The 285,912-nt window shown below is 53.0% G+C and overlaps 1 long non-coding RNA gene across 1 annotated transcript in view; it reads left to right on the top strand.

The window, feature by feature from the left end:
- LOC129503222 (uncharacterized) overlaps positions 1 to 1,561 on the top strand; it is a 5,870-nt gene extending 4,309 nt beyond the window's left edge. Inside the window, exon 4 of the long non-coding RNA XR_008663125.1 lies at positions 1 to 1,561. This exon is cut by the window's left edge and continues 1,313 nt beyond it. This is a non-coding gene — a long non-coding RNA (uncharacterized LOC129503222).
- The last annotated feature ends 284,351 nt before the right edge of the window (positions 1,562 to 285,912 follow it).

The following is a 285,912-nucleotide window of genomic DNA, read 5'->3' as shown; positions in this document are numbered from 1 at the left end:
AAGTAACGGCCAAGGGAATAGTCACTTAAGCAGGAAGAGCTTGTTTTCCCCTTCAATTTTCTTCTTTTCACGTAGCAAGAAGTCTGGCTTTTGTCATTCCCAGGCCGTGGTGTGGCAGCTCCGTGATATTATCAAGGACTTAGCCCCTTCCATATTTCTGTCCTGCCATCCTTCACACGTAGCTTTGGTCTTCATGGTCACAAGAAAGCTACTGCTACTCCGGGCGTCTTGAGTGAGTTCCAGGCAGGAAGAGAAAGAAAAGGGTGATAGAGGGGGGGAGAGGCTCTCCCTTGATGTGTAAAACCCTTAGTTGTACAGCTCACAAACTAGAATCATGTCACCTGGCATCCCTAGATGCAGAGGAGACTGAGAAATAGAGTTTGTTAGTGGGGCTCACTGCCACCTGAGACGTCAGGTTTCTCTTATAAAGGATGGCTACCTGGATATTAAGTAGGCAACTGGCCGTCTCTGCCACTGGACTTTTTTTTTTTTTTAAAGATTTTATTTATTCATGAGAGAGAGAGAGAGAGGCAGAAGCAGGCTCCATGCGGGGAGCCCGACATGGGACTCGATCCCTGGTCTCCAGGATCACGCCCTGGACTGAAGGCGGCGCTAAACCGCGGAGCCACTCGGGCTGCCCTGCCACTGGCCTTTTGCCATTCTTTTTAATTTTCTTCATTCAGAACACTGTTTTGGGTATTTGGGTGACTTTTGTGGTACCCTTATGTGCCAGCTTTGCCCTTGTCTGCTCTTTAGGGACAACAGCTGTGCTCAGTTGTCTTTTGCAGCTCCACCCTGGAGTCGGCCTGTCTTCTTGGGGCTCCTAAGAATTGTTCCAGTAAGAATGTCTGAGGCTGAAACAGACATGTTCCTTCTGAGAGATACAAGGAAATTCTCCTTTGCCCACAGTGGGTAGCAACAGGCACAGACTGTAGCACATGGAAGGTAGACGGTGAACAGCTGATGGATAGGTGAATGGTAATGATGGCTAGTGGATGGATAACTGGGCCTTCAACTCGGTAAGCATGGGGGAGTGGAGGACTCCTACTAGGAGAGGCAGCGTGAATACAATGTGTAAAACACAGTGCCTGCCCTCAGGTAGCTTGCAGGCTGGGAGCTAAGAAGTGGGCAGAGAGACCTGGAAATAGATATTAGCTCTGCACTAGGCAGATGGTTATTAAGCACCAAAAGTGTGGTCAGTGCAGGGATGCCTGGGTGGCTCAGAAGTTGTGCATCTGCCTTTGGCTCAGGTCATGATCCCGGGGTCCTGGGATTGAGTCCTGCATCAGGCCCCTGCAGAGAGTCTGCTTCTTCCGCTGCCTATGTCTCTGCCTCTCTCTCTCCATGTCTCTCATGAATAAATAAATAAAATCTTTAAGCAAAACAAAAAGTGTGGCCAGTGCAAATTAAGATATATTGTCGGTGTAAAATACACACCAGATTTTGAAGGCTGGATACAGAAAAATATTGTATAATCTCATTAATAATGGTCTTACATTGATCATGCATGGAAATGATAATATTTTGGTCATAATTGGGTTAAATAAAATACTAAAATTCATTTCAGCTGTTTCTTTTAGTGTGTTTTAATGTTGCTATTAGAAAATTTAAAAGTACATACGCAGCTTACGTTATTTTTATATTGTACAGCATGGTGCCCAAACTGCATAATGTAAAGAATGCCTGGGTGGGCACACTGTGTTTTACAGGAATGCAGAAGAGGGCTTTCTGGAGAACGACTCGAAGTGATAATGTAAGTACTACACACCAGAGCTTATGAGATGCAGCTAAAGCTGTTCTTATAGGAAAAGTCATTTCTTAAAATACTTACATGAACAAATAAGGGAAAATGAAAATTGCTGAATTAAGTACATGACTCAATAAATTTAAAAAAGAATGATAGAACAAAGCTAAGAAACACTGAAGAGACGCAAAGAGAAATAAAGGTAAGAGAGAAAATTAGTGGACAGCCCGGGTGGCTCAACGGTTTAGCGCCACCTTCAGCCCAGGGCGTGATCCTGGAGACCTGGGATGGAGTCCCGCGTCGGGCTCCCTGCATGGAGCCTGCTTCTACCTCTGCCTGTCTCTGCCTCTCTCTCTCTCTCTCTCTCTCTCTCCTCTCTGTGTATTCTCATGAATAAATAAATAAAATCTTAAAAAATATATAAAAAAAGAGAAAATTGGTGTAATAACAGAGTGATAGAATTAATAAATGTCCCCAAGTCCTGGATTTTTAAAAATAACATTTCTTATGGGTTTCCTTCTCCTTTTTCTTTTTCAACATTGTGTTAAAAATATAAATGCAAAATTTACCATCTTAACAAGTTTTTTTTTTTTTTAAGAGAGAAAGCACAGGCGTGAGTGGGGGGAGGGGCAGGGGAGAGAGAGAGAGAGAGAGAGAGAGAGAGAATCTCAAGCAAACTCCATGCCCAGCGAGGAGCCTGACATGGGGCTGATCTCATGACCTGAGCCAAAGTCAAGAGTTGGGCTCTTACCTTATTGGTTGAGCCACCCAGATGCCCCCAGTAACCTTTTTTTTTTTTTTTTTTTAAGATTTATTTATTCTTGATAGACATAGAGAGAGAGAGGCAGAGACACAGGGGGAGGGATAAGCAGGCCCATGCCAGGAGCCCGACGCGAGACTCGATCCTGGGACTCCAGGATCGCGCCCTGGGCCAAAGGCAGACGCGAAACCGCTGAGCCACCCAGGGATCCCCCCCATTAACCGTTTTTAAATATACAGTTCAGTGGTATTTTTGAGGGAAAAAAGCTAACAATCAATCCCATTCTTATATTTTAAATTTACCAGTAAAGAGTGAGCTCATGAAACTCTAGGCCCCCATGCTTCATGTGAATAAAAGCAGAATCCCAGATCCAGGTGCTCTGTCTCTCCAGCTGTGACCTTGCCGTGTGGCTCCAGGTGTGCTGTGTGATTTCCACGTCCAAACCTTCATTTTTTCAACGTTTCCTGACAGTTGCTACTGAAGACCATCTTGCAATCACAATAAGAACCACAGGAGCCAGTGTGGTCACAAACTAGGTTGTTGGTAGGCTGAGACCACACGCAACACCTCCTTAAATCAAGAAAGAAAGGATTGAAAGGCCCAGAATGTTTCAAAGAAGGACCCCTACTACACCAAATACTCAATACTATTTATACTGCTCTAGCTCATAAAAGAGGGAAAGCTCCCAATTTTTTTTATGTAGTAAGCATCTCATTGATACCAAAATCTAGCAAACATAGCATTTAAAGAAGAAATGCATGCTGATGTCACTTAGAAATACTGACACAAAAATTTGAATCACCAAATTAAGCATCACATCAGAGGGCTAAAACATCATGACCAAGTGGAGTGGGTTCCAGAAATGCAAGAGTGATTGGATACTAGAAAATCAATTAATATGATTTCCCGTAGTAACAGCTCCAAAGAGAAAAAATAATTTCATAATTTCCTTAGCTGTATTTCCAAAGGCATGTGGATAAAACTCATATCCAATCTCAACAAAACTTATCACAAAACAGAAATACATAATGTGTTGGTGTGTTTGTATTTATTTATTTATTTATTTATTTATTTATTTATTTATTTATTTATAAAAGATTTTATTTTATTTATTCATGAGAAACAGAGAGGCAGAGACTCAGAAGGAGAAGCAGCCTCCCTGTAAGGAGCCCAATGCAGGACTCGATCCTGGGACTCCAGGATCACTCAGGCATCCCTGAGCCCGACGCTCAACTGCCGAGCCACCCAGGCATCCCTGTTGGTATGTTTTTAAGCTGAAAAGGTAGTTCTCTCTTAACAGAGAAGGTAGCATCATGACAGGTAGGGAGGCGTCAGCAATGTCACTGTTAAACCCCGGAGTCGAGAGGAAGATGTTCACAACTGCTGGCACCGGGCCATCTAGACAGAGATACGCTGGCACAAAAGACCCCATTTATAAGAAGCAATGTCAAGGACAGAGCACATGGGAGCAAACTTGATGAGAAATGTGTCAGGTGCTCGGAAGGCCAAGTTGCTCCCTTCTGTTGGTTTTGGGGTGCACTTTGGATGCTGCAGAGGAGATTTCCTGCAGACAGGAGACCCTGGGAGTGAGGGGGCTGGTGGGGGGGTGGCTGGGGTGGGGTGGGGGGGTCAAACCTGCCCCTCCAGGACAGAACCAACCATGTTTGTCTGTCTCGCTTATTCCGATTCCCTTGGGTCTGTGGGGGTGGTGGGAGCCTGGCGCCCCACTCGGACCTTCAGAGCCCCAAGACCTGAGGCTGCTCTAGAGCTGCCTTCTGGGCCACGCTCTCTGGCTAGTGTCACTGAAGCTTAGCCAAGACTGCACAGAGCAAAGCTACTACCTTTTTTGGGAGGGTGGAGGGTGCTCACGTGTAGGGTGGCTCATTGTCATGGGTCCGAGGGATCTGCTTGGGTTCGGGGGTTCCCTGTGACACATTTGCAGTGCTAAAATCAGGAGCGTCTTGGGCACGCTGGGATGGTTAGTCATCCTATTTGTATGAAGTCCTGGGTAGTAATGAATTAAACCATCCAAAGAGAATTCTGGTCTTTGCCCCGGGAGGGAACCTTAGGTCCTTGGAATGTTCCTCTGATCAAAGTGCCCTGGTTTTCCTGGGACCTTGGGCCACATGGGACAGTCTAACCATGTGATTTGTTATAGGGCCATGTGGTTTCTTCTTGATCTCCAGGTGGGCTGGAGACTGAAGGCTGGATATGTGGGTGGTCAACCACGTCTAGGGGGTCCAACCCAACAACAACTGCACACCGAGGCTTGTTTGGGGGAGAACGTCCTGGTTGGTGACACTTTGCATGTGCCACACATTCCTCTGGGCTGGAGCTGACGCTGTCCAAGGCCCCACTGGGAGAGGGCGGCCAGAGGCTCCATGCATGGAACTGACCTAGACTCTGCCCCGTGCACCTCTGTCCTTGGCTGGTTGTGATCCCGATCCTCTTGCTGTAATAAACCACCATGGTGAGCATGGAGCCTCTGGTGAGTTTGGAGTCCTTCTTCTTTTTTTTTTTTTTTTTTTAAGACTTTATTTATTTATTCACGAAAGGCAGACACAGAGAGAGAGAGAGACGCACAGACAGAGGCAGAGGGAGAAGCAGGCTCCATGTAGGGAGCCTGACGTGGGACTCAATCCGGGGTCTCCACTGAGCCCCCCTGGCTGCCCTGGAGTCCTTCTTTTTTTTTTTTAAATTTTTTATTTATTTATGATAGTCACACACAGAGAGAGAGAGAGAGAGGCAGAGACACAGGCAGAGGGAGAAGCAGGCTCCATGCACCGGGAGCCCGACGTGGGACTTGATCCCGGGACTCCAGGATCGCGCCCCGGGCCAAAGGCAGGCGCCAAACCGCTGCGCCACCCAGGGATCCCCCCTGGAGTCCTTCTAAGGAATGATGAACCTGAGCGTGGTTTGGGGACTCTTGAACTTGTAATTGGGGTCAGAAGTGAGGGTGGCCTTGGGGATGTTCCTGCACCTTCCTTGCCTGCCCCCTGGTGCCCTGAAAACCACAGAAGGGCATCCCGGGAAAGGCCGGCCTGCTTCCCACCTCTCCCCCAGCGACCTAACCCCCACTGCAAGTGCTGCTCATGGTGTCAGTTTCTTGTGTCTCATCTGGAGCTGTTCCTAGTACTTTCGAGAAGACACATATGCCTTCTCCTACCCATGAACCTTCTTATTCTATTGCTCCATATCGGCTTTTGAGTTTCTATTTTTTCTATAATGTACATGTACATTTTCTTTCTTTCAATTTATGAAAGAAATAAAGAAACAACTGGGTTATACATATTGGGAAAGCACAGCAAGTGAGAACCCCCGAGGTGAGGGTCTGGAGGGGTTCAGGGAGGGTCTGTGTTTGGGGGGGCAGGGGTGAGTAGGGGAGGGATGCCTGGAGTGGGGGGGCAGGCGGGCGGACGGGGTGGCCCCATGGCCTGTGCACTAATCTCATCACTAGAAATGCTCCCCCCACACCCCATGCAGTGTGGGAACTGGTTCATTCTTCCTGCCCCAGGGACTTGACACCTGGTCTTTCCCCTGGCCGAGGGTCATTGAGGAGGACACAGCCAAGGCTGGTGCAGGGACACCTGGGCAGCCTCCGTGGCCAGCCTGTGTGGGGACAGGATGGGGAGGCGAGACCTCTAGAAACAGCTCACTGGTCCTGACTTCATTCCCTGGACGGGACGTGACACATGCCATCCTCTGTTCAGCCGCACTTTCTGGTGTCCCGGGCATCCTGAGATGGGATATTTTGGAGGGGCAGGTGGATGGGGGGTGACCGCCTCACCTCTCAGCTGGACATTGGCCCCTGGGTGTGGCAGGCCAGCCCGGCCCCCTTCCCCTCTCCCCCCAACCCCGCTTGGCCGGGGAACAGGCGCTCAGCCTCAGCGAGCTCCCCCGAGAGCAGGCTGCAGTCTCCGCGGTGCAGATGAGTCACCCATTCTAAAAATAAGAGTTAAGTCATGAAAGAGCGTATTTCCTTTTTAAGTCAGATATGTCTGCTGAGGGACCCCCAGCAGTTTGGTGCTGCAGGGAGGGCCAGGAGCCGCTGCTGCACGGGTCACTGGGGCTCTGTCCCCCCCACAGTGCCCCCATTCACACCCACCCCCTGCTATTAGCACCCACACAGGCTTGGCATGGGGCAAGACGGATGCAGATGGTCCCTGCCTCCAGCACCTCCTGGGTGTGGAGAAAATGAACTATGTAAATAATACCCATGTCGGGCAGGTGGTCCTAAGGGCTATAAGAGACGGGTGGTGTGCCACAGGGATATGCATAGGGGAGGGGTCCTTAACTCTCTCTCAGGGTCTGCAGAAGGCTTCCTGGAGGTGTCGCCAGAGTTAGGACTTAGGGGGCTCAAGGGGCAGATAGGGAAGGAGTGGTGTCCTAGGCAGGAGAAACAGTATGAGCAAGGGCACTGAGGCTAGAAGGCTCATGGCAAGGTTAGGATCCTGAGGAGGACTTCTCAGATCACCTGGTGACACAGGTAGATTCCTGGGCCCTAGAATAGGACCAACAAGCCAGCAGGCAATTCTCAGGCTCTTTAAAGTTTGAGATCCATTAGTCTGGCCACTGGGTGTGTAGAGGAGAGAATGAAGAGGTACAATGGCAGGGCAAATTAGGTCCAAGTTATTAGGGCTTTGACACTCACCTAGGAGTTTGACTTTATCATACTGGCGAGAAGGAGCTTTCAAGGGAGTGACACTCCTGGATCTATGCTTGGGAATGGTCCCTGAGAGCAAAGAAGGTGATAGATCAATGGAATGAAGGATTCCAGGGGTGAGGAGCCTGGTCAGAAGCCTGGGCAGGGGTCAGGGGGCCTGGACCATAGAAGTGATGTGAGGGAAAGGGTTGGGGTTCTGGGAGACAGCAGGGACAGGAGTTGGGCCACTTCCTTTGCCTCAGGCTTTGGGGGAAAGCCCTTTGATGGGCCCCAGGAAAGTGTGTGCGGAGTATGAGCACATGTGGGAGAATTGGGTGGTTGTCATCACTGGAGGAGGAAGGGAAGGGAGAGGAGGAAGGGGAAGGGAGAGGAGGAGGGGAAGGAGGGGGAGGAGGAGGGGGAGCCAACAGTCGTCTGGGTTTGAATGCCACATCCTCTCCTTCTACCCATGTGACCTGGGCACATGTTTTAACCTCACCAGGGACCAGGTTCCTGTCTACAAGATGGGGACAGGATGGCCACGGCCCACGAAGCTCGTAGAGGAGGACCTGTGCACAAAGAGCCCATCTGTGCCAGGTTGCAAGAAGGCCCAGAAGCTTCCCTGGGGGTGCATGCACCAGTGTGTCTGGGACTTTTCTGGTCATCCCAAGAATTTGGCTGACGCCACAAAACTGAAGATGAGAGGTGATAAGAGCCCTGTATTCTTTTTCTTTTTTTAAAAAAAGATTTTATTTATTTTGAGAGAGAGCACACGCACGTGTGTGCCCGAGCAGGGGTGGGGGGCAGAGGCAGAGGGAGAAGCAGACTCTTTGCTGAGCAGGGGGCCTGACTCAGGACTCGATCCCAGGACCCTGGGATCTTGACGTGAGCTGAAGGTGGATGCTTCAGCCACGGAGCCACCCCAGCGCCCAGAGCCCTGCATTCTTGAGAGTTGTGGCTCTCCTGGTGCCGTCAGACTGAACAACTAGGACTGTCAGCCCCGTCACCATCTCCAGCCTGAATGGGACGGGGAGATGGGACTGGTGCCTGAGGGTCATCGGCTAGTGGGCAGCCACGGCAGCACAGGTGATTCAATCCAAAGTCAGGAGGGAGCCCCAGTGAAACTACTCAGAGGCTGGGGTGCCCATAGGGAGCAAGGAGTGACACGTACTGTGGTGTGGAACTGTGGCCACGGCTCCTTCGGGCCCAGACCACGGCTGGTGGGTGGGGTCTCGGTTTCATGGACCTGGTGGCCACACGTGAGTGTAGTGCCTGGTGCCTGCTTTTCTCCTCGTGAATTCAGGAAGCTGGGGCCTGGCTGGAGCCACCCCAGAGCAGAATGACGAGCCATGGCAGAGGGGCCACCTGCTGGCCCCACAGATATGTGTAAGCAGGGCAGAGACTCCTAATTTTCCCAGAGGGTCGAGTCATTGCACCTCAGTCCTCTCTGGTGTCACCCTTCTGAGGCTTCGCCATTTCCTCAGCTCTCCTGTGGCTGGTGTGGCCATGGGATTGAGTTGTGGTCCATGGGATATGGGAGGAAGGGGTGCATGCCACTGTCAGCCGCACCCTGGGGAGGGATGTGTTTTCGTGCCCTTGCTCCTCCCTCTTGGGCTAGATCACAAGCCACAGGGGACAAAGGAGAGGAGGCTGATGTCCTTGGTGATGGGGGTGCAGCAGGCAACGTGCTACGAGGATCCCAGCTCCTTGGACAGCCCTTTGGCATGGGGCCCCTGGCCCGCTGTGGGCCACCCTCAAGCTCCAGGCTCTCACGAAAGAGAGACATGAACTCCTATCTTGTGTGCGCCATTGTACTGGGGGCTCTTTGTTACGCAGCTTTCTCCGTACCCTAACTGGTATGCCCTTTCCATACACCCATTTTGTTCAGCCTTCTCATTTGTGAAATAGCCCCGACTGCCCTCCCCATGGCACAGAGCCAGGAGGTGCCAAGGACATGCACACACCCTCGATGAGGTCTCATGGGCTGTCCCTTTTCCTGAACACTTGCCCCTGGGATGCCTGCCTTCTGCTCAGGGCGTGATCCCAGGGTCCTGAGATCGAGTCCCACATCAGACTTCCTGCACGGAGCCTGCTTCTCCCTCTGCCTGTGTCTCTGCCTCCCTCTCTCTCTCTCTCTGTGTGTGTCTTTCATGAATAAATAAAATCTCTAAAAAATAATAAATGCTTATCCTTCTTCCCCACCTCCCTGTAAGCCTTCCAAGGCCAGACTGTGGCCTAACACTGCACCTCCGAAGAAGCATTTGCTGCCTGTCAGGAAAACAAACCCTCTCTGGCCATTAGCTGTCCCCATCATGTCCTCAGAGGGACATAAAGCAGCAGGAGAATCAGAGAGAAATGACCACCCTCTGCCACCTGCTTCTCCTGTCACAGGTGATAACAGGGCAGGTGGAGGTTGGCTTGGAGGAAATATATGCAGGAATGGTTGCTATTTGATGTGTGTGGAGCATTATCGTGGCTGGTTGAGAGTTCTGGAATCTGCCTTTAGGAAAGGCCTTCACTCGCAGGAGTGCTCAAAGCCGAGGTGGGCTGGCTTGTCCATCCCTGGAACTGGTGGTGTGGGCTGGGGTAGCTGAGATGTTTCTGTAGGGCCCGGAGGTCTTGGGCCTGAGTGAGCGGTCTCCCCCTGCTCAGGTGGTCCTACCAATGGGCAGCCAGGCAAACGGTGCCACCATAGCCAACGGCAGGTTCCTCACGATGCCCTTGGAAGCCATCCTTCCTGGCTGTCTTCACCCCCGCCTTCAGGCCTCCCAAAGTACCTGGCAGGCGCTCACCATGGCAGTGTGGACAGCTGTCTGATTGTGGTCTCCACAGTCCCTGAGTGTGCATGTGTCACTCTTGCTCGGGACACTGTGGGCTGGCCAGGAACCAGTGGGAAGGGAAAGAGAATCCTCCAGAAACAGCCTGGCCTGGCTGTCCATCCTCAGCTCCCAGCACTTCGCAGAAAGAGCACGCTCTAGAAGGTGACAGATACCTACAAATAAGAAGTCAGGATGGAGAGACAATAGGCATCAACTAAGGAAGGAGGATCTGGGGACAAGGCCGGGGTAGGAAACACACATGCTGCTCACGACATCCTCCAAGGTTGTGAGGCCTGAGCTGCAAATTCCTGGCGGCCAAAGTGAGCAGGGAAAGAAGAAAAGTTTCCAGTTTATAGAGTCCTTGGAGGAAACACACTGCTCCTTAGTGACAATAAATGTGTCCTTAGCCCTTATTATTTACTTATTTATTTTTCCTTAGCCCTTGTTTGTAAAATAAATTGGTCATGAGGGGCTTCACCTCAAAATTATTGGGAGATACACTAGCAATATGTGTCCTTCCACTCCATGAGCACAGAATGTTTCTCCATTTCTTGGTGTCTTCCTCAGTTTCTTTCGTGAGTGTTCTATAGTCTTCAGGTCCTTGATCTCTTTGGTTAGCTTTATTCCTAGGTCTCTTATGGTTTTTAGTGTAATTGTGGGTGGGATCGGTTCCTCGATTTCCTTTCTTCTACCTCATTGTTAGCATATAGAAATGCTACTGACTTCCGTGCATTGGTTTTATATCCTGTCACTTTGTTGAATTTCTGTATCAGTTCTAGCAATTTTTTGGTAGAGCCTTTGGGGTTTTTACATAGAGTATCATGTCACCTGAGAAGAGTGAAAGTTTGACATCTTCTTTGCCAATTCAGATGGCTTTTATTTCTTTTTTGTTGTCTGATTGCTGAGGCCGGGACTTCCAGTGCTGTGCTGAATGGCAGTGGTGAGAGTGGGCATCCCTGTCGTGTTCCTTACCTTAGAGGGGAAGCTCTCAGTGTTTTGCCATTGAGGGTGATACTCGCTGTGAGTTTTTCGTGGATGGCTTTTACGATATTGAGGTATGGTCCCTTTATCCCTGTATTGTGAGAGTTTTATCAAGAAAGGATACTGTATTTTGTCAAACGCTTTTTATGCATCCATTGAGAGGATCATATGGTTCTTGTCCTTTCTTTTACTAACGTGATGTATTACATTGATTGATCTGTGGATTTGAAACACCCTTGTAGCCCAGGCATAAATCCCAATTGGTCCTGGTGAACCAGTATGTTGGATCCTATTGGCTCGTATCTTGAGAATTTTTGTATCTGTGTTCATCAGGGATATTGGTCTGTAATTGTTTTTTGGTGGAGTCTTTGTCTGGTTTTGGGGATCAATGTAATGCAGGCCTCCTAAAATGAGTTTGGATGTTTTCTTCACATTTCTATTTTTTGGAAACAGTTTTAGAAGAATAGGTATTAATTCTTCTTTAAATGTTTGGTGGAATTACCCTGGGAAGCCATCCGGCCCTGAACTCTTGTTTTTTTGGGAGATTTTTTGATGACTGATTTAATTTCTTTGCTGGTTATGTGTTCTGTTCAGGTTTTCTATTTCTTCCTGTTTCAGTTTTGGTAGTTTATGTTTCTAGGAACTTATCCATTTCTTCCAGATTGCCCAATTTGTTGGCATATAATTGCCCATAATATTCTCCTATAATTGTATTTGCAATGACATGGATGGAACTAGAGGGTATTATGCTGAGCGAAATAGTCAGAGGAAGACAAATACCATATGATTTCACTCATCTGTGGAATTTAAGAAACAAAACAGATGAACATAGGGGAAGGGAAGGAAAACTGAAATAAGATAAAAACAGAGAAGGAGGCAAACCATTAAAGACTCTTAATTCTAGGCAACAAGCAGGGTTGCTGGAGGGGTGGGGGTGGGGAGATGGGGCAACTGAGTGACAGCATGAAGGAGGACACTTGATGGATGTTATATGCAACTGATGAATCACTAAATTCTACGCTCGAAACAACTAACACACTATATATTAGCTAAATTGAATTTAAATAAAAAAATTAAAATGTAAAAAAAAATATTGGGAGATACGATTATAGCATTAGCCAATGTTCTCCAGAAAAAAGGAACCAATATGATGTGTGTTTATATAGAAAGCTATTTATTATAAGGAATTGGCTCCCACAATCATGGAGGTTGGCAAGTCCAAAATTTCTGGGGTGGGCTGGCAGGCTGGAGCCCCAAGAGAGCTGATTTTCTCGTTCAGGTTGGAGAACAGTCTGCTGTACAGCCAGGAAGAGCTAAAGTTGCAGAGAAGTCCAAAGGCAGTCTGGTGGAGAATTGTCTTTTTGTCCTTTCAGGCCTTCGACTCATTGGATGAGGCCCACCACATAGGGAGAGCCATCTGCTTTACTTGTTCTACCAGTCCCTAAAAACACCCTTGTAGGAACATCCACGATAATGTTTTTTTTTAAAATTAATTAATTAATTAATTTTTTTACACGATAATGTTTAACTGAATATTTGGGCACCCTGTGGCCCAGCCAAAATTAGCCATCATTGTGATGGCGGGTATCCCCTATCTTTACAGCAAATGCACTCATGCATTGACTGGGTAGGTCCCCCAAATGCACTCAGGAAGGCACTTGTGTGGGGAGGTGGCCATTGTTCTCATGGAGGAGAGATGAGCCCACTGCCCCTTTCTGCCATGGGCCTGTCTCCAGGGCTGGAGTACATGGCGGTGGGGGGTGGGGGAGGCGCTGACATTCTCTGACCACAGAGCCATGCAGTGTGCTCATTTGTTTATTTATCTTTTCATGGGGGAGGGTGTGTGTATATGTGTGTGTGTTTTGGAAAAGAAGAAAATGAAGGTGCCAGATGTGTGAGGACCCATCAGGAAGAGTGATTTCAGGGCCATAGCCTCGGACAAATGTCAGTGGGGGATCTTTAGCTTCTCTCATCAGCCGCAAGTAGCATCTCACTCACAAGACCAAAGGAAGCAGAGCAGAAGGAGGATGGGCAAAAGATCCACCCAAATTTGGGAAGGAGGGAAGAGAAGAAACAGCTGAAGGAGAAGTGGCACCTTGCTTCACTTCAGAGCACTTACGTTGTAGTGACTTGCAGCCTCTCCTCAACTGATACCCTGGCTGTCACCTCCAGAAGGGAGTCGATGCCCAGTGGAGCCAGAGGGACACGGACAGGAGGCCATGCTGCCAGAGCACCGACCAGCAGAACCAAACTGTGCTGGGGAGCACCTGGCAGGAGCTGGGAGCACGGAGAGGGGATGGGGGAGAGACTACCTCAGCTTCCCCCTCCTCTCGCCCTCTACTCTTCCATCTGTCCTGCTGACCAGGACAGTCTGAAGCCTGAGGGCAAAGGCCTCTGGGACATGTAGGTACCTGCCAAGGATAACCTTCCCTGACACCGAAACCATGTCCTCACACCCCCACCCATGTGGGCTGGCTCAGCACCTTACCCCAGGCTTACCTGCTTTTCTTTTCTTTTTAAGATTTTTAATTTATTTACTCATGAGAGACACAGAGAGAGAGAGAGAGGCAGAGACACAGGCAGAGGGAGAAGCAGGCTCCATGCAGGGAACCCAATGTGGGACTTGATCCCGAGACTCCAGGATCACGCTCTGGGCTGAAGGCAGGTACTAAACCGCTGAGCCACCCGGGGATCCCCCTGTTTTTCTTTTTCATCTTAGAACTTAGCACTAGCTAATGTTGCTTTGTGTATTTATTTATTGGATTCTTTGGTTCTACTTTTTATTTATTAGATTACCTAGGATGCAAGTCCAGGAGGGTAGGGAGTTTGTCTGCCTTGTTCACTTGAGAACGGTGCCTAGAGATTAGTAGGTGCTTAACCCCCATTTCTGAGTGGCTGATGCTTCCCCAAGTCTTCTCTTCTTTGGTGGCATGTCCCCAGTTCCTCCAGTCATCCTCTGGGCGCTGGGTGAGGCTGGGCCAATGGCTGGGATGGTCCCAAGTTTGCAGAGCATCCTGCCTCTTACCCAGCCAGCTGAGCAGCTTCCATCAGCAGACATGGCCTTGTCTCAGCTCCCTGGCTGCTGGTCAAGCTCTCAGGTCTGTTCTATGTGTAATGCGTAAAGTGCCAGTCTCCAGGCCATTGCTGGTGAGGAGGGTGTGCGCATTGCCTGGGGGTTAATGAGGCATCGCAATAGCCAGATTCAGGCACAACCATCAGAGCCAAGGCTTCCTGAATGACCCATATGGGCCGGTCACCTTTCTAAGAACATTCCATGCATCTTTAACGTTATTCTCACAAACCTTCTACAGGCAGGTGCTGTTATTATCCCAGCTAGCAAGTGGGCATAGGCAGCCTGTGGGGTGAGCTGAGTCCTTCACCCCTGGGGCATGCTGTCCTCTGGGTAGCGTGAGGCAGACTGGAAAAGTGCTACAGCAGACAGCTGACACCCTGGAGCGACACGGGACTGGTGGTGAGTTCTGGCCTGGTGACATCTGAACTCAGTCTTGAAGGTAGTAGAGGATGTTTGTGGTGTGCGTGTTGTGTGTGTGTGTGCTCTCCGAGGGAAATGGAGTTGAGTAGGTTAGGAGTGGGCAGGGTGGATTTGCAGAGCCGGGTCACTGGAAGGGGATGCCCTATTGCTGGCTCCTGCCTGCTCTTGGAGAAATGAGCTCTTGCTTGTGAAGAAACATCTGTCTGGAGGGCTGTGTGTATCGATGTTTTTACGCGTGCCATATATAACGTGGGAGAGGCCCACTCCACATTCCCTACATGTTTATTGCAAAATAACTTTATCCTAAGAATAACAGGAAAAATATCACCCACATTCCCACTACCCTAACAAATCAACTGTGCATGTTTCATGTTCCCCTCCAGGCCACGTGCCGGGGCAGACACGACTTCGAAACCAAGCCCAAGCGGTCTTGTTTGTTCATTGATTTGTTCAGCAAACGTTCACTAACTACTTACCTACTCTGAATGAGGGACTGTGCTCTGAAAAATAATTGCTTAGATTTTCCTGGGTTTCAGCACTCATGCGAGGCTCCCTCACGGATCAGGGTACTAATCAGGGTATGTTGACAGTGGTAACCATCACTCCCCAATTACAGTGGCCTCATCCAGCCAATGTGTAGTTCTTGTCCATGGCTGTGCGGTGCAGGTAGTGTTGGGGCTCTGCTCCATGCAGTCACGCAGGGACTCAGGCCTCTCCATGCCAGACCTCCTGCCATCCCTCAGGACCCTCCATTTGGTGCCCTGCACTGGGCTGGCAGAGGATGAACAGAAGGAAAGAGCAGGGTGGGTCACACGGGCCTCGCCTGGAGGTGGTGCACATCATTTCCAGCTTATTCCATTGAGCGGGGCTTGGTCACATACCTGCGTCTACCTGTGAGGAGGGCTAGACAGCACGTCCAGCTGGGTCCCTGGAAGAAACAGGAAACAGGTTTGGTGACCATCTGGCCAGTGTCTGCCACAATCCTTGACAACACACTGTTTGGTTCTGAAAAGTGGATTAAGAAGCACAAACCGAATTGTGGAAGGAAAAGGTGATATCATCATCACCTTTGAAGGTCTCTGGGAAAACGTGATCTACAAAGGCAGGCTGAGGAGAATGTCTGGGTCAGAGCCTGGCTTTTGGAGGATCCTGCTGTGCATGCAGGTAAGCTCTTCCCCACCGCCACCAGTGTGGCTGAGCTTTCTTAAGCCGTTCTGCGCAGCCAGAGATTTACCTGCTCACCTTCCAGAAGTGGCTACTGCTCTTGCCTTTCTGTCCTCTGCATCCCTGTGGGTTTATGTCTTTCAAATCCCTTTGTTGTAGCTTTGGCCCAGCAAACTCAGATAACAGTGGTTAAGAACTATCTTCAGGACCCTGTTTGGCTTCTCCCCGTTTAACAGCATCTTCTGGTGTCATTACGTGATCTTCATGATGATAATTTTCATGCTGACATTAAGAAAGGAGACTTTTCTTGCAAAGAGTGTGTTCCACGGAGCATTGGTAGGTGTGCCAAAAATGAAAGGTGCTCTGAGCTGAAATTAGTTTGGGATGTTTGGAATTTACGAAGGTAACTGCAATCAATTCCAGGGACTATACTTCCAAGTATATAATCAATCGCAAGGTCTTGGTACATTCAAAGACCTACATCCCATCAGGCCATAGTGCTTCCGAAGAGATTCTGGCCTTACCTCCGTTTCCTTCAGAGCAGTAACGAGGATCCTATTTGGGTCCCATGGGTGACTGTTCCCTGAGCCCCCGGGCCCGGGCTGGGTTAGATGACTCCCCGTGGACCCTCATAGTCCCTGCCACCTGTCACATCACCCGTCATCATGTATTGCAATTGTCTGCTTGAGTTTTCTCTGGCCTGTGAGCCACCTGTGGGCTGCAATGGAGGCTTGCTGACTGTTAAAATCCTACCATATAGTACAGGTCTGGAGCAGAAAAGGCATTCGATCTGTTGGAAGAAAAGAAGGAAGGAAAGGAGCGAGAGAGAAAGGAAGAAGGGAGGGAAAGAAGGAAGAAGGAGGGAGGGAGGGAGGCCAGTCGCCCAGGCACCGTGTGAGTGGAGCATGGCCCTCCGGGCCACCTGTGCACACAGACACACGATCCCGTGGGAGCTGGTGCCCAGCACTGCTGTGTGTAAACAGAGCCTGCCCCCTCTGGCGTGGCCCCATCTTCCGACACTGGCCTTCGCCTCCCTGTGGAAACCCAAGATCCAGACTGGGACAAGGGTTGGCAGATGTCTGTGAAAAGGACCGTCTGCCTTTGCAGATAAGAGTTCCCCAGACAATGGGATGGCCTGGGCCGGGAATTCCCACTGGGCTCCAGTTGAGAGACTCCGATAGTCCTGGGTCACAGTTCCCTTGCCCCTCAGGGCCGTTTCTGTGGGTTGGAGGCTCCCACTTTCCTGAGTACCCCCACGAGGCAGCTCCCCTCCCACCCAAACCCACAACCATCTCAGAGGACTTCTCAGAACCAGAGATTTTTCTCTGATGGCCCTGCATTGGGACTGTTGGCTTTGTGGCCTTGGCTTGAGCCATCTTCTCTTGGATCGTTGGAGTCTGTTCAGTGGACACTGGGGGCTTCAAGTGTGGGGCACACAGGGATGATGAATAAGTGGTTAAGGCTCACCCATGTTGGGGGTTAACCATCCCCAGCTTGGGGCTCAGAGATGGAGAGCTCCATGTGGTAGGTAGTCCTCTCTAGTCCCCCCAACGAAAGATGGCCATGGAGGAACCAAGGCGGTCAACAGGGTGCCCAAGTCCCCTTGTGGGCCTGGGTGTGACTCCCAGCTCTGAGCCATGATCCTTCCTCATTACGGTGCACATGTTTGTGAAGGAACAGGGAGCAGAGGGTACGATGGCCAAGGCGCCCTCCGGAAAGCCGACACCCCTAACCCCACTTGCATTTGAGTCACTGGGGACCTGTTCTGTGGGAACCCACCCTCCTTCCTGGGGAAGCAGGAGTGGCAGAAAGAGGCCAGGGATTTCTGTCCTGTTCTCTTTTCAGTGCTGTCCTGTAATTGGCCTCGACTCCCCCATGAAGCTTCTAGTCAGAGAATCAGACCACCAAGGAGGCTGGGCCAGCTCTGGCGTCCTCTCATAGTTGTAGCCCTTACCAGGGCTTTAACTCCAAGTCTTGGCTCAGGGCTGCTTCTTTCACAGAGGACATTGTCATGAGAGCCCCTCTCTGTGCTCCTCCTGGCCATGCGCCTTCCATGTCCCTTTCTTCAGCCTCAGGCTCTGGGCCCCACTCACCGTTACTCAGATGAGAAGTGTGTCTTTCCTTCTGCAGATGTAATTGTCACCTACCTGTTTCCTCCGGACTCCCCCCACCACAGAAACAGACCATGAATTTCAAGGTCAGAGGTGCAAGCACTCACAAGAAAGGGGCTTGTGCCGATTTAAAAAGTGAATGTGAAATGAGGGGGTCAGGTGTCCCCAGTAACCCCTCTGTATCAGTCAGCTACGGCTGTAGTTACACTGTGTAACAAACTGCTCTCAGACACCAGGAACACAACCATCAGGATGTATTTCTTGCTGGTCCACGGGGCAGGTCTGTGGACTGGTCGAGGTTTGGCTGATTCACAGTGGGCTCAGCTAGGCTTGGCTCTGGGCCAGGACGTGCTCCGTGTGTCGATTCTGCAGGGACCAGCAGGATCCCGTGGGCGTAATCTTCTCACAGCACCAGCAGAGGTGCAGGCGATGAGCCCACTCACAAGAGCATCTTTCAAGCCTTGGTTTGCCCTTGTCAGCTGATATTCTCCTGTTCAAAGTGAGTCAGGTGGCTGAGCCCCCATCTGGGGGCAGGGGTGCGAGGAGACTGTAGGGTGGAGCTAAGGACCCTCACTGTGGTCTACCATGGCCCCTTTCTAAGGGCTTGGAGCTGAACTCTGTCCTGAGGGAGGGGTCTTGCCAGTGTGGATGGGATTGGGACTTTGGATGCTGAAAATCGTGGGTTTGGGCTTGCAGCCTGTCAGGTCACTCACAAGCTGTGGGATGGCGGGTTGAGCCCTGGTTTGAGTGTAGAATGGGAGGTGATATTTGTCCACACTTGTGCTTGCAGCAAGAGCTGAGTCAGGTGAGCTGAAGCGCCGGCCACACAGCAGCTGCTCTGAGTGTCAAGACCAGATTTCCATGCAGGGTGCATCTTCTGCAGTGAAGCATTTCAGACATTGGCGCCCAGAGGAGTGCATGCCCCCGGAGTCACTGTTCAATATGGCTGAGAAGTCACATGGTTGGGGACGCCTGGATGGTTCAGTGATTGAGCGTCTGCCTTTGGCTCAGGGCGTCACCCCGGGGTCCTGGGATCGAGTCCTGCATCGGGCTCCCCGCAGAGAGCCTGCTTCTCCCTTTGCCTGTGTCTCTGCCTCTCTCTGTGTGTCTCTCATGAATCAATAAATAAAATCTTAAAAAAAAAAAAAGAAGTCACACAGTTCAAGTGGTTTCAAACTAGTGGCAGCCCCAGATTCAAGCTTCCCCTTGAGAGTCCTGGCAAGAGATTCTGACGTCATAGCACATTCCTCTGACACCCTCGGGCTGGCTCTGAGGGGATGGGGGCAGCGATAACCTCACTTCTCTTCTGCCCTGCAGGGAAGTTCCTCTGTGACCTGATAGAGGCCCCTCCTACCACCTCGTCACTGTCACATGGAGCTGAGAAAGGAAAGCCCACGTCCTGGGGACACTTGCTCTGTGAGCACGGTTTGTGCTCATTTGTGACCTGGAGGCAGTGGGGATAACATGGACAAGTCCACCCAGGCCTTTATTCTAGAGTCTCTTTGTCTTCTTGTGGGGAGGTGACAGTCCCTTTGATAATGGGATGGAAGCTATTGGACCTTCACCCCCTCACAATACATGCAGACATGTCATCTTTTGGGTACCATTTCAAGCAGCTTGTACCCTCCCTGAAGACTACTTATTTTTATTTTTCTGTAGATTTTATTTATTTATTTGAGAGAGAGAGAGAGCATGAGAAAGAGAGAGCGACCACAAACAAGGAGGAGGGGTAGAGGGAAGGCCACACTCCCCACTGAGCAGGGATTCTGATGTGGGACTCGATCCCAGAACCCTAGGATCATGACCTGAGCCAAAGGTAGATGCTTCACCGATGGAGCCACCCATCACCCCTGAAGACCATTTATATATGAGAAGTGAAGAGCCCCATCCAGGGGCACATCAGAGGACAGGGGCCACTTGAGCTCCCATCAGACAAGGCCAGGTGATTCCAGCATCATAATGGACACTGCCAGTAATGGATCATAATCCCATCATGAGGATGTGAATCCAGAGTCCACACTGACAATGAATTAGCAGATGGATCAATGAACAAACAGAGGAGAAGAGAAAGTCTTTAGAACGGAACAGCAGCTAACAAATGTGGATGGATTGATAGGCTCGGAAAACTGCAATTTTGCAATCATCTGAGCAGCAAGTGATTTGGGCAAGAGTAGGGTCCTACTCATGGATGGATGTGAAGACCGTCTGGTGAAAGTTTATTTTTTTATGTATTTATTTTTATTTATTCATGAAAGACAAAGAGAGGCAGAGACACAGGCAGGGGGAGAAGCAGGTTACCCACAGGGAGCCTGATGTGGGACTCGATCTCAGGACCCCAGGATCACACCCTGAGCCGAAGGCAGAGCTCAACCATTGAGCCACCCAGGTGCCCCTGGGAGAAAGTTAAACGAAAAACATGTTATTTAGAGTGTCTCAAAGTATCTTTTCATGGGTGACTTGTGACATTCCAAGGGGTGAATGGAGCAGCCTGGAGCCCACCACCCCTACCAAGCAATCCGAGTCAACAGTGCCATTGCTGGGACTGGTGACAGCCTGTGTCTCCTGACAGCACGCACGAAGGACACAGCCTCAGTTCTGCAGCTGCCCTCAAGATGCCAGAGTCATGAAGAAAAAGGAAGCACTGAAGAATTGTCCAGAATAAAGGAGCCTCAAGAAGACATACTGCTAAATGCACTGGTAGATCTTATTTTGAAATGAAATGCTATGAGGAATGTGACGGGGGTGGCTGGAAAAATCTGAGAAAGAATCATGCATTAAGTGATAATGTTTCAATGGGCAACTTTTAGAACTTCTTAATTGTGCTGCGGTAAACCTCATTAAAAACCCTTTTCATTCCTAAAAATAATCGTGTGTTGGCAACGTGAGCAAAACATTCTTGTTATTAAAACATACCTGCCGGGGGCGCCTGGTTGAGCATCTGCCTTTGGCTTAGGTGGTGATCCCAGGTCTGGGTTCGAGTTCCGTATTGGGCTCCTCGCAGGGAGCCTGCTTCTCCCTCTGCCTTGTGTCTCTGCCTCTCTCTTTGTCTCTCATGAATAAATAAAAAAATTTTTTTAAACCTACAGGATTATTTGAGGACTGCTGTGGATTGAATTGTGTCCCCACCTCCACACCTCCAAATCCACATATGAAACCCCAGTGCCCAGCCCGGTTGCACTGGGAGTGAGGAGGTAATTGAAGTAGGATGCAGTCAGGAGGGCGAGCCCGATCCCATGTGCTTCAGGTCCTTGTAGGAACACCCCCGGAGCGCTCTATCCTACTCCTCGGAGTGAGGACCAGCGGGATGTCAGTGCCCACAGCCAGCAAGTGGGCTCTCCCCTGAGGCTGAACCCCAGCACCCTGATCTCGGATTTCCAGCTCCAGAACCATGGGGCTAAATTTTAGATAATTAAGCCACCTCGTCTATGCTGTTTTGTTACGGTGTCCGAGCCGGCCAGACAGGCACAGAGAGTCAGGTTGTCAGCATATATGAGAGATAGAGTGAGAAAGCAAACTGGCAAAATGAACGTTGATGGTTGGTGAGTCTAGGTGAAGGGTGTCATTTGCATTATTTGTACAGGCTTTTTGTACATTTGAGATCATTTCAAAATATACAGTTAAACCAAAAAAGAGGCTCCAGCTCTGTACAAAAACAAGAAAAAAGCCAGGCCATGCTCTGAGGGCTCAGGATTGATTCTCCTGGTGCTGAATCGCTGAGTGCATCTGCGGATAATCCGAGGCAGAGGGGGCCCAGGAAACCTTGATGGGGCGGAGAGGAAACAATAGCTGGTTGAATTCTAGGATTCGTGAGGCTCCTGGGACCAAGCTCCCCTGAATATCGGGGATGGGCATGAACTGTTCCCAAAGTGTGTTCCTTGGATCCCTATCCTGAGGAATTCTTTACCCAGGAGGGTTCCCTGGGCAGGTACATTTGAGAAAGGCAGCGGCGTGGTTCCCCCTCCTGGGTATTGGTGAGATATTTTATTAAGGCACATTTATTTAAAGCCTCTGAGGAAAAAATAAATAAATAAATAAAAATAAAGCCTCTGAGGAGTTGTCTTCAGGAGCCCCACGTGACTTCATATAGTGAGGTGGAGAGGTTCTTGAGAATCTCTCATGAGAGAAGTAGCTGGAAGATGGATGCCTCGGCCTCCTGGGAACCGTGCGGGTGGCACAGACCCTCCAGGCACCTCTGCCATTTCCAGGAAGGGAGCAGGGAGAGGGGTGTGATCCGCCTGTCTACAGGGGTGCAAGAAAGTTACTTGAGCAGGTGCTTGTGATGCCCTGGAATGCCAGGCATGCCAGCTGAGCCAGGACCCAGGTGTCCTGGTAGCTGGCTAAGAATCAGGCCCTTCCCTTTCTCCTGTTTGGCCCAGGAGCCCGGGTGGCACCGGGCTTGACTGAGCCACATTCCTCATCCACCAAGTCTGATTCCTCTCCAAACACTTGGGGCTCTGCTCATCTCGCCTCTTCCTCGGCTCTGGCCACCCTGCCAGGCCCCACTGGTGCCCCCTCATTCCCTGCATCCCAACGCACAGTCCCCAGGGGTTCTAAACTGCTCAGCGGCCTGCACTGTCCACCTTCGCTCTGCTCAGAGGTGCGGGACACAGCTGCCCTGCTGTGCCCAGAGCCGCACACCAGTAACAGAAAGAATCGACGTGATGGAAAGCACTCTGGGATCCTTTCCACTTTTTTCATGAGATGCTGTTACATAGACACGCAGGGGATGTAGTGCCAACGTGGTGCACCCAAAGTCTCAGCCTGTGCTTCTTAAAATCTGTGAAGACCTCACCGATCTTTGGAGTGTGTTTCCCAGCATGGCCATAATCGGGACAGTTCGCTTTACCCAACTGAGCTCTCAAATTTCAAACCACACGGCTCCTCGTTTGCGGCAGGTGAGTTTCCTTTAAAACCCCTGGCAAGTGGATCCCATCATCCCTGCAGCATTAACGAGGCCCAAGGGAGCTTGGATTTGGCTCAGCAGACGTGTTCTGTGCATATCTCGCCACACAGGCCGACAGCTGGTCTCCGAATGCATTATCAGCAGGCTCATTACATATTACCGACCGGGCCGGGGACACATCATGTCATTCATGATGTCCTGCAACATTTCAATCTTGCTTAGTTCCGTGATTTCATTTCAAATCTCTGCATTTTTGCAGGAATCAGCTGGTGAACTCATATGTCAAAACATGTCTTTCCTTTTATCTTTGACTCCGGGTATCCGGGATCTCCCCAAATTGCCTTATTCATAGACGAAGCAGACCATTTCCCCCTCTTAACAGTAAACAGTGTTTGCTAAGAAATGAGATCTTTTAGACGATGAATTTTAGCCATTTTCAATTTTCCTCGACCTAATTGAGTGAGCAGATGCTTTGGTCTGCAACAAAGTGGAAACTCGCCCCACGGTTTGGGGGGGGGGGTTGGCTGCCAAATGCATTTTGCTTCTTTAATGTTTTCTGATCGTTTCCAGAGCTTCTTTTGTCATGAGGAGCCCCGTGCATGGTGGGTGACTCTTCCTGATAACTAAGTTTTTGTTCCCGGGATGACCCACAGCCGTGGCAGGAAGGAGTATGGTTCCAGGCGTTGGAAACTTGAAAGAAAAGTCCCTTCGAGTGTCACCACCTGCCCCGTGAGGGAAAATGTTGTGGCCGTGGTCCGCCACTTATTTTCTCAGATTTCAAACCATGTGCTGGATTCCTACCGAAAATGGTATCATTCTCCCAATCTGTGTTGACCCCAGATGTACCCCGATTAATTATTGATGATAAGGAGCCCCCCGGCTGCTCTACCCCCAGCTCCTGGCCGGCTGCACTCTGCAGGAAGGCTTGGAGCATTCTCCGTGGGGCTGCAGGCCTGGGGGGTTGAGGGGGTTGGCGGGAGGTGGAGACTCAGCAGGTCGAGCTGGGATCACTGGAGGGTCACGGCCGGCCGGCTGAGTTGTACCCAATGTCACGGCTTTACTTTTGTTTCAAGTTCTCTCTCGGTGAAGAATCTGCTATTTTCACATAGCCGTGGAACAGAGGGAGCTTTGACCCGAGTTCCGTAATTCACAGGCCTGGTGTAAAGTGGTTGTGATGGTTTTATCGCGTTACCGATAATTTGGGGGTTGGAGGGGGAAGGGGTTTCCTCCGGGAAGTGGGGGTGTACAACACTCTGATCCCTCCTCTCTCTGAGCATATGGGCTAGGAGTTTGAGGGGGTGACAGGACGAGGGCAGCCAGAGGGGGTCAGACAGGGTCAGGACCTCGTCGTGCCAGCAGCCGGAAACCACGGGAAAGTGACTTGGTGGGGGGCTTGCAGGCTCAAGTTGTCAGGGCCCTTGAGCCGGCCCAGGGGAGGTGAGAGCTTTCCTCGCAGTTCCAAGGCCCACACAAGGCATCTGGGGTTAATCTTGGATTTTGGCACCAGGCTGGGGAAGTGGGGTGGGGGAGCTGCCACATTTGTCCCTACCCAGGGTGACCCCTCAGGTGATCTGGCCCAGGGGCATCGAGAGGTTTGGCAAGGGGACCTGCAGTCATTTTGGGATCTTCTGGGTCTTAACAGCACAGACTTTGTTCACCAGATTCAAGCCGCTTGAACCCACACCCAGAGCACAGGGAGATCTCCCCACACTGGTGGTTTATCATGAGCGCCAGCTCCAGAGCCCCCACTGTACTCACACCGTCATGCATATTTCTTTGTATTTGCAAAAGTGAGCTTTTTAAAAAAAGATTTATTAATTTATTTTAGAGAGAGAGAGAGAGCGTGCATGAGCAGGGAGAAGGACAGAGGAGAGGGAGAGAGAGAATCCCAAGCAGACTCCCTGCTGAGCATGGAACCTGACAAAGGGCTTGATCCCAGGACCCTGAGATCATGACCTAAGCTGAAAATGAGAGTCAGTTGCTTAACTGACTGAGCTGCCCAGGCGCCCCCACAAAAGTGAGATTTAAAAAAATTAAAAAAAAAATTTATGTATTCATGAGAGACACAGAGAGAGGCAGAGACATAGGCAGAGGAAGAAGCAGGCTTCCTGCGGGGAGTCCCATGCGGGAATCCATCCCAGGACCTGGGGATCATGACCTGAGCTGAAGGCAGATGCTCAACCACTGAGCTGCCCAGATGCCCCAAAGTGAGATATTTTAATGGCAGTAGGTACAGCTGCTGTGCCTTCTCTCTCTGACTTGCCCTTGTGTTGGGTCCAGGTGAGGGACAGTGGGTTTGGTGGGATGTATTTGTGTGCTTCCAGTCACTTCTCCTAGACAGCCACTTTCCACTGGCTGCAGGCTCAGGTTGGCTTCCAGGGATCCACCTGTGCCCACTTGGGCAATCCCCTGGGATGGGGCCGACGCTGCACTGAGGTGTCAGCCCTTCTTATGGCCCCTGGCCCTGGGTATGTGCGTGGGCAGGAGAAATGAAGTTCGACATTCATGGAGCCAGAAACTAGTCTCTGAGAAATGTGTCCAATCATCATATCAGTCACGTTGTGAGTGGAGGATTCAGTTCCTATCAGATCTAGTAAAAACGAAAGGTTTCCCTTTTAAGAATTTACTTGGTAATGGAGGGCATATGATTACAAATAGACCACCATATATGTATTTTGTACTTCTTCTTCTTCTTTTTTGAATGGGAATCCTGGCAAAATAAAGCTCAGCAGGATCCTAGATTTGCAGGGCACAGCAAACAAGCAGCTGAGCACCTCTGTGTGAATGAGACACACCTTATGCACCTCGAGGTTTCAGATTGCTTGTTAGAGCTCAAGAAACATCTTGTCCTGACAAAATCTGGTGCTTCTCGATAGTGGGGGACAGGAGGTGCCCAAGTGCAGCACAGTGGCCTGAAGACACTGGGACATGTGGCCATTAATAACGCATTGTGCGGAGGAGTGAGTGGGTGTTGGAACTGTGTAGCTCAGTGCAATGTAGCAACAAGTGAAAAGTGCATTTGGACCATCAGGGAAATGTAAATCAAAACCCTCTGCCTTTGGCTCAGGTTGCAATCCCGGAGTCCTGGGATCGAGTCTCGCATCGTGGTCCCTGCAGGGAGCCTGCTTCTCCCTCTGCCTGTGTCTCTGCCTCTCTCTCTGTGTCTCTCACAAATAAATAAATAAATAAAATCTTAAAAAAAAGAAAAAACCAACATCCATACCGGTTAGGAAGACTGCAGTCAAGAAAAGAGAAAATTGACAAGAATTGGTGAGGATGTGGCAGGAATGCAACTCAGTGCAGCTGCTATGGGAAACAGTACGGGGGTCCCTTGAAATTTTAAACAGAAGCGCCATATGACCTAGCAATTCTACGTCTGGGTCTAGACCCAAAATAATTGAAAGCAGGTCTTGAAGAGCTATTTGCACACCCGTGTTCACAGTAGCATTAGTTACAAGAGCCAAGAGGTGGAAGCCACCTAAATGTCCACTGATGGGCGAACGGACAAGCAAAATGTGGTCCATCCACACAATGGAGTATTACCCAGCCTTCAAAAGGAAGGACGTTCTGACACCTGCTACAACATGGATGGACCTGAGGACACAATGCTGAGCAAAATAAACCAGACACACAAGGATAAATGCTGTGGGATTGCTCGGTATTTATAGGAGGTACCGAAGCCATCAGACAAGACAGAAGGTAGAATGGTGGTGGGGGGCTGGGGGAAGGGACTGGGAAGCTGATGTTTCATAGGGATGGAGTTTCAGTTTTAGAAGCTGAGGAGGCTCTGGATGTGGATGGGGGTGGTGGCAGCACAGCAAGGTGAGTGGATTTAGCACCACTTGAACTGGACACGTGACAATGGTTCAGAGAGTAGATTTTATGTTCTGGGTATTTTACTGCAATAAAAAAAGGCATAAACATCCATTTGAATTCCTTTTGCATCCACCTTCATTTCACGTCATGTCTATTATTTTCGGAGTTATTGATTATTCTAAAATTAAGTGTGACGGGAGGGACGATCTTCGCAGAAGCCTAAAACAAGCTGGACGAGAGCAGGCTGGCAAAGACTGCAACCTACCCAAGCCCCCTGCCTGCATCACAACAGAAACAAAAACTCTGATGGTTAGAATCACGAAAGAAACACCTGAACTTCAATTCCTTGTGCTACGGCAGGACCTAGTCATCTTTCTAGTCTTTTTATAGAAAAAATAATAGGATTGCAGAAGCACAGTCGTGTTGAGGCGCGATGAAACTGGTGCGCAGCCCAAAATACAGAAAAACTGCATCGCAGACGTGGGCCGGGCAGCTCAGAAGGAAAAGCGTGGGCACTCTGCTATGTGTTGTGGTGTTTGCAATCTTTGTGAGCTTTGTGATGTTTGAATTGTGAGTTCCTTCCTCATCCTAATTCATAGTCGTGAGCAGATCAAGTTTTGCGTTTGCAGTTCTGTGGGAATTTTCTCCTTGGCGTCTGACTTCACCCCTCCTCTGTGTCCCCACCAGGTTGCTGCTTTATGGGAGGGGAGTGGTGGGAGGTGTTCCTATGTCCTCCCATGGGATGGGGTGGCATCCTCCTCGGCCCTCTGGGTCTCCCCCAGATAGGTCTGCCCCTCTCCCACACCCATTCTTGAAGTGCCAGGCATCACCCTTTGCACACACGCCCTCATTTTATCCCCTTATCAACCGGCTGGCTGGGGTGGTGGCCACGTTAGGTGAGGGATCTGAGGCAGGAGATGTGAAATCACTTGCCCAAGCTTCCCTGCCAGTAAGTGGTGGATCTGGGATTCAGACCTGGGGATCTGGACCAGAGACCCCATCGGCATGCCAGGGCTACGTTACTCTCCCTGTTTGTCCTAAGGATGTTAGCAACCCCATCAGTTGGAACAGGCACCATGTATTAATCTCCTCTTCTGTGCCTCGTATCAGCCCACATTTCAGCCTCGCGGACGTGCTGAAAGGTAACCTCATTCCATTTCACGGGTGTGGAGATTGAGGCTCAGAGTGGCCACTTAGTACACTTAGGACAGCACAGCCTGGAGGTAGGAAGAGCTGGGTTTTGATCTCAGAACTGCGGTCCCCTTTGGTGGCCCCTGGGCTAACTCCGGGCCCTTGCAGTGGCCCTCTGGGGCCACCAGCCTCTGGCTGACCTTCCTGAGCATGCCGCCTTACTAGCAGCGCTAGCCCTTTCTGTGTCCTGGATGTGACTTGGGGCAGGGCCACTGTCACAGATGTGCAGCCGGTGCACAGCTTGCAGTAGCACCCAGCCTGCTCTTGGGAGGGCCCCATGCTTGGTGTAATACTTTGTGGCTGTCATGAAATTCTCTACAGTTTCTGAACAAAGGGTTCGACCATTTTTACTTTGTACGGGGCTCCGCAAATGACCATCTCCCCCTCCCCCCACCTTGCTCAGCCACCTTCCTTGAATCTATTTGTAAAATGAATTACTACAATACAGGAGGAACGAGAAGGTTCTTTATCTCCACTTGGGCAAATCCATTAGGATTAGCGGCCCCTCTGAAGCCCCTCCGAGGGGGTGACGTAAGCCTGTCTTTGGTGATTTGTGGAGTGGCTGCGTGATAAGGAGTCCGGGCCCGTTTTAGTGACAGGGGCATCCTTCCCCTGCGATGCCCGAGAATTAGTGGGCCTATCTCTCCATTTATCAAAGCCCTTTGGGGGCTGAGGCAATGGGGTGGAGAGGCACTGATGCCGTGCTGTCGCCCAGCCTGTGGGGGCCTGCTGCTCCTGCCGGCCCGCCTGGATGCCTGGGGTCTGAGCTGTGTGGCCGGCCACCAGCTGGGCATGCTGAGGCTCTTGCCCTCAAGTAGTGTGGGGCTGAGAAGGACCCAACTGGGCTTGGGGAATAGTCTGGGACGGTGGGGAAGAAGGCATTTCCTGGAGGGGGAGCCAGCTGTGCCACCTGCCCTGGTGGTGCAGGCCAACACTGTCCCTTTGAGGGGGTGACCCCCTGCCCTGCCCGGCAGAGAGCTCTCCCTGAGATGCGGTGCTCAGGGACTCCCCAGCCTGGGTCAGAAGAGGCAATGTGGCTCCCACGTGGCTCTCTGTCTTCGGCTGTCCCTGGGAACACACCCTACGTGATGTGAGGAAACCCAAGCCACCCGGAGGGGCCCCCTGTGATTCTGGCCCACAGCCCCGCAAGCTCCCAGCTGACACTAGCCCCAACTGGCAGACATGGGAGGGAATGAACCTCAGATGATTGCACCCCCGGCTTCTGAGCTCCCAGTTGAGCCCCTGGCATCATGGAGCAGAGAGTGACCATCCCCACTGTGCCTCCCTGAACCCCTGGCCCACAGAAACCATGAGAAATAATAACTGGTGATTGCTGTTTTGAGCCAGTTTGTTATGCAAAAGAATAACCAGAACAGATGGAATTCACTAGTAAGAGGAAATGTCTGCATGAAGGGACATTAGAGTCGGTAGCTGGCCTCTGAAGCCCCTCACTCCTCCCCAGAGAGACCAAGAGACTTAGCTTTTGGAGACTTAGGGGCTCCAGGCCCTCTCTCTTGGGGAACTGTCCACGGAGGAATGTGTCTGCTCTTCTCTCTGCCTCGTGTCTGGTGGGCCTGCCCTGTGGGCAGCAGGGCTGGTTTCTCAGAATGACCTTGACTGGGTAGGTGGGCCCTCTGAGATCTGGGACCTGGTCCCTCACATCTATGAGTTAGGGGATCTGAATCCAGCCTTTTCAGTGATGGAGGTGATCAGTTTTTGCTGGTGGAGGTCATCCATCTCTTAAAGGGTTCAGAACTCCAGCAGGGAAAATATTTGGCTCCCAGTGAATTGTGCCCCCAAAGATAGGTCCAACTCCTAAAGATATATCCAAGTCCCCACAGAAAAGGGTCTTTATGGGTGTAATTAAGTGATGAGTCTTGAGATGAAATCATCCTTGATTCACCGGGTAGGCACTAAATCTGGTGACAAGCGTCCTTGTCAGAAGAGGAGAGACCCAGACAGAGGAGAGGGGCTGTGTGATCCTGAGGCAGAGGCTGGAGTGTTGCAGCCAAGAGCCAGAAGCACCCAGGGTCCCAGGAGCTGGAAGGGGTGGAGGGGTCCCCCCTCAGAGCCTCTGGAGGAAGCACAGCCCTGCTGACACCTTGGTTTCAGGCCCTGGCCCCCAGAACCAGAGAGAGCACGTTGCTGTTGTTTAAGCCCCTGCCTGTGGTCATTTGTTACGGCCGCACCATAGAGACCCTGAAACCCCAGCCAGGAGAGCCTCAGACGGGGGTGAGCCTGTCACTCTTTACTGGGCTACGTTTGCAAGTTTGTAAGTTAACAGTAGTTTGCAAATGTGAACAAAAATAATAATTAAAATTGATATACAAGCTGTTTATTGGAGTCTTTTCCAGAACACTGTTTAAGGAAACAGACAGAAACTGGGCACTCCGGCTGAGCTGGGGGGACCCGGGCCTCTTCCCATGCACACAGTGGCTGGAACGAGGCTCTCGGCTGAGTCTCAACCCTGACCAGCCATGTGGCACCGGGAGGGTGAGACTATCCCTCTGTGTCTCAGTTTCTCCATATGCAAAGAAAGAGGGGGTACAGCGCTCTCGGTTAGCCTCACGGTGCTGCCCCGGGTGGGGTGTGGGGAACACCCGGACCCCCAGGCTCTCAGGAGGGCTGACATCTTGCCATCTCCCGTGTCCCTCTGGGTCTGCCCATGCCACCCCCGCAGGTCGGGACCGCCTCGGCGATGTCTGGGGCTGCAGAGGACTCCTCCCTGCCGCCGCCTGTGCTGTGCTGGGCAACACGGAGCCCTCCGTCCGGGGGCAGGACGACTTCACGGCCGCATCTCTACCTCCTGTCTGTGTCTCCCCGCCCCCCGCCCGCCCAGAAGGATTCGGGGCCCTGCAGCTGGGCAGAACCTGCATTGGACTGTGGGCACGACCGCTTTGTCGCTTCACGGCCGAGCCTCAGTCCTCCCATCTGTAAAACAGGCATGGTGTAAAACGTGGAGAGGACGCGGCCGGCGGTCGGTCATTCCTCCACAGAGCGGCTCGGGCAGCGCGGTGAGCGGGAGGCTGGCTGGGGCACGTGCGGCCTGGTGGCGAGGCCAGCGAGGCATTCAGGGCGACTGGGGCGAGGGGCGCGTGAGATGGGGCTGGAGTGCCGTTGGGGGTTCGGGAGGCCGGGCTTAAATCGTAGCACGGGAGGGCTTGTCGTGTAGCCACAGGAAATGAGACCCAGAAAGGGCAAGCTACTTGGCCAACGTCACACAGCGCTTCAGTGGCCAAATGGGAGAACGGGCATCCCGTTTCTCTACCCAGGCGTCCCGCTGGCGCAGGTACCGAGGGGCCGGCCTGCCCGACGGCTTCCAGTCTGAGTTGTGGCCTCGGAGGTGACGTCCCAGGCCACCAGCCCCGCCGGCAGTGCCCTTGGCCTGTGCGTGGGTGGGGGCGCGTTTCCGAGCTATCTTTAATTTGCCTTGAAATCGGGCACAAGTCCTTTGCAAAACAGGAAGCAGTCTCTTTGGGCCTGACATGAAATAGTATTGCTGTCACCTTGAATTAGAGGGTTAGACATGTCTCAAAGGGGTGGCACATTGAAATAGCTGGTGGGGTCGACCCAGCCCCGCGAAGGCTTTGATAGCACAGCTGATAACAGACCCTCGGCTATAAATACCCAGAATCAATCAGCGCGCGCTGCTGACAGCCGCCGTGTTCACATATCACAGCAGATGGGAAGGAGGCAGGGATGGCGATTTGTCTTGCCTTTCAGATGGATTTCCTGTTTTTTAGGGAGCGGGAGAGGGCCCATCTGGTAATCAGATCGTGGGCCGAGATAGCCATCTCCGGGTCACGGCCCCCCACTCGACGTGTCCCCTCAGCCACGCGGCCCCAGCGTCGCGGCGGCTCCAGTGGCCTGGCCTCCACAAATGGGAGCCATCAGGAGGCCTCCTGCCCCACGGAAGCTTCCGGAAGGCGGGGTGGGGGGCTGCTCCTGCCTTTCATCTTCCCTCTGCTTCCTTTCCAGGCACCTGGCTTTGCTCTTTGTCATCCTATTACTTTGTTTCTTCAAAGGCTCTTCCCAGCTAGTACATGTATGTGCAAATGCACACAGACACTTGCACATGTGTGTGCACACACATGTGCCCCCCTAGCTTTCTTCATCGCCCTGTCTGGGATGCCTCTCTGCCAGCTTGCTGCATCTAGACCCCTCTGGGCTGCTCAGCGGGTGCAGGCTGGAGGGTGGTGGGCTGATGGAGGGCCTGGGAGCCTCCTCTTCCTCTTCACACCCGGCCCCCCTCCTGCCAGCCTGTGTCCTTGATCAGTGGGCTCTCGTGCCCTGGACCTGTTTCCCCATCTGTGCTATGGCCTCTCCCCCTCCAGGTTTTGTGCAGCCACATAAAGCATCTAGAGCTCTGTGTACGGTGAGCTCGGCACAGTGTCGTCGTTCTGGTTGTGGCCTTACTCTTCTCACTCCTGAACTGTGGCTCCCAACGTCCGCCAAGGCAGGTCTTGGGAGCTCTCTCCCACATGCTCTCTGATCCCTCCGTTGTGATGCTGTCCGTGACCCTCCTTTCCCCTCCCTTCCCCCAGCCTCCAGTCTCTGGCCCCAGCTCCTCAAGGACTGCGTGCTTCCAGGAGATCCTGTGCTGGGGCTGGGACACATGGTTTCTCTTCGTTTCTGGGGATCTTGCGGGGGATGCTTCTGCAATGATCGCATCTCATGTGCACCCCCTCCCCTGCCTTATGAGATCTCCTGTCCCCCAAATTACATCCAGACAGCGGCAGTAGCAGGCATCTCTCCTCCTGCCCAGGGGCCCACCAGCCGGCCAAATGGGGCGTTTAATTGGCAAGAGAAGCTGGCGGTCTGCCCGGAAATCCTGAAGAAAGGCCCCAGAACGGACCTGTTTTTAAAACTGCGCCACACACCTTCACCATATACTTCTGTTTCAAATACTTGAAGGAGTTCTCGAGAGCATTTGAGAATGAAAACCCCAACCTGAAGCCATGCAGGGCAGACTTCAGCCCCCTGGGGTGGGTGCGTGCTGTGCGGTGGTGGAACCTGACCACTTTGTTCAGGTGTGGAAACAGAGGCAGCCCAGAGGTGGGGAGAGAATGCAGATCGGTTTAGGATGGGTCTCCAGATGTTAACTGAGGTCCGCTCCCCCAAATTCTGAAGCCACAGCCTCCTTCAGGACATCATCCAGAGTTCCCGCTGGGTGGCTCCTGAGTTGCAGAAGGCGGGCGTCGGCTGTACGCGGTGGGATAGAAGCAAATGGGAGAATGATGGTTCATGGGGGGGCTCACTCTCAGAGGCCCCACAGGTTTATGTGTCCAGTGGGCAGGGGCCCTTCCTGCAGAGAGAAGTCAGGGTCCATCAGGGCTGGGGATAGACCATGGAATGCAGAGTCAGGGCCATGTGTGCGTGGGACAGATTGAGGATGAGGGAAGGCCTGGGGTATAGAGGGGTGGCCTGGGGCAGCTTGGCAGTGGGTTTGGGCTCTGAGCCCCAGGTCGTCAGCTGACTACTGTCTGTTGAAACCACGGGGTCCCAGATCTCATCACTGGGGGTGGTGGGGCCAATGGAAGTCATGCAACTTGATGACTGTGGGGAATCAACCAGACCTCCACTTGCCCCGTTTTCTTCCTCTGTAGAATAGGCACCACTATAGTTCTTTTGGCAGTTGCTGCAAGACAAAATGAAGCATGAGGGCATACAGCTGCCCTCACATCACCAGAGGCTGCTCCATAAACCCAGGGGCCTTCTCTGTCAGTTCAAGGCCATCCAACTCTGTTCTTTGTGACTTGTCTGACTCTGGGCAAGCTTCTAAAGCCCTGTGCCTCACCTGTGAAACGGTGACAGTAACAGTCCTATTTCACAGGGCTGGGGGTGCAATGGGTTAACCCATGTAGAGCACATGCAAGTTTCTGGCTGACACTCAATGTAGGTTAGCTGTTACTGGTACTATTATGGTGGTCGTGGTGATGATGATGGAGATGGTGGTGATGGTGATGGTGATGATGGTATTGATGGTAGTGGTGGTGATGATGGTGATGTTGATGGGGATGATGGTAGTGATGGTGATGATGATGGTGTTGATGATGGTGATAATGGTGATGATGATGGTGCTGGTGATAATGGTGATGAACTGAGCACTTGTTATATGCTAAACTTTGTTTTAGGCACAGACATACTGCTGTGAGCAAGATAAACATGATCCCTGCTGTCCTAGGAATTAGCCCTGGTGAGGATGAAGCCAGTGAATAAGCAAACTGATAACTATAAAAAATCATCCCACACAGGGAAGAGCTAGAGTGCCGTGTGATGTGCAAGATACCCCAGGAGGCCCCTTGGAGGAGGTGACATTTGGAGAGATAAGTGTTTAGGACAGCTCTCTCTCCCACTTTCTCCTCTATCACTCCTGACTGAGTCTTGAATTTCAGTTGGGAACGTGAATCCACGACATCCTTTGTGGCTTACTAAATGTGTGGTCTCACACTGGTTGAGTCCCCTCTCAGGGACCTGGTGCTCCCATCGGTGCAGCGTGTGTATAGGATGCAGTCAGACATTCCTTTGGCCCCTTCCATCACTGGGATCCCAAGCGTCTTGGGCCTGTCCTCACGGCCTTGATCCACCGTGGAGTAATTGGCAGTAAACGGTCGGCACGAGGGGCCCTCTCTGGGTCAGGGCCCTTGGGAGGGTTGAACAGTTCACTTCGCGGCAGTTCCCTGTGGCTTACCTGAGACGGAGCTGGCTCCAGGAGCAATTTCCCCTGGATGAAACAATCTCTAGAATCTACCGTATATCATTCGCCATGACGTCTTCTGTTTAAACAGCGGCAGCCGGTGGAGGGTGTGCTCTGAGGCCGAGTGTCTAGGGGGGCTCGCGTCCCAGCCCCCTGCCCCAACCCCCGTGGAAGGCCCCGCTTGGGGGGAAAGTCAGGCATATGGAACCCATTTGGGAAATTCCTTCTACATAAACCACTTTTTCCAGGTAAGACACATGTCCGTATTGACTATGAAAGATGAAATAGCTCTCTCGCTTTGCCGGTTACGTTTTTATGGATCTTAATTAAACACATGCCCTCCCCGGGTTGGGAAATTGAACCCTCTTTTAGTGGTGCTGGCCCAGGGGAGGGCCAATTATAACCTCCCGTCCTCGCCACCTCCCAGGACCTCCCAGGCCCTCCAAGCGCTTGGAAAATGTGTGCTCAACAGAGGGGCTTTGATTCCGCACGCCTGGAGAGCGTTAGGCCTGTTTCCAGGCCTAAGGCAAGTGGCGGTCAGAGTCCCAGGCCGTCGGCGGGAAGGCCTTGGGGACCGAGGCTTTCAAACTTCATTGAGCATCAGAGCTCCCCTTCACGCCCAATCACACGCAGACCCCCGATAGAAACCAGATGAAGCCGCTCTGGCGGTGGGAGCGGGGGGAGTGCCCATGCAGCCCCTTGCTCACCCCGTGGGCAGCCTTGGCGCTAGCCGCGGGGTGCTGCTAACAATTACAGCTGCTGCCCGGACGCTCAGGGAGCTTGAAATGTGTGCTGGTTTTGTTATGTTCCTTATCTCATTTACAGTCACAAAAACCACATGAGATAGGTGCCACTGCCATTTCACATGCGGGGGACCTAGGCACAGAGTAGCAGAGTGACCTGTCCAGGGGCACCCAGCCAGGCCAGGAGGAGTGGCGTCTGAGTCCCGGAAACTTGTGTGCTTGGCCACCTCTTTGGAAAGCTGCTGATGGGCCCAGGCTCTCTTTCGGTCATGCTCCTGGCTCGGCAGTGCATTGCCTTCTCGAGTTGTGGTCCCTGTCCATTGGGGGGTCTCCACAGCGTGGTCCCCAGGTCCACTTCTTCCAGAGATACGGCCTCTGCGACCAGCAGCATTGGCTGGAGGGGTGGGGATGTCTTTCAGCCCACTGCTAGCATGCTAGTTCCGGGGGACCCCAAGATTTCTCAGGAGTGCCTTTGGGTTTCTGCTAATGGTTGATTTCAAGGAACAGATTCACTGGCCAAAAACAGTTTCCAGACCTCAGGGTTCATCCTTCACAAATGCGGAGAGGGCCTGGATCTTTATGGAACTGTGCTAGTCCTGCCCCCAGGACCCCCAACCAGGCAAAGGGAGGTACTTTCCCCACTTTTGCTGTAAAGTCAGGCTAATGATGGTGCAATCTGCCTATAGAATTCCTTCTTTCTAAGATACAGTTCAGCATATTTTTGACTAAGGTACATAGTGCTATAGCCACCACATTACCGAAATATAGAATAAAGCCCCCGAGAGGTCCCTCCCACCCCAGTCCCTGCTCTCTCTGATCTGTTTCCTGTCTCTGTAATTTTGCCTTTCCCAGGATGTCATGTCAAAAAAAAAAAAAAAAAAAAAGCACACAATATGCAGTCTCCTGAGTCTGGCTTCTTTCACTTTGCATTATGTCTTTCTAATCCAGCCATTTACAGGGATATTATTTGTACCTTTGTCAATTGGGTGGTTTCAGGGAAGACCGAGCTGGACTCCCCTGTGGGGACCCTGGAGCAGCTGAGTGCGCAGAGATAGAGAGCTTCTCCCAATCTCCGAGTCTGCGCTAGCGTGGGTGTGGCGCTGCTGTCTCTGTGGGGTGATGGGAGAAATGTCATGTAGAGAGGTCGTGGCTGCAGGTACCAGAGACCTGACCAAGGGGAATTCAACGCGAATCTGCAGGAAGATGGCTCCAGGGCTGGCTAACCTGAGAGCTCCGCGATGTTGAGATCTGGTTGCCTCCCCTGGTTGCAGGATGGTGGTGGCTCTAGCTGGCAGCACATCCCTACATGACAATGTCTGAAGTGGGGAAGGGGCACCTCCCCATGGTGCTTTCCTCTGGGAGCACACCCCAGGCCCAAAAGCCTTCCCCGCATCATGTTGGGCAGGGCCATGGTCACATGCCATGTCTCATGCCAGGCAGGTTGAGGCTGATGGGCTCTTCAGCTGGGGAGGGGCCCGTGGGATGCTGAGCAGCCAACACCTGGATGGGATTGGGGCTCCTCTGGCAAGAAAGAGAGGGGGCACCTGTGGGGCAGGCTGCCAGCGGAGTCCACTGGATGGGGTGGGTGAGGGCCCCAGGGCGGTGTGATTGTTCAGGACTTCTCGCTACTAGAGGATCTGGGGAGGACCAGGCCATTGGGACAAGTGTCACCACCATGGCCAGCCGGCTGCGGCGGGCCCTTCCCAGAGCTTCAGATGCACCAGGCTTCTCTTTGGATGTTCCTCAAAGGAAGGGGCACAAATGAGCAATGTGTGAGCTCGGCATGGTGCCATCCATCCCTCCAGCCTTCTTCCCTTTCCTCCCTCAACTGTCCATCCCTCATCCCTCCATCCCTCATCCCTGCATCCCTCTATCTCTCATCCCTCCATCCCTCATCCTTCCATCCCTCCATCCCTCCATCCCTCTATCCCTTATACCTCCATCCTTCATCCCTCCATCCCTCCATCCCTGCATCCTTCCATCTCTCCATCCTTCTATACCTCCAACCTTGCATCTCTGCATCTCTCCATTCCCACATTTCTCCTTTCCTCAACTTCTCCATCCCTTCTTGCAGGTAACAATGGGGCACTAAGAATGGCAAGGGGCCTGTGCTGGATCCTGGGGAGAAGGGGGGGCTGGGCCCTGTTCCCGAAAACCCAACTGAGTGAACTTCATGGTCAGGATGTGTCAGTGTGGTCCCTCCAAGAGCTTTCCCTGTAATCACAATGTAAATTTGCGGGCGAAGAGTTGCCTTTTATTCCTTAAGGTTCAAGGAGCACAGATTTCTCCTACAACCCTTGCGCCAACAAAGTTCTGTGTTCAATCAGCTAACTTTTGTATCTCCACTTGCTGTGTTTAATTAAGATCCATTTGAGTCGGATTTGGAGGAATAAAGCCATCTAGGCATCCCTGGCCTTTGTCCGGGGGCTTCGTTCCTCTAGTCTATGATGATGCAGGCCACAGAAGCCCACCTGGGAGGCGGGTAGGAAAACCCCATGTTGGCTTTTTTTGCTGGCAGACTTTTTGGATGGCTCTGAAACACCAGACTAGGTCTGTGGCCAAAAGCCTCAAGCCTTGGCCCACAGCTGTCTAGGTTGATATCATTTGAGGATTATGGAGGCTAAATTATATGCTTGATAGGCTAATCTCCTTGGTAGCAGCATTTGTGAAAAATGAATTTTTTTTTTTTTGGCTGCAGTGGAATTTTTAAGACTTATAGGGAAAAAACCTTTGCTGTTCCCATTATAGGACCTTTCAACCCAACAAGAGATGTCAGCAGCTGCTTCCCTATAGATGATTGGGAGAGGCAGGAAGTTGTCAGAACAGGATGCCATGTGGGGTCCTGTGTGGACACGTGGGCAAGTCTCCACGGTGTCTCTGTTCAAGCATATTTAGCTTTAGCAAGGTCCCGCTCAGAAGTCGGAACACTGTCAACAGGACCTGTGAAGGGCTTAGGAGATGTGGATTTTCATTTTCAAGTTTTAAAAAGGGACACGGTGTGGAGGGACCCAGAACTGCCATGTGCCGGGAAGCAGGGGTGCCGGTCTGCCCCTCTCACCGAGGCTTCCTGGCTGTGCTGGGGCAGTCTCCCCTTTTCTTGGAGAATATTAGGGAGGCAGGAGTGTGGCAGATTGCCTCGGGACAATGGGCCCCTCTCCCGTCGGGTGGGCTGCTCAGCCCCAAACAATAGGCCTGGGCCAGCCCCTCTCCTGCTGCCCAGGGCCTGAGCCAGATGCCCAGGAGCCCCCTGCGAGCGCCCTGGAGGTGACCTCTGGGGCTGCCCTGTCACTCCGTGGAGGAGCCCCGGAGAGGGAGGGAGGCAAACAATGAGGGCCTCATGCCGGGCGCCCGGCCTCCGGCACGGGCCGGGGGCTCCCCGGGGAGAGCGTGGCCTGCCAGGTGCTGCTTTTGTCTCTGGGCACAGGGGCCTTCCACGGGGGTCTCCCAGCTCGGCGGCGGGAGAGGCTGGGGGCTGGAGGCCCTCTTGTTCTCTGGGGAGGACCCACGGAGCTGATTTTGCTGGCCCCGTTCAGGTCTGACAGCCCAGCCCAGCCCTGCACTTGGCCTCTGAAAATGCCATTCAGGAGAACAAGTCACGTGGATTGGCCTCAACCACCACCAGGACTTTGCACGTCAGATTTTATGACCAGACCCGTCCTAGGAAATGCCCGACTTCGACACCATGTTCTTTCTTGAGCTGGGGCACAGGAGGAGATTTCTGGAGAAATGTCAGCTTAGGGGGCTGAGGGCAGGCCTGGAGGGTTCTTTCTCTGCTGAAAGACTTGCCTGTGTGTGTGCATGAGTATGTGCTTGTATGTGTGCATGCATGTGTGTGCTTGCTTGCACGTGTGTGCATGTGCTTATATGTATGCATACATGCATGTGTGCATGTGCATGCCTGTATGTGTGCACGTGCATGTGTGCATGCACACGTGTATGTGTGTACTTGCATACACACAGGCATGTGCACACATATCCATGTGTGGGCACACATACTCTGCACCAAGCACATTCCTGGGGATTTTTGCCCCTACGAGGATTTGCAGATTTATTTGTAATAGCTCCAAACTGGAAACAACCGAAATGCCCCAGAGTAAGTGAGTGGGTACATAAAATGTGGCCCGTGCAGATCACAAAACACGGCTCAGCAACATGAAGGAACGAACGATTTGTGCACACCACCTGGGTGGATCTCGTATTGACCTGCTCAAGCTGCCAGCACAAAATACCACAGAGGGCAGCTAGACAATGGGAATTCATCTTCTCCCGGCCCTGGAGGCCAGACGTCAGCAGGATAGATGTCCTCTGAGGGTCTCTCTGGCTTGCTGGTGGCCGGCTCGCACCTTGTCCTAATGGTCTCTGCATGTGTGTCCTGGGGGCTCCGTGTGTGTCCAAATTCCCTTTACTTTCAATGATACAAGTCGGACTGGGCAAGGGCCCACCCGACAGCCTGGTGTAACCCAGTCACCTCCTTAAAGACCCTCTCTCCAAACACAGCCAGATGATGATGTACTGGGGGTTAGGACTCCATCGTGTGAACCCTGGAGGGGACACTGATTGGCCCATGACACATCTCAGAGGTGGTAGGCTGAGTGAGTAAAACCCATCTCAAAGACTTCTACACTATAGGATTCCATTTATGGAACTTTCTGGAAGACAAAATTATAGAGATGGAAAGCAGAATGGTGTCCCAGGGAGGATGGATGGTGGATGCAGGTGGGTGTGACTGGAAGAAGAAGAATCAGGCAGGTCCTAGTGGTGACGATTCTGTGTCTTGACTGTGACGGATACATTTAGTTGCGTGATCTGTACAGGAGCCTTCTGGACAAAGGCACCATCCTGGGACTTTGTAGAAGCCTCTAGAAGGCACGTTACTTAGGCAAAATCCTCAAACCCCCAGTGAGATCCATCAGAATTCACAGTCATGTCCTCCCCTGTCAGTAACCCAAAGACCATGCCTTCCTCATCTGGCTGGCTCCATGATCCCAGTATGTGACTCAGCCCTGCAACTGTATACTGCCAGGGTCCCTACAGCTGGGTGGTCTGTGTGGAGGAGGCCCCACGGTCAACACCTGTGACAAGGAATTGTGAATGTGGCCTCATTCATGCAGCAGCTCCCCTGGAGGGCACTGAGCATGGCTCTCCCTCATGTACCTCTGATGTTTGGCTTTGAGATGCCCTGTCCTGTTTTGGGCTGTGGGTCCAAGCCCCTTGCTGAGATCTCTAGGCATTTTGAGGGAGACCAACCCAAGGACGTGGGGCACGATGGGGCTCACTCACAGAATAAGAGCAGAACTAGGCGGCCCCCCAATCCCATGGGCATGTCCCTAGTCAGCAACAAGCAGCCCCTTTGGGGTCCTGGTAGGTTTGGATACTGGAAAATGGAATTTTAAAGCTGGAGATTCTGTTAGAAAGGATCCCTGTGCACAGACACGGAGGCCCAGAGAGAAGGGGCTTGTCAGGGGGTCTGGGAGTGGGGGAGGGAGCTGCACCCAGAATGTGGATATGGATACTGGGCCTGTGGGGGGGGGGGCAGGATGCAGGCCTTTGCTCTTGGGTGCTCTGGGGTCAGCTTCAGGGATGGACAGCACCTGGGAACACTTGATGATTTTCCAGAGACTTCAGTGCCCCACAGGGTGGGCAGCACAGGGCATTCAGCTGTTTTGCAGACAGTGACGCAGGTTCAGAACGGAGCCTTGCTGCACATAGCCAGGGACGGAGCTGGAGCAGAGGGGCGTCTAGGACCTCCGCCCTTGGCTTGGGCCGGCTGGGCAGCGGATGGCCCTGAGAGGATCTCTGGCGGGAGCGTGGTGCTGGGGGAGACCGCCCCGCAGAGGAGCCGGTCAGGAACTTGGGTGTTGCATTTGGCCCCGTAGGCTCCCCAGAGCTCAGTTTGCACAGGGCGAGCTCGTGCTGGGAAAGCTTTCCCACCTGTGCCCAGCGCTGGCTCGGGACCCGTGTCAACTCTTCTCTGTGGAATGACCGTGTTGCTGGGGATGCTGGGCCTGTCTGCTCAGGGAAGCTGCCTTGAGTGGGTGGGAGAGGGTCCTGAGGTGGCAGTGGCAGCCTGGGGGTGCCGTGATGCACAGTGATGTCCTTGGGGAAGCGGTGGCACGGGTCGGCTTCCTCCCCCCAGAGGAAGACACCCAATTTAGGCCTGGTGGACGGAGTGCTTGGCGAGGACGGGCTGGCTGGGGTGCCACTCCCCACCACGCAGAAGGACGCCACCCCAAGCCTGGGTGCCGTGTGGCCCAGTGACAAAGATCCCTGCTGCTCCTGGCGCAGTTTCCTCCTGCTCAGCCAGGAGCCGCGATGTGACCTCCCCCAGCAACCTTCGGCTCTGGTCGCCGGGCCCGTGATGCAGCTCCATGGTGCCCAGCTTCCAGTGGGGCTGGCCTCCCCGCGGGCCAAGGAAAGGCCTGGAAAGGGCGGCCAGATCGCCGAGTAGCCGAGGCCGGGTGGCGGGTCCGCACGCCTTCCAGTCTGTCCAAGCTGGCCGGGGCCCACAAGCAGGCCTTGGAGGAGCGGGCGCCTTGGCGGCAGTCCTCCTGCTCCGCTCCCGCCCCTGGCGGCCTATGACAAGCGGCTTTCAGTAGATATGACAGCCACGGGTGGGGGGTCCCTGGCCCCAGTCCACGTCTCCACACTTGACTTGCTCAGAGTTCACTGGCCCGAAATAATGTCCCCAATGCAAGTCGGCGGACGGAACGTTCGTGGTGGACGGTTTGGTGGGTTTTTTTTTTCCCTCCTTTTTTTTAATACATTAAACATGCATTACTGGATTTCTACCCGGTTCCTCTGACAGCTGTGGAAAAATAAAGAAAATTCAGTTTGAACTTAAAAAGCTGGAGCTTAATTTATGTCCCGCACCTTTGTCTGCCTGGTTCTTTTTCCTCTTCCGATGGAAAGGCCCCAGGGAGCGGGAGACAGAGGCCCTGCCACCCCACGTGGCCCCGTGGTGCCCGGACCTTAATAGGGGCGCCCAGTGGCCAACACGGAGGGGAGTTTTCAGATGGAAATGCGACGAAACAATGCAATCATCTGTCTCCCAATCTGTTTTGAAGGGGGAAGAGGGAGCCGCCGGGAGGAGAGAGTCGGTTTCTGCTGGGGAGCTTTCATTCAGAGCGTTTTATAGGGAAAGACAGATGTCATGAATACTGATGTGGACGGCCTGGCTCTGGTAGAGGTTTTTAATTTTCTGAGTTGTAAAGACAAAGTGTTTTAATAATACAGGGAAACACATGTTCATGGGAGGGCCTTTTAGCTCATTCTGGTTTCCTGAACTCTCTCCCTCTCTCCTTCCTTCCTTCCTTCCTTCTCTCCTCCCTTCTCCTTTTCTGCATCGCTCTCTTTGAAAGGGTCCTTTCTCTGTGCCGAGGAGAAGGGGAAGGAGGCCCGGTGACCACCAACCACGTTAGCATCTGGAAATGCAGCCCAAAGAGGGTGCCGTTCCCTTCTGGCCCTTTGCGGGTGCCGGGGGCACGCGAACCATTCCCTTTGTGCCCCTTCTCGGCTCACCCAGTGGAGGGAAGGGACGTGCTTCTCTGCAACGCTGGGCTTCCGCCTAAACTTCACGGGGTTTTTGGGTCAGGGGCGGAACAGTTCGGCCAAAAGGGGCATTTGTTGTGTTACCAGCATTTATTAAGTACCTACTGTATGCCAGGGACTGGGAAAACGGAGGTGAGTCAGACATGCTACCTGTTCTTAAGGAGCTGCTGGTCTGAAGGAAGAAGCAGAAGCTCAGCCCACAAATGTGAGGTCACAACCTGCTGGGCAAGGTCCCTGCCTTGAGCTGTCGTGGAATCGGGGGGCTGCATCCCCAAGGGAGGTGCTGGGCCTGGTCTCGGAGCTTTTCAGTCAAAGGCAGCAGTGTGTCCGGTACCTCCCGACTCCCCTAGGAGTTGTGGGGACAGACGCTAGGTGTCCCGTGTGATGGACAAAGAAACTGAGGCCCAGAGACACAGAGCCACGGGTTGAGGGGGTGTGGTCAGGACTGCGCTTCGGCCCTGGGCGCCTAGACCCAGGGCATCTGAGCTGCAGGAGCCATCAGATGAGACGCTCAGCATGTACCTGTTCAGGGGATGTCAGCGCCGCGGTCGTGCTCACACTAAGCACAGGACACGGGGATGCGGGGAAAGTCGTGCACGGCTGCCCAGCTCACACCCGGCAGAAGGAGGCCCGTTTGAGTCCACGCTGTTTCTGTTTATTTGCTTTTACGCTGTGGCTAAATCCAACATGACCTAATGTTTCTCACTTTAGTTGTAAGTGTAAGCCCAGGGCCGTCAAAACCTGTGTGACCATCATCGGCATCTATACCAAACCTTTTTCACCACCCCCAGCAAAAACTCTGAACCCACAAAGCAAGGGCCGTCCCTGGCTCTGGGAGCCCCTGAGATGCTCCCTGTCTCTATGGAATCTGGTGACCCTCAAGACAGAGTCATAGGGTTTATCCTTGGAGGCTGGCATCTATTAGGCTGCATAGTGTCCTTGGGTTCCGGGTGATGCGGGCTGTGCGAGACTCGCCATCCTGGGTAATATCCCTTGCAAGGATGGACCGCAGTTAACTTGTTCATCTGTTGATGGCAGAGTCCTCTTCCCTGGATGCGTGTCCAGGCAGGCGGTGTCCCAGCTGGACCCCGGGTGGAGCTGCGGGAGGGAGAGGCCCCTCCTGCACAGCCAAGCACTGAGATGCTGCAGAAGTAAGTCCCTGTGGGCCCCACTGTATGTCGGAGGCCCTGGCTGGACGTGGCTCCCTTCACAGGGACTCAGCGGGCAGGGCACAGCGTGGGCACCTCCTGTTCACAGGCCCTGTGTGAGGTGCTGGCTGGGGATTCAGAGGCATGTAAACCACCATCCCCTTATGGTGGGGAAGGGAAGATGCACCCAACACACTTACTCATTTGACAAGCAGGTATTGAGTGCCTTCTGCATACACCAGCACTAGCACCCAGGGCTGGTGCTGGTGGCCTGGGCTTTGGGTCTGACTTCCACCCCATGATCTGAGCCCATTTGCTCCTTGACCTCCTCTGTTGAGGGAGGGTCAGGGGGCAAGCCCCTTCTTTGAACTGCTGCCCTCAGTTTACCCATCTGTCCACCAGCGTGTTCCCTGTGGGATGTTCTCGGTGCACTCTCTGAGTTCGTTGTTCCAGGTGTGGGGCAACTCTGGGGTTGGCTGGGTGGGGCTGCTGCAGTGTCTGGGAAGGAGTCCGCTCTGGGGGAGGCTGTGTGGAGGAGCAGTCGCAGCGCTTGAGGGAAACCCCAGCCCCTTTCTGCTCATTTGCCCCCAGAGAGTAGGCTCATTGCTTCTGCAGGCAGGTCCTCACTGCCTGGGCTTGCTTCCTGACCTCCAGCTAGTTTGCTCCCTGTGGCTTCCACCCACTGCTTCCAGGACACATCTTTGCAGCCGCAACACCAGGAGCGCACACTCCCTCCCAGACAGGCACACAGCCACAACTTCCTGAGGCCCGTGCTGAGGCTGGAGACCATAGGGAGCAGCCGTTCTCGATCTGTGGGCACTTTAGATAAGGCTTAGTGCCTGGACCCTTGGAGCCAACCCTCTGTGCCTGTCTTTGAATTCCTAGAAGTGAGTTGGATCAGAGAGCATGCCTGGGCCCGGGCTGGAGAGGCATTAGGTGCCACAGCTGTGCCTCTGCTTTCCAGATCTCACCAGCCTGGTATTACCACTCTTCTGTATCTTTGCTAGTTTGGTTGTAGCAAAATGGTACTGTAGTTATCTCTGCTGTAAGTTCCATCTCTCTGATTGTTGGTAAAATTCAGTGTTTTCTTACCTGTATTTATGGACCATATTTTCCTTTTATGAATTACTCAATTGTATCTTGAGCCCATTTTTCCATTATTGTGTTTTTCTTTCTTATTGATTTATAAAAGCTCTTTGTATATTATGGTTATGAAGATGATCAGACTTTACTCATGGATGACATTTCTCTTTCCTAGGGAGAGTAAATAGAATTATTACCTCTTTCTCAAAGTTAGCTGATGTTTGAAATTCTTATTGCCTTTTTCCCCCCTCCTACTCAGCTTTCTACTTTTCTTTGCATTTCACAGCTGTCTGGGCACAGCTGCCCCTCCAGGAGCTATATAAAGCCTCAAGGAGAGCTTGATTTTGGAGCAAAAGGCCCCAGTGTAATAGCCTTTGTGGGTCCTAATGTGCAAGAAAGGATGTCTGAGTTTATGTTCTCTGGGTGCTTTCTCTGGCCAGCAGATGATAGGGAAAGGCCGAATCACAACCATCCCCTCCCTAACACGCACAGCCCCGGGCCCCGATGAAACACGCAGTCACTTCTTTGGGGACAAGCAGATTTTTCAAACAAAGTTTGCCAAATAAGCACATTTTGTTTTGTTTTGTTTTGTTTTTTTTCCTCCAGGGCAGATGCAAACGGTCTTTTCAAATCGGTTTGGAGGAAAATAAATGAGCCCACGCTGGGGCTTCAATAAATCTTTGCGTAGCTACAAGGGTGAGTTTTGGGCCCGATGAAGGGCCCAGTGTGTGGCTTATGAATGATGCCCAGTGATGGCTCCCCACCCCCGCCTTCCCTCTTCCCCTCCCCCGTCCCCCGACCCAATTTAAAATTGGACATTAATGTTTTAAGACAAAGGGAGCTTTGGGCATTTCTCCCCCTCCTGGAGGGTCTCCCGGTGAAATATTTGTCGTGGCTGTGCTCCGCGTGTGACTGGGATCCGTGTCTCTGAGCCAGGACCTGTCTCCAGGAGATGATCCATGTGCCTACCTTCTGCCCAGCGGCTCAAGGACCCCCACTCCGGCTGCAGACGACTCTGGTCCCCCAATGAGGACGATCTTTCCCCGCCTCCCTGATGGATACTGGACAGTGCTGGCAGCAACATGGCCTGGCTCATGCAGTGTTGCCTCCTGACGGGTCTCCCTGTGCCATTCCCATCCACCCGCCAAGCAGTGGCCGGCCAACGGATGGCGTAAGCAACTCAGAATCTTCCAGCATCAGGCCCAAACCCTCTACCCTGTACCTGGCTGCTGTCCCCACTCTCGTCTCCCACCCTTTCCCTGACACACACACTGCATTCAGTGTGCCAGCCCCCAGCACGTTGCCCAGGTGGCTTGGCACCTGGAGTGACCTTCGCCCACCAGGCCCACCAGAGGAACCCTGCTCTTCCTTAGGGGTTGACCCCAAGGCTCCCCAATGCTGTGATGCTCACCTTGATTTTCCTTTGATGCCTGGCAGCGGAGCACCACTCCCACTAGGTGGAAGGTGCATAGCGGGCACTTGCCCCATCCTGCCATTTCCACCCTGGACCTCTCTGGTTCTTCCCTGTGTTTCTTCCCTCCGGGTCTGTCCGACTCCTTTCTTGGAGAGATGTTGGGAATAACAGGCCGTGGTGAGAGAGGCGCATGTGCATTCCATGGGCCATGGGGAACCATGGAGCTGGAGATGATGACGGGCGGTCCAGGTGGGCCCAGAAGGGGGCCTCGTCGCCCAGCAGGAGGGGAGGGTCCCTCCTTGGCTCTGTGACACACCCCGTGGACCACTGGTCCATCCCTGCCTGCCTATCTGTACTGGGTTAATTGTGTCCCCCCAGGTTCATATCGATCGTGCCTCACGTTGTGAACTTACTTGGAAGTAGTCTTTGCAAATGTAATTAAAATAAAGATCTTGAGATGAGACCGTCCTGGATTAGTGAGGGTCCTAAATCCAATGAGGGCCTTTTTAAAAGAAAGAGGAGAAGACAAATACACAAAGAGACCATGCGAAGTCAGGGCAGAGACGGGCGTGATGTGGCCACAGCCCAGGGATGTCTGGAGCACCCCCAGTGTCGGAAGATCCAGGAAGGACCCTCCCCAGGAGCCTCTGGAGAGAGTGGCATCCTGCCCACACTCGATTTCTGACTTCTGGCTCCAGACTCAGAGAATCAATTTCCATTGTTTGAAGCTACCAAGGTGTGTGGCTTCTGATTATAGCAGCCCCGGGACACTCATATGGTGTCCATTGCCAAGCTTTTGGCCCGTTGGCAAACCTTTTTGAAGGAAACTGGTGGAAGTTCCCCCATCTGCAGGGCTCCATCTTTGAGGGAGAAGGTCTGGCCTCTGGCCACTGCTGTCCAGAGAACTGTGCTGGCTGAGGCCTGGGAGCTGCAGGCTCCACCTCCTCCAACTCCACGGCCACTCTAAAGGCTACTACCTCTTCCATGGGCAGGGAAACTGAGGCTCACAGAGGCTGGAGATGAGCCACTGCTACAGAGCTTGACTACTGGGCTGGCTCCAGCTTGTGGCCTCTGCCCTCAGGACTTCCTCTAGGCCCTGGAGCGACACAGGATCCAGAGCCAACTACCCTACCATTTGGTTCCACGGCTCCGAATAGTGGTTGTGCCTGCGAGGCCCTCAGCTGGGAGCTCACGAACTTTCCCGCTACCAGAATATTTGCTCAGGGAGCAGTAAGGATTCACTGAATGAAGACACACCTGCCCGTAAAGACACGAACTGATGGAGCAAGCCAGCCTGGCACACCCCAGGAATAATAATCACTTGCAACACGGGCTCATTTTTTCTTGCGGTTTCTGCACATAGATATACTTCTGAAAAACAAGCACAAAATTGAGACCACACTGTGCACGGTGTATATAGTTCAATATGCTGCTGGTTTGTTTGTTTTTTTTTCTGGTAAGAATGACGTGATTACCACATCCCCACTATCCTGACCTATTCCCTTAAATATGACTCTTGATGGATGTAGTTTGTTCTGTAAGAAGGACTTGGACACATGGCGATAGAAAGGAGGACACCAGGGTTGGGGCAGCATGAGTGAGGTCTGACTGAGGAGTAGGGCTATCATAGGGGTGGCAGGTGAGGGGTTTGGGAGACTTGATTTTAGGAAGATTTGAATGTCTAAAGGAAGTACTTAGATTTTGTTTTGTGAACACAGTTGGGTCACTGAAGGTTTGCATGAGACAGTGATGTGATTCAATCTGGCCCAGGGGAGGATGAACCCAAAGGCAGGATATTGGAAGTGTGACCTCAGGTAGGGATTTGTCATTGCCCAGGTGTTGGTGCACCAGGCTGCAAGCTTGTAATTCACTAAGTTACTGCTAATGGACCAACCAACCAATCAACCAGTCAACTCCTCCCTCTCTTCCCCACTCCCTCCCTCTCTGCCAGGAGGCATGGATCTTATTCCCCCTGCTTACTCCTTTGGCATATTCCATTTGGGGAGTGGATGGGTTCACCCCATTTTCTGAGAACACCCCTGGATTGTGGCCTTTGGTGATGTGGACACCTTCTATCCACAGGTGGTCAACATCTAGAAGTGTTCTCACAATACAGGGTGAGCCAAGTCTTGGATTAATTAGGCTTTGGAGTCCTCCTATAGAATCCCTGTGTCTTGGAGCAGATCGCATCGTATCAAGAGCCACAGCAGGGGCTCCCAATTCCACTGCCCTGCTCATTCTGTTGCCTAATCCACCACTATGATGAGAAGTTTCAGCCCTGGCTAGGAACTTGGAGAACTGTCTCCACTTGGGGGTTTCTTTATCCAAAGAAGGAGCTTCCAGTTTTACTACACGATGACAGTATTGCAGCAGAAATGGCCAAGGGTGGGAACTCTTTGACTCTCATTTACATATAGGAAAGTCAAGACAAGAGGAATTCAGTGACTTGCACGAGGTCATTCAGCCCTAAAAGGAAGGGAGCCAGGATTCAAACATTGGCCCATGTACTCCAGAGCTGGGAGGCTTTCCTGCCAGGCCATCAGGAGACAGCTTGTGTCTCCTGGCTGGGAGCCATCTCCCACCTCCCACAGCCTCCCCAGTACATCTGACACAAAGGCTTCTTCTCTTAGGGTGTCTGTCTGGTTTTCTAGCTCTGAACTGGCTCGGGATCCCATCTTGTTTGTTGGACCCATTGCCAGTGCAGAGGTGGGTGGGCTATTAGCAGCAGAAGTAATCTGGGATCCACCATCCACCCACCCATCCATCTATTAATCCACCCATTCATCTACCCACCTACCCACATGCCCATCCATCCATCCATCCATCCATCCAACCACCCACATGCTCACCGTCCATCTGTCCGTCTATCTATCCATCCATCTCTCCATCCAACCATCCATCCATCCATCCATTCATCCAGTTTTTTGAGTATCTACATGTGTGGGGTCCACTCACCCTCAAAGCTAAGTGGGGAGTTTCCCTAGAGAAGATATAAGAATAAGTGCAGGGAACACTCATCCTTGTGGTCTCCAAATCTGGTTGTGTAAATACTGATGGAATGAACAGATGCACAGATGGGCCCTCTCATGTCCTGCCTCCCATCATCCCATCCCATTCTTTTTAGTGCAGCCCTTTCTGTGACATCCGGCTGCACGCAGGTGGGCCCCGACAGCACCTCCCCTGTGGCTGCCCCAGCATGGGTCCTTTCTGCTCTGGGCTTCTCTGTTGTGCTGTCTTTGCAGCTCAGCCATCTGACTCACCTACAAACTGGGAAATGTGAAGATGTTAACCCTCAATGGTTACCCTTGACCATGAGTGACAGGAGCCAGTGGATAAAGCTTCCCCTTCCCCATCCCTTGGCCAACGGGTATGAGGCACACTTTCCGTGGCTTCTCAGAGGTCCCTAGTTGGAGATGGACCACCAATTGCTTCATCCTCCGGCCCCTTCTTACTCTTCCTGGTCCCTGTTTCTGGGCCTGATCCCCAAAATGTGCCAGCTGCACACCTGCCTTTTCTCAGGCTCAGCCAGATCCCAAAGCAGTTGGAAGATTCTCCCCTCTTCGAGCAGCTAGGATAACAAAGCAGGAAAATGCAAGCCATCGCTTTGCCTCACAGACCCCATACTCCTTCATTTTCTCACCCGTTCGTCCAACCAGCCACGTTGTGAGTTCCCTCTTTGGGACATGCTTGCCCTGCCCGTTCTTGTCACGGCTGTGCACGCAGCCACAGCTGAACATCTCTTGGTGACTTGAGCCAAGGAGGCAGAAGAGTAGTCCAGGGGATAGATGCTGGAGGCACACGGACATGGCTTCAGCTCTGCACCCCCACTTTGTGGAAGTGACATCTTGGTGGCCCATTTCACCTCTCTGTCTCTAGCCTCAGTGATCCCATATGCAAAACGGGCATAAGAACACCTACCTGAGAGGCCCTCGTGGGGAGACAAGGAGATCTCATACATCAGGTGCACAGCCTGGTGGGTGGTGGGCTGGTGGTTGGGGTGAGGCACCAGCTACTGCTAGCAGTGAGTGGTGGAAGTGGCCTTGGGCAGCGGGGCTGGGTTTCTGGAAACTGGTACCCCAATTCTGCTGGCCTGCTTCAGTCCCCAGGGCCACTCGGCACATCCTTTGTCCTTGCAATGGCTAAGAGAGCCAGCAGCCCACGGTTTGTTGGTAGGAACCTGGAGAAACAAACACCGTGGTCACTGGGAGGGGTTGGGGACCTTCCCTTGCCAGCGGGGCTGTGGGCAGCAGCCCAACGTGGTGATCGGAGGCGTTGGTGGGGCGATTAGCCTCGCCCTAGGTGTGTGAGATGCTTCCTTGGGAAAAGTGCCGCTCTTTTATGTGCATGTCAGCTGGTTATGAAATGAGAACTTTTTAGAGGCTTAAAGAAACCCACCCCGATCTTTGGAAACCTCTGGCTGCCCTCATTCAAGCCCCGACAGCATTTGCCTGCTGATGGCTCATGAGTCACGGAGGCCAAATTTGTGACTTTCATCCCCCCAGAGTGGGATTTAAAGATAAGGGAAACTTCCCAGTAGGAAATACATGGGATTCTGAAGACGCGCAAGCCCTGGTGAGGGGGCAATGCGTCCGGAGGCGGAGGTCAGGTAGGTGACTGTGGGTCCCCTCCACCGGCTCAGGGCGGGTCTCCTTCCGCAGGACCATGAGTCCCCACCAGGCATCTCTCCTGATGGCCACGGCAGGTTGGAGGGGTTTGTTTTGTTTTTTTTTTTTTAAAGTATTTATTTGTTTATTCATGAGAGACACAGTGAGAGAGGCAGAGACATAGGCAGAAGACAAAGCAGGCTCCCTGCAGGGAGCCCGATGTGGGACTCTATCCCAGGATCCCAGGATCATGCCCTGAGCTGAAGGCAGATGCTCAACTGCTGAGCCACCCAGGCTTCCCCAGGATGCAGTTCTTAAAGGAACAGAACAGACCAGATCATTTATTTTCTCTTTTCTTGTCTTTAATTCATTTTGGTTGTCTTTCAGTGGGAGCTTCTTGCCTCTCTCTACCTTGTGTACTCCTTACGTTGTCCCAGCAGCAAGATATTGCCATGCCCACAGTTTAGAGATGGGGAATTTGAGGCTCGCTGGAGAAGGTGCCCCTGGGGCTTGAACCAGGTGGTCAGCTTGCACCAAGGCAGTCCTCGTCTCCACCTGGGCACTCCCCCTGTGCTCTGTCTCCTGCCCCTGGCCTACCAGGTCTGAGGAGGCCAGGCTGAGGATGGGGGTGAAGGGAGCCCTGTGAGGGTGCTGCGTTGTGGGTGGCCTACTGCCTCCACAGATCTGTACCTTCCCACCCACTTTCATGAGCTGCCAGCACCTTGCAGCCCTAGGGGGGAATCACTCAGGGTCATGGGTCCCCTCGTGGTGACACCCTTATTCCCAAGGAGGGGACGGGTGGAGGAGGCCTCTTGGGGTGGAGGCCCAGGCCCCAGAACACCCCATCCTGCAGACGGCTCCCCACTGCCCAGGTTGACCATGGGGCCATCCTGCCTGAGGCCAGCCAGCCCAGCCACTTCTGGCCTGCTCATGCCAAGTGGCCTATTTGACTGTCCCCATCTGTTTGCCCACGGAGTCCAGCGGGTGTCCTCTGGCCCAGGGCCCAGCTGCAGCCTGGGAAGCTCCAACTTCCATTCATGGCTCTTTGTTTTAATGTTTCATCCAATCCATGAATGTTGGGTCAGTAAGGACTTCAGAGAAGATGGGGTCCAGACCTCCTGCCCTGCACAGATAGGGGGAACCGGGGCACAGAGAGAGAAAGGGCAGGTTGGTGGCAGATTGAGGCTGAGTCCTGTGGTCTCTCCAAGCCCCTGTTTGCTAACCTGCTGTCCCCCAGAAGCCTTTGTTCACAGATGTCAGGGCTGGGGAGGGGTGAGGACCTCAGGCATCATGTAGGCCAGTTTGGGGTCTGGGAGGGGTTTGTGTGCCAGCCAAGCCCAGGGGGCCATGAGTTGGGGGTAGCAAGAACAGAGGGCTCAGGGCCAGCCACCCACCTCGCCTGGGGCAGCAGCCTCTCTGCCGGCTCTTTATACAGGGTTTCTACATTTGTACTGGACCTCTGTCCTCCACCCTAGCCCCCTATCTGGCTCACAGTAGGTGTCCAACAGGTGTGTGCAGTGTCTGCAGGAAATAGCCCACTCATTGGCCCAGACCTTCATTCTGCATGGAGGGGAGGGGTCAGAGAGGGAAGGAGAACCCCAAGATCAGCAGCACATGAGTGGGCTAACACTGCACCTGTGTGTGTGCTGGGGGCATGAGAATTTCCCTTGGGTGAGTGATGGGGTTGGAGTGGCACTGGTGTGGGGTGGGGGGAATCACAAAGGTAGAAGGAGGTACGGCCAGCAGACTCCAGGGTGGCCTCCATGCTCTGGCCTTCTGGTGGATGCACCCTGAGCATGGGCGGGACCCATGACCCATTCCTGACTAACAGAAGATGGCAAGGTTGATGGGACGTCACGTCCCTGACTGTTATATGATGTGAGACTCTGGCCAGCTGTCAGACTCGCTCTAGAGACTCCCCTGATGGTTGGGGGGAAGCTCACCTGGTGGGGGCTGTGGGCAGCCTCCAGCTGATGGCCACAGGAGGTCAGGCCATCAGTCCAGCAACAGCAAGGGAAATGAATCCTGCCAACAAGTGAGCCTGGGAGCAGAGTCTTCCCCGGTTGAGCTCCAGATGAGACCATGGCCCAGCAGACACTCCAGTTGCAGCCCTGTGTGGTCCCGAGCAGAGGACCCAGCAGCCCTTCCTGGGTCCTGATGTGGCAGGAGGTAACATACAGGACAAGAGCTGTAGGATTTTGTTGCCTGGACGTGGCCCAGGAAGATTGTCCTGGATAAGCCATGATAACAACACCGAGAGAAGCAACAGCTAATATGTCCTGAGCCTCTGTGTTCACACGATTCAGCATGTGTTAACTTATCCTCACGGGAGCCTTGTAAGGTGAGCAAGCACTACTGTTTCCTCCATTTTACAGTTGAGGAAATTCAGGCACAGACAGGTCGAGTCACTTGCCCACACTCACAGAGCCAGTAGGGCTAGTGCTAGGATCTGAATGCTTGAGCGTCACCCAACAGCTGTCTATAGAGAGGGGTGATGGCCCATGGGACACGTGGCAGCTGGACAGTGTGCTGGAGGGGATGTGGGGTGGCAGCCCAGCCCCACCCTCACCCTGCACCCTCACCTTGGGCTTTGCTCAGTCAAGAGAGCTCGTGCTTCCCATATGGTCGGGCTGAGGAGGAGGGACTCCAAGGGAGAGAAATGGGGGGTATGGCTCAGCCCTGTGCGGGGCCTGACCAAGAGCCACCAGCCTGCTGCTTTTCAGGCTTCTTGTCTCAGGGGTGGGGTCTCCCCAGGCTGTCCTGAAGGTGGGTAAGATGTGGGTGGGAGCCCTAGGAGAGGCCTGCCAAGCAGCACGACCCTGCCTCATACAGTGGGGGCCCTGGCAGTCCTCGAGGAGGTGTGGGGTCTGAGCCACACCACCCTCGCTCTCCATACAGACCCCTATCTCCCCACCTGTCAGGCATGACTAGGGGCGCTGTCTCTGTCAAAGGCCTCAGCATGCCTCAGTTGCCTTCCTGGGATCTCTCAGAGGTGCCAGAGGAGACAGCAGAAAGTCACATTCTGTCCCCAGCCCATCCCCACTGAGAAGCAGCCCCCAGCACCAGGTCCCATTTCTTCCTCTTTGGGTGAAGGCACTGCTGACAGGAACCCTCTTTTCCAGGGACTGACAACCTGTTATCACCAGAAATCAGGTCACTACTCTGCAGAGGAGCAAGTTTTGACAGACAGGCACGATTCTGACCTCCTCATGGAAGAAACAGAGTGCCTTGAGTATGGGAGAATGCAGCGCTGTCCAGCAGAAGCCCAGGTGACCACAAACAGGAGCCGCTGGTATGATGTCGAGTTTTCCTGTAACCAGTCAAAAAAAAAAAAAAAAAAAAAAAAGGAAGAACAAACTAATAAAAGAATTTATTTTATTTTATTAAGATTTTACTTACTTATCCACGAGAGACACACAGAGGCAGAAACACAGGCAGAGGGAGAAGCAGGATCCCTGCGGGGAGCCCAATGAGGGACTCGATCCCAGGACTCTGGGATCACAACCTGAGCCCAAGGCAGATGCTCAACCACTGAGCCCCATCGGTGTCCCTAAAAGAATTTATTTTAATAATACATTTAATTTAACTTAATATATCCAAAATGCTCTCATTTCAACATGAAATCAATGGAGAGCATTCTTAGCGAGATTTTATACTCTTTCTTGGTGTTCGGGATTTTGGTATTATTTGGAAAGAGGTCTTGGAAATCCCGCACATCTCAGTTCGTGCCAGCCACATTCTAAGCCACATTCTAAGTTCCAAGTGGGTGGCTGGTGGCTGCCCTGGTGGCCTAAACAGCTCTGGGGATAGAGACCTACTGGTGCTACCAGCTGGCTATGTGGCTTACACTCGTGGCGTGCCAGGCGCTATTCTAAGGGCTTTACATGCTTTAGCTCAAGCCAATCAACATTCCCATTTTCAAGCTGAAGAAATGGGGGCACAGAGAGGTTAAGTAAGTTGCCCAAGGTCACACAGCTACTGAGAGGTGGAGTCGGGATCTGAACCCTGAGTTTTATTTGTCAGGAGTGCTTTATAAACTATTGCACAAAGTCAGATCATTAATCTATCAGTGAGTCAATTCATAGAGTAGCTCCCCGGGAATGGGGCTGAGCCGTTGAATGTCTCCCTGCCCTAGAGTTCACTGCAATTCTGCAGACATTTATTAGCTGCCTGCTCCGTGCCAGCCAAAGGGCAGCCTGGGGCAGACCTGGGTTTTTCACCAGGGACTGGCTTTTCCTCACCTTCCCACGGAACCCCCTCTGGCTGCTGGGTGTCCACCCCTGGCCCTAGTAAGGCAGGCAATCCGCCCCCCACCCCAGCCTCCACCCTGCCTCAGCCTTGCTCACAAGTTCAGGCCGAGACCCATGGCAGCCTGGGCATTCCTGCAGGTGAGGGGGGCTGGGCCCACATCCACAGGGGAGTCTTGCCGCCTTGCCCGCTCTGACACCGGCAGGATTTTTGCCCGGGGCACCCTGGTTCCTGGAAACAGGTGCCAGTTTTAGCAGTCAAGTCAGTTCCTGGTCTGGGTTTGTTTCTCTGTACCCACAGATCTCCTTAGCCTCTCCTCTCTTCTCTCCCCATGTCTTATTCATTTATTGAAAAACCACCGACAATCTTTTTAAAAAAATTTATATATGTACATAAAATAAATACAAGATATATATTTTTTATTGGAGTTTGATTTGCCAACATATAGTATAACACCCAGTGCTCATCCCGTCAAGTGCCCCCCTCAGTGCCCATCACCCAGTCACCCCAACCCCCTGCCCACCTGCCCTTCCACTCCCCCTTGTTCATTTCCCAGAGTTAGGAGTCTCTCATGTTGTCTCCCTCTCTGATATTTCCCACTCATTTTCTCTCCTTTCCTTTAATCCCTTTCACTATTTTTTATATTCTCCGAATGAATGAGACCATACACTGTTTGTCCTTCTCCGACTGACTTACTTCACTCAGCATAATACCCTCCGGTTCCATCCACGTCGAAGCAAATGGTGGGGATTTATCGTTTCTAATGGCTGAGGAATATCCCATTGTATACATAAACCACATCTTCTTTATCCATTCATCTTTCGATGGACACCGAGGCTCCTTCCACAGTTTGGCTACTGTGGACATCGCTGCTATAAACATTGGGGTGCAGGGGTCTTGGCTTTTCACTTTTTTAAAAGTTGCGTTTTACTGCATAGATAAGTAATGTGCACACACCTCAGGTGGACTGCTCACTGGGTTTTTACTTACCCCTACTCCCAGGTAACAACCACGTGGGTCAAGGAAGTAAACGGTCCCAGCCCCTGCAAGGCTGCCCTGTGCCCTTTGCCAGCCAGCACCCCTACCCTGGGGGCCTCACATCAGCTCCCTGTCATCCTAGGTGAGCTCTGCCTGCTTTGAACTTGGGGAAAATGGAGCCCTTCAGTATGTGATCTCTTCCAGCAGCTTCTTTTTGATCGACCTAATCTTTTGGAGATTCATTCCTCTTGTTGCATACATCAATGATTTGTTCTCCATTTTTAGAAGATTGCTGAGAAGCATCCCTTTGTTGGAATTTGCCACAGCATGTCCACTCCCCTGTTAGTGGGCACTTGTTTCCAGGCCTGGGCTGTTACCAATACCCCCCAGTGAACATTCCCGGGTGCGCTGTCGGTGGACACGTACATCATTTCTCTCAGGATGGACATGCCAGCCCGGAGTGTCCTACTTGTGTGACTTTGGTATTTTCTGCCTCTGAGTCTCCCAACCTCAAGGCACAAGGGTTCGGCTGCTCCACATTCTCGCGAACATTTGATTCTTCAGTATCGCTAATGCCAGTCATTCCGCTGGATATGCAGTAAATGAGGCTTTAATTGCATTTCCCTGGTGACTGAGGGGGCTGAACACCTTGTCATACTCCATTGGGAGAGTTGACAATTGGGAGAGTTCTTTGGTGCAGGGCAGGTTCAAGCATTTCCTCTGCTTGTAAGAATATTAGGTCATCTGTCTTTTTCTTATTGATCTTTAGGAGGTGAGGTGTCTGTGCATTCCAGTTGCAGGTCTCTTTTGGATCTATATTGTATCTTCTCCCATTCTGTGGCTTGCCTGTCCCCCATTTTAACTATGTTTTTCGATTTCTTTTTTTTTTTTAAGATTTTATTTATTTGTTTATGACAGACACAGAGAGAGAGGCAGAGACACAGGCAGAGGGAGAAGCAGGCTCCATGCAGGGCACCCGACATGGGACTCGATCCTGGGACTCCAGGATCACACCCTGGGCTGAAGGCGGCGCTAAACCGCTGAGCCACCTGAGCTGCCTGACGTTTTAACGATTTCTTAAGCTTCTCCCCCCCTTTTAATAACATCTTTATTTTAAGATAATTATGGATTCACATGCAGTTGTAAGGAATAACACAAAGAGATCCCCTGTTATGCTTTACCCAGTTTCTTCCAATGGCAACATCTTGTAAACCTATAGTACAATGTCACAACCAGATAATGACATTGATAGTCATGATGCACAAGAGGATCCCCCATGTTGCCTTTTTATAGCTACCCCCAATTCTCTCCTGTCTTGCCTCCCTCCTTAACTCTTGGCAACCATTGTTGTCACAGTCTGAACCATGACAGAACCACAATCTGTTCTATATTTCTCTAGCTTTTCATTTCAAGAATGTCATATAAATGAAACAATGCTTTGGCTTTTTTTCCATTCAGCATACTTCTCTGGGGATTTCATCCACGTTGTCGTGTGTACCATTAGTTCATTCCTTTGTATTGCTAAGTAGTAGTCTGTGGGATGGACGGATCACAGCTTGTTTAATTGTGGACCTGTTGAAGGACATCTGGGCTGTTTCCAGTTTTTGGCTGTTACAAATAGAATAGCTGCTATAAACATTCATGTACAGGTTTTTGTGTGAACATTAAGTCTTCATTTCTCTGGGGTAAATGCCCAGCGGTGTAGCTGCTGGATCCTATAGCCATTGCATGCTGAATTTTTAAAGAACACACCAAATTGTTGTCCTGTGTAGCTGTACTATTTCACATTCCAACTAGCAATGTACGATATGCACATCTTCTGTGCATCCTCAACACTTGGTGCTGTCACTATTTTTTTTTTTATCTTAGCCATTCTGATAGGTGTGTAGCTAGTTGTGGTCTTAATGTGCATGATTAATGGCTAATGATGTTGTTTATTTTTCATGTGCTTATTTGTCATCTGGATATCTTCTTCCATGAACTATCTTCACGTGTTTTGCCCATGTTCTAATTGGATTTTTGCTGCTTTACTGTTGAGTAAAGACTGTTTAGTTTTTACTAAACTGTTGAATTTTAGGAATTTTATTGTGGAATTTTAAGAATTATTTATATATCGTAGATACTTGTCCTTCATCAGATAGGTAGATTGCAAATTTTTGTCTGTTATTTTTGTTTGTTTGTTGTTTTTACCAGTCTATAGCTTGCCTTTTCATCCTCTTAACAGGGCCTTTGGCAGAGCAAAGGTTTTATTTATTTATTTTTTAAATAAAGTCCAGTTTATCAAACTTTCCTTTTATGGATTGTTCTTTGGATGCCAAGTCAAGAACTCTTTGACTCTGAATCCTAAAGGTCTCTCATGTTTTTTTCTAAAAGTTTTATAGTTTTACTTGTTGTACATGTCCATGATGCATTGTGAGTTGATTTTTGTAAAAATTTTTGAGACCTAGACCAGGGTTCATTTTATTGCCCATGGCTGACTAACTGCTTCATTATCATTTGTTATAAATGCTGTCTTTCCTCCAATGACTTGCTTTTGCACTTTTGTAAAAAATTAGTGTATACTAGTATATATTTGTGTAGCTCTACTTCTGTGTCCTCTGTTCTGTTTCATTGATCTATGTATCTATCCCTCTACTTTCTCACATTCACTTATTTTGGCCATATTCTCATTTTGATATCTTTATATTGGTTCTTCCAATCCATGAACATGGTATGTCTCTCATTTATTTAGATCTTCTTTGATATCTTTTATCAGAGTTGTAAAGTGTTCAGCCTGTAAGTCCTGTCCATGTTTTGTGAGATTTACAGCTAAATGTTTAATTTTTGAGCGACTGAAATGGCATTGTATTTTAAACTTTGATGTCCTTTTTTTTTTGCTATATAGAAAAACAACCAATTTTTATGTTTCTCTTATTTCAATGATGTTGCTGAACTTGCTTATTAATCCTAAGACTGGTGCAAGTGTGCGCAGGTGTGCATGTGTGTGTGTTGTGTAGATTCCTTGGGATTTTCTATAATCATGCTATCTGCAAATAGAAACAGTTTTATTTCTCTTTCCTCATCTGTATGGCTTTTATTCTCCTTTCTCACCACAACTTCCGATACTATGTTAAGTAAAGGTGGTGAGAGAGGACTTTTTTTTTTCTCAATCTTTGGTGGAAAGCACTCATCTTTCACTATATATATATATATATATATATATATATATATATATATATATGTTAGCTCTAGGCTTTTTGTAGATTTTTAAAATTAAATTGAGGAAGGGGAAGGTCCTCTCTACTCTTTTTTATCTCAGAGTTTTGAATCATGAATTCATGTTGATTGTTGTCAAATGATTTATATCTTATTATTATGGTGGATTGTACTGATTATTTCTGAGTATTGTACAAGCTTTCCTAAAATAACTCCATTTGGTTATGGTGTATAATTTACTTTATATATTGCTGAATTCTATCTGCTAATATCTTTTAAAGGTTTGTCTTGTATTCATGAGAGATATTGGTCTGTAATTTCCTTTCTTTCTTTTTCTTTCTTTTCTTGTACTGTCTTTGTTTTTGGTATCAGAGTAATACTAGTGTCATATAATGAATTGGAAAGTGTTCCTTCTTCTATTTTCTGATGAGATTATGTAAAATTGGTGTTAATACTTCTGTAAATATTTTCCAAAATTTGCCAATGAAATTGTGTGGGGCTGGAAATTTTCAAAAGGAAGTTTTTTTTTTTTAAATGATGAGTTTAATTTGTTTAATACTGTTATTCAAGTGATCTATTTCATCTTAGTGAGTTGTGGTTTTTCAGAAACTGGTCGATTATACACTGTGTAATTTCTATTCTTTTAAATGTGTTGAGGTTTGTTTTGTGGCCCAGGTTATGTTATATCTTGGTATATGTTCCATGAACACTTCAAAGGACTGTATTTTCTACTGGTGTTGGGTGGGATGTTCTATAAATATTGGCTAGATCTTGTGGGTTGATTGTGTAGTTTTGTTTCCTTGTTGACCTTCTGACTAGTTGTTCTGTCAGTTGTTGAGAGAGGGGTGTTGAAATCCCCAACTATCATTCTGCATTTGCCTGTTTATCTTTTCAGTTCCATCAGTTTTTCTACATGTCTTAATGTGGATTTCTTTGATTCATCCTGTTTAAAGTTTGCTCAGCTTCTTGAATCTCTAAGTCCATGCCTCTTCACAAATTTGGGAAGTTTTCAGCCATTATTTCTTTGAGTACTTTTTCAGCTCTTTTCTATTCCTTTTTTCCTTCTGGGACTCTGATAAGGTAATGCTAGTTCTTTTGTTATAGTTCCACAGATTCCCGAAGCTCTGTTCATTTTTCTTAGTTTATTTTCTTTCTTTTGTTCAGATTTGGTCATTTCTATTATTCCATCTTCCGGTTTTTTCCTTTGTCCCTCCCATTTCTACTTTTGAATTTTTTTTATTTCAGTTAGTGAATGTTTCTTCGTTCCAAAATTTCCATTTGGTTTTTCTTTATATTCTATTTCCTGAAGATATCAATTTTTTCATTTGTTTCAAGTGTATTCATAATTGCTTATTGAAGTATTTTATCATGACTGCTTTAGAATCATTGTCAGATAATTCTAACATTTCTGTCATCTCTGTGTCATCACTTTTCATTGAATTTGAGATATTTCTGATTCTTGATATGATGAATGATTTTTCAGTTGCAATCTGGACATTTTTGTATTATGCTCTGAGACTCTGGATCATATTTAGATCCTCTGTGTTAGCTGTGGCTTTTGACACTGCTTTGGTAGGATGATGAAGGATGCTGCTTCATTCATGCCAGGTGGAGGTAAAATTAATCTTTGTGCATGATGAGAGTTAGAAGTAAAAATTCCTTTTCCTTGCACTGGCTATCTGGTCAACCTGGCACCACTTATTGAAAAGGTCATCCTTTCTTCCCCTGGATTGCAGCAGTCCTTGGATCTTAAGCCAGATAACCATGTGGGTGTGGTCAGTTCTATACTCACTGCTTCAGTGACAAAGTGTGAACTATATACCAGTATCCAGGCTAGGAACTAAGAGGCTCATGGGCTTACTGCCTTATAAGGAGGTGATCTTGAGAAAGGGGGGGGGCGAGGGCAATGGTGAAGAGTTTGATAGTTGTATTATAGGGACATGGAAGGGGGTCTCCCAATTAACCTGGGGTGGGTGATCAGGGAAGGTGTTCTGGAGGCAATGGCCTCAGAGCAGTGTGTGGAGGGATGGGCAGGACTTGTCCAAGAGAAGACTGTGTCAGCAGAAGGATGCTTTGGATCAGAGAAAGGGACTACTCATGCAGAGGCAAGAGTCAAGAAACATCCTGGCACCCAAGGGGTTTAGCATTAGCAGTTTAGCATTATAGGAATGGAAAGTTCAAGGATGAGAGAGCATCCAGAGATGAGGCTAGAGACCTTGGTGGGGATGGATCCCTGGGGCATGACTGATTATGTTGTACAGCTTGGGCTTTACCCTGAGGGCAATGGGGAGCCAGGCACAGGGCTGACAGCAAAGGAAGGACATGGTCAGAAGATTCTTGGTGACAGAGGGGAGGATACCTTGGAGAGGGCAGGCCACAGGCTGGAAGACCCATAGGGTGAACAATGCAATGATCTTCAGGGGGTAATGAAGGGTCAGCCACTCTGTGGCCTGGGGCTGGGGGAGTGGTATCTGCTCCTTCTTGCCTGGGCACTAATGTGGGTCTCCAGTCATCCTGGTTGCAGAGCCAGGGTGGATCTCCTGACTAAAGTAAACATGTGGAGACAGAGGCTGATCACAGGTGTGTGGGGGAAAGGGGCCACCTGATGTGGGAGGACAGTTGAGGTAGAAAGTGGTTCCTCCAGGGAAAAGTTGCTATCTCCAAGGGCCTGCCGCATCCGGGCAAAGCAGACAGAACACAATTCGGGTCAAGCGGGAATGTGCAAGAATGATCAGAAGAGCAAGGTGGGTGATGAGCATCCATGGATGGAGGATTTGTAAGCAGAGAGGTGCTTGGAGGCATGAGGTGCTTGGAGGCATGAGGTGCTTGGAGGCATGAGGAAATACAGCTGCATTTCTACTTTCTAAATGTGGATGCTGCACTCTTGCTCTGGCTACAGACAGACTGGTTCTTTGAGAGAAATAATGTGCTAAGTGCATATACCTAGTGGGGTGTCTTTCTAGCACCCTTTTCTTAGAACTGGCACCTCTTTTGAAATCTCACTGGGGTACCCCCTCCTGATCTGTTCTCTGTCCTTCTCCACCACCAAAGGAGATGGAGCCAGGATGAACATCTAACTCTACTTTGTCAATTATATCATGTCTGGGCTGGTCTCTTGACCAGACAAATTGAAATAGGTCATGTTGGAAGAGAGGCCCTTTTCCACAAGAGCCCCAAGAAGCAGAGAACAGGAGAATGAAGAGCAAGCAGAGAGCAGAAATCTTTGGGTAAGAAGCCACTCTTGTGTCTTTGTAAAGAAACCGCCATCTTGTTTAAACCAGACAGATAAATATTCTCTGTCTGCAGTCCTCCAGTGCTAGCTGTTGCACTGAGCCATGGTTAACATCACTGCATTGTTGAAATGACCCTGTATTCCAAATGGCTGCATGTGAGTCCGAAGGAATTGTGCCAATTATCTATTTCTGTGCAACAGATCATCCCCAGTCACAGCAACGATAAACATTTACCATCTCATACAGTTTCTCAGAATCAGGAATCAGGAGTAGTTTAACTGGGTGGTTCTTGCTTAAGGTCTCCCAAGATCAAGAGTCTACCTGGGGTTGCATCATCTGAAGGCTCGGCTGAGGCCAGAGAAGACACTTCTAGGCTCACTCACGTGGGTGTTGGTATGCTTCATTCATTCAGGTCCTCACTGGCTGTTGGCCAGGCACTTCAGTTCCTTATGCTGAGCATCTCTATAGCCTGCAGCTGGCTTCCCTCAGACAGAGAGAGACGGAGGGAGGAGGACTACAGGATGAGTGGAGTTGGCTGGGTGACAGGGAGGAGGGTGGGAATGAGCATTCTGTAGATCAGAGAAAGCTTCCAATATTCTGGAACGTTGCTTAAGGTCCTAATGATGAGAGATGAAGCTGGAGAGGAAGGCGAGGCCATGAAGGGCCTTGGAGCTCTGCTAAGGGAAAGGAGGTAGGAGCATATCTTGGGAGCAGTGGGGAGCTCTGAAGTTTTAAGCAGGGGAATGGTACTTACTGATACCTCTAGCATCCATGTGTGGAGAATGGAGTTGCAGAAGCAAGATGAGGGCAGGGAGTTTGCTGTTTACAGAAATGGAAACTGAGATTTGGAAGGTAGAGCTGCTCACAGGAGGTCGTGGGGCCAGGAGGTGTGCAGCTGGGCTTTGGGCTTAGGCAGTCTGCCCCAATCTTATGACCTCTACCTGACTACTCTCAGTGTCCATAGTGGGTTGGACGTATCACCACCAAAGACATATCCAAGCCCTTTCTTCTGGTACCTGAGAATGTGGCCTTATTTGGAAAGAGCATCTTTGCAGCTGTAATCAAGTTAAGGATCTCAAGATGAAGTCATCGTGGATTTAGGGTGGGCTCTAAATCGAAGGAGTTGTCCTTATAAGAGAAAGGAGAGAGAGATTTGAGACACTAAGACAGGAGGGGAGAGGCCTGAGTGAAGAGGGAGGCAGAGATTGGAGTGAAGTATCTATAAGCCAAGGAACACTCAGGATTGCCAGCAGCCCCCAGGAGCTGGGAGAGAGGCAGGGAGTGGAGCCTCCAGAGGGAGTGTGGCCCTGCCAACACCTTGATTTAGGGCTTCTGGCTTCCAGAACTGGGAGAGAATAGATTTCTATTTTAAGTCACCCTGTTTGTGGTCATTTGTTACAGCAGCCCTAGGATATTAATACACCCCCAAAGCCCCTTCCAGGGACAGCCAGCTCCCTGGCCTACTAGAGCACTCCATTTTTTTCAGCCATTCACTGAGCCCAGGAAGACCCCAAGCACCCAGACTTGAGTAAGAGGGTGAAAAGACCCCTCCTTCTTCTGCCCATTCTTCCCAGGAAACTTCCATAATGTCACCTGCTCCTCTAGGGGCTTACCTGAGCTCCTACTGATGGGTTCCTACCAAGCAGGGTGGGACCCAGGCAGAGTAGGAAGGGCCTCTCAGACTTGGGTGTTCCTAAGAATTATCTGGAGAGCCTAAAAAACATTCCTGGGCCCCACACCTAAGACATTCTGATTTGGTTGGGTAAGGTGGGCCTGGGGATGTGCCTGTCTCCCAAGTTCCCAGCCACTGCTGATGCTGCTGGTCTGGGGACAACATTGAGTAGCACCAATCCAGGGAGAGGGGATAGCTCAGATAGAGGCTGGGTGACAGGGGGGGTGCAACAGAGGCATGGGCCAGGAAAACACCAGCTCTCATGGAGCATGGAGGCCGAAACTGCAAGAGCTTGATGACGGGGTGACAGTTGGAGTGGCTCATTTCCATTGGGGCCAGGGGCCCATTCAAGGCCAGGAAGCCAGCTCCAAGGTCTGCTGGAGGGAAGGGAAGGCATGTGAGGGTCAGGCATGTGCAGGAGAGCACAGGGCAGGGTGCAGTGGGGGGCAGGTGGGCAAGCTAGGGCCTTGGGTCAAAGGTCTGGAGTAACAGGCTGGCACCTGCCACCATGGAGATTTAGGGAGGGCCCTCGACCTTCTGGCCAGGAAACCAGTTCACAGACTTCGGTCCAATCAACACCGTCACCATCAAAAAAGCTGGGTGTCCACGAGTTTCTTCAAGTCTCCAGTCTGTCATTGCTGGCATTCAGGCTCACGGCCGACTCAGCTGAAAAGGGCTCAGGGTCGGATTGTCTTAAGGAGACAAAACGGAGACAAGCCATACTGCAACCATCCAGTGCGCCTCAGAGGAAGCCATCTTTCCCCTCTGATTGTTCGAGAAAGGCAGGACCCTTCCATCTGCAATGCTAGGCCTCTGGCTTTGCAAATGCCGCCGCCCGCCCCCCATGGAGCTCGCTGAGGCCCAGACACTTAATGCAGCTCGGTAGGGCCCTCATAAACAGACCTTCCCCAGCTGGTAGGAGCTGTTTTCTTTTCCCCTCTAAGAGGTTTGTTCCTGGTCATAAATTCTGCAGGCCCAGGCAGCCAGGCTAGGATGTACACGTTGGTAAACACTGTAGTTAAAAACGTGCTTCCCGGCTGAAAAAGGAGGCCCTGACAATGGAGCCTTGTCCCCGGCAGCAAATCTGACGGCCACCTTCTTTGATTCCTTAACCTTGCTGCAGGCTTGTATGAAATTGGCCCCATTCTCCGGGGTCCATCAAACGTGCATTTAAACTACTTCATTAGCATCTTCCTCTGATCCATAACCGCTCGGCAAATCCAGCAGTCACTCCGGTGAGGGCAGCCGCGGTTTTCTATCTGGTGAACATCTAAAAACTCCTTGACAAAGTTCCTTTTAAAATTTACTTCTTTTGTTCCGTCTTCGTCTTCTGTTGAGATCTTTAGTGGCCAATGTACTCCGAGATGACTTGGGGACAAACATCCCGTCTGGCCCAGACAGTAAATCTAGCCTCCATTCAGACGGGTTAAATGCGTGCTTTATGCCTATTGTCGCAGGCTCTCCAAAGCTCCTGCGCCTTTAAGGGCTTCCTACAATAAATTAAGCCCAGCGCACCGTGGTCGTGGGCGAGGGAGGAAGCGGCGCCGCGCCTGGCTGCGGGCGGGGCCCAGTGTCCACCAGGCCACCAGGCCACCAAGCCACCAGGCGCACCCCCCCCCGCCCCCAGTCCCCCGGACTTTGGGCCTGGGCTTCCGGACTACCTCGAGTCTAGTTTGCAAGAGGCAGGAAGTCCTGGGCCGGGGGAGCGGCTGGCTGTGGGCGGCCTCGGGCCCCTGGACCGCCCGCGCTCCCTCTCCTGCGGGACACACCCTCCTGCGGGCGACACGACCCCGGGGGAGGCACCTGTCGGTCCGCATCCCTTCCCCTTCCGGTTCCGAGCCCAGCCGGACTGAGCGCAGGCCTCTTCCCAGCATTCCCCAGCGACAGTCTCATTGGCTGCGCTTGGGCCACGTGACCACCCGCTGACCAATCACAGGCCTGGGTGGCCTACCTGGCCGCTGGAAGGGGAAGTGAAACCGCGCTGGGGAGGGGTGGAGGGGGTGTGGGGGTGTGCGGGTGTGCGGATGTGCGGGTGTGCGGATGTGGGGGTGTGCGGGTGTGCGGGTGTGGGGGTGTGCGGGTGTGGGGGTGTGCGGGTGTGGGGGTGTGCGGGTGTGCGGGTGTGGGGGTGTGCGGGTGTGCGGGTGTGCGGGTGTGCGGATGTGGGGGTGTGCGGGTGTGCGGGTGTGGGGGTGTGCGGGTGTGCGGGTGTGCGGGTGTGCGGGTGTGGGGGTGTGCGGGTGTGGGGGTGTGCGGGTGTGCGGGTGTGGGGGTGTGCGGGTGTGCGGGTGTGCGGGTGTGGGGGTGTGCGGGTGTGCGGGTGGTGCGGATGTGGGGGTGTGCGGGTGTGGGGGTGTGCGGGTGTGGGGGTGTGCGGGTGTGGGGGTGTGGGGGTGTGCGGGTGTGGGGGTGTGGGGGTGTGCGGGTGTGCGGGTGTGGGGGTGTGCGGGTGTGCGGGTGTGCGGGTGTGGGGGTGTGCGGGTGTGGGGGTGTGGGGGTGTGCGGGTGTGGGGGTGTGGGGGTGTGCGGGTGTGCGGGTGTGGGGGTGTGCGGGTGTGGGGGTGTGCGGGTGTGCGGGTGTGGGGGTGTGGGGGTGTGCGGGTGTGGGGGTGTGCGGGTGTGGGGGTGTGGGGGTGTGCGGGTGTGGGGGTGTGGGGGTGTGCGGGTGTGGGGGTGTGCGGGTGTGCGGGTGTGGAGGTGTGCGGGTGTGGGGGTGTGCGGGTGTGCGGGGTGTGCGGGTGTGCGGGTGTGGGGGTGTGCGGGTGTGGGGGTGTGCGGGTGTGCGGGTGTGGGGGTGCCCTCCCCGGCGAGAGTTGGGGTCTGGTCCTCGGCGGAGGGGTGAATGAGGGCTGCTGGGTGGCCAGAGCAACAGGCCCCAGCTGCTGCCTCCAGCCAAGGCCCAGGATGGGCAGCGGCAGGTGACGGCCTGGAGGCTGCAAGCCCAGGGGCACCTGCGCGCTCCGCCCGAGGTTCCTTTGCTCCAGCCTGTGGCCGTCGCGCCGCCTCCGCGTCCCACGTGGGGCCCTGCGCGGAGCCTGCTCCTCCCTCTGCCTGTGTCTCCGCCTGCCTCTCCCTGTGTCTCTCGTGAATAAATAAATAATCTTAAAAAAAAAAAACCCGCGAATTGGGCAATCATTGATCTAGCTCAAGAACCATGTTTTCCAGCCTTTTTTACTGAGGTGATGGCAACATGAGACACTTGTGGCCAGTGACACGGGGCGGGGTTTGTTGCATGGGGCTTCTGCGGAAGTTCTTTAACAGCCCGAAACTCCTTGTGCGCTTTCCCTGTTCTTCTTGCCCAAAACACAGATGTGATGGGATCCCGTCCCCCATTGTGGCCCACTTTTGCACTATCAGACTTGTCTTTTTTTGCTAGTCTGATGGATCCAATATGGCATCACTAACTGCTTTCATTTTCATTCCCTTGATTACCAGGGGGGGTTGTGGTGCCTATTTCAGTTTCTTTCTTTTTATTTTGACTTTTTTGGGTATGTTTTGCTCATTGTTTTTTTCAGTTACTGGTTTTTAGAAGTTCTTCATATATTCTGGATGCAAATCTTTGTCAAATATGAACATTGAATATATCTTGTCCCTTTTTGTGGCTTTTCATTTCTCCTGTGGTATTTTTTTGTCATATTAAAGTTTTCCACTTCTAATATAATTAAATTTATATAATCTTGTCAATTAAGTGTGCTTTTTATGTTGTTTTAATACCTCTTATCTCAGAGTCATAAAGACATTCTCCTAAGTTTTATTTTATTTTATTTTTTAAGATTTTTTTTTCTTATTTATTCATGATAGACATAGAAAAAGAGAGAGAGAGAGAGGCAGAGACACAGGAGGAGGGAGAAGCAGGCTCCATGCCGGGAGCCCCATGCAGGACTCGATCCTGGGACTCCACAATGGCACCCTGGGCCAAAGGCAGGTGCCAAACCTCTGAGCCACCCAGGGATCCCCGTGGATTGTATTTTAAAGTTATATCAATTGTATTTGCAAATTTGGATCTCTTATTAACTGGAATTTATTATCTTTGTAAGTGTAAGGAAAGGATCTAATTTTATCTTGTTTTCCTTTGTAAAGCCAATTGTCCCAGCTCCACATATTGAATATTTTTTTGTTTTATTTTTTTTACAGATTTATTTTTATAGATATCTTTTGTGCCCCTCTTCTGTCTCATCAGTTTGTTTACTCCTGCACCAATACCACAAAGTTTATTATAATTACTTTACTACGGTAAACCCTCATCTCAGAAAGCAGTCTTTTGTGCTTTTCTTTCTTCCCTTACCTCTTTCTCCTTCTCTTTCTTGTTTTTCCTTTGACTGTCTTCCTGCTTTTAGCACTTTACTCTTTCATATAAGTTCTTAAGTCACTTTGTCAAGTTTTATGAAATAGCTCATTGGGATTTTGATTAAATTTGCCTTGAATTCACAATTGATGTGAGTAGAATTGTCATCAGTTGAGTCCTCCTGTCTATGAACATGGCATATCTCTTAATTAGTTTAGTGCTTCGTTTGTCTCAAGCTGAGCTGAAATCAAGAATCAGATACTTAACCAACTGAGCCACCCAAGCATTCCCCCCACCATGGATTTTTTTTTTCTTTTAAAGAAATAGAACAAATAATTCTAAAATTTGTTGGGATCACAAAAGTCCACAGATAGCCAAAACAATCTTGGGGAAGAAGAACAATGCTGGAAGCATCATGCTACCTGATTTCAAACTATATTACAAACCTATAGTAACTAAAACAGTATGGTATTGGCCTAAAAACAGACACATGGATCAGTGGCACAGAATAGAGAGCCCAGAAGTAAACCAACACATATACAGTCAATTAAATAATGATAAAGGGTCCAGGAGTATATATAGCAGTGGAAAGGAGAGTCTCTTTAATAAATGGTGTTGGGAAAACTGACAGCCACATGCAAAAGAATGAAACAGGACCACTATCTTACACCATACATAAAAATTAACTCAAAATGAATTAAAGACTTGGGTGTAAAACCTGAAACCATAAAACTCCTAGAAGAAAACACAGGCATGAAGCCCCTTGACATAGTTCTTGGCAATGGTTTTTTGAATCTGACACCAGAAGTAAAAGCAACATAAGGAAAAATAAATAAGTGGAGGTATATCAAACTGAAAAGCTTCTGCACAGCAAAGAAAAACAAAATGAAAGACAACCTACTGAATGGAAGAAAATATTTGCAAGCCATATATCTGATAAGGGCTTAGTATCCAAAATATATAAATAACCCAATAGCAAAGAAGCAAACAATCCAATTAAAAAATGAGCAGAGGATCTTAATAGACATTTTTCGAAAGAAGACATACAGATGGCCAACAGGTACACGAAAAGATCCTCAACATCATTCATCATCAGGGAAATGCAAATTAAAACCAAAATGAGATACCACTTCACATCTGTAAGAATGACTATTATCAAAGGGATAAGAAAATGAAGTGTTGGTAAAGCTGTGAAGAAAAAGAACCCTGTGCACTGTTAGTGGGAATGTAACTTGGTGCTGCCACTATGGAAAACCGTTCGGAGTTTCCTTTAAAAGTTAAAAATAGAACTTCCCTATGATCCAACAATTCCTCTTCTGGGTACTTATCTGAAGAAAACAAAAACAGTAATTTGAAAATATGCAACCTCACGTTCATTGTAACATTATTTGCAATAGCCAAGATATGGAAACAACTTATATTTCCATTGATGGATTAATTGATAATTGTATAAAGAGATTGTGATATAAATGAATATTATTCAACCATAAAAATGATTGAAATCTTACCATTTGTGGCAACATGAATGGACCTCAGGGGCATTATGCTAGGTGAAATAAGTCAGACAGGGAAAGACCAACACTCTTTGATCTCTCTTAAGCTCATAGATATAGAAAGTAGATTAGTGGTTGCCAGAAGAGGGGGTAGGAATGGGAGAACTAAATAAAGGGGGTTAAAAATATTTATGTATATATTATATTTATATATTTTATATATATATATATGTTTTTCTATATCTAATGAAATAACAAAAGCAAGATGTTACTCAGTTGCATGCAGTGGGAGAAAAAAAAAACCCCTAAGAGACATGGAAAATTTGAACAATACTATAGATCACCTTGATTGAAGTGATATTTTTAGAAGTTTACACCCCAAAAGACAGAATACACACTTCTTTCACATTTTCATCAAGATATACTATATGCTGGATCGTAATGAAAAATGTTCACATCTTTGTTCTCCTGTATGCAGTGTATCTTCTTCACTAGATGCTTTTAAGATTTTCTCCTTGTCACCAGTTTGCTTATAATGTGTCATGGTGAAATGTCTTCACATTTATCCTGCTTGGGGTTCACTAAAATTCTTGGGCCTATGGGTTTACAGTGTGCATCATATTTGGAACATTTTTGGCCATTCTTTCTTTAAATACTTTTTCTGCCCAACTCCCATATTAATCTTTTTGCTGCATAAATATATACCCCCAAATGAATGGCTTAAACCAATAAGCATATTATCTCACAGAGTTTTGTGGGTCAGGAATGTGGGAGCAGTTCATCTGGGTGCCTCTGGGTCAAGGTCCTTCATAAGAAGGCTGCAGTCGAGGTGTTGGCTGGAGCTGTGGTCACGTGCTGGTTTCACTGAATTTTCCACCACGGGGTCCTCTTCCTTTGGCTGCTTGAGTGCTTTCAAATGTGGCAGCCAGCTTCCCCCAGAGTGAGTGGTCCAAGAAAGAATACATCTGAAGCCACAGAGTCTCATGTGACCAGTCCTCATAAGTCACACCACATCATTTCTGCAGTGCTTACATGATGACCAGATCAATCCTACTCAGGGTGGGAAGGGCCTGCCAAGGTCATGGATCCCCAAAAGATGGGGACCACTGGAGGCCATCTTGGCAAGTGGCTACCACACTCCTCACTTTCTCTCCTCAACCCCTGGTCTCCAACTATATATATACTAGACCACTTGATATTGTCCTGCATGTCACTGACACTGTCTGTTTTATCTCCTTTTTTTCCTTTGTATTTCATTTTGGAGTTTCTCTTGGTATGTTTTCAAGTTCTCCAATCTTTTCTTCTGGAGTGTCGAATGAGTTGTTTATTCCATTCAGTGAATATGTTATTTCAGATGTTGTATTTTTCATACTTACAAGTTTAATTTGGTCAAGTTGGCAGACAGTGTTGTTTAGGTCATCTGTATTCCTCTTGATTGTCAACTTGTTTCATCAATTAATGAGAGAAGTGTTGAAATCTACAACCATAATCTTCAATGGTGTGTCCCCCCCCCCCTTTTTTTTTCTTCTTTCAGTTCTGTTCATTTTTGCTTAGTGTATTTCGAACCTCTCTTACTTGGTACATGCACATTTAAAATGGTCACATCTTGGTTAATTGACCTTTCTAGCGTTGTGAAATGTCCTTCTTTATATATTTTTCCATTTTTCTACTTTAAATTTATTTGTGTATTTATACATAAAGTGGGTTTTTTTTTTTTTTTTGTATAACACACGGAGTCAGGGACTGAGGTCTTGGATAGTCTGATGACAGCCAGGCAGAACTTGAGTATGACTTAATACTTCAGTCTGAGCCAAAATTGCCACATATGTCCCATGTCACATTTTTTCAAGGCCTCAGAGTGTGTCTCCCTTTCATTCATGATCTTAAATTGATCCTCTCTGGGCCTCTGGAGAATGACTTCCATTTTGCAGATGAGGCTCCAGGTTGGGTAGTGGTGTACTTGAGCCCACTCCCATGACCACCAGAGGCAGAAGCCCAACCTTCTGGCTTGGACCCAGCTCTCCTGTCCCACTGCAGCTGTGAAGGAGGCCCCAGCTTCCTATGGGGAGCTCCTCCCTTGTCACACACATAAAAAAAATGGATTGATACAGGCCATTCTTCATTCAAATTGGATTGATCAGAAACTACTTAACCAACCACATCAGAGGGCACATTGAAGTGAATTTTCCAGAAACTATAGGAGGTAGGATTGCCCTAGAATTAATTGGCAGCTTGTACCTATTGTTAAAAAAGAAAAAAAAGTCTTGACACCCTCTTCAATGCTAGGAGAATGAGCATAATTGAAAGAGGTTCAGGATTTTTTTTTTTTAAAGAAAGCCCTCACAGCCTTCTGCCTGGTATACAGCTGAAATGGGGCAAAAGGGGAAACTGAGCTTGCCTGAGCAGAGGATCAGATATCAAAGGCAGTGTGTCCCGCCTGAGTGTGGTATTCGTTGGGCCCCATCTGGACTCCTGCCCCCATGCCATAGTCTGGAGGTGGGTGGGTAGGGAGCGTCTCCTTTCACAGACCACTCCATCTGCTCCTGCCACCCCTCCTGCCCACCCTCTGCTGGCTCAGGTTAGCCCTAGAAGCCACCCACATGTCTGTGAATGGTCCGCATCATCTGTCCTGATAAACCAGGAGGGTATGGACACCTCCAGTGGGTTTCCTAGTCAAACATCAAAGGGCATTTTAATTCACAAGTATCCCCTAACCAGCACAGCAAACCCCTGCCTGGGACCACGGGGAGACAAAGGCAAGCCAGTCCTGGGTGACCCACTGTTAAGTGGTGGAGACACACATGAGTGTGTGGAATGCCCAAGGCTCACACATGAGAAACACTCCAGGACACCACTAATTGTTAAGTGATAGGGGACAATGGAGGCTCCAAGGCCAGAGAAGGGATTCAGAGGCAAGTTGACAAATGTGGACAGTCACCTACTATGTGCCCCTATAAGAGATAGGTTTGTTCCAGGATGAGCTGGCAGCTTGTATTTACTATTAAAGAAAAAAGTATCTTGCCAGCATCTTGCCACCTCTTGTATGTTGGGGTGCTGTGAGCCCAGTTCTTCCACACACACAGTGTTATTTGCTCTTCTGGAGTCATGCCATCTGGATCTTATTGCCTCATTTTACAGGAAGGAAACTGAGGCTGGGGGTGACTTCAGGCACAGTTTCAAAGACAGGCCTCTCAAGGAGAGGATCTGTGTCTCAAAGGCCAGGTGGGGCAGGGGTGAGGCTGGGGGTTTTTCCTGCGGCCTGGAGAGCAAGCTGGCCCAAGACCTGTCCAGGACACAGCCAGGGTCCTAGTGTGAACTGACCAAAGGGTTTGGGCAGGTATACGACTGGGTAAGGATGAGGCTGTGCTGGAGTCAGAGACAGGAATCCCAGACATGCCCATGGTTCCTGACATGGGTAGTCCCGAGTGTGTCCTTGCTGAGATCACCTTTGTCATGGCTCTGTGGGCCTGGATGGAGTTAGAACTATTGCCTTCCTGAGTGCTTATTTTATAGATGAAGGAACCAAAACATAGGGGAGGAGGAACTTTTTGGAAGCACGGGTGAGTAAATGGTCACACAAGGAGACCACCAGGTCTTCCCATATGGTGGTCTCCATTCTTGGTTTGCATGCTCCCATGAGCACCATCCTTTCTTTGGGAGTCACACTGCACCTTAGCTTGGCCCTGGAGTCTGGATTTTTCCCATGGTGGTAGTTTGTGGGGTGTGTGTGTGTGTGTGTGTGTGTGTGGTGGGCAGAATGGGAAGCTGATGTGGAGGTTTAGGGTTGGGCAGCTTTGCCCATAAAACTGAGACTTTATGATTCCCAATAGAGACAATCACCTTCCTTGTGCTCAGCAAAGGTTGTTGGGGAGTTGGGGGCTGTCCCTTGACCTCTACCCACCCATTCCCTTAGAGACCCAGAGGAGACCTGGCAGCGAGGTCTTTGTCCCTAGCCATGGGACTGGATGCCTCCCTATGGGGTTATCTGGAATTGCAGATTCTGAAAGCCTGGATTAGGGCAATGAATGACAGCTCTTCAAATCCCGGGGCCTCTGGGTAAGGTCATATCCTTCGTTGGGCTGTCTTTCCATCTGTCCCCTCTCTGTCCTCCCTCTAACAGAATATGCAGGCAACTTCTTAGGGTGTGAGGCACAGCCTGACTCCCAGACCTGCCTGTAGGCCTGGCTGTGGTGAAGGGAACGTTGGAGATGCCTTGGGGGGCTGTGGCCCTGGGCGTTTGCAGGAGGTACCACCAGATGACCGACGGAAATAGTGATGCTTGCGCAGGTGCCCTACCTGCATGGGTTCATCCTAGGGAGCATGGGCTGCTCCGTCCCAGCCTATAAATCACTCCTGCCCCTGAGCCTTGTTTCTGGGGCCAAGGGCTGGCCCCTATGACATCTTGCCCCAGTGGACCTCATGGAGCTTCCTACTTGGAACCACAATGACCAGGATTCAAGGCCATCTGTTCCCTTGAAGACTGGAGGTGACAAAGTCCTGACTGAGCTGGCCTGAGGGCTCCCCTGTGGTTATCAGGGGCTGGAATCCCCTGGACAGATGCTCCTCCCAACGAGAAACTGGAAGATATTTCAAATGTGGCCTGAATAATAAATCTCAGTTAAACATGGTGAGGACAGACTGACGTGTCTCGTTCTTGGAGTAGAAAATCCTATTACAGAATCATTGTCATCTGAAGACTATGAAGCCCACGCTGTGCTAGAGAAAAAGTGGTGCAGAGGAGGCCCGGGTGGTTAATTAACAGTGGGATCATATGCTGCCTTTCTACATTTGGTGAAGTCTATGGTTTGGTCAATTTTTTAAAATATGTCATTTGCTAGGATTTTCTTTTCATTCTAATGATTATTTTTGGACTTCATTTGTATTTGTAATGTGGTGTTCTTGTTTTCAGACCCCCTGATCGCATGTGCTTCAGCCCACCCTCCTCCTGTCCAGCCTGCCCCCAGCCCCAGGGCTGCCTGTTCTTTCTATTGGGGCCTCAAGGAAGGCCCAGGTGCTGTCCTATGATCACACTTCCCATGAGGAGATTCGTTTAGAAGAGTGTTTCCCATTTTTCTAAAAGGAACAAAAACTGTTGCAGGCGTTCACTTCCCTGATCTCAGTGCCTGTCGGGATCTTGAGTCCCCATAGAGGCCCCTGGTGAAAAAGGAAGTGAGGGAGGCAGAGGGGTGGGGGCAGGGTTCTGTGGGATCTAGGTCAGACCAGATGGCAGGAGCAGGTGAGCAGGTGAACAGGTGTGCAGGGCTCAAGGATACCCTCCCGTCTCCTCCCTACCCCCCCTTCCATGTCCAGACTCCCCTCCTTGTTGAGGCCAGGGCAGATGCCAGAGGAAGCTGGCTTTGTGGGGCCTTGCTAGCCCCCGGGAGAGCTGACCAGTCCCTGCTGAGCATAATATGCAGACTGCTTTATGAGGTACATGCCTTGCTGTCTGGGTCCTGAAGGTGTACCTCGGTGGGCACCTTCCCATATGCCCACGTTCATGTGTGCCCATGTGCAACAAGGGAGGGCACATCATGATGGGGAGAGGCATTGCTACCAAGAGGCAGATAATATCAAGAGCAAGGAACTCTTCTTGTCAGCCCCTGAAATCTAGACTTTGTTCCATACAGCTCTTTGGCCTTGCTGGCACTGGGGATGTATCTGTAGATGAATTTTAAGATTCCTCTCAGTCTGGGATTTCTGAGAATCTCAGGAAGCTACTTTATAAGAGAACTAGAGGAAAAATTATCCATTTATCCATCCACATAATCATCCACATGCATCCCTGTATTCATTCATCCACCCATCCACCCATCCACCCACCCACTCATTTACCCATTTACCAATCTACCCATTGTCCATTTATCCATCTATCCACCCATTCACCTACTCATCCATCCATCGTGCATCCATGCTTCTATCCATCATCCATCATCCATCCATCCATCCATCCATACATACATACATACAGTCAATGCTCATTGAACCCCAAATACTGCTGGGACAAACTATGGCTGCTGGGTGCTGGAGACACAGGAGAGTCAGACATGGTCTTTGCCCTGAGGAGTTCTCAGCCTCATTCTGCAGAAAGATCAGGAGAGAAACATTGCAACACAACAGGATCCATGCTCTAACCAAGGCTGATGCAGTGGGCACCCCAAGGAGCCTTTAATTCAGTCATAGGTAGACCAAGGAAGGCTTCAAGGAGAACAGGCCTCAGAGTTGCATCCTGGAGGAGAATAAGAAATTCATGTGGTGGAAGGTGGCGAAGGACATTCCAGGACAAGGGACACATCTCTACCTCAGTGTCTAGTGACAGGTGCAGGAGTGTGGTAACTGGCTGGCAAGGTAATGCCCATGTCTCTTACCTCCTGGCTTTCATACCCTGGTATAGGGTCCTCCTGTGCAGAATCAAGCCTGGTCTACGTGATGAGTAGAGTGCGGCAAAGATGGTGGTGTGGCTAGGTCGTAAAAGGCGTAGCAGCCTCCACTCTGGTCCATGAATCCCTCTGAGGGAAGCCAGCTACCATTATATGAGGATATTTTAAAAGTCCCATGGAGGTGAACTGAGGTCTCCTGCTAGCATCTAGTACTGACTTACCAGCCTTGGAGGCAGATTCCCCTTCCAGGTCAGACTTCCAGATGACTGTCCTCCAAACTGACCTCTGCCTGCCACCTCAGGAGACTCCCAGCCACCCCTTTCCACATTCCTGACCCACAGAAACTTCCAGGATAACAAACAAATGCTTATGGGTGCTTTGACTTGTCATGTTTGGGGTAGTTTGTTATGCAGCAATAGATAACAAATACATGGGCACGGAGAGAAGCCTGATCAGCCCTCAGAGCTGGCCCTCCCTTCTCTGTGGCAGCCCCTCGGATAAGAAGGTGGCTGCCATGAATAGTTCTCATTAGAGCCAGTGCCCAGGTGGAAGGAATTCCCTGAAGCCATTCCCCTACTCATGCATCCCATAGGTATTTATTGAACGCCCACTCTCCTGCAGCTTACCTTCTGGTAGGGGAAGACAAACACTGAAGAAATAAAGAAGTGAGTGTTATAAAGGAAAATTGAACAGGATGGGGATGAGGGAATGTCTGGGTGTGAATGCTTGTTTAGTTAGAAAGGTCAGGGAAGGCTACTCTGATGAAGGGACACTGAGCAGAGACTTGAAAAAAGTCTGAGAGTGAGCCCTGTGGATATCGGGAGAAGTAGTCCTCCAGACTGAGGCAACCACAGTGTGTGCAAAGGCCCTGAAGCAGGAGTTTGCTTGGCATGTTAGAGGAATGGCTAGGGGGCTAGTGAGGCTGGATCACAGTGAGGAAGCTGCAGAATGGGAGTTGATGAGGCCAGGGAGGTGGGTAGCAGGCCAGTAGGGCCTCGTAAGCCACAGGGATGTGTCCGGAGAATGCAAGGTGCTTGTTCCAGGCTTGGAAGCTACTCTAATACTTCCCGCACTCCCAACTCTTTGATATTGGCCCACAGAAGCTGAAGAATCGTTGCTCTGGGACATGCATCAGCCTGGGGACTACAGTGAGAACCCCAACCTGAGTTATGGCCAGCAGGAACATGCTCCACATGCCATGCAGCCATCCTTGGCAGTTGCTCTAGGATGCAGAGAGGGAGATACCATTTCTGCCTCTTGTCCACCATGTTGCTGCATCTCACTCCTTCTAGAGTAAAATTCAACTTCCTCAGCCTAAAGTTGGAGGCTTTTCTGAGTATGCCTCCAGTTCATGTTTCTAGCTCATCTCCTACCTGAGCCCATCTTGCAGGCTGAACTCTCCTTCCCCTCTCCCCTGTGTAGCTGCCCAACATCCTTCTCCTTCTTTGAGGTTGGGCACCTTCCGTGTGATGCTTCCCAGCAGCCTCCAGCCCCAGCAGAGGCTCTGCTCCTTCCCTGACTCCCACCACACACCACATGGGATCTCTTGGTCATTCTCATCCTTGTCTCCCTGTAAGGAATGTGTGTTTTTTCTTTGGATACTTTATTGAGGTATAATCTATACACTGTTTTGTTTATCCTTTTTGGTTCTGATGTTTTGTGAATTCTGACAAACATGTACAGTGTGTAATTACTACTACAGTCAGGATACAGAATATTTCTACTACCCTTCCAGGAGTCCTTGGTGCCCCTTTGCAGACAATCTGTTCCTCTACCTCAGCTCCTTAAAACCACTGTCAGTCTGCTGCGGTTGTTGGACACCGTAGACCAGATGGCTCAAGCAATGGATGTATTTTTTTTTCTCACAGTTCTGGAGGTTAGAAATCCAAGACCAAGGTGTCAACAGGGTTGACTTCTGGCGGGATTCCTTTTCCTGGCTTGTAGGTGCCCACATTCTCATTGTGTCCTCAAATGGCCTTCTCCCCGCACGCACACACACACACACACACAGAGCACACTTTGGGGTCTCTTCCTCTTCTTATAAGACATAGATTTATCTGATCAGGACCCCACTGTTATGAGCCTCACCTAAACTTTATCACACCCTGAAGGTCTCATTTCCAAATACAGCCACATTGGGAGTCAGGGCTCCAACATGTGAATTTTGGGAGGATGCAATTCAGTGCATGACACCACTGATCTCTTCTTTGCCCCTGTCATTTGCCTTTTCCAGAATGTCATATAAATTGAATTATATATGGCCTTTTGATTCTGACTTAAGGGCATAATAGATATTAATATTTCTTTTTCTAAATATTTTATTTATTTATTCATGAGAGACAGAGAGAGAGAGAGAGGCAGAGACACAGGCAGAGGGAGAAGCAGGTTCCATGCAGGGAGCCTGATGTGGCACTTGATCTTGGGACTCCAGGACCACGCCCTGGGCTGAAGGCAGGTGCTAAACTGCTGAGCCACCCAGGAATCCCCCTATTTCTTTTTTTTAAAAGTAGGCTCTAAACCCAGCATGGAGCCCAGCTTGGGGCTTGAACTCACAATGCTGAAATCAAGAACTGAGTTGAGATCAAAAGTTGAATGCTCAACTGACTGAACCACCCAGGCAACCCAGATATTCACATTTCAATGTGTGTATCAGTATTCCATTAATTTTCATTGCTGAGTAGTATTCCAGGGTGTAGATAGACCATAGTCTGCTTATCCATTGATCAATTGAATGACATTTGAGTTGTTTCCAATTTTAGCAGTTTTGAAGAAAGCCACAAAAAAACACAAACACATACAGGTGTTTGTGTGAACATTAAGTGTTAATTTTTCGGGTAAATACCTAGGAGTGGGATTTTGGGGTTCTATGAAAAGTGTGTAATTTTATAAGAAACATGCCAAACTGTTTTCCAAAGTGGCTGCACTGTTTTGTATTCCCATCACCAATGTATGAGAACTCTAATTCTTCTGCATCCTTAAAGCTCTTGGTATTATCAGGTTTTTACAAAATAAATAAATAATTTATGACTGTTGGGTCATTTCAGGAGATAAGAGATATTTCAATAAAGTTTCAGTATGTTTTTCCTGATGACCGATGATGTTGAACATATTTTTACGTTATTTTTTCATTTTTCATTTTCATTTATTTTTTTGTGCAATGTTTATTCAACCTTTTGGCTCATTTTTTATTGTGTAGTTTATTTTCTTATTATTCAGTTTTGAAAGTTCTTTAAATATTTTGGATACACGTTCTTTATCAGATATGTGGTTTGCAAATATTTTCTCCCAGTCTGTGGCTTGTCCTTTCATTTTTAAAGGAGTGTCTTTCAATGAGCAGAAGTTTTTAGCTTTTATAAAAACTAATTTATCAATTTATTCTTTTATAGATATTCTATATAAATCTTTTTATTGATTGTACTGTTAGTGTCATATCAAAGAAATCTTTGCCTAACCCAAAGTTATAAAGATTTAGCTCCTGTGTTTTCTTCTAGAAGTTTTATAGCTTTAGATTTTGCATTTCAGTCTATGATTCATTTTGAGCTTCTTGTATATGTGTATTTATAATTTTCACCAAATTTGGAAAATCTTCAGCCATTATTTCCTCAAAAATTTTTTACTGTCTTTCCTTTCCTTTCTGTCTAGGGCTTCATCAATATGAATGTTAGACCTCTTGATGTGGTCCTTTAGGTCATAGGTTGCCATTTATTTTTATTTTTATTTTTTTAGTATTTTTCCTTTCTACAGTTCAGTTTGGATGGCGTTAACATTGCTATGTCTTTGAGTTCCCCGATCTACAGTATTTAATCTGTTAAGTCTGTGTGGTGAATTTTTCACTACAGATGTTGTATTTATAATTTCTAGAAGTTTCACTAGAACATATGTACCTTTCATTTCTTTCTCATTATGTTCACATTTTCTGTTCAATTCTTGAACATATTTATAATAGCTGCTTTAAAGTCGTTGTATGCTAATCCCATCATCTAAATCATATCTGGGTTTGCTTCCTTTGACTAATTTTTCTCCTGATCATGGGTCATGGTTTACTGCCTGGTGGCATGTCTAGTAATTTTTTATTATATGCTGGGCATTATGTGTGTCACAATGTTCTGAGTTTGGATGCAGTTGTCCTCTTTTACAGTGGATTGAAATTTGTTTTGACAGGCATCAGAGTTTCTTGTAGATCAGTTTCATCCTTTTTTTTTTAAGATTTTATTTATTTATTCATCAGAGACAGAGAGAGAGAGGCAGAGACACGGGCAGAGGGAGAAGCAGGTCCATGCAGGGAGCCCAATGTGGGACTCAATCCTGGGTCTCCAGGATCATGCCCTGGGCCAAAGGCAGGCACTAAACTGCTGAGCCACCCAGGGATCCCAGTTTAGTCCTTTTGAAGCTTGTTTTCAAGCTCTGTTTGGGCAGTTCTAGAGTAGCCTTTACTGTATGACTAGTTTATCTCTATGACTAAGGCATGGTCATTCTGCATTTCCACTGAATGTCCCAAGTATTCAATGAGGTCTTTCCATTCTACCTGGTAGGAACTTGTATATGTCTCGAGTGAGCTCTGGAAATGGTTCAGTTCATGTCCTCCAGTTGAGCTTTGCCTACCCTTGTGAAGTTTTCCTTCACATATGTGCAACTTAGTTTTCGACCAAATACTTGAGGGGACCCTGTGAATGTTTCTGGAGTTCTTTCTCTATTAGTTCCTTCCTCTTTAATACTCTGCATCACAATTTCTAGTTGTCTCGACCTCACCAACCTCTATCTGTGTTTCCTCAACTCAGAGAGCTCCCTGAACACCCGTTCCCTACAATGTGGGCTGGGAATTGCCCCCAGGCAGAGCACCAAGGTGACCAGAGGGTCAACTTTGTTTTCTCCTTCTCTAGGAAATAATGGTTTTGAGCTGCTTATTGCCCAAAATCTGAAAAGAGATGTTTCATATATTTTGTCTAGTTTTCCTTTTTAATGAAAGATGATAAGTCCCATACCAATTATGTCTTCATGGATGGGGGTGAAAAATCTACCTTTACATTTCTCTACCTGAGAAATGGGGATGACAGTACCTATCTCCTAGGGCTACTGTGGGTGCACAGTGAAACACACAGGTGTGTTGGACCCAATCTGTATACCTTTTCAGGTTCCTTCTATTGCTTAAAAAAAAAATCTCTTTATTTGACACCTTATCCTTGTTGGGCCACTGCTCTGCTTTCAGACTTGAATGAAAAACACTCCACAGAGAATGGGGGTATAACTTCCTGAGCATTTTCTCTTGAGATGAAACAACCTTTGGGTTGGATTTTGACCCAAGGGACATGGGACATGGGAAGGACCAGGCTGTTAAATCCTCCCTTCTCTCTCCCTTTTTGTGGACCCCCTTTAAGGTGTGATGGTATAGAAAGTCTTCCGAAGGAACCCCTCCCTGTCCCTTGAAAATTTGTTTAAAACTGCAGTTGGTACATGGTAATACACAGCACCTCCTTGCATCACATTTTCCTTTTCCTTTCTCCCAATCTCATGAACCTGGGCTTGCTCACATAAATGGCCAACATCTTGATCTTTCATCAGGCTTCAATTTCTAGAGGACCTTATCTGAGGGAGCAGGTGATGTGCTTGGTGTTGGGCCTGTACATCTGTGCATCATGAGTAAATTGTAGTTTCTGCTTCTAAGAAATGCATCTGCTGGAGCACTTCTCAGGCTGTATTCTAGCTGGTAGTGCATGTCTGTCTTCCTTTGCTGGACATGAGCTCCTTGATGTGAGATGGTGCACACACATGTGCAGTGCCAGGCATGTAGTTGTGCTGGGTAAATGTGATTGACCACAATCTATTGATTGATATGAAGTTGAACACAATAATTGCTATTAATGTTTTTCTCCCTTAAGCTTGTAAGTGTTTAGGGGAAAAATGGAGAGTGGCTCTCCACATATAAAACATCCAAGGAAGTCAGAGTTCTAGATATGAAGATCAAGGAAATGGCTACTATTTTACCTTCTACTTTAAACAGGACACAGTGGAGATCACTGAATCTGAAGGATGTAGTGAGTACTAATGCGTAGTCCAGGGACAGGTTAGAGAACCCCTTTCTACCCAAGTCCCAGACTGGCAGAGGGGGCACTGAGAAGGACCTCAACCTATTTATTTTATTGAAAAGAAGACTGAGGGCCAAGGTGGAACACGGTGGGCTTGGGCTCACACCTCTGGATTCCTCATTCCAATCATTCTTCCTACACCACAGCTCTGTGCTTAGATATGTGAAATTCAATTTTTTTTAAAAAGACTTTATTTATTTGTTTGTTTGTTTATTTATTTATTTATTTATTTAAGAGAGAGGGGAGAGGGGCAGAGGGAGAGAGACTCTCAAGTAGACCCTCTGCTGAGCCTGATGCAGGGCTTGATCTCACGATCCTGAGATCATGACTTGAGCCCAAATCAAGAGTCAGATGCTTAATCACCTGAGCTACCCAGGTGCCCCCAAAACTCAATTTTTCAAATAGGTTTGTGATTGAAAAACAGCATCCTAATATTCACATTTCTGGCCATTGATTCTGCATGTCTTCTTGTGTGTGCCCAGCTGCCTGTAGCAGCCCTTATAACTCAGTCCACAGTTTACATTAAGGTCCATGCCTCGTGCTGTACATTCTGTGGGTGTTGGAAAATGTACCATGTCTGTATCCACCAATATAATACCACACGGTGGTTTCACTGCCCTAAAAATCCTCTGTGCCCTACCTGTTTACCTCTCTCTCTCCTGAGTCTCTGGCAGCCTCTAACCTTTCCATGGTCTCTGTAGTTTTGACTTTTCCAGAATATCACGCAGTTGGATTGTATAGAATGTGGCCTTTTCAGATTGCCTCCTTTCACTTAGCAAAATGCATTTGAGGTTCCTCCATGTCCCTTTGTGGTTTGCTAGCTCATTTCTTTTTTTTTCACTTAAAAAAATGAATGCATTTACTTCTTGACTATAATACATTCATACGGTTCAAAATTCTAAGGGTACCAAAGTTCCCCTGCTACTCCTAATCCCCATCCATCTGATTTCTTTCTCTGGAGGCTATTGATGTTAGCACTTTCTTGAAAGAACATCTTTCTGAAGGCCATTTTATACATATAGAAGCATTTTTCTTTTCTTCCTCTCTTTTTGATTGTGTTAAAATACACACACCATAACATTTACCATCTTAGCTGTTATGAGCATGCCATTCAGTGGTACTAAGCATGTTGACTCGTTGTACAACCATCCCCACCACCCATCTCTGGAACCTTTGCATCTTCCCAAACTGAAACTTGTCCCTGTAAACACTAGCCCCCCACTCTCTCCTCCCCCAGCCCCTGGGCCCACCATCCTTTTTTCTGTCTTTATGATTTTGACAACTCTAAGTACCTAGCTCATTTTATCACTGAATAATGTGGGAATCTTTTTAGAGTCTCTAGACAATTTGACTGGGGAGCTGAGTTGCCCTGAGATCTCAAGACAGTGGGTCCCCAGAATGGTGCTGTTGGGAGCACCTCCCTGAACATATAAACATATACTGGATTCCCTTTTCTTTCCTTCGTATGTTGATGCAACCCAGCCTTTGTTCCTTTATTTCCTGGCCTCGGATGCACTTCCCACCCCATTACTGTGCAATATACTGCCTCTGTCCTATGAGCGTGGGCATCCCTGCTCTGCTTCTTGCCAGCCTTGGGGCTGTGTGTGCAGCCGTGTGCCCACCTGCACAGTGGATTGCAGTGCAGATCTGTCATGCAGACTTCTGTGGGCTCCATGGGATTCTGCTTTGGTAGCCTCTGCGCGTTGCGGGCACACAGTCCCATTCCCACCGTGTTTTCTCTGGCTCCCGTGTGGGGTCCCGCGCGGGTGGTTTGTGCCTTCGTGGGGCAGCGGGGCGCCAGGGTCTGGGTCTGCCTGTGCGGAGTGTGTGAATCAAAGGAGCCGGCCGCAGCTGGAGCAACCTCGCCTGGATTCTTAATGCGGCCTCTTGACAGACCGATTGTGCAATGGCATTCCTCCCAAGGAAACACGTCTGCCCCTCAGAGAAGGTGCGAGAGCTTCCCAGACACTGAAGGGGCCCTGCTGGGTAAATTAATTCTTCATTATTCCATTCCCGGGGCTCTGGTGTTGGCCCAGTGCCCGGCACACAGACGCCTGCCCGCACGGGGTCGCCCAGACACTGCAGACGCCGGGCGGCAGGTAGTCCCCGGGACCCCCTGGAATCGGAGGGCCCGCTCAGAAATGCGGATGCCAGCCCATCCTCAGCCACTCTGCCCAGGACAGAGGGCTGTTGTTGGCATGCGAGCTTGCTCCCCGGTATCTAAATATCTTGTTGCCGAGGACACGCAGGTTCACGTCTGTCTGTGCTGGGCGGCCGTGTGCAGGCCTGGGATTTTGGCGTGGGGGCTCACTGTTCCCCTCCCTCTGTGGGTTGCTGTTTTCCCCTTAGCAACTCCTACCCTTGCCTCAGGACTCGAAACCCCACCTGCAGATTTTGAGGTCAGGTCATTCAAAACCCAAAGTGGCCGGACACTGGGGTATTGAGAGCACCGGGATGAGCCTTGACCCCTAGATGTGGGGCTGAGCCCACTGCAGCACCTGCCAGGTCCCTTTACCACCACCTACCGCCATCGACCGTGTGCTACAGGTGACACCTCCTTCCGGCACCCAGCACCCTCTTATTTCTTCCTGTCCAAACCCCCACCCCTATCCTTGAGCCTAGAGGCCCCCATCTGGCAGCCTTGTTTGTTTTTTAAAGATTTATTTATGGATTCATGAGACACACAGAGAGAGGCAGAGACATAGGCAGAGGGAGAAGCAGGCCGATGCAGGACTAGATCTCAGGGCTCTGGGATCATGCTCTGAGCCAAAGGCAGATGCTCAACCACTGAACCACCACTGGTACCCCAGAAGGGCAAGGTTTGAAACCCACCACACCTCTTACCTGGCTTCCTCATCAGTAAAATGGGCGGCAGGGTGGGGAGTGATCCTGCTTCCTTGTGTTGAGAGGAAGGGACAATGAAGCTGTGCATGGAAGTGTTTGGGACATGCTTGGCCTGGAGAGATGCTCAGGAAGGGAAGTCTGTTACCCCCTGCTCCCCCACCACCCTGTGCTTTCTTACTGAATCAACAAGTAGTGTCCTGGCCTGGGCATCAGACACAGCACTGAGTGTGAGCTGGTCCCTGCCCCAGGGAGGTACATGAGAGGTATATTTGGGGATCTCTCCCAGGCATCACCAAAGGGCCCTGAGTTTGGAGCCCTGAGCACTGAGGCAGCCACAGTCATGGGCTCAGATGCGAGACACCCAGCTTTCCATCCAGGGCTTCCTCTAACTGGCTGCTAGGGTCAGTTTCCCCAGCTACTCATAGGGTGCCTGGGCAAATTAGATGAGTGAGCCACCCTAGGGCCTGGCAGACGCATCCCAGAGCTCTCTATCACACAGCAGTGTCTGCACTGCAGCGTAAGTAAGAGGCCAAGATGTGGAACGGGGAGGTTGGTGGGGATTTTGTTCCTGCTGGGCCCGACATCAGCGTTTCTGAGAAATGGACAGCAAGGGAGCTGATCCATGCAGGTGCCCTCTGGGAAGTGCGTGGTCCTGAAGGCCAGGGCAGGTGGAAGCTCAGGACGTCTAGTGGAGTGGGGGCCAGCCCTGCCGCCCGCCAGCCGCTGTCTGTCTGGGCTCCAGGTCCGTCCATCCTGCCGCGGCTTTCCCAGGGGAGCCGGCCGGGAAACCAGAGCTGCGGGCAGGAGGCGCGGGCCGTTTCATCCACCTCGGGATGGCAGTGAGTTACAGGTGAGGCCATTGTTCCTGCGCACAGGTGGGGATAATGCGTCCTGACAGTCCCAGGATGGGCCCCTGGCAGGCCCGCCGGCCTGGCCCGAGCCCCAGGCTGGCGCTTGTGGGCACCCGCATTACGGAACGTCCTGTGAGCGCTCCCCACGGCCTGGCCTCTTCATGTGCTTCCAGCGCCCGCGGCTTGGACACACCTGGGAGCAGCGTGGCCCATTCACTGAGCGCTTTGGCGAAGGTCACCATCAGCCAGGGACAGAGTGAGTATTGTCAAGGGCGCCAGCCCAGCCTTTGTGCCCTGCGGGCTGCCCCTGACCACAGGAATTCCTCGTGCTCACCCTCATTCACACCAGGAGGGCGCCCACTGCTGTGGGGGCAGCCTCCCACCCCCCCCCCCCTGCGATGCTGCCTTTGGGCTGGAGGCTGAGACCTGGCCAAACAAGCCTCACCCACCTTTTTCCAAAACCTAATTGCCACGCTGTGTCTGTGATGGGCACAGACCCAGGGCCGGGCCTGCCAAGAATTTCCCCGTGTGAATACCTGCACAGGGCATCTCCTGTGGGAACCAGGAGTCACACAGGGCCTGCTGTTTGTCCCCAGCCTGTCTTGTGACATTAGGCAGATCAAAGCCCCATTGTAAAAAGTCATGTTCGCTCTGTTTGTCCGCCTGGAGACCGTGTCCCAGGACGGCACTTCCCTCCTCTCGGATTCGGGGAGGGAGCTGACCCCTGAGACGTGGGCCCCAGCGTTCCTTCTGGAAGGAGCCCCACTGAAAATGAAATTGTCTTTCCTGGGTCTGAGGCTGGGGCACGCCCTGAGAAAGAATGAGACGGCGTGGGGCAGCCCAACTCCCTGGTGTCTCCAGAGGAGCAAGCTCCAACTTGGCTCTACATGTAGCAGCTGAAAGGGAGAGAAAAACGTCACGGACGCTGCAATCACCAGGGCTTCCTGAGCCAGTGATGAGGGAAGGGCCGCTGGAGGGGGCCGGGGGCGGCGGTCTCTGCCCGGCACCCCTTGGATGGCAGGCAGAGAGGAAGGCAGGCTTGGACAAGCCTCCACAGTGAGCAGTAGGAAGGCATTAGGTTCTCCCAAGGGGCAGCTTCCTTCACTCCCAAGTCCTGCTCCTGGGTATCCAGTGAGGAGGAGCCAATCAGCCACCCACATGGCTGTGCATGAGCTAGAAGGATCCCGACATATCCTACAGTTGGCAGATCTGCCTGGAGCACGTGCTGCATGCCGGGACTGTCAGTAACGGCGGTCTCAGGGAGGGCGTGCGTGCCATCTCCAGTGTGTTAGTCAGGGTATGCTAAGTTTTGCTGCAGTAGCAAGTTTACCTCCAAATTCCAATGGCTTAACATGGAAAAACTGTATTTTCCTCTCACACAGAGCTCAGAGTGAAGGGGCGGCTTCCCAGGGCAGCTATTGTCCATGTGGTGACCTTGGCCGAGACCCAGGCTTTCTTGGTCTCCTGGTTCTGCTGGAGGAGGCGTGCATGGGGCTTGGCGCCGCTGTGCCTGGAAGTGACATGTCACTTTTATTCACTTCTCATGTCCATCACTTCTGTGTGCTCTCCGCTTTCCCCCTCTTCGGAAGGGTACTGAGGGCTCTGGAAGGGAAGATTGGGAAATGGGATCCAGTGAGTGTACAAGATTCTGTCTGCCAAGCACAGTGAGACCTACTCCCCTGTTGTAGAGGCCAGGGAAATGGTCCCTGGACAGAGGGTGACATGAACCAGGCCAACAAAGGGAGTCGGCAGTGGTCGCAGTCGGATCCAGCCTAATTCCTGTGCTGGCATTTTTTTGGTGGGCCACAGTGCCACATTATCCAGATCAACCTTGCCATCCATTTCTCATGTGTTGTGTGAATTTTGTTACCTCTTACTGGATGTATGATGTTCCTTCTCTTACTGGGAAGTCTCGTGGAGGGACCATTCTGCCACTGGGTGCTCCCCTCAGAGGTGCCGTGTCCTCTCCACTGGGGTCAAGGGACTCACCAGTAGTGCTGCGCACATCGATGAAGGCAAACCAGAGGCTCCTGGAAATGTGAGGCTGCCCCTTAGCTAAGTGACTTTGCTGGCTTTCTGAAGAGCAGGGCAAAGTCTTATACTCATGCTTTATTTCTGTATTGGACAGAAATGTTTTTTAGGTGCAAGTGGCTTATTCATCTGTATCATTGAAAAGCCCAGGGATTTTGGCTTTCTGAATGGCTGGATCCAGAGGCTCAAATGCTATCCTCAGAACTCAATCTCACCTCCTCCACCTCTCATGTCCTCCTTCCTCTGAGAAAGTTCTCATCTCCAGATTGGCTCTGATTGATTAGACTGGGGTCACACGCCCACTTCTGAATCAACTACTACAGCCAGAGGGATCAAGAAACACTAAAGGGCCCTCCTGGGTCTGGGGAACATCTTTGCCTCTCCGAGCCTCAGGGATGGGGAGGGAGGACCAGTGTGCGAGACACAGTATACCACACACGACGTTCCTGTCTTCTAATAGTAGCACACGTCCCAGGGTCTTCCATGCTGGAAATGTAAAATAATCTAAGGGAGCCCAGGGGAAGGAGATGCTTGCTCTGCTCAGGATGTGGATGGTTAGGGAAGGCTTCCTGGGGGAGGTGTGTTTGTAGACAGTCAAAGGGGACATAGGGAGCATGTGGCAGGCAGAGGGAACTGCATGGCCCAGGACCAAAGAACATGTCTCACTTGAAGACGCCTGATTGCTCAGTGAGGCTAGAGAGTAGGGCGGGGGATGTGACCTGTGGCAGATGGTGCTGTCTGGGGCCGGTCTGACCATCCCTCAAGATTGAGGTGAGATGAGAGGGACCCTGAATAACCTGCAAACTTTTACTCCCAAGGAAGGAGAATGCACTGCGGTGGGGGGCAGGTCGGACCTCAGATGCCTAGAATGAGCAGAGTATATGCCATGGGCATTTCTCATGAGGCACCCAGGGCAGGGTTGGGCATGGCTGCCCAAAAGGTGCTGTTCAGAATTGGGGTCTTGGCTGGTGTGATATTGTGATTTATAATAAGAGATATCCATTTGGTCTTTGTCGCCTCTCCTGGCACAAAGCTCCTAAAAACCCTTGGAATTTCCTGCGATGAGAACATAAAGGTATCTTTTGTTATGTTAATGAGGCAACTTTTGGAAAGCACCTGAGGAGCAGAGGTGGTTGCCATGGGAGCCAACCAAGTGGTTAGAGGGTTAGAGTTTTTAGTTCCCGGTCCAGAGAGTGGCTGGAGGTTGAATCAATTGTCCACAGCCAATGATTCAATCAGGCCCCTTGTAAAGAAGCCTCCATGAAACCCAGAGGCCTGGGTTGGAGAGCTTCTGGGTTGGTGGAGATTTGGGGAGAATGGTGCCCAGAAAGGGCCTGGAAGCTCCATGCCAACTTCCCCGCACCTTGCCCTATGCATCTCTTCCACGAGGCTGGTCCCAATCGTATCCTTTCCTGATAAAGCAGTGCTGTAATAGGTAAAATGCTTCTCTGAGTAAAGTGATTAAGGTAAAATTAGATCATTAGGTGGGGCCTTAATCTCATCTGACAGGTGTCCTTGTCTGTAAGAGGAGATCGGGACACAGACACATGGGAGAGAGGATGGCCATCCACACACCTCGCAGGGAGGAAAGAGCCCTGTCCCTGCCTACACCTGGGGCTTCCAGCCTCCAGGACTGGGGGGCAATACATTCGGTCATCTAAGCTGCCCTGTCTGCGGGACGTTGTACAGCTGATCTAGTTGACTCTACAGATGCCTGGTTGCAAAGCAGTGGTCTGTGAGAAGACACCTGGGGTGCTGGAGACACAGGGGTGGAGACTAAGTGTCAGAACAGGGTGTGCGCCATGGGCTCCGTGGTGGGCCGGTTCTGGCCCTGGGCCAGGTCACAGCAAGGTCAAAGCCACACTGAAGGTTCAAGGGCTGCTTCAAGGGCTGACAGTGGCTGTGGGTGTGCAGGGCTCTCCGCTAATCTGAGCAATACCTCTTTTGTATTTCCGAGAGCTGCCTTGGTGCAGCTCCCGCATTGGGTGCTAGGACCCCAAGACTGCAATAGCAGTGGTGGCATCTTCAGCTTATGTGCTGTAGGCCTTGCAACCACGGAGAGGAGTGCTTCCTCACCACCTCTGACCCTCACCACAGCCTGGGACAGGTGTCCTCACTCCACCTAGCAGAACCTGGGGAGGCCAGGAAGCTCAGGCCCACACAGCTGTTAGCACCCCAGTTGGGATTTGAACCCAGGCCTATGGGACCTTGGAGCAGAGGCCCCTGGCCACTCAAGCCTCAGCCTTGCTGCACATGGGCATCTACCAAAGGGTAGTTCTTGGCCACTTTTGAAAGACTCTGGTGCTGACATAGGGCTCTTGGCAGCTCCAGATTGGGCCCATACATCTCACCTGGTCCCCCTATCCCCAGAGTTGGGGTCTGGGTCCAGGGTTCCTCTTGGGCTCTAGAGCACCAGAGCTCCAATGCAGGGAGAGAGTTAGGGACATGGGGTCTTCAGGACTGCCCCTCTGTTGGGCACAAGGCTCAGGCTGTGGCCTCTGCTTGTCTTTTAGCTCTGGGGACAATAGGGCAGTGCCTTGGGTCTATGGGAACAGCTCTGGCCCTCTGTATGTACTGACCAGAGACCTCAATCTCAATGGCAATCTAAGTGGCAGTGTTCCTGCGTCCTGGAGACACAGCCACTCCTTCCTCTTGGGGTCCCTGTTTCCCCAGATCAGGCTGTCAATTGACCCCTGTGAGGAATCTGAGGGATGGTGTCCTGTTCCCAGGGCCCCTGAAGAACTGGGGAGAAGGAGCTGTCAGGGCTCCCAGAGGAGAATAAAGTCACCTTTCCAGGATTACCCACACTGTCAGCCAGAGAGGTGTGCCCCAGCTACATCGCGTGGGCTGCAACTCAGATGACTGAGCTCCCCTGCACCTGTCCTGAGCAGATCTGAGCTCTGTATGAGTTGGTTCCACTCTGTATGAGCTCTGATCCAGTGAGTGCCTGGGATCAGGGTCACAGGTAGGCAGCAGGGGGGCACTCTGAGTGCCACCTGCATGATCTAATGGAGGCTTGCCATCTGCCTCTGAGCCTCACCCATGCTGTTCCTTCTACCTTCCCTAGATGACTCTCATCTTGTTCTCCATGGTGGGAAGAAAGTGGAGGTCTCCTGTGTGCCAGCTCTCCACCCACAATGTCATGTTTGTCCTCAAAGGATTCCTGTGTCTGCTCAGCCCTTCCTGGGGCCATCCAATGGGACTCACCTTGGGGTCAGCCAGGGACTACCACTATGGCCTGCTGCAGAAGGGCAGAGCCTTAGTTTCAGACCTGGAACTGATTTTTCTGAGATTTCCTGAGAAGGTATTTATTGGGAAAGGAAGTTGTAAGAGGTGAGAAATTCATCCAGAAAGTTGAGGAATTGGATACTTAGAGATAAAACCCTTTCTCACAAGGGGCTGTGTCTCCTTGAACCTACACACCTGCAGATTCCTAGCACTCACTGTTTATCTGCCAGAGATTAAAAATCTGAAAAAGTCAGCTGCTAGCATGCAAATCCCAGGAGAACTGGCCTACTGTGATTTGCATGGGAATAAAAGCTCCTTCTGATATCCTGGGGCCCAGTCTAGGAAGTTTCTAGTCTTCAGAATAACCCCAACTTCCGAACCCAGTGGGCCCTCCTGCCCAGGGCCTAGGACAGCCATTCTCGAGGTGGGGTTGCTTGGGCATAGGGTAGCTCAGACTTGCTGAATCAGAAACTTTAGGAGTATGTGGAGAGATAGTCCATCTTCATGGATTGGGAAACCCAATATTGTTTGATCCATAGTTTCAACAGGAACCCAGCCAAAGTCCCAGAAAGCTGTTTTGAAGTGTTGAGGAACTGACTCTAAAATCCATGTGGAAAAGCATGGATAAGAGAGTAGGCATGCAATTCTGAAAAAGATGAGACTTTTTCAGAACACAGGATCAACAACTTGTGTTGTAACAAGCCCTCAGGTGAGTCTGGGGCACAGTCTGGGGTACTCTAGGAAAGCAGAGAAGCTGGGGTGGGAGAGTGGAGGGACCACATCTGGAGACCAAAGTGTTCAAGGGCTTCCTTGTAGCCAGCCTCACCTGGTGAGTAGGCATCTCCATTCTTCCTCAAACATATCCCAGGAATGCTTTTGGGGCAGGGGAAGGAGCAAGTCTGATTGGGCCAAGTTGGAGGGCATCAAGGATTGGCTGGGGGAAAAGGTGAGGTACATCCATACATTAATAAAACCTATTTTTATCATAGGTGTTTTAAACTCTAACATAATCCTGGGTTTTTTGCAAGCCCTGCCTGGCCACTATTCTGGTTCAATCCTGATACCTCCAAAAAGACCATGATCACTTTCTTCCCCTTGGACTCCTACTAACCTCCTGGCTGGCATCTTCCACCAATGCTTCTCCCATACCTCCCACCAGAGTGGCTTTCCTAAAGCAGAATGCTTTAAGAGATTTTTTTGTGTTCTGTGTAATCAATTTTAACTTTTTTTCCCTTAATGGGTTTCCTGTCTTGCTTAGGAAAACTTTCTGCACTGTGAGGTTATAAGGTTCTTTATCTTTACTATTTTCCATACACTTGTAGCTTAAAAAGAAAAAACACAAAACCACTTTACCTTTAACTTGTTTGGAAATTATTCTTGTGTATGGTGTGAGGTAGGGATTTAACTTTGTTTCTAAGTGGTTGGTCGGTTGTCCCAGCTCATTTAAACAAAGAATTTGTCCTTTGTTTTAAGTTCCTATATATACAGGGAGGAAGCTCTGAACTCTGTCTCTCCCACTGATCAGTTTGTTCTCATACCAGGGGCATACTATTTAGTTACCATAATTTCAGAATAAGTTTTAATATCTGATCAGTCATATCCCCTCATGGTTTACCTTTCTTTTTTTCTTTTTAAAGATATATTTATTTATTTTAGAGAGAGAGAGAGAGAGAGAGAGAGCACAATCAGGAGGGGCAGAGGGAGAGAGTAAGAGAGAATCCCAAGCAGACTCCATGATGAGCATGGAGCCTGATACCAGGCTTCATCCCATGACCCTGAGGTCACGACTTTAGCCAAAACCACGAGTTGGATGCTTAACCAACTGCACACTGAGATGCCTCTAATCACCCTTTCTAAAGCCATCCTGACAATTTTTGTGGGTTGATTCCCCTCCCCCCATATCAGATTCACATGGTCCAATTTAAAAAAAAAAAAAGATTTGGTCTCATTTTTAAAGAAATGACACAAACCCAAACTCAGACCCTTGCTGTGATTCTGAGGGGAATAGAAGAAGTACATTAATCCCTGAAGATTTGGCCAATTGTGATAATAGATCTTTCTTGGATCACATCTCTCTTCACTTATACAACACTTGGTTTAAGGTCTTTAAGTGGTATTTCATCATTTTGTCATAGAAATCTTTTACGCTTCTGATTAGATGTGTTTCTAAGTATTTCATGGCTAGCTTAGTGAGATTAGGGCATCAGGATGTGGCAGGCCTGGGAGAAGCAGAGCAAAATCTGCTACGTGGTGATGAGGCATGTGTCTAGCAAGTGCTTATGCTATGGGGTCCCACCAGCCAATAAGCCCAGCTGATGAGGATTCCCAGGGCCACATTCAGCTTTGATGCTGGACCTCTTTAAGCTCAAACTTGCTGGCATTCTATGCTTGGGTTATCAGGGTTCATCTGGAATTTACCAGAGTGGTCGTGGCATGAAAGGGCAGTCTCCTCTCCTGTGCTTCCAAAGTACTACCTTCTTGCTGCAACTGGTAGCATGGTTAAAACTCCTGGGATCCTTTAAGACTCAAAGAGCCAGACAACAACTTTGATGCAATGGTATAAAGGGTTTGGAGGGGTCTGAGCCTGAAGCCAGCGTCCTGCTTGCACACATAGGACTCACATTTGTCCCTCACACTCACATAGTGCCCGTGAGCCAGCCCCAAGGTTAAATGAGAGAGCAGTCATGAGCTGAGAGAGTGGGGCCTGAGGGTTTTCTGCTTCCTGGGCTGGAGCCCTTGGCCTTGCGTCAGTGCCTGCTTGTCACACTAAGCCTGTTCGGGAATCAGGGAAACCCCAATCTCGGCAGATGGTGGGCTGGTGGCAGTTCTTCACACCCTGCAGGGTCCCCTCCTCTGAAATTACTGTGCTGCTGGGGGCAGGCATCACCAGTGGTCTTCTCTGCTCCCACCTCTATCCTTCAGACCCTCCTATGGGTCTTCCCCTGCAGCGGGTCGAGCAGACCCGTAGCTCTCCTTAGCAGCATGGAGAGTGAAAGAAGCTGGTCACCAACAGCCACTTGGTATATGAGTCCATTTCTGTGAACTGTCCAGAACACGCAAATCTGTGCAGACAGAGCGGATCAGTGGTTACCTGGGGCTGGGGCCAGGGAGGCTGGCAGTAAAGGCGGAGTGACAAGCTTCCTTTTTGGTGTGATTACAATGTTCTGGAAAAAAACTGTGGTGGCAGGTACACAATTAAAGTGTTTAATATACTAAAAACACTTTAAGTTGATGAAGTGTGTGGCTCATGAGTTAGGTCTCAGTTAAGTTATTACCAGAAAGAATAGCTGGCCCTGACCTGCCTTTCTGGAATACAGCGATGAGCGCCAGGAGGGCCCTCCTGAGCAGGCCACCTGTCTGCCAGCGTCTGCTCCTCTAAACAGGCCCCTCCCTGGTTCCTTCCTTCCCACCCACTGTGACTAGGGCCCCACCTGCCTGGCGATGGTCCCCCCATCTCCTTACATCCCATGGCTCTGATCCCCAGAGTTGGGGCACAAAGTCTGCCCTTGCTGCCCCTTGTAGCTTCCCCCATAGCCACCCAGGCTCCAGAACAATCAGGACCTCTGCCTCAGTGGGCTCTCCACCAGGTGCCTCCATAGCCCATTTGCACCAGGGGCTGCTCCATCCAGCTACCCATCCATCCCTCTGCCCACCCAGTCTGCTTGGGCTGCTACAACAAAATGACTGTCTACGTGGGTGGCTGATAGATGACAGAGATTTAGTCCTCGTATTCTGGAGGCTGGAGTTCTGAGGTCAAGGCCCTGATGGACTCGGTGTTTGGTGAGAAACTGCTTCCTCATTCATGGACCATGATCACTTGCTCTCTGTGTCCTCAGACGGTGGAAGCGGTGGGCTCTCTGAGGCCTCTTTCATTAGGGCACTGATCCTATCCATTAGGGTTCCACCCTCATGACCCGATTGCCTCCCACACGCCACACTTCCTACCATCTCCGTGGGGTGTAGGATTTCAACATAGAAATTGTTAGGGGGGTGGTGCCTGGGTGGCTCTGTGGTTGATCCTGGTCATGATCCTGGGGTCCTGGGATTAATTAAGCCACATGTCAGGCTCTTTACTCAGTGGGGAGCCTACTTCTCCCTCTCCCTCTACCCCTCCTCCCTACTTGTGCTCTCTCTCTCTCTCTCAAATAAATAAACAAAATCTTAAAAAACAAAAAGATATTTGGTGGGGGGATACAAACATTCAGACTACATACCATCTCTCCTCTACTCACTCATCCCTGCAACCGTCCAGCCGCCCCTCAGCCCCCCACCCACTCCACCAACAGGGAGCTCCCGCTGCTGGGATGTCTGATGGGGGGCAGCTGAGTAGACAGGCTGTGACAGCCCCATGCCTGGGACCATGACCAGAGGCTGTTCCCATCCTGGGTTTGGAAAGCCTCAGTCTAACACACACTCCCTGCTCTGGGCTGCATCTCCAGCTAGCTGGTAGGACCCTAGCGCTGTAGACTCAAACTGTTCCTCGTGGGCTCCAAGGAGGCAGGAGGTGCCAGGTCAGGGCCAGACCAGGGCACCCACAACCCACCCATGTAAGCCCTGGGTCCCTCCCTGACCAGCTGTGCGACCTCAAGCAGGTCACTGTGCCCCCATCTGGTCCCTGCTGCCCCCATCATGAAGGGATCGGGCTGGCTGCTTTCCAAGGCCCCTTTTGGGTCCCTCTGGGTCCCTTTGGGGCTGTGCCGAGTCTCCTGTGCACGGAGCAGGCTGTCTGACTCGCAAGCTCAGGACTCCTTCTCCCCCACCTTCCCTCTGTCTTCCTGTCCTGCTCATTCTCTGTGCCCCCAAGCCCATGGGCTGGTTGTATGCATGGCCTTGTGGCCCTGGGGTTTGTGTGATTCCAAGATGAGTCTGCGTGGAGCTCATTGGTGCTCCAGCCCCTGTCTTTGCAGGTACCCCAGTACACCCCAGGGCTGGAGGCTCTATGGGTTACTTCTGAGACATCCTGGAGCCCTAGGCTCTCATGAGGCTCTGTGTGCTGTGGTCTGAGGGGGCCTGATCCTGTGACCCAGGATAGAACAACGGCAATATGGCCCAGACGGAGCCTCTGCCCTTCATCCCTAGCACTGTATGTAGTCAAGGCACTAGGAGGACCCAGATGGATCTGAGAACCCAGCCCTGCCCTGCCGTTCCCGGCACCAGGTGCGGAGGTACACGAAAGACTTTACCGACAGGCTGGTTGAGGCCTGGATGTGGGAGGAGGACCCAGGGGGAGGAAGAGGTGCTGAGTGGGTGATGGGGAGCGTGGGAGCTCCCCATGCTCACATGGCTGCCTCAGCTCCCCTCACCACACTGTGGCCCCAGGGCCCAGAGCTGAGCCTGACCAAAGACATGTGGTAGATAGAAGCTTCCGGAGCCAGCGAGTACTTGCACCATGGGAGGAACCCACGGGCAAGTCCACACGCCATGGCTGTGACTTGCTAGCACCTGCTGAACAACTAGTGTTATCTGTGTGTCTGGGCAGAGGGGGACCATCCCGGGTGGCCCAGAGGGGTCACGTTCCATCCCTTTCTGTGCCCCCTTTTTATCATAGAACTTGCCTCCCAGGCTATAACTTAACTATTGCTATTACATCCTGAAGTGTCCATCTATCCTCTTCACGTAGCTTGGTTTCTGGAGCAGAAATGAACTTTCCCACATCCTGCAAACACACATCATCACAGTGAATGAACGCCGTGTGCAGGCGGTGGCCCGGGAGGGATGCAGCACAGGGACTCCCAGCACTGCTGAGTGCCTACGGCATGCACAGCCCGGCACCCAGCACTTTGGGGCCCCCTTCCTGGAACTCACAGCCAGGATTCAGGAGCTGGGGTGCTGGTGACCGACCACGTTGAAGGGCTTCTTGTGTGGTCTCAGCTGAAGACCCCAGAGATGGAGTGAGGATCCCACAGGGGACTCAATGGGACACTTCAACAAGCATTTACTGAGCACCCCCTGTGTCAGGTGGGTGCTAGTCCACCCGGAGACCGGTGGTGAAGCCTCATGGTGGAGACAGTGATCTAGTGAACAATCATACACACGTATCATTTCGCTCCCAGGAAGGCCAGGGAGGCGCAGGGAGGTGAGAGGGGTGGCCTGTCCCGGGGGTCAGCTGGGGCCTGGGCAGGCGTCAGCCCTCAGTGCAGTCATGGAAGGCAGGGTGTTACTGGCAGAAACACAGGGTAGGAGTGGCCTGGGAAGACAAGACAGTGACAGGAGGCCAAGTCACAGCTGGGACACTACAGGACTTTACCCTGGAGCCTTGTGGGGCCAGCTCCAGGGGTGAACAGTTGCACACAGGGCCTCACACTCCCATGGACCCTGTCCCTGGCTCAAGGCTCTGTCATTGCAAGCTGGAAATTCTTCATCATTTTTTAACAAGAGGCTTTGCGTTTTCATCTTGCTCTGGGTCTCCATGGGTCCTGCTGCAGCTCAGGTGCCCAGGCCCGGCCCACAGTCCCATCCCAGCATGTGGGAGGAAGGCTGGCATGGCCGTCGGGCTGGGACTTGCCCTCTTTGCTGGGCATGGTTGCAGGTTTGCCAGGTGCGCCCTCGAGGGCCCACTCCCCTCCATTCATCTCCACATGGGCATCACAGCCTGATGTTTCATGTGGAGGGTGCTACTAGGTGTGTATGGGGGGTGGCTGCAGTGGGTGAACAGGGTGTGCCTGGCTGGGAAGGGGCATATGCTTTTCAGGCCAAGACAATATCTGAGCCTGGGCCACATGCTGTAAAGCTTGGCTTCCCCAGGGCCCTAGGCTCGGAGGGTCGCAGGGCTGCCTGCCACAGGTCAGGGTGGATACTGGGCAATGGGAGGCCACACAGACCATTCTCTCTGTAGTTTGGTCCAAAGGGCAGGAATTCATGTCCTGGCAACAGAGCTGTGTGACCAGAACAACAGAAGATCATTCCTAGGCTCAACTTGCTCATCTGCACAGTGGGCAGACCCACCCATCTCCAGGGCGGTGGCTGAGGGCCTTATAACTGCTCTGGGAGGCCTTTTGGGAGCCTCCAGCCACCCTGTGCATGTGCCTCATCTAATCTCTGCTCCCAGAGAGAGAAGCACTGTTTCTGGAGAGGACCACAGATACGGGTCCACAGAGGAGGACCCCCAGCTAGGGATGGCCCCAGGCCCCGTGGTGAGGCAGAGGGAGACCGAACAGGAACGTCAAAGGGATGAGGAGCTGGCCGTGGCTCAGGAGAGAGTGATAAGTGAGCAGTGCCCAAGGGAGTAGGGGATAGCAAGTGGAAGGAGGCATGAGGGCCCCGCGCAGATCAGATGCGATGCCAGATAAGGCACTGAGTCCATGGGAGAGCTCCTGGTGCATCAGAGGCGCGGCTGAGAGGTGTGGAAGGCGGCTCGGGTCGAGCTGGAAGGAGGAGGGTCGGGCACCCAGCATCCCTCCCAGTCCAGGCGTCAGGCAGCTGGGCCAGGTGGTACCCACGCACCGGCTGTGCTTGGGGGCCCTCAAGCCAGGGCCTGCATTTGTAGCCAGATCTCCTGGATCCTGGGGGCCGTGCCAGGGAGAGGCTCCTGGTGGGGGGCTGGGGGGGGAGAGGAGGTGAGGAGGGAGGACGGGCAGAGGTCAAGGGGCAGGAGGAGACCCTGCCTGCTGCGTTCCTCCCGAGGGCACAGAGCCACCTGTACAGACCTATCCGTGCCTCCCGAAGCTCTGGTCGGAGGCTGTGAGCTGCAGGCTCCGCTAGGCCGGGTGTTCAGGCCCCAGGTAGGACTGCCGTTTGGTCCCACATCCTGGGTGGTGGCTTCATGGGCTTTGGTGCCACACAATCTTTGAAACAGGGAGGGACCTCCAAGTAAGTGGGGGGACCTTTCTTCCACTGGTCACTGGGTGTGGGCAGGGCCATGTCAGGAGCTTGTGCTTGGTACCTGGAGCTCTCCGAGGTCTCCTCCGACTCAACTTCACACCCGGCAGGGCCAGAGTGCAAACACGCAGCCCTTGAGGCTTTGGTAGCACCTTAGGTGGTTTCTCCAGGAGGGTTCCAAGGAACCCTGGTCCCAGAAGATGCTCCAGGAGAAGGACTTTGGAGGTCAAATTGGCTTGAGAAACTCTGCTTGCTTTCTCCTCTTGGAGGGGTCTAGTAAGGGCTCCAGCCTGTCCTCAGTAAAGGCTTGGCTTCATCCTGTGACCTCCAACCCTCTTGGATCCTGTCGGCATCCTATGGGACCAGAGTCTGCTTTGGGAAACGTGCATCTGTGCCCGTCCTGCTCTAAGACGGCATCTGCGTGCAGCGCAATGGGCTTTCTTTCCCAGGCTTTGGGCTTGTGAGTGCACTTGGTCTGGAGGATGGGTTAGCCGCTGCCGCAGATGGCTCCTCCTCCCCTTCCCGAGCCAAGGACACTCCAGAATCTTCCATGCTGTGTGGGACAGAGAGAAGGGAGCCCCTTTCTGCCTGTGTAGTGGGAGAGAAGGTGGCCAGGTGGCCGAGGGCAGTGGGCCCTGTCCTCACCGGGTGCTCAGCTCATGCAGTTCCAGTGAAAGAGCACAGAGGTCTTTCCTCAGGCTGCTGGCCCTCTGGGAGACTGGGGTGGGCAGCCCAGGAAGGAAGAAAAGACAGGAGGGCCAGAGAGAACCCCTGCGCCCAGCAGTGCTGGCTGTGTGCCGAGGGGGCTTGGAAACGAACCGCCTGGGCACAGAGGGGCCTCCCAGTCCTCAGCTTCAGAGCTGGATGGCCCAGGGCTGCCAGAGACTAGTGAGGAACCAGTGACCCACAGCAGGCTCTGAAGGCTCCATGCCTGGGGGCCCAGCCAGGGAGAGGCTGGGTGAGGTCAGAGTAGGGGAGCCAGGTGTACAAGGGGCATTTGGGAAGGGGTCAGGGATCAAGTCTCCGGAAGCTTCACTTGGAACATGCCTGGGAGCCCTGCTGGCTGCCCTGGGGGCAGGGAACAGGATTTACCTGTGTGAGCTGGAGCAGAACCCGGACCTTGGCAGGTGGGGTGTGGGGAGGAAGGGCACAGGCGGCAGGCGTTGAGAATGCTGGCACCTACCCAGTGGTGAGCACCCCACCTCTGGAGCTGTTTTAGCAGGAGCCGGGCCCTGTCAAACTGTCAGCCGGGCAGAGATGGCACAGGGTGGAGGCTGAGACCATGGGCAGTGGTGTTCGTTCCTTCATTCACCCCCCATCATGGGCGAGACACAGGTCTGGGTTTGACTCCTTCCTTATCTTCTTCCTCACTCTGCACCCCTGGGCTGCTCCCTTCACTTCTCCGAGCCCGGCTTCCGCACCTGTGAAACATCTGTGGTTTCTAGCCTTTTCCCTGCTGGGAAGAGTGAGTCTGAAAACTGGGGCCTCCAACAGCCCTCAAGGAAATTCAGGTCCCTGGTTGGGCCAAAGGTGGTGCCCTGGCCACGCAGGAGGCAGAGCGCAGGTGTGGGCGTGACGAGGGACCCCAGTGGGCTTGCCTCCAGCCTCTAGCTGTACCACTTTGGCCTTCACATGACCCCGGGACCTCCCCGAAGAGAAGCCCAAGGAGGCCGGCTCTTCCTGCCTTGGTGGGCCAGCCGCCCCTCCCTGCACTCACAGCGACGGGGGGTGGGGGTGGGGTGGGGAGGGTGGGGGCAGTAAACACCCTCCGTGTGCTCTGTGGCTGGGTGATCGTGAGGGTCTTGGGTGGGCTCAGTTTGCTGAGTGGTGCAATGGGAACACTCACGGCCTCTGTGTGCAGGCGTGGGGGCCCCAGGCCTGTGACAGGTGGGGATCAGGCTGCTTGGGGCCCCTCCTCTGGGGCTGGCTCGGCGTGGGAATGCTCTGGCTCAGGCTTCATGTGCTCCAGCAGATTGACAAGGTCCAGGGCCTGTGCTCTGCCTCCCAGGGGACAAGATTGATGGCTGATCAGTGGGGGGCAGGCGGCCTAGGCAGGGTGTGCTGGGAACAGTGGGCCCCTGACTCCCTCTGGTCCCTCCCTCTCCTCCCAGGCCTGGCCCTAGCCTCTCAGTCAGGATAGTAGAGGGGAAGGGCCTAGTACCCCACAGTGGCCCTGAGATGGTGGCTGCACCGCGGCAGGAGGTCGGCCCCAGGCGTCCACCACGCCAAGGCCAAGTGTGCAGGAGGGGATGCAGGCACTTGTTCCCTCGGCTTGCCTGGGGCCTCCTGCTCCTACTGGCTGCCCCTTCCCTGCCTCTGGGGCGTGTGTGGTGCATCATGGCCCTCACACCCTCTCCACTCCTACTGCAGGCCGGCTCCCTGCCAGGCCCAGGACCTCCCAGACTCCTGCCCTGTACAAACCAGTACGTTCCTAACCTATTCTGGCTTCCAAAATGAGCTCTGGGTAGAGATGGGAATATGGTACCTGAGGGAGGGTGATGGTGTGCGGAGATTGGCCGGATGAGATGAGGAGCCTGGGCAAACCACGCGTCTTCTCTTCGTCCAGCTGCCTTTGCCTTTTGCAAGGCCTCAGTCTCCTGACTCTGGAAGGGCCCTTGCAGATGGTCCCAGCCGGTGGGGTTCAGAGCCCTGGGGGGCTGTGGCCCGGGGTGAAAGTGAGGGCCTCCAGGGCTCCATCGGCTGTGTCAGCCTTGTCCTCACTCCTGTCGGATGGTCCACTGCAGCAGAGGCCCAGAGATGGGCACCACCCTCCAGGGATACTTGCCAGGTCTGGGGACACCCCTGGGCTTCCTCTCTTCACCCCAGGTCTCTCCCTCTGGCTTCTTCAGTGGGATGGGAAAGGAGTTGCTGGTTCACCTGTGGGAGGAAGGGGTAGGTGAGGAGGGAGGCTATGCTGGGAGCCCTGACTTAGGAGCAACGTCAGAGAAAAGAGTAGTCCCCATACCTTGGCCAGGCTCCATGCAGACCCCAACTACACATTCCACCCGCCATAGGGTCATTGATATGGCGGAGGGGATACTGAGTCCACAAGCTGACTCTGATGTAGTCCGCAGTACCTGGACTGCAGAGCTGGATCTTGCTTGGGGTGGACAGTGGGTATTCGTCAGTCTCTTGTGTAGCCAGAGTTAAATCAGAAGAGACCCACCCACTCACTCACCATCTGACTTCTTATCCATCCTTCAGCCAGTCTTCTTCTATCAATCCATCCATTCTTCCTTCCTTCCATCATCCATCCATCATCCATCCATCCAATCCATTCGGCCACCCATCCATTCATCCATTCTTCCATCAATCCATCCACCTATCCAACCAACCATCCAGTCACCCATAACCCCTTCAATTATCCATCCATCCATCCATCCATCCATCCATCCATCCATTCATCTATGTATCTACATATTATTCCATGAACCAAGTCTATCTGCGTGGAGGTCACCCACCCATCTAACCATCTATCTATCCCTCCCTCCCTCTTCCCACCCCATTCATAAAGGCGGCATTCATTTATCCAACCGTCCATTCACTTTCCTAATTATCCCACTGTCCATCCACCCAACCACACATTGATCCAGCCAAGTATTCATGAACAGATAATGCCACTCAAAGCTGCCATGATGGTCACAGAGTGCCGCGTGATGCCATTTCTTGGATTCTATGACTATCCCTCCTTGGTAAATGAAGACACTGAAGCATAGAGGACAGCATACTTATTGGGAATACCTACTTAGGGTCAGACAGACTTGAGTGCAAATCCTAACTCCATGTCATTAGCTGTGTGGTCGTGGCTTGGTCATTTGCCTCTCTTCTTGTGTAAAACAATATGGCTGCTGATATTCTTCTGGGAATTAAAGACAAAAGTTTTCTGCATGTGGTAGCTTCTTAACGAAAGTCCAGTGCCCTGGAGAAGTGTCCATGGGAGGTATGGCTGTAACCAGGGCCTGTTCCTCTAGTCTCTGAGCTCCTTGTCAACCTTTGCAGATGGCACTTGTCCATCTAGTGCCGCTGACTGGTGCCAACACCAGGGAGGTCTTGGGAGCTTGACACCCAGATGTGATCTTGGCCTGGCCTCTTGCAGTCTGTGAGGGAAGCCTGGCTTCCCTGGCCAAGGCTGCACCCCAAGCCTACAACCCGAAGACCCAGGCCTGGGCTCCTAGGAGGTAGTTTCCCACTGCCCTCTCTGCCAATGTGCCCCAACTAGTGCCCAGATGGTGGGCACAGGATGTGTACACACATGGAGCGTACCAGAAAAATCAGAGCTGAAGGCCTCATCTCTGCCCACCTCACCAGGCAGAACTTTCCTATGGTAGGTAAATACAGGACTCTGTTTACATGGTAACACAGTCAGCCAGTAGTGGTGGGGTAGGTGGCTCATGTAATGGTAGCATGGCTCTTGGCATCCCTTGGATGCTGCAGGAGGTGGGGCCTCCTTCATGACACAGCTTGTACCTGGTGCCCACCCCTGGGAGGCACCTGTTTGAGCCCAGGAGCCCTAGATGGCCCGGAGGTAAGGCCCTGCCTGCTAACTGGGCTCCTGGCTATCCATGCAGCCCTTTGGGAGGGACACATGTCTGCAGGCTCAGCAGGCATGACCATGGTATGTCATGGAATCCTCCTGTCCTCACTTTAGATACAGGGCACTCGAGGTCCAGAGAGGAGAGATGCTCACTCAGGCCACTCAGAGGAGGGTTGGTCGGACTCAGCCATGCTGGAGGGCTGAGGTCACTGCTCTGGGCTGCCCTCAGTCTGGCCAAGTAGGGCCTTCCACAGCCCCCTCACCCTGGGAGCTCTGAGGCTGGCAGCCATTGGGTGTGGAGGGGTGACAGGGCTCCGATCGGACCTCCTCCTCCCAGCTGCTTCTCCTCCATCACATGGCTCTCAATACCAGAAATGCACCTACCCTTTCCACCTCTGCCTAAGCCTGCTCAGGTTGCCTCCTATGAGAAGCCCTCTCCGAGCCCTAAGTCCCAAGGCTGAGGCTCCTGAGGCTTTGTGGGCCTGTTTCTTCTTCTGCCACAGAGGAGAGCGACCCTAACCTGAATATCACCTTGTAGATGAAACGAGAAAACCACTGTAAATCTTCTCCTGGGGCAGCCCGGGTGGCTCAGCGGTTTAGCGCTGCCTTCAGCCCAGGGTGTGATCCTGGAGTCCCAGGATCGAGTCCCATGTCGGGCTCCCTGCATGGAGCCTGCTTCTCCCTCTGCCTGTGTCTCTGCCTCTCTCTCTTTCTGTCTGTCTCTCATGAATAAATAAATAAAATCTTAAAAAAAAATCTCCTCCTGGGTCCCCACAGGCACACATGCGGAGTTCGAAAATCCTATGGCAGAGGGAGGCTGATGTGTCTCATGCCCTGGGTAGAAACCGACTCTTAGCGGACAGCCGCTGTGTCTGGTTTCTCTTTGGCCCATGACGGAGGGGAGGCAAAAGCCACTGGGGGCCCGAATGGGTGGGTGGGTGGATGGATAAGGTGCAAGAATAAATGGTTGCAGGATTTAGTGGCTGAGTGGGAGGGTAGGAGGTGGCAGGGAGAGATGAGAAGAGAGAGAAGAGAGAGAGGCCACAGCTCAGTTAGTCCCTACAGGCTCTGGAGCAGACTAGGGCTCATATCCCAGCTCTGCCACAATAGCTGTGTGGCTTTGTTTAAGGGCGGTATCTCTCTGTGTCTCATTTCTGTTTTTCCATCTATAAGAGAGAACACCACTGTACCTACCCGGTAATGCTCTTGTGAAGATTAAAAAACAAAAAAAAACAAAAAACACCCCGGTCCTGCAAGGGCCTATCAGAGCACCCTCAGTAGATGACACTTGAACTTCCTCCCTCCTGGGCCAAGCTGGCTCCAGTTCCCAGCAAGGCCGGTAGCTGCAGAGCCATTCCTGCCCTGGGCGTGCCCCTGCCCTCCTCCCCCGTGCCACCCCCCCCCCCCGGGCCCCCTCAGGCTGTTAAAATCCCCTGGATCAGCGCCTCTCCCAGGTATGTCCTGGTTATGTAATCATCGCCCAAGCAGATACACACCAACTTGGGCTCTTCCCTGCTCTCTTGTGTTTACTCTTTGGCTCAGGGGAGAGTTCCATTCAGAAGAAACTGCTTTTGTTTCTCAGCCTTCCCTTGGGAAAGCTGCATTAGGGAGGAGCTCAGTGAGCCAGAAGGGGAGGGAGGGGTGGGGGCAGGAGGGGAGGAGAGAGGGAAGCAGGCCCTTGCATGGCCCAGGGCTTTCTTGATATACACACACGGCTTACCATGCATTTCATCTGTTTAAAAGAAAAGCCTCAAAGAATTTTTTGCATGATCTGATTTTTTTGATAACCCTAAAAATGGCTAAGGAAAAGGTGGACTGTTATCCACTCCCCTAGTCATGACCTTTGATTTCACTTCTTACTGTGTTTTTTGCCTTTTTTTCATGAATGCATGCATCTGTCCATCACACATCCATCCATCCACCCACCCACCCACCTATCCACCAATTCATTCATCTGTTCACTCATCCAGTTATCTAGCCATACATCCATTCATCACCCCCTCCCCACCCATCCATCCACTCATCCATCCATCATCCATTCCCTTATCCATCCGTTATCTATCTACCCACCCACCATCCATTCATCACCAATCCACTTATCCATCCATACATCCACCTACCCACCACCCATCCATGCATCCATCCATCATCCATCATCCATCATCCATCCATTATGTATCCATCCACCTCATCTATCCATCATCTGTCTATCCACCCATCCATCTGTCCCCTCTTTCCTCTTGCATGTGTTGAATTAGCAGTAGAAGAAATTCTCGACTAGACATCTGGAACCTGGTTTCCAACCTCAGCACAGCCACTGTGTTGAAGCAGATTGCTCTGTGCAAAAAGCATGGTTTGCAATTGTCACCTACCGTGTCTGAGGCTCAGGTCTGCCATTTTGTCTCATGTCCTTGGCCAAATCCTTCCCTTCTTTGAGCTTTGGTTTCCTCCTCTGTGAAACAGGGCAATAATGGTACTTGTCTTATTATTTTGAGGGCACAATAAAAGAATATACATGGAAGTTCCTAGAATCACATTAGGTTTCCAGCGGGAGTTGTTCTTGAACTATGCTTTGGGTGGAAGATGCTGCAATGGGGCAAGAGATAGCTGTCTCTTTGGGGCTTCCTGGCAGTGGAGCAGAAAAAGAACAACCAGCCAACATCATATGGAGGGGGGTGGTGCTATATAGGGTGGCGATGGAGAAGAATGAGAGAGAACGAGGCCAGAGAGGCATTGCAGGGAAGGGTCTTGAGGCCACCGTGAGGAGACTAGATGCAGGTTTTGACCAGGGTAGAGTGTGGTTGGATTGATGTCTGGGCAGGACCCTTCTGTCTGCTGTGTAGAAAAGGGTTAGAAACGTTGGGAATGGGGTTCCATAGGAAGGGAGACCATTTGAGAGGATTGCAGTTGCCTACAGGAAAGACCAAGAGACTGCATGACACGGGGGTGTGGCACTCAACCTCACAGATATTTTTTCTCCTAAATGCTAGAACTATCCAGGCATCAGAATCAATGGCTTAGGCCTCAGGTGACCTAGATCCCTCAGTCATTTGGTGTTGCAGCCTTCATACCTTACCTTCCAATCCTGTGTCCCCGGCAGACATTGTTAATCCATTGCAGCTCTCCTTCCCCTAAGGCCTAAAACTGTGTGGTCCCATATGGTAGCCACTGGCCACCATTTAGATACAGCTTTTTAGATCTAAGTCAATTAAAATGAAATAAAACGAGCAATTCCATTGCTCAGTTACAACAGCCATGTTTCAAGTGCTTGACGCCTACCTGTATGTGGCTAGTGGCTCCCATGTTGGACAGAGCAGATAACGAACACTTCCGTCATCACAAAGTGCTCTCAGACTGTGCTGGCCTCGGTCCACTGCCGTAGCCAGTCCACCGGAGCTGGGCAGGATAATGGGCATTCTGTCCTCCTCAGGCCAAACTCCGGACCTGCCGTGGTCAACTCTCACTCCGGGCTGGGTCTCTCCTTTCTATCTGGATTTTACATACAGTAAAGTCATTCTTAAAAGACCCATGTCCTTCTGGGTTGACCCTTTTTAAGTTTGCTTTCTTTTTGTCTCTTAAGGAAAACAAAACAAAACAAAACAAAACAAGTAGACTCCTTGCCTTGCCATGTGGCCACAGACATAACTGGCAAGTGTCATTTGTGCCCTAAGCTCACCTTATTCCTCTAGCCTCCAGAGACTGGATGTTTCTGTTTTTGAGTCTATTTTTAATGCTTCTGGGTGAATGTCATTGCCGCCGGAGGCTGACATTTCATACTCTGGGAACCCTGACCTGCTGCTTTTTCCGGTTGTGAACTGAACCTGCTTTTTCATGCCCCAGAAGGAAAGAACAATGATCATTAATAATTGGCATCTTCTGGAAAATCGGAAATGGAGCCTCCGGGTTCCGAGGCTGGCCTTAACCCCAGCTGTGCTGCTTGAAGTAGCCACCGTGTGGCTGTTCTACCCCAGGTTCCACGGCTGCCAGGGTCACCCCCTGGGGCCACCTGCCCTGCCTTAGCAAGGCAGGTGGGCAGTCTGGCAGTAGGCTGGGCACATGTCCAAGGGGCAGAGTGGTAAGAAGCTGGTGTAGAGACCTGTGGCCCCCACTACAGAGATCAGCCCTGGGGACACCTGACCTCCTCCAGAGGCAGGGGTAGGTGGGAGTGGGATGAGGAGGGGTGGCTTTGCTCTCGGTGGGAGTGGGTGTCTCAGCTGGGCTAGGGAGCTTGACTGAGCCTCTGACTCTGGGTGGGGTCCTGCTCTGGGTCCTAGGAAGCACGGGGGTAGTGAAGACCAGGAAAGAGGAGGGGGTGGTTAATGGGACAGGGAAGGAGCACTGGCGGGGGTGTTGGCTCAAGGAGCGGGGGACAGAAGGGTGTGAGGCCTCACCCTTGCAGGCAGGGACAGATGATGCTACATTTGTTCCCCGTGTCCCTCTCTCCCTCTCCCTCGTCCTTTTAGTCCCTTTGGGAGGGGGAACCAAGGCCGGTCTGGCCTTTAGGGAAGAGAGTCAAATAACCTTTGACAAGGAAACCAAAGGTCACGGGAACAATTCTTCCCTTTCACGCTGGGCGATCTGGCAGGAGCGTGCTGGAGCTGACGAGGGTGGCACCCCTCCCAAGCAGCCCAAGACAAACAGGGCGGCAGGAAGTTCCCACGCTCCCGGGCCGCAGCAGCCAGGAGCCTCTGCAGTCACCTGCCCGGCTGGGCTGCGAGGGGCGGGGCCTCAGCTGCCCACAGGTGAGTGTCAGCCTTGCTGCCCAGGGCGGGGCCTGCAGGCGCATCCGGACAGGACTCCGTGTCTCTCTGGGAATCCTCACCAGGCTCCTACTGAGTGAATATTGTCAGCTTCATCTCGCAGAGTGGGAACCCTGAGACCCGGCTGGAGGTCATACGGGCAATAAAAGGAGGAGCTGGGATTTGGACTCTGGCTTCTCTGGTCCCAAAGCCTGTCGGTGCTCTTTCGTCTGGGCTTGTATTCCCTCTGCGAACTTTGCTGACGCCCACTGTGTGCCAGGCAAGCTGCCGGGGCTTGGATGGACACGGGTCAGTGGCCCTGCGGGGCTCCTGGTGCCCCACATCACAGCAAGATTTCACCATGAACAGTGACCTATGGCTCCACCTGCAAAATGGGCGAGCGGATCCCAGACTGACTTCTGGGGAAAATGCCAGAAGGTGATAGGACAGCAAACCCAGCCATTGGGGCAAGGCCCTGGAGGAACACACCCTTGGCTCCCAGATTTTTGTTTTGGTGCTACCTCCAGCGATCTCTGGTCCAGAGCAGCGAGGGCTTTCACCAAAATCAGGGTCACCTCTACCACCCATGAACACCCCATTCCAAAGGAGTAGGACCGAAGACCAGGCTCCCTAAGCCAGGGCCACACGTGGCTACCCTGTCAGAGGCTCTCGGAGAAACGTGTCCTGGGGCGTATTCCCCCAGAAGTCAATCCGCTTCACAGGGACCCCACCTTAGTCCGTCCCGGCAAAGGGGGCAGCAGGTCAGGGCACCATCGCGCTGGTTCTGGGGCCTCACTAGAGCCCCTGTCAATGATGGGTTAGCCCAGGTCGAGGGGGAACAGCTCAGGCTGGGGTTTAGGGCAGACAGAAGCTGCTGGAGCCCAGACGATGGTCAGAGCCAAGAGGCCTGGACTAGGGTGGAGCCTTGGGGTTGGTCCTGGCTACGTGGCTGCAGGAGATGCTCTCGCCCTCTCCGGGCTCAGCCATGAAACCATTGTGACTCCTATGGCCCCTTTCATGTGGCAGCTTCCAGATTCTCAAGGCCAGGAGCCACTTGCACCACAATTTCAGCGCAGGTGCACATGAATGACCTGTCTCTGAGGGCAGGCCCCTGACCACGTCCCTCCTCGTCCAACCTCCCTCCATCTCCTGGCTCCCAGCTGCAGGAACAGGGAGTCAGGCCCACGATCAGCCCTGCCCACTCATTTCTTCCACTGCCCACCTCGTTCTGACCTTTCCATCCATTCCTACCCCTTTGGGCCAACATTTACCACCACCTGCCTGCACTTATCCAGATAGCCCATCCCATCAAGTCATCCACCAGCCAGCCAGCCAGTGTGCGGGCATCTGCCCTTCCAGCCCACCACTGGGCCGTCTGTCCACCTACCCATGGAGCGGTCCCCCTGCTTGCACTGATCCACCTGTAAGTCATAAGTCTCCATGAGCAAAGCTGGTGTGGATGCTGGGTGAAAACTCCCATTGGTTGAAGCGAACAGTCTCTGTCACTGCCCTGCAGCTCTCTTGCCTGCCATGCCGCCCTCTTGGCCCAGGAGGTCAGAAGCCATGGGGACCAGGAAGCATGGGGACCCCAAAGGGGTCTGCTGGTCATTAGCTGCATGATCTCAGGCCGGCTCACCAGCTTGTCCATGACTTGGGAGCGTGAGGAGTCCCACTGGCCCCTGTGCTGAGCCTTGGTGATGGAGGCGGGGTGGGGGGGTGACACTCATGGGAAGCAGTGCGTGTGGTGGCAGCAATTAGTGGTCCTTCCAGTGTGTGCGCCCCCCTGGCACTGCCTGAGCACAGCTGGCTGCGCTCCGGGCGGGAGGTTGCTGTGGCAGGACACAGGTTAATGACAAGTGACCTCCTTCTGCAGCTTCTCGCTCACCCATGCCTCCTCTTCCCCCGGGACCCTGTCCTCTGCCCATTTTCCATTCCATGTTTCTTTCTTCCTTAAGCCACACTGATAACACCTTTTTGATAAAAGAAAAACAAAACTTCCAGGCGAGATAAAGGAAGGGCCGTCCTCTGCGGGCTGGGAAGGAGCATTCCACATTCCCTGTTACTCTCCCGCTGGAATGTGAAGTATTTGTCCAGAGCCTTTCTCATCGGTGGGGCATTCTGGGGGCCCCAAGCACCCTGGGAGGGGGTGACTAGTTGGTGGGATTGGCCAAACTGGCTGAACTGGGGGGGGGCGTCAAGTTCCAGGGTGCAGTGTGTCTGCCCAAGTCGACCCCTTGCCCTGCTGGGGCTGGGCTCTGGCATGGGCCAGGCCCCTTGACACATGCAGCTTTCTTCTCTCTCCTGCGTGGGAGAAACAGCTAAGGATCCAACTTTGGATGGGGAGATGGGGGGCCCGAGTGGATACGGAGGCTGCACCCAGGTCGGATCCTACAGCAACGTCCAGCTCTTGCTGCATGGCCAGGAGGGCTGCTATGCACCTGGCCACCCTGTCCCCAGGTCCCCACTGTGTGTGCGTGTGTATGTGTGTGTGTTTGAAGGATCCCTCCTGTGCCTGTGCCTGTGCGCCCCATGTGCTTCCTAAACATGACACTGGCCTGGTGTTGAGGCCGCACAGGCTCACAACTGTCTCTGTGGGATAACTTTCGTCTCCTGACAGTGTGGTGCCCCACCTGGCAAGCCCCCTCTCCGCTAGAGCAATCCAGTCCACACTATCTCCGAAAAGTTCTTGGATGCCAGACACCGCTGTCCGACTGACCACCGGTCCTGTAGCAGAGTGTAGGCACCGGCGGGACAGCCGGGCAGGCCCGGGAGTCAAGAAGGCCCCAGGAGCCTCACCTCTTGCATGTGTTCTCTCTTGAGGCTCCTTCCCACCTTCAAGGGCTCACCTTGTAGCCAACAGAGGCTGCGGAAATGAGGGAGTGTGAGTCCCAAGGCCAAGTGGTAACGGGCGTTGTGGCTTCTGTCCTGCTTTCTTTGTCCGCTCACTCTGGGGGAAGACGTCCGCTGTGTTGTGAGGACGCCCGTGCAGCCCCGTGGAGAGGCCCACTCGGTGAGGAACTGGGGCCTCACACCAGCGGCGTGGTGAGAGCGCCATCCTGGAGGCGGACCCGCCAGCCCCCGTCGAGCCTCAGATGACCACAGGCCTGGCTGACATCTTGACCACAGCCTCAGGATGGTCGCTGGCCCAGAACCACCCGGCTCAGCTGCTCCGGGGTCTCTGACCCACAGAAACCACGGGGGATGATGAATATTTGTTTTCAGCCAGTATGTTTTGGGGTAATATGTTACAAAGCAGGAGATAACTGATACATGAGGTTTGGATTGTGCTCTCCTGCTTACAAACTTTGGGCCTTGGTTTCCACCTCTGCAAGACAGGATCACCATAGTTCCCCTAGGGCGCCGAGGGGGCCCTGTGCATAAAGCACCGTGCTCCGTGCCTGGCTTCCCCACGCGAGGATCACCGCTGCCACTACTGTGGTTGGAGCCGAGCTTGCCTGTGCAGGTGCCTCTGCCCTCCACCCCTCCAAGGAGGGGCCAGCACCAATGCTGCCAGCACGGGCACCTGCTTCCATCCCTCATGTGCCCTGATGCACACATGCATGCGCATGTGTACGTACGCAGTCACCGGGCCCAGGGCTGACGGGGCATCCTTGCTCAAGGTCACCAGAACCAGTGAATGAAGTCAATCATTTCTTTTTTTTTTAATTTATTAAGAAAATGTTAATTATGATAAAATACCTACAACATAAAATGTAACATCTTAATCAGTTTTGAAGTGTACAGCCTAGGAGTGTTAAGCACACTTGCCCTGTTGCGCAGCCATCAGCTCCATCCTTCTCCAGAATGTCTTCATCTTCCCAACTGCAACTCTGTCCCATGGACACTAACTGCCTGGCCCCCGGCCCCTGGTGTCCACTGTCCTCCTCTCTGTGTCCAGCAATCTGGAGACTCTAGGACCTCGTATGAGTGGGATCATGCAGCTCTGCTATTTTTTTTTTTAAGATTTTACTTATTTATTCATAAGAGATACACAGAGAGAGAGAGAGGGAGAGACACAGGCAGAGGGAGAAGCAGGCTCCATGCAGGGAGCCCGACGTGGGACTCGATCCTGGGTCTCCAGGATCACACCCTGGGCTAAAGGCAGGTGCTAAACCACTGAGCCACCCAGGGATCCCCAGCTTTGTCCTTTTGTGTCTGGCCTGTGCACTCAGCATCCAGGTCCATCCCCGCTGTAGCAGGTGTCAGCGTGTCCTTCCTCTTTGAGGATGGAGAATATTCCGTAGTGGGGGGTTTCTTAGACTCTTTTACCCTAATCATGTGGTCACTGAAGTCAAGCATGAAGTCTTACCTGTTTTTTTTTTAAAGATTTTATTTATTTATTCACAGAGACACACACACAGAGAGAGAGAGAGAGAGAGAGAGAGAGAGAGAGAGAGGCAGAGACACAGGCAGAGGGAGAAGCAGGCTCCACGCTGGGAACCCGACATGGGACTTGATCCCGGGTCCCCAGGATCACACCCTGGGCTGCAGGCGGTGCTAAAACGTTGAGCCACCAGGGCTGTCTGTCTTACTTGTTTTTAAAAAAGATTTTACTCATTTATTTGAGAGATAGAGAGAGTGAATGAGAGCAGAAACAGGAGGAGGGAGAGGGAGAAGCAGACTCCTCACTGTGCAGGAAGCCCCGAGATCATGACCTGAGCTGAAGGCAGACCCTTAACCGTCTGAGCCACCCAGGCGCTCTTTATCTGTCTATTTATTGCCAACAATCCGTTCTTGGGAACTGGATCTGAATAAGCCCGACTCAGGATGTGTTTGTGGGAGAAATGACTAGAGTCCAAACATCTGGGTTTGTGTCCTGGTTCTGCCACTTGCTGGCTGGGTGGCCTCAGGCAGGTGGCTTGCCCTCTGGAGGCCCCAATTCCTCATCAACAGAAGGGGGACAGGGACTCACAGGGCAGCTGGAGGGGTCCAATGTGATGACTCTACTTAAGGAGTGGGGTGCATGCGGGTGTAGACTCTTCCCAGCTTGACCTCCAGAGTCAGAAATGGTGCCACTTCTTTGCTTGACCTTGGCCTGACCGGTGTGCCACTCTGCAGGGGGCCAGGGGTGACGGCCCGTCCATGGTTTCAACACGGTGGTACAAGATACCTGAATGACCACCGGCATCTGAGATAAGGCCGTCAGTTCTACATTCCATGCCGGCCCATTCCATTGATAAGCCCCGGGGCGGGCCGAGAGGTGTCGTGCCCGGAAAATGCCAGCAGACTCAGCAGGGGAGGGGCTACACTCTATCTGCTTCGCACAGGGTGTAATTTCAGACGTGAGCCCGTAACTTCCCTGGTGGCCAACGGCTCTGCGATTCTGACCATCCTCGAGGGAGTCCACGTCGGGACAGCTGGCATCAGCTTCGTGTCCAGCCTACTGGCTGGGTGACCCCGGCTAGGTCACCTGCCCTGGTGTGACAATAGGGTCCATGGGGTCAGAGGGCCTGGATCAAACCTCCGGCCAGACCCTGGCATCTTAGATGGCCTTGGGGAACCTTGCTGAATTGCTTTGTGCCTCAGTTTCTCCATCTGTAAAATGGGGATAATTCTTCTCACCAGCTTTCTGGGTTTATTGTGTGGACTGAACATGTCGAGGCTGGGGGTGTGCTTGACACATGCCAAGTGTGCTGTGAGCTTTCTTGGCTTTGCTCCTCACTCTGAGATGTAGTGCCTTTGTCTGTACAATGCGGGGAACCCTCGCGGCACCCCACCTGAAAGTCCTGTTTATCTTTTTCCCTCTCCATTTTGTGCAGGCAAAGCTGTCTTTCTGGAGTAGAGGAGCTTTCTCAAATGTATTTTTTCCAAACTTCCATCAGCCTCCTTCCTGAGTTCCGCTCACCTGACCTCCTACCCGCATCCCCACTTGGGTGGTTCGTGGGCACCGCGTCCTTCACCCTCTCCTTCGCCCAGCCCCTGCTCAGCAGATGCCCTGCTGTCTACCTGGGTATCAGGCCAGAGCCCCATTGTCCACGCCTCCTGGCCTCGCTGCCCGTACCGGCTCTTCACCCGAGCTGAGCCACTCTGCCCTCCTCAGCACCTCTCAATTCCAGCCCACTGCCGCCGCCAGCAGTCTCTGGAGACCTCAAGGCTGTACCTGCCTACAACCCTTTTAAAGCCCCAAATCTAACTGCTGCTCGTCATCTCGGGATGGGCCTCCCTGGGCTCTTCGTGCATCGCTCCCAGTGGAGACTTATATCCTATTCCCCAGTTATATATCCTTTTATAATAAACCAGCAATCTGGTAAGTAAACTCTTGCTTTGAGTGAGTTCTACACCACTTTCTAGCGGTTCTCAAACCTAAGGAGGTGGTTGTGGGAACCTCTGATCTGCAGCCGGTTGGTCAGGAGGACAGGTGACAGCCTGGACTTGTGTCTGGTGTCTGGGTGGTGACACTCTTGTGGGACCGAGCCTGTCCCCTGTGCAGTCGTAACAGGTGGATAATATCAAAATTGAGTTAATTTGTAGGACACCAGCTGTTGTCTGGAGAATCTGAGAATTGCTTGCTATGGAGAAAACCCCGCAGATTTGGTGGCCAGAAGTGTTCTGGAAGAGCCTGAGAGTCATGGAGAAACAGAAGGGTTTGGGTGGCCAGAAGTGAAGAGAGAGAGAGACCTTGGCTTCTCCAGGTCCTGTCTGGTTTGAAGCAGTTAGAACGGGTGTGAGTTCTCTGCATCCCTTGCTCCTGCCACGTGGCTGGAAGCAGCCCATATCCCTGCACCACCGGGAGAGGAGACCCCAACAAGAAGACGCTCCCTGGCCCACGACGAGAGGGAAGAATAGATCGCCACTGAGTTCAGATGCTCGCATCCCAGTTTACTAGTTAGTGTAGCACAGCCTTGCTCATCCAGACTAACTCAGGGTTCCACCTTCGACGCAACTTGCCCTGTGAAGGTCTGTCCTGCCCTGGGTGGGACCAAGAGCCTCCCCTGGGCTCCCCCAGCACCTGCCCTTTCACACCGTGTCCCACCTTGCTGGACTTGCCGCGTCACGGGACCACCCCGGACCTAAGGGCGCCCCGAGGCAGGTGCATGCCTACCCTGCCCACATCCCTCTCCCCAGGCCCGGCGCGGAGTCTGTCCTCCCCGGGGCTCAGGCACTGCCTGTTGAATCTGTTGAGTAACTGGGCTTGGCAGCGACCCAGCTGTCCCCCGCGTGCACATTCTTCTTTTCAGAGGAATGTCCTGGATCCAGGTTCCCACAGAGGTGCCCGAATCGAGGGGAGTGACTCTCTAGGCTCCGACTGTTGTTCTGCTGCAGAAAAAGCCGTTCTTTTGAACTCTGCTAAGTGAGCCCATGAACGGGGCATAACTGCGATGCAGGAATTCCCGGGTCAGTGGGCGTCCACTCGGGCGGGGGCTGCCCTCCCCCTGCGGGTCAGCAAAGCCGTCAAGTGAAACCCATTCTAATTAAAGGGAACATTAAGCAGGAGGACTTTTAAACATGGCTATTTCCTAAAATCCTGTTTTTGATACCAATTAATTCCCCTGGGGAAGGGGTAGGGGTAGGGGGTGCCGGAGAGCCCTGTCCTGCCACCCCCGCCCACTCACTCTGCATGTACCTGGAACTTCATCTCAACAGTGATTTAAAGACTCTGGGAAAACTTCTGCAGGCCTGAATTCACCAGCAGATGGTGAGAACACTGCCCCTCCGCCTCTGTCCCTTTCTGGGGAGAGAGACGCTAACCCAGCGGGCCTTGGCAAGGTCACCGGCCAACAGGCTGTGCTGGTGAGGATGTGACGGGTTCCAAAACAGCGTGGGCCCATAGATGTCCCTGTAACTGGGTACGCTCTGTGTGCCAGGCACTGTTCTAGACACTGGGACAGAGCATGAAACGGGACTGGCAAGTGCCCTCCAGCCTGCAGCTTGTACTTCACTTGGTCTCAGATGATATGTGATGCATGTGCCTATGTTCCTGCATGTGCATGTGAGCATTTGTGTACGTGCACACACGTGAGAGAGAGGGAGGGAGAAAGGGAGAGATAACCATCTCAAGCCCCCTTTACACTGGCTTCTACGATTTCCCAAGTGTCTTGGCCAACAGAGGCCAAGGCAATTATTGTTAATATTGGCATGTGATTGCCATGCATGGTTTCCTAAACACCTACTATGTTCCAGACACTGAGCAAAGCTCTGTTCGGTGCATCCCTTAATTCATCCTCCCACAGCCTGCCAGCATCAATCCTGTAAGAGGAACAGGGAGCCCGAGGGGTGGGACGAGTTCTCCCCGCACCTCACCACAGCTGGGGCTCCTACCGCGGCGCCTGCCGATTCTCCACACTTGAGCTCCCTCCCCTGACCCCAGGGAGAACTCAAGCCTCAGGAACTCTCCAAGGAAAGCCTCACTGATTATGACCTCCAGAGTCCCACCGGAGGCCACCTGAATGCATATCTGTATCAGTTACCTACGCTGTGTTACAAATCACCGCGAACTTAATGGCTTAAGGCAACGCTCATTCGTTAGCTCACAGCCCTGCAGGTCAGAAGCCAGGCACGGCTTAGCTGGGTCCTCTGCTCAGAGTCTTGTGTGGCTGAAATCAGGGTGGGGTGCAGGCTGCTGATATCCCATTTCTTTTCTGGAGAAAACCCTCTGCTTCTGAAAGACTCCCGTGATTTGGTCTGGCTCACCTGGCAAATGAATGTCTTAGCAAACAAGTCGACTGTGCAACTAACACAACCCCCGCATGTCCATCATTACCACCATCACCATCATCACCATCACCACCATCACCACCACCATCACCATCACCATCATCACCTACTCACCACCAGCATCACCACCACCATCATCATCTCATCATTGATTTAACAGGTGGGCTCACACCATGAGTGTTGCAGGCAGAAGGAGAGAATTGAGGAGGGAGAGGTCAGATTTCTATATCCCCACCACCTCTCAGCAGGGCCCAGCTGGGCTGTTAGGGGTGGTGGTGGTCACAGAAGCAGACATTGGCCAAAAGGAATGAGCTTCGTTAACCAAAATTAAGCTCTGGTGGGACTGAGTTGGAGGTCCGTGTTGGGGTGCTGGAAGCATCTAGGAATGTTGAAAAGTTAACAGCAGACAAGAGTAGGATGAGGCATCTACTGACATCTACCTCCTTCCATCTCCTCTTCAAATGGGGCTCTTTGGAGAGAAACTGCAAAGCAGGATTCTGGAGGTCTCATGCTACCTCCACCTGTCCTTTGCTGGATGACCTCAGACAGCCCTCTCTCAGCCTCAGTTTTCCCATCTCTAAAATGGGACACAACGGGACCCACGGAGATGTTGCTGAAGGCGTGACCTGAGGGGTCAGTAGGTGGCGCTGATGGGCATGAAAGCTACCCTAGGGCATTGCAGGAGGAGTAGGGGGGAGGCAAGAGGTCCTGCTGTGGCTCTAAGGCAGCCGTCAATGGGAGTAGACCCAGCAAGACAGTGGTGAGGGCTTTCATGATTCCTGGGGGCAGAGGAGCTGGCCAGTGTTGGCGACTGTCCCCTTGGTGGAGCTGCAGACCCTGCCTTGGGTATCTTAGCTGTCTACGGGCATCTCCAGCTCAGGGTGAACCAAACAAGGAGTAATGCCTGTCTTGTATCACCCCCATCTCCTCATCTCACCGAATCACCAAGACACCCTATCCCCTTGGCCCTTAACTGGACCCTGTCCCTGAGTCTTATCAGGGTCACCTTTAATCCCACCGCCATCGGCCCCCTAGGATCCGTGTGACCACGGTAACCTCCTCTCTCACCCCTTCCAACCTTCACATAACATAGAGAAGAGGCTTCTAAAGTGGCAAATAAGGCTGTGTCCCTGCAACTCTCAGGGTCCTTGGTCCTCAGGGTAAAGTGCAAGGCCCTGACAAGGCGCATCAGGCCCTGTGAGGTCTGAGGCTGACTCATGGCTGTACCCCATCTTTCGTTACAGGCTGGCTTGCCCCAGGGTCCATGCAAACTGGAGTGACTGAGCAGGGGCTCCTGTCTCTGCCTCTGGGTCTTGCATGTGTTTCCCCCCACTCTTCCTGCCCATCTGCCTCATGGGTAGGCTGTGTGGGTTCCATGAGTCACTGCTTGTCTCGCTTGTGGGGTGCCTGGCATATAGGAAGCCCTCAGGAATGTTCTGTATTCCTGTGCCTACTATTATTATTGACACTACCCCAGAAGAGATGATGAAGTAAGTGAATAGATGAATGAATCAATGAACAGATGAATGAATGGCACCAGAGTTGCATCGTCCCCTGGTCTGGGTGGTTCTAAGACCACTGAAGGAGGTGACCATGTGGGTCCCCACAGGTGGGACCCAGGCAAGCTGGGGAGTCCTCACTCAGTCAGGGCAGGTTTTAGGTTGGTCGTGGCTCTGCCCTGCTTAGCCCCAGAGGAAGGAAGGAATGGTGGCCAGGAAGAACCAGGCAACCCCACCTTTCTGAGGTCTTGCTTCTGTCCCACCCATCCACCTACTCACCCAGCCACCCAACCACCCAGGCACCCAGCTACTCACCCAGCCACTAGCTACTCTCTTGCAAAGGAGGAAAGTCAGACCTAGCAGATGGGGCTGCAGGCAGAGACCAGAGTTCTGGAAGTGAGACCAACAGACTTTGGGAGGGGCCGGGACCACTGTTGAGCTGTCTAAGTCTTCCGCTGACGGGCGCCTCCCACCTCAAGAGTGTGCCAAGGCTAGACCGCCACGTGGGACAGAGCCTCCAGGCCTCCCATGCAGGATGGCCCAGCTGGCCCCCACCTGGTCACTGCCTCCTGCAGAGGGCAGGATGGTCCTCAAAGCCCCAGAGCCGGGGCTGAGGATCCTGGTGCCTGGGTCAACCTCCACTCCTTATAAACTCAGGCTGAGAAGGCTGCCCCCACCCACTCTCTCTGAGAAGGTGAGGCTGGGGCCCTGGGGTGGGTGGGCTGGGAGGGGGTTTACCCCTGGGCGGGGACCCCTTCCATGGATTTGGACAGCTCACTCTACCTGTCAGGTTCTAGGCTTGTGAAGGGAAGGCATGAAGGGACCCCAGGCAGTGGGGGACCTACATAGAAGCCAGTCTCCCATGTGGGGTGGAAAAGCCATGACCGTTTGGGAGCAGGAAGGTTCTTCTCAAGCTGTAAATCAAGTTGTGGTCACTCCACCCCTACAGCTACCAAGACTTGCCCTGGATAAGGAAACTGAGGCCCAGAGAAGTGCAACAACTTGCTCGAGACTCTGCTGCCATCTGTCCTTCCTCCTCTTTCCTTCCCCCAGGATCTCTCCTCCCTTCCTTTTCTAGATAAGGTTTTACTGCACAGGTGTGGGCCGGGTGTTAGGAATCCCGAGATGACCAAGGCCTTCCTGGGCTTCTCCGCAGCTCATCACTGGCAGGTGACAAGCAGGTCGGTCCCAGGCTGACTCTGGCACACTGGTGGGTGGCCCCTGCGGAGCTGTGTGGGACGGGGCTCTGAGGCAGGATCTGGATCGGGAGGCAGGGAGGGGGTGCGTGCGCTGTGATCGGTTAGTGACGTCTGCCATGTGCGTGGGCCGTGGTGAGCGGGTTAAGCTCTGCCCTCTACCAGGAGACCCCAGGCCAGCAGAGCGTCTAAAACCTGTCCAGATGGTGCTGGATTCTCCTCTTTGTCCTCACATGAAAAGGCAGGGTCTGCATGAAAACCTTACAGCTCAGCTATGGCACAGCTGGCATCTGAGCCCGGGCTCCAAGGGGGTCCCCGTTTTCCATGGTGTCACCCTACTGCGCCCTGTTCCCCTCTTTGCTTTGGCTGCTGGGGAGCTCAGAATGGAGCTTTCGGCTCTCGCTCAGGTGCCACAGTAGCCTGGGGTTTGGGGCATTTTCACTGCCCCCTCCTTTGGGCTCTTTATCCTCCCTGCTGGGCCTCCCGTGGAGCAGGCCGGACATAAGTTATCAACTATAAATAAAACCAAGACTTCCGTTCTGGCTCTCACTTGACTTTCCGGGTGCATTTTTTTAAGTCCTTAATGGCAGGAGGGGGGAGCCTCCTAAAGGAAGATGACATCACCATCAGCTGGCCCCGGGGGGCAAGGCCCCAGCCCCCCAGGCCCGCGTGGGCCCTGAATACCCCCATTATGAGGGGTAACCTCATTACACAAGTTGTGCCACGCGGTGGAATTTCAAATGGGGTTTTGTGGTTTCTGTGCTTCACAGCAGAGCGCACGCAGGCAGCTGCGGTCACCGGCTTCCTCTGCCGCCGCAGCCCTGGCGCCCGGCCAGCCCGGTGACCACCCTTTCCACCATGAGTCAGCTTCATTCTTAAGTCTCTGACTCAGGCCCTTTTAAAGGGACAGCAGAGCCGATTGGCCTGGCGAAGAGCGGGAGGCAGTGAAGGAGCCTTCCCCGGGGAGGGGACACAGGTCCAGTTGGCAGCAGTGGTGGTGGTGCTGGTGGGGGGGTTGTCTTGGCAGGTAGCTGTCCTCCGGAGCTGGGTGAGCAGTCCCTGGCTCCCTCTACCCCCCTGCCCCCCCCCAGGTGGAGGGGGTTTCCTGCTTGCTCCCGGGGAGAGGAGCCTGTGATTCCCCCAAATCTGACTGCAGGGTGGGAACCCCCGGGCACTCGCGACCTTGCTGTTTGTCTGGCCAGGAGCCCTGCCTGAGCTCTGGCCCCGGAGGCCAGCAGACAGAGCCGTGCAGGCCACTCTCTTCGTCCTAATTCCCATCACCGCGACCTTCTGCAGATCCCGGAGCATGCTCAGCGGCCCCCCAGGCGGTGCCTCCTGCCACCTGGAATGCATGTCCCCTGCTTCCTGTGGCTCTGTCTCCTCCGTTAGCCCCCCCCCCACCGGGTCAGAGCAGCTGGCTACTTCCTCTGCAGCATGCATAACACCCCGCAGCTCTGTCCAGCTTGCTTGGGGCTTCACTGGCTCCCCCTGCTAAAGATTCTCAGCCCCATGAGGGCAGGGACCCCGCCTGCCTTGCTCACAGCACCAGGCCTGGCATGGAGCAGGTTGTTGAATGAATGAGCGAACGGGTGGATGGCCGGTAGCAGTCCTCAGGGGCGCCCTCCCTGTCAGATGGGGCACTAGGGGACAGAGGAACCCACGTGGCAGACAGGCCAAGGTTACTTGTGGACACCCTTGAGTCCAAGGGCTCCTGCAGGGGCAGGTCTCAGTTTGGGGCCTTAGTGAAACCCAAGAAGAATTTCCCTGTTTTCCCTTCGCCTGACTCATACTTAGGCTGTGAAGTTCCCCTTTTTGTCAGCACCTCTCCAGGGGCTACAGAGTGCTTCCATTCACCAAAACAGGACCTGCCCCATGCCTGTGTCCTGTCTGGGTCTGGGGCCCCCAGCTGTGCCCAGCATTGGCAGGTTTGCAAGGGGGAGGCGGGGGTGCTTATGGGGGTCTGAGATGCCCAGATTCCTGTAGCCGCATGGCCCGGGTTCATCTGGGCCTCTCCCTTCAGCCTCCTGGCTCACCCTCCCCGGCGACCGGGGCAGGGACTGGAGTCTGGACCCACCCTGGAGGCGTTGGTCCTCCCCAGGGTACCAGCTGGTCTTTGTCCCAGGCAGCTGGGAGGCCAGGGCCCAGGTGGGGCAGCCGGCCTGCAGGATGGGCCCACTCCCCTCTGTGCTCCCCTCCTGAGGGCTGGGATGGATCCAGGGATGAGGGAAGGAGAAGGCATTCCTCCACCCGGCCATGGGTCTCCTCTGAGGAGCAGTCCACAGGGGGTGCCCAGGGGTCTCAGGAGCATCACTCATACTTCACTCGGCAGTGGGTCCTGGAGCCCCTCGGGGCTGGGGTGATCCCACCCCGCCGAGCTGCCGGTCTGATGCCAGAGCGAGAGGACAGCTGGACAGTGAGAACACAGAGTTGGAAGTGCCTTAGGAGAAGCGCAGAGAAGGGGATCGGCCGAGCTGGGGGGTCCGGGAAGTTTCCCAGGAGGAGGGGGCATGAGGGCAGAACCCTGAGTAGTGAGGAGACATCAGCCAGAGTGGAGGGAGGTGAGGCAGGGAGGGACTCCAGGTGGAGGATGGTACCTGAGAAAGCTGGAGGCAAGAAGGAAGGTGTCACGTTGGAGGCGCTGAGGGCCATCAGGGCCGTGGGAGAGGAGAATGCACAGCTATGGGGTTGGGGGCTGCAGGGCAGGGAGAACTGGGGCTCCCAGGGGAACTGAACAGGAAAGCCAAACCGAGCAGCTCTGACATTTCCCAAGGATGATGGGAAGCCTTTGTGGTCTCAGTTTGCTTCCAGAACCAGCTTCTGGAAGCCTCCGTGGGCAGGGTGGGTGAGGGGAGGGGCCTCCTGGGCAGGGGGCCTGGGAGGGGAAGCAAGCCTCCCCCTCCTGCCAAGGCTCAGGCAGAGTTGTGGAGCCTCCCCGGGAGGGGATGCTGGGGACAGACTCAGACCCCAGGGGGCAGGAGCAACGGAGACCATCACCAGAGGGGAAACTGAGTCCCAGTGCCATGGCCAGTTTGGGAAGAGCTGAGGCAGGGTGGCAACAGGCGACCTCAGGATTAAACCAAGGAGGAAGGACTGTCGGGGGAAAGGCCCATTCAGTCCTGCTCCTACCACCCAGGCCTGGGGTCCTCTCTCTCTGGGCCAGAGCAGGGACCCTGGACCATCCCCAGAGACGTCTCAGTAGCTCTCTTGTTTGCAGGCTCTGAGGGCTCTGGGACCCAGAGGCACAGGGATAAGGATGATTCTGAGCAGCTGTCAACAGGCTGTAGTGCTGGGGCCTGGACTCGACATGGGCTCCCAGCTGCATTGGGGCGGAGGGGGGGTTCCATCTGTGGGACCACCCATGGCCTTTGATACCCGTGGAGACTGGGTTGGCTCCTCTGTGTTTCACAGTCCATAATGGGGAATGACCATACTGGGGAGAAAATAAAAGATGGGCACTGATACTCAGAAGTGACATGGAGGGCAAGGCAGGTGGAGGATGTTGCCAGGGAGGCTCATCTGAGGCACCTTCTGGACCATGCAGGGGACATGGCTTCTCAATGGCAGGTGGGACAGTCCCATCAGCTCTGCCAGCTTCACCCACAGATTGCAGCCTCCTGTTCTGTGCACCTGCAGGATGCAGCATTGCTTCCCCTTGTACAGTCGAGAAGACCGAGGCTCCAGAAGACAATCCTGTCCAGGGCCACACAGCTCTGTGCAGCTCGGTGGTCTCCACTGCCCCCTACTCTGGCCCCTCCAGTCTGGGCTGCTGTAGGTACCAAATCCAACCATAGGAGCGGAGTGCTTTGAAATGCAAAAGCTGTAAGGTATTATTATGATTATAAAAACACAACCAATTATGGTTTTATGAGGCTGAGCTGCCCCTCTGGAATTCCCTCTTATCCAGAGATCTCAAAGCACTGGGCCAGTCCAGAATTAATTAGGCCCTGCAGCCCAGGACCACAGACGCACCTAGGAGCCCTGGGAGGGGCAGGCTGGGGCCAGACAGGAAACGACAAGCATTGCTCATACTCAGTGCTGCCCTAGCGTCTGGAGCCCCAGGCCTTCCCGGCAGCAAGTCCGTTCTCCTTGATCCAGCTGGCGGGAGAATAGGGAGCTTTGGGGCCTCTCCCTCTCCAACCAGATGAGGGAAGAAGGTCGACAGCAGCAGAAACAAGACCAAAGACCCCACAGTTGACAAGGAAGGTGGGAGGGAGCAGTCCTGCCTGGTCTAGACTTTTCCTGGTCCCGATCCAGAAAACTGGTGACTGTGAGCTCCTGAGGGTCAGGGGCCATGACCTGGAGTCATGGAGGCTGTTGGGATGGAGAGGTTTCATGGCTGGAGAGGAGAGAGCAGAGCATGGAGAAATGGGAGATGTAAGGAAAGTCACAGGGCCTGAGACCTTGTCAAAGTTTACTAAGCTTTGTTCAGTTAATAAGTAATTGATGGATGGATGGGTGGATAGGTGATGGATAGATGTGTAGGTGAAGAGATGGATGCTTGCATGCATTAATGATGGATCGATGGATGAGGGATGGATAGACAGATGTAGTGAATGGGGCATGAATGAACAAAGGGTGAGTGTGTGTGTGTGTGTGTGTGTGTGTGTGTGTGTGTGTGTGTTCCAAAGGGATGCTGAAGACATGGGCAGGCTCCAAGGAAGGGTTCACATTGAATGGATGGATGGATGGATGGATGGATGGATGGGCATGTGGGCGGGTGGATAGATGAGTGGATTGGTGGGCATGTGGGCGGGTGGATGGATGGGTGGATTGGTGGGCATGTGGGCGGGTGGATAGATGAGTGGATTGGTGGGCATGTGGGCGGGTGGATGGATGGGTGGATTGGTGGGCATGTGGGCGGGTGATGGATGGAGGGAGGATGGATAGATAAATGAATGGATAGATAGATTAATGGATTGGTGGGTTGGTAGACAGTGGAATGAGCACCTGAAATCATCTCAAGGATGGAATATGGGAAAGTGGGATGATTCTAGCAGACACCTTTGTGGGGCCAATAGGACCTCTTGGTCAGAGTTTTGGCACACATGGAGTGATGCCTGTGTCCTCCACCAACCAGAAAACAGCCTGGGGGGTCACTGACCCAAGCCAGAGCCAGTATCTGGGATCTTTCTCTCACTTCAGCTTTCTCAGCTCCTTGGCCTCATCTCTGCTCTAGGCCTCGAGTTCCCTGTCTGACCATGAAGACTTACTAGATGAGATGGCTTCTAAGGATGGCAAGTGGAGACCCCTGGGTTCTCCAGGGGCAGGGGTAGCAACCCAACCCCTCTCTGCTTCTGCACACGGGTTCTCCCTTAATCCACTCCTGGCCTCGGTCCAGGCACCTGCCATGCACTCTCTTCCCCACCATTCTCCAAGCATCTGGCTACAAGGCCAGCCCAAGAGATGGGCCCTGGGGAACGGAGAACTGACCTCTGGTCCGAGGTGGGTGGCTGAGGGGCTGCTGTGGCCACAGACGGCTGCTCAGTGGCCCCTGGCAGGTTCCAGGCTGAGTCACCCTGAGTCACCACTGTCACTTCCTACCACACATTCCCTCATTCATACAGTGTCTCATCCCAAAGGCCACTTCCCTGGAATCTTCTTGAGCAGATGCCAAGGGTGTGGGGGCACTTAGACTGCCCCAGCCGGATGGGCCAAGAGTTTGGCCCCTGGAGCCCTGCAGGGAAAGGGCTGGACAGTGTGGAAGTGTGGTCTCCTGGAAGGGGGTGGATGCCTTCTGAGCCCCGCTCTGGCCCAGGAGCTCTCTGACCCTCACTGGCCAGGCACTCCCTGGGTGGGTGGGACAGGTACCTCCTGCTGTGAGGCCTGGGTCTGCCACCTTGAGACATGGGCACCTGGAAACACATTGTAGTTCACCAGGACAAGGAGGAGGAAATGGCTCACCTGCCCCCCTCCCCTGTCTCCCGCACACCACTCATTCATTCATTCACCCCCTTCATATTCCTTGTGTGCACTCAGTTTGCCCAGCACCATGCCAGCCCTAGAGAAACCCTGACCCCACTCCTCGCCCGCTCTCTAAAGATCGTGCCCGAGGAGGAGGCGGGTGGCTGTTGCCAGAATGCCATACCAGTTCGACAATCCAGCAGACATCTCTCCCTCCACCAAATGCTGTATCCCAATAACGCCACGTTTGCTTCGTGTTTGAAATTCCACTGAATTTTCGTGTCTCTGCACTAATGATTTCTCTTTAAGCATCAGAGGGAACCATAGGACATTTTTACTCCTAACCCTTTTGTACAAGAGGTAGATGATCGTTGTGCGTGGGCCCTATGATAGGCTGCACCCCGTTCGATTTCCCAAGGTTACAAGAGGAAATTAGGCTGATTGCAGACACTCCTCATCTTGACTATGGCGTGAAAGTGATAAGCACTCCATGGAGACCATGCTTCGGAGCTCGAATGTAGATCTTTTCCCGGGCCAGTGATCCTCTCTCTCTGGGGATGTGGGGCAGAGGTGGTCTCGGGCGTCAACAGCTGATGCGCTGACAGCCATCTATACCCACACAGCCACTCTGTTTGTCACCTGCTCCTGAGCAGCACCGGATTCAATACATTACGTGAGATATTAATGCTTTATTACAAAATAGGCTTTGTGTAGATGATTTTGTCCAACTGAGGCCGATGTCAGTGCTGTGAGCGTGTTTCAGGCTGGCTAGGCTGAGCTATGATGTCCCATAGGCTAGGTGTGTATTAAATGCATTTTTGACTTAATATTTTCAGCTTAGTATGGGTTGATCGGGACGTTACTGCATCGTGAATTGAGGAAGATCTGTAGATGCCTGATGGACTCGGCGGGTTGGCGTGAATCCTCCTTTTCTTTCACAAGATTTTATTAATCTTTCGCAGGGATCTCAAGAGGTAGCTCACTGCAGGACACATTTATTTTGCATTCGTCTCCCATGGAGAAGCTGCCCAGGTTAGGCCTGGAAGATTGGAGAGCCTGGACGATGTGGGTAGAAGCGAATCAAGAGGCCTGTGTGAACGCGGCCAGCTCCTTGCTTTTTGGGAACTTCTCTGCTTCCCTGGAAGGGAGGCAGGTGGCACGGTGGTTAGGAGCATGGGCTCTGGGCTCAGGCTGCCCCTCTCTGGCTGCGTGTCCTTGGAAAACTGCTTTGCGCCTCATTGTGCGCATCTGTAAAATAGGGATCCTTGTAATAATAAAATGAGCTAATACATGGAGGCTGATCTAAGAGCTAGGATACATGTGAAGCTGCTGGTGTGCAATGGAAGCTTAGAAGGCACCAGTGGTTTTCTCACTGAAGGGGCTCACTTGTGAGGGGAGCAGCCAGCGCCACGGCCTGTAACAGTCAGAGCCACGAGGGACCAGGGTCCCATCTTGCAGGTGGGAAAACCGACACCGGGAGGCTCTGAGGTGGCTGCTCAGCCACACAGGCAGCAGGAGGCCTGCAAGGGACTCTGCATGCCCCCCTTCCCAGCACCATGCCTGGTGGCCTCTCAGCTGGGAACTTACTCAGAAGGAACACATGACCTTCAAAATGGCCTTGGCTCAGCAGAATGCTGGGCATGTGGCAACAGACGTTCCCAAGGCCCTTGCCTCTGGTGGGGTCAGGGATCGGGGCCCCTGCTGGGCATCTTGAGAGCAGTTGTGGCTGGAGGGGGCTGGCGGTGGAGGAATCGGGAGCATCTCCCAACTCTCTTAAGCCACAGAGGCCCCAACCGGCCCCTAGGTGATTCCCGGTGTTGCTGGCAATGGCACGGTGCCCCCTGGCCCCTTGTCCAAGCTTGCCTGTGGTCCTATGTCGTACATACACTGTGCAATAGGAAGAGGCCTCAGCTGCACCTGGTTCCAGTCACTGTCCCCATCCCCACGTTCTCTGTCACCTTCCCCCTTGTATTATTGGTGGCACCAGAACAGCTCTAGATACATCTGGGCTTTGCTTAGGGAGATGCTCAGCTGGGCATCCATTTGGTTTGGGTTCATGAGGTATATGTGTGTCATTTGGAAACACGTCCGTGTGCAGTTGAGCCACTGCTGGCTGTCCTGGCCTAGGAAGGGCTGCCAGGGGCCACCCTGCCACTCCTGGGACTCACCTGGCCCCACGCCGTGGAGACTCAAAGCCGGGAAGGGTCAGGAGAGAGGGCACGAGGCCCCAGCAGCCTGGAATCAGAATTCTCACTATCACGGGAGGGAGAGGACCTCTCACGGATGACAGTGCAGGTGGAGGTCCCCTCGTCGCAGGAGCGCACCCGAAGACCTGAGCAGGGGACACAGGGGTCCTGAGAGGGGAGGGGACCCGCCCAGGGGCACAGCTCCAGGAGCTGCTGGGACTGCCAGGACCTCAGGCCTCCCCTGCACTCACCACGCAGTGAAGGAACGTGTCGAAACGAAACCTGCTGATGGGCAGAACCCGTTTCCACCAGCCACCCGTGTGCTCATGTCCAGAATGTTCTTCCTTCCTTTTCAAGGAGCATCTGCACTGTTGCAGGATGTCACTTCCCTTGGCGGTCAGGAAGTTAGCTGTAGGGGCCAGAGGTCAGTTGAGTTAGAATGTGCTGGTTCAGAAAGCGGGGGGCACCCAAGTCCCCCAAACCCGGGCCCCTTGGCCAGCAGTGGGGTCTCCCATGCAGACTTGCATCTCGACTGTTCCTCTGGGAGGACGCGGGGTCCTGCCCAGCCAGAGCCAGGAGGGATTGGGACCCGGAAAGGCATCCTCCCGTTCCTCCCACTGTGGCCACATGATCCCCCAACCCAAATTGTCCACACCAGCTGCCCAGGCCCAGCCTGGAGGCTACTACTGTCCTGCTCAGAGGAGCCCCCTCTGCTGAATCCTGGGCCTCAGTCACTGTCATTGTCTCCCTGCACATTCCTGTTCATCAGGTATTGGCCGAACGAATTTCTCCGGCCCACAGAGTGTGTCCCCCGTGCCAGGCATGCTCTGGAGGGCTCCACAAGTCCTGGCCTGCCTGTCCGCTGCTTGCCACCTCCCCTGCCACTTGGGCCCAAGGCACCCTGGCTGACAGCAGAGGTCCACTGTGGCTCCCTCTCTTGGCTCTGAAGGCAGTGAGGCTTGTCATGCCTTCTGTGCTCACCCCCAGGGCTTCATCTGAGAGGAGATTGCAGTCTTGACCAGACCTGAAGCCCATACCTGCCCAACCCCTCTTTGACCTCATCACCCCCATTCCCCCATTCCTTAAGTCTAGCCACAATGGCCATCCCACAGCTCCTCAAACTGTAGGCAGCCTCCTACCCCAGGGCCTTAGCACTTGCTGTGCCCTCCACTTGGGACACTCTTTCCAGGATACCCACATGATTTGCCTCCTCCTCTCCTTTGGGTCTTTACTCAGATGGTGGTTGTTCAGTTAACCTCCCCTGAACCCCCATTTATAGTTGCCCCCCAATACTCTGTAACACTCAGCACTATCTGATGTGCAACAGTTTATGCTTTGGTCTTGTTAATCACCGTCTCTCTACCAGGACATCTGCAACTTTTCACAGGGGTTTTAGCCATTTCCCTCACTACCTTATCTTCTTGTGTCTCTAACCATGAGGGGCACATAGTGGGTAGCCCATAAAGAATGAAGGATATCCCTGTAGGATAGGTCCTATTGTTCCCCATGCAGATCATAGACAGGGACGGCCTGCCTGAGATCTCCCCATTCTTGTGTGGTTCTTAACCTGGCTCTGTCCAGCTGTGGGACCCAGCTCCTAACCAAGCCCTTCTACCCCCTGCCACTGCCTCCCACATGCACGGAGGGCCCTGCCTGGAGAAGGGGGTAGAGGCTGCCGGGCCACGCCCAGGACTCATCTGCTCCCGGGGTGCCCAGTGGAGAAAGGAGGAGGATGCATTTCCAGGGTAGAAGCACCGGGCTGAGCCTTGGGTGTCACCAGGGAGAAGGGATCTGGCTTAGGTGGGGTGCGAGGAGTGCATTCTGGGAGAGAACAGCATGGCCAAGAGAGAACACAGGAAGGTTGGCAACTGGCCTCATGGGGCCCAACTGGGGGTCACATGGAGGTGTGGGCAGTGGTGGGGACCCCAGGACAGGCCCTGGAGTGGGCTCAGGCGTGGCAGGGTCTGCTGGTGCCTCCTAGGCCACCAGGAGTAACCTGCAGTCCACTCAGCAGGACATTTGCTGGGTCCTGCTGGAAAGACCTCAGTGACAGGTGCAGGGCACATGAGAATGAGTCCAGAGGTGGCAGCAAACTGGCGGAGTTGCCCTCGTGGGCTGGAGGCATGAGGGTGGACTTGAAAGCAGAGGAGGGGAGTCAGCGGGGTGCGAGGGAGGAGTCACCGTGCCCCCAGGTTTGTGGCTGGGTGCCTGGATGCCGAGGGAGAGCCTAGGGGAAAGGAGGTGAAGGGGTGGGTTCGGTGTGGGATGTGCTGAGGTTTTGCTGCTCTTGGCCCAAGAACAAGACCTGGGGTGACATCAGCGTGGAGGGATGAGGTCCCTCCAGAAGGGGGCGTCTGGCGGAGAGAGGGCAGTTGCTCCAGGCCTCCTGCCCACAGCACCTGTTGTTCCTGGGCACAGAGCCCCTGACGCAGGAGGCCAGGGCTGGGAATGTTGTCTGCTGCCTCCAATTTCACACTGGGAGTGACCAAGGCAGATTTGCTATTATTTTCACCAGAAAAAAATGTATAGATTTTGGGCTTTTGCCAATAAGTCAAGAGGAAAACAGCTGAAAGGATTTATGTTTTCAAGGGAACATTCCTCTTTGGGCTTCGTCCACCCTGTGTCCTCCTGGAAAACACAGGGAGGGCTGGAAAGAGTATCCGGGCTGCGTGGGGGTAGCGGACACAGGGCCCTGGTCCCGGCTCTGCTCCTAGGTCCCTGTGTGATTCTGGGGTGAAACATGACAATAACTGCCCGGCATCCCAGAGCAGTACTGTCTCTGCTGAGCCTCAGGTCTATGCCCAACAACTCCTCGCTGTCCCCTCAGGTGCTCAGGGACACCCCAAAACTATCTCCAACATCTCCTCGGTGTTCCCATCAGGTGCTCAGGGACACCCCAGATCTATCCCCAGCATCTCCTTGGTGTCTTCATCAGGTGCTCAGGGATACCCCAGATCTATCCCCAACATCTCCTCGGTGTCCCCATCGGGTGCTCAAAGTCACCTTCAACTCACCACACCCCTGACCCAACTGTTGCTCACCCGCCAGCCCCAACCTAGTCCTCCGTGATGTTCCCCACCTCAGGGAATGGTGGGTAGCCTCGAACACGGCTGTTGCCCTGACACGTCCTTCCAGAGACCATCCCGGGAGCCCTATCCGTTGTCGCTCTTGAACTCATTCCAACCTCCTCTCAAGAATCTCAACTCCATCTGACTCACGGAACCTCCACGGCCGCCCCCTACTCTGCTCTGCTTTCGCGGCCCTCCAGCCCTCCCTCCATCCCTGGGCAGGCTCCAGAGAGAATGCTTTAGCTCTCCCGTGGACTTCCATGGGACCTGGGGCAAGAGCAGAAAGAAGAGAAGCGGAGGTAAGCCAGGCACTCCGGAGTCCCAGTCTGGTTGGATGTCGGCCCAAGAGGAACCCACGAGGGAGGTAGGACGTGTTGAGAGCATGTGCAGAGTGTGGGGTCCCACCTCCTCCCCCTCCAGGAGAAGGGCCTGGGAGAGGTGGGCCTCCAGACAAGGGGAGGCCAGGCTATGGGGACAGGAGAGGAACTCCCAGCAGAGAACATGTATCCTGACCTCGGCCTAGACGATGCCTGCGGAGGTGGCTGGGAGATGGGCTGCAGGAACGTCCGGGGCTGGCATCCAGCTTGGGAAGGAATGAATAACTGTCATGAACATTGTGCCAGCAGTTGCTGAGTGCCTACTGTGTGCCAGGACCTGGGCTGATAGGCGTTAATTCACCAGTCATCCCAGCAACACAGTGATTATTCCCAGTTTACAGGTTTAGAGATAGAGGCTCAGAGAGGTTCAGTGACTTGCTCAAGGCCACACAGTAAGGGCTGAAGCCGGATGCCTGACTCTGGGGTCCAGGCACAGCTGTGGGGGCAGAGTCTTGGGCAGGGAAGGACAGGGCAGGCCCGGGTGCTCCCTCGGCCGAGGCTCTAGCACAGGCAGAGGGCATCTCCTGACCCCGCAGCCGTACCTTCCTCATCACCCCTGTAGCCAAGGGCCCTCGGGCCCCAAGCGTCTGGGCAGGAGAGCTGCTGCCCTGTGAGGAGGGGGCAAGCACACTGCCTGCCTCCTGCCCTGCTCGACCTGCCTCTTTCACAGCGGGGCTACTGCATCCGTGAAGCCCGGCGACATTCCTGAGTTTGGTACTTCCAGAGCTGGAACCTAGTCTGTCCCCAAGCCCACCCAGCCACCCCCAGATGGACCCGAAGGGCTCAATGCCAATGTTCACTATGCTTCCTTCCATGTCTCGCCCCATCTCACATCCTCTGTGATCACTTGGTGATGTGAACACGGTTATTTCCCTCTTACAGATCTGGAAACTGAGTCCCAAAGCAAGCAAACCAGTTTCCCGGGGCCTCCTGCCCTGCTAGTAAGTAAGAGTCCAGGCTGGCGGGTGACCCAGGCAGCCCTCTGTGATCCCCTCGGTCCCCTGTGCGCAGAGACAACAGCTGCAGGACAAAGCAGCCTTGCATTTATTGAGCACCTACTAGGCGCCGGCCCATCGCGTACCATCAAGCTGTCGAAGGATATTCTTTATCACATTTTACGGATGAGGAAATGAGCCTCCGGGAGACAAAGCTCACTCACCCCAGGCCTGGACCCTCGGGGAGGGGGGTTGCTGCCCCCCCCTTCAACAGCCTCCTTCCTTCTCCCCCTTCCCTCCTGGGGAATTAAGTGGTGAACGTTTTCAAAGTCGACTGTCAGAAGAAAAAGATTGGAGGAAGGAAATGTGCAATTAGGAGCTTCAGAGTAATTTCCATCGTGTGGTTTGAGCCCGACTGTAAACACTCAGGATGGAGGGGACGCGGCTTTTCCCCTGCTTGGGGTTCCTGCCAGCACTGCGGGGCCCAGGGCAGGAGAGCCCGGGCGGGCGGGGGGCGGCCAGCCTCCCACAGGGGAGGGGCTGGGGGCTGCGGGGGGCTCCCTTTGCCCAGAGAGGCTTCTCCCAGCAGAATGGGCCGCATTACAGAAAGGAAATATTAACATTATAATTATAATTCTGTTTATTTAATTAAGTTATTAAATAGGCCCGGCCCAGGGGGAGAGAGAGAAAAACCCTCAGTTTCATCCTAATTGTTTCTCCCAGGATGTAATTAGAGCCTTTTGGGAGGGATCGGAGCCAGAACTGGCAGTGCCCCGCAGGGCCGGGGGTCCGGTGAGTGGGCTCCAGGTGGAGGAGGCTGTGTGTGAGGGGCCCCAGGTGGAGGGGCTTGGGCCTATTGGGGTCCCGCACCTGGCACGCAGTAGGTGCTCATGAAACAGCTGAGCACCTAGTGAGCTGTGAACAAGCTGAGGGGACAGCGGTGATGGTCTCGGCTGCATGGAAGACCCCGGTGGATGGTTTCTCCAGAAAGGGTGCATCACCTCCCCGCAGGGCTGGGCGCACCTTGCTGGCCCCCAGTCAACACTGGTGTCCGTCTTGGCCATGGGTGACCACACGAGCTGCCTGTTGTATGTACTGTCCCGAAGCTGGTGGCTGATGACTAAGGAGGAGAGAGCATCGCCCTGGGGAGAGAGTCCACAAATCTCAATCTCACCGCCCCCCCCAGAATCCTGTGGAGCCCCTGATCCCGCACCTTGTACAGGGGCAAGTTCCCCCAAGCCATTGCAACGTTGGGTCTTGGGAGTTTTGAACAGCTAAAGCCCTCTCCCCCTCAGAGCCTCCATCCCATCCTTTCAGTCTGAGAAGCCAGTTCTAGGACCCAAGACCAAGCCTAGAGGAGCCTCTGCTGAGGCAGGGGGTGGGGTGGGGGGCGGGCAGAGAGGATGCTGGCCAGGAGTAGGCCCCAGATCCGGTTCTGCGCCCCCGAGCCGACAGCTGCCCTCAGGCTCCGTGCAGAACCTCCCGTCGGACGGGAAGTGTCTCGTTCCAGCTGGCCCAGCCTTATCGAACAGTCGGGCTTTGTAAGTGTGGACAGCTGCAGTGATGGTGGCTGACGGGGCTGGGGGTGGGGGCTGGCTGGGGGACGGGATTTGGGAAGCTGAGGAGGGGGAGGCCAAAGCCAGAGGCATCTGCAAGGGGTGGGAGAACAAGGATCATGGGGATTTTGTTCAGGCGAAGCCTCCCACAAAGCCGAGCCCCTCAAGTAGGTGCCAGGATATGAGGCCTAACAGGGGGGTGACAGAGGGAAGAAAAATGTGCCTGGGGAAGGTGGGAGGGGCTGGGCCTAGCCCCTGGCTCCCTGCACACAAAAGAACCATCCTTCAATGGGCAACACTGAAGTAGCCACAAAACTAATCGTTTTGGAGGGATGGAAGGGTGTGGGACCCTTCCTTTAGACAACTATTCATCCATCCATCCATCCACCCATCCATCCATCCATCCATCCATCCATCCATCCATCCATCCACCCATCCATCTATTCACCCATCCATCAGCGCATACACCAACCAAACCCATCCAACTATTCATCCTTCCAGTTTATCTATCCATCTATCCATCTATCCATCCATCTACCCACCCACTCACGCATCCATCCATCCACCCGTCTATCCACCCATATACCAACCCATCCAACTGTCCGTCCTTCCAGTTATCTATCTATCTATCTATCTATCTATCTATCTATCTATCTATCTATCCACATATACATACATGCATTCATCCATACATCCACTCATACACCCAATCATCTATCCATCCACCTATCCATCTATCTACCCATCCATCTATCCACCCATACACCAACCCATCCAACTGTCTGTCCTTCCAGTTATCTATCTATCCATCCATCCATCCATCCATCCATCCACACATATATACATGCATTCATCCATACATCCAGTCAGACACCCAGTCAATCATCCATCCATCCACCTATCCATATATTCATCCATCCAACATTCAAACAAGTGTCACTCATACTCAGCTACTTCCTCTGCTGGGCTCCAGGGATCCAGAAACTTATCAGACTGTCCCTGCGCTGGTGGCACTCCCAGTGTGTGTGCTGGGTGTGGGGAAGGGAAACTGTTAGAAGACAATAAATCCCTATGGTGACTCAGGGAGGTTCTGTAGCTGAGAAGGTGTAAACCAAGTATGGATAGGAGATGTCTCAGGGACTCACCCTCAGGTTCTCACCAGAAAAATAGGGCTGGGGTAGTGTCTACCACCAGGATTGTTATGGTTAGACAAGACAAAGCACTTAAGATACATAGCATCATGCCTGGCATAGAAGGTGCTTAATGACTATTATGACCTATTTGCATCACCATTGACATCATTATTATTATCCCTGCTGAGGATGGGATTGGGATGGTTTAGGGAAGCCTTCCCAAATATGGGGTCATTGAGGCTGGGTATCAAAAGATGAGTAGGAGTTTGCTAGGTACAAGCCTGTGCTCTTTATCCTCACTCTCCCCAGCAGCCCACATTTATACTGCCCATATTCTTGCCTCTGCACCATGCTTGCCTCCCTTGTTCCTCTTCTCCAGAGTCTCCTTCCTTTGATCAGCTTTAGCTCTAACTCCTCCTGGAAGGCAACTTACCTATTCCAGGCACCATCTTGCTTCTTCTTCTTGTCTTGTAGCACACAGACTACACTCCACCTCAGGCCTTTAGCACTTCACCTTGAACTTTGTAACTCTTCCTCTGACTTTTAAGAGTAGGATGGAGTCTTCTCCTTGATTCTCTCAGTGGCCCCAGAGACTGAAGACATACCCACAAACAGGAGCGACCTCCCAGGGCTTTACCTGGTTCTACCCACAAGCAAGATGAAGTTCCTGCTTCAGCCAGCTCACAATATGGGGAACAGAAGGAACAGGAGGACTAAATTGGGAGTTTCTGGGCAGACTCCATGTTCTGGTAATCTCTGGATCCTCAGCACCCAGCATAGTGGTCCTCTGGGTCCTCTATACCCAGCATCGGGCTCAGGGGATGGATTGTCAGACGGATCGTTGAATAGATGGATGGGAACAAGGCAGACACAATCCATGCCCACAGGGAGCTTGAAATCTAGTTGAGAAAAATAGGTAGCATGAAAATAAACCCCCAAATAAGAATATTTGAAGAGTTATGACTGTTGGAAGTGTAATAGACTCATTTTGGGGACAAGTACTTTAGTTAAGTGATCATGGAAAGAGTGTAATATCTGACTTGAGACCTGACAAGAAGTCAGCTGTGTGAAGATCTGGAGAAGACAGAAGAACAGTAAATGCAAAGGTCCTGAGGAATGAAAAAGTTAGGCTTTCTCAAAAATATAATAAGGCTTGTGCACTTGAAGCAGAAATATCAAGGGGCTTAGGACTGAGATGAGGGCAAGAAGGAGGGAGGTATAGATCATGCAGGGTCTTAGGGGGTAGGAACTGTGGATTTTGTTTTGAGCAAGATGTGAAACCAAGGGAAGGTGTGAAGCAGGATAGCAACTGGTCTAAGTAAGTTTTTCAAAGGATCACTCTGGCTACCATGTGGGGCTATACAGGGAAGGCGGTGAGAAGGCTCATAGTAGACAAAGCTGGGGAGGGCAGTTGAGGTATAGCTGGAGAAGTGGGACAGGTTCGGTGCATATCTTGAAAGTGGAAACAACAGGGTTTGGTTTATAAATTGGCTGTTGTGGGAGAAGGGGAGAGGGGATGAGTCCCAGGTGTTTAGCCTGAGCAACCAAGAAATGATGAGCCATTTGCAGAGACCAAGATGACTCTGGAAGAAATGGGTTTGAAAACCAGATGGACACACACCTGAGTCTAAACACACAGCTCTGGAGTCAGAGAGACCTGGGTTCAGATCCTAGTCTTAACTGGTTTTTGTCTTATCCTTGTGTTAGTCGCTGACCTTCTCAAAACCTCTGTATGCTCAGCTGGAAAACTGGGCTTTGTCACTTCATGGGAATATTATGGCAATTCATGTCACATGCTCAGCACAGTGCCTGCCCAAGGTAGGAGCTCAGATAAAGACTATAATTAATCATTACTTATCCACTGGATGGGGAGCTCCTCATCCTCATCTAAGCAGCCTGTTCCAACAGGCCCAGGGACCTGGGCTGCCAAGAGCAGCTCCTGACAGCTGCCACTCCTTCTACTACCCTCCTGAGGTTCCGGAGCCTAGGGGTATGGGGCCTCCATGGGAGGGCTGCTGGTTCCAGAATCAGGCAAGATCACAGAACACATTTTGCAAGGGTGGGAGAACTTGTCTGCCTGGCACCCAGCAAGGAGCCCCATTCATTGTTGTTTTTCTAAAGCAGCTCTAATTGACAGAGAAGCATCCCCAAGGCCCCTCTCTGCTTCACGAGGTGGTTGTAGTTAGTAGTTGGGGATTGAAAGGGGCAAGGGTGGCTGAGGCTATGCTTGGGGGGCCAAATCCTCTGAGAGGGGGGATTGAAAGGGTAGGTGCTCCATTCTAATCGTTTCCCCACCCAGCAGCTCTAGACAGCAGTCACCTAAGCTCTCTGGGGGTTGGTGTTTCTTTATTTGTTTGCTCTACCTCCCCAGTGGCAGTGAGGGCTTTGGCTGAGGTGAGGATTATCCCACTCCCCACAACCTTAGATGTGAGCTTATCCATTCTCATCTCCATGCTGATGACTTTCAAATATCTTCCAGTCTGTCTCCCTCCTGAATTTCAGACTCACACCTCCAACTACATATGTTAATTTCTCCATCTGGATATCCTACAGGCATCATGGTGTATTTCAAACTGAGTAACATATGATCCCATCCAATGAATTTATCATTTCAGTTATTATTCTTTTCAGTTCTGGAATTTCCATTTGGTTCTTTATTACAGTTTCCACTTCACCACCTAGATTCCTTATCTGCTCCCTTATTATGGCCATATTTTCCATGAATTCTTCAAGCATATTTTTCTTTAATTTCTTGATCGTATTTATAATGACTGCTTTGAAAGATTTATTTGATAAATCTACTATCCAAGATTGATTTCTATTGACTGTTGTTTTTCCCTCTTGACTATGAGTCACATTTTCCTGTTTCCTTGTACATTTGGTAATTGTCGATTATGTATCAGACACTGTGGGTGACATACTGTAGAAACTCTGGATTCAGATGTCTTCTTCTAAAAGGGGTTGGTTTCTGTTCTAGCAGACAATTCAATTACTGACAGATTTCGTAAAGATGTGTGGTCTTGGTTTATTATTTGTTATGGCAGGTATGTCAAAAGCTTAAGATGTCTTCCAAATTTCCCTAACTTGGTGACAATTGAGCTCCAAACTGAAAATCTTGTTGAGTTCTGGTTTTAGGATTTATATCCTACAGTAGACTTTCCTCTAAGGTGTGGTCCTTGTTGGTGAGGCCTTTCTGGTGTCACAGATAAATGCCCCAGGGTTTGATGAGGTTGCTCCACTCTGGTTGAATAAGAAGCCCAAAGTTCCCTAGTACTGCTTGACATCCAGTATCTCTGTTCCACTCTCAAACTTTTCAGGGTTGAGACCACCTCAGGTGACCTCACATAGACTTCCTCCCCCTACCCATGCAGGTTCCTCCTCTCCAGATTCTAGCCCTGTAGATCATAGCTGCTTTACCCCAAACTCTCCTCTCTGCCTCCTCAGTTCAGTGGAATCTCTGTTCTACCTGGGTGCCCAGTCACTGTACTGTGATCAAGGAAGTGTCCCCAAGCACAGGCCCAGGGAGATCATGGGGCTCACTTGGGTTTTTTCCTTCTCTTGGGGATCACAGTCTTGTTCTGCCTTTGATACAATGTTGAAAACCATGGGCTCAAATCCTGTTCAGTTTTATGATTGTTATGTTAGAAGGGCTAATAGAGTTCCAGTTACTTAAGCCATGACGGGAAAAGAGAAACTCACTATCTTATCCCAGACCTTCCTCTCCTAGGTTCTCCATCAGTAAACTTACTACAACCCAGCTATTTCTCCAAACAGAACCCCAGAAGTCATCTTCGGCACCACCCTCTCTTTCATTCCCTGTGGGGGAACCATCAGCAAATTGGCCTTTTTAACATTCATTGGAGCTCTTGGGTCTGTCAAAATTTCCTTCTCCACTCCCATAATCACTGTCTGCTCTCACAGGGGCTGCTCTGACAGCCTCCTTGCTGGCCTGTCAACCTCCAGTCTTGCTCTGTTTCAGTCCTTTCTCCACCTAGCAGCCAGAAGGCCCCTTCTCAACTTCTACTTCTGCCTTACATAAAACCTTACCATGTTGTCTTGGCTGGCAGCCCTTGAGATCCCCACACCTATGTCCATACCCCCTTTGATTGCCACCCCCTCACATTTCTCCTCATGGCATCTCTGCAGCTTCTGAATGACATAATTTCTTATCTCAGAGCTCTCACTCAGTGGGTGAGTGCAATGCCGTGCTGTGGGTATTTTGGCTAAAAACCCTTCAGATCATAGGTCATAGAACCTCTTCTGAGTGACCCCCTGATCTTCCAAGTCTGAGCTAGATGCTTTTCCTATCTGCAATCATAGTGCCTGCATTTCCTCCATCATAGCAGACTCTGAGCTCCTCAAAAGCAGAAGGAGTGGCAGGCTCCTGGTATGTCCCCAGAGCCTGGCCAGGGGACACACTCCATCATCATCAGATGAAGGAGTCCATGCCCAAGGCTGCTGAGGAACGAGCAGTGGAGGTGTTCAGGCTCCATAGTGCTGCAGGTGCTACCTGGGCATCTTCTGACAGGGATACAAGCCCCAGAAAGGGAAGGATGTTTCCACAGGTTGACCACCCACCACTGGCAATGATTCTAGTGGTTTTGTGATGATCCCTCACAGGAAAGAGGTGCTTTTTGAAGGAAGAAGGGACACAGTGCCGAACGAGAGGGTGCTGCATTAAAGGCTGCCTGAATCCTCCTGAGGACCCCAGACCCACTGGAAGGCCTGATATTGGATGGATTTCCTGGTCCTTCCACATGCTTCACAGGGGGTAAACTTGCTTTGGCCACCTACCTCCCCTTCCTGATGCTTCTCCATTCCTGGAAGGGAAACCTCAGTAGATTTCTCTGCTTCTTGTGACATTTCAATGTCTGGCCTCAGACCCATTCCAGGATTCTGCAAACTGAGGGTATTTTCTTTCCATCACAGGAGGCTCTGTGGATCCACAGGGCCAGATGCCCTGTGCTGGATACCCTTTCCTTTGCCCTTCCAGGCTATTCTCTGCCCTGCTCTCTGCTACAGGGAGTGAGCCTGATGGATCCTATTTCAGGGCTTCATCTGGGGTTTGGCCAGGCATGAGCCCCGGTTGCAGATAAGAGGTGGGAGGAGGGTGATGTCAGAATATTCATGTCATAGCATCAGCCCTTTGGGATCTGCTTGGGCAGGTGGTATCCCTGGATTGAAGGTCACATTTTCTCCCTAGGCCAGCCTCTCTACAGGACTCGCTTCTTCCAGGTTCTGGCAATGCCTCCTTACCATTAACCCTTCAGCTTGACGGTGGCAACGGCCCTGAGGTGTGGCACACTGCCCACCCTGTGTGGTCTCCTTCCACCCCACAGTTTCCCTAGCCAGAACAATATCTTTCTTGGTGACACCCTAACCTGTTGCAGCCCAAAAGGGTGCTCTCTACCGCAGGAAGAACTTCTGGTGTGCTCCTGGCTCTCCTAGGGGGCTTTGATGGAGTACGCTGTCACCACCAGCCAGGACCACCCAGCCATTCTCTCCACAGAGGTCCCATCTCTCTGTGGGGCTCCCCAGTCCATGAGCAACTGGCAGAGCCAAAGGGCCAGCCGGGGGACAGCAAGGTGACAGCACGGTGACTGCATGAGGCAATGCTGACTGTTGGCTCTGGAGTCACACAGATTTGGGTTCAAGTCCTGCCACCTCCTTTTGCTCAGTGTGTAGGCTTGGGGTGTGCCACTGCAGCTCCCAGTTCCACCCCAAATTCCATAAGGGAGTCAGTGAGAGGCCAGATACACAGCTGTAGGCGCGGACCCCAGCTCCCAGTGGCCCCAGTGAAGCTTATGAGAAAAGCATGTTTTCAGCTTCACCGGCCTGTTTGCTGGGTGAATCGCTGCTGAGTCAGTTAGCAGGTTCCCAAAGTAGAAACCTTGTCAGATCCCAAGGAATGTCAGCCCCAGTGACTCACGTGTGTTTCTCCCCAGAACATGGTCACAGGCCTTTGGAATCAGCTCAGCCATCTTGGAGAAGCATTATAAGGCTGGGAGTGGAATGCTGGGTCCTGGCCACAAAAGAACTGGGCCCAGGCCTGGCTGCCAAGAAAGGAGTTCCCACTAGGAAAATCTGACTCAATCAAATCTCCGTTTTGGTTTAAATCCACAGTTCCTTGGCTGTGCCTACAGCTGAGAACTATGGCTCTGTGCTGAATTGCGGGCAGATGGTGGTAGAGATGTTTTTGTTGTTATGGTGACAGTGTTGTTGGTGATGACGATGGTGGTGACCCTAGTGGTGGTGATGGGTTGTTTTCAATGGCGATGATGATGGTGATGGTGATGATGGGCAGTTACCAAATGGTGATGGGGGGTGGTGATGGTGGTGGCGGGGGGTGGTGGTGATGGTGGTGGTGGCAGTGATGGGATGCTGATGTCGATGGTGGTGGTGATGAAGATGGTGTTGACGCCTGGCAGCCCGAGCTTGGGAGCGAAGCAGTACAAGAAGCCAGACAACCTAAGTGCTAGTCTCAATTCTTCCACTTGCTACCTGGTGAGCTGGGGTGACTCACCAGTCTCTCTGAAACTCAGTTCCCTCATCAGTAAAGGGAGAATGATATTGTCTGCGTTTCTGAGCTGCTTGGGGATCAGAGGGATCAGGATCTGTGAGCGCCCAAGATCTAGTGGAAACCATGGAAGACAACGCTGCAAAGCGCTGAGCGTGCACTAGCTGTGTGACTAGAGTCCACAGAACGCAGCTGTGGTGGATCGTGGTTTCTGTGATTTTTTTCCTATGGACCAAGATTCCCCTCCTTCTTCAGGCTATAGTACTCTCTTTCTTTTTTTTTTTTAAATTTTATTTTTATTTTATGATAGTCACAGAGAGAGAGAGAGAGAGAGGCAGAGACACAGGCAGAGGGAGAAGCAGGCTCCATGCACCGGGAGCCCGATATGGGATTCGATCCCGGGTCTCCAGGATCGCGCCCTGGGCCAAAGGCAGGCGCCAAACCGCTACGCCACCCAGGGATCCCTACTCTCTTTCTTATAAAATATTTTTAATAATTTTTCTTCTTCTGTGGTTTAGAAGGGGTTGGCAGTCTTGGTACCTCATGTCCTCTGGTCACAGGAACAGGCATGTGGCCCAGGCCAGGGCATGTAGAGTTCTCCCTGGAGCTTACTAAAGGAGTAGGGGTGAGAAGAATGGGGAAAAGAATATAGAGATAGAGAGGAAGAGGAAGAGAAACCGAGGATGGCAATAAAAACCCCAGGGGCTTTGTTTAAGCACCCAGATCCAGCTGTACCTGAATCTCCAAGTTATATAGCCATACAACAACCTCAGGGAATTTGAGTCGTGTCTGTACTTTGCAAACCAAAGCATTCTTCCCTATACCTCTATCCTCCTTAGTCTCCTAGAATCCCCAGAACCTTTCCAAGAAAGCAAAATTTATGACAGGGCTGACTTCCAAGTTTGAGGACAAAAGACTCTTGTCTTGCCAGATCCAAACCTGGCTCATTTGCCCCCTCTTTCCAGGGAACAGATTGAGACTGACCCAGCTCCCAAATGTCAGGGGACAGAGGTTGAGATTTACTGCTGCTCCCCTTTGCCATGTCCCCAGGGAGCACCATTGCAGGGAAATGTTGTTATAAACTGTAAAATGCTGTGCCTACTTCTGCTGAAAAATAATTATATATATATAACATATATAAAATAATTATATATGTTATATATATATAATTATATATATATATAATTTGGACGATGTAGGAGGGCATAAGGAAAGAAGTAAAAACTACCCAATAACCATCCCTGCCTCCAGAGATAACCCTGGGACACCTGCAGACTTCTCTCCAGGTCCCCTCAGGTGTAAGTGTTCCATTCCCTGTCAATGAATCTGCTACTCAGTGGTCTGGAACTTTAGCCAGGTACCAGTATGTTGTGGAATCTTCTGGACACTGATGGCAGCTTCCCACTTTGTTAGAGGGGAGTTTCTTAGCAGTATCATGTGGATGCATTTTTCCAATCCCCAATGATGCGTATTTAGGTTGTTGCCAGTTTTTTATGGTTTAAACATCACTGCAGTGAACATACATATATGTTCAGATTTCCCTGTCTGATAATTTCAGTGTGTATTTGTATTTGTGTGTGTGTGTGTGTGTGTGTGTGTGAGGGTTCTAGAAATTCCCTTTGCTGAGGGAATTGCTGAGTCAAAAATGCTAATATTTTAAAGGTATTTGGCATGTTCTATTTAAGGGTTCTCTGAGGAGCTGAGGGTCTATGGTGGAGGAAGGTGCCTACCTCCACATCAATGACAACACTGAGTTTTATTCATCTCAAAAGAATTCATTTTTGAGTTAGGAAAGAAAAATGGGTGAAAAAGTCCCACTTCTTAAAAAAAAAGATTTTATTTACTTATTCATGAGAGACACACAGAAAGAGTCAGAGACACAGGCAGAGGGAAAAGCAGGCTCCCTGCAGGGAGCCCAATGTAGGACTCGATCCCAGGACCCCAGGATCACTCCCTGAGCCAAAGGCAGACGCTCAACCACTGAGCCACCCAGGTACCCAAAAAAGTCCCACTTTTAAGAGTCATGTCCTCCCCAGTGCTCAGTACAGGTTCCTCTGCTCTTTGGGAAGGACAGGTGGGCAGGAGGAGGAGGAGGAGGCATTGTGGGTGGTGCCTCTGTTAGAGTCCTCTGGTTGGTTTAATCATGGAAAGCCTGCTGTCCTGGAGGCTCCCTCCACCTGGGCACCAAGACGGTTGGTCTCCTACTGCTGGGGGCTGCCTCCTGAGCCCCAGAGGCACTGCTGGGACACTCTGTCTCTGGGACAATGGGTCCCACTGGTGCCTCCCCTACTGGCTTCTGGGAAACCGTGTGCTGAGAAGTGCCCAGGCCGAGTGCCCAGGCAGGCTTGGCCCCTGGCTACCAGAGGCTGGCAGCACAGACTGGCCTCAGGTCCTCTGAATCTAGGCACCCAGGGGCCACTGCCCGTTCCCAAGCAGGAGGTGCTTTGCTTTAGTCCACCCAGACTGGAGGCTCACAGGTCCCCACCTCTTTTCACCTCCTTCTTCCTCATGCCCCACACAGATGGGGGAACTGAGGCACAGGGAGGGAAGTGACTTGGCAAGGAGAGCCGCGTGATGTGACTCACCTCAGTGTATTTTCTTTCATGTTGCTTGTGTTTGAAGTCCATTGAGCTTCTTGGATTTGTGGGCTTATAGTTCTCATCAAATTTAGAAGCTTTTTAGCCATTATTTCTCTAAATATTTTTTTTCTGGCTCCCTATCCCCCTTCAGGGGTCTCACTGACTCCTATGTCTGAACACTTTCACATCCCCCACAGTTTACTGTCGCTGTTCATTTCTCCCTCTCCATGTTTCATCTTGGCTAACTTCTATTTCTCTGTCTTCAAGTTCACTCAGCCTTCCTTCTGCAACATCTAAGCCACCATTAATCCCATCCAGTGTGTAATTCATCAGGGATGTTACAGTTTCCACCTCCAGGAATCCAAACTAGGTCTTTTTATATCTGTTTTTGTTTCCATATAATACGTTCAATCTTTCCTCTAGCCTTAGAAAACATAAGCATTTAATTTGGGAATAAGCTTAGACTTGCAGAAAATGTTCAAAGGCTGCCTGGAGTTCTTTATACTTCTCCATGAGTTTCTGCTAATGCTTCCCTCTGAGACTCCCGTGGTATAGGAACAGTGTTCACACTTGCTTTCGAGCTCTCCTCTACTAATCTTATCATCTGTGTCGTTTGCCTGTTTGATGGATTGATTTTCTCCTCATTTTGGTTTATATTTTCCAACTGAAAATTTTGGGTTGGCTGGTTGACACGACAAATTTTACTTTGTTGGGTGCTTGTATTTTTTTTTTTTTTTGAATTCCAAAGAAAAAGCATTCTTGACCTTTGTTCTTGGATGCAGTTAATTTCCTTGGAGATAGACTGGTCCTTTTTTGGTCTTGTTTCTAATATTTGTTGGGTGAGGCCAGAGCAGCATTGTGTCTGGGGTTTGTTTTACCAAACTTCAAGGTGAAAATCATTCTTAATATTCTAGTTGATGCCCTGTGAATTATAAGCTGCTGGTATCAGGCATGATTCCCAGCCGTGTGTGCTCAGGGCGCTGCTCCTTCACATCTCTCTGGGTGGTTCTTTTCCTACCCTCAGGTAGTTTTCTCATATGGGTTACTAAAAGCATGTAGCCCTGCCCTGTTAAATGAATCTTAGCCAGCATGCCTTTTATGCCTGAAGGCTGCCCAGAAATGGGAGTGGCCTGCTCTCTGCTTCTGTTCCCACCCTTAGCCCAACAGATGTGGGCAGCCACCACGGACCGATATGCAAGTTGTGTACTGCACAATGCTAGGGGATGCTGTTTATTGAGAATGGAGCCGACCTTAAAGAAGCAAAGCTAAGAAACAGAGAGGAAAAAAAACACCCAGTTCCTGACCTGACAGTTTCTGTTTCTGGATCAAGCTGTGCCTGGGTTCATGAATCCCTGTGCTGTTTAATCTAGTTCAAGATGGCAGTTCTGTTCCTTTAATAATAAGCATCGACCATGACACACTTATTGGTTGATGTGGAGGGTTGGGGGTGAAGGAGAGTTAGAGATGAAGCCTAGGTCTCCAGGCCAGGGAACGGGATGGTAGGGCCACCAGTCCAGGAGGAACACCTGAGGAGAAATGGGTCCGTTTGAGGGACTGGGTGATGCCTGGAGTTTATAAAGGGCTCCCCATGCCAGATTGCCCCCCTCATCTGTAAGTCTGAACTTGTTAGGGCACCTGGCTGGCTCAGTCAGAAGAGCATGAGACTCTTGATCTCAGGGTCGTGAGTTCAAGCCCCACTTTGGGTGTAGATATAAATAAATAAAACTTAAAAAAAATTAAAAACAGGGCGCCTGGGTGGCTCAGTCGGTGAAGCGTCTGACTTTGGCTCAGGTCATGATCCAAGGGTCATAAGGTTGAGCCCCACATGCTGAGCAAGGGAGTCTGCTTCTCCCTCTCCCTCTGCTGCTCCTCCTGCTTATACTCTCTCTCAAATAAATGAATTGAACCTTAAAAAAAAAAAAAAGACTTTGCAAGGCATGAAGCTCTACGTAAGAGTCCACTGTGTGTGTGCTGATTGGGAGATGTGATCAATGCCGTATTTGTTCAAACTCTGCTGAATCCCCTTCCCATAAGAGAATGGGACATCCCCACGGAGGCCATGTGTCTTGGCAGTGCCTCCTCCAGAAAGGGTCTGCGTTCCTACCCGTGCCACTGGGCTTGGCTCTCTGCTTACTTTGGCCAATGGAATGTGAGAGGATATCCTTCTTTTGAACGGAAGCACTGAAGTGCCATTGAGTGTTGCCAGGAAAAATGGCATGTCCCACACGGGGACTGTGCCTTCAGCTTGGACCCTGGCATGAAGAATGTGGGACGGACTTGTGGCTACTCCGTAAAGTGCACAAACCACAAACCTTCACTGCTGTAGGCCTCTGCGATGTGGGGGTAGCTTGTTGACATGGCCCAGCTGTTGGAGGATGCAGCGTTCACCGGTTGTGTTGTCACTGAGTTCATGTTTGCACCTTCCGCCTATAGCCCTGGCCAAGCCCGTGGAGAGAATATTTGGGTTTGAGCACACAAACCTACCCACATGTACACTACCTTGTCTGGGGCAGAGAGAAAGGGGAAGGTAAGATGCCAATGTCTTGGGCTTTTTTAAAAAAGTAAACTTTATGGAAGTATAATTTACATACAATGAAATCCATCAGTTTAAGTCTACAACTCAGTGGAGTCAACAAATGTACATAGTTGGGTAGCCACAACATTTACCAGACTATTGAATGTTTCTAGAAAGCTCCCTGGAGCCTTTTTGCAATCAATCAGCCCTTCCCCATCTGTGGGTGACAACTGATCTGCTTCTTGCTGCTATAGTCAGAGTTGCCGATTGTAGGATCCCATACAAATGGAATCACATACCACACGTACCCTTCTGGGTCTGTCTCCTTTTGCTCATCAGGATGGTAGTGAGGTTGCATGAGGCTGTGTGTATCTACAGTTTGTTCCTCTTTTTTTTTTTTTGTGACAGAGAGAGAGAATGCAAGTAGTGGGAGGGGGCAGAGGGAGAGAGAGAGAGAGAGAGAGAGAGAGAGAGAGAGAATAGTAAGCAGGCTCCATGCCTAGCACCGAGCCAGACATGGGACTCAATCTCACCACCCTGAGATCAAGACCTGAGCCGAAATCAAGAGTCAGATGCTTAACCCCCTGAGCCACCCGGGCACCGCCAGTTTGTTCCTTTTTATTGCAAACATACCCTAGATGGCTTACCTACTCACGCGGTGAAGACCAGCAGGCTTGTTCCAGTTTCTGCTACTGTGAACCCTGGGGTGTGAGTCTTCCTGTGGGCATAGTGATCCTCTCTCTGGGGTAAATACCGTAGAACAACTGGGTTGTATTCTAAAAGTGTATTTGAATTTGTAAGAAACTGCAGGGTGATCCCAAAGTCATTGTGCAATTTCACATGCCCCGCCCCCCCCCAACGTGCCCGAGACTGTATCCTTGCCAACACCTGGTGATGCCCGTCTCTAAGGTGACCCAGTTGCAGCGGGTGCGAAGTGGCGTCTCACTGTGCCTTTTATTTGCATTCCTGCGATCTCTAGTGATGCTGAGCGGCATTTCACATGTTCAGCAGTAGCCAGTTAGGCATCTTCTTTTGCGACGTGCAAGTTCACATCCTGTGCTCATATTTTTATTGGGTTGCTTGTCTCTGATTCGGTTGAAGAGTCCTCTCTATCTTCTGAAGAGAGATCTTTGGCCAGAGATGTGCACTGGGGATATTCTCTCTCGGTCTGTGATCTACTTTTTCGGTTTTCCTTACCGTTTTTCTGCGTGCAGGTTGCTTTAATTTTGGTGAAGTCAATTTATCTATTTTTTTTCTTTTATGATTGATTTTTTTGTGTGTCCTTGTAATTACTTCATTGACCCATCATGAGTCATCTTGTGGTTGGTTTCTATTGACTGTTTTTCTTCAGACTGTGGGTCTCATTTTCCTGGCCTTTTCTTCTTCTTCTTCTTCTTCTTCTTTTCTTTCCTTTTTCATGTCTATGGATATTTTATTTTGTACTATGCCTTGTGGGTGATACGTTGTAGGGATGTCTTGTTCTCATTTCTTCTTCTGGAGGGTGTTGACATTTGTCCTAGTGGAAAGCTCCACTTCTCCCGGCTGACCCAGAATCTGTGTGTGCTCGACCTCATATGTTGTTGGTGGGTTTTGGGGAGCCCTGGGTGTCCTCAAGCCCCTCTGACTCAGGGATATGTGCTTCTTACACCGGCTCCCATAGATCCCATCAGGGCTTGACTAATGCTTGTTATGGATTGTCTGAAGTGGGTCTTGACTTACAGGATGTCATCTCTCCTTGGGGCATCTGGGTGGCTCAGTGGTTGAGCATCTTCCTTGGGCTCAGGTTGTGATCCCAGGGTCCTGGGATTGAGTCCCCTGCAGGGAGCCTGCTTCTCTCTCTGTCTGTGTCTCTGCCTCTGTCTCTGTGTCTCTAATGAATAAATAAATAAAATCTTAAAAAAAAATTTAGTCTCCTCCCTTGTGTCCTCCCCAGCCACCCCCCCTTTTTAAAGGATTTTATTTATTTGACAGAGAGATTGAGCTAGAGAGCACAGGCAGGGGGAATGTTAGAGGGAGAGGGTGAAGCTAACTCTGTGGGGAGCCAGACAGGGAGCTCTACTCCAGGATTCTGAGATCATGACCTGAGCCGACGGCAGACACTTCACCGACTGAGCCACCCAGGTGCCCCTTCTCTCACGATTTTTAAGGAAACTTCTATGTCTCCTGTTTTCTCCCTGGAGAAATGCGGGCAGCCCAGCACCTAGCTCAGAGCCCATCCTGGAAGCACTTGCTGCAGGGCATTCATGCCTGAGCCCTGGGCCTCTCTGTGCTCTGACTGCAGGGTGCCCCAGGACCCCACGGCCACTTCCCTCATAAGGGGGCTCCTCGGCACAGACCTATCCAGTCAGGCTGGGACACAGGCAGCACCCAGGAGGAAGCCAGGACCTGAACTGTCACCCCTCCACACATAAGGACGCTGAGACCCAGTTGCACTCCCACCCCTTCTGACTCACTGCCTCACATTGCAACGGACAGAGGTCCCCTCACAGCCTCCCTAGGCATGGAGATGGTGTGTAACCCATTTCTGGCCATTGAGACATAAGCAGAAGTCTTCTGGGAACTTCTGGGGTTTTTAAAACTTTCTTGATCAAAAAGAAGGAAAGGAAAGACAAACACAGGGGGCACCATCTCACTGCTTTCTTCCTACCTGGAAGGTGGAGGTGATGCCCAGAGCTGTGGCAGTCATCTTGCAGCCATGAAGCAACAAGCAAGAAGAGTAACCCCAAAAAGCTATAGAGATGCCAGCATCTTATTTTCAGACTTCTTGTGTGAGAACAAAATAAACCTCTATTTGTCTAAGTCAAGGTTAGTTGGGTTCCCTGTTATTTGTTATTGAAGGCATCCCTGTGTGATACACAGACTGTGTGTGCGTGTGTGTGTTAACCATAACGGTAAATGTGGACCTCATGAAGCAAGGTTCTGACAAATTTGTACAGGTTTCCACCAATATTTGCTGAGCATCTGCTCTGTGAGGGGCACTAGGTAAGTGTAAGTGGTGGTTATAGGACGATGGACACCTGTCCTCAAGGAGGCTGGTGGGGGAGGAGCAGATGCCAAACAAGCAATTTCGAAGGACCATACATTTGAGCCACGCAGGGGAAGCACAGGAGGTAAGTGCATCCGATGTCTTCTGCAGGAGGGGAACAGCAAAAGGCTCCCTGGGGATACGGCAATGGAATTTAGACCCCGTTTCGGGCCAAAGTAGGTCCCTCAAATTCATATGCTGGAGTCCTAACTAACTCCCAGGATATCAGAATATGACTACGTGGAGACAGGGTCTTCGCAGAGATGATCAAGGTTGTTAGAAGGGTTAGAAGTTAGAAGGGACCCTGATCCAGTGTGACCAGGATCCTTACAGGAGGAGGGCTCAGGACACAGACCCATACGGAGGGCCGACCCCGTGAGGACCCAGGGTGGGAGAGCCCCAGGGTGACCCCGTGCCTGCCCACACCTGGACCTCAGGCTTCGGCTTCCAGGAGGGGGACAGTGAGCGAGTGGGGTGTGAGCCCCGTCCGTGGGACTGACTCTTACAGCCCCAGAGAATGCATGGACAAGGGGGGCCAACTTCCAGGCACAGGGAACAGCGTGTGTGATGCTGAGGCAAGCCAGAGTGCGGGTTCTCTGGAGGAGTACAGGAGGGGCACCGGCTGGAGGTCAGAGGCAGGCCACGTCCCAGAGGTCTGGATGCCCTGCCCAGGCAGAGTGTGTGAGTGTGTGTGTGTGTGTGTGTGTGTGTGTGTGTGTGTGTGTGTAGCCACAGGGGGGAATGAAGCAGGGGTACAGCCTGCTCTGATACTCCTGGCATTGCTTGGGGTACGTGGGGGTCAGGGTTAAGCCCAGAGCAGGGGGAGCTGGAAAGAGAGCAGAGAGGGGTCAAGAGGCGACATGGAAGGGCCCCCTGGCTTCACAGGGCGGGGACCGACGGGCAGGGTGACATCCAGGCCTGCAGCCCATGTGCCTTTGTTGGCAGACAGGGCAGGGCTTGTGCTGGGGCCTGGGGCCGAGGGCTGAGCCCGGGCGAGCCCCCGCTGGGGAAGGGGGTGATTAGCAGGCCCCTTTGAAGAAGCCGCGGGCTCTGGGCTAAGCCTCCAGGCATAAACAGGGAAACCACCTAACAACCGGCCCCCATCTGACACATTGCATTTGAATTTAATAAGGGAGAATATTTCTCTCCTGGAGGTGGGATGAAACGTAGCCAGCCAAAGAATTTTAATCACTCACGTAAATGGTACAGTCTGCATTTTTCCTCGGCCACCTTGTATTTATTATTTAATTTTCCCCGGAGGAGGACGAGGCGGCGCGTGTCTGCGTGCGGACGCCGGGTCCCGCAGCCCTCGGGGCTCTGCGGGCTGGCTCTGCGGGTGGCCTGAGGCATCCACCTGTTACCTGGAGCCCCGGGCCCCGGGCTGCTTCTGCTGACCAGCCTCGCCCCCACTGAAGAGGGACCTGGTGCCCGGCTCATTACTGCTGTCACAGGGGGCCTTCATGGCGGCCCGGGGCCTGGGGACCACTGCTGTCACCTCCAGGGGGCCGAGCACCCTGCTAGCTACACGCAGCTTTGGTGCCGGCCCCGCTCCAAAGGCCCTGCTGCCTTGAAACTCTGGAAGCATTTTCTAGGGCAGCCCTGTATTCTTCCCATGGAGAAGGGCACAGGTGCCAGCTGTGGCCAGGTGCCAGCCACATGGGGGCTACGCCAGCCCTCAGACCCTGTGCCTTGGGAAGTTTCCCTTGCTTTGGAGTCACATCCTGGAAATCGTCCCTAGTGCTGGGCCTGGGAGCCCTCCGCAGGGCCTGGACCCACCAGGGCTCCTGCTCTTGCTTCTCCCCTTCGGGTGTTCCTCTCCCCACCCCAAACCTCCTCCCATGCAGAGAGTGGGGGCTTGCATGGTGACGTCGGTGTCTCAGTCCCCCTAACCTGTGAATGTGACCTTATTTGGAAAAAGGGTCTTTGCAGTTGTGATTGGGTGAAGGATCTCGAGATGGGACCATCCTGGATCTTCCAAGAGGCCCTAGTCCAGTGACAGGTGTCCTTATAAAAGAGATGCCGGGGAGGCCAGAAGGGGTTGTGTGACCACAGAGACAGGAGCGAGGTGGTCACCTAGAGCCCCAGGCCTGGAAAAGGCAGGAAGGACCCTCCCCAGCGCCTCCAGACACAGCACCGCCTGGCCCACACCTTGATCTCCGACAAAATATAGCCACCCGCCCCTCCCCAGGGACCTGCCTACCCCCGGGCAGCCCTGTGCCAGGCCCGGCAACCTTGTCTCACCGGAGGTACATTTCTCCCCACAGCCCCTCGATGGGGCACTTTATTGTCTCATTTTTTAGACGAGGCAGTGCCGCGGGGCAGGGGGATATGAGGTCGAGGTCCCGGTCACTGTGTGTGTCCCCTTTGGGGTCCTGAAAGCAAAGCCTAGAGAGGTTTTACACAAAGCTGCCCGGTGCCTCCTGGAAACCCCTGGGGGTGAGCCTGGTGCAGGAACTCCGCAAACAGCAAGTACCCCAAATCCCACCGGCAGCCCACACCTAGACGGGGCTGGCGGAGGCGTGGTCTCCTGAATCCCGCCACGCACATCCCCCCTCCGCCACCTGGGCCTGCGCTGATCCCCCCAAAACCCAGCCCGTCATCTGTCTGCGGACAGGTTTCCAGGGCAGATGCTGAGAAGGGATCCAGGCAAAGGGATTTGTTGGGAAATGAGCCAGGGAAGACCGACAGCTGGTGGGGCAGCAGGACAAGGGGTGCAGGGAGCCCAGAAAACGGTGATTTTGAGCAGGGTCCCATGGAGACAACTTAGCATCATCCTCCAATGGGCTCTTGGACACGTGGGTCACACCCCAAGTTGCCCCATCAAGGGTGAGGAGCTGGAGCAGGTGTGCTCTCCCCAAACCTGTCAGCCACTCTTCCCCCAGAATAGAAATCCTTGGGCTTATCTACCGGATGGGTGCTGGTGCCAGCAGCTGGGGGGTGGCCCTTCCAGAGAGACATGGGAGCCACCGTCAGACACCATCTGGATTTCAACAGTACCCATGCGGTCACCCGCTGCCTGGCAGGACTCCACGCCCACTGAGTCTGCAGGACCCCCAGGGACAAGGGCACCAGCCCTCACATCATGCAGCACCCACCTTGCTGTGTGAGCACCCACAGAAAGGGGCTCCCAGTGAGGAAACAGTTCCAGCTCCCCGGGCAGGTTGCCCAGAACCCCCAGCCAACATGGGCTGGGCAGGGCTCAAACCTGGCCCTGTCGGCCCCTCTGCCCACTCTCTGCGGCCTTGGCCAATGAGGGGGGAACAGTACCTGGAGCCCCCTGGCAAACGCCCACAAGCCCTTTGCATCCTGGCCCAGGGTAGCAGGGTGCTTACTCCTCTCTTCCCAGTGCTCAGGAATCGGGCCTGGGGGCTTCCTGCCTGCACAGCACAGCCCAGCACCACCCAGCATGGCCAGCAAACCCCTGGCTGGGAAAGGTGGGTCAGGGTGTCTGCAGAGAGGGCATGGGAAGTGTGAGGGTTCGTCTCCAGGGACCCGGGAACCCAGGCCCATCTACTGGCAGTGGCCTCTCCCCAATCTCACTGCTAAATGTAAGCCTGTTTGATCTTCTTCAGCCCAAGAAGGTGCAGACAGCAATTTCAGGCTTCCTGAGACCTCCTCCAGCCAAGGGAAAAGCTTGCTAAAGTGGGGCAGGCAGGCCGTGTGGTGGATCCCAGTGCCCTCCACGTCTGGGGAAGGTGGAGGAACAGTGTGGCTAGGTCAACTCACTCAATCGCTGGTTTGCTCATTCATTCATTCATTCATTCATTCATTCACTCACCATGCACTCAGTTAGCAAAGACTCACTGAGCACCTGCTGAGTCTGGACACTTCACCAGAACCTGAATTAGGAAGGAGGTAGAGGCGGGATCAGAAGTGACCCATGAGACTCCTGTGGCTAATGTGGCCTGGGGGTTCTGGAAGTACCTGCTGATGAAAGAGTGCTAGAAGGGGTGGGTGGGTGGCAGCTAGGGGAAGCGGGCAGCATGTTCTGCAAGGAGGGGGTGTCATGAGCTGAATTGTCTACCCTCAAATTCATATGTTGGAGTCCTGACCTGGCCAGTACCTCAGACATTTGGGCAGAGTGTCTTCATAGAGCTGGTCCTGTTAGATGAGGCCCTGAGGGTGGGCCTTAGTCCCATGGGACTGATGTCTTTATAGGAAGGAGCAGTGTGAACACAGACACATGGAGGGAAGACCTCGTGAGCACAGCCAGGGAGCGGGGCCTCCAGAGGAACCAACCCTGCAAACACCTTGGTTTTTGGACTTCAAGCCTCTAGAACTGAGACCATATATCTCTGTAACTTAAGCCACCTGGTCTGTGGGACTCTGTTGCAGAAGCCCCAATGTGCAAAGACAGTGGACTTCCATGTCTTCAAAGGAGGAGGTCCTGTACAGAGAAAGGACACCGTTTTGAAGAATTGGAAGCTGCCCAGTGGGGACGGCGTGGATTTCTACCAAACGCAATAGGAGTTACTGAAGGATTCATTTGGGGGGCAGCAGAGAGAGCTCAGGGGGACAGGAATCACATAACCAAGTAAGCATTTACAATTTTTATTTACTTTTGTTTTAAAAAAGATTTTATTCATTTATTTGAGAGAGAGATAGAGAGAGAGCACACACAAGCAGCGGCAGAGACAGAGGGAGAAACAGATCCGCACGCAACAGGGAGCCCAATATGGGGCTTGATCCCGGGACCCTGAGATCATGACCTGAGCTGAAGGCAGATGCTTCACTGACTGAGCTACCCAGGGGTCCCAATTTTTACTTACTTTTAGTTTAAAGTTTAACTTAGGGTAAATATAAGTGTACAGCTCTGTGAATTTTTTTACTTTAATTTTATTGAGGTATAATATGGATGTACAATAAATCATCCTGATCTAAGTGTTCAATTTCATGAATCTGACATATATAAACACACGTAAAGCCAGGGACCCAAGCAAGGTCACAAACACATCCACCGTGTCCCCTGTGCCCCAGTAATCCACCCCTCTCTACCTGTGTCCCAGCTGATCCGCTTTCTTTCACTACAGATTTTCTACAATTTTTCATAAATAGAATCACAAAGTACATGCTCTTTCTTATGGTCCAGCTTTTCTCACTTAGCATGATTAGTGTGAAGTTCACCCACGTTGTAGCCTGTGCCAACAATCCACCCTTGTTTGTTGCTGAATGGTATTCCATGGCGTGGGTGCATCACATTTGCGATGTGTTCACTCAGTGACTGACATTTGGGTTGTTTCCAGGTTTAAACTATTACAAATAAAGCTGCTGTCATGATTCCTGTACACGCCTCTGTGTGGACACGGGTTTCCATTTTTCTTGAGTAAATATCTAGGAGTGGGATATGTGGGTCACACAGTATGCATTTGTTTAACTTTTGAAGGAAATGCCAAACCTTTCCCCTAATCTGGTCATACCATCTTAAACTCTCACCAGCATAAATGAGAGTTCTGGTAGATTTATATCCATGCCCAAACTTGGTATGTTTAGTTTTTTGACGTTAGTCATCCTATGGGGGTACATGGTAGCTCACTGTCGTTTTCATCCACATTTCTACAATGGCTGATGATGTTGAGGATGTCATCATGAGGCCATTTGTTTATCTTCTTAATTAGAGCTCTTAAAAATATGTATATATTCTGGATACGAATCCTTTGTCTGACATATGTGTCATAAATATACCTCCTGCTCTGTCATTTGCCTTTTCATTTTCTCACTGGTGTCTTTCAAAAAGTAAAAAATCTTAAAGACCAATTTGTCAGTTTTTTTCTTACACAGTTTGTGTTTTTCATGTTTATTAGAAAACCTTGGCCTACCCCCAAAGTCGCAAAGATTTTTCTCTTCCACTTTCACCTAGAAGTCTCATAGTTGAAAAAAAAAAAAAAGAAGAAGAAGAAGTCTCATAGTTGGAAATCCAGTTGAGCCAAACCAATTTTTGAGGACTTGCTCTTTCCCTTCTCTGAATAGCCATGGCACCTTTGTCAAAAATCAATCAACCACGTAGGTGTGGATAAATTTCTCCATTCTGTTCCATTGATCCATGTGTCTGTCCTTACTCTGATGCTAAACCATCTCAACCACAGTAGCTTTCCAAGTATACTTTGAAATCAGAGAAGTTCTCCAACTTTGTCATTCTGTTATATAAGGTTTTTTTTGTTCATTCTAGGCCTTTGCATTTCTATATAAATTTTAGGATTCACTTGTAAATTTTTACCAGAGTGTATTGAATGTATACAGAAGTTTGCGAACAATGGCCATCTTAATATTGGGTCTTCCAATCTATGAACATGGCATATCTTTTCATTTATTTAGGTCTTATTTTAAAAAAAATAATTCAATATTTGCATCCATTAATAAATGATCACCACAGTAAGTCCAGTTAACATCCATTACCTCGTGTGATTACAAAAATGTTTCTTCTTGTAATGAAGACTCTTAAGATTTACTCCATTACTACCTTTCACATATGCAATACAGTATTATTAACTATAGTCACCATGCTGTCCATTACATCTCCACAGCTTATTTCATAGCTGGAAGTTTGTACCTTTTGACCCCCTTCACCCACTTTGCCCTCCCCTAACTCCCACCTCTGGCAACACCAATCTGTTCTCTATAGTCACAAGCTTGGTTTTTTTGGTTTTGTTTTTTTTGTTTTTTGTTTTTTTTAGATTCCACATGTAAGTGAGATCATACGGTACTTGTCTTTCTCTCTCTGACTTATTTCACTTCTGGCTCCATCTGTGTTGTATGTTACAAATGATAAGATTTCATTCTTTTTTATGGACTAATGGCATTCCATTTTGGGTGTGTGCACATTCATGCGCATGTGTGTGTGCACACAAATATATAGCTATTCCCCAATTGATGGGCACTTAGGTTGTTTCCATATCTTGGCTATTGTAAATAATACAGCAATGAACATGGGAGTACAGATATCTTTTTTGTTGAGTTGAGGTCTTCATTTCTTTAGATAAATACCCAGAAGTGGAATTGCTAGATCATAAGGTAATTCTATTTTTAATTTTTTGAGGAATCTCCATATTGTTTTTCACAATAGCAGCACCAATTTACATTCTCACCACTAGGGCACAGGGGTTTCCTTTTTCTCACGTCCTTGCCAACACTTGTTATTTCTTGTCTTTTTGATGCTAGCCATTGTGATGGCTGTAAGGAGATATCTCATTGTGGTTTTGATTTTTCATTTTCCTGATGCTTAGTGATGTTGAGCACCTTTTCATGGACCTGTCAGCCATCTGTATATCTTCTTTGGAAAAATGTCTATTCAGATCTTCTGCTTGTTAAAAAAAACTTCAGTTTTTCCTTTTTTTTCTATTGAATTGTATGAGCTCTTTATATATTTTAGATATTAACCTCTCAGAAGGTATATGATTTGCAAATATTTTCTCCATTCAGTAGGTTGCCTTTTTATTTTGTTGATGATTTCATTGCTGTGCAGATTTTCTAGTTTATTTTGCTTGTTTATTTTGCTCTTGTTGCTCTTGCTGTTGGTATCAGATTCAAAAGATCATTACCAAGACCCATGTCAAGGAACTTCACCTATCTTCTTCTCAGAGGTTTATGGTTTCAGGTCTTATGTTTAACTCTTTTATCTGTTTAAGTTAGTCTTTGTGTATGGTGTGAGATAGTGGTCCTGCTTCATTCTTTTCCATGTGTCTGTCCAGTTTTCTCAACATCATTTGTTGAGGAGACTGTCCTTCCCTTACTATATATTCTCGACTCCAGTGTCATGCATTAACTAAGTATAGATGCCTAGGTGTATTTCCAGGCTCTCTATTCTATCAGGCTTTCTTAAATTTCTCTCAGTAATGTTTTGTAATTTTCAATATAGGGTCTTGGTTGCCTTTTCTTAGATTGTTTCTAAGTATTTATGGTTCTTTTTTTTTTTTTGAGGGAGAGTTATTGTTCTAAGTAGACTTTTTAAAAAAAGAAATTGTGTTTATCAATCATTTGCTGCTATCCATGTCAGAGCACATTTAGTAGGTTCCCTGGGGTCTTCTGTGTAATCATGTCAGTGGCAACTAGGAACAGTTTTATTTCTTCGATTATAATTTTTAGTCCTTTTATAGGTTTTTCCTCCCTTATTGCAGTGGCTAGGATTGCCAATATGTTGTTGAGCAGACATTCTGAAAGTAGACACCTTTAGCTTTTCCTTGATCTTAAGGAAAAGAAATTCCAGGCTCATCATTAATTATATTGTTGACTACAGGGTTTTTGTAGACACTTTTTTTTAATCAGTTTGAGGACTTTCCCTACTACCTTAGTTTATTGAAGTTGTTTTATTATTAATAGGCATAAAATCTGATCATATGCCTTTTCCATAGCTATTTTAAAATTTATGAGATTTGCCTCCTTTATGTGGTTAATATTATGAATTGTATCTCAAGTATTTAGCAAACTTTGCATTCCTGGGTTAAGCCTGACTTACTCCTGATGCACTGCTATCTTTGTATATTGTGGGATTTGACTTACTAACATATTTAAAGGATTTTTGTGTCTGTATTCAGGAGGAATGTTGGCCTACAATTTTATTTTTAAAAAGTGTCTTCGTCACATTTTTGTAATAAGAATGTGCTGATATTATAAAATGATTTGGGCAAAGTGTCCTCTCCTATCAATTTATTAAGTTTGATTTTTCTAAAAATTTGCTCATTTCATTTAAGTTGCTGATTTCATTGGTATAAAGAAGCGATAACCTTTAAGAGTCTGTAGAATCTGTGGTAATAATATTCTTTCAATTTCTGATGTTGGTACTAATATTTGTGTTTTCTCTCTCTCTCTCTCTCTCTCTCATTTACTTCAACAGGTGGCTAGGAGTTCATGAACTTTGTTGCTCTTAAAGAACGGTTTTTGGCTCCCCCCGCCCCCATTTTGGGTGTCTGTTTTCTATTTTATCGGTTCTTGCTTTTGTTATTATTTCCTTTTTCTTCATTTGGATTTACTTTGCTCTCCTTTTTCTTGCTATTCAAGGTGGATCTTTGGGTAATTGATTTTAGATTACTTTTGCTTTCTAAGATAAGTATTTAAAGTTCTAAATTTCCCCGTAACCACTGCTTTTGCTACATCCCACAGATTTTGATATATTTGCATTATCATTCAATTCAAATTAGTTTTAAATTTCTCTTTGGATTTCATTTTTCATTCATGAGTCATTTGTAGATTCATGAATCATTTATAGATATTTGGGATTTTCCTAGATGTCTCATTATTAATTTCCAATGAGATTCAGTTGTCAGAGCACATACTCTGCATGATTTCTATCATTTAAAATTTGCTGAGACTTGGTTTATGGCCCGGCATATGGTTTATCTTGACGAAAGTGCAGTTAAAAGAATATGTACTTTTTAGTCGCTGAGTGTAGTGTTCTATAAATATCATTAGATCAAAGTGACTAATACTGTTGTTTGTACCTTCCATGTCTTTACTGATTTTTTTGTATATTTGTTCTATTGATTGCTGAGGGAGGGGTGTTAAAATCTCCCTTTTATGATTGTGAAATTGTTTATTTCTTCCCTTGATCCTGTCAATTTTGCCTCATGCATTTTGAGGTCTTATTACTGTGCACATAAAAACTGATAATTGTCATGTCCTCCTGGTTAATCATGCCTTGTATTATAACAAATGTTTCCTTTATCTCTGATAATACTTTCTGTCTTGAAGTCTGCTCTTAATATAAATCTTAATTAGTATTAATATAACCACCCAGCTACCTGATGCTTATTGTTTTCATGGTGTATCTTTTTCAATTTATTTGTTTTCAACCTATCTGTGTCTTTACATTTAAAATGAATCTCTTGTAGGCAGCACATAATTGGGTCTTGCTATTTTTATCCATTATCATCCACATTTTACTTTTAATTGGTGTTTTTAGGATATTAATGATTAATATTGGTCCATTCTAATTTTTATTTCTTTGTTCTTTCTCTGCATGCCTTTGGATTATTTGAAATTTTAAAAAAATACTCCATTTTAGTTGACCTATTGGCTTTCTGTATTTCTTTCTGTGCATGTGGTTACTCTGGGAATTGTAGTATATATACCTAATCTTTCTAAGGCTAATTAGAATTACTATAGTGTTACTTTACAGCCCACCTCACCTTGAGTGCCAGAGAAGGGCGTAGTGGAGGCCAGCTCCCGACTGGTCTGTGCCCCTCCCTAGTTCCACCTTCTGGCCAGCCCAGTGGGGGCATAAAGCCCTGAGAGCCTCAAGAAGACCAAGGTGGCAGCACTTTTCTCCAAGAGCTGGTGTGCAAGCCCACAGGGCTCAGGAAGGTCTCCTAGCCCATCTGCCCTTGTGTCAGCACTGGGTCCTCCCAAGGCTACCACTGTGGGTGTGCAGGTTATACACTGTACAACTCTAAGGGCACCATTCTCATTGCATCCCTGGGGGCCCCACTGGCCCGGAGCTCCTTGGGCCTTGTCCTCTGTGTATAGAGCTTTAGCTTGCCCTGCCATTCCTTGAGCACAGGGCAGTACCAGAATACCAGGGCTGGAGAGTGAAGCCACAGGCCCTGCACAGATGCCTGGGTGCTGCCTGGGCTCCATGGGGCTCTCCCTCCTCAGGGCATCCAGGGTTGTCTGTGGTGGTGGGGTAATCGGCTGGTCTGCAGGTGCCCAGGACCTCAAAAAGGGCCCATCCCAGCTGTGGAGTCCCCAGGGTGCTTAGGGTGCTGGTCCTGGGAGGTGCTGTGAGTGGTGAAGGCCAATCTGAGCAGCCTCTGGGCATGGTTTGAATTCTCCCCCATGGGACCTAGAGAGGATTTTGTTCCCTTTTTGTGCCTTGGTTTCCCCATCTGCAAAGTAAGAAGAATGGTAGTGCCTGCTTCACAGGGTCTGAATGGGGTCGAAGGTGGATGACCCGGGTGAGGTGCTGCCCAGGCAGTGTTGGCTGGGTTATGCCTGAGGTGGCCAGGTTGGGGCAGGTCCATCAGAGGTGTTCAGGGGCCATGCAGGCCTTTGAGAGGTGCCGAAGACCTTGGGTCCACATACCAATTGCCACCCACACAGGCCGACGTCCCTTCCAATGTCGCAGCGGGGCTAAGGTCACTTGGAAAAACGGAGAGGGGCGGGTGAGCTGGGGGTGGGGGGAGGACAGAGTCCCTGATGGGCGGGGCTCAGCTGCTCCCCTCGGAGGGCAACTGGGGCTGCTGCATGGACCATGGGAGAGGGTTGAGGGCTCTGGAGCCCCTCAACAAGTAACCCGGGGCCACAAGGTAGAAGCTTGGGGTTGAAATGGGGAGGCAGGGGCCAGTGGGTGGCTCTGTATATCCCTAGGCCAGCCCAGCAGGGATTAAGAGGCAGGTTTCAGGATCATGCTGAGGGGTGGGGTGTGTGAATCTTGATGCCTCTTTCCATACTGTCCCTGCTGCCCTTTCTCATCCTGAAGAGAAGGGTTGGCCTTCAGAGAGCACCCCTGTGTGCTAGGTCATGACAACAGAACCCTTCTGCAATGTGGCAGTTGCCACCTCCTCCCCCATGTTCCTGCTGAACAAAGGCAGGCTTGGAGCTGCCCAGGGTCATGACCAGGGCCACCCAGCCTGTGAATGGTGGAGCCAGAACCAAAGCCCAAGCTGGTCTGGCCTCTCCCTCCTCACCGCTGCCTTCACAGTCTTGGTGCTAAAATAAATCTAATTGACTAGACAGAGAGTTGCCACGGGACCTGGCCATTCCACACCTGGAGACAGACTCAAGGGAAGTGAAAACATACATTCACACAAAAGCTTGTGTGTAAATGCTCATAGCTGCACTACTCCTAACAGCCAAAGAGTGAAAATAACCTGAATGGCCACCGACCAACAAATGGGTAAAGAAAATGTGGTGTATCCATACAAGAGAATATTGTTCAGCTCTAAAAAAGCAACGGATTACTGACCCTGATATATGTTACAACAAGGACGAGCCTTGAAAACATTATGTTGGGTGAGAGGATGCATACTGTGCGACTCCACTTATATGCAAAGTCCGAATAGACAAATCCACAGAGACAGGGGGTGGGAGTGGGTGGTAAAGTGAGGGATCTTGAGGGTGTGGCTAAGGAGCGTAGAGTTTCTTTGGTGGTAATGAACATGTCCTAGCATTGATCATGATGACAGATGCACAGCTCTCCATTTACTAGACACCACTGAACCGCACATACATTTCAAATGGGTACATTGTAGGGCATGTGAATTATTCCACAGTAAAGTTGCCAAAAGTTGTTGTAAAAGAACACAGACAATTTAGAAAGTGCCTGGCCCCGTGTCCCACCCCTTGTATGTAAATAAATAAATGACTCTTTAAGAGATCCTAAATGACAAGTAAAAAAATGAATCAAGACCACATGGAGGGGATCCCTGGGTGGCGCAGCAGTTTGGCGCCTGCCTTTGGCCCAGGGCGCGATCCTGGAGACCCAGGATCGAATCCCACGTCGGGCTCCCGGTGCATGGAGCCTGCTTCTCCCTCTGCCTGTGTCTTTGCCTCTCTCTCTCTCTGTGTGACTATCATGAATAAAAAAAAAAAAAAAAAAAAAAAAAAAAAGACCACATGGAGAGGTGCGTGGCCTGGCACCCTGCACCTTTCGGCACTCAGTGAATGCTGGTGTCTTTCCTCAGGCCTACGCTCTGGGGCTCCCAGGCCATGCTGGTCACCTGCCTCGGGCCAGGTCCTGGGCTGGGTACAGAGAGCCCTGGGCCGGCCAAGTCATGGGGCATGGCAGCCTGTGGCACGCTCACTTTGTTGGCAAGTTACTTCAGGATCCATCAGCCAAGGTAACAAAACCAAAGGTGGACTGCCTGGTGTTGAAAGATGTGAGCGGCCCAGCACGAAGCCTCAGCAACACTATATGAGTCAGTACACAGCTGTGTAACAAGGAGACCGGAGTGCACAGTGGCTCGATCTCAAAATGAACTTTTCCCCAAAAGGCCAGATAGGCAGCCTGGGGTTATCGGTGCTCCCTTAACTCCTCTGCTCAGCTGTCCTCAGCAAGTGACTTCTTCCTCGGGTCCCAGGTGGCAAAGGAGGAGGGGAGGCCGCACTTCTTCATACTGTCTTGGTCAGAACTCATTCGTGGCCGCCATGACTTGTTGCAAGGGAGCCTGGGAAATGTAGGCGGCGTGCCCAGGTCAGCATGCTGTGGCTTGACCGCCGCGGGATGGGGAGGATGAAGCGAGAGATCTGTCCAAGAGAGCCCTGGAGGGTGCTGTGCAGACAGGGCATGGAGTGAGTCATCACTGCTTCCACAGCAACGGCCCAGGGTGAGTGGAACCCTCGGGGAGCCCAGAGACTCAGCCTCTGCTGCCCTCAGCTGGGGTGGACCGACCAGGAGCACCACCTGCCGCTGGGGGCCCGGCCAAGCTCCCCCGGGCACTTCCCATCCATGAGGTGGACTCGGTGTGCCCACTGGTCATACCTCTTCCCTCCACGCTGGCCCCAGACCCACTGGTCATCCGGACGCTCGATACAATCTGTTTTGAAAGTAAAACAAACTCTTTTGAAACTGCTGCTGAGTGCACAAACCGAGAGGCTCGCTCCCTCCCTTGGGGGCTGGTGGACATCTGAGATTCAGGGAGACCTGACAGGAGAGGCCTCGTGCGGGATGACTGCCCGGCTCCAACCCTCTGAGACAGCAGGGGCCCGCAGTTCAGACAGAGGGTAGTAGGGAGCCTCTGAGGGATGCAGAGGCAGAGCATGGGTCAGAGGAGCATTTCAGCAAGTCGGGGCAGCACGGCTTCATGAGAAGGATGGTGTATCTGATGGTAGAGTTGAATTGGAACAAGACGGGTGCTGTATGTGGCATTTTAAAATAGGAATTTGGATTCAGTGGCACTCAGGCCAAAGGGGGCCCAGGTCATGCCCAAGGCAGGAATCTGGGGCCCCTACTGGGGAGCTCTGGGCCCCAGCAAGGCAGAGGATTTGAAGCAGGGCCCTTCCATCTACAGTGGCCAGAGCAGAGGGACAATAGTGCGAGGAGCCCCCCTTCGCTGTGTCTCTCACCTTCAACAGGTTGCAGAGCTAATGGACCAGGGGAAGAAAGGCCATGGTGGCCATGGAATGACAGGATGTGTATGTGGGTGCCCAGCAAGTTCTTCCTGCCACAGGGTCTTTGCACACACCATTGCCTCTGGTTAGCATATCCACTCCTGCCCCCCGTCTTCACTCAGGGGATTCCTATTCTGGCCTCAGATGCCAGATCATGGGTCACTCCCCAGGGCAGGTGTCTCCGATTTCCTGGGCTAGGGTCACCAGGCACAGAGCCAGGCTCCTGGTGGGCACTCACAACTATTTGTGGAGTGAATGAAGAGGAGAAAGAGTGCAACCAACCCCCGTGCCCCAGCCCCTGTCTCAGCAGCCACAGCAAGGTCAGCCCAGGTGTCCTCTGGGCCAGCTCCAGGTAAAAGCCTTAGGTGGTGGGAGAGGAGACGGTGGGCGGGGGTGGAGTGGCCTCTGAGGCAGGATGGCCTTGGTGGCTGGTGGAGTCGTGCTCACAGTAGTGGGTTCAGGGCCAGGTTGCCCGCGTGCTGCCCCTGATGAGCAGAGACATCGGAACAAGAGACTCAAGCTCTCCTCATGTTGTCAGCTTCCCTTCTTGAGCTGGGGCAGAGGACGCATCCTGTAGGGCTGCTGCAAGGGCTAAGCAGGATGCTGCACGAAGGTTTCAGGGCACTGCTTGGTGCATCGTAAGTGGATGCGTCCACTCATTTGTTCCTTACTTGCTTTGAAATGAAGTTAAAAAAAAAACTATGCAAATGTTGCATAAATGTTCAAAGCACAAACTTCAAAGAACCGGAAAACAATTTAAAAAGAGACTAAATCCTGAGAGATCATATCAGCTCAAGAATCTACTTGGAGTGGTCAGGTTAGGTCTGGCTGAGTAACAGACAACCCGCCAAGACAGCAGTGGTTTCAACAAGGTGGAAATTGGCTTCTCTTTCATGTGAAAGTCTAGAAGCGGGATGGGAGGTGGTCCTGTCTTACAAAACCTTCAAAGATTGAGGCTCCTTTCTGTTCCCGGAGCCAGCACCCTGGAGGCATGATCCTCCTGTGACTTTTTGGTCCAGGATGACACCTGGAGCTCCAGCCATCACCTCTACATTCCAGCCAGCAGGATGGAAGAGGGGATGAAGAAGGTGCATGCCACATAACTTTAAGGAAGATTTCTGGAAGCCGCAGTGTGTCCTTCCTTCCTTCCTTCCTTCCTCCCTTCCTTCCTTCCTTCCTTCCTTCCTTCCTTCCTTCCTTCCTTCCTTCCCTTCCTTCCTCCCTCCCTCCCTCCCTCCCTCCTTTCTTTCTTTCTTTCTTTCTTTCTTTCTTTCTTTCTTTCTTTCTTTCTTTCTTTCTTTCTTCTTTCTTTCTCTTTTCTTTTCTTTCTTTTTTTATCTCCCATTGTTTGTAACATGACCCCATTTAGCTACAAGAGAAGCTAGGTTATATGGTCTTTATTAAGGTGAGCCATGGGCTCAGCTAAAAATTGTGGGATAGTGCTCACTGGGGGAAAACCAGCAGTCCTGCCACACTACATTTGTCATCTTGCCGAACATGCTTCCTTCACATTCTTCCAGCATTAGGACACACACACACGCGCGCACACACATGCACATGCACACAGAGGTGCAAACATAGGAAAACAGGTTGTTTGCTCTTGTGTTCCTTCCCTTTTTAATTCGAAAGCAGATGGCAGGTACCATCCCAGGTCCACACACAGAGATCCACGAGATCGTCTTTAAAGTTGGCATGCGATTCCATCACAGATTGTGAGGATCCTACGGGTATGGAAAGGCGCTCAGGCTGCTGGCGGTTTCCAGCTATTCTGACCCACCCCGGGAGGAGCACCCTTAAACACCCCCGAAACCTCTGAACACCCCTGAACCGTCATCTTTCGTTGTGCCCCGTTGGAACATTTCCTTCGCATAAGTTCCCAGCGGTAGAAATGCTGAATCAAAGAGGATATGCTTTTGACATTAGGACGTGAATTGAGAAATTGCCCTTCAGGATGGCTGCCCCAGTTAGCACGCTTCCCCGACATTGCCCTGGCTCTGGCGGCGTGAGGACCCAGGGCAGAGCTGGGGGTGAACCTGGGTCTGAGGCTCACCCCACTCTCCACTCCATCCTGGCTTCTTTGCCTCACAATGTTGGGAGAAGCATGCCTCCAGTCCCCCTGGGGACCCTTGGACGAGGTGATAGTGAGATCCTGTCCCCTCCAGACAGCAGCAGTGATCAGGAGCCTTCATGGGTGTCTGGGGGTATGTGAAGTCTAGGGTCAAGTGAAGCAGGGGCATGCTGAGCAGCATGGAGGGAGAACAGGCAGCCTGTGGGTGCCGAGGTCTAGCCCCCCCAACCAGATGGATGGAGAGAGCTGAACCCCCAACCAGACAGATGGAGAGACCTCAGCCCCCTAACCAGATGGATGGAAAGACCTCAGCCCCCAAGGCTTGAGAGGTCATGTCTGGCAGAGCTTGTCTAGGGGCACAAGCTCTTGTTTGTAGCTCCCAACCTCAACTGGCAGCTGGGTTGTCAGATTTAGCAATAAAAATACAAGATGTCCAGTTAGGGATTCCTGGGTGGCGCAGCAGTTTGGTGCCTGCCTTTGGCCCAGGGTGCGATCCTGGAGACCTGGGATCGAGTTCCACGTCAGGCTCCCTGCATGGAGCCTGTGTCTCTGCCTCTCTCTCTCTCTCTCTCTCTCTCTCTCTCTCTCTCTCTCTGTCTATCATGAATAAATAAATAAAATCTTAAAAAAAAAACCAAGATATCCAGGTAAATTTGAATTCAGATAAATTGAATTCAGTTTTAGTACGCCCCGAACACTGCATGGGATGAAGAATTGAAGAAAGTGGACATTACTCATTTCTTATGTAAGGCTCCTAGCAGCTGAGATGGGCTTTCCCTCTTCTCTCCCATGCTGACATGGCCACAATTCACTGAATCCTTTATTTGACAACCTTTGCTGGCAGTCCCCCGGGCCCCTGGGAGCAGTAAGCCCAGTGGAAAGCTCCTGGGCTCTGGAGGCAGACAGCTGGATCTGAGTCCTCTTCTAGCTGTGCACTTGGAGATAAGTTGCCGTCTCTGGTCCTCAGTTCCCCTGTCTATAAACATTGGGGCAATGAGAGCACCAGCCTCACAAGGGTGCAGCCAGCGGTAAATGAACGTTGCCCGCTCTCAGCATGTGAAGCAGAGACTATACCAAGCCCTCTGTCCCGGGTGTTCAGAATGTCCCGTGAATGCAGCACACAGCCTGTAGGAGCATCACTGGGGGTGCGAGAAAGCAAGGGCTCTCCAATGGGGGCAGGGATGCAGGGACCCAGAGGCCCGGGTTCTAACCCTGTGGAGGGACCAGCGACGAGGCTCCCATTGCACATGGGACAGAAGTTAGAACTAAGAATCCCATGTGGAGCTGGGGTTTCCAGAGTGTTTCACGCTGGGGAGGAGAGCCCGATCTGCCCACTGCCCGCAGGGTGCCAGGGGGTGACCTCCCTTGGGAACTCAGAGGTGCGCATGCCACTCTGGCCTACCTAACCTTTGGTCAGATGATCCACTTCCACCAGCTTGTTGCATTTGCAGGAAATGGTGGAAAACTCGGGGTCTGAGTAACTCATGGGGCCAGGGGTGGGTATTGTCTGCTTACTTTTCTTATTTTTTTAAAATTCTTCTGCATTTCTCAGGTTGGATAAGAAGGAAGACAGGGTTCGAAAGGCCCTCTGCTTCCCCACACCCTCCACATCCCTCTGGCCATCTCTCCAGCTGTCCTGGGGCAGAGACCAGTGACCACCTCCCCTACTCCTGTGTCCCCCCCAAGCCCCAGGGGGCAGGCAAAGCCCTCGGCAAAGATGAAGGAGAAGGGGTGCCAGGATGGGGACTGGAGGGCCAGTGGGGACAGAGGGAGCAGGAACGGGTCCTGAACACCCAGCATCCACCTTCCCCTCGGGGCTAACCTCTGTCCTAGGTGCCACCTGCCTGGCTACGCTAAGACGTTCACGCTGGTTCACACTACCTAACTCTCAGGCTTTGCTCCCATTTTATATTTCTGTCTCAGGAGCCCACCTGGGGTGCCCCTTGAGGTCCTGTCTCCCTCACCGTGCTGAGTTGGAGCGGCTCAGCTGTGCTGGCAAGCGCGTGCCCAGTTCATTCACATTCACGGCTGCACTGATGTGACTGTGTGTAGACCGCACCAGTCTCCGGATGGACATTCAGATCATTTGCATGTTTGCCATGAGATGCTGCATGGACCCTGGAGTGCCCGTCTTCACGTGAGTCTGCATGAGAGGGTCTCGGGGCCCAACCGCCTGGTCGCAGGGTGAGCAGACTCAGCTCCACGAGGAAAGGCTGGATTGCTTTCCAAAGTGACTCCACCCATTTCCTTCTCTGTGTTCTTGGGCCTCCTATGGGACAGTGGCTGGGGACTTGGACTCAGGTGGAGTCCCAGGGGAGGAAAGGGCAGGTGTTTGGGAAGCGCCACATGGTACACGTGGGCAGGGAGGTCAGGTAAGGAAGGGAGGGGAGGGGGGCAGGTCTCCACGCCTCTCCACTGTGGGCCCTGTGAGCCCACTGACCTTGCTGAGCCTGGCCTCTGCCATTTGCAGAGAACGGTTATGGTTACGGGAGAATGGTTCCTAACTGGCCCCCTCCCTGGGGCTTCAAGAGGCTTCACATGCCCTACTGGCCTTGGAAGTTCATGAGTGGCACGGACATGGGGAGGGGTGCATACACCCCCTGCACCTGCCCAGGACAGGAGAGGGTGTGGAGAGACGGAGTCAGTCACTGGCTCACTAGATAAACCAGGGCTCGGTGAACTGCAGCCCAGAGCCAACTCCGGCCCCCTGCCTGTTTTTGTAAATAAAGTTTTATTGGGACACAGCCACACCCATTCTCACCCAGGTTGCCACTGACTGCTTTGCTGTTCAGTGACTGAGTGGGTAATTTCAACAGAGACTGTAGGACACACACAGCCAAAAATACTTACTATCCGGCTCATTACAGAAAATGTTTGCTAGCCATTGAGGAAAGACAGTAATTCAGATACATTCCTGGCGAACTGCTGATTGAGTAGCAGGCATCGTGGCGGATGCTGGGCCTCAGAGGAAAACAGATGAGCCTCTCTGCCCTTGTGGAAATTATGTCCTAGATGAGACAGAAAGACAATAAGCAAAATAAACAAGACAATGACATGATCTGCAGATTAGGGGGAAAACCAGAGGGGGAATGGGGGCCTACAAGGTCAGGAGGACAATTTTAATGAAGTGGTCAAAGGCGACCACCCTTAAGACTTTAAAAAAAGTGAGGGGGAGGGCCACGTGGTTGAAGACAAAGCGCCCCCACCGACCCCCTCCCCTCCCCTCCCGTGCAAAGGCCCTGAGGCAGGAGTGTATTTGTAGTTTAGAGAGGGAGCCGGAGGCAGGGTGCTGGCAAGTCGTGGGAGACCAGGACAGACGGGGGATGTTAGCCACCCCACATAGGGGCTTCTGGGCCATCGTGGGGACTTGTGCATTCACTCTGGTGGAAATGAGCAGCCGCAGATGTGTCTGGAGCCAGCCGCGGCTCGGCCCGGTGTAGATGTGATGGGATCCTGGGGTGCTGTGCAGAGAAGAGCCAGAGGGAATGGGGTTGAGCACGAAGCAGGAGCCCGGCTCCTGACGCTGGGGGACCAGATGGTGGCCCTGCTTCTAGAGGCAGGGCTTGCTGGATTCGCACTCAGACGTGGGATATAAGAGAAGAAAGGGCTCAAGGGTGATCCCAGACCCCTGATGTCTAGGTTGTTGGTTTCCCTGTCTCTTCTGGGCCATCCTCCCTGGCTTCCTACTCTGGAAACCCCTGAGGAAAGAGCCCCTCTTGTCCATCACTGTGCCCACCCGTCCCTGCCCGCATAGGGCACTCGGCCAGTGTCTGTGGAATCAATGGATGAGTGATGAGCACCTGGCACAGTCTTTCGCTTCCTCAGCGAGGGTCATGGGCTGGGCTGTGTCCCCCAAATTCCTATGTTGGAGCCCTGACCCCCAGCGCCCCAGGATGTGACTGGATCTAGAGATGGGGACTTTCAAGATGTGGTTAAGGTAATATGAGGGGTGCCCTGATCCCGTATAACCGGGATCCTCATGAGAAGAGGAGATCAGGACACAGACACACACAGAGGGATGACCCTGTGAGCACCCAGGGAGAGCACGGCCATCCACACACATGCAGAGAGGCGCTGGGGGACCCCACCTGCCCACGCCTAGACCTCGGGCTTTAGCCTCCAGGATGGGGGGACAGTACACAACTGCTGTGTTAGCCTTACACAGGGACTTGGTTTATGGCAGCTCCAGCAAACTCACATGGGGATGTCGCGGAGCAGAGCGGAGGGGGACATGCCCTCTGCGCCGGGAGGGAGCCACCTCCTCTGAAGATGCAGCACAGACCAGAGCACCTGGGAGCTGGTGGCTGAGCTGGGGCAGGATCCTGATCTCCTGGGGCCCACAGCCATCCTGAGAACACTGGGCTGGGCAGTGGACAGCATGCATGTGGCCTCAGGGGTCATGGCAGGATGGTGGCCCGGGAAGGACAGGGACTCTAGCCGCCACTGTTTGCTAGGCTGTGACAGGAGCCCTAGCACCATTCCAAGGTGGGGGGAACCCGGCAGGGCTCACTCCCTGTGCCCAGGAAAGGGCACCTCGGGCTGTAAGGCTCCTCCCTGGGCCCGCCCCTTGGCACCGGCTGTCGGGGTGGCCGGGGGGTGGGGGGCACGTCAGCACGTGGCCAGGCCCGCCGCTCTCCCACCCGTCGCTTCCTCTGGTGCATCTGTTTCCTGCAGATCTCCTGCAGCTCAGCCCTCAGCCTTTCCCGCTCTCCACCGGCCACCCTCTGCCTCTGCTAGGGAGGCCGCACCCCCGCGCCCGGGTGGGTGAGCCCCGGGTCCCTGCAAGCCACCCGGCATGGCACCGGGGAAGCCGAGGCCGTGGGACACGCTGGGGTCGAGATCTCCGTCCGCCGGAGCTGGACGAGCTAGAGGCATGTTCCCAGTGAGGTCTGCTGGCCGGGGGCCGAGCTGCCCCGTGAGGGATGAGGTAATGTCCTGCGGGGGCCACGCGGAAAGGGCAGGGCTCTCCCTGCGCCCTGGGGGACTCCCACGGCAGGGGCCTTTCCCAGACACCCCCAGGACAGCAGTGGCTGGGGGCAGCTTCTGGGTGGGGGGGCAAGTGAGGGGCACCCTGCTCGGGTGCACAGTGCGCCCTGGGGAGTCCGGGACCCACTGTACCTGTTTCCTCCCACTGAGCCGACAGGGAGCCCACTGGCTTTTCTCCAGGCTCCTCAGGCCACGGGAGGCCACACTCGTGTTGCCTGTGCCACAGGGGCTTAGCTGCAGACCCGCATTCCCGGAGGCAGGAAGGAGTCGCGGTGCAGTGACAGGGACAGCTCTCTCATCCTCCCGGTTGGAGTAGGGCTGGGCGCCGGCAGATGAGCACCCAGGGGCCATCAGGGCTTCTGCATTTGTGCCTTAAGCGGGGTAGCCTGGTGGCAGCATTCTTGGGGGTGAGCATCCTCCTCCCCCTTCTCCTCCTCCTCCTCTTCATCATCATCATCATCCACCCTGGACCTGGCCCGCACCTGTCCACAGGCCCCTCCATTCCCCTGAGACAGTCCCCAGGCACCGTCCACTGCCCCCCCGTCCACCCACCGGGCTGGGGAAAAAGGAGCAGCCGAACCCACCAGGAGCCACAACGCTGGGCGTCGAGCCCGGGACACCGAAGATGGGCCTGACCCCAAGGCCCCCGGGGACCCCTCTGCCTTGCCCCACCATGCATCCTTGGGCTGTGGGCTGCTCCCCCACAGCTTCCCTGAAGGACTTGGGGGCCGCCAGGCAAACAAGGTGGCCCTGAGCCTCAGGATCGTGGTCATCGGCTGGGAACATGAGGCTGGAGTGGGGAAGCGAAGGGAGGTGCCAGGGACAGAGAGAGGCAAACACACAGGCAAAACCTGGCTGCCTGGCTCCCCAGACTAGGCCTCTTCCTCCAGGAGGGGCTTCTCCTACCCAATGGCTGGGTCATTCACTCGCTGACACCTTTGTGCCTCCAACCCCACCCCACCCCCACCCCCGTCTGCTAAGGTCTGGAGCCCTGAGCTCGCTCTGTGGACCCAGGCAGGGGCTCCCAGGGAGCAGTCGGGCCTGCAGGTGCGCAGAGGCAGCCCCAGCCACTCTGGGCTGGAGATGGCGGGTCTGTGCACTGAGAGAGACCCACAGGGAAGGAGAGGGGACCTGCTGGAGGGCGGGCCACTGGCCTGAAAGAGGATCTTCCCCCGCTGCTCTCCTGCCAGGCCTGGCTGTGCTGAGCAGCCCCCACCGGCCCCCACCCCACCCCTGCCTGCGGGGTTGCTCCTAGCCCACGCGGGGGAAGGAGGAGATGCATGGCTGCAGCATGAGGGGGCACTTTGCCGAAGCCACCCCACACCCATGGGCCCATGGGGGCCCCCACCGCAGGCACACAGGGGTCCGCCCTGGGCTGCCCTCGTAGCTCAGGACCCTGGGCACCACCCCCAGCCTAGCTTAAGGCAGGTACTTCTCCGGAGTATCTGCTGACTGGCTGAATAGTTGAGTGAGTGAATGAACCTGAGAGCAGCTCTGAGGACACAGACAGGGTGGTGGGTCAGCCATCCGTCCCGTGGGGCTGGTCCGAATCCTGCAGCCTTGGTGGCTCACAGTGACAGCCTCCTCCCCAACTTGTCACTCACTGGTGCTGGGCTCTCTCTCTGAGCAACCTGGAACCTAGACACCTCTGTTGGTTCCATCCGGGGTGGGCTGAGGGCCCCAGGGTTCTGTGGTGGGAATGTCTCCGTGAGCCCCAGGATGGTGTCTGCAGGGCCTTAGGGAGCCCCAGAGTGTCTCCTCTTGGCAGAGCGTGGGAAAGGGGTCCAGAGGGCTTAGTGGGCCCAGTCGAGACCCTGCCTGGAGGTGCCCATGATTGTGCTCAAGGACAGCCTTTATAGGTGCACAGATCAGGGGAGAGAATTACCCTATCTCCTGGAGTCCTGTGGGACAGACCCAGCAAATGTTAGCACCTGTGAGTCCCAGGGGCTCATTATTGCCCCCAAAGGCCTGGGATGAGGTGGGGAGAGGGGTCATACCTTTGCCCCTATGCTAGCTGGTGAGATTGGCTGCAAGGTGCAATGATGAGGAGGAGGGGGAGCAGGCTGGGTTAGGTGGCCCAGATGTGCACAGACAAGCCAGGGCTCTGTCAGGAAAGGGCATTCGGTGAAATAACTCATCCCCACTCTTCAAAATGTCAGGATCATGCAAAGACAAAATAAGGACAAGGAACTGGTCCAGACTCAGAGAAACCAGAGAGACGTGACAAGTGGGTGCAACCAGAGTCCTGGCCTGGGTCCCCCACAGGCATCAAAACAGCCCCACAAAACAGAGTCTGAACACCGGCGGTGGATTAGATCACAGCATGGTGTCTGTGCCACTGCCCTGGTGTCAAGAGCCTGTCCCAGTTGTGTTCTTGTTCTTAGAAATGCACATAAGTGTCTAGGGGCCAAGGGGGCACCGTGTCTCCAATTTAATCTCAGATGACCAGGAGAAAATGTGTGTGTGCACATGCATGCATGTGGACACGCACACAGAGACCATGCACGCACATAAGTGGACACATGTGGAGAGAAAGTGACAATGTGGGTGTGGCCAGTGTGAGCCCTTGGGGAGCTGGGAACCAGAGGACTAGAGTTTGAGGGTGGTGGCGATACAGGAGTTCCCTGCCCCGCCCGGGCAACTTTTCAACAAATATGAAAGGATACCAAAATAAAAAGCTACCCAAAAAAAAAGAAGGAAGGAAAGAAAGGAAGGAAGGAAGGAAGGAAGGAAGGAAGGAAGGAAGGAAGGAAGGAAGGAAGGAAGGAAAGAAGGCCTGGTATTCAGGGGCACGCTCTGCCTATGTGGCCCTGGGAGGCCCACCTCACCCCTGCCCCCCTCCCTACCCATCACCTGTGCCCATCACCTGCTGTGGAGTCCAGCGGGACCAAGGATTCCCAAGACCTGAAGGCTCGGAGGTGCTGGCATCACGGTCACTATCTTACCGGCTCCACCTCCGAAATGTTCCCCCTGGTGGGACTCCTCTAAACAGGGACACTGTGCCTCCAGAGGCACCTGCTGCCCACTGTCTGGGAGGGGTCAGGCTTGCAGCATGCACCCAGCCTGCGGGACAGCCGGCAGGAGGTGTGGGACGGGGACAAGGGCAGGACAGGGGGCAGGGAAGGCAGGGCTGTGGGGACGAGGCAGGAGGAGAGGCTGCGGTTGGGGATCAGGCAGGAGGAGGGTCTTAAAAGCTAGATAAATTTTGGGGACAACCAGAGACGGCTGGCATCCTGGCTGCCCTGTGGCTGGGCACCCCCCACCCCACCTGCACATGCCCGCCGGCACGTGGAGGGTGCCCCGCACAGCTCTGTTTGAAGTGGTGCACAACCTCCCACTGGGGTCTGAGTTGGAAGCAGTTTCCTCTGTTTGGGTAAAAGTCTGCATGTAATCCGATTCCCTCCCACACTTGACTGAGAGGACCCCGGACCCTCTCTCGGAGCCACTTACTCTTATGTTTACTGGGGTCCCAGTGAACCTCATCACCCCTCCCCTCTGACCTCCAGTGCTGAAGGGAACACAGTGAAATGGCCCCAGAGGACAGGTGTGGGGCGGGGGGCGCTAATCACAGAGCTCAAATACCCAAGCCGGAGTGGGGATGCATTTTGTGCTGGGGCAGCATGCTGGGCACACACCACGGGGTTAGGGTGATGGGCCAGCCCAGTTTGTGGGGATGGAGGGGGTTCCTGGATGTGGGACTTTCAGAGCTAAACCTGGGAAAGTCCAGGGCTGACCAGGACAAGATGTCATCCTGCTAGAAACAATGAGGTGGGGGCAAGGGCAGAAAGACAGGTGGGGATCAGCCTGGAGCAGACTTGGAGCACCAGGACAGTGACTGGGGACCTCCCAGTCCCTGACATGGGGCCCTAGGAGATTCCAGGCAGGGCTGGGGGAGTTGGGGGCAATGTTTCTGAAGTAACTTACACTTGTCCAGCCCCAGCGGGGATGGCCACCCTGAATCCTCACACCTGCAGTAGCAGGAGACCACTATGGACTCTGGCTCCTTTTCAGAAAAAGAGACGGAGCTCTGGAGAGGGGGTGTGATGTGCTTACCTATGGTGGACTGGGACCCCTCCCAAGGCTGCCTGACTCAGGGGTCCCGATGCCCTGATGTCCATGTCACTGTTGTTCCCCCTTCCCCCAAGGCTCTCCTTGGGGATTCTCGGGGTTTTGCTTCCCTGGGGGTTTGCCCCACAAGACGCAAACTCCTGGACCCTGTGGGAGAGGACCAAGCCCATGGGATGCCCACACAATGACAGGTGGAGTTTCAGGCATGGGGGTCGTTTCGAGGTGGCGCTTCCTCCCACCGCCCACAGGCTGGCTGCTGTCACGTGGGCAGGTGTGGATAGAGGCACATGTGAAGGAAACCCACGGCCGGAAGTGTACAAAAGACTCACGTCTCTCAGATGCGAGGCTGTGGTCATCACGGGCGCCCCCTGCCACCACTGGGCTCCTGGAGGTCAATGGCATGGGCTGGACGGAGAGGCGGAGGGCCCACCCTGGGATGAAGGTCTTCTCCTGAAGTCCAGGCCAGCAGGGAGAGGCCATCAGGGAGCCCAGGGGATACCTGAGCTTAGACTGGCTTTGCAGGGTGAACTTGGGCTGCCCCTGGTCTGGGCTTGAGGACTCACACCCGGGAGATGAGGCAGTAGCCCTGCCTGCTGACTCCCTGAGGGTCCCGACGAACTGCCAACCAGCTGAGGTGCCGTGTGGGAGCTCTGGGGGGGGGGGGCTGGCACCCACCCTCCCCCCATGCACCATCACACCCCACACTGGAGCCCTCGGCAGCCTCGGCATGGCCTGCATTAGGTAGGGGAGCAGCGCCTGCTCAGGGGCCAGATCCCCGACACGCTGTCACGGCAGTGGCTGGCAGCAGGAGCTTCCCAGCAGCAGCCACTCAGAAGCCCCAGGCTGAGACCAAACACAAGGGCCAGGAGGACCCTCCACGGAGGAGCGCACAGCTTGGTCAGGAGCAGACATCCAGCTGACGAGCGAGACAGCCTCCCGGGGCTCAGTGTCCAGCACTAGAGCACTGCTGGTCACCACGAGTCCAGGCCCTGATGAAGGGACCCCTTCCTAGGGGAGGTGTAAGTCAGGCGACATCTACAACCTCTCTTCCCTTTCCTTCCTATCCCTTGTCACTTGAGGTCAGATGGATGTGGGGAAGAGCTTCCAGACTCCTTTTCCTCGTCAGCAAAATTAAACAAAAATCCCTTCTTCACAGTAGTGTGAGAGGATGAGTGGGACTCTGCTCAGAAAGCACATCACCTCCTGCCCACCGTGGGTCCCCAGGGAATTTGAGTAAATGTGACTACACTGATGCTGGTGATGTTGGAGGCAGTGCTGGAGGTGATGCTAAGATGCTGGGACAATGTTGGAGGTGATGCTGGTGATGCTGGAGGTGATGCTAAGATGCTGGGGACGGTGCTGGAGGTGGCGCTGGTGATGTTGGAGGTGATGCTAAGATGTTGGGGGTGATGCTGGTGATGTGGAGGTGATGCTAAGATGCTGAGACGGTGCTGGAGGTGGTGCTGGTGATGTGGAGGTGATGCTAAGATGTTGGGGGTGATGCTAGTGATGTTGGAGGTGATGCTAAGATGTTGGGGGTGATGCTGGTGATGTGGAGGTGATGCTAAGATGCTGGGGACGGTGCTGGAGGTGGTGCTGGTGATGTGGAGGTGATGCTAAGATGTTGGGGACAGTGCTGGAGATGCTGGAGGTGATGCTAAGATGCTGGAGGTGATACAGATGATGCTGGAGGCGATGCTAGAAGTGCTGCTAGAAGTGCTGTTGGGAGGTGATGCTGGAGGTTGTGAAGGAGAAGGAGGAGGAGAATCTTTGCCCAGTACATAGTCGGTGCTAGTAGTAGATGCTTTTCTAGCTTTTTATAAAGTTCTCCTTCCTTCTTAAAGCACATGCTGAGAAATACTCAAACTCCCCGATGGCAGCATCCCTGGAGGGCCCCCGTGGGGCTCAGAAGGGCACTGCGATATGGGGGGCAGGCCAGAGACCTGGTTTCTCTCTGGCACTGCCACAGAGTCTTTTTGGGTCTCAGTTTCCCCACCTCTACAGTGGGAACCATAATCAGGCCCAACACACTGGTGGTTGAGAGCCAACGAGGAGACACGGCAGGAAGAGCCCCGGGGAGCGTGTCTGACATCCAAGTGCTGGTGAATATTGGCCCTTGTTCTCCACGGATCCGGATTGAGAGGCCGATTCTCACTCAAGCCCAGGGCACCGTCCCCGCGCCAGGGAGGCCGGGTCATTTGCCCCTTGTGACAGCCACCTGGAGCGGGCGAGGGGCCCCGTCTGCTCGGTGAGGGCCCAGACCGCACAGGCAGGGCCCGCCAGGGTCACTGGGGGAGGCAGGGGCAGACGCCCCCCCCGCCTCCCGGCTCCCCTCTCCCTGCTGCCATGGCGGGCTCCGCCGAGGCTCCCGCTCCCTGCTCTGCCCCATTAAGCACAGACGCCATCTGTCTCCGAGCTTCCCGGCGGCCGGAGGGTGTCTGGTCAGGCCCTGCACACAGGCCGCGGCTTGTTCGCTGAGGTCGCCCCGTCTGGGGTCCCCCTCGGTCCAGGCCCTCTCTGTCTGAGCTTGGAGAGCCAGAGAGATTTCCACTCTCCGGGCTGTTTGTTGATCTTTCCAGAGCCCACGAAGGGGCCCTGGGTGGCTCCGCCTGAGGCGGGGGGCTGTGTGGGGCGCCCTCGGTCGCCAGGGAGCCAGACCGCGCTCGGGCCGGCAGACGAGGCCACGGGCAGGCCAGCTCAGGGGTGACTGGGAGCGAGGTCGGGGAGGCTGGGCAGCCACAGGGACACATTCCTGGGGCACCTTCTAGCCCCGGGACCTCCTTGGCCCGTGAAGCTCCTTCTCAGAGCCGGGAGAACCAGGCTGCCGCCGCCAGGGGAGCATGGAAGCCTTGGAATGACTAGTCCACCCCGGCGGCCCGTCAGGCCAGCTGTGGTTCTCAGGCCAGGGTGCCCAGAGCTCCTGGCCACTGGTGTGCCCTGGCCTGATGGCACCGAGCTTCAGACCCCAAGGAGAGCCACCCAGCGAGGGGCGGCCGGTGCCAGGGCCGCAGACGCCGGGCTGCTATCTTGGGGTCTGGGGCTTGTAAACAGCCCCGGACTTAGGGACCCAGCAGCCACAAACACAGGCCCAGTGCCTTCTGGGGGCAGAGGGCGATTTGGATTCCTGGCTTGGGACTGCTTCAAATTGTCCCCATCCAAAACCACCACCAGACTTGCTAGCAGTGAGAAGTGAACACCAATCCCACAGGCCTGTGGGTGGTCTCAGAAACGGTAGGGGGAGAATCAAGGGTGAAGCACTTCATTCATGCCAAGCCCATAAAGCTCCTCCCCCAAGAACCCAGAGGTGGGTGCCAGGCGGAGGGGCCTCAGCGTGGGTGATGCATGTAGAGAAGTGGACAGACAGGAGGGCTAAGCCACAGGGGTTGTGGTGCTGGCAGGAGTGAGAGGATCCAGCCTGGGAAGCAGAGGCCCACTTGCCCGGGACAAATAGGACACAGACTCACGGCTGCCCACGGCTGCCAGTCGGGGGCTCAGGCTGCTGTCCGAACCCGGGGAGGCCCCATTCACCTGACACCAGGTATCTCAGAGCAGAGCCACAGCCTGAGCGTGGGGAAAGTCACGGGAGAATGGAGGGAGGAAGGGCACGAAGGAAGGTGGCAGGAGGTGCTACAGGGGCCTCATAAGGAAACCGCTGAACGGCCAGTCTGTCATCAGATCCCTAGAGCAAAGGCGTCAGCACAGACATGCCCGTTGGCTGCCTCAGCCTCGTGGCTCTGGGTTCCAGCAAGCAGACAGCCTCAGAAACCCGCTCAGCTGAGGAGGGTTGTGCATCAGTCAGGACAGGGCAGGTTACACTGTCGTAACAAATGTCACTGAGTCTCAGCAGCAGAAAAGCAAGGAGCAGTTTCTGGCTCCATCACAAACCTGCAAGGGACAGGACAGCCACTTTCTCAAGCGTGTAGAGAAAGGCCAGAGAGTCTTCCTGACCAGATCAGACATGCATTTGGGGTGTTGACCTTCCTGCCCCTGGGGCTTCACTCAGCATCACTCCTGAGGGCTTCCCACGCGTTTGCTGCCCGGGCCTGTGATCCCACATAGACCGGGGGTCAGATCAGGGGACCCACTCTACAGAAAGGGGGGGGACAGGACCGGGTCATGCCCCCGGGAGGCACTGGGGTGCATCACAAAACAGCTCAAGCTGCTGGCCTGAAAGAGTGGGCGACTGGCCCATTGAAAACACAGCCCTGGGCAGCTGGAGGAGCTGCCTGGCCCAAGGTCCCCCGCTTCTGGGTCCACATCCAATGACCGGTGATTCAAAAGTGAAAAGAAGCTTGCTCGGAGATTTGTGGACCATCCCAGCTTCTGAAAGTCCTGCAGGGCCATGGACAGCCCCTCTGAAGCTTCCGGGATGCCTTCTCCTGAGCATCTGCCCCTGGGTGGGTGGGGTGCGGTGCACACTCCCCAGAGAGCTCTGGGTGCCAGCACTCAATAACTAGCTCTTGTGTATCGCGTACATTATGGGTGCACTGGGGGTTGCAGATGGGACACTGAGGCACAGGCCAGCCCAGTGATTCCCTGAGGACACCCCGGCAGGAACAGGGTGGCCGGGGCTTCAGGCCGGCACACAGGGCTCCATCCGCCTCCTCCCCAGGTCCTCCTGCCTGAGGGCCTGAGGGCGGCTGCCCAGCCCACTGCCCTGAGCATCCCCAAACAAGGTTCACGGGCACGGCATCCTGGGGCCTTTGGGAGCTGTCACCCCAACCTGCGTGGCTTCATTCTTCTGTGTTGGCAACGGCACATGGATGCCCTGACGTCGACACTAAAACAGACCTCGGTTTTCACCAGGAAAGGTTTGAGTGTTCCTTTTTTTCCTGTCCTTTCTTCGTGCACTTCCTGACATGTAATCAGAGGGGACTGTGTTCAGGAACGCACAGCCGCCTTCCAGTGAAAGGAGAAGCCTGGCTGCCCACCCAGGAGGAGGGCCCCAGGGTCGGGGCTGGCTGGGAACTCCGCGGGCTCGGGTGCGCGTGTTCAGAAATGATCAGGAGCCGCAGGGCAGTGATGGCAGAGCGGGAAGATCCATCTTCTGCTGCACTCCCCGGGAAGCCGGCCCTGCCCCAGGTGGTGGGGAGGAGGGCGGGTGGGGGCTGTGGGCAAGCCCTTCCCCTCTCGGGCTCCGTTCCCACGCTGGAAACAGGAGCACAGTGGGCAGAGGGAGGACAGTGCTGCCCACGGTGCATGGTGGCCCGAGAGTCAGCGTCGTCCAGTCACGTCTGGGACTGTCGCCAAGGGGGGCCTGACTCTGGGTGCCCAGGCGCTGGCTTGCCACCCCCATCAGCAGGAATAGCCCAGTGGAAAGTCACCCACTTGCTGCGGCCACGTGGGGCAGGGTGGATGAAGGGGCTCCAGGCCCACTTGGGGAGTGGGGAGGCCACGATGGGGTCATGGCCATGGACCATCTCATCGCTCTCCAGAACAAAGGATACAAACATGGCTCAAAGCCTGGGAATGGAGTCCCACTGTTCGTACATTTGTTCATTCATTCATTCATTCATTCATTCATTCATTCATTCAGCAAAGGCACAATGAGTGCGCCCCTTACACTGGAGCCTGTGCTAATGCCAGAACCTCAGGCAGAGGAGTGGGGATCACCGATCCTAAACCCCCAACCCCACGAAACCCTCCATGCTGACCAGCTTCAGTGAGTGCCCAGCAGCCTCTGCCACCTGCCCCAGCCCCAGTGCCTCCTATGAGCCTGGACTCAAAGGCATCTGGGCAGTTCCCACCCAAGTGCCCCCACCCCAAGTGCCCTACTCCCTGACCCCAGCTCTGCCCTCTTGTTCCCACTCTGCAAATCCTGCCAACTTCAAATCCTGCCTCCATGTCACTGGCCCACACCCTCGGCCTGGTGCAGGCTGCCCTCCCCTCCGACGGGTCAGGACAGAACCTCTCTCCTGACTCCTCCCAGCTCACATCCCTCCTCAGGGCCTCCACCGGCCCCTGGCATCGCTGGGACAGAGCCCACCTCTCTGCTCTGCACCAGACCTTCCATACAAGGGACGCCCCCTTCCTCTGCTTGGTCCCAAGTTCCCACTCGTGCTCCCCAGCACACACAGTAATCAATTTCCGATTCAAATGTGAAGGTTTAAGAAGAAACCTAAGGAAGCAATGTTGACATCAGAGTAGGCAATGACTTCTTAAACAGGATACGAGAAATTGCCAACCATAAAAGGAAATATTTATAAATTCAGCTATATGAAGTTTATCAAGAAATCCTGCTCATCACATGACACCAATAAGGAAGTGAGAGTGTAACCCACAGGGTGGGAGAAGCTCATGGCAGTGCAAGTGTCTGACAGATGCTGGTACCTGGAATTGACAGAGAATCCCCCAAGTCCATGACAAGTAAGGAAAAGTAGGCAACATGTTCAATGCACACTATATGACATAGGTATCCAAACTGCCAATAAACATGTGAAGAAGTGCTCAATCTTTCTTTTTAAGATTTTATTTGTTGGGATCCCTGGGTGGCGCAGCAGTTTGGCGCCTGCCTTTGGCCCAGGGCGCGATCCTGGAGACCCGGGATCGAATCCCATGTCGGGCTCCCGGTGCACGGAGCCTGCTTCTCCCTCTGCCTGTGTCTCTGCCTCTCTCTCTCTCTCTCTGTGTGTGTGTGTGTGACTATCATAAATAAATAAAAATTTAAAAATTTTTTTAAAAAAGATTTTATTTGTTGATCTGAGTTAGAGAAAGAGAGAGAGTGAGAAAGAAAGCATGAGCAGGGGGAGGAGCAGAGTGAGGAAGAAGCAGACTCCCTGCTGAGCAGGGAGCTCCACGTGGGGCTCAATCCGAGGACCCCGGATCATAACCTGAGCCGAAGGCAGACGCTTAACCGACGGAGCCACCCGGGTGCCCCAAAAAGTGTTCAATCTCGTTAGTCATCAGGGGAATTCAAGTCAAAACCACAGTGAGAGGGACACCCGGGCAGCTCAGCACTTGAGCATCTACCTCCGGCTCAGGGTGTGATCCTGGAGTCCCGGGATTGAGTCCCACATCAGGCTCCCAGCATGGAGCCTACTTTTCCCTCTGCTTATGTCTCTGCCTCTCTCTGTGTCTCTCATGAATAAATAAATAAAATCTTAAAAAAAAACCCACAGTGAGACACTGTGGACACACATCGGAATGGCTAAAATGAACATTAACACAAAGACAGATAATACCAAGTGTGGGAGATGAGATGAAGTGTCTAGACCATGGGGAACCAGCAGGGGTGTACATGGTGGCCGCTTTGGAATTCTGCCTCGTAGGGCCTGCTGAAGCTGAGCACGTGATGGATAAGCCACCGATTCCACCTCTGCGCATCTGCCCCGAGTAAACGCTTACCTGTGTCCATAGGAAAATGCATACCTGGTTGCTCATGGCTGCACTGCTCCCAGCAATCCCCCCTGGAAATGACCCGAGTGTCCATCAGGAAAGGAATGAATACACCCTGTGGCGTGTTTGCACCACTGATTACCATGCAGCCATGAGAACGGACGACCCACCGTGCACGCGCCAGCACGACGACTCTCACAAACGTACCCCTGAGTGGAAGGGGTCAGACACGAAGGGGCGGCTGCTTAGTTCTCAAAATCAGAGAAGTCAGACCCGGGATGAAAAGTCGGGAAGGCAGTCACCACTGGGAGACGGGTGACTCCACGGGTGGAGCGGGGGGCAGAGCTTCTTGAGTTATTTTGTTTCTTCTCCTGGGGACGAGCTGGGGGCATGGGATTCATGGGCAAAAATTCGGTGAGCTGTGCGCTCAGGGCCGGTCGCTTTCCTGTGAGCTTGAGTCACCCGCTGACAAACAGACGCCTCGCTGGCTGTCCGTTTCGGGTCACGCACAGCTCCGCCGGGATGCTCCAAAGCCCAGATTTCTGAATTGTGTGCACTGCACGATCCTCTCTACTGTAAGCTCCACATGGCCACTGAATGTTCGCAGGACACTTTTGTGGATTTTTCTGGCTTCTGCACCCACGTCTGTGGGTGGACATTTTCACTAATCTTCACAAGTAACACCTAAGTGAAAGACGGAATGTTGAAACTTTGTGGAGAGTGGGAGATACTTCTCTGCTGACGGGGGTCATTTTGAATATTGGGAGAATATTTCCTCAATTTTCTGTGCTATGCACAGCGGAATAGTCATGGAATGACTCGTTTTTAGGTTTAATCCAAATTAACATTTTCTCTAGCACTTTCTTAAGTCCGGACAGCCAACGGTCATCAGTGTTTGCCAATTTCCGCAGTGTAAATACTCCTCGCCGAGGGCCAATTGCAAGCCTCCAATGTGAAGTCGCTGAACACAGGGGACACGTGCAGTGGTGGGCCATTCTGTATCTTTCCACCAAATAGGTACAGGAGATCACATAGCCTCAGAACATAGGTAATAGTCAAATAATTAGGAAGCGATGAGTTTAAGGACTTATGACATTTATTTTAAATCTAATTTATGCAACTGTTAAGTTTGTATAATCTGATTTTCAATAATGGGCAGAGGTAAGGGCCAGTTCTGAAAATGCCTGGAAACTTAGTGAGCAGGCGGTGGGCACCACACCTGTTCCCCTGGCCAGTGAGCTCGTGGAGTTGTGGGAATGGCATCCCACTACCCTACTGAGGAGACAGACCATGGGGCAGGTGCTCACCAGAGCCACAGGAGCCATGGCAGGAGCCCAGGCAGGGCTGGGCCTGGCTTCTTGTCTTCTGGCTCCAAACCTTGCTCATCAGCACCAGCTTCATTCCTTGAGAACACGGGATGATGCAGGTGACACCCCCACTTGTCTGAACTGTCTTGCGGCCCTAGGCCCCAGGGACCCTTCTCTCCTTTCTGCCTCTCTTCAGCATGGGCCACAAGCCCTTCTTCCCCTGCTGAGTCTAGGGGTGGTGGAAAGATGGTCTCGTTGGACCCACAGCACATAGGAACTAGACAGTGACATGCTTGGGGCCAGAGGGAGAAGAGCCAGGGATCAGGTTGGGGCCAAGGGTGGAGCCTGAGACGTGGGATGGTACAAAGGTGAAGGGGAGCAGGGTCAGTTGATGGGAGGACGGGAGAATGGAGGTGAGGGGAGACAGGGAGGGATGGAGGGGTGAGAGATAGCAGGGGGTAAGGGGATGCCAAGGGACAGGAAGGGAAGCATGGTATCTGCAGTGGGTCAGGCAGGTGACCCAGAACAGAGACTAGACAGAGAAGGTGGTGGCCCTGATCCAGGGTACACCCACCAAGGTGGCCTCTGGCCAACCAAGGGTCCACCACGGGGGCTCATTATAGACCTAAATCCCTAGGGGGGACAGGGCATCAGGTTATGAGGATCTGTCTGGGGCAGATGGAGAGCCAGAAGTGGAGCATGGGGTTGGAGCTGGGGGGGGGGGCAGAAATTATTGAGAGCAACCCAACAGCTCCACCCATCCTTCCAAGACCCAGCTCCTGCCTGGAGAGCTGCCCAGGCATGACCAGACCCTAGGGCCTCACCCCATCCCTCCCACCCCCTCCACCTCATTCTATGTCCGGGGCTGAACCCAACTCAGAGGAGGGCAGGAAAGGATGGTGGAGTGTCTACTGGAGACAAACAGGGAGATCGTCCAACAGATTCCTCCGGCTGGGGAGCCCTGCTGAGAAAACATGGGCATGGGGCTTTGGCGTGTGTGTGTGGGGATCACGGGTGAGGCAGGAGGGTGCTCAGAGAGTGGACGATGAGATGCATGGGCCCTCAGCGAATCTCAGAGCGGCAAAGCTGCCGCCCATCACGGAAGGAGGCCCAGAGGTGGTGCAAGGCAGTCTCATCTCCCAGCCCGTCGGGCTGAGCTGGCAAAGACGTGGGGAGCAGGCTCATGAGCACCCTGGTTCTCCACCCTGGGGTCCCGAGAGGAGCCGGAATGGGGCCATCGTGGAGCTCGGAGAGGCCGCTGGGAGATGCCTGGGGGCCCCGTCGCCTAGCGACCGGCCTCCCGCAGCCCCGGAGGGCCCCATGCTCTGGGCGCTGCCCACTCCTGACTCTGGCTACGAGCACTTTCAGTGCTGTTCTGCATGAATAAGCGCCAGGCCTCCTGCCAATTGTCCCCCTCTTAAAAGGCAGCCCCAGCGAAAGGCCTTTTCAAGAGGGATCGTGCAGTGCCACCCAGGCTGGGCGGGCATTGTTGGGGGGCCGGGGTCCCGGCTCGGCGGCTGGGGTCAGGGGCCACACAAAGCCTCTCGATGGAGACTTCGTGTGCTCGGCCGCAGCAGCCCTGTTTATTAATCAGCAAAACTCATACCACCATCCTCAGAAGGGAGATCGGGTGAAAAGGATGTCTTTTGAGGAGTAGCCTTTGAAGGCGCAGTCCTGGCTCCTTATTAAATTGATTTTTAGGGGCCATAAAAACCCATAGGTGGCCAGATGTACCCAGAAGCCCTGGGGCTGGGGCGGAGGCCGGGATCTAGATGCACCACTGTCTGGCTGGGCGGGCACCCCCAGTGAGGGTGGGTGGGAGGACAGGAGCCTTAGGGACACAGGGAGTGGTCTGGTCTGTCCAGGTTTGCATTTACATGCTCATCCTCCTGCCTGTTTACTCACACACACAGCTTGGTCCCAGGGGAATGACGTGGAAAAAGGACTGTCCTAGACCAGCAGGTAGACAAAGTCAAGAAGGGTGGCTGGGCTGGAGCTGCAGGTCTGGGCAGGGATGCTGAGGCAGACCTAGGCCTCTGGGCCACACGGGAGGACCCAGGGCCCCCATCACATCCTGCTCTGCCCACGCCTGGCTCACCCAGAACACCAAGCCTGTCTCAGGATCTCCCAGAGTGGATGGGGATCTCCATGGACCCCAGGGCTGGGGGCAGCAGCCAAGGCTGGTGTCCCAGGGAGGCAGGTGACTCCCCTAAACTGAGGGGCTCCCAGCACCCCTGGAGTCAGCCTGCCCCACAGGCACCATCTGCAGTACACACTGTAACGTTTGCAGGTGAAGAGATGCCAGGGACGTGTGCTCCAGGGTTGATGATGGTGTCGAGAACTGCTTTTCTCTCCACTTCCAGACTTGTTCAAAATTCTCCACGATGACTTTTTTTTTTAAATATATATTTTTTTTAAAAATTTTTATTTATTTATGATAGTCACACACAGAGAGAGAGAGAGAGGCAGAGACACAGGCAGAGGGAGAAGCAGGCTCCATGCACCGGGAGCCCGACATGGGACTCGATCCGGGGTCTCCAGGATCATGCCCTGGGCCAGAGGCAGACGCTAAAGCGCTGCGCCACCCAGGGATCCCTCCATGATGACTTTTTAAAGGCATTTGAATGACCGTTTCCTGCCAAGTTATGCCTTTATCAACCCCATAGCCCAGCAGACCCACAGCTTATTTCTCCTGTCTACCCAGGAGAAATAAGTGTCCGGTCCACGCAGCCTGGAACCAGGAGGTTCGGAGCATCTGTGTCCTCTGAGGTCCATCAGCAGACCAATGAGGCACATCCACGCAGCCAAGCACTACTCGACAGTCCAAGAGGACAGGCCCCCGGTTCGTGCTCCGGTGCTAAGGACTCTCAGAAGCTCCGTGCTGAGCAGAAGAAGCCAGGTGCGAGAGAGAATTTTCCTAGTGGTCCATTTCCACAAAGTTCAAGAGCAGATCAGGTTTATCTGCTGTGGTCAATGGGTTCACTAGGAAGGAGCACGGGACTCTGGGCTGAAGGAAGCCTTCTCTGTCTTGAGCTGGCTGGTGTGACAAAGGTGTGTCAACGGGAAAGAGGCCATGCAGTTGTCACGTAAGAGCTGGATATTCCACTGTGTGTAAACTGTCCTTGAATTAAAAAAAAAAAAATCAGTTCTGATGGGATGTTCGGGGGAGGGAGAAGAAGGTGTGGGGCAGACCTCTAGGACCTCCAGGTGTAGCCCTGATGACCCCTGCCCCTGGCTCCAGGAGAAACTAAGGTCCCCATCACATGCTCTGTGACCCCAGGCAGGTTGCCCGCCCTCTCTATGACTCTTTTTCCACATCTGTACAATGGAGTCACACTAGTGCCCAGACCTGGGGCCTGGCATACACAGGACATGCCCTGTAAACCTTCCGGGGGCCTAGCCAGCGGCACTGCCAGCCTCTCAGGCAGCCCTGGATCAGCGTCGCTCCACCGTGGGCCAAGGCTCCTCTGGTTCCACCAGCCTCCTCTGTGGTCCTGGGACCATGCACCCGACTCAGTCTCTGCTTAGCGAGATCCACGAGGCCTGCCACGACCAAGGGGGATCCGGGAAGGGCCGGGGTCTGTGAGGCCTGCTGCTGCAGAGGCCTATGGTCCATGCCAACCTCAGCTCTTTAGAGTCCATCTGTCCCCAGAACTTGGAAGACCCTGGAGGTGACAGGGACATGGCGTCCATGGCCTGGAGAGCAGCTGGTCCCAGGCCAGTGATGGAAACCACGACAGAGTCGTGCCTGGTGGCCTGGGCCCCAAGCACCAAGGTGCTGTAAGGTGGCCTCCTGAAGGAAAGGGGACAGGCAAAACCAAGGGCTCCCTGGGCTCCATGAAAGGAGACAGTCGGACTCACAGAGTGGAGGCACCCTGCTCCCCCATCATCGCTGAGTGTCTGAGGCCAGGTCCCAGGGACACGAGGGCATTCCTGGATGGGACAGCCATTCTCTTTGCCCTTTGGGGACCCTTACCTTTGCTGGTAAGAGACAAGGTGGCTTAAATAAATGCAGGATGCTAAATAAACTAAATAAAATTTTAGGGCTCCAGAGAGGCGTGGGTGAGCATGTCGTGGGGCACAGTCAGATCTGAATCCTGGAGTGCCCTGAAGGGGAAGGGATGGTGAGATGCAAAAGTGGGAGGCAGATAAATATCCCAGGGACACAAAATACCATGCAAAGGCCCTGGGGTAGTCTGGAGCATGGCTCACCGGAGGCTCTGAAAGCAGACAGGGGGCTGCAGGCCTGAGGTCTATATGGCAGACAGAAGGTGGACTTTCAGAGGGCTGCGGGGGGCTAGGGAGTGTCTGGCAGCAGGGTGGCCTGGCCAGGAGCCCCCAAATCGCCTGTCTCAGCTCTGTGCTCTCTCCCTGCCCCAGCTGCCCTGCCCCCCTGCCCGCAGCCCCAGCCGTGGGGAAGGAGAGACTCTGGCAGGCCATCCCCAGCCTCTGCCCTTCTCTGGGCCTGGGAAAGGAGGCTGCTCCTGCTCGCATCCCCCAGAGGGCCGCGAGGGCCGCGAGCCTGGGGGAGGAAAGCTGTGGGAAAGAGCACAGTCCCCCGGGGCTGCGGCTGGATCCTGGCGGCTCCTTGCACCAGAGAGCGATCTCGCGCCTACACTGAGCAGCCCCTGGGAGCCGGGTGGGAGCAGGATCCCGCCACCTCCTCCCAGCCCCCTCTGCTGGGCGGGCAGCGGCAAAGCAGGGTGCGATCCAGGCTCCTCCGCAGACCAGGAGCCAGGTAGGTAGAGGGGTGGGGGGAACAAGGCCAGGTTTAGGTCCAGGCCCTTCGACTGCAAAATGAGGTGTTTCCCGGGCAAGTCCTGCAAACCGAGGTCACGGTCAGGGACAGCCTCGGAAGCCCAGGATGGGCGGGGCTCACAGTTCAAGCCCCCATCCTCTAGCCTCCGGTTCTTGCTGGTCCCTCCACTGGAGCAGAACATCCAAGAGGACAGGGACTTCCGTCTGTCTTCTTGACAGGTGGGAAGAAAGATGGGGTGCCCACCCACACTCCATGCACGAGTGGGCAGGTGCAAGGTCGGCCGGCCACATCTGGAAAGAGCAGACCAGACAAGTCAGCATGGGAGTGGGGGAGAGGGCTGGGGGCCTTCGCTGTTGTGGTGCCAGCCGCGGCCACCCACAGCGACACTCCCCTCCCTTGCCTCACTGCAGAGAACACGGCTCCAGGCAGTCAAGGCAGACCCTTGAGTGGGGCCCTCAGTGACAGATCCATCTAGAGCAGGGCTGGGTCCTGGGGATGGCCAGCGGCGCGGAGGCAGCCAGAGACCCCTGTGCTCTTCCTGAACCCCGTTCTGATATCCCCTACGGTGGGGCAGCTGGCCCTGCTCGCTCCTAACCTCCTCTGCGGTGCTGCTCAGGGGCCCCAGGTCCTTCCTCCAGCGCTGCCCCCCACCAGCAGAGCCCCCACCTGGTCCTCAGGCCCAAAGGCACCTGCTTAGCTGAGTAGGCATTTCTTTTGCTCCTGGAAAGCCCAAAAGGAGGAGCCCAGAAAACTCATTCTTAAAAGCCAAAGGTGCTCAGGAACAAAAGAATGACCCTCAAGAGCATCTTTCCAGAAAGACTGGAGCCACATCCCCATGCAGCCTACAAAGCAAACTCAGGTGCGGACGAGTGAGAGGCCTCCTCCTCCTCCTCCTCGCAGCCCACCCTGCCTACTGGCCCTTCGGGTGTTCAGCTACAGCCAAGGACGCCGAGGGCCAACCAGCACCTCCTCTTGCCCCTTGGCCTGGCTCCCTGCGGGTCGCCGCAGCACCCACCCAGGAGCCGGAGGAGGGCAGGGTCTGCACGCACACGCTTCGGCAAGTGCAGGCTGTGTGGGAGGGATGGTGTGGGCAGAGGAGTGGGGACAACTTTCATCTGGCCAGTGTGCTGGTGGCCAGGAGCTTCAGGGCTGGCGGCGACCTGAGCAGAGAAGGGGGGATGTGAGCAGACCAGGCAGGCCGCGGGCAGCAGGAAGGCGCACTGGCGGGAGGTGGCCCGGGCTGGAGACGGACGGAACCCTGCCCCAGGAGAAGGGGAGGAGGCGGGGTGGCAGGACACTTGGAGGAGCCTTTTCACAGATGGCCATCCTGCCACCAAAGTGTTTTGACTAGGGTGAAGAATGCATGCCACCTGTGTGAAAGACAGCCCAGTGTGACCCTCGGCCTGTCCCTGAGCCCCTTCCTTCACTCACGCCACACCTATTTATTGAGTGCCTTTTGTATGCCAGGCTCTGGGAGTGTGGTGGTGACTAACACAGATGCGGTCCGTCCCAGGTGGAGTATGAGTCTAGTAGAGGAGCAGTACGCTAATCAGATACTAAATACAAAAGGCAAATAAATATAAGATGTCAAGGGAGAGCGACACGTAGTGCTTGGAAAGGCTGGAGTGGATAGACCTGTCCAGTGCGGAAGTGAGGGAAGACTCCTCCCAAGGGTGTGGGAGAAGAAGCTAAGAGCTGGAGCCGGGGGAGCAGCAAATGGCAGAGGCAGTCTGCGCAAAGGCCCCGTGGGAGGGCAGAATGTGGTTCATTCCAGAAACTACCAGAAGGTTCAGCGTTAGTGGGGAGAGGTGGGGGCAACTACTTAGGGAGATGCTGTGTTTCTAGGTCAAGAGCAATGGAAGCCCATGCAGGAGATTAAGCACAGTGACCATAGGGTCACACTTCATGGCTCACAAACATTCCTCCAGCCACAGATCAGCCCGTCTATGGGGGTGATGGTAGCTGCAGATCCACACACTCTCTTGGTCATTTTGTTGTGGCTGCCTCAGAATGTCTCCTCAGGATTTTCTCTCAGGATACCTCCTCAAAATCCCTCCTCCAATCTCCCCTCAGGATCCCCTCACCAAATCCCTCCTCAGAATCTCCTGTCAGAATCTACCCTCAAAATCCCTCAGAATCCCATAGCAAGAGGAGCTGCGCAGCCACCAGAGGGAATGGCTAGGGCAAGCCCTTGGCTATCGCCCCCAACATCTCAACTCCCTGCTCACAATCTTCACAATCTCTCCCCAGGATCACCCTTAGGATCCCTTTTCAAGATCTCCCCTCAGGACCCCTGCTCTGAATTTCTTCTCAGGGTCACTCCTTAGGATCCCTCTTCCAGTCTCTCATCAGGATCCCCTCTCAGGATCCCTCTTTGGGATTCCTGTCCCAACATTGTTCTTTGAGATTCCCCATCCGGATCCCTCTCTCAGTATTCCTCCTCAAAACCTCTCCTCATGATCCCTCCTTAAGATACCTTCTCAGGATCCCCTCTCAGGATCCCTCTTCAGAATCTCCTCTCTGAATCCCTCTTTAGGATCCCTCCTAATGATCCTCCTTACAATCCCTCCTCAGAATCTCCTCTCCAGCTCCCTCTTCACAATTCCTCCTCTGACTCCTCTCTCAGGATCATTCCTTAGTAGCCCTCCTCCAGTCTCTCCTCAGGACCTATCATCAGAATCCCTCTCTCGGGATCCCTGGGTGGCGCAGCGGTTTGGCGCCTGCCTTTGGCCCAGGGCGCGATCCTGGAGACCCAGGATCGAATCCCACGTCGGGCTTCTGGTGCATGGAGCCTGCTTCTCCCTCTGCCTGTGTCTCTGCCTCTCTCTCTCTGTGACTATCATAAATAAATAAAAGAAAAATTAAAAAAAAAACCTTAAAAAAAAAAAAAAAAAGAATCCCTCTCTCAAGATTCCTCTTCAGGGTCCCATGTCAGGATTCCCTCTCAAGATCCCTCTTTGGGATCCCCTCTCAACATCCTCTTCAAGATCCCCCATCAGTATCCTTCTTTCAGTATTCCTCCTCAAAACTCCTCCTCAGGATCTCTCCTCGAGATATCTCCTCAGAATCTCCTCTCCGGATCCCTCCTCATGATCCCCTGTCACAATCCCCCTCAGCATCCCCCCTCAGGATCCCCCCTCAGGAACGCATATCAGGATCCTTCTCCAGAATCATCTCTCAGGATCCCTCCTTGGGATCCCCTCCTCGGGATCCCTCCTCAGAATGTCAGGCGTGTCCAGCTGGCCTTATCCAGCATCCCCATTACTAGGTCCGGCTTTAAACAACTCCTGAGTAACGGAAGCCACAAGCGCCCGGCCAAGAGATGGAGGACCGAGCGGCGGAGGGGCCCACGGCGCTGGGGGAGGCCTGGAGCCCGTGGCTGGGGGGGACGGCCAGGGAGGGCCTGCAGAGCCGCCCCCCGGAGCGTGCTGTGCGAGGCGGTCGGGGGCACGAGAAGGGGCGGGCGGGCGCGGTGAGGGGACCCGCGGCAGGAAGGCTCGGGGCCGTTGGGACCGGGGAGGACCCCTGGCACCGCGAGGGCCACCCCGTCAGCCGGCGCCGCCTGCCCTTCCCGGGCCCACGGCAGGCCCAGGCCCAGGTGCCGGGCGGTGCGTGGCTCCCACGCTTGGCCGCTTAAATGAGGGGGTGAGAGCGCTCTCCCTTCTCCCCCGCACCGGCCTGCATTCCTGAGGCCGGGCCTGGGCTTCGGGTACCAGGCAGCCACGGCACCGGCACCGGAGGGCACCCGCCCCACGAGCTGGCAGCGGCTGAAGCTGCTGACGGTTCCTTTTCTTCAGCAGCAATTAAGCAAGTTCCAACCAGTGACTTTGGTTAGCCGTGAGCTGTGGAAACTATTCACCACACGGACGGCTTTGGGGTGTGAGTGCGTGCACATGAGTGTGAGTGCGAGCGCGCCTGGGGTGTCCTTCGAGGCCCGTGAGTCTGCCCGTGCACCTGCGTGTGTGAGGCGTGGGCATCCATCTGAGTGCATGGATGTGCACCCGCGTGTGTGTGTGTGAGCATGCGTGCATCTGTGTGTGTGTGCACTGGGCATGTGTGATGTTTGCGTCGCAGGTCCTGCTCCTACAGGCGGGTGCCGGGCCGGGCTCACACACCAGATGCTGCCTGTCACCGGTGTCTCTGCGAAACCTCAGGAACGTACGTATGTGCACGTGTCTCTGTGCACGAGCACTGAGGCCTGCGGCTTGTCTGTGCATTTGTGCAAGGGGTGGGGGCCAGGTGAGTCTGCATACCCGCTCAGGGGCCAGCATGCGCATCTGTGTGTGCTTTCCTTCAAGTCAATGGATTTGTTTGAGGAGTCAGTCTATTTTTATTTTTATTTTTATTTTATTTTATTTTTTAAATCTTTTTAAAAATTTTTATTTATTTGGAAGAGAGAGAGAGTGTGTAAGCATACAAGCAGGAGAAGGGGCAGAAGGAGAGGGAGAAGCAGCACCTTGCTGAGCAGGGAGCCCGATGCAGGGCTCGATACCAGGACCCCGGGATCATGATGACCTGAGTCGAAGGGAGATGCTTAACAGCCTGAGCCTCCCAGACGCCCCAAGGAGTCAGTCTATTTTTTAAAAAGTCACCACGCAGAGCACAGGACCCAACACACAGAGGAGATGCAAGAGATGCTGGGATATGGGCAAACGGGGTGTATTGGTCAGGATCTTCAGAGAAAAAGAACCAATAGGATATATCGGTACAGAAAGATTTATCATGAGGAGTTGACTGATGGGATCATGGAGCCCGAAAATCCCCAGATCTGTGGTCGGCAAGCTGGAGACCCAGCAGAGCCCATGGCTGAGTTCCAGGCTTGAGAACTAGGAAAGCCAATGGTATTGTCCCTGTCCAAAGGCTGGCAGGTGAGGCTCTAGAATTCCCTGTTATTCAGGGAAGGTCAGTCTTTTGTGCTATTCAGTCCTTCAACTGATTGAATGAGGCCCACCTACCCTGAGGAGGGCAATCTGCTTTACTCCGTTTATGGACTCAAATATTAATCTCATGCAGAAACGCCTTCACAGACGCTCCCCCCACCCAATCATATTTAATCAGATGTTTGGGCTGCCCATAGCTCAGTCAAGTTGAGGCAAAAAATTAACCATCCCAGGTGGTAACTAGATGGATGGATGGGGGTGCGTGAATTGATGAGTGGGTAGGCAGGTGGGCCTGGTGGATGGGTGAGTGGACGGCTAAGTGAGCGGGGGGAAATGGGGGATTGGTAAGTGGATGGCAGCTGGGTGGGTGAGCAGATAAGATAGATGGGGGGATGGATGAGTGACTGGGTCAGAGGACACTGCTGGGCTGACCTGCACCCAGTGGACTCCCCGAAGCAGTGGAGACATGGCAGGAAGGAGGGACAGGTCTGAGGAGCATAAGGGGCGTTGCCTACTCTGATTCCGTGAGAGAACCTAAAGCCTGAGGATATTTTAGGGCCTCGGGATGACCAGCCACTTCCCACCTTATCCCAGGGCTCCTGAGCCCCACTCTCTCAGGAGGCAGGGGGTGGGGGCTGTCACATGCCCTTGAGCATCTGGAGGACTGTCTTGTGGAATGACCTTCATCTTTCTCGTTAGGACTCCACGATGGAGAACCGACCCAAGGGGTGCAGTGTGGGGCAGGGCAGCCCAGGGACTCTGGTTTGGCAAAGTGATGGAAGTACTTCCTGGCCTCTAGAACTTTCTTCTTTCCTTCCTTTTTTTTTTTTTTAAGATTTTATTTATTTATTCATGACAGACACAGAGAGAGAGGCAGAGACTCAGGCAGAGGGAGAAGCAGGCTCCCTGTGGGGAGCCCTATGTGGGACTCGATGCCAGGACCCTGGGATCACACTCTGAGCCAAAGGCAGACGCTGAACTGCTGAGCCACCCAGGTGCCCTGACCTGTAGAACTTTCCAAGGAGAACAGGCCATCCGTGGGAGAAGGAGATGAGTTCCCTGTCACGTTTTGGTTGCATGTTCCACGTAGGGACAGGGACAGTGAACACAGAGGGTGCCTCCCACACCCCAGCCCGAGTGGGATAACCCCCCAACTGTGCGGTCCCCGACAGTCTCGGGAGGCCAGACTTCCTAGTGCCGGCAGCAGAGCCCTGGGGGCCGGGAGGCTCCTTGCCGGTCACTGTTACTATCACAAGGCATATCTGGTAGCTTCTGTGTCTGGTGCTCAGACGTTGCCTCAAACCTGCTGGTTCACGACCTTGGACTATTGGAGGCACACGCTCGAGGCAGAAGGTGTGAGAGTTGTGGCTGGGCCTGCAGCCTCCTTCTCTCAAACTTGCATTCTTATAACCACCCGCCTCTACCATTTTTGTTGTGGTGAAACAGTCATGACATAATAGTTATTATTTTAGCCATTTGTAAGCACACAGTTCAGTGGCATAAAGACATTCACAATGTTGTGGGGCGCCTGGGTGGCTCAGTGGTTGAACGTCTGCCTTCAGCTCAGGGCGTGATCCCGGGGTCCTGGGATCCAGTCCCGCATTGGGCTTCCTGCATGGAGCCTGCTTCTCCCTCTGCCTGTGTCTCTCATGAATAAATAAATAAAATCTTAAAAAAAAAAAAAGGCATTCGCAATGTTGTATAGTGGTCACCATTCCCTATACCAATATCTTCCTATCACCCCCAACAGGAGGCTGTACCCATAAAACAATAATCTCTTTCTCCCCATGTCCCCAGCCCCTGGGGAGCTTTGGTACACTTTCTGTCTCTGAATTTGCCTATTCTAGGGACCTTGTATAAATGGAATCGGATGATATTTGTCCCCCTACGGCTGGCTTCTTTCATTTAGCATAATGTTACCTGTGAGGTGGGGGCTTCCGGAGGCCGAGGATGCCTCCCCTGTGTCTCTGAGGACCCATCCCTGTCTCCCCTCCCCATCACCTCCCCCCATTATGGCACCATAAGTGGTGTCTCATTTGAGCCCAGGTGGAATGCCCGCGAACAGTGCCTGCTACGTGTAATAGTTTAGTGTGTTGTGAAGGCAGCATTTCAAATCTGTAGAGAACATGGAACAACTTAATAAAGGGGAGCTGGGATCCATTAAAACTAAGTCCCGGTCTCAATGCTGATTCCAGAATAAATTCCCCAGGGCCTCTGCCTCGAATGCAGACCCAGATCATTGCATGGCTTTGGATCCATGGATTATTCCAGCCAGAGCCTCCCCAAATGTCTGCTTGAGGAAGCCTTCCTTTCCCCTCCACCTCTAAAATGGTGTCACATCCCACCCCATCCTGCTCTGTCCCTGCCTGGCTTTGTCACCTTCCCTGCCAGCTGAGCGAATATTATACACCCATCATTGGCTGATATTCTCTGACTTCCAAATTCATTTAGCCCTGCATCTCCAGCTCCTGGTACCATGAGCCATCGAACAAATGAATGCACAAGCACGTGGACACATGAACAATTGTAAAATACATGAGAACTAGAAGAATGTCCTGTGTGTCCCCAAGACCCACCTGTCTATGGGTATGAGTGAGGCCATAGGTGTGTGTATACCAAAGTGCACTGACAGGTCACCACCACCACCGCCAGCTCTCCCACCTTAGACAAAGACTGGAAACCCCTGGGCATCTCGCACGTAGGTACACCAAATGCTCTCTGATTCCACCACTGTGTCAGTTTTCTGGGTGATGGCCATGTCTGCAGGTACCAGATCTCCCCAGGGAAGCAGATCCATACCTGGGGCCAAGAGGTTCACCACGTTTCCATTCACTGGAAAACTCTGAATTCCAAGTGAGATGCTGCTAGGCCCCTGCTGCAGAAAAGCAAAACATACAGTCAGCTAATCACTAGTTGAGAAAGAACTTTCTGAACATTAAAAAAAAAATAGCAACAATAAGAAGTTCAAGACACTTGACACCACACAAAGTCCTTTATATTAAGAAAAAAGTAATAGAGTCTAGAGATGCTGAGAAAATATTGCAACACCTAAAACAAAAGACTAGCATATTCTTCATATATAAAATGCTCTTACAAAAAAAATAATAAATAAATAGCTCTTACAAATCATTTTTTTTTAATTTTTATTTATTTACGATAGTCATACACACACACAGAGAGAGAGAGAGAGAGAGAGAGAGAGAGAGGCAGAGACATAGGCAGAGGGAGAAGCAGGCTCCATGCACCGGGAGCCCAATGTGGGATTCGATCCCGGGTCTCCAGGATCGCGCCCTGAGCCAAAGGCAGGCACCAAACCGCTGCGCCACCCAGGGATCCCGCTCTTACAATTCATTAAGATGAACAGTGAACTACATCATCGGAGGAAAGACAAACAGGCATTTCACAGGTGAAATGCAAATGGCCAATAATCTACAGAAAGGTGTTCACTCTTCCTGGTAACCAAAGAAACACTGATTGAAACAGCCTGATGCCATTTGCTGCTGTCACAGACAAAAACGTCCCTCTGCAGGATCAGTGGCACTGCTCTCCAACACTGCCGGGAGAGTGATCGCTTGCAGCTCTCGGGGGGACAGCTTGGCAATACGTAGTTCCTCCTCGAGGAACCCACCCTGAGAAAACCCTCACACAAGGTGCAAAGCCTAGTGCCTGAGGACGGACGTCACAGCCTCACCTGTGATGCCTAAAAGCTAGAGGCAGCAAGAAGGGGATCTTTGCAATCTGCCCGATAAAATATTATTCAGCCATCAAAAATCAGGTTTCCAAAGACTGCTTAACACTAGGGGCAAATAATCCTGATCTGTTAAGAGGAGAAAGCAGAAGACATGAACGCAGAATGAGTGAGTTTGCGTATCCATAACAAAGAGGCCGGCTCGAGCCCACCAACGTGTACTCAGAGCTGCGACATTGAGTTTGGCGGCCTTGTGTGTCGTCTCCTTTCCAATGCCCCATATTTCCTGGTTTTATGTGGAATCACAAGTTAACAACGAAAGGTGTGTTCTTAGGGTCTTTTCAAAGGCTATTTAACCATATACCCTAGTGAAACAAGCCTGGCATAAATCAGGTGGAGGATCAGCAGATGGATTGATAGACGGTTACGTCTGTGTGCATTAACAAGTCATCTCAATGTTCTTTACTATGCATTTATGTACTTTTGAAATTTTCTACCCTGCAACATGTTACTTTTATAATTAAAGAAGCTGTTTGAGATGAAGATGGAAGCTGAACTGATAAATAATCCCGAGTCCACCTTCCAGGACCATCGGCACACATTTCTAGGCACAGGTAACTGAGAGGGTGGGCTGGCATGATTCTTTTTTTTTTTTTTTAAGATTTTATTTATTTATTCACGAGAGACACAGAGAGAGGGAGGGGCAGAGACATAGGCAGAGGAAGAACAGGGTCCATGCAGGGAGCCTGATGTTGGACTTGATCCCAGGACCCCAGGATCATGCCCTGAGCCAAAGGCAGATGCTCAACCGCTAAGCCACCCAGGTGTCCTGACAGGCAAGAGTTTTTAAGGATATTTCTGGGAGGGTGGCATTTTAGGTCCTTTTTTTCCCCTTTTCTATAGCATTTCACAAGCACTCTGGTCACTTTTTTTTTTAATTTTTATTTATTTATTTATTCATGAGAGAGAGAGAGAGAGAGAGAGGCAGAGACACAGGCAGAGGGAGAAGCAGGATCCATGCAGGGAGCCCGACGCGGGACTCGATCCTGGGACTCCAGGATCAGGCCCTGAGCCAAAGGCAGGCGCTAAACCGCTGAGCCACCCAGGCGTCCCTCTGGTCACTTTTATATGACATAATAAAGCTACTCTAAGAAGTAAATCTGTAAGCAAATGGAAGCAATGATCCAATCAAATTTAGATGCAACAAAATAATTCAGAGCCACTTTTAAGGGAAGCAGGTGGGAAGTGGAGGCAGGGAACCTCTAGCATGCCTCAGTGGTGACGTTAGCGCAGCCACTCCCATCACATCACTGGGCCCAGGGAGGCCCCAAGGCTCCTTGCAGTGACAGCCTGGAGGCCCAGCGAGGAGGTGTGATGTGTCCAAAGTCCGACGTCTGTCAGGGCCTGGCTGGGGCCCAGCATGCCCTCAGCCTCACAGCGCTCCTCCTGGCCCAGCACCTGCATGGGCTTCCCTGGGCTCTGAGGCCTAGGAGGTGAGGGCGTGAGTTCATACCTGGATACAAGAACACTGTGCTTTTTATTTTTTTATTTTATTTTTTTAAGATTTTATTTATCTGAGAGAGAGAGAGAGAGAGAAAAGCACAAGTAGGGGGCAGGGCAGAGGGAGAGGGAGAAGCAGATGCCCTGCTGAGCAGGGAACTGAGCAGGGAGCCCGAGGATGTGGGGCTGGATCCCAGGACCCCAGGATCATGACCTGAAGGCAGATGCTTCACTGACTAAGCCACACAGGAGCCCCCAACGCTGGGCTTTTTAAAAGCACCCTATAGTTCAGACTTCTGCTGACTACACACCTAGTCCTCCCACATCCTCCTGACTGAGATGAAGGGGGTCAACTTTAGGGGCATCTCAAGGAAATCTGGCACTTAGTAGGTGCTCAGGAAACATGGAGGAGACTTGTGCCCTTATGTCCGCATGAGGCCTGGGCACGGGGCGCTGGAGGCCCCACTGTCCCACGATCTGACTCCAGGCTCCTGCTCCTGCACACAGGGGGCTCTCCCTCCCTCCCCTCTGCCTCTCTGTCTTTCTTGGTATCTCTGTCTGTCTCTCTCTCTCTCACACACACACATATACTGTCATCCACTTATTTAGCAGGGAGGTCAGAAGCACAGACCCTTGAGTCTCCCTCCTACATCCAGATTCTAGACTGTTCTCTAGCTGTGTGGATTTTGGCAAATCACGTATGACATCTTCTCGTTTGAAAAGCCATCTGGTGATGATGATGCCTGTCGTGTGTGGGGGCTGCTGCAAAAGGGAACCAGAAAGTGCGTCTGTGAGTCCATTTGCACTGTGCCCCAGGGCCTGGGAGCACCTGGTGTGGGGTTGGTGCATTGCACATATTTGCTGAGAGCCTGGTGGACAAATGCAGGAGGCAGGTCCTCCATCCGCTGGCAACTGCGCAGCCATTCCGGGCAACCCGGAGCGTCCCTGCGTGCCTGTGGCCCATGTTCACGGGCAGGCCTTCTCTGACACCCCTGGGTGCCTGGGCCCCCGAGAGGCCCACGGAGCTGCTGAGGAAGAGGAAATCCGAGGCCCCCACATCCCGCCTTAGAACCAGCTGGCCTTGTGGATTCCAGAACATTCTGCAGTGGCCGGCGGGCCACGGGGCCAGGAAGCGGAAGGTGCAGAAATAGAAACACAGCCAGGCAGTGGCTCCTTTCACCCAAGAGGAAGGGAAGCGGGGTCTAGAGGCCACGGGAGGAAGCCAAAAAGTGTGCAGCCTCTTCCCTCAAGCCTCCAGCACTTGCCCTACTCCCATAACTTGTCACCACACCCAGCGATGCCCCCACTTTCCTGACAAAAATCCAGAATGAGGAGCTCAGATTCACACTGAATACAACCCTACATGACCACCTAGGGCACTGAATCCCCCGGCAGGCAGGGTGCTGGGCCAGGCGGAGCATTTGCACTCATGACCTCATTCACCTTCCCAGCCACCCAACCAGGCAGGTGCAGAAGGAAACTGAGTCTCAGAGCAGGTAAAGGAAGAGAGCCCAAGCCTGGGCTCTAAAGCCACTTCCCCCCTACACCCCCAAAACAGACCTGCCGGCACAGAGGCCTCCCCAGGGCCGGGCTGGGATGAGCAGGGGCCCCTGATGGCCCCTGACCACACCCATTTTGCTCCCCTCCCCCTGCTTGGCTGGAGAGCCCCCAGACCCCCGTGAGGTCCAAAGCATTTGGGCAGGGATGCCAGCTGGGTTCTAGGCTGGGAGGCCAAAGCTGGGCCAAGGGCCTGGGGCCTCCAGTCCAGCCCGTGATCTGTGGCTTCCAGGTAGTTTGGTTCCCCCTGGGCCTTACTGGGCTCCCCCAACTTTGAACTTAGGGTAGCTTCCCCCCACAGTCCCATCCCTATCCATGTTCTGAACTTCCTGTTTTCACAGGAAACAGGAAGACAGAGGGTACATGCACCCCACCCCCACCCAAGAGCCTGACCATGAAATCCCACCTGGGAGGGTCCGGAGCCAGGGGCCAGGCATGGCTTTCTACCCACCCTGGGCTCCACCTTCCCTTCTGCATCTACTCTGTCGAGGCCCAGGATGGCTTCTGAGGTCCCTGGAGTGTTCCCAGGTCTGGAGGGATGTGACCCCAGCATGTGGCCCCAGGAGATCCCTTCCCTTCAGTGGCCTCCAGTTGGCCTCCAGGTGTTAGAGCCTCAGAAAAGCTGTGGCTGTGGCTGGATTGTGCTGGTCTGTGTGGGGAGAAGTGAGTCTGGAAGGGGCCCCACTGGCCCCTTCAAGGTGTCTAAGCAAAAGCTTCTGGACCAGCAGCAGGGAAGCTGAATTCAAGGCTTCTGGCCAACACGAGCATCAGCTCCTCTGGTCTGCTGTGTGGCATTGGGCAAGTGAAGCAACCTCTCTGAATCTCAGTTTCTTCTGTGCTTCCTCATGGACTGCTCTGCCTGCAATGTCACTAACTTTGTTTCCAATCAGCCTGCCACCGTGTTAGGGGACACGTGGCAGGTGCTCAGCCCGTCACTGACTTGGTGGATGAGCCAGTGAGTGAGTTGTGTTCAGCTCTTAGCCCCAGCAAAGCCACTGGACGCCCTGCCGGCCCCATGACCAGAAGTTGTGGACACATGTTGAGGTAGAGAAATAAGGCCTAGGCACAGCAGGGCTCTCCCCTTATGGCGGGGTGTCCTTGGGGAGGTCACTGTCGCTCCCTGTCCCCCTGCTGCTCCCGCACAGGACAGAGTGAAGGTCCAGACCCCACACACGGCACAGGGGCGAGGCCCAGGCTGGCTGGTGAGCCTGCCTGCTAATGCCCTGCTTTCCTGTAGTTCTTACATGGAGAACATAGCATGGAACCCCAGAAATCCAGGGAACCCCAGGAACCCCTGGGTTCCACCCTTGCTGCAGCCAGCTGGGGATGCCACAGAGCCAGGCAGTCAGAGACCTCACCCTAGGGACCCCAACCTCCCAGGTTACCATGTGTGGCTAGCTGACCCTGCAAAGTGGGAACCCCGCTGCCCTTCCATGCCCAGCTGAGGCCTTCAGAGGCCCCCAGGGCGGGTGACAAAGCCCTCTCCTAGTTGGGGCCTAAGATGTGCACCCACACCCCCTTGGGAGAGCTGGCTGAGAGGTGCCTGAGGCAGGGGCCACCGCGGGGACCCCCCACGTCGCTCTGTGCTCTGACCTTGCATGGAGGTCATGCTCCATGCTCAGGCCTGGCCCTCTGGCAGGGCCCCCCACCTGGCAGGGCCCGTAGGACCTAAGCCCCTCTCCCTGCCCCCCACCCCATCAGCCTGGAAAGGTGGGAGGGCCTACAGTCAAGAAGCCTGGTTTCCTGCCTTCCCCTGAGAGGAAGAAAGCAGGGGTCTGTCAGGACACACCCAGAGACCCTTCCGTCTTTACCACCAGGACACCCCATCCCCGGAGCTCTCTGGATGTCACACTGCAGAGACCTCCCCAAAGGACAGTGACATCCACTCAGATGGCAGCAGCAGGCTGGACATACCACCCCAGGCAGGACAGACAGCCTCCACAGCCTAGTCACCCTGCCCTAAGGATCCATCCTGTTTCTCCAGCGCAAGCCTGTGGACTTCATTCTCCACGAGCTCCAGGCAGCAGGGCTCCCCTCTGCTCGGCGCCTGATGGAACCCAAGAGAAGGGGAATGTGAAGCGTGTACATCTCATCTCAAGACCTCTTCCAGGTCCATCTGTGGTCATGGTGTCTTTCCAGCCGAGCCCAGGGCCCTCGAAGGTCTTTTTTTGCTCAGGAATGCTAAAAAAAATTAAATAAATAAATAAATAATAAAATAAAAAAATAATGTGTCTTTTAAATAGAACGCACTTTTCCGCTAATCAGGAAAAATTGAGCCTATGTTCTGCTGAAGTGACATGATTTTTCCCCTCAATTTATTGTGCAAAGGAATTCAACAGAGGCCTCTGCGTCCAAAAGCAGGAAGGGTGTAGGAAAAGTTCAAAATTAGCATTTCCCCAGACTCTCTCAGATTCAAGGGCCGAAAATGAACAGTCTCTGAACTACATGTTCTTCTAGGGATCTCGGGGTTTTTATTAGAACAAGTTCCATTTTTATGACCCTGATTTCCTGTTAGGCTGACAAGTGAGAAGAACGGAGTCTGAATTCACCTGGGCCTGGCCACCAAGGGTCCGGGCCTGGGGAGCCCCTCTCACCTCTCCCGCAACAGCCCCTTCCCCGGGTATGGGCTGCCCTGGTCGGTGTGTGGGCTTGAGAAAAAATTAGTGAGCGAAGCCCCTTGCAGGTGATTGAGAGGATCCGTGCCCATTGGGTAGTAATAGCACTAAGCCTGAACTCAGCTGCTTCATCTACACCCGCCGCCTGTGACAGGCCACCTCCCTCCTGGTCACCCACTGGCCCCCTCTGAGCCCCAAATGAGAAGACTTCCCAGTCATGTACCTATTTTCCCACATATGAGCCCCCAATAGCTGCAAACTTCAGAATTAGAACTTACAAGAAGGAGCTTTGCGTGACGTTGTGGGCAGCCGGGTGCTCCCACCCCAACGCGCACACACACACACACACACACACACACACACACAGGATGCCTCTGGATGGTGTGTCCCCAAGTCCACCTGCAGACCCGAGCTGCACCGGGGCAGCGGTCAGCTGCAGGAGTCACTGTGTGAGCCGTGCACTGCATGGGTTTTGGGGGCCACGGTTGCATCCCATGTCTGGGCCCTGTTGGCATTTCTCCCAGGGATGTCCTGGGAGGGGCACCTGCCTGCACCTGGGTGCCTGGGTCACTCTCACTTCTGCCCGGAACAGGAGCTGGGGGTGTGGAAACTGGCTCACCCGGGTGTCAGGCTGGAGGGGTCCCACATTGTGGCTGCGGGACTGGGGACGCTCTGGGGTGGTGTCACCCAGTACAGTCACTGCCAGCCACGCATGACCACCGGGCCCTTGCGCTGCGGCTGGTCTGTACTGGGATGTGCTGGAAGAGCCAAACACATGTAGTAGGATAAAAAGAACGTGAAACATTTTGTTAAGGATCCTGATAGCGATTACATGCTGTAATAATATGCTGGCTATGTCGGGTTACATACAATATATTATTAAAGTGTGTCTCCCTGCTCCTTTTACTTTTGGAAATGTGGCCACTAGAAGGTTTAAAATTACACGTGAGGCTGGCATGAGCTTCCTGTTGCCAAAACTGGTCTAAGGGGGGGCTGGCATCAGGCGGGAGGCCTTGTGTCCCCCACTCTCCCTCTGGCTTCAAGGGCAGATCCGGCTCCCCCGGGGCCTGGTGGCTGCAGGAGGAAGGAAAGACTGGCTCACCGTGAGTGCTGCTGTGTGCCAGGCGCTGAGCCGGGGCTCTACCCGCGTGGCCTCACCGGGTGGCACAGAGCACCATCGGACAAGCATCGCTAACTGTCCCCACTTCACAGGCAAGGAGACTGAGGCTTGGTGAGGCCCATCAGCTCCCTCAAAGGCGCAGCAGGTCCGCCTCCCACACCGCCTGCCCCAAACATGGGGTGGGGGCCGAAGTGTGGAGCCTCTTCCAGGGCCTCCTGCCCCTGGCGTCCAAGGTAGAGTCTCCCCCGTGGCTCCCGGAGGACTGCCCACTCTAGATTTCTCCAGTCGCCTCTAAACTGCCCATTTTGCCGTCGAGGCAATGTGTTCTCAGGAGCTTGCCATGCTCTTGCCCACAGCCCTGCACACAGTGGGGCTTCAACAGGCAGGCTTTGATGGCTCGCCCCTCACAGCCCCGCACACAGTAGGACACAGCCCCAGGAGAGCTCTCCGGGTTAGAGCTCCTCCTTGGAGGGAGCCCAAGCCGGGCCCCTCCAGTGACGCCACGCAGGCCTTCCTTTGGTGGGTGCTGGCTCCCAGGCTCTGCAGGGCGAGCTGGATCACCGGCTACTGTCTTCGCTGAGCCCCATGGCTACTGGAAGAGGCGAATGAGGACCCCAGAGAGGACAGGGCCATTTGTCAGGCTCTGATAGAAAAAAATAATAATAATTAAGAGAACAAAAATAAAAAAATAAAAAAAACCAGAGCACAGTTCCATCACACACATCTGCATTCAGCAGATGAGTACTCTGAACGTGATTGTGGGATTCTCTGAAGGCATTCTACCTGAAGAACACAGTCCTATTCTTGCCTGATGAGAAAGCCCTGAACTTTCATGGCAAAACTACATCATTTTATTATTTTTTTATTTTTTAAAAATTTTATTTATTTATTTATTCACACTCTCATGACACAGAGACAGAGAGGCAGAGACATAGGCAGAGAGAGAAGCAGGGTCCCCAGGTGTGCACAGGCTGGGACACACCCTGACACATGTACGTTCATCTCCAAATGTCTGGAGAAATTTTGTTCATCGTGCAGAGCAGGCAATGGTCCAGCCTGGGACTCCCGGCGCTACCGTGAGCGTCCTGAACGTCTGGACTTTGGGGCAGGCGGGGGTGGGTGGGGGGTCTCTGGGATTCGACAGCACAGATTTCCTGAGTACCCAGTCCATGTGGGCACCACTGGCCCTCAGGCCAGACCCATACTGTCACTGCTCCCTGGGTGTGGTGCTGGCTTTACTCCCACTTCACGGATGAGGACAAAGGCACAGAGGGGTCAAGTGCCTGAGGATGCCAGGGCTGTGTGTGTCCATGACAGCAGTGAGCATGGACAGCCCTTCTGCACATCGTCCATCCGGTGATGGGGACCCTCTCCCAGCAAAGGGGCTCCCCCACCTATGCGGGGTCATGAGGGCCTCAGAGAACTTTCTCCAGCACCTATGTCACCTTACCAAAATGCACCTCCCTTCCTTGGTCACCAAAATTGGCAGCACTTTCCAGAAGCCACGACCACTTTCAGAGGACAAAGATATGCTTCCTTTGGATAAAAGCACATATATACTTGTACCCCTGTGTGCACATGTGTGTGGATATGTGCCAATGCCCGTATGTGGCATGTTTGTGTGCTGCCGAATACGAGTTCAGGTGTTGGCTTGTATACACATCGAACATCTGCCTGGTGTCTAGGAAGCTGAGAACACTGGGTGCCCTTCAGGAGGAAGTGGTGTGGGGTTCGGGGGTGCTGGGGGAGGAGACTTTTTTTTTTACCATCTATTCTTTTATACTTTCTGCATTTTAAATCATGCAATCCAACTATTAAAATTAAAATTGTTTTTAATTTTTCTTCTTTGAGAAAACTCAAAAGCAGGCAGCAGGGAAGCTCGGAGCCTCTGCAATCTTGAGCTGTGTGTCCCAAGTCCTGCCACTTGCTACAGGAGGGGACCCCAGTTGGCAGGGCATCCCTGGGAGGGTGGACCCCACAAGGGAGTGAATAGACACTGCCTGGGAAGGACGGGCACTGGGCCCCGGCCTCCCAGCCTGTCCCCTCTCCCCCAGGATTCCCCAGGGACCCTCTCCGTTCTGCGAAGCTGGGATTTTAGGGCCAGGCAAGGCCGGACCTGCCACCGCAGGGCCAAAGCCAACCTCTGCTGAGCCAGACCTGGAATCTCAAAAATGTCCTGTGGTCAGGCCTGAGCTTCGTTAGTGACTCAGCAGAAAGACCTGAGCCCCCGCCCCGTGAAGGGCAGGCCAGCTCTGCCCAGGGGTGCAGCCTCTGGCTTTCAGCACCCAGAGCCAAGGCCTGTGGGAGTGTGGGCCTAGCGGGCAGGCGGCCACTGCCCAGGCCCCGCGTCCCTGCCAGGCACTGAAGAAGGCTGCCAGGGTGAGCCGTGGGGTGTGTGTGGGGGTTCTCCTGGCTCAACTGTGCCCTGACCCACTGGCTGACCTCAAGCAGGTCCCTTCCCTTCTGGGCCTCAGTTTCTCCATCCCTTACAGAAGGTATCAACAAAATGATCTCCATTCCCTTCCCCAAATAAGGTGATGTGGACCTTCTATGGTACTAGAACCTCAAACTGCAGATAACCGGAATGCTGACTTTCAAAACTTTGTCGTTCTAGTGCCCAGGAGGTGTGCTTGTCCAGCATGAAAGCACGGCCTGAAGTCACGCCAGCTGAGTCCTTAGGGGCTGTGGCCACAGTCCACACCTAGCCCTACGGTACCCTTAGCACCATACAATGGGTAGTAACCCAGTAACCCCATAACCCATCCTCGTGTGGCCTCCTCAGGCTGCTGTCATACCTATAACTGTCACATCGATGTCACATCCATACACGACCTGTCCTGTTATTGACCTGGTGGCTCCCACGTGATTTTCCTAAGCAGATACATTCTTCACGGTTATTCTACGGCAGTGCTGCCCACGGCCAATCAACGTCATTTGTCATGAACAGAATTCATGCTTTGTAACTCACCCAGATTCACCTGCAGTCAGCTCCACAGGCCTCCGCCTCAGGGGACACGTGAGGTAGGACGTTAGGACCAGGCGTGCTGGGCGCGCAGTGGGCCAGCGCTCAGTGGGTGCACCCGCACATGGGTGGCAATGGACTCTGGAGTCACGAGGCTGGACTTCTCTGCTGCTGATCACGAGCCCCTCCTGTCCTGCGTGTATCAAGGTCCTGGGGCCGCTACAACAGACAACAGCACGCTGGGGAGCACATCACCACAGAAATGTGTTCTTTCCCAGTTGTGGAGGCCAGAAGCCAGAAATCGGGGAGTGTGTAGAGCTGCGCTCTTGGGAGAGGACCCTTCCTGCCTCCCCCAGCCCCTGGAGGCCCAGGTGCCCCTCAGGCCACCTCCTCCGTGGTCATGTGGCTCCTCCTCTGTGTGCCTCACATCTCCTTCTTATAAAGACACATATTTTGGACAACCCAAGATGAACTCATCTCAAGATCCTTAACTTATGTCTCAAAGACCCTTTGTCCATTAAGATCACATCCATACGTTCCAAAGGTTAAGAGATGGGCACCTCTTTTGTGGGGACCGTTATTCAACCCCACAGAGTCAGGCAGGGATAGGACCTGGATTGGGGGCAAAGCTTCAGTGGTAGCTCTTAGTTGGGCTGCAGGAGGGGTAGTTTATAGACCACTGAAATGAATTTCTTACAGCCCTGGGGGTTGGGGGGACGGAGATCACGGTGCCGGCAGCGTCCGGTGCTGTTGAAAGCCCTCTGTGGGGTGGCGGGGCTGACATTTCGTTGTGACCTGCATGGCAGAAAGAGTGAGCTAGCCCTCTGGAGTCCCTTTGTAATAAGGGCACTAACCCGATCATTAGGGACCTAATCACCTCTTACTAATTTTGGAGGGTGTGCAGACCTTCGGTCCATAGCAAGCATGACCAGAGCCCCAGGACAACATGGGGCTTCTCCTGCACTAGGGTCCGAATCTTGGTAGAGGAAAAAGTCCCTCCTTCCCTAAAGCCACACAGATGCAGAGAGAACATGTTATCCCCAGGATGCATCCCAGAAGCACCAGCCATTGGGGGCTGGTGGGCCGCCTCCCCCTGCCAGTCCACCCTCTCTCCTGGTCCCACTCTGGGTCCGAGTGGCCTGGCAGTGACACATCCCAGGGTCGGGTTAACCTTAAGAGGAGTTTTTAAAACCATAAAAGGAGCCCTGGAGACCACGAGGTAATGAGGCCATGGTGGGCGGGCAGAAGGGACACCTGCCACTTCCACTGTGTGGAAATGGAGTGTGGATGTTTACTTGCGGTCTCCTCTCTTACTACATAATTTTCAAAATTCCTGTGAAGATAAGCAAAGGCCACAGAGAGTTGTTGTAGTCTCACTTTTAAGTGAGCAAAATATATTTCAAGAGAAATATTGAAGAGTTTCTGAGAAACTCAGATGCTGGCGAGATGGAGGTGAAGCTGGCACTCACCTATGAGACAAGCTCCTACGTGCAAAGCACACGCTATGTGCTCAGCCAGCGTTAGCTACCATCGGGACATGAGCTTGGCAGCCGGAATAAACTAGAAGACACCGCACGGAAACAAATCCAGAGAAGCATCCCCAGTGCCGTGAACATACACACAGCCCCAAAGCCTGTAATTCCTCACCCAGACATTTACCCCAAGGAAGCAGAACCACCCTGCCCCTCAGCTGGGTGGAGACCCCTGCTGAGACCCAGCCATGCCACACGATGGCTGTCATTATCATCCTTGTCCTGTTCCTGCAATTTCTACCCATGTCTGCCCTGCCCAGCCCCCTGAAGCCCCCACATGGCTCTACCCACCAGGCTCTGGCTCTGGAGCTTTGTGTCTTCTTGGGGCATCTCTCCCAACCCTGGCATCCACACGCCTTCCCTCTCTGCTGGTACGTCCCCTCCCCAGAGAGGCTGTCTCTGGTCACTGCATCTACAGCCACCCTGTCCCACACCCAGCACCCCATCTTCTTTGCCTGAATCACCTCTCTTTAGAGCACCTGTTGCACCTAGCACTCTCCATATAATTTTTTGGTTATTTCCTGTTTATTTGGTTATCATTCATCTCCATGAACCACAGAACGCCAGGCAACTCCCTGGGAGCGGGTACATGTTTTGTTCACTGCTGGGTCCCCAGCACCTAAAAGAATGTCCTGGTACACAGGAAACACTCGGTCAATATTTGTTGGGTGAATAAATGAATGTATGAGTGAATGAATGAAAACAGAAACAGTTCAAATGCCTAAAGCGAGCGACCCACCGAGGATGGATTGCTGCAAATGCTCAGAAAGGTGGAAAGGCTCTGAGGGAAAACCAGCTACAAAATTACATTTGTGGTGATAAATTAAGTGTATCCAGGGACACCTGGGTGGCTCAGTGGTTGAGTGTCTACCTTCGGCTCAGGTCGTGATCCCAGGATCCTGGGATCGAGTCCCACATTGGGCTTCCCACAGGGAGCCTGCTTTTCCCTCTGCCTGGGTCTTTGCCTCTCTGTGTGTGTCTCATGAAAAAATAAGCACAATCTTTAAAAAAAAAAAAAGTGTGTCCGTGTTTTTATAGACAGGGGCCAACAAGGAGCAGGGCCAGGGGCAGTGGCTTGATCTATGGGCAAGTGAGGATAGTGGACACATTTGTCCCTCCCTCTCACTGACATCTGGAAAGGCTAAGGGGAACTGTTCACATGGCAAAGCCACGGAATAATAAAACCTAACCACCCAGATGCTGCTTCTGTGCTGCAGGGAGGGACGGGACTGGCCAGGCCTGTGTCTGGTTGGCCACTGTCGGCAAGACCCCGCCAGCGGCCCACCGTGCATCTCTCTGGCCAGGTGTCAGCCATGTGTGCCTCCCCGTGGTGCCTGGGTGTGGGCCATGCAACGCTCTGGTCTCTCGCTGCCGGATGGCATCCAAACAAAATGCTTTCCGTGTCCAACCAAGTCCACCAGGCTTGGCACCTTCCTTGGAGGTGAATAGAGTGACCAAGGTGAGACAGAGGTGGTGGCTAGGGGCCAGCCCTGTCTGCCTTGTCTGCCCCGTCTGTCTGTGAGCTGGAAGCAGAGGAGATGGTGTGCCAGGAGCCCTGGCCCTGCCCTGGCGTTTACTCCTCAAACAGAGGTGCAAAACAGGCCGGGCTCCTTCAGGAACAGTGGCTGGAGACAGCTGACCAGGGCCAGGCCAGCATTGGCTGGGCCTGGAACACGAGGCAGGGAGCGGGCAGGCCACTGGCCGGTGTCTCGGCAGTTGCCCTGGGAATCTGCGCCCGCTCTGGTGTGACGCAGAAGAAAGTGACCTGCTTGGGTCTTTCTTCTGCTGTGACGCCCAAAGAAAGTGACCTGCATGGGTGGCGGTGCCACACTGGGGCTCAGAGATGCCTTGGGACTGTTGGATCATTGTTGTCATCATTAACACCACCGCCAGAGATAATCTGAGCCATCCTGGTCCTGCTGGACACTGGAACCTCTTAAGTTTGTGGCATAATGTGGGCTGAAAGGGAAGAATGGGGTGGTCCCTCCTGGAGGCATTTGTCCAGAGAGTGGGACATGGGAGACTCTCCGCACTGCTCTTTCTCATGCCCAGAGCATTTCTAGGCTCCAGAGCAACATGGCCAGATTGGGAGGAGACCTGTGGGTCCCAAACACCTGACTTTAAGGCTCTGACACCTCCTCGGAGTTGAGGAGACACACCGATGGACACCCACACAGAAGCCTGTACACGCATGTGCGAAGCAGCTGTATTTGCGATCCTCCCAGACTGCAGTCGAGCCCCGTGTCCTGCAGCCGGACGATGGATGAGCAGACTGCGGTACGTCCATTCAATAGAATGCTACTGAGCTGTGAAAAGGAACAGAACACACTTCTGACACAGACAACTGGGATGAGCTTCACACGCGTCCTAGAGGCCAGACTCAAAGCCTACACACCAGACAGTTCCACCAGGTGACTGCCTGGAGAGCACAAAAGTGCAGGACCAGAAACAAATCAGCACCGTGCCCGGGCAGGGTCAAGCAAGGTCTGTCTCCGAAGGGGCAGCATGAGATTTCTAGCAGCACGGGTACTGCCGCTGTGGTGGTGGTTACACGCTGGACACGCATTTTATGAGACTGGATTTTTACCTGCAGGTGAATTTTATCCTAACAAAAGTGTTTTAAATGAGCTACTGTGTTTTTTAAAATGATGATATGGATATGAATTTGTTGACACAGAGAAAGGTTCATGAGGAAACATTCATCTTAAGTGTTTGAAGGGGTAGAAATCCCTGCATTTAAGCAAAAACGGGAACTGGCTCATGTTGCCAGGTGGCCGGCGTGCAGCCTGGGGACCCACACACCTGAGGGGCACTGATGAGATCGCCGGGCCCCGGCTCTTACCGTCTGCCCCTGTGCTTTTTCTGTTGGCCCCTGTCAGGCAGGTGGCCCTGTGTGATGGCTGGCAGCAGTTCCAGCTCACATGCCTGAGTACTCGTTTGAAGCTTTAATGTTGGTGGCAGATTGTTATGTATCCATAGCAAGTCAGGATGACGGATAATTCCTGAACTAGATGCAGAGTTCACTCTAGAAAACTCACGATCTAGAGGGGTGGAGAGATGCTGCACGCATCTCTTCCTTCATTCGCCCATTGGCCATTGTCAGCTCACAGTGGGGGAGCGCCTGCTGTGTACTGAGCATGGGGGCTCCCGAAACGCAGCAGATGTGGCACTGCCCCTACAACAATGCAGGGAGAGGCGGCTCATGGAGTGGGGACACACAGAAATGCCCAGGCACGCTCCTGTAGGACCTGGAGTGGGTCTCTCAGCCAGAGGCCACTCAGGACTGGCCACCAGGAGGGAGGGCCCAGGGGACGGCCTAGGGGCAGGGGCTGGGCCTGGCTGGCCAGCCTTGTCCACTCACATCCATGTGCAGGGTGCTCACTCGCCTAACCAGACTCTGTTGTGGGCTCTGGGCTCCCCCCAGATCGTCCCCACCCCCAGGCCTCCCCCAGGGGTCAGCTCTGCCTCTCTGTTCTCTCCAACTGCTCCTGCATGACTGGTCAGGTGAGTGACCAGGGCCTTGTTATTCTGTCCCAGGACCATCCAAGGGACCGCCCGCCCACGCCGTTTGGACAGCTTTGTGGCCAGGAGGCACTGCCCTGGGCTCTCCTGTGGATAAACATGACCCCTGACCCTGCCCACTGTACCCAACGCACACAACCCTTCAGGGAACACTCCCCACTGCCTGCTATGGCTTTCCCACTGGTCAAGCTGACCTGTACTCAGCAGCCTCCAGACCAGAATCGGCCAACCTCCAAGGCTGGCTCCAGCCTCTCCGGGTCTTGGGCCCCAGGAGAGCAGAGACCCTGGCACCTCCCACCCCCTTGTGCTGAGCCCTTCACAATTTGGCAGGAGCTCCCCTCAGCAATGGCACACTGACTCTGCCCAGGGCCTGGTGAATCAGGCAGACTCACAGACCCACTTCACAGATGAGAAACTGAGGCTCAGAAGGAGGATGCCACTTGCCCAAGGGCACTCAGGAAACCAGCGGAGGGGAGGGGGTGCAGACCAGAATGTGGGTGTCAGGCACAGTTCTTTCTCCAACAGCTGAACACCTGTGCCCCCAAGGCCCTTGCGTATGCATTCACCTGTGTGAGGCACTGGGTCATTTCTAGTTTGGGGCTACTATGAATCAAGCTGCCACGAATGCTGACATACAAGATTTTAGGAGGCGGATACTTTAATATCCCTTCGGTAAACTCCCAGGAAGGGTGGCTGGGTCACTTGGCAGACGTACACTTGGCTTTAGGAGAAACTGCCAGAGGGTTTTCCAAGGTGGTTCCACCATCTTATGAGCCTGTCGACAGTATGAGAGAGTGAGTGCCACTTGCCCACATCCTCACCGGCACTGAGAATGGCCAGGCTTTTCCACTTTAGACCTTCTGACAGCCAGGTAGTGATCTCTCATTGGGGCTCATTAGGGCCCCGATGGCACACATGTTAGGGCACCTGATGTGGTCCCAGACCTCACTGTCATTCTTGCTCCTTCCTCAACTGCCTTCTATTCTCTTTGTGTTCCATTTTGGAGAATTCCTATTGCTATGTCTTCAGGTTCATGTTCTTTTTTTCTGTAAAATCTAATTTGCCATGAATCCCCCCAGAACTGTTCTTACCTCAGACTTGATTTTCCTGGCCAGCTGCTCAGGGCAGGTCTTGGGCTCTTCTACTTTGTCTCACCTGAGCAGGTGCTACACCCTCTACTCCCACTCATGTCCCCTTTCCAGTCCAGCTACTTCTCTTCTAGGTGACCCCTGATCATTTTCGTAATTGTATTATTTACTTATCTGACTTAGCTAGATGTTTTTTCCTTCCTCTCCACCAGAATGTGACCCCCCCCCCTTAAGGTCATAATTTTTTTTCTTTTGTTTTCTGTTTTATTCTCAGCACCTAGTATAGGACTCAGCACATAGTAGTTGCTTAGTGAATGAATGGATGGATGGATGGATGGATGAACAAATGAATGAATGAATGAATTGAAGAATGAGAAATGGATGGATGGATGGATGATGGATAAATGAGTGAATGGACAGATGAGTGAATGGATGAGTGGACAGGTGAATGGATGAATGGATGGATGGTAAATGGCTTTGAACCTTGGCTCTTCCTCATTTATTCTGTGACCATTAGCAGGTCAATTACCCCTGTTGAATGGCTGCTTCTCATCGGTAGAATAAATGGATGCAGTGTAACCCAGCACGCAGAGCTTTGTTTACTATCTGCCTTTCCCACTGGACGGCACACCCAGCAGTCCTGTCAGTACTGTTCCTGGCACCTGGCATGGTATCTAGCACACAGTAGGTACTCAATAAATATTTTGTTGGACGAATGAAGATGCTAAAGGTTGAAGTCATGGCAGCAATGACTCACTTGTCCAGCTCTCTCCTCTCGCCAGCACCTTCTCCCTCCTCACTTCAGGTTCTATTCTGCTCCCCTTCTCTGCAAAATGAGCTGAAAGCCCCAGACTTCCATGACCTCTGCTTTGTGTGCCCCAAGAAAGCAGCAGGAGAGAGGCCGGGATGAGGGCAAAGCCGGGAGGGTCCCTGAGCTGCTGGGAGTGGGTGGTAGCTGGGCAGCCCCTCACTCCCTGCTAGTGGCTGGGGAAGCTGTGTGGGGCCTGTGGGGCCCTCACTCTATGGAGGTGGACCTCTGTTGGGTGGCAGTCCTCTAGAGAACTCTGCTGTGTTCTCAGGCAGGCCCCCAGGAGAGGCAAGACAGAGAGGATGTGTAAAGCTGGGATGCTCAGGGTCTGTGGATGAATTCCTGATAGTGGGCATGAAGAGGAGAAGCCAGGAGAACACAGAAGCTTCTGGATGGAGCGAGTGGAAGGTTTGCTGAAAGGGGGAAGACAGGGTGGGGGTGGCTGGGAAAAAATTGGGGAGAAAAGTCCAGAAGCATAGCTTGGTCACGATCTGTTTGACATGTCTGGGAGACCCCAAAGGAGATGTCAAGTGGCCAGCCGGATATGTAGGTCGAAGCTCATAGAAGAGGTCATAGCTACAGAGACAAATTTGGAAGTCATCAGCCTAAGGATATTTAAATCCATGGGAACTGATGAGATCACCAGGAAGAAGGGTAGCAAGAAAGTAGAAGCAGCCCTGGACCCAACTCTGAGGACCCCAGCTATCCAGTGGGACCACGGGCCCCAGGAGGTCAGGGACATGCATTCTGGGCACTGCTGTGCCCCCAGCCCCACCTCCTTACCTGGCTCGGGACAGACACCCACCAAGGCCTTGCCTCTGTGGGGTCTGGAGAGGGGTGGCACTGAGGCAGAAGGAAGAAGGGAGAGGGGAGAAGCCAGGAGAAGAAAATGCTGGAAGGAGGGAGCTGCCTCCAGGGTGGACTCCTTGGATCCAGGAAAGTGAGATTTGTCAACACAGCGGTGGCTGTCTCCCTTGAAGAGGGCCCTTCCAGTGGGGCAGGCAGCCCAGGGCAGACTGCAGTGGGGAGTGGTGGTGCCAAGCAGAGAAACAGGGCAGGTGGAGGGATGGGGAGGGGATGAACAGGCTCTCAGATGGGAGGTGATTGGGTGGTGTGTGGGCCAAGGGTGGGGGGGGGCTTGTCTGCAGAGAGGGGGAGCCTGCAGATGCTGGACTGGGTGGAGCCAGGGGGCAGGAAGTCCTTGGTGGGGGAGGCATCTGAACAGGAGGGGGACCCCCATCTGAGACACTGGACATGGAAGCTCAGCGAGGAGGAGGGGCACAGCCAGGGAGGGGCTACAGTTTGTGCTTTGTGCTCGGCTTGGCCTCCAGGCCCTCTGTGGGGTTTGGGGATCAGCACCTTCGGCATGCCTCTCTTTCTTTTTTCTGGATTTTCTACATTTCCCATGATGCAACCTCTTGGCTTTTGACGTTCTGATAAAAAATGACGTTCAGATCAGAAAAGAAAGCTGCTAGTGGGTCCGGACCCCTAGGGGAACGCTGCCTCCTCCTCCCTCACCTCCAATCCATGGCCAATGCCCCAACGCAGAACCTGGGGCCTCTGGATGCCCTGGCCCTGGACCTTCTACCAGCTTCTATGTCCAGGCCCCAGACCCGAGGCCCTGGGGGAAGAGGGCCCCAGGATAAGTTCCTAGGGCCTGGTGGTACAAGGTGGGAAGACCCACCTACTGGGAGGTCACTAGAGCAGGAATTGGAAGGATCCTTCCAGCAAGAGATAAAACCTGAGACCTGCAGGAAAAGGCCAGGGGGGCTGCACAAAGGAGCCCAGCAGGAGAGCTGGGACCAGGAAGGGGCAAAGGTCAGGGCTCCAGGGAGGGTGGGCCTCAGGACTCAGGCTTCCTGATCACAACTGCCCAACCCACGGCACCCTGGGGCCCAAATCCACCCTTCATGACACTCCCCAGAGAGAAGGGGCAGGGAAAAGGAATCAGACCTCACTCCAGAATTCAGGACCTGGAGCCTGTCATGGGTGCCATACCCCAGAGGCTGAGAGCCATGCATTGAGTGGGGAGACCAGACCTTCCCAGGCAGGGATCTCCATCCTGAGAGTCACTCCCCTGCCTGGGATCTAGCAGGAAATATAGGCATCGGATAGCTCCAGACACTTGGATTGCTGCTGTGTGACCAGGGGCAAGTGGCTCATCCTCTCTGAGCCTAGCCTCCTGTCTGCCAACCCCAGCTTCCAGGAACAAGGTCACCTAGCATGGGCGCGCTCCCTAAGTCATTGCCATATCCTTATCCTGGGGCAGATGTTAGAAATTTGAGCTGCAGCCTCAGGCCAGGGGCTGGCTCCCATCACCACCTTGCAGAATTCTGATCCGCGTGGGCAGTGGGGCAGGAGGGTGTGTGCAGGAGCAAATTGCATACTTGAGGTGTTTTTACAGTCTTCCCTCTTGTCCTTCCCCTTTTGGTGGACATCCCCATCTCTTTCTTCTGCCTCCAAATGAGCTAAACACTAGGGCAGTAACAGGGTTTGGAGATTCTCAAGCCACTGTTAATCTGATCTTCTGAATTGGAAGGAAAAGGTGAGGCCTTTGTCCCAGGGCAGCACCTTCCGGCCACCTTCAGAAGTCTTTAAAGAGCCCCAAATTCCCCAGCAATTCCTTTTGCATAATCCACTGGAATCTGCCAGACAAAGGACTTTAGAAGTAAATTTGGGAAGTAGGTAACCAGTGGAAAGAAGGTGTCCCAGGGAGAAGGGACTCTGGCCCAAGCTGCCCATTGCAACAGTGCTCACAGTCCGGTGTCAGCTCTGGCCAAGCAGAGCCGGAGCTTGGGCTCCAAGGCCAAAATGAGCAGTACTTCACAAGGAATGCGGCCCGAGCGCCCTGCTGCCCAGTGGCCTCTGGGTCCTTCTAGGCGTGGGCTTGTTTGGCTTTCCAGGCTGGCTTCTACCTATAGGGTTGCCAGGGCTCCTGACCAGCCGGGCCAGGAGGAGGTTTGGCAACCCCAGCCACCCCGGTGGCATGTGTCTTGCCTGGCTTTGTACGTCTGCAGATTCTATCGTACATCTGCTATAGACATATAATCACATAATCCTATCACAATATACAGTATAGTCATATTTGTTAGCCATTCAGCAAGCGCCTGCCACCTAAGTAAAGTGAACCAGCGCCACAGGAGTTGTGGGTGCATCTGTCCTCATGAGGCTGAGGCTCCAGTGGGGGAGACAGACCGTGAAGCCACACAAATGCACAAATCACGTCAAGTCCAGAAAATTTTTCTGGAATGTTCCTCTGCCAGACTACTCCCCTCCCATAGCTGTGGGGCTGAGGACCATGGGACCCAGACCACAGTCCTCATGCCTCAGCACCCCAACACCCCCCCCAACTCCCCCTATGTCCGTGGTTACTGACACCCTTGGGCTTCCAACACTCATATTATCGTTATTCACCTTTTCCTTTCTGCACGGCAGCAGTCTTGGGCTTAACTGGGTTGGACAAGCTCCTGCAACAACTGAGTCAGGAATCAAACATCGTTTGGGCCCAGTTCACCACTCAGGCTGTGCCTCCCCCAGTTCCAGGACTGCAAAACAGAGCATAGCTCATGGCACTGGGGGCTCACCTGCCCTCCCTCGAGACCCAGCAGCCACAGGCATAGCTTGGGGCCCCTCCTGCATCATCACCTCCACTTTCTGGGAAGAAATTGAGACTCACGCAGTGAAATCACTCAGACGAGCCACCCGGGACAGAGCCCAGGCCTGCTGGACTCTGAAGGCAGTGCCTACCCCTCCCTCAGTCCAGCCACCCACCTCACTGGGGGACGGACAGGGTGTCCTCGGGTTCACAGGCTTGGCCCCAAAGCTGCCTAGCCCCTGGGGTGGTTCCCACAGCCCGGAGGGGCTCCCAGGTGTAGACAAATGGCTGCCCAGCCCTCCCAGGCCTGGCATCCCAGGAATGTGATAAGCCACCCATGCTGCTGACCCCCACCCCAGCCCAGCTTGTTCTGTCTGCCCTGGGCCCTCCTGCCCTTCCCTCCAGCCCCTCAGCCGCTGCATTCCCAGGGCCATGGCATTCACTGTTAATTAACCAGGGGAATGAATAAAGCCCTGGACCAGGGCCCTGCAGAGAGGCCCGTGCTTCCCAGAGCTCCCATTCAAAGGGCCTGGCACTGCTGCTCTGCGCTCAGAGGCAAGGGGAATATTTGCAGAGACAGGAGGAGAGATGGAGAGGGAGGGACAAGCAGAGAGACACAGAGACAGAGGCAGAGACAGGACAACTCTCCAGCCCAAATATTCTCTTCCAATCTCAAACCCAGCATGGAGGGCCACCTGCGGAGGCCCCAGATGCAAGTGTTTCTTCGGTGACTAATCCCTGAAAGCCCTCCAGAGAACTGTGGGTGCTCTCAGGGCTCTGTCTTGGGAGGATCTTTGCCGAAGGGACCCTGGCTTCATGCAGAGGAGAGGAGACAAAGTCAGAGTGAAACAACTGGATAAGGAGGTGGGCAAGACTGAAGTGCCAGGCCTCAGCCCATGGGCCCCGGAGTGGTCTTCACCGTGGGTCTGGGGTCTGAGAGCAGGGACACAGCCTTCCTTTGAAGGTGACAGCAAAAAAGGAGCCCACGTCCCCCTGAACACCACCTGCCTGGGGTTCAGGGGGGGGCCCTGTCCTCACACAACCCAGAACGTGTGGCCTGATGGACCAGAGAGGGCTGGGGGGAGTTCTGGCAGCCAGGGAGAGTTTCAGGTGCTCTGCAGAGGGATTCCAGTCCTCCCCAGCACCCCCGCAGAACAAGGAGCTCCCAGGGCTCCCTATATCACCTCTGCATTTGTCCCCTCTCCCTCCCAAAGCTCAGGGACTGCTCACGAGGCAGGGGTATTTTGGCACACATCTCGCCTGCTTCTTCCACCAGCCCTGCAAAGAAGGCAGATGGCCCCATTTTGTGGATGAAACACTGAGTCAGAGATTCAAGGACGAGGGTAAGGCCAACAGATCCCATGGGTAGAGTCAGCTCCCCTCCCATCTATGTCCTGTCACTTTGGGAAACTGAGTGCAAAACACGACTACACCAAGAAATCCCTGCTCTCTCAGTAGGGGTGTGGCGTAGAGTCAGCGCTGGCTATACCAGAGGGAGACAGAGGGGCAGCTCAGGTGTGGCCCAGTGTACAAACCTCAGCCTTTCTGGAATGATTTGCTGAAGGCTCCTCTTGTTCCCTGATGAGCCAGAAAATTGGCTCCAGGACCAAGGTGAGGCCCTGGCAGGGTCTGGGTGGTGGGGCACTCTGCCCATGGCCCTGATGGCCCAGTTGTGCTTGGTGGGGTGGGGCAGGTATTTGGGACCAGAGAGGTATCCTGAGGATAGACAAGCTGCGGAGAGTGTGGGAGCCCCAGGGAGGTCCTGGCAGGCCAAGTGCAGGGAAACAAAGAGAAGCGTGCAAATGAAATCAGCCTCCATGCCCACCACTGGTGCCCAGGCAAACTGGGCACTGAGAAGAGGAAGACACGTGCCCCTTGGGGCCGCCTCCTTTCTTTAGGAACACAGCGAAGCAGACAAACTGATTTTCATGCTGCATTCTCAGTGGGCATCGTAAGCTGCCCCGAGGGTCTTCCCAGGGACCACCTCAAGGCTCCAGCCTCCCCCTCTGCCCTTGCACGTCACACATTTACACCCGTTCCCAGGATAGGCCCAACGTCCCTGGCTCTAATAAGGAAGTCTGCTGGTTCACGGTTCTTCCCACACCGCAAGAACAGCTCCCCTCCATCCTGCTTGAGTGCTCTTGCTCCTGACCCCACAACTCCTGCAGACTCTGAGGCTCAGACACCACCCCTAGTTCACCCAGCCACACCCCGGGGTCCTCGGGCCTCTGTCCCCCACACTTTCCACACCACCCTCCAGCAGACATGCCGCCTGTCTCCTGACACCTCCTGCCAGTCAAGACCTAGCCCCTCTGAGTGGTCAGAGGCTCCTATCTGGATTCCCTTTCTGTCCAGCAGTGTGACTCCCCTCCAGACTCAGGTCGAAACCCTCTCCTCTGGGAAGGCTTCCAGTTGTCCCCAGCAATGCCACCACCTCTTAGAGTCAAATGGCAGCCTCTTCCCCCCAAATTATGTCCACCTAGAACCTAGGAATGTGACCAAATTTGGAAAGATCGTCTTTGCATTAAGGTAAGGATCTCAAGATGGGGTCATCCAAGATTCAGATGGGCCCTAAATACAATGACATGTCCTTAGAAGAAGAGGAGAGGACAGGGAGAGGCAGGAGATGGCCATGTGAGGACGCGGATAGAGATTGGAGTGGTTCTTCCAGGGGCAGAGGGAGTCCCGGGTCACGGCAGCCACCAGCAGCTGACAGGGGCCTGGGATGGCTTCTCCCTCACAGCCTTGAAAGCCAACACCTTGATCTCAGACTTGTAGCCTCTCTAACTGAGACAATAAATGACTATCATGGTAAGTCACTAAGTGACAGCGAGTTACAGCCAGCTGGGACCCTGAGACGAGCTCTTCCTCTTTACCCCCTGGTCCCCATCCACCAAAGCTTACCTCTTCTCCTCCAGAAATGCAGGGCAGTTGGGCAGGAACTCCACTTGATTCACGGCAGTCATGTCTCAGTAAATTAAAATCAAAAGAGTGAATGAAAGATCTGCTTCTTCTAGAAATCTCCACCCTGTGAAGTGGCTCCATCGGGCCTACCATTGACATGGGTCTCCCTCCCCTTTGCTGTGCTTGAACCACTTCACATCTGAAGAAGAAACGGGAAGTCAGCCAGCTTCTCATGAGAGGAAAAGCCTATGAGGCTGTTCCTCCATCAAGAGGGACCCAGCACCCCCGCTCTGGGACGTGCCTTACTCCTTACCTGTTCCTTCCTTCTTCCTCAGGTGTAATTTAGGGACTGTGACCTAAGCACGGTCTGCTGCTCTGCAGTCTGTTGGGGGGGTGTGTGTTCCTCATGTATATGATCCGATCCCAGCTTCCAGAAACTTCGGTCCAGGAGAAGACCAAAACCTGGTGAGACAATGAGAGAATCATACTCAGTTTCCAAGCAGCAGTAGAATGGCAGATCCAAACTTCCCACCTCAGGTCTTCATTTTGCCGTTCCCACCACCTGGATGGCTTTTTCTGATCATAACCAGATGCCCATGTCCTGCCCATCCTTCAAGATTCAGATCTGATGCTCCCCTCTCCCTAGCTTGTTTACAGATTCAAGGGTCCCTCCAGCTCACCCCATCCAGTCTCTTCAAAGGAATACAGACAGGCACTAGCAGAGTCTGACACATTCTGTCAAAGGGATCCTTGGCACTCACAGATTCTCCCAGGGTTCTCCAAAATGCTTAAAAGGGCCTTAAGCCTCACCCATGTTTCCCATGCCCTCTTTGGACTGGAAGGTCACTAGAAGGCACATTATAGCACCATGCTGGTTTTTTTTTATAAAATCAACTCTTGGGGGATCCCTGGATGGCTTAGTGGTTGAGCGCTTGCCTTTGGCCCAGGGTGTGATCCTGGGGTCCCAGGATCGAGTCCCATATCAGGCGTCCTGCATAGAGCCTGCTTCTCTCTCTGTGTCTCTGCCTTTCTCTCTCTCTCTCTCTCTGTCTCTCATAAATAAATAAATAAAATCTTTTAAAAAATCAACTCTTGGGAGCCCTTAATAACTTACACATTAGTAAATATCTAGCAATTTCCCTTAAAATCGCCATGTCAACATTTTCAGTGTCCACAAATAGCCTGTGTGTTGGCATAGGGTGACTCAGTACTCTGAGGAACACAAGGGTCATCCCTCTGCCGGGAAAAAACTGGTGGTCTGGGGTTGTATACGTGTGTTGGGCCTTGGGTCTCTCACCCTATGACTTGCCTCTGCAGGCTCCCATAGTCTCCCTCAGTCCTAAGGGAAAAGTGGAACTGCTTCCACTCCAATGTCCAGGTCAGCTTCCCTTGGCCGGCTATGGGTGGCTGGCTATGGGCTCACCTCCATAAGCCACTAGACTCCACCTTCAGTAAGTCTCTGGAGACTGAAAGGTGAGGAAAGTGAGCCCTGGACTGTGTAAAAATCAAAGGTGCACCCGTTTACTGGCCCCCAAAGCCAGCTTTATGCAACGATCCTGCTGCAGTTCATTTGTCACTGTGTCTTTCACCAACTTGTGTTTCTAGCTGAAGCCTCAGCACCTCCCAAGGATGTGTTTTCAATTGACAGAAAGTTCACCCATCTCTTGCAAACACGAAATCAGACAGCCCAAGACTTGGGCTCAGATGTATGAAAATGACCGATGTACTGATCAGGTGCAAACAAGGCTATCGTGATAAGAAAGCCCACAATGCAGCAGCTGAAACCAGGTCATTGGTTTCTCTTTCCCATAGGAGCCCAAGTCAGTGATCCGGAACCAATATGGAGGTTTGATGGCCCTAGCACCTCAGGCTCCCCAGCCTCTTAAGGGCTGCCCTTGGTCTACAAGCTCTGGATTGATTCATGTCCCTGTCTCTATCCCAGCCTGTGGAAAGGGAGAAGGGAGGGAGGAGCTCACTGCTTTCCTTTCAGAGGCAGGATGTGGCCGCAGCACACAACAACCTCTGCTCCCAGACCTATCACGCTGCACCTGCCCAGGCAGCTGTGTTCTCATGTGTTCCGTGTGAACAGCACCTCTGAGACACCATGAGGCCTGCTCAGAGCCCACTGGCCCAGCCATCCCACAGCCAGACCAGCCACAGGAAAGCTAGGCAGCCTCAACCTCCTCTCTACAAACTAAAACAGCAGTTCTCAAAGTGCATGTTCAGGAGGTCTGAGAGGTCAAAATGACTCTCATGATAACCAAGACATTAACCACCGCTTTTCCTCTCACCCTTTCCTCAGCATATAGTGTTTTCCAGAGGCAGCACGCACGGAATGGCCTGCTCACTCTGATAGCTAAGGAGACGTGTGCTTGTACGCTCTTGCGTTTGCAATTTCCCCTCCATTTTAATTTCTAATGCAGTAAGTATCCATAGATGAAACTCATACATCTCTTTGGGGTCCTCAAAAACATTTAAGATGCAAATGGGCCCTGACACCAAAAAGTTTATGAACTGTTGAATAGAAGGTGAAAACAGAGAGGGGCAGGTAGCAGGCAGAAACAGACGCTATAATGCAGAAGTCCTCAGGCCCAGCCCTGCCTGTCTGCCCATGGACTCGTGCAACCACCAGGGAGCTGGGAATCTGGCTCTTAGAAATGAGGGAACAGACACATCTCTCTCCAGGTAGGACCCTAGACACTGCAGTAGCAATTTGGTGCCGGGCCCGGGGCTCAGCACTCTGTCTGAATTCTGTGATTTGCTGTTCGCGTTAATTCTGTGGCAGTGGGGTCCAGTGGAAACTTGGAAGTGGGGTCCAGTGAAGCACACTGGAAGGTCCAGTGCGCTTCAGCTCTAGCACAAGGCTTTGTGTTCTGGGCTTGCTGCTTCCATTGTGCCACTTTCTCTGCAGATTATTCCGAACCTGTTTTGACTTAAATGGGGACGTTACCCCCAGGGGCCCATCATGAAGAGTAAGCAGGAGTTCCAGAAAGCAGTTTGTGTAGTTCTAATGCTGCAGCCCCTGACATGGGCAGCCCCAGCCAGGCACAGGGTAGGTGGACTGAGTGCATACCCTGGAGTAGGGAGAAGCAGCCCTCTCCAGTTTACCAACCTTGCATGCCTCCCCAGGGCTCACTCTGGCAGGCGAGGCCCTCCTTACATGGCCTCAATCCACCTTTTACAGGAGAACTCTCTGTACCACTTCTGAATCCTGCTGTGTCTGAATTTCCAAAGTGAAGGGGTCTTCCCATTAAGAGCAGGACCCCAGTCCTCAGCCACACAATCTGTCCTCTGGGGAGGGGAGGCCGGAAGGGGGCCCATTAACCAGGCTCTCCCCCACTCCACCCCCCATGAACATTTGTAAACACATGCCTTCTTTATAACATCAGCAAATAGAACATGTTTTCCTACTTAACAGGAAATGCAGCCGAATGGCCGGCTTCCCCCAGACGGCCCCAGGTCGCACAAGCATACAGCTAGGGCAAGGCCAGTGACCAGGGGGGTGACCGAGCCCCTCTGGTTTGCAGGATGAGTTCTCTTGCGGTTTGCACGGGTCAGGAGCCTCCTGCACTGGCGGAGAAAGAGCCCCTCTCACCTCTTCCCAACCCCTTGCCTTTGTCTCCTGGCAGCCTGCCTGCCCGCTCAGGCTGCAGGGCCGCAGTGCTTTCCCTGGAACCCGAGGCAGACCGGATCACAGGCAAAGACATGCATTTCTAACGACGCAAGCCCTTTCCCTGTCACAAGATCTTGAATGTCAACAGTGACCACGCCGGGAAGCCCAAGGGCTATTGTCAGGAGCCGCAGCCAAGCCTCAGAATGACACAATTGTACCAGAACCCTGACCGGTCGGAGGAATTAAAAAAAAAAAAAAAATCCCCTCCTCCTCTCCCTCCCTCCCTCCTCTCCTCCCTCCTCTCCCTCCCCCCCGCCCCCGGGAGGGGGGGCTCCGCTGGGAGGCCGCGGAGGCTGCGCCATTCATGCCCGCGGGAGCCGGCCCCCCGCGGAGCCCGGGCTCTGCCGCCGCTGATTGGTCCGCGCGGCCGGCGGCTCGGCCAATCGGCTGCCTGGGAAGCGGGGCCATTCATGAAAGCGGCCGCCGGAGGAAGCTGGGGGCGGGGCGCGCCGGGCTCTCCCCGGGCCCCGCGGTCCGCTCGCCGCGGCCGCGCCTGCCGGAGCCTCGGCGGCCAGGCGGGGGCTGGGGGCTCAGGAGCGGCCCGGGCGCCCTGGAAGTGCGGCCCGGGCAGGGCCCGGCAGCCGGCCGCGGCCTCCTTCAGCCAATTGTGGCCATGAAGTCATTTTTTTTTTTTTTTTTTTTTTACCTCTGCTGATTGAAATCATGTGTTTTCAGTTCCCTGACACATTCATTGAGTTCCCTCTGAGCCTGGGGCCCCTCGGCTGCACCGTCTGGATCTGTAGCTGTGGCCCAGACCCACACAATTTCATCTTCTCCAATCTACATGGGCTGCGGGTCCCAGAGCCCCAGTGAAAAACACATCTGTGTGGGCGAGGCCGGTGGGCTTGGGGGGGTGAGGTGGGGGATGCTTCTAAAAAGGCTGCTTGTTGTCCTGGCCATAGTACCCCCCCACCCCAGCCCCAACCCTCTGATCTTCAGGTTCCTGGGGCCCCTGTGACACTGTGGCCAAGGAAAGGCCCAGAACCCCACACATCTGCTCTCTTTAAAGGGGAAATGGACAAGTGGAATGCTGGCCTCCACTCTGCAGGATGAGCCCCTCATTTCCTCTTGTGTTACAGCAAGTGGCTTAAAAAGCACACTCACACGGCCTATCTGGAGTTATGGCTTGGGAGTGGCTGTTCATTTGGGAAGAAGGCTGAGGGCTGCATTTGCAATTACCCATTGCAGGAACATGCTAACTGGTGCCCTGACTCTACCACCCTGCCTCCTCTCGGAGCCTCTGTGTCCTCGTCTATAAAATGGGTGTAAGAACACCTAGCCCTCAGTGCTGTGAGCATCCAGTAAAATAAGGAATGCAGGGCCTTGCTCTGTGCCTGGCACTTGGTGGGGACTCACTGTCTGACATTGGTTGTCGGCCGTGAGGTCAATAGCGACTGGCCTTAAGGACAAAAGAGAGGGTCAAGTTCCATTTCCAGGCAGCAGGATCACAGCCACAGAGGCAGCAGAGAGCACTGGGCTCTGGAGCCTGGGGACACCCCTTCTCAAGCTGCTGACACCCCCAACGACATGCTAGAGCCACTGGGAGCACGAGCACCAGGGGAAATTTTTCTCAATGGAAAGATTTCTTCAGAGCAAGTGTTTCGCAAACCCCTCCTGGGCTGTTGATAATGAATCTCGGCTTCTTGACTTCCAAGTGTGTTACATAAGCCTAAGAGTTTGGTTAAAAAAAAAAAAAAAAGTATTAAGTATGTAGCTAGAGATAGCAGGCGGGCAGGTTCTGCAGCTGTTCAAACTTTCGGCCACCTTCCCAGGCCACGAGGACTCCCTGCTCTCAGGCCTGTCAGAACCATGCTGGGGAATGTGAAGTATGAAATCTGGAATCAGGGCAAGGGGGTGGGGGTGGGCAAAGAAGCCAGGGCTGCAGAACAGGCTGACTGCAGACTCCTCACACACCCAAATGGCCTGTACCCCCTCTGCCCAGGTAGGACACGATTGCATAGATTGCAGCTTCTATGTTTGGAGTGGGCAGGAAAGGATGCCCCCATCGTGATGTCCATCCCAGTTAGCTCGGCAGCACACATGCAGTGAAAGGGTACACATGCAGAGGTGGGGAAACCAAGGCCCAAGCCTGGACAGGGTGACAATTGCCTACAAGGCTGGTCCCCCCAGAGGCCATGTGATCCTGGAAGGTGGGGGCCCCTGAGAGCAAATAAAGGAAGCTGGAGAGGAGCGGGCTGCATGGGGAAGCCAGATGTCACCCCTTCTCACTTCTGCTCTGAGGCGAATGGGCTTCTCTTTTCTTCTGTTTTCTTAAAGGTGTTGGGGGTAGAAGGGTCCATGGGTTTCCTAATATGGCTCTGCATTCTGCCCTTGACAATGGAGGTAAAAATTAAAAATATTCAGTGACCCACTTTAATGTGGGGTTGGAGGCTGGGGAAAGTTCTAGGTAACTTCGAATGAGTCTTGTGCCTCCCTGGGCCTTCCTCCCCCATGTGCAGGATGGAAGCTGTACTGGATCCTCAGCAACCAGACAGTGGGGACAGGATGCAGTAGCTTTATATGCCGTGCATGCAGATAGAGGGTATTTTAAAGTGTTAGAGCACATGACATGGCATCCGGAAGCTGTGAGCCTAATTCGAAAGTGTGTTGGTCAGAATGGGCTGGGTCATGCTACAGTGACAACAGCTCCCCAGATCTGAGTGACTTCAAGCAGGGTCAGCGAACATCTTCTGTAATGGGCCAGATGGTAAATATGTTAGGCCTCTTGGGCCACGTGGTCTCTGCTGCAACTCCTCAACAATCATTGTGGCACTAAAACAGCTTCAGACCCAATGTAAACGAATGGGCTCTGTTCCAGTAAAAATTTTATGTACGTAAACAGGTGGCAAGCCCCATTCGGCCCTCGGGCTACAGATTGCTGGCCCTGTATCATCTCCAGGGACGCTCCTACCCTCGTGGAGACCAGGCTCACGGGCTCTTAACAATTCCCCTGGAAAGTGAACTGAGTCCCTTTATTCGCGTTTCACTGGCCAACCAGGTCATTTCACTGGCCCACCAGGTCATGCGGCCATCCCTGACTTAATGGCGGGGTGAGAAGAGCAAACCTACCATGTGCCCAGAAGCAGAGAGTTGGAAATCTTTGTCAACAGTGTTTAGTCTCTGACCTGTCCCCCACCAGACTAGAAGATTCTGTCACTAGTCCCTCCCTTCGGCCACCAATGGACTCTGTGGTGTCCTCTAATTTCCCTGGTCTCTATTTCCCTAAGTGTAAAAAAGAAGCATGTTTTCTAGATTTGTTTCAAGTCTGGGAGCAGCGTCACCATCACGGACCTCACTTTTCCCAGCAAGGAACAGTGATTTGAGTGGAATAAAGACAAGAAGTCACTCCAGGTGTCTTTGCCCCCGCCCACCCCCACAAATGCATATGTTGAAGCCCTCAACGTGACAGACAGTACGAGGAGTTGGGCCTCTGAGAGGTGGCCGGGGTCAGAAGAGGTCATGCGGGTGGGCCCTATGGGGGAATCAGTGGCCTTCTAAGAAGAGGAGGGACCAGAGCTCGCTCTGTGTGCACGCACTGAGGAAGGCCACGTGAGGACATAACCAGGAAGAGGGATCTCACCATGAACCTGACCCTGCTGGCACTTTGATCTTGGACTTGCAGAGAAACGACTGCCTGCATTTACCCCCCAGCCCAGGGGGTTGTGTCGGAGCCGCCCGAACGGACGACACGAGCACTTGTAAGTTCTGCCAAACACTCCGAGTTCTGAGCTTCTACTTCCACCTGTCACTCTAGGGATGGCACGGTGGGGGTCGATGGCCAAGCTTGACTCCGAGCAGCTGGAGTCAGCCCGGGTCAGGCTGGCACTGGGAGAGACCCGGGGTGGGAGGAAGGAAGTTCGCTTTCTGTTGAGGGGTGGAGCGAGCAGGAGAAAGCGGGCTTCCCTGAGGTGCAAGGCGCAGCCAAGTCTGGAGCAGCTCGGCCACCGCTCAAGCCCACTTAGACTACCAGGAGGGGAGTGCGAAAAGGCTTCTGCCTTCACTGGAGATCCACATCCTTGCTGTCACCGAGGTTGCTCAGATGTCTTACACCCCCATGTGCCTCCTCCTCTCCTTCTGACTCAACCGTCACCTTCCTGAGGTCTCCCCTGACCACCCTTCTAACATCACAAGCCCTGCTTGCCCCCACCCAGCTCCCCCTGTACCTCCATCGTGCCATTGGCCCATGGCTCTGGTCCTTCCAGAGCACTTGAGGGCTTTATTTATCTAATGTCTCCACTTTCTAAAGATGAACTCCATCAGGGCAGGAGTTCTTGTCTGTTTTGTTCTCAGCATCTTCCCCTCTCCCCTCCCTCACACCTGGACCAGTGCCTGGCACACAGTAGGTACTCAATATGTGTTTGCCAAATGAGGGAGTTATGTCACTGGAGGCAGGTGGCCACAGCCTAGCCTCGAGTCAGTTTTCAGAGGAGGAGACGAGAAACATCCCAGATGCAGGCAGGCCGAGCATCTGCCTTAGAAGTTTCGGCTGCTCAGAAAAGCCTGTGGCAGCCTGCTTACCCGTACAAACACTTTGCACACCAGCACTGGGTCTCCTTGCAGTGCACCCTGGCTTTGGGGCTACAGCCGCCCCTGGGGAACAGAAGACACCCCAGCGGGGCCAGAGGGCTCCCATTCATTTGCCTCCAAAGAACTGTCTGGTTTCGTGGATTTGCAAACACCTCTGGGATCGGGCCCTGCGGAGCAGCCTCCACCCTGGGTAGATGGGCTTGTAGCTCAAAATAGAGGAAGATGATAAAGAAAAATGCCTTTGGGGGTTGGAAAAGATTTATCTTTTAAGAGGAGATTTGGATTTGGGAGGCAGGGTGTGGGAAAGTCACAAAAACCAGTACCTCGAGTGGACCCTCAGACACCCTTCTTGCCAGAGTATGCTCTGTTACAAAGAGGAAAGTCTCTGTGAGTAGAAAGTGGAAATTCTAAACATAGAACCCAGGAGCTAAGGAAGTGAAATCTTTCCTCATCTTCTCTCAGAGCTTGTGGTTTTCACCCCCATCTCAACCCCATCTCTTTGGCTCCTGACTCTTGGGGGGAGAAGGTATGGAATGCCCAGGGGGCGGAAGAGGATGCCAAAAGCCGCATCTTGGTCAGAATGCAGCCTTATACAGATGGCCAGCATGTGCCCAGGTGGGGGCCCCGAGTGCAGACCCCAGGGTGGCAGGCGGGGGGCTCAGTGGCTGCCCTGGAGGACTGGGACCCAGCTCCTGCTCAGGGCCCAAGGGCTTGGCTGCTTCCTTTTGTTAGGCTCTGAAAGGCCTGGGCCATGGTCCCTGGGCTCCTGGGTTGCTCTGGACTTTGAGATAGACAGTACCCAGCCCAAACTGTGCTAGTGGCCTTCGGGAGGAGTGAGGCTGTCGTGTGATGTGTGTCAGTCTAGCACTAAGGCACCCGATCCCCCTGCACACTGAGGTACATTCCCCAGCAGGCAGCAGAGGAGATGCCCTGAGGCCGGGGCCACTGCAGGCCGACCCCACAGTTAGGGCCACAGCAATCGTGTGGTCTCCGCTCCCTGCTCCGCCTGCCAACAACGGGCGCAATTCTGCGTGCCTTCAAGTCAGGCATTTCCGAAGGATTTTCCTGCCAGAGTCAGAGGGCAGGATGGGATGGGGTCATCTGAGCCCTGGCTCCTAAGGCTGGCCTCCAAAAATAGACCTTTCTTCCTGCATCCAGGGCTCTGCCACGGGCCCTGCAGGAAAATGGACATTTCGAAGGCGGACAGAGCATCTGGAAGCTCCAGCTGGCCACGTGCTCATGGGTCAAGCCACAGCCAAGTGTCACAGGACCCTAGGGTGACACCTGGCCTCCCTTCCTCATGGCTCCTGTCCCCTTCATTGGGTGAATGACGCACGTTTTTTGAATCCTGGGTCAGGGCAGGGTCTGGGTTTGTTGGGACCAGCAGGTGGGGGCACTTCAGGGACAGTTCCCCCCTGCCATGACCCTGGCGAACCTTCCAGAACTTTCTCTTCCCACCATTCTGGAAACCTGTGGCCCCCTGGCCCAACAACGGAGGCTGGGCCGCTGCCCCGTGAAGGCTGTCCCCACAGAGAGAGCTGTCCCGTTGCCCAGGCATGAGTCACAGCCTGCTCTCGGCAGCGCCCTGCGGATTCAGAAGCTCGAGCCGTTTCCTGCAGATAAGTGCTAAGTGCAGGGGAGACCTGGGGGGTGCATGGGGGGCACTGGGAGAGAGCCCTTCCTTCAAAGCCCCCCAGCGCTAATGAGCAGTTCCAAGCATAGTTCCAGCAGCAGCATTTAGGGATTTCCTCATCAAAATAAACTTCCTCCCGTGTTACCTTCATGTTTGGCATCGGATAGGATCCTTTTTTTGTCTCATTTATTTATTTTTTTCCTCTCCAAGACTCAGGGTGAGCAGTGCTTAGCCCGCTGTGGGCGGATGGGCAGGTGAGGCCTTCAGGACTGTTTGAAGTGTGGCCAACAGGCGGCTGAAGCCCACCCTCCAGTGTCTCTGCGGGGGGCTGGCTCGGTTTCTCCTCCTGCACCCACTGGGTCCTGCTTCAGGTCCTCCTGCCACCCTGATCCAGGCTCCCCTGTCCACCCTGCAAACCCGGGCCCTTGGCTGGGAGGCCAGGGTGGGGGAGAAGGCCTGGGGCTTCTGGAGCCTTTGGCTGGTGCCCAAGGGCATATGGAGCCCAGCGAGGCCCACTTTGTGCAGCCCGTCTCCAGGCCCGCGGCCTTGGTTGCTTCCTGCAGCTCTGCACAGGCCTGGGAAGGCGAGTCTTGGCTACAATAGGTGATTTCCTGGAGGACCTGCTGATGCCTAAGCTGACAGGCCTCTCTGGGCCAGAGATGGAGCTAGATAAGACAAGTTTGTTTGGGGCTGGACAGTTTGTCAGGAAATGAGGTAGAGCCTGAAAACGGAACTGGTGTCACTGTGGGTTATTTTGGGGGCAGCTGTCCCTGGAAGGCCCTAGCGGCCCTTCTGCAGAGGCTAACTAAGCAGGCCCGGTGGGGCCTGGGCTGGGCTGCCTCTGGGGGAACGGGCAGCCCACGCCTGGCCATGCCACTGATGCCAACCAGGGGGCATTTGGGGCCCTCTCTCTAGGGCAGTTGTCCAGGCGGGAGCCCTGCTGGCTGGGCAGGGGGACGGGGCTGTGCCTGCATTTCCAGGGGCCGGGCTGACACAGGGCTGCCTGAGTGGAGCCCGGAATCCCAGCACTCACAGCCTGGCCTGATAGGAGGCAGATGGGGAAGAAAGGAAGGAAGGGGCAGAGGGACAGCAGGACCTAAGATGGGGCACAGGCAGAGAAGAGCGTGGAGGGGAGGAGGGGGGGAGAAGAGGAAGGGAGGGGGGGAGGAGGAAGGATGCCAGGCAGCACCAAAGTGGTTTTGACCCTATAGTTCTGTAGGGCACTTCCTATCCTTTCTCTTTTTTTTGAGAGGAGGGAGAAACTAAATAAAAGTGAGTCTCAGACCCCTTGGACTATTGCAGAGGGGCTGGCAGCATAGAAAGCCTATTTCTCGAGCAGACAGGGAGGCCAGGCATTCCTGAGAGGCAGCGGCCACAGGAGGAGGTCCACACAGCTGTGGACTGTGCTCTGACTCCTCCTCCTGGATGGTCTCCTGGCCTGGCCGTCTCTGCCCCTCGCAGCCCCATCTGCTGCAGCCCCGGCCAGCCTCAGGGCCCCCCACACCTCCCGACAGCACAGCAGCAACAGGAGGAAGAGCAGGAAGGCTTCCGGGCGCTGGAGCCTGGGCAGAGCTCCATCCAGGGGCGGGCAGGGAAAGCCAGGGCAGGAAGATGAGCCCTGAGGCGGAAATGGAGGCTGCAGGGGGCAGGGGGGGAGTGAGGGGGGCTGTTCTATGGAGAGCAGCTTTGAGGGAAAGGGAGCCACTTGCATTGCCGGCTGCCCACCTGAGGCAGAACACAGCTTTGGTTCAGGACAGGTGTCACAACCAGCAGAAACGTCCTACTTCCCAGCTTCCCCAGCAGTCAGGGTGGACCACGAAACACCAGAGGGTCCTAGGACGTGCCAGAGGCCCCTCATCCAAGCACTGCTCCTCATCACTTCCACATCTTCCTTCCTGTGGGGAGAGCTGAAGTCACAGCTGAAAGCACAGCAGCCACGTTGCAGCCACGAGGACAGAGCGGCAGTCCTGGTAGACAGACAGACCACAGCTTCAGGTTGCTGTGGTGTGATTTTCTGTTGCCCGCATCCAACGCAGCCCTTTATGGTAGGGCCATCAGTGAGGAGTCATGGCACAGTGATACAAATCTTCCAGATGAACCAGTCTCAGGCCACACCCAGATCACAGAGGCCTTGGTGCAGGCAGAGGGTGGAGAGGGTCCCCCTCCCCAGCAGCTCGCTGCCTGGGGGGCTCCACAGGGAGGGCCAGGTGCAGCAATCACCACACACAGTTGTAGGAATATGAACATCTGGGTGGTGGGCAGAGCTGAAAGCTGTCGTGAACAAGACCACCTGCTTGAGGGGAACGAGAGTGGGGCCCTGAGAGGGAGGCCGTCTCCCTCCCCCAGGGCTGAGGCATGACAGGTGCAGGTGCTGAGGCCCCACGGGCCATGCAGGTGGGAGGCCACACTGCCAGCACCAGGGATGGGCCTGACGCTTGGAGAACATTCCAAGGAATAGAGGACCAGTTCTGTTCCAATACGTTATGCCTCCCTCATTGGTAATTTTGAGGCACAGCGCTTTGGGGAAGGACCCAGAGTCTAGAGCTCCCTGCAGCATTCTGCTGTGGGGTCTGGAAGAGAACCCGTGCACTCAGTGCCTCTGCAAAGGCCATTGCAGGGAGGCCAGCACGCATCCCCATGATGCTGCAGGACAGGATGGAGCTTGGACGTGCGGGGGCCACTGCAACGCTTCACCATGGCCTGGGAGACTTTCTCACAGTCCAGAGACTGCACGTCCAGAATCAGTTTCACTGGGGCCGAGGTCAAGGTGTCAGCAGGGCCATGCTCCCTCCAGAGGTGCGAGAGGAGGCTCCTTCCTGCTCTTCCAGCTTCTGGGGGCTCAGGTGCTCCCAGGCTGTGGCTCCGCGGTCTATGGCCTCTCCTCTGACCGTGTCACCTCCCCACCACCCCTGCCACCTCCCTGTCAGAAGGACACATGTGATGGCATTTGGGGCTCACCGGATAACCGGGTGCTCATCTCATCTCAAAACCCTTAACTCAATCACAACTGCAAAGACTGTTCCTTCAAATAAAGCCATGTTGATAGTCTCCAGGGATTCAGAGGTGACTATCTTTTGAGGACTCATTACTCAGCTGATCACAATGACACCGCCTCTTGTTGATCTGAGCTGCAGATCCCGAACTCAGGTCACGGGGGCCCCAGAGCAGCCTCCTGAGCAGGCTCCCCAGGCATGTATCCAGGCCCTGGGCACTGTCCTCCCCGATTCAGGAGGCAGGAGGATGGGATGGAGAGAAAGCCGTGGGCTTACATCTCTGTTCCCACAACCCCCTGGCTCCATAGCTTTGGGCAAGTTCTTTCATTCCAAACTTCTCGTAGCACTCATTTCTTCATATAAGTTATGAACACCCATCCCACGAGATTCAAATTGAGCCACTGAGCACCTAGCATGTACAAACACTCGGGAGCAGCTGTGATCAATGTGACTGAGGCCAGAGTCACCAGCAGGCACCACTGCTGAGACTTGCACTTGCAAATTACTCGGTCAAATGACTTTAATTCCTTATTTTCTCAACAAGACAAGTTAAGCCCACAACACACTCTTTAAGAAATCCCCAAGTGGTAAAACTGGCAGCAAAAGTCCCCAAGTCTCATCTCATGCATTCCATCTTCAAGTTAAATCTCTGAGCACCAGCCAGTGGTGTTCAGGAGCCCCAGGCCTCCTATTGACCAGCTGGCGTCTCAGAGCCAGCAAGGAACATTGCAGTGATAAAGACCCGGGTTGCACCAACAGCCAGAAGATACAGGCTTCTTCTGCTCAGCATCCTTGGTTTTGTTTCCTTCAAGAGAAAGTGGTACGCCTCCCAGCATCTGTGCCTGGGATGCCGATGGAGCAGAGGCTTCAAGGGAACTCCACAGCCCACGGCCAACACCTCCACCATGCCCTCCTCCAGATAGTGGGCCTTCCCTGCTCTGTGCAGGCACGACTCTGGAAAGTTGCCTCTGCTGGGGCCACCGTCTGTCTACATGACCCATGCCACTTTCTCCAGTAGACACAGCACACTCTGCCCCATGACTCTGAGCTTGGCCCCGTGTGAGCAGGCTTTAGGAACATTTCAAGTTTTCACCAGTCATCTCACTCCTGCACCCCTTGCCAGAGGCAGGCACATCTTAGGTAAGGGCTGCCTTCAGGCTGGGTCCCAGAATAAGAAGGGGTGTTAGAGCCCAGCAGAGCTGCAGCTGGTATGCGACGCTCATGGAAAGTGGGCAAGAAATAAATGGTGGTTGCATGTCATTGAGAAAATGGGGTTTTTACACACCCAAAGCTGATTGATATCTTCCCAAAGGAACTTAACCCTTCATTCTTCGATTCGCAGTTATTTGGAATCACCTAATCACCTCCTTATAAAATTTGTTCTTTGAGGGTAATCTCAATGCCATCTCCTCCAGGAACCTTCACAAAACGCCCAAGTCTGGCTTTGACGTCCTCACTGTTTGGCTTCAAAAGCACAGGTACTCGTCCTGACTTACCAAACTGAGATCGCCAGATTCCCAGTCTATCTCCCCCTACTGGGCTGAAGGTCTGGGGGTGGGGGTGGGTCAGTGATCGGACTTATTGACTTCAGGAATCTCTAGTGCCCATTGAAACACCTGAGCCCCACTAGACTCTCGGTAAATATTTGTGAAAGGAAGGATATGGGGAGGAAGAAAACACGATACATCCAGAGAGGCAATTGGGCTACCGGTTGCCAACCAAGGACTCAGAGGGAGTTTTTGCCACAGGGAGTTTTTGCCACAGTGGCTCACACTGACTCAGGAGTGCTGAACCCCTCCCCCGAGACATCTCACCCCAGTGACCCCTCGGCCTCAGTGGACAGGCCCCCCCCTCACAGCTGAGAGCACAGCCGGGGGGCCTTCCTGCTGGTATGCTCACCCCAACCTGGACAACGTCCAGCTGCTCCCCGTGCCCCAGCTGCTTGGAGACCCCAGGCCCTGCCTTTCTGCCTGGGTCTCCCCTCCTCCACCTCCATGCCTGGGTGCCCCCAGCTGGCTCATCTCTTGGCTTTCCTCTCTGTCCCATGATATGGCTCCCCCGCCCCCACCCCCACACCCACCCAACCTTCTCAAGAATGGCCTCCTTGGTCGGCCTTGGGCTCTTTTGGCCCATGTGCCAGTTTGGTCTTCTGCCCAGCCAGCCTGGGACCCAAGAGTCAGCTCCAGAGTCAGCCTTTGACTACTCCCCCCACAAGGGCAGCTCCAGCAAGGGCAGCAGACCTGGGGAACCCTCAAAGGGACCCTCTTGGGCGGCATCTGCTCCCAAGAATACCTGGTTCATTGGATATCACAGAATTAGGTTCTAAGTTTTATCTGAGTCTGACCTGTCCCCTGTTTGCTGCATGAATGTCCCCTCTTTGGAGACTCAAAATCAAAGAGAAGGGAGCATCTCAGCTCTCCTTCCTGACTTCCCCCAACAACCTACAGAAGCTACACACACACACACACACACACACAGGTGTGCACAGACAGGCACATATGCACACGATGTCCACCTGCACGTGCCCACACATGCACACACACACACACACACACACACTCGGTCCCACCTGGGACAAGGGTCTCTGCAGCCAGGACAAAGCAACCACCAGCCTGCATGGTTTGCTCTCCTTTGTAACATTATGTACATGTAAATTCTGCTCCCCAGGTCCTATAAAAAATGCATTCTCTGAGTGAACTCTCTTCTCTGCAATCTATACACTGCCGATTTACTGAGCAGATTTTCACTAATAGAGCAAAAGACATTCCGTGCTCCCTGGTCAAAGGATTCTCAGTCCTTCATGAGAGGAGCCTGACCTTTGGTGGCTGACCTTTGGCACTCCTGATGCCACAGCCCTGAGAAGTAAGGACCCTGTGATTCTGTTGGCACGTTATGGGGTATCTGGGTGTGCACAGGGCGGTTCCAACTTGAACCACCTGGGGATCCTTTCACATGGGGCTCTGGTGCAGTGGGCAGGAGCAGGGCCAGAGTCTGCATTCTCAGTGAACTCCCAGGCAGGGCCTCGGCTGCTTCCATGCAGGACCACACCTCCAGTAGCCCTGCATGGAAAGGACATCTTACCTGCAGTCTGGAAATTGGCTAATTCGTTCCTAAATAGATATATAGGTTCAGAGCAGGATGGGCTGAACAGCATCTCACCTTCAAGCACAGCACCTGACCTGGGGCAGATGGGCACCCCTGAATATCAGCTCAAGGGACATCAGTGTTGGGGGGGGGGAGGAATTGGCTGCTCTGAGGCCAGGGTGACCCCTCGCAGGTCAGAAGGGCATCCCCAGAGACGGGACCCTTGTTCCTGGGTCTTCCCCCCAGCACTGCGAGGTGAAAACACCAGAGACGGGACCCTTGTTCCTGGGGCTTCCCCTCAGCACTGCGAGGTGACAAGATGAACCCACTCTGAGAAGATGAAGCTGGCCTGAGCAGACCACACAGCCAGACACATGCCCACGAGCCACCCTGACCATTCCTATTCCTAGGGTCAAAAGAGCTGTGTCTCAGACCCACTGCCACGTCTCCTTGCAGACATGGAATTGACGGAAAAGCAAGGATGCAAGTGTTAGATCTGTCTATACACAGGTCAGAGCCAAAATTGATGCTGGTTCTGTACCACTGAGGCAGAGCCCTGCGGTACATACATGGGAGCTGCCCTGATGACGGGCCAGGGACTCGGGGACACTGGGTGGGTCATGTTTGTTTCTCTGGGAGGCTTGCAAAGAAGCCAGGTCAGTCCAGGCACCAGGGCTGAAGGCACACATCCCCATTTCACCACCTTCCCATTTCCGGGGTTAGGGAAGCTCTTGTGCCTTGGTTTCCTATTTTGTCATATGGGAATCATAATCCCACCCACCACCCAGGTTTGTTCTCAGGGTTGGACATAATGATGTATTGACTATAACACAAAATAAAGGCCAAAATAAACATGGATCCACAAGTTCCCCAAACTCATCTAACTATGAGAAACTCCCCAGATGTTTGTGATGAGTGCAGGTTCCCTTGCCCAACCCCTACTGCAAGGGGAAGTGTGCATTTTTATGAAGCATGCTGACGATTTGTATGAGCAGGGAATTTTGGGAAAAGTTGTCCCGATTCAGCCATCTAGCAGAAAAGCAGAGCCCGATGCGCCAACCGGCTTCAACTGAGCACAAAACAAGACACGGTGTCAGGCATGTTGAGAGTGAATGGTCTCAAATGGGGATAAGATGGCACCCGAGCTCCTGAGATGCCAGGAGGCAGGTGTCCTGCGCCTCCTCCCAAGCTGACCCAGAGGACAGCAGAGGTCCTCAACTAACATGTGAAGACCGAAGGCAGATTACTTTTGGGCCATTCCAAAGGTGCAGAGAAAGGAAAAAGGGCTTCGAAGTCAGGCTGACCTTTGTTGAAAACCCATCACTCATAGCTGTGTGGCCCGTCCTGGACCTCTCACTACGCAAAGTGTGGTCCTCTGGCCAGCAGCATCCACATCTCAGTGGGGGAGAGGTTGTTAGAAACACAGGATCCCAAGCCCACTCCAGGCACCCTGAGTCAGCGTCTGCATTTTAGCAAGCTCTACGCACTTGAGAGTCTGATAAACATTGTTTTCCCCTCCTGAAGCCTCAATGTCCTCAACTGCCCAATGGGAAAATACTGCATGTCAGTCAGAATCCCTGCAGCTCCGAATAACGTAAAGGCCGCTTGTAAAGAGTGCAAACGATCAAGAACTGTGGTGGCTGCTGAGCCTGGCAGGCCAGGGCCAGGCAGGCGTCAGGGTCAGTGTCACCCAGGTCACTCCACCTGCGTCTCTGAGGCATCCTGGGAATGCCCTGCTTTGTCTGTGGGTTCACTCTTAGCCTGGGAACAAGATATATTTTTTAACATAAAGTTTGTATTATCTTTTTTAACATCCATAGAATCTGCAGCGATGGTCCCTCTTTTCATTGTCGACATTTGTGATGTGTATCCTCTCTTTTCTTCTTGATTTAATTTTGTTGATCTTTCTAAGAACCAGTTTTTGCTTTTGTTCATCTCCTCCTATTATCTCTGTTTTGAGTCTTAGTTTCTGTTCTTGTCCTCATTACTTCCTTCCTTTTGCTTACCTTGGATTTATGTTGCTCTTCCTTCTCTAGTTTTATTTGGAGGAACTTAAGTCATTGATTTTGGACTTTTCTCTTTTCCAATATCAGCATTTAAAGATCTACATTTTACTTTAGGCACTGCTCTAGCTACATCCCACACATTTTTAAATGTTTTGCTATTAGTCAGGATTTCAGTATTTTCAAATGTACAGATATTCATAAGCCAGTGTGTGGTCTATTTTGGTGAATGTACCATGTGCACTTGGAAAGAAACATCAATTTATAGATCAGGATAATTAATCCTGTTTTTCAAATCTCCTATATATTTATCAACTTTTTTGTCTAGTTCTATCAATTATTGTTGAGACAGGATAATTGTGGTTTATTTCTCCTTTAATTCTGTTGGTATTTGCTTATGCTACTATTAGGTATGTACACATTTAAAATTGTTGTGACTTCCTGGTGAATTGTTGTGACTTTTCATTATTATAAACTGTCCCTTCTTATGTCAGTCATTATACCTTATCTCAAAGACTGTCTTCTCTGATATTGATAAGGTCACTCTAGCTTTCTTATGCTTAACCATTTACATGGGATAGCTTTCTCATTCCTTAATTTCATTCTCTGTTTAAAGTACCTCTCTTATAGGCATATGATTGAGCATGTGGTTGAGTCTTGCCTTTTTTACTCAGTCAGACAAACCCTTCCTTTTAATTAAACTATTTATACCACTAATATTTAGTGAAATTATTGATGTAGTTAGATTTAAGCCTGTTGTGTTATTATTTATTTTCTACTTGTCCCCTCTGTTTCTTTTTCTTCCATTCCCCCTTCTTGCCTTCTTTTGGACTATTTGAATATTTTTTAGACTTACATATTTCAGTTCTAAGATTTCCCTTTGGTTCATTTTTATATTTCTTTATTATTTCCAGAGATTTAAAATTTTTTTAAATTCATTCTTGGTGTATTTTTCTTCACCTCACTGAGCATAATTTTAATAGTTCTTTTAAAGTCCTTGTCTGGGGATCCCTGGGTGGTGCAGCGGTTTGGCGCCTGCCTTTGGCCCAGGGCGCGATCCTGGAGACCCGGGATCGAATCCACGTCGGGCTCCCGGTGCATGGAGCCTGCTTCTCCCTCTGCCTTTGTCTCTGCCTCTCTCTCTCTCTCTGTGACTATCATAAATAAATAAAATTAAAAAAAATAAAAATAAAAAAATAAAGTCCTTGTCTGATAATTCCAATATCTGGGTCATTTGGGAATTGGCATGTGATTATTGATGGGCCACATTTTTCTGTCCTTTGAATGTCAAATAATTTTTTTAGGATTTTATTTTTAAGTAATCTCTACACCAAATGTGGGGCTCCAGCTCGTGACCCCAAAATCAAGAGCTGCATACTCTACCAACTGAGCCAGCCAGGCACCCTCGAATGTCAATTAATTTTTAATTATATCTGGACATTGTGAATATTATGTTATGTTGACTCTGGGTTTTATTATATTCCAATGAAGAATGTTGATGTTTTAGATTTAGCTGGCAATTAACCTGGTTAGACTCCTACTGTAACCTCTGCCTTTCCATCTGAGGATGGTGGTAGAAACCTCAGTTCAATTCTTTAAGCCTTTACTCCGCTGTTCCAAGTCTCTCCTCTACACATGGGTTCTAGTTGGATGGGACTTGTGTGGTGTCATACCCAGAATTCTTCTCCAGCTCAGCCTTCTCTGGTGGCATCTGTGGCTACCTAGGCACCTTTCCCTGATTCATCCAGGTAAAAAGATGGTGAAGATCTTCTTGGCATCTTAGCCATGCATCCCATGCCACACTGCTCTGAGCTTGCAGCCTGCCTGGGAGGAAAAGCCATAAAAGGTAGAGAACTCACTTCCATGCCACCTCCACTTTAAGTTTTGACTCCCTTCAACAACCTTCCTACATTTATTTATTTTTCAGAATCTTCAGGCAGTTTTATTTTTTGTCCAAAGTTCGTCATTGTTATCAGTGGGAGAGCTAGTCTGTGGAGGAGTCCAACCACCATACCAGAAGCCAGCTCTCTAGGCAGAGGGTTGGCAGTGCTGATGGACTTAATCTTGCTGCCCATGATAAAAGTGGGAGAATAGAGACCAGCCAAAAAGAGAACTATAAATATAAAGGGGCCAAGACTTGCCAGATGTGAATATCAAACTGTTTCTTAATGCCAACTTCTCTGATATTCCTAGATTAAGAAAAGGCTTTGGAGCAAAGATCAAATTCAGGTTGAAATCAAGAGCCTTTGTTCAGATCTCAAAGTTCTAAGGAGATGTACAGAGATATGTACAGCAAACAAAAGGGCCTTAAAAGCTTGTAAATGCATGCCTCATGGGTCCTCATCATTAAATAAAAAGCTATTCATAATCTTTGGAGAGACTCCCCACAGCAGTATCATGGGAAGCTCAGAGGAAAAACGAGCTTATCTTGAAGAAAGTTGTCTTGTCTTGCTTGCAGAATGGATTATAATTTTTTTTTAAGTTTTTATTTATTTATTCATGAGAGACACAGAGAAAGGCAGAGGGAGAAGCAGGTTCCCCATGGGGAGCCTGATGCAGGACTCAATCCTGGGACCCCAGGATCAGGCCCAGACGTTCAACCACTGAGCCACCCAGGATCCCAAAATGGATTATAAATTGATCCATTAAAAAAGCCATAAAGTTTTTGAAGAATTGTATCAACTCAAACTAAAAGAGATATAGATAGCTCAAAACAGTCAAAGAACTGCATTTGGGTATGAGGGTCAGATAATTCATTTCTGGCTCAAGGTTGCTTCTCAGGGAGCTCTGTGGAGGAGCCGTGCTCAAGAACCCACATCAGAAGACTACCGGTCACCTGGAGTTGATGGAGAACATGAGATCCTGGACTTGAGCTCAGCATCCTGATGGGATGAGAGTTGTGGGGAGGAAACATTGTAAATAAAAGGAAGAGTATACACTTTGCCTGTGGGAGGGATGTGAATTATTGAAGCCACAGGGCAGCCAGTGGCATATTATATTTTCCAAACATGACCACAGCAATATTTCTAGGCCTGTGTGTTCTTTAGAACCTTATTACCCTTCAGCACAAGGCAGAGTCCATTTCCACTTGAACCTGTCTTGAAGAGATTGTGGCAGTAGTGAGATTGTGTGATTTCCACAGTCAGGTCATAAAAATCAATCTATCCCGTCCCCCAGTCAGTGCTCACCCCTGGAATCCAGCCACCATGCTGTAAGGAAATCCAAACCACACACGGAGGCCACATGTAGGTGCTACAGCCAATGGCCCCAGCTGAAGTCTTAGCCAAGAGCCCTGCATGAACTGCCAGCCATGTGAGTGAGTGAGCCCTTTCTGTGAGCCCCTGTCCAAATCCCTGATCCAAAGACTCTGTGAGCCTAACAATGGTGGGTTTACACCATGAAGAATGGGGGTGACTTGTGTATGATCACAGTTACCAGAATAATGAGTTTGCAACAAATTCCCAGAGGTAGCATATTGTCACACTTGCACATCGGAAAGGGGACTGGTCATCAGAATAAAAGTTCTAGTGTAAATGCAAGGGGAGGCTGATTCCTACCCAGTCATTGGAAAGGGGTGAATGTCTTCAGGGGAATGCACAGTACCTTCCGTTTCTCTCCCTTGTACCAACTGGAATTTGAAACTGCAGGCAAGGAGCAAAGTCTAGTGAATTTCTGGAAAGGTGAAGGAGAAGGGGTTGCAGCTCTCTGTAGATGCCTCCCTCTTCAGCAGAGAATGGAAGAACATCTCCTACTTGCATCAAATCAAAATTTGAGACTTAGATCCAGTGTCCGGTTTCTTTTTTTTTTTTTTAAGAATTTATTTTTCTTAGAGAGAGAGAGAGAGCACAAGCAGGGGGAGTAGCAGGCAGAAAGAGAGAAAAAGCAGATTCCCAGCTAAGCAGGGACCTCCAATGTGGGGCTGGATCCCAGGACCCCAGGATCATGACCTGAGCCGAAGGCAGATGCATAACCAACTGAGCCACCCAGGTGCCCCCAGTGTCCTGTTTTTTTTTCCATTCTTTCTATTGGGTTCCCTTTGCCTCTGTTGCATTATTATTTTTTTAAGATTTTATTTATTTATTTATTTATTTATTTATTTATTTATTTATTTATTTATAAGAGACAGAGAGAGGCAGAGATACAGGCAGAGGGAGAAGCAGGCTTCCTGTGGGGAGCCCGATGTGGGACTTGATCCTAGGACCCTGGGATCATGCCCTGAACCAAAGGCAGATGCTCAATGGCTGAGCCACCCAGGCATCCCTGTTGCATTATTTTAGTGTTACCTGTACCCTCGACCCTCTAATATGTGGCCCTCCGCCCAGCAGTACCGCATGACCAGGCAGCTGGCTAGACAAGTAAGATCCTTGCTCAACCCAAACTTGCCAGGTTAGAATGAACAGGGCTCCCCAGGTGATATGCAGGCTCCATAGGGTTTGAGAAAGGCTGCTCTACCCTGATTCATCAGCAACCACAGATCCCTGGGAGAGCAGAGGGACGCTCAGCCCCAGGGGCAGAGTTAGAGCACGTTAAACCTGTACAGCAGGGCTGCTGCCGATGGGAGTAGTGCCAGCCCACACCCCGGAAACTGGCACAACAGTGCTGAGGGGAGCCTCACGCAGTGTCTAGTGGGGATGGTGAATGGGTTTTGTGTCACACTGTATCACTTGCAGACCTGGTTGATGGCTGCTGGCCCTGAGAGCTGGGCCAAAGATGTTTTGGGAGGGGGAGCCTAGACGCTGCAGAGAGAGTGCTGTGATCAATTAATGCTGTCTGCCAGGGCTGAGCCTGGGGTGGTGCTGAGCGTGTTATTTACTCTCCTCCTCCCTTAGAACAAGCAAAGTTCCTTTCCTGACAGTTTTCAAAGTCTTCCTCCCTCCTTCCCTGCTGGAAAATCTTCCAAGAGTTGCTAGAGCTCATAAGCCCACCTCTGCACGTGACAGTCAACCATCCAGCTCTCCATATTCATGTGGATGGGATGAATTCATGTGGGTCTGTGGCATCTGGCCAGAGCCTGGCTTCCAGCCCTCGTGGCCACCCTGGTTGCTCAAGGGCCAAGGAGTCTTCCAGCCAGCAGTGTGGGCACCCCTGCCCATCAGACTCACCACATGACTCATTCTCCATGGCCATTTGCAGACCCTACTTCACTGTCCATTGGGTGAGGTGCCCAGGTCTTAATAGGAAGTCTGATTCCAGTTGCTTTCCAAACTTAAAAGGAAAAGAGCTGCATGTCTTGAATTGGGGATATCCAAATGCTGAGTACCCCTGGAAAAATCCCTCACCCTTCAGAAAAATCCCTCACCTTTCAGAAATTCTGAAAGCAGTAATTCTGGCTTTCAGAACCCCCTGGCTCAGACCTTCCCACCTAACCCTAAGCTGAGCAAGAGCGCTGTCCCCATTTTACAGATAAGCAAACCAAGTTGTGGGTCAAACGGCCCATCAGACACAGAGTGGGGAATGAGTGCAGATGAGCTAGTAAGAGCAGCTCAGCCCCAGGTCCTGCACACAGATCGAAGGCTCCTGCAAGGCACCAAGTGCCAGCAGCAGGGCTGGAAGCGGGCATTATCACAACGGAAAACCTCCCCCAGCCACTCTTAAGGAGCCCGTTGGCCCCATACCCTCCCACAGAAGCTCTTTGGAAGCAAACCTGATGACCTCGGCACATTTTTTCCAAACACACCCTTCCTCCCTCTCCCAAAATCTCAGTGTCTTTGGATCATTTCCCTGCAGAGAGGCCAAGACAGGCCTGAGGACTCTGGAAGGGGCTCCTTCCCAGAGCCTGCTATCAGCCCCCACCCCTCCAGCCACTGTCCCGGCCTGCTCGGCTGGGACACCCAACAGAGACCCTAAGCAGAGAAGCCACAAATAATTTCGCTGTTGAGGAGAACATCACTCTCGATCTCCACAGCAACAGGCTCTGAAGCCAGCTGCCCAGGTGACCGCCCCTGCAGGGCCAGGCCAGCCCCATCTCAGTCAGAGCAGAGGAAACGGGTCCACTCTGGCTTCTGGCATCCCAGAATCTCCAGGGTGGGAGCCAGGGTCCCCATGACACAGAGGCCAGGCCGGGGATCTGGGATACTCATCAGCTGCGGGGCAAGAGGGATGAGCCCAAAATCCCAGAGCAAATCCCTCCTGCCACTGTCACCCATGAGCCTGCTGCGGGGCACAGGCACCAAGAGCATCACCTGTCCATTCCTGGCTCAGCATTGCCACCCCTCTGGGGTCCCACCGGTCACGTGGGGAACAGAGGCCCTGAGGGAACTGGTGGCTCGCCCTGGCGCCCAGAGGTACCTGATTCCAGAGCCTGCGTCTGTTCCCCTCTTGGCCCATGGCTGCTTCCCATGCTCAGGGGCTTCTACCCGGCTGGACTCTAAGGAGAAGCGGAGGGACCCCCAGGATAACAGCAGGTCCTGTCTCCTGAGTGCGTGTCCACAAAGCCTAGTTCTCAGTGGTTCGAATGCCCTACCTCATTCCCTCCCCTAGAGGGATGCGCTCTTCTCACCTGCTCTGTTGATGAGAAAAGGGAGGCTCAGGGAGGGGAAGAAAGCTGCCCAGAGTCACACAGCTCCTGGGTGGTGGGGCCCAGGATGACTTCTGGCCCATGACAATGAAGACCAAGTGGTGGCAATGTGGACAATGTTGTGACTCACCTCCCAGAGCTCGTCTGAACCTGTGATGCCAGAGTCAGGGAGAATGCCTGACCCTCAGCATAAGGTGTCCACAGACCCCCCGCCTAAGGGCAGAACAGAACTTTGGGGGCTGCAGCGTCTTGAGGACCCTGAAGCCTGGGAACAGGCCCTGGTGACAGCTCCCAGTGCCCTAGGGATCAGGGAATGTCGAGAGAAACAGGAGCGAGTGGGCGCCGTCCCGGACCTCACCATCACAAGGAAGGGCAGAGTTGTGTGGGCAAGCAGACACAAAGCCACAAAACATCATCCCAAGACCCCGATGTTTCCAACTAGTGGCAAGGAGCACCTGGGAAGGCTCCCTGAGGAGGGAGGCCCACATGGAGGGGACAGCAAGGGGAGAGCAGTGAGGGGCCTGAGGTATGTTGAGGCTGAGGGCCTGCGACCATGGGAAGCCAGGCCAGGGGCTGCAGGGAAATTAGCTTATGCTGAATATGCACAGGGAAGTGGCCAGCCCTGAGTGTGGGTGGCGGGTGTGGCCGGTGCATGTGCAAGGCTCAAAGGAAGAAGAGCCAACAGCTCTGCATGCAGTGGTCAACTAGAGGAAAAGGAGCTGGTGCCCTTCATTTGTTTATTTGTGACTTCACATCCCTCCTTTGTCACACACAAAAAAAGGGATTTGAGGTGGCTTACGATACCTGGCTTTCAGTGGGTGAATAAAATAAAGAGGAGAAACAAGCAGAGGTAGAGTCAGCAGTCAACCATATGCCATGAGGTCCTCTCTGCATGCTGCTTGGCATAGCAACAAATCCAACTCTGAGTTCCCTGGCAGCCAGTGCAAAAAGGAGAACACGTTCTGCTGATCAGTTGTAAGCTGCTGGGAGATGTGGGGCTTCGGCTACTTCTGAAAAGAAGAAGACTATCTTATCAAGGTCATGTGGACAGGCGTGCACACCTAGCAGTGAAACAATATCCCTGAGCAAATGAAATGATGCGTCCAAGCACCCCTGGGGGAGGAGTACAGCTCAGGCCTTCTACAAGGGGTAAGCTGGGGCAGATAGGCATGCAGTCTGGTGGCCAGGCCTCTTCAAGCTGTGCTGGAGTGCAGCTTCTCATGGGGAGTGGAACATATCCGGATTCAAAGTTGCAATTCCCCACAGCCACAAAATGCTGCAAAGCCCCCACCTGCTTTATGGATGGGACCAAGCCACAGTGCTGGAGTGGGGCAGGGGTTGGCAAGAGGCACCTCCTTGGAAGCCGGTGTTCAAACTTGGCTGCACACTGGAATCACCTGAGAGCTGTCAAGACTCCGGCTCCTGGCTCCACCCTCGGTTCTGATCTAATCTGTTCTGGGTGTGGTCCAGGCATGAGGGTTTTTAAAGCTCCCAGGTGATTCTCACCTCCAGCCAAGTGTAGAACCGTGACTCCAGGAGAGCTGGATTACCTGTCCTCTGTGCAAACTCGCAGTTTGGCAAGTGCCCAGCAGTAAAGAATTGGGGTGGTGCCCCGAGGGCTCAGTCCCCAAAGAATGGTGGAGAGGGAGGGTGCCTCAACAAGCCTCAGGTCTGAAGGAAAGGCCACCCACCTCGCTATGGGGGTTTTCAACAGCCATGGAGATCCTCCAAAAGTAATTTGGGCCATGCTCCAAACTCTTGTTCAATGGGTGAGAGGACCCCCAGTTTTACTCCTGGGATTAGCTTTTCCCAGAGGCTGTTGTTCCACACAGCACTCAGGTTATGGCATTATGGAGGAAGGTGTCCATGGGTAAAGAAGCTAAGGAACCTGTGCAACAGCTGCAGCAAGTCCCCTTCCTGGGACCAGCAATGCTGACCTCCCTAGCCATTCTTTCAAAGGCACTGGGGTCCCACTCTCCAGCTATAAACTTGTTTCCCGATCTAGGGTTCTCAGCATCTGGTTCCTTGGAGCTGGTTCTATAGCACATGCATCAAGAAAAGCTACTGTCATCATTCCAGCCAAATCCAGTTATTTAAAAAAAAATCATTTATTAAAGAACTCTCAGAGCTAACACATGGACAACATCCAGCTTCGAACACTGAAATTGCCTGGTGAACCTTTCTAGATAAAGCAGTAGAGACATGTACCCACAGGTATGTGAACAAGTTGAATCTGACTTGTCAGCACTTAGCTAACTGTTGGAAGAGTTGGCATGCTGAGAAGAGCCATTTGGGTTTTGGGAACACAGAACCTATGCTGTTCTTCCTGGTGGCAATTGAGTACTAGCTCCAATCACCTCGTAAGGAGATTTCCAGCCGTTAACAAAATAATCACATCAGTAGCAGGGTTAATATATTTAACACATCAATAACTCTGAGAAATGAATAAGGAAAAAATACTATAAATCAATAGCAAATGATGAGGGATGAGAAAAAAATAACTGAAAAAATAAGATCTAGCCTCTAACAGATGCATGACACGGTAACAAACATCCCCAAACCTCCAGCAGTGGCTTACAACGACCAAAGTTTCTTTCTTCAATGGGAGGCAGCCAGGGTCTTTGCTTGTTGGATAGTCAAGAACCCAGACTTCTGGATGCTCGGTCTTAACACAGGCTTCTGGGATTCCTGCTGGGAGAAGGTCTGATGGGGAAGGACGTGTAGACGCTGCTGTTAGGGCTGCACCCAGGGGAAGTGCAACCCTACCCTGAGCTCAGTAGGCTCTGCTGTTTGTGAACATCCCAAAGACTGCCACCGTGAAAAATAGACTCAATCTCCTCATTAACTAAAAAACAAAAAACAAACAAACAAAAAAAACGCAAATCAGAAAAACAGAGAGACCTCATACCTCATATAATCGTACTTACCATCCCGTTAGGCAAATGCTTATCTGTTTTTGACTACCAGGTATACTTTATTCTAAATTAAGAGTTGGTGAACTCCACCCCACAGAGCAAATCTGCTGCCTGGTTTTGTATAGTTGTGAGCTAAGATTAGTGTTTAAATAATTTTTAGTGTCTGAAAAAAATTTTTAATGCTTCAAATGATTGAAAAAATCAAAAGAAGACTATTTGTGACCCATGACAATTACAGAGGATTCACCCTTTAGCGTGTATTCATTCGCTTACACATCCTTACTGCAAAGGCAGAGCTGAGCAGTTGTAGGCACCGTGTGTGTGGCCCCAAAGTCTAAAACGTGTACCGTCTAGAGTAAATGCTTACCTTTTAGTCTTAGTCTTTTGGTGGAGGGAAGGGAGAGGGCTGCGGGTGAGTGGTGTGCATCCAGCTAAGCACCAGAGAAGGTGGGTGAGTTAGTGAAGGGGGGGGCAGACACTCATGTCAGAGACAGCTGAGCCAAATAGGAAATGGGCAAAAAAGATCCAACTAGGGGATCTTGGTGACCTCAGCAAGAGAGGATTCATGTAAGTAACCGAGAGAAGGGACAGAAAACTGCTTTTGGTGAGAGCAGTTATATGGATTTATCAATAGGTAATATTCAGCAATCACTGAGCAGCATTTGTCCTGTGTCATCCATTGTGCTAGCTACTGGGGAAGTGGTTCATCCATCCATGCCTTCATCCATCCCTCCCTCTCTCCATCCATCATCCATCCTTCCTTCCATCCTTCCCTCCATCCATCCTTCCCTCCCGCCATCTATCATCCTTCCATCCATCCTTCCATCCATCATTCCTCCATCCATCATCCATTCACTCATTTAACAAGTGTTTTCTGAGTGTCCACTGTGGGCGAGGCACTGCTGTAAGTGCTTGGAAAACAGCAGCAAATGAGATCAATAAAGTGTTCGCTCACAAGGCTCAAGTAGGGCAGGCAGGCAAGAAGCACATAAACAGGAAGTGTTACACGCTGTAGAAAATATAAGACGGGCAGCCCGGGTGGCTCAGTGGTTTAGCGCCGCCTTCAGCCCAGGGCCTGGTCCTGGAGACCTGGGATCGAGTCCCATGTCGGGCTGCCTGCATGGAGCCTGATTCTCCCGCTGCCTGTGTCTCTACCTCTCTCTCTATCTCTCTGTGTCTCTCATGAATAAATAAATAAAATCTTTAAAAACAATGAAAAAGAAAATATAAGACCCAGAGGTGAGGTACAGTTGTTGAGTGTAGGCTTGGTCCATGCACCTGCTACTGCTCCCTTCCTAGCCTGTCACCTCTCCACCAGGACCATCTCCTCACTCTCCTCCCCTGGCCCACCAAGAACCTGACCTTGCTTCCACCTTGGGGTCTGGTCTCTGGGCACCACCTTCTCACAGTGCAGCCACGCACCACAGTTCCAGCGGGGATTCTGGAACCAGGCTGCCTGCCTTCAGATCCTCGCTCTCCCCTGCCTAACTGTGAGACTCTGAGCATGTTCTCTTGACTCTGGGTACCTCAGTTTCCTCATCTGTGGAATGGGGATAATAATGGCATTTCCCTCTATTGTGAGGATTCAAACTGATTTCATTCTCCCTGAAAGGAGATGCCCTTGATGCCCGTCTATGCTGTAGAAGCAGGAAAGTGCCTCAGGAGCTGGAGGGCTCCAGGCTCTGGGGTATGTTTTAAGGTGGCATGGATGTGCCTGACCAGTGGCTGGCTGCCTTTTCACCTTCTTCCCCGCCCCTCGTGTGCACATGCACACACCACACACGTGCACATACCACATGTACATATATGTGCACACATGTGTGCATACCACATGCATGCACACACAAGTGCATGCACATCACACACATTCACATACCCCATGTGTGTACACATTCACAAGTGTGCACACACGTGTGCACATATCACACACGTGCATATGCCACATACCACATGCACACAGATACATGCATGCAAACACACACACGGGCACATACCACATGTACACATGCATACCCACACAAGCACGCATACCACATGCAAGTACACGTACCACACAGATGTGTGCACACACACAGGCGCTCATGTACACACACACACATACCACGCCCAAACTTTGATCCGGCTCATGATGAGAAAGGGACATGGAGGGAAGTCCCTGAGAGCCACCCCCCTGGAGGACAGCTGAGCTGCTCCCTGATGGAAGAAAGAAAGTTCTAGAGCATGTGAGGATGGGGACAAGAACCCCAAGCTGAGGAGGAAACATGAGCAAAAACTCTGGGGTAACTGAAGTCCAAAGAGTATGAAGGGAGATAAAGTGGTAAGAAAAGCTGGGGCCCACTCAGAGCAGCCAGGACCCGAGGAGGGGCGGCAAGGGCAGTTAGGACTTTGTGTGGTTAACCAGGCCGTGACCTGCCGGGCTCAGGGGTGTCGACAGCACCACCACCAGCCTTTCCTGGGCTCCCAGGCTGGGTTCTAAACACATGCTGAGTGGTGACAGCATTTGATGCTGAGGCAGATGCAATGATCGCCTCCGTCTTACAAGTGGAATAACGGGGCTCCAGCAGGACCACACGGCTTCCTCAGCAGAGGCTAGATCTTATTTTCTATCAGCTGAGCAGGAAGAAAGCTGAGGACACACAGCCAGCTGACCTCTGTGTGTCTGGAAGGCTTGTGTGGGAGGCAGAGGGACAAAAACGCAGCACATGGGGGTGGTAGCTGTGCTGACAGTCATGCAGTCCCAAATTGCTGACCCCAAATCCTAAAAGCTCCCAATCTTAGAATTTTCTTACAACTGGCTTGGCGTCAAAACCCTACCTGACCTGAAATTTTTGGCAGCACAGTTTTACCTAGACAGTCAGATCTTGGCCTCCTTGAGGGAAGGATTCCCATTTCATGGCTTTGAATGTGGGGTACCACTAAGCCCCCACTGGAAGGGTATTTGTACCCCAGTACTTTTCTAAAATCCAAAAAGTCTTGTCTTTTAGCCAGAGTGGTCTTAGGCCCTGGTTGGGAGGCCTTGCCATCAATCCAGGGGGCTCAGGAGCCGTTAGCGCTCCCTGTTGATATGGGGTCTCAGGCAGGTCAGGACACTCCTGGTGGCGATGGGAGCAGAAGCGGCCCACCCGGCTCACCAGGTGAGGCTGCAGGAGGCCTGTAGGGAAACCCCTACACTGAGGCAGGCTGCCTGGGGGTCCCTCAGCTGTGCTGGCACCCGGTGGCCGAGCAAGAGTTGGATGCACTAGCTCACGGGGTGTGGGTTTGGACGCAGGAGGCCCCGTTCCTAGCCCCGGCCTAGCCAGTGACCTGAGCAGGTGTCTACCCCTCTCCCGATCTGCTTTTCTCTTTGTAAAGTGCGAGCTGAGACAAAGCCCAGCGGGCTTCCTCGCTTGTGCCACCCCGGACAGGCTGAGCCAGATGCAGCATTTTCTCGGACCCCCACCCCCGGGGTCGCCGGCCAGGGCTCTAGGCACCCCCGTGTCTCTGCTCCCCATTCTTTAATTGGAGGGGTGGGCAAGCCTCTCCTTTCTCATTCTCCAGGACATGTGCCTGCTTTTCGGGGTGGAGATCACAGCCTTTCCGGAGCCTCGATTCCCACGAGGGGGGGGGGCTCAGGAGCACCCCCTCGCCGTCCGGGCGGCCCGAGGCGGCCGCGGGCAGTGCGGGCCGCGGGGCCCCAGCGCTGTGTCTGCTCGCTCACACCCCGGGGTGGGGAGGGATTTCCATGGGGCTTATGGTGATTTATAATGGGAAACCTCCGCTTTCCCCCCACATTGTTCTCCCTGACAGAGGGAAGAAAGAAAGCACTAAATCTCCTCTCATCATAAGTAATGATGAAGCCCGCCGCTGCGGCCCCATCCCCGGTGCCCTCGACCGCGACAAAGTGCTCTATTGTCATCGATTACATTTTTCTCAAAAAACCTTCAGCCGCGCACAAGGCCAGCGCCATATCCTTAACTGGATCTTCCTCATTGTCTGCGCCTGAGGGAAATGGAATGTGTCAGTCTGGGTAATGCCACTTCAATACTTTTCAGGAGCCCGCTCGGGGCTTTGGGCGGATAAAGCGGCCCCCACGCTTTCTCAGGCTCCGCGGCCGGGATGAAAGCTGGCCCGCCGGCCACAGCCACCCGCCACCTGGCCCACGGGGACCGTGCGCTCGCCCGCCCACCCGGTGGCCGCCCCCCGCCTCCCCGCACCCCCCTTGGGGTGACCTTGGGGCGGGAGGGCTCGGGGCGCTGGGCCAGGGGGCTGAGCAGGGCGGGAGGGGGGGCCAGGAAGGAAGCCGGGGTCTCCTGAGCACCGCCGGCAGGCAGATGGGGCCCTGCCCCGGCCCCGGCCCCGGCCCCCCGGCCCGCCCCCCGCCCCCCACCAAGGAGCCGCAGCTCCCACCTGTCCAGCTCCCACCTGTCGAGTCCCAGAGCCTTTCAGAAGAGCAGTTGCATCACTTGCAAGTGGAGGGTTAGCAAAAGCAAGTCGGGCCGCCCCGGGCGTTCGTTCACCCATCCTCCTCATGCTTTGCCCTTGGCCTCTGTGAGGGGAGAGGGGTACTGTGGCCTCTACCTCGCACGGGGTGCAGGGAGGGGCGTCCGCCAGCAGCTTGGGTCCCCCCCGGACACCACGCTCACGGGCAGGGAAGGGAGGGTCCCAGTTCTCAAGGAAAATGCAGACTCTGTTAAATGAGGAATAAGCAGATTGAGATCCGGGGCTAGCTGGGGGGGTGGGGGGTTGGGGGTAGAGGGTAGTGGGCAGAGCTGGTCTACGGGTGGAAGGACCAGTGCAGATGACAGCATGCTTGGTGGCCCAGGGACAGGCTGGCCTGATAGCTGCACCCTTCTACTCTCTGAGTCCCTGGGACAGAGGCCTCCTTGCCAGTCACCTCCCTGGCCAGGCTGGACTCTCACACGTGAGCCCTCTGGGATGTTGGGGGGCCCACCAGAGAGCCTCCTAGCAGCCCGGCCCAGCACCAGCCCCTATGCTAGGCCTGAGCCACCTGCCTTCATCGAGCTGTCACTCCCCAACTGTCAGCGGCTCGCGTTCTTCAGCGCTTGGTGGACACCACAGATCTCATTGAGGGCTCCTGGTGGCGAGAGCCTCAAACGGCCTCCCCGGACCGCTCTGTCACCTACATGGGGAAACCGAGGCCTGGGGTCAGGCTGCTGCCACCCTCATGAGCTTCGTGTCCCGGGTGAGGTTGTTGGGTCATGGGGCAAAGCCAGGAGCAGGTGTCCCAGCTGAGCTCCGGAGACGGCAGTCATGGCAAGATCAGCAAGGCCTCCACCTGCCCCACAGCTGATGGTGGACACAGCGGGGAGCCCGGCCAAACCACTAAGTCGCCAAGTGGAGCACAGCCCCACGGCTTTCGGGGCGGTTCGTTATGCAGACGCACGTAGCAGCTACGGTGCCCAGCGGCGAAGGGGACTTCACATCCTTGCTGTGCTGCCTTCTTTTCTCCAGAGCTGAGCCATGTTTGCGCCCCTGGAAGCTCAGCTCAAATGCCCTCCCCGGGACCCTGTCCTGACCACACCAGCCTGCAGGAGAGATGTCCCGGAAGGATCCTGGCCTGAGGTGCAGGCAGAGGTGCATCATCCGGCTGTGGCTGGCAGCGTGAGAAGGAGAGGGGGAGGGTGACAGGGTAGGAGGGCCTCGCTGAGGACTTTGGAGTTTGTCCTGAAAGCAAATGGGAATCGGGAATCCGGAGGATGCTGTGGTGGATTTGCCCCCTGGCCCCTCAGGATCCCCCTCCTCCACTTTGCCTTCCTTCCCACGGAGGGCAGAGTGTGCCTGCCTGCCCCGCCAAGGCAGGACTTGGCCCTGAGAGGCACAGAGGTTTGGAATGTCGCTGCAAGTGCTTCTGCCCACGCACCAGAAGGTGTCCCGTGTCCTCATGGCCTGAGGAGGATGAGCGGCCTTGAGAAGACCTGGAGCCCGGCCTGTGGAACCCAGAGGCACTCGGTGGCACGCCATGCCCCCACCCCTCCGACGCTCACTGGGAGCACTTCCCAAATAAAGCTCCATCTTCGTGCAGGCTGCCACACCAGGATACCCCGGGCCAGGGGGTGTGCAACAGCGGGCGTTTGTTTCTCCCCGTTCTGGAGCTGAAGACCTAGACCAAGGTCCCCAGCACGGGTGAGAGTCGGCTTCCTGGTTTGGAGAGGGTCATGGTCTCACTGGGCAGCGAGCAGAGAGAGAAGCAAATTCTTTCATGGTTTTTCTTATCAGGGCACTGCAGCCGTCATGGGGGCCCCACATTCACAACCGGACGATCCCCCTAGGGCCCCACCTCCCGAGCTAGAACGTGGGGACAGAAGCTCTGCATCCTGAGATAGAGGTAAAGAAAATGAGGGGACGCTTGCCAGGTGCCTGCCACCCGGGAGGTGCTCGATGGTGGTCAGGACGCCCAGCCCAAACCTGCAAACACCTCACTCAGTGATTTCAGGCAGGGGACAGCAAACATTCCCCTCTCCCTCTCCCAGGAATGCCAGGAGCCCAGCCCCGGGCAACAGGGGGACACTCCTTAATGGGTGGCTGGAGCGTGTGCCTGGGGGCGGGGAGACCTGATGCAGGCCTGCCTAAGGGTCTGGCCGTGGCCCCGTCTTCACCCTGTGCCCCGCCGCCGCCCCCTCCCTCCTCCCAGACCTCCAGGGAGAAGTCCGTCTCTGACGTGGTCTTTCCATACAGAGAGCAGGGGGCCTGTCAGATTGGCCACCCGAATCAAGGGTGATGATAAAACCTGTCCCTCCAAATTAGGCCAGAGCCCCCGGAGCCCCGCTGATTACAGCCAGCACACACCATGGACAAAGGCACCAAGCAGGTCCCTGGAGGGTCATTAATATGGATTGAGGCCCATTGTTTCCTCAAATTAGGCCACGGGGGTGCTCCTTGGGGAAGCACACAGCGGGCATCTACTCGTCCACGGGCTCCTGGGTTCCGGCCCAGGGTCCCTTGGCCGGTGATGAAGGGATCAGGCCATTCCCAAGCGCGGGGTCCTGCTGCAGGGGCACAGGGGGGACTCGTTCCAACATGGACATGGACGTGCCGACCAGTAAGAATTCTCGCCTCATGTGGAGGGTTTTGCTCTTTATCGCTCATTTCAGGTTCGCGATGCGTTTCGACGCTCCCACACGCCCTGGGAAGTGCGCAACACTTTAAGGTTGACAAATGCATCCTTTGTCCATTCTCTGATTCGAGCTTTGCAACAGGTCGTTTGGTTCAGATGAAGTTCAATGACTTGCTCAAGATCGCAAGGCGTAGCGGCAGGTGTGCCCACCCCTCCCCAACCCGAGGGCATGACAGCCGAGACCCCAAACCTGGGGGTGGGGGGTGCTGACTCATGTGCTGTGTCCAGAGGAAGAGCTTAAGGCAGAGTCAAAAGGACAACCCCAGCCCTGCCCTCACTGAACTCACACAGTGGGTCAGAAAGACACAGAGCCCCCATCCCACGACCCCAGTGAGGTGGGTATGTCAGAGTTCGTTCAGCACGGTCCCAAAGCACCTGCTTCATGACAGATACAACCCCGAGGCCCCTGGGGTTCTCATCCGATGAGGTGGGGGGGGCTCTCAGCAAACACTGAGGTGCTTACAGACTGTGTAACAAACCACAGGGTGAGGTAGGACGCCCCTGGGGGTGCCACTCGCACGGGTGATGCAACAAATCAAGATCCAACAGTGACTCTGAGAGCCGGTCTAATGGTGGGCCGAGACCTGGGTGCACCAGTGTGGGGATCAACGGCTTTCTCTGACTGCCGTGAACACCGGACCCAGAGGGGTCCTGGGCCACCCCTCTCCCAGAGGGGTGCAGAGCGGGGGACTGGAAGGTGGCTCCGTGTGCCAGGGTGCACAGCGATGAGGCTGGAACCAGCAGCCAGCTCCCACCACTGCTTCTAGCACAAGCCTGAACCCAATCGCGGCCCAGGACCTTGCAGGCTTCCCAGGGAGGGTTCCCAGTAATCCACGCTGGCTGGAGGGAAGCACAGGAATGGTGGTGGGTGGCTGCAGCCTTCACGGGCACCTCGAGCCCTTGAAACGCCAAAGGATGCCCCTTGGTCAGCTCTGCAGGGATCCTCTTGGACTGTCAGTCTCCCTTTCTCTGACTCTGGGGCAAATTGAAAGTCTTTTGAAAGCGTCCCACCACCCAACACTCCTACCCTCGGGCCTGAATGGAGGCCGAGTTGGGGCACCCTAACCGTGTTTCAGGGGGAAACAGCTAGAAGGGAGCATGCACTGGCCACTCAGACTGGGTTCCTGGATCCCACTGTTGGTTGCTGATCACAGTGCTCAGGCAAGCGCAGTGACAACCCCAGCCAGGCTGGGAGAGCGGCTGCAGCTCCACTGTCGGACCTAGAGCAACCCCACAAGTGGCCGCATTTCACAGAACAAGCTTGGAGAGGTCAGGGTGGTCAAGGGACTGGCCTGAGGAGGGGAGCCTGGAGGAGCAGCAAGCCTCTCTGATTCCCGGGGGAGCCTGCAACTGAACCCCAATGCCACCCACCCGAGGGGGCACCGGGGTCACTGGAGGCTGTGTTCCTGTGGGGGTGGTGGCCCAGGTGGCAGCGTTGGACTGCATCCAGCATGCCTGTGCTGAGGACACCTTCACCTTGTCCCATCCTCTGAGAGTCCGTTCTAGAGGCAGAAGGCGGCTGTCACTCATCCAAGGCCACGATGAACGTCACAGGGACGGGATCCACTAGATCCAGGATCCGCTGTCCACATGGCACTGTGTCTTCCAGTGGGGCTTGTGATGGTCCTTCCACTCTGTTTTACCAGGAGCTCAGAGGTCACACTCCGGTGAGAGGCCTAGAGCTGGAAGGTACACAGTTGAGGCCACAGCTCCCTTGACCCCTCATGGACCCCTGCTCACCCCAAGAGGCCAATGCAGCTCATTGAGGCCAGAGAGCCTCTCTGAACCAGGCCCCGTGTGGGCTGTGGGCCCCACAGATGGAGAGGCCCGTGGAGGCAGGTGGCAGGAAACAGACACTGAGGCTCCTGCCCTGTGACGCCAAGGCCTGGGATAAATAAATGCTGCCAGGCGCAGGGGAGCCAAACCCAGTGGGCCCCCCAGAGCAGGAGAAAAGCACTCTGCAGTCCAGGGGGCACCTGCGGCCTGAGGGGCTCAGAGGGAGGCCACGGGGCCAGCTGTGGGAGGTCCCCATGGTGGGAAGGGCTGGACCAGGCACCGTCCACGCCAAGCGCAGGTGCTACTGGCTCTGCTAGTCTCCGTTCTTCAGGTAGGGAGAGGGGGAAGTGGTGGGTGCAAGGAAGGAAGGAGGGAAGGAAAATCCATCCGTTTGGATGGATTCTGTAGTTGAATTTTCAATATTATCAACAGAGCCAAGCTGGTTGGAGCCCATAGTATGTGCTCAATAAATGTGGCTGAATGAGTAAATCTCTGTGCCAAATTGTATCTGCAACAACAAAAAATACATGACTACTATGCCTGATCTCAGGTCTTCAGACGGATCCACCCCCAACCCCTACCCACCCTCCCCGCCCCACCCCCAGCACAGCAAGAGACTAGCTCACCACAGCTTGCTTGGGCTGCACTGGAACGCCCCGAAGGCACAGCCCGGCTCAGAACAACACCCTGTCCCCACCCTGCCCGCCTGCTCTGGAAACCCACCCCTCGATCTGATGGGTCTGTGTCCTCCTTTCTCCTTCTTGTGAGAATACCAGTCACCCCGGACCTTGTCTTGGAACGAGGTCACGTACTTAGGACTTAGGACTCCAAGGTGGGAATGGCCAGGGGCGTGGGACACAACCCCTTCTGCCCATCACACTCAGCTGTCACAACCTCTCCAAGATCCATGGAAGGAGACAGCCTCGACCCTGCCTGTGTCCCTGAGTCGAGCAGACACACAGCCCACCCTTGGCCTGTGTGAGGGAGGACGGTCATCCCCGGGGCCATGGTTTGGAGTCCCCTCCGGTCTTTCTTCATCAGCTCTCTGGGTCACTTGCCCCACCAGCTCCTCTCTCCAAGGATCCCTTTGGCCAGGACAGGTGCTCTGGGGCTCACAGCCTGGGGTGAAAACCTAGCTGTGTGTTCTTGGGCCCACGGCTTAACCTCTCTGTGCCTCAGGAAACTTCTCTATAAAATGGGGTAATAATAGCTCCTACCTCCTAGGGTTTTGTGAGGATAAAAAGGTGACTGTTTGCCTGAAGTAGAATAAACACTAGGTGCGTGCTAGGTGAGCAGAGGGGCCGTCTTCGTGGGAGGGCCCTCTCGAGTCCTTGCTCTGCGCAAACAGCCAGGGAGGCCGAGAGTGGATGGGCTCAGGCCTCGTCTAGGACCTCGGCACCCCGGCTCCAGAGGCAGGGGAGAGCCTGCTGGTCAGACCCGAGGTCTAGAGGGGGCTTTCGCCCGGCGGGGCTGCTCTTCTCCTCAGCCTGGCGGGCACTCAGCAGGCAGCCCCAGCCGCACCCCATTTTATGCATATTAGAGAGAAATCCAAGCGTGATGGTCTGTGATTGTTCCATTTGTTTACAGCATTTGTTCAAGCATATTTCTGGCAAGGAAGCCGACAATAAGCCAAGGCCCGGCTGCCCGGCTGGCGGGCAACACACGGAGACAGCTGCTGTGGCTGGTGCTTCCCGGTGGGCCGGGGCGGAAACCAGGGGCTCTGTCTGAGGCGCTTCAAAGAAGGGCCTTTGTCTGGGACAGCCGAGCCAAGGGCCCCTCGGGGGCGGGCGGGCTGGGGCTCTGGGCGCTGCAGACTTGCTCCGCGACCCCGCACCGGGGGCTGCCTCTCTCTGGCCCTCCAGTTCCCAAGCTTGCTGCGAGGGGGGATAAGCTTGGGACCGGGGCGTGCTGTGACCGAGCCCTGTCGGGGTACAGCCCGACTCCCCAAGGGCTGTGTTCTGCAGGCTTGCAGAGGTGGAGAGCAAAGGGTCACTCCGATGCAGCCCCCAGGGCTTGGCCCTTCTGGCCGCAGGTGATGAGGACCCTGAGGTTCTGGGAAGGGGTGGGACGGGTCACGGCCTGGCACTTGTGCCCTCTGGGCTGGTGGGGGAGCCATGATCCCACCTCTGTCCTGAGCCCCAGCACCTGCTTCCCGGGCACTTGCAAAAGGGCTTTGCTCTCTGCATTTACTTGCTGGGAAAATGAGCACACGAAGGAATAAATGAGCCAACCAACAGCACGGTGTGTTGACAAATGAACACATGAAAGCCCCCCATGGGGATTTCTGGAAGGTATTTTCATGAAGGCCTTTCCACCATGGAAAATTTTTAAAGGATGTCTATGGAGGACACCAGTGTCTTGGGCAAGAGGAAAGCCCTGGAAACTTCTGAAAGAGAAGGGGGCAACCTCAGGTTCCCTGGGTGGGCCAGCCCCACGCCATACTGGCTCACATTGCTGCTGGGACCCAGAGCCTGTCCCTGGCCTTCTGTGGCCTCTTCAAGCCCATACTTGCTCTGCCTCAACCCGGTGGGTCAAACCTCGAACTCAGGGTTACCTCCACTCGGTCCCCGGAGCTGTCCACAGTGCCAGAGGGCACGGCCGGCTCCTTGTTCTCTCCCACTGCGAAGAATCAGCTGTGTGAGACGTACAGGGATTTGTGTCCTTGCCTCAACTCCCATTGCTGCTTGGGAGCTTCTTGCAGAAGACACTTGTACCCAAATCCCTGACACCCTCCCCGCTGTTTGCCCTCGGCCAGGTATGGGACACTGAGGGTGGGCAGGCACCTGGGGCCACCAAAGGAGCACTTGGCAGCAGGTGCTGTTCACAATGGACACCGGCTTGTAGCCGACCTCTAAGCAAAGAGATGTGATGCCCTGTTCACAGATGAGGAAACAGAAGGTCAGAGACGCCCTCTCCCACGGGCACACAGAACACGATGCAGCCAGGAATCGGATCAGACCCGTCCTGGTCACTGGACAGGAGAATGAACGACGAGTTGGGGGCTCGAGAGTGGGTGATACGGCTGACCCGGCCGCCCTTAAACATTCATCCAGCAAATATTGATTGCGGACACCAGGGGAGCCAGGGTCGGCCCTGCCCCCTGTCCCAGTCCCTGCTGATGACTTAGCACCCTCCGAGGGGGCTGGGGTGGAGTCAGGTGTTCTCTGCAGACTCTGGCCTGCGGCAAAGGTGTTCCCCATTTCAGAGAGGAGCACAAAGGGCGGGGAGACTGGCCCCTGTGGCACCTCTACTGGTGACTCAGCAGCAGACTGGCTGGCGCCCGCCACCCGGCCCGCATCACTGACCCCTCCACCTGCCAGAGCCAATATTTGAGGTCAGAAGGCAAGTGCAGCGGCTTGTGAGCAGGCCACGGGGCTGGCAAGTCCCCCTCTGTGACCAGCTGCTGCCACTCTGCTCCCTGAAGCCAGCTGGGGCTCTCCTGGACCAGCCTGAAGGACATGGGGTGGCAGGAGCCCCTTCTTTGGCCTCTGCCTGCATCCTTAGCTGCAGCAGGGAGCTCACTGGGCAGGTGAGCCACAGGCATTTGAAGCTGAGGCCCCCAGGCACTCCTGCAGCATGGTGGCACTGAGATCCCCAAGGCAGCAGATCCTCTCACCTGGCCCCTTCCTTAGCTGCACAGACAGGCAGGACTGTGATGGTCCTCCCACGTGACAGATGGGAACCCAGGCCAGGAGGGAGAGCCCTGCCCAGAGTGATGCAGCCCACGGCCACCAACAGGAACCACCGATTCACCTCAGCCTGCTGCCCAGGATGTGGCCCGCATCCCCGGGGATGGCACAGCTTTGGGAAGAAATCCTGCCCATGGTGGGGCCTGTGTCCCCACCCCACTCAGCCCATCTGAGAGCCAGCTTTGAGGTGCTTGGGGGGCCCAAGGGCCCGGCCTCGACTGGCCCTGCCACTCCCGGCCTTGGCCTCCAAGCTCTGCTCAAGTTCCGCCAGTGCCCACCAGGCCCATTCACAGGCCTTCACCCCCAGCGCAGCCGGAGCTGGGCCTGTGCTTCTGTAACTGATGATGCCACTTAAACCCACACCTCTGTCTCCAGGGGCTCCTGGGCCCAGGCACCAAGGACGCCCAGTGTGCTCTCTGAGGGCACTTAGTGCCCTGGGGGCACCACGGAGCACCTGCCCTCCCTCGGCCGTCCTGGGAAGGCTTTCTGAGGACAAGGAGGGAGGGTATAGCCTCCAAGGATGGAGACTGGGGCTGCTCTAGACATCCAAGGAGCACCTAAAGCTCCCCCATGATGGGTGAGAAGCCGCGGCCCCTTTGGCAGGGCTCCTGACCCCGCCAGCCCAGGGCCGAGGCCCTGCGGTGTCCCCCGGCCTGGTCTGCCGGCCCCGCCCTGCTGTCCCCGGAGCAGGGAGCCGGCTGCAGGAAAATGTGAGTGTCAGCGCTGTGCCGCCACATTCCTGAGGTCTCCCTCCTGGCCTGGGAGCCGCTGCCTCCTCCTCTGCCTAACCCGAAAAGCCGCGCTGGTGGGTCCTGGCCCTGTCCTGCCGCCTCTGCGCTCCCTGCAGCTTTCATCCCGGGAACACCCTCCTGCCAGCCGCTGGTTTGGCGGCCCTGAGGCCCCAGCCAAGCCAAGGCTTTCAAGTGCGTTCCCAGGGGGACCCCAGGGCTGTCACCGCCTCCAGCAGGCTGGGTATTTTGGGGGACGTCCCCTAAATGAAAACAGGGCAGGAACGCTGGAGGCCAGCAACATGTCCCTGAGGCTTGGGTGTGGTGCTTTGAGCTGGGCAGAGAAGAGAAGGGGGGGATTGGCGAGCAGGGGACGAGGAGAGAGGGGCCAGGGGGACCGGCAGGCACCCATGGGACCCATAGCGGGACGAGCGGTGGGAAGAGAGAGGCCAGCAAGGGGCTTGGGTCTCGAGGCCATTGGAACCAAGTCTCTGGAGCAGCCATCGATCTGGAGCTTGCCACCTCCCTCGGCAGCGCTGCTTACCCCGAGGATGGCCTTCTCTCAGCTGTGGGACGGAACGTGGTATTTTGAGGCCTACGTGGCACAGGGCCAGGATGAGGGCTGATGGAGGTGCTGGGCTGGGCCCCCTGGCCACAGGCCTGTTCGGCCCGGACCTGCAGAAGGAGCTGCGTGTCATCTGTGCGTGCCAGCCACGGTGGTCTCCTCCCTGCCCACTGGCTCCCCGTGTGCCCTACAGGGGCTCGCCCAGCTCAGGAGAGACAAGGGCAGAAATGCAGGCCCAGAGGAATCTTGTCAGAGGATTCCAGAGGAGCTCTGGAGACCCCCCCTCCACAGAGACAGCCCAGTACGCACGCTTGCCGGGGCCTGGCTGGGAGACAGAAGCGCCTCCGAGGTCAGCGTTCGGCAAAGGGAGAAGCTGAAGTGTGGACGCAGAGGGCACCTGGCTGTGGCCTTCCCGGCCCGGGCTCCAGCCCACGGCCAGCCCCGGGTTGAGGGGCCCCTGCCCGGCTGATGTGGGCGACAGCACCGGCCCTGCCCTCCTCCGCCCTGGCCTTGCCCTGCCTGGGGCCCTTGTCCAGAAGCTCCTCTCATTTCATCAATATCCGTGAGCCTCACAGTGTGTCCCCAGCCTCAGTGTGTCCCCTGAGCACGACTGCTCATGATAACCCCTGGACCTGCTTCTGGATAAGGGCGAAGGAAGGCTCACTGAGATGCAGAGAGGTTGGCAGACCCTGAAGCCGCCTGGCCAGTGGGCGCCGGTGCCATCTCGCCTCTGGCCCCTTGGGCTGCTGCCACCCAGCTGCTCCTCTGAGCCCTGAGGTGGGCATCAGACCCATGGCCTCTCCCAGGGCAGCAGCAGAACACAGAGAAGGGGCCTTTGTCCAGGCCTGCGGAAGGACCCGGAGACCTCAGAGAGCTGCCCCTGGCGCCACCCGGAGCCCACTGGGCCACCCGGGCAGAGGCGGTTAATGAACCCGCCCCAATTGGGCCCAACACAATGGCACGTTGTGCGGCCTGTCGGGGCGATCATCATGCTTACCCATCAGGGCTGTCGCTGGGAACATGAGGCTAATGGGTGCAGACCCACAGTGGCCGGCGCAGTGGGCCAACTCGGGGGGACGCGGCCCTGGAACCCCCAGGAGCAATGACCTCCCATCTCAGAGCACAATGCCCCTCAGTCACCAGCCAGTGCCAGGGGGCGGGCATGACAAGGGATGACACGAGCAGCAAGGGGGCACCAGGAGATGCCCCTGATGCGCGGGCAGCAGGACGGGGACCTACTTCCCTGCCTAGCCCTACATGGCTGTGACCTTGAGCTGACCCCTCAGGGCCTCGGTCTCCACATCCCTACAGTGGGGCCACAGCCCACTCTGCCTCCTCAACCCCATACCCATGGGGGAAAGCACATGAAGTAAAGGCAGGAGAATCGCCCCAAAATTTTCCAGCCAAGGAGAAGATAAGGTTTGATCCAAGAAGCAAGAAGCCCACGGATAGGCTCGACGCCATGGTTTCTGCCTCCAAATACCCCCTGGTTAGGGGAGAGCTGGACCAGGCCACCCCTAGAGGGGGGCTGCTTGGGGCCCCCCAGCAGACTCACACTATGACCCCAGGGAACTCCCTTTCCCTCTGGGAGCTGGTTCTTCATGGCTGCAAAGTGAGGAGTGCAAGGATCCCAGGCTCCGCCACCCTCCCGGAGGCTAATGGCCATGGCAGTCGGGCACCACGGGCCCGGAGTCAACATGAAGGACCCCACGTGGGCTGAGTGGCACGGTCGCGGTCGCCCTCCCTGCCCTAGCAACATGCAGGGACCCGGAGGCAGCACTCCCCCACTGAAATAGCCCGAGGCAGCTTCCCACAGGCCTTTGGAGGTGGTATTTTTAGCCTTAGAGCCTGAGGCTCAGCAAGTTAAGAATAACCCCAGGCAGTGGGAAAGCGGAGGCCGGAGAGGGGTGGGCAGTGCCGGGGCAGCTCTGAGGGCCCGGCCAAGGTCCTCCCCTTGGCCTCCCCCCGGGGCCAGGGTAGATAGTCCAGCTTACAAAACCAAAATGGCAAACTCAAACTTGAAAGGTTTCTGTGGCTGCGCCCCGGAGGGGCTGTGATCAGGAAAGAGGGTAGAAGGCCTCAGAGCACCCGGTGGCCCCCACCTCCTGGGGTCCGGACGGCAGGCTGGGTCCTCTGCACTCAGTGAGTGACAGGGTGTGCTCCCAGGGCAGGGGTGTGGGGCCAGCCTGTGAGGGTGCACTGATCCCCTGAGGGCTCTGGCCGGGGGTAGGGGCTGTCCTTCCCAGGGGGGACCTGCTGTATGAGGTCCAGCTCCCTGGGAGTGTCAGATATTTCTGCTCCGGGGCAGAGACGCCCCAGCACCAGTCATAATGCCTCCCCTCTTCCCTTGACTCCCTGCCCTGCTCTTCACTTCCCTGGGTATTCAATCTAGGCCCCGCCGGCGGAATGAGGCTGCCCCACCCTCGCCCTGGCACCCCCTGGCTCCCTCCCAAACTCTGAGCCGGGTCCACACAGGTTCCACGATGGCCCTGCCAACTGGCCTTTGTCCCAGAGTTGAAACCTCTGGGGCACAGGGCTCTAAGGCTTGGGACTTAGGGTGTACACAGTCAATATTCAGCTCTCAGCAAAGACAAAGAACCTGCAAAACTGAGCACGTGCCAAGATTCACAGGGATGGCCTTTCGTCCAGTTCCTCCTCACCTCTGAAGCCTGCCGTGGCTCCCCAGTCCCTGCAGCAGCTGGAAACGCTGCTAGCAGAAGAATCCATGATTCCTCCCAGGTGAGACTCACCTGGGAGAATAAAGAAATTAAAGCAGATGATACCACAGAGAGACCCCAAATGTGGGCAGTTTGGAGGGCCCTGAGATGTACTCAAAACTGCTCCCCAACACAGGGCAGCAAAGGGGGCAGGACATAGCCCCGAGGCCTTGGCTAGGTCCTGGAGGCCTGCGGGGCCGCCCACGTTGAAACACATTTCCACCCATTACTAGGGGCTCCCTTGAGCCCAGGAAGCTGGAAGCACCCAGCACCCAGCTGATGCGGGCTTTGGGAGAGTAGACCCACAGACGCAGGACAGGCCCGGAACACGGCCAGGCCAGCGCCCAGCTGGCAAACTTCCTTTCCAGCTGATCTCAGGAGACTTCTCAGCCGAGCAGGGAGTCTCTAGCCCTCAACCCCGCCTCTCCTCAACCCCTGCGGCTCTGCCCAAGCTGCGCCTCCCCCTGGAATTCATTCATTCATTAGCTCATTATGTAGCCAGCCACTCATCCGTTTTTTTTATCCATGTTTTCTGAGCACCTGCTGTATGCCAGCTGCTTGAGACAGGAAGACACAGAAGACTCCAGGACTTGATCTCCAGGAGCCCCTGGTTTGGGGAAAGACAAGCGAGGAGACTGAGAGCACCCTGCGCCGTGAGAGTTGATATTAAAGGTTCAAGACAAGCGCTGGCAGGGCCCAGAGGGTTTGGTTAATTGCTAGAGGGGGTGGGGCTGGGGGTCGGGGACATGGGCCCGGGGAGTTGACAGGCGAGCAGCACCTGCAGGACCCAGCACCTCCAAGGTCCTGCCGCCAGCGCCGTTCCCTCCTATGTCTCTGCAAGCCCACTTCCTGACCTAAGCTGGGACTCTAGAAGCATCTTACTCATCCCAGGATCCAAAGACCCCAGACCAACCAGCCCTCGGTAAACATCGCTGTGTCAACAGATGAGTGAACAAATAGATTGCTCCAAAAGTCTTCTTGATGGTGGAGCTGGCCCAGGATAAGTTTCGGAGCAAAAGGGTGGACAGGGGGTGGCCAAGGGGTTAGCTGTGACCTCCCAGGAGCTGGGTGGGGCTCAGAGACCCACCCCAGGGTTCTGCTCCCCTCTCCTGCAGCCTCTGCCTGCCTCCACTCCCTCATTCAGGTACACGCCACCAGTCCTTACTGCCATTCACGTGGCCAGGCATCACACTAGTGGCCACCTAGCCCAGGGCCACCTGGGTAAACAAAGCTGATAGAATCCCTGCCCTGCATCCCTCTAGTGCAGGGAGACAGATGGGAGAGAAGAAATAAGTGTACCATGGGACAAGCGATGGGGTGAGAAGTGAGCAGAGCTGGAGAGACCCAGAGCTTTGGGAAGGAATTCAGGAAGAGATCACTGAGAAAGGATGCCCAGCAGAGGGAAGGGTCGATGCAGAGGCCCTGAGGCAGGAACACATCTGTTTTAGCAACAGCAAAGAACCCCATGGGCTGGAGCAGAAGAAAGCAGGGGCATGGACAGGCTGCTTTGAACCTGTTCAGCTGCTGGGAGGACTCAATCTTGCTCTGAGTGGGGCCAGAATCCACAGAGGACTGGGTCTCACATCTTTGCAGGACCAGTCTGGCTGAGGGGTTGAGAATGGATCGGAAGGGGTGAGGCTAGTAGCCGAGGCTGCTGAGGAGGCCAGGATGGGTAGGGCACCCTCCTTGCTGGCCTGCGGGTCATGGGAGAAGCCAGAAGCAGAGCATCCAGGGCAACGCTGCGTCCACACCCGGGAGGCCTGTGACATGCCAGCAGGTGCTGGCCGAGTCCCCAGCTATAAAGCAGAGAAAGTGACCAATCAAAGAAGCCACTCCCCAGATGGTCCCCGTTCGCCTGACAGGCAGCACTTCACATCCTGCTATTTTGTTCAATAGGAATCACATCACTTTTCGTGGCTCTGTGCATGGCTTGTCACCTGGTTTTGGTTGAGGGGCTGTGTTAGAACTGTGAGCACGGGAGCTTATCCTAAGTTTATACTTGCAGCATTTCTGCAACATTAGAATAAACGTGACTTCAGCAAATGCAGAATCCATGGGAAATTCCTTTCAGGGGTCTTAAGGAGCGCTGCTGTCGGTGAGAGCTGGCAAGACACGTGGTGGCTCCAATTCATTTCTTTTTTTAAATTAATAGACTCTTCCTTAGAGCAGTTATAGGTTTACAAAAAAATTGAACAGAAAGCTGAGTGTCCACCTCCCTCCTCCATCCCTCCTTTCCCCTATTATTAACATCTTGCATTTGAGGTTTTTTACAAACAATGAACCCATATTGATACATTGTTACCAACTTAGCGCTCATTGTATGGGTTTTGCCCGGGTCTTTATCCGCCACTAGAGCAGCTTCCTTGCCCTACGGATCCTCCGTGCTCCACCTGTTCATCCCTCGCCCTGCCCCCCCCCCCACGCCCAGGCAACCACTGATCATTTCCCTGTCTCCATAGTTTTGCTTTTTCCAGAATGTCATATTATTGGAATCTCATGGTACGTAACCTTTTCAGGTCGACTTCTTTCACTTAGTCATATGCATTTACGGTTCTTTCCTCCATCACTTTTCATGGCTTGATAGCTCAGTTCTCTTTAGTGCTGAATAGTGTTTCCATTGTCTGGATGGACCATGGTTTATTTACCCATCCACCTACTGGAGAACATCTTGGTTGCTTCCAATTTTGGGCAAATATGAGCAAAGCTGCTATAAACAGACCTACATCATGCCTCATTACTGTTCTGGTGGTGTGGCGGGTGGGGGGGGGCGTTCTTTAACCATCAAAGGGCATTTGTGCAGATGAGAGTTAGGTGGCCCCAGGGCTCCCGGGGCAGAATGAGACTAGGGGGTGCAGAGAGCTTTCTGAGAAGGGGAGCTGTCCAGCAGTGGGGGCACAAGGGCAGCTCAGGACATCTCAGGGAGCCTCTCCCTGGCATTGGGCCCTCCCCCCACCCCAAGGTCCAAGCAGAGGCCAGGGAAAACTGGCAGGGACACTGGTGCACTCCCAGTCTGGGGAGAAGGCTGGAGACCCTTGTTGATGCTCCAGGACTCTAGAACGTGGCAACACTTCTCTTGGGGAAAAAGCTGTTCCTGGGGCCCTTGCTGTATTCAACTACCATGGTCACTGAGTGCACATGTCACCTGATGGGCAACCCCAGGTGCCCATGGGTGAGGCCCCTTCGTCCTCACAGATGCCAGCATAGAGCAGGCGCAGGCTGCATCTGCAACAGAGACGGCCCCTTGGCCACACCCGCTCCCGCACCTGCAGCTTTGCCCGCTGGCCCCTGCCCGGTAAGGAGAGAAGCAGGAGACAACACCGATGGGCATGGAGCTGAAGCTCCCCTGCATCTGGAGTGCCACCTCTGCCGCTGTGGGGCCACCTCCCAGCAGGATTATCAGCGCCCATCTGAGTCAGCCGTGCACGAAAACAGGAAGAGCTGGGACAAGATCCTTTACCTTCCTTCGATTGTCATCGTCCAATTGTTCTCCTCGCGGCGACGCCATCCGGCTGCTTCCCTGACGCTCCTCTGCCATGGCCGGGCCGGGCCCACCCCCGCAGTGGAGTCAAGGGAGGCCGGGAGGCCGGGCTTTTCTGCAGGGCCCGGGCCACGGGCTGCACGCTGCCAGCTACATGGAAAGACCTTGACCGCAACCTGGTCTTTCAGAGCAAACCCCAGGGGCTTTCCAAGGCTATGGGCTGGGGGAGTGGGGGTGGGGGCATGGAAAGGGCCCCTCGAAACGCCTCCAACCTGCAGAGTGACAGAGACAGCTGGGGGACACAGAGGAACTGTCCTGACAGAATGCCCCTTGGAAAACGGGGCTGCCTGGAGCAAAATAGCTCCAAGACCCCCTGGTTCTCGGCCCTTCTGAGAGCTAATTGAGATAGGATGAGGGAGAGCCTGACACTGGGATGGCCATGCTCGGGAAAGAGCCAGGCGGAGAGTGGACAGAGAGAGGACAGGAGGCCCAGAGGCTGCGACCGGGCTGACTCACTGGGGCAGATTTCTCAGCCCCGCCACACGGCTGTGAAGACTGCAGCATACCACCGGCCCCACACACGAGTCCCCTCAACTGCTGGCTGGGAGGAGGCCTGCTGGAAAGCCCTGGAAGGTTGAAGAATCTCCCCCTTGCCTTGCTGGCCCCCACTGGACATGCACACACACCAGTACACACACACGCATTCAAGCGTGCACATACTCACATATACAAACACGCACATGCATTTCTGTGTGTGCATCGGGAGCCTGCTCAGGAACATCTTCCCTGAAGAGCTGGCATATCCCTACCTCCTGCAGAGTCTGTGGGACCCGCTGGGGCCGGCTGGGCTTTGCACATTTTCCCCACCTGCAAAAGTGACCTTTGGAGCTTCTGGTGACACTCTGAGGTTTCTAAAATCCATCAGCCAGATGTTGTGCCACTGCTAGGCATTTTCTCCTATGACCCCATTGCCGGCACCTTCGACCTTCCACTCAAGGGCCTCCAGGGGCTCTGGAAATGTCCACAGGAACCCATGGCTGGGGGGATGGGGCTTGCTCGTCCTGCAGTCCAAACATCTCCAAGGATGTGGGCTCAAGTCCCAGCTCTGGCATCCTCATGCTCACTTCTCTGTACCTGCCAAATGGGCATGAGAGCCATCCTGAGCACTTCCTGGGACTGATGTGGACTCAGGGAAGGAAAGAGAGGAAGCAGGCCTTAGTGACAAAGGACACCTGCGGTGACAGGAGTGGTTGGGATGATCATGATGGCCTCAAGTGGATGAGGCACCTGGCTCTGCCCCTCCCCCAGGGCTCTGAATTTGTAACAAGCCGAATCAAGCTTTGGTGGCATTGACTTCCCAAGCCCCTGCCACACCAGCTGATTCTTTTCCTGGCTGACCAAGGTGGGGCCTACTGCTGAGTAGAGAAAAGAGCTGGTCCAGAATCTTTCAGCTGCAAGTGACAGAAAGTCAACTCAAACTGGCTGCAACCAAAAGGGAGCAAATGAGGAAGAAGAGCTTCAGGCATTGCTGGTTCCAGGAACCCATCAGCAGAACTTGGTGTCTCTCTCCCTTTGTTGCCCAGCTCTGCTTCCCTCCATGTTGGTACCATTCTCAGGCAGACTCAACCCTCACTCTTTTCTTCTGCTCCAAGCAAATGGGTGCTTATTGCTCCTAAGAGTTTGAACCTGAGTCCTGGGACTGTTCCTCCCTGGCCCATAGTGGCCTGACATGGGTCAAGTGTCCATCTCTGGACCTAGGGGCAGAGTCAGCTCCACTGAACTCTGGATCTGAGTGTAGGGTGGGGTGGGTCATGGCTGCCCCCATCAAAACCCAGGTGTTATGGTCAGAAGAAGCTGGAACAGATGTGGGAAGGCCAACATCATGGGCAACCAGGTGCAGGCATGTCTGCAGAGGAAGATAGATGGGATTCTGGAAGCAAAGTGGAGTAGAATTTGAGTCGTGGCTCTTTCTATGTGACTTGAGCCAGTGCCCTGAGTCTCTCAACCAAAGCCAGATTGTGGACCAGCCACCCTGGGCTTGCTTCAAGGCTTATTGCTGTGTAACAAATAGCCCCAAACTTGGTGATACAAAACAACCACTGTTGCATTATTACCATGGATTTCAGATAATTAGTGCAAGGTGCAGCAGTGATGCTTGTCTCTGCTCTGAGTTGTTTGAGCCTCAGCTGGGAAGACCCAAGCAGCTGGGCATGGAACCCTCTGGAGACTTTCACTCATGTGTCTGGTGCTCAGACTGAGGTGACTTGCAGGTACAGCTCAGATGGGGTTATTGGCTGGGATGTCTGCATGTGCATGGTCACTTGGTGGGATGGGGAAGAGGGGTCAGACTTCTATGTGACAGCCCAGGATGACTAAACAAAGAAATGACATGGCCTCTGATGAGCCAGAAATCACCTGGCATTATTTCTACCCTACTTGGTTGAAGTTGTCACAAGCCTGCTCATATGCAAGAAGAGGGTATAGCTTACCTCGTCACAGGCAGGGTGTCATAGAATCCACTACCATGTTCACAATTGATCACAAGGCTGGGGCACCTGGGTGGCTCAGTCAGTTGAGGATCCAACTCTTGGTTTCGGCTCAGGTCGTGATCTTAGGGTCATGATATCTGGGTGGTGAGATGGAGCCCCACGTCAGGTTCTGCACTTAGTGGGTAGTCTGCTTGAGCTTCTCTCCCCTCTCCTGCCCTTCCCCTCACTTTCTCATGTGCTCTCTCTAAATAAATAAATAACTCTTTAAAAAAATAATAATAATAAAATAAATGATCACAAGTCTCAAGTAGGATAATCCAGTGGTTCTCAATTAGGGGTGAGGAGGGAGTTTTGTTCCTAGGAGGTCTTTGGGAGTGCCTATTGCTGTGGTCTGGGTATTCATGACACCTACCCCAATGTTGAAAACCTAACGCCCAAGTGATGGCATTAAGATAAGAGGGATGGGATTAGTGTCCTTGTAAAAGAGGCCCCAAAAGCTCCCTACCCCCTTCCATCAAGTGAGGGCACAACCAGAAGCCAGCAGTCTGCAACCCAGAAGACGGTCCCCACCAGAAGCCAACTGGGTGCCCTGACCTAGAACTTCCAGCCTCCAGAGCTGTGAGCAGTAATGTTCTGTTGTTCATAAGCCACCGTGTCTGTTACAACAGCCTGAAAGACCTGAGAACCGGGAGACAGTTTTGCTTGTCACAATTGGCTGAGAATGGGTGGAGGGGGTGGTGCTACTGGCATCTGTGGTGCTCAGGACAGTCCCCACAAAGAAGGATCCAGCCCCAAATGTCAGTGGATGGACAACCGAGCTAATGGATGTGGACTTCCCATGAGGTCACTCTGCCAGCCACAGTGTATCTTCTGGAACATCTACAGGGCTGTCCCAAGGAGCAGCATCACCACCTGCCCCGCTGGGGACACAAGCTCTTTGGGAGGCCACTGAGATCCAAGCACGAGGCTGGGGGGCAGGAGGCAAGGAACCCTGGGTCCCATCCCCTAGCCCCCACTCTGCCACTAGAGCCTCGTGACTTCCATGAGTCACTTCCTCCCTTGCGGCCTTCCTTTACTTGTTGGAGGCAAGAGGGGGTGCACTAGATGAGCCAGGACAATGGTTGGTGCCTGTATAGACCCGGCTAGTGCAACTTGCTTGACCCCAGGATAGTGGTGTCCGAACTACGGGACCATCCAGCCAGAGGAGCCCTGGATTATTTACAGGGTAGCTGGGTTTTCTTTATTTCCTCTTTCCTCCCTGCCCCCCCCCCTGCACCCTACCCACCCTTTGGTGTTTCCATTGAAATGCTAGCCAGACCGACAGCTACAAAGGCCGCCCCAAACCACAGCCTTCCGGGGCCCGCTCCGAGCAGCGGCCTGAGGGGCCCAGGCCAGGCGTACATTGTTCCATTTTTGGAATTCTTCTGGAGTGAGAGCAGCTCCGGCTGTCAACAGAGCTCTGTTCACAGAGGCCGGCCCGGCAAAGGAGAGAGGGCGCACCATTGTCCGGCCCGGCTCGGGCCGCAGGAATGTGCCGGGATGCCGGCCCGCGCGGCACTGCCCAGAGCCAGCCTTTGTGTGCCCACGCCCGACGGCCGGGCCACCCCATAAGTCACAGTGAGCTCACTGCTGGGGCTGGCCTGGCCTCCGGAGACCAGGATTCCGGCCTGAGACGGGGCAGGCCAGAGGGTGGCCACAGGTGCCCATGACGCAGGTCAGGGTGGGGTCATTATCCCCAGGTAGACTGCTTTGACTGTCTGGGGTGAGCTGCCGCCCCACCAGCAGGGCTGGGGACCTCGGTGCCAGCGGCCAGTGTGAACACTCACATGCCCCTGGGGCACCCCAGGACGGCGATGCCAGCTGGGTCCACCCTTCCCTCCTCGGTGAAAACGGGACCCCAGGAGACGTTCATACAAGCCTCAGCCGGGTGGTCACAGTCAACGTCATGGTGTAAGTCATGTTGATGGTAGGGACTGGAGCGGCACCTCACTCACCTCTGAGGTCCTTCCCCTACAGCCACGACCCTGATCGTGAGAGCACCTCAGACAAACCACCCGGGCAGCCCTCTCGAAACTACCAGGTCATCTAAAGCAAGGACAATCTGTGAAGGTGTCACAGCAGAGAGGAGCTGAGGAGACGTGACGACCAACGGGAATGTGTCCTCGGTGTCATCCTGGAAGAGAAGCGGAATCTCAGGTAAGCGCTAAGGAAGGCCCAGTGAAGGGTGGGCTTGAATGAACAAAACTGTGTCCGTAGCGGCTGGTCAGTTGTGACAAACCACATCAACACTGCGTGTTAATCATCGGGGAGGCCGGCCGGCCTGTACCTGGAGCTCATCTGTCACACGCCTACACTGTTCTAACATGGAAAGCATATGCGAATTGCTAGTTCATGGGAAGAGCCTGGAGCAGGTGCTCGGTGAACGGGAGCTCTGACGACAGAGCCGGCTCTCCCCTGTCACTCTAGATGCAGCATGCTTGATGGCTGCAAGGGAGCCTCTTCACTCTGCACAACAGGTGCAAGTGTGAGTACTTTACTCTGAGGGGTGCGTCATTGGGGGAAAGGCAGTGGATTCGGGCCCTCCAGCCTGAGGCAAGTCCCCAACCATGCCCTCTTCACCACAGGGCCTCAGACAAGTGTGAGCCTCCTCTCATACTGCCTCCCTCTCGGGGTGACTATTGAATGAACAGAAGGCCCTAGGGGGGTTGTGGGAGTGCACACACCTGCTCCCTCCTATGACCAGAGACCATGCAACTCAGGCTGAATCCAGAGGCTTCTTAAGCCCACCAATGGACCACCCTGGCATCCCCAGCCGCCTTGTTCTCCTGCCCCTGCCTGGCCAGCCTCAAAGGGTGCCAGCGAGACTTTAGGCCTAATGGAACTTGCTTTCCACCAGACGGCGTGGCACAACACACAGCCATATTCTCCATTATGTCTGCAGCAGCCCCGTGATGGAAGCAGGACCGGGTGAGCCCATCCATGTTACAGGGAAAGTCATCCCAGCAAATACCTGCTGAGCCCCAGCTTGGTGACCACAGCCAAAAAAAGACCCCATGCAGCCCAGAAGACCCTCTCTGTGCAGCCACAGGAGATAGAGGGCCCATGGCCTGGCAGGGTTGGGAACTACCTCAGAGGCCTGACCACAGGGGAAATCCACATGGGCACCCCAGTCCTCCAGTCTGCCACTCTGCTGCCAACTACTCTGAGAGCAAATCCAGGTATGTGTTGAGGGTACAAATACCTCCTGACCTGCCTCTGCAGTGTGTCCAGTCTCTTAGCCCACCATTCCCCTACCTGGCCCTGCCTCTAACCAGTGCTCCAAGCAGACAGAGCTTCTGGCAGCACCTCTTGTGATGGATGGATGGATGGATGGATGGATGGATGGATGGACAGATGATGGATGGATGATAGATGGACAAATGGATGGATGGATAGATGGATGATAGATAGGAAATGGATGGATGGATGGATGGATGAACAGACAGACGGATGGATGGGTGATAGATAAATGAACAAATGGATGGATGGTTGAATGGATGGATAGATGGGTAGATGGACAAATGAGTGGATGGATGGATGGACAGGTGGAAGGACAGATGATATGATGGATAGATGGATGGATGGATGAATGGATAGATGGATAGATGGATGGATGGATGGGTGGACGGATGAATGGGTGGAGGGACAGATGATGGATGGATGGATGGATGGATGGATGGATGGATGAGTGGGTGAATGGGCAAATGGACTGAAGCATGAACAGATGAATGGATGAGTAGATCAATATATTTATTGGGTTTGGATGGAGTTGGATGGAAGCTGATCAGCTTCCACTCAGTTATATCCTCCCCCTTGACAAATGAGATGATCTCTGGGATCATTATTGAATTACCCTACACTAGGGAGGTAAGGATTATCGCAAAGGCCTAACTTACCCCCAAACGATGCCATCAACACTGACAGCTTGCCAAAACAGGACAGTCCATGTTCCTGTGCACTCTGAAATCCCCTGCTTGGTGTGGAAAGCACCAGAATCCTGGGGATTTTTCTAGAGTGGATTTTACTTTGCCAATGAGAAATAGCTACGATCATATACAAGTGGCCAGAGGAGAATTTCCAGAGCAGCGGTGACCTCCAGAACTGAGAGCTCCCTCCAGTCTCTCGGGCCAGCCATCACATGACCACCTGCTTCACTGACCAACCCCCCTGTCTAGGAGACAGAGATGCCATCCCCTAAACAGGTCCCAGCTTTGCTGTCTAGGACAACACGTTGCACAGAAACAGCTCTTATCAGGAGGCTCCAATGTCCACCTCCTGCCTGCCGGTCACAGGTGCAGAGGCTGGGGTGGAGCCTGCGGTCATCTCTACCATGCTCAAAACGACAGGACCCTCGATAGCTCAGCAAAGCCACTGGCCTGGCCACTCATCACATCCTCACCTTAACACCACCCCCCCGCCCCAGGTCATGGGGCTTCTTTTTGTGGCCCAAGCCTGGGGTTTGGGGTGGAGGGTGGGATCTTTGAGATCTGATTAAATATCAAAACACAATGATTGGCAAACGCATGTACTAGTAGAGTAGAGAGGTGACAAAGCAGCATGTGCAGTAGAATCCCAATTTTGTAAATCTAGATCCACATGCATGGAAACAAAGACTGGAAGACCGTAGATAAAAGGGTCCTATCACCTCCACCCACAGGATGTCCCTGGAGCTGGACTCGCACGCTCTGCTCCTGCTGTAGTCTCTCTACCGCTGTCCTCACCTGCTGACCATTCCCAGCAGGCGGCTGCTCCGGGACACCCCTATCTTTCTGCTGCCTCCAAGGGCAGGTGTTCACACCTCTGCTAATGCTCCTGTGCTTACAGTTAATAGATTTTCATTAGCCATTACATAAGCCAACAAAATCTGAATGCAGAAAGACAGTTTTTAATTCTATGCAAGCTAAGTTTCAGAGAACATCAATGCCAGGGCATTGCTAAAAAAAGAAGCTTTGACTGAATTATGGGTCAGGCGGGCTGTAAGCACGTGTGGTAAATATTCATAAAACTGTAGAAAAATCCTGAATGTGGATGGAGAATTGAATCGTGGAGCTTTTCCTTCACCTTCAAGGAATGGAAATAAGTGATGATGAGCACCCTGTGGGCCGGGAAGGCGAAGTGGAACCCCAGGGAATAAGCAAGCCGGTGGAGTGTGTGGCTGCACCCCCAGGCTCAGGCCAAGTGTAAACCGTGAGCACGCATCACGCTGACAGTCTCCGCTGCTTTGAATGGCCTGCTCATCAGCCTTTGGCTGGCCAGATGATGGTGGAGAGGGTGGCTTGTCTCCCCGAAAGCTTTGGCACATTCCAAAAAAATGGCAGGTGATTTTTTTTACTTTCTTCTTTGAATTTTTCTGCAATTCCCATCTTTCTCCAATAAGACATGTATCATTTTTATCGTCAGAAAGAAAACACATGTGTTTAACCAGTGTCCATGCAGATGGAGGATTGCTGTGCCTGCGGGGGCTTCTGGCAGGGTCTGTGCCTCATCACTACTCAGGATAAAAAGGGTGTTTCTCAACCTGGCTGCTGTGGACGTTTGGGGCCAGGTCATTCTTTGTTGGGGGGCTGTCCTGTGCATGGTAGGGTGTTTAGCTCCTCCGGAGGCCAGTAGCACCACCTCCCTGAATTGTGACAAACGAGCGTGGCTTCTGACATTGCAAATGCCTCTGGTGGGGGGGCAATCACCACAGGTTAAGAATCACTGATCCAGATAAAAGATTTTCTAGAACTCTACAAGGGTGACCTATTGCAAATCCTTGGGCTAGCAAAACTTAATGGAAGGCCTCAGACGTACTCACATTCCACACGCCACCCTGGGGACTCCAGCCTCCTCACTGCCCCCAGCTTTGCCCCCATCCCCCTGAATGTCAAACTGGTACTATTTAAAATGCTTTAGATTATTTGGGTGTTCTGACTTCACAGAGCCAAACCCTGGATGACTGGGAATACGTGTATGTCTAAACACCACTGTTTAATTTTTACCACTACGGGATGCTGCACAGAGACAGTGGTGGCTTGGTCTCTTCTGAGAAGGTCATTCTCAAGGTGGATGGAGCCCTGGGCTGGCTGCCCCCTCCTGTAGCGGACTCCACAGGAATTCAGCTCCTTGGGTGTAACTTTCTTCTTAAGCACTGTTTTCTGTTATCAATTTTTGGGAAGACTTTGGCCTTTCCTGAGCCTACAAGAGCCCTCAACAGGTCCATCAAAAGTCAGAAGCATGCAATGGGGCTGCTCCACATGGCTACACCCCTGTGCCTCCCTGGTCTGCAGGGTGGATGCTACGACCTTCCCTTGCCCCCACTGATCTTTAGCTATGTGCTCTGGGTGAGACTCCAAACCTTCTGCTTTCCTGAATACGGGTGGGCTTGTCTGCCTGCGACCCTCTGCAGCCATGTCCTAGGGTCTGGGGCAGCCTACCCAGGAAATCTTCCTTATCAAGGTCCAGTCATTTTGAACCCAGAGGAGACCAAGCTGGAGCTGAGTAAGTGAGGCACAGAAGTGAGGGAAGGTGAAGCATAGGAAGGGAAAGTTCTGGAAATTCTGGTGGCCTTCACCCACAGGGTGCACACAGGGAGATGAAGAAGACAGACCACATAGCCAAGGAAGCTGGGCTTTACTCAGCAGACCACACACCCAGGATTGACAAGATAAGCCAATGGGGTAGGAAGAAAGGGTACACATTTATTTTTATTTTCTCATACTTTAAAAAAATAATAACAGCTTTATTGAGACATAATTCGCATACCATACAATTCACCCATTCAAAGTGTACAATTCCGTGGTTTTTAGTATATTCACAGAGTTGTGCAACCGTCACCAAGATCTAATTTTGGAACATTCTCATCACCCCGAAGAGAAACCCCATCCCCATTGGCAGTCACCCTACATCCGCCTCCCTGGCAACCACTAATCTACTGTCTGTCTCTTGTCTCTTTGGATTTGCCTATTCTGGGCTTTTCAAGTAGATGGGAATCATGCACCGTGTGGTCTTTTGTGACTGGCTTCATGCTTTCAGGACTCCTCCATACCGTAACGTGTATTGGTGTTTCATCCATTTTAAGGCTGAAAAATATTCCATTGTATGGATATACCAGTCTGTTTACCCATTTCTCAGCTGATGGATGGATATTTAGGGTTGTTCTCACACTTTTTGGTTATTATGCTGGTATGAACATTCATGTACAACTTTTTTTGTGGACTTCTGCTTTCATTTCTCTTGGACATATACCTAGGAGTAGAGTGGCTGGATCACACAGTAACACCATGTTGAACATTTTGAGGACCTGCTAAACTATTTTCTGAACTGACAGTGCTATTTTACATGCTCATCAGCAGTGGACAAGGGTTCCAATTTCTCCACATCTTCATCAACACTTGCTATTGCCTGTCTTTTTTGTTTATTTATTTATTTATTTATTTATTTATTTATTTATTTATCTATCTATCTATTTTTACAGCCATCCTGGTGGCCATGAAGTGATATGTCATTGTGGTTTTGGTTTGCATTTCCCTGATGATTAATAATACTGAACATCTTCTCATGGGCTCACTGGCCAGTTATATCCCTTCTTTGGAGAAGTGTCTGTTCAAACTCTTTGCCCATTTTTAATTGGTTTGTCTTCAAGAGTTCTTTGTATATTCTGGATACTAGACTCTTGTCAGAGGATTGGTGAATGTTTTCTCCCATTCTATGAGTTGTCTTTTCACTTTCTTGCTGGTGTCCTCTGATGCACACAAGTTCTAATTTTGATCAAGTCCAATTTACCTGATTTTTCTTTGGTTACTTGTACTTGTTGTGTCATAGCTAAGAATCCAAGGTCACAAAAATTTACTCCTATGTTTTCTTCTAAGACTATTATGGTATTAGCTTTTATGTCTTTGACACATTTTGTGTTAATTTTTGTGTACTGTATGAGGTAGGGGTTCAAATTTAATGTTTTGCATGTGGATATCCAGTTACTCCAGCATATTTGTTGAAAAGACTCTTATCTTCCCCATTGAATGGTCTCAACAGCCTTTTAAAAAATCAATTGACCATATTCACGGGATTTATTTCTGGACTATCTATTCTGTTTCACTGATCTACAAGCCTATACTCATGCCAACATTGGACCATCTTATTACTGTGGTTTTGTAGCAAGTTCGAAATCAGGAAGTGTTCCAACTTTGTTCTTTTTTTTTCAAGATTATTAGGCTATTTTGTGTCCCTTACATTGCCATATGAATTTTAGGATCAATTTGTCAATTCCTGCAAAAAAAGCCAGCTGAAAGCTTGGCAGGGATTACACTGCATTTGTAGATCAATTTAGAGATTATTATCTTCCTTAAAACATTAATAGTAATAAAATATTTGATCCGTGAATACAAGCTGCCTTTCCATTTACAAAGGTCTTTTAAAAATCTTTCAACAATGTATTGTAGTTTTCAGAGCAAAAATTTTGCTCTTCTTTGTTAAATTTATTTTCAAGTATTTTATTCTTTTTGATACTCCTGTAAATGGAATTGCTTTCTTGATTTCATTTTTGGATTATTCATCACAGATGTGTAAAACACAGTTGGTTTTTGTATATTGATCTTGTATTGCCATATTGCTGAACTTGTTTATTATTTTAGATCATTTTTTAGTGAATTTCTTAGGAGTTTCATGTCACCTGCAAACAGGGAGGGCTTTGCTGTTTATCCAATCTGGATACCTTTTATTTCTTTTGGTTGCCTAATTGCCTTGACTAGAACCTCCAGCACATTGTTGAACAGCAACGATGAAAGCAAATGCTCTTTCTTGTTCCTGATAGTAAAGGGAAAGTACCCAGTTTTTCAGAATTAAGTATGGTGGTAGGACACACTGGATATTTTATCACTTGAAGGTAGGTTTTCTACAGGTGCCCTTCATCAGATTGAGGAAGTGCCCTTCTCAGACCATTTTATCGAGATGCAATTTCTGTGCAAGAAAATTAACAAATCTTAATTGAAGAGCTTAATGAAATTATATACACACAGAGAGAGAACCAAGATCCAGTTATAGAGCATTTCCATTCACCCAGAAAACCTGCTAATGCCCTTCTTCCCCATTAATGTTGTGAATTTTACACACACAAACACAAGATGCCCAGTTGCGAATTGACTTCAGTTACACAATAAATAATTTTGGTTTAAGTATGTCCCCTGCAATATTTGGAACACATATTGGGATATAGTTATACTAAAAAAAGTCATTATTTACCTGAAATTCAAATTGCATCTGAGTATCCTGTATTTTACCACTTGCCGATTTCCATCAACACGGATGTGTTTTCCCGGTCCCTGAATCTCACACAAATGAAATTGTAGACTATGAACTTTGTTGTTTGTCCTAATGTTTTTGAGATCCATACATATTATCGTGTGTGTCATAATATTTCCTTATTACTTCTCAGTCTCATTGTGCCAGACTGTTTATTCTCCCATTGGGCACCTGAGCTGTTTCCAGTTTGGAATGTTCTGGTATGTGGCCTTCAGTACACACTTATTTGTACTCTTATGTACACATTGCGCTTATTTCTCTTGGGTGTATGCTTAGGAGTGGAATTATTGGGTCATATGCAAGCATATGTTTAATGTCATCCAATTTTGCATCTGTGTATAAAATATATTAGTACATTAATATGCAGATATCAACTCTAAATATATGCCATATGTAGTCTTATATTGGGGCCCTCAGAAGGTCTTACTGGCTGGAGATGTGATCCAGACTGATCATGTTGTCCAGGATGCCCCACAGAGGGGAGACATTGGGGATGAGGGGCAAGAAGGGGAGTGGGGTACCGCGCAGGGTCCTAGGAGCCACTGAATGGATAAGACCACCCTCACCTCTTGGGGTACCTGGTACTTTAGGCACCTGGGCTGCAGGCAGTTTTCCTTATGGTCAGGATGGGGTCATCTAGCCCGGAGCAGAGAAGGAGGATCTAGGCTGGGTGAGGCAGGTGTTCCGGGCACATGCAAAGGGGTTTAGCAGAATGGAAAGAAGCCTTGCAAAAGTAGGTAAACAATACGAGGCCAAGCCAGTCAGCCTGGACATGCAAGGCCACAGAATCCATGAGCGGACCCAGGCCCTATAGTAAGAGGAAGCAGACTTAGCAGGAAAGAAGGGCTCAAGCCATGCTGAGTGTGTGGAGGTCAAGGGGGCAGAGTGGGGAAGGGGCTGAGGTCTCCCAAGGCTGCAACCAGGGTCTGACAACCAATACCTTCTAAGTTAAGTCTAGAAGGGGCTCTTGGAAGCGGGCAACCAGCTGATCCAAAAGGCCACACCTTTGGATAAAGCATGTTTCTTTCACGTCACGATTTATTGAGCACCTACTGTGGGCCAGACACTGTTGTAGGCACTAAAGATTTAGCAACTTATAGAAAATTTCCAAAATCTCTGCTCTTCAGGAGCTTGGATTCTAGTGGGGGAAGTACACACACACACACACACACACACACACACACGTACACATACACATACACCCCGCACACAGTGGAGCATGGCACATGATAATAAATACTATGTAGAAAAACAAAGCAAGAGCAGGAGATATATAGGAAGGCTAATATGGAAGCTCCACAGTTAAATGTGATGTTTGGCTGAGACAGTGACCGTTGAGAAAGGATAGGAAGAGCAGCAAGCCATGCGGATAACGTATAGGAAAGAGAATGGCCATGCAAAGGCCCTGGGGCAGGAGTGAGCCTGGAGTGCAGCAAGGAGGCCAGGCCAGGGAGAGCCTCGTGGGCTATTGTAAAGACTCTGGCCCTGCTCTGAGTGGGAAGGGAAATCACTGAAGGTTTGTGCAGAGGAGCAACACCTTGTCTTCTGAGTAGAGAGCAGGCTGAGGGCATGGACAGAGCCCTCCAGGCCAGAGAGGAGGGTCATCATGTTGTCCAGGGACAGCAGTGGATACAGGGGAGGCTTGAAGGGGGGGACACAGGATGTGCGGGCAGATGGAATATGTGTGTGAGAAAAGGAGGAGAAGAACATGACTCCCAGGTTTGGCCCAAACAACCAAGAGAATGGATCAGCCATGGCCTCATTTAGGGAAACCTCATAGGGCAGATTGATGAGGATTGGGAGCCCGGTGGCAGTGCCCACAAGACACCTGATGTGAGACGCAAGCAGGCCGATGGTCCACGCATGGTTTATGGGAGAGGACCGAGCCTCATGGCAGCCTTGCTATTTGGAAAGAAATTATGGACCTAACAGAAACTGACTCTGTGCTGACCAGAAACAGGCGAATTAACCAAGCACAGTCAGGAGAAGAGGCAACCAGGGAGCAAGCAGGCACCACGCACTGTTTCTGACTGCGTGGAAGCGAACAAATCCGCGAGGCATCTGATCCGCCTGACTTCATCCCTGATGCCTGGATGGGCAGAGTTCCAGCACGACCTGAGAGCAGACAGGGGTGGCACCGAAGGTGTTGGGGCAGCTTGCAGCTCCGCTCTTCCAGGAGCAGCTGGGCCATCCAGAAAGACCCTCTCAAGTCCTAACTCTCAGGATGGTGAAGGTGACCTCACTTGGAACTGAGGTCTTTGCAGACGTAATACCTCAGAATCAAGATGGCTCAAGGAAAGGTGACATCCTGCTGGATTCAGGGTGGGCCCGTCCAAGGATAGGAAGAGGGAATTTTGGAGATGCACAGGGAAAAGCCCATGTGATCTCGGAGGTGGAGACGGGAGGGACACAGCCACCAGCCCAGGAGTGCCTGGAGCCCTCCAGAAGCTGGGAAGAACAGGAAGGACCCTCCTCTAGAGCCTCCAGGGAGAGCACAGCCTTGCCCTCACCTGGATTTTGGACTTCTGGGCTCCCGGCTGTGAGAAAGTAAATGTCTGCTGTTGGAAGCCCCGCAATTATGGTTATTTGTCATGGGTGCCTTCTATGGGTCTTCCTGGGGACCCGGACTTGGGATACAACCAGGTAATGCTTGCAGAGTTCGAGTCCCCAGGAGGTTTCAAGTCTATCATGTCTGTCCCTGGGCCAACAGGGCACAGCCGGGAGTCGGGAGGTCACCAGCTTAGACTCAGCATCTGCAATCCAGCCTGCCCGAGTGCACTGTGGCCCGGTCCCCCACAGAAAGGCCCAGAACCCTGAGATTCCCACTTGGGGGTGCAGGAGGCAGCCCTAGGTGCAGACCCCCTGTCACACACAAGGAGGGCCTCTGTTCTCCTTCTGCTGGTTTGGTACCTAGCGTCATGTGACCTACCATTCCTGGGGCCTCACTGTGCACTGGTCTGCAGCCCAGACCAACGGCCCCCTGCCATCGGACCCATGGATGCTGGGGTGGAGAGTTTCTGCACAAAATATCAGGGATCCATACCAGCTCAGTGCTCCCAGCGGGGGTCTCCCAGCTGCTGGTTCAGCGCTTGTGAGTTCCGAGACATCCACATGCCGGGTGTGGAGGCTGTGGGGAGCACTGTAGGCCGTGTCTGGGTGATGTCCTGGCACAGATGACCAGCTACATCAGTCATGAGGCATTATGTTGGCTCCTCCAGGTGAAGTCCGGGGTGGGGGGGTCCAGGACACCACACAGACAGGCCCATCTTCCAGGTGATGTGTATGCAGGGCTTCGGGCAGCTCAAAATACCAGAACAGGAAACTCCAGTTTTCACTTTGCTTCACAAAATTTTGTGTCCCCTCCACCCCTCACCCTATCTGAGTACATACGGCAGGTCCATCCCTCCCAGACTAGGGTGTGCTATCCCTCCTAGGGATGCCAGTCCTGCCTGTTTTCTCCTGCCCTGATCCCCACGCCTCCTTGAGCAGAAACATTTGTATGGCCAGGGTATACGGGACCTGGTAGGCACCCAGGATTTAGGCAACTGTCCCATTTTACACCTGGGAAAACAGAGGCTGGGTGGGGTAAGCATGTAGCCCGCGGGGTGTCCAGAGACCAGATCTGTTTCCCATGTGAGGCTCTCCTCACTGACACTGCGAAGCTACGTGCCACCCTCCAGGGCTGCACCCCCAACCATTTGGGCTGCTTGAGGGGCATCAGCACCTCCTGCTCATGAGAGCGGGGGACCCTCCAGAAATGCCATCACCTTGATCCTACACACCTGCACCACCACAAAGCTTCAGAATGAGGTAGGAGCCAGAGCCCACGTTTTGTGGAGGTGGCAAAGCGCTAGGGTGAGCTGTGAATGATGAGTGCGTGGACACTGGCACGGCCCTCACCCCCAGCCAGCATCCTACCTGGACAGACGGCGTCAGATCGCCCAGAGAGTCCTTGACCCCACTCAGGTGTGTCGGGGCTATTGAGCCCCTAATTCCCCATCTCTGATGGGAATGTGGTCCGTGACCCCTGGCCTGTGACCACTATGTTGGTCAGATGGGCCAGACAAGGCTGACCCGCAGCCCCATCGCCGCAGCCATCCCCGGCCTGGCTTCCCCTGAATACCTGCATCTCTTCTCCGAAGATCTGCCTCCGGCTGCAGGCAGACTGGCATCCCTGGGGATTCCTCTGGTGTCTGTCACCAGCTACACACCTCTTGGTGACAGCTCCATCACCAGGAAACAGCCACACTAGGTCTGTAGTAGCCAAGGAAGTCTCAGGGCCAAAGGGGAACAAGAAATGGGGGCACCCCTGGGACCTCAGAAATCATCGTGGCCACATGGAGAGGCCAAGGCACAAGATGGAAACTCCTCTGCTCTGGCTCCTGGGTGGGCCCCTGGGTGGGCCCCTGGGCGGGGGCAGCATCTGTGCCAGCCTCTGAGGTCCAGACAGAGGACGGGGGTGTCTGGGTCAACACTGAGCCAATCCAGAGCAAGGGCTGGAACCCGCCACCTGCACTCCAGGTTGGTTGCCTGGCCTCCCCGCAGGAGACCCCTCACATGCGAGGCAGAGCACCGTGTGGGGTTTGGAATTCGTATCCATCACCGCTCGCTGGGGCAAGAAGTCAGAAATCTGTCAAGTTGAACTTTGATGGGAAATAATACACGGACGCCCGTATTTCTAAATGTTTTATGGAAACACACAGTTAAAATGCCTGCAAAATAACGCTGTTATTCCATATTCTGAGCCAAGCTCCTGAGGTTGGGCTTATTCATGTCACATGTGGCCGGGAGGATAACGCGTCAAGTCTTCTGTTTGCTTCTTGCCAAACGGCCCAGCAAGATCCACGCCGGGGTGTCTCTTGATTGCCACGGGGTTATTTTTAACTGCTCAGTGCTCCGCGTCAGGACTTCGAGCACAGGGGAGGGATGCATCTGGAAACAGCGTGTCGTCCCCACTCCGCTGGGGGCACCCGGGACGGGCCTGGCAGCCGCACTAAGTTGCTGACACGGGGGCCCGGGGGGAGCATCGGCATCCCGATCGTGCCTCGGATAAGCCTCCAGGGGCCCTGCCAGAAGCCCACGAGGAAGGCCGCCGGTTACACTACTTTTCCAAGTGTCATTTTCACTCATCAAGGGAAAAGTGAAGGCGCCTCCCTCCCCACCTGTCTGACTCCAAAGCTGGATCCTCGGCCACAGGGCTGTCCCAGTCGGAGGTCCAGGTGCCCAGGAGGAAGGGGGCCCTGGCTGGGCAAGGAGGGCCACAGAAGGACTGGACCGTAGGCCAGCGTAGGGGCAGGGGGGCGACGAAGGGGAGATGATGGTGCCTCCCACAATTCCAGCGGTGGACCGGCATGCTCTCTGTGCGGGGAGCCCACTGAGACCACCCTGACACACAGGACAGATCTAGGGGGGCTCTGGGAGTAGACACGGTGGGGACTTTGGGTGACTTGGTCCCCAGCGGGGCACTGTCTCCAGCATCTTGTCCAGACACTGCCAGTGAGAGTGTCTCACCCGTCACCCGTTTGCTTCTGGGATGGAACTCGTTCTCCCTAACTCACCCCATGGAACGGTCCGTCAACTGCTCAGTTGTCAGAACGATGTGATGCTCAAAATCAGAAACTGAACCCAGATGCTCACCTGCTCTTCCGAAGCAACAGGAGGACCCCACCCCTTCCTGCCCATGAATGTGTCACCTGCCAGCCTTCCTGGGCAGGGCCGGCAGAGGGGCCGTCCCAGCGCTGGTGTGCATGTGTCCTGACGGAGCCCCGGGCCCCACAGCAAGCCTCTCCCTCTTCCCCTGATGGTCCTCCAGCTCCCCAAAGCCCCGGGCCTCCAGGAGGGTCATCCCCTCCACCCAGGGCTCCTCTAGCACCTGCTGAGCCATGGACATCTGTACGGACAGACGCCTCAAACCCCGACCGCCCGGGGACACTCCAACCATGGCCGGCACCTCTGTGTCCCTCTGTGTGGCTCTGGGTGGCTGTGGACTCTTTCTTACCCCACTTTCTGTATCACCCTCTGAGAGCAGACAGCAAAGCCCTCCCCTGTGAGGACACACGACCCTCTGGCTCCAGCTGGACCCATCTTTGTGGGTGCCCCTCCCTGGCTGGGGAGCTGACTACTGGATGCTCCACGCAGAGTTGTCTGTGGGCCGGGGCCTCTGCTCACAGCGCCTGCAAGGCCGGGGGGACCGGGGCACCCACACCCCTCCAGCCCGAGTCTGGCTGACCTCAGGGACGGGTTGCCAGGCTTCGCGGAGAGCAGAGGTCATGCCCTTCTCATGCGGAGGGAGACAAGCTGGCCTGAAGAGGAAGCAAGGAAATTCCAGGTAGAGGCAGGGGGCCACTCTGAGGCTCCTCCAGAGAAGGAACCTCTGCTTGAATAGTCCTGGGGACAGAAGGCTCACTATCCGCACAGGCTGCCCTCATCTGAGGACACCCAACTGTGAGAATGCTTTTACCTCCTTTTACTATCCAGAGCTTCCCTCTGGCTCTAGGCAGCTCCCGCCGCAAACGGAGCACCTCCAGTTCCTGCTCCTTGACTCTCCTCCAGCCTGAATACCCCGGTTTCAGGTGTGTCCCCCCAGGTACCAAGCAGCCCGAGAAGCCCAGCCTGGCAGTGCTACATGGAGTGATCATCTAGCCTCGGCTTTTCACCAGGGCACCAGGCGACAGATGGATACAATCTCCTAGAGGTTACAGAGAAGTGGGTGTCAGAAGTAACCAGAGCCTCTGGAAGCCTCTGGAAGCC

This window comes from Nyctereutes procyonoides, unplaced genomic scaffold (assembly GCF_905146905.1).
Source record: "Nyctereutes procyonoides isolate TBG_1078 unplaced genomic scaffold, NYPRO_anot_genome, whole genome shotgun sequence".
NCBI classification, from domain to species: domain Eukaryota; kingdom Metazoa; phylum Chordata; class Mammalia; order Carnivora; family Canidae; genus Nyctereutes; species Nyctereutes procyonoides.
This window is presented reverse-complemented; position numbering and strand designations above follow the sequence as displayed.